Genomic DNA, 208,903 nt, shown 5'->3' on the forward strand with positions numbered 1-208,903 from the left:
ACAATTGCACTGGCTGCATGAGATCAGGTGTGGATGACCAACAGAAAACCAGTCAGGCGCTCTAGCCAAAATTTCCAAGCCTGCATATTGGATATGAGCAGCCTGGTCTTCCACTAGATGCTCCATATTTCCAACTCCTCTAGAAGTAAATGGAGCTACTGCAGTTTTCTTCGGCAGCAGGAGAAGGAGCTGAGCTTTTGTGCAGACACGCACCTCATCCTGGCTGAGGTGCCCAGCTACCAAAGACCAAGCATGGATCTCTCCAGCCTTAGTGTTTACCAAATACCATGAAAAAACCCAAAACCAGTAAGTACATCAGAGTTAGGAGGGAGTTTTTAAGAATGAAGATCTGTAGTACTTAGATTATCACGCATCACCAAATGTCCTCAGGCCAGGGAAGAAGTCAATTAACTATAAAATGAGGCTTAGGAACTGAACTTTTTATTATTTGCTGTGCAAGGGATATAATCCCTATCCTTTTGAAGAATAAAGCAAATTCAGGCCCAGTGTGTTTGGATTCCAGATAATTCTACTTCAATGAAAGGCTCAGTATTGTAATATTAACATACGATTATTTACACTTCTCCTCAAAGATAAGATCCTCTCTAAAATGTTCATCTTTTCAGAAATTGTACTTTATGAAGTGTCAAACTCATAAGTGAAATAATTTATAAATAATGTGTGTTTATAATACAAGAATGTGTTAAACTTCACAAATTCCAGAGGTAATTTTTATATAAAAGTACATGGTGTAGAGAGGTATGGAATTTGGGTAGTGCCATAACTGAGGTGCAGTTGCTTGTTGATTCTGAGTAAGCCAGAGCTCCTGTGAGGGCTGAGATATTTCTTGTTAGAGCAACCATGAGACCCCTCATACAAGGAAAATTTATTTGCCAGCACCCAGGATATATGCAGACTATATGCCTTATTTTGTTCCTAGATCTTTTTACAGAAAGTAATCATTAAAAACCTTTCTGATATAATTAGTACTCTATCAAATTCTCTAGGAGTTCTCATTGCTCTTAAGCACCCCAAGTAATTACTGTGCTGGGAACTTGCCATGACCATCAGCTCACCTTGAAATGAAATTACTAATAGCAGGACTGATTCTCACTTGAGGCAGTTTTTAGAAAACTCTGACTGATTGCTGCAAAAGCTACTGATAAAAGAAAACTCACATGCGTTATCCTGCCTTCCTGCAGTGAGCAGAGTCCTGGTTACACAAAGAGACAGAGTGTTACTGCTGACCATGTGTCAGGAGGAAATGTGGGAACTGCAGGATCTGTGCGGAACCCAGGAGTCTGCAGACACAAAGACAACAGATATAACAGGAAAATAGTTACCATTACATGAAAATGTTAACATTACAGGTTCGTGCCTTCCTCTAAGGTCTCTCAGCTGTGGTGCCTAATATGCACAATCTTAATTTGCCACCACCTCCTACTGACCTGAATTATCTTAAAGAGCAATTTCATCTTCTCAGGCAGAAAGAAAATGTAGCCCTCTCTCTGGGGAGGACATTGCATCTAGGGAAGTGTCCAAGTACCAGCATGTAAACATCCTACACTTGGTTGTGCTGGGCAGTGTTGCAAGTGGAGCAAATTGGTCACTAATCCCAGAAACTAAAGGTCCATTTGCATACTTCAGAGAAGAATGTTTGGCAAATGCAATGGAACAAGCCTCTCCATCTGTAAGCAATCCTGTAGGGACTTGAGTGAGTTTAGAGCTGTCAGGTACTCAGTTTATTGGGCTGTCTCCTGAACGTTTATGCATGGGGCAACCCAGAGAAGCCACTTTGCTTGTCCTGGAAAGATGGAAAATTTCAAGTACCTCTAGGTTCAAACACATCTGGAGACAGAAGGCTGATAGAAACCAGCGTCAGTGGGATACAGATGCCTCCAGCTGATCTGCCTAAAGCATGGATCTGTTTCAGCCCTCAACAGTTATGTGTTAACTGAATCTGTAGAAACTTAAGACACTTTTATTTTCTGAATCATAAATGCATGGTACCTACTTTATCAAGCAAAACATTAGCCACAAACTAATGGGTGTGATTTACCTCATCTGGGAATCAGACACACTCAGGGTTATGCAATGGGTTATATGCACATCCCTTAAGGCCTATTAAAATTGATTTTGTGGTTTAGGTACTGAATAGATTCAGGCAAGTGATCGGGCAGATTTTCCCCAGAATTAATAAAACAAACAGCCTTTGGCAACTGGATCACTGAATAAGAAGCATTAATTGAAAACCTGCCATTAAGCATGATTGTTAGTATGCTGCCTGCACAGCATCAGAGAATCAAAGATAACTTCTGGGAAACCCTCTAAATCCTGGGTGTAAAATGAGTGTGAAAAGAGCAGGCCAAAACTGTGGACAATACTATACAGGCCACCTGCCAACAAAGTTTGCAGATCACTCAGCAAACTGAAGCTGGACATGTCCTGGCAGACAGAAAGAAAAGTGGAGCTGAAGCCAATTTTTCTCAGTATTTATCAACACTATTATAGCACTGTAGCAAGAAAAAAAATTCCAGTTAGATGAGTGACAGGGTTTCTTTACATCTTTCTTCCCCTGAAATATATGCCAGAAAAGTGTCAGCTGAGACATCTGGGAAATCCTGAAGGACAAACTGTTCAAAAAGTTTAGCCACAATCCATGAAAGCTAGATAAATCCTGGTTTGAGTGATATCAAAACCTCAGCAAATGAAGCTGTATCTGGACCAACAGGCTCCAACGAGCTGGACTTTTTATTTCAGGCTTGAGTGATCAAAAAAATAACCAAACCACTGCAAAGGAAAGAGAGGAAAACACTTGAATAAAATCACAGAATCATTTAGGTTGAGGCTTGTTTCCTTGGCATAAAAATGCCTTTGGAGAGGCTGGGAGGTCCTTCACAGCCAGACAACAGCCGGCACTGTTGGTAAGAGAGAAAACAGCCTTCTGTGACCTGACATGTGTTTTGTTTCTGGTGAGGGGATGAAAGCACTTGTGATGCGCTATGACATTTCTGTCAGTCCTCAAAATGCACTTGATGTTCCCGCAGAGAACATCATGTTTGTGCCTTGCAGGGGGGATGGGAGGGTGTGTCCCCTCCTCTCTCTGCTGCCCCTGCAGCAGAGCTGCAGCAGATTCACATCCTTTGAGGGTCCCTGGTGGGTGCCAGTGGGCTGAGGTGGCACAGAGGGCAAATGCTGCTGCTGCTATTCCTCAGTATCAGGTCCTCTTCACCTGAAGAGGGAAGGGGTGGGATGCAGCCTTCCATGTAATAGAAATTCAGTATGCTTGAGAACCTTTTGCAGTGTTTTCTAATCTTAGTGAGAAAGCCTCATTCCAGTAGTTATTTTGCAATCCCACGAAAGCCAGAAAAGCATTTGCAGAGGCCAGAGCTGCCCAGCTCTGTCAGCACTCTAGCAGACAGTGTGGGAAACAGCACAAGTGGTGAGAAGTGAACAAAAAGCTAACGCTGCCTTGGAGTCCAGTAATCCCTTCTCCAGCATTGTTCAAGGCCCAGACACACACTGCTTTTCCTGGACAGACAGGGTCACATCCTCAGCTCCTATCAGCTGGCACTGCTCCACCAACTGCAGTGCAGCTGACGCAGCCGGGCTAATTTGCTCCCACCAAGGATTTGACCTGCCGTTTTCTTCCTGACAGCATCCCTTAAAAGATACATGATGTTCTGCAGGGCCAGGCTAATCTGCTTGTGGAGGAGAGTCCATTGTTCAGCCTGCCATCCTTATCACCCACTCTTGCCAGAAAAGAAGCCCAGGCTGGATGCTGGTGACAGCCCTCTTCAAGCGTGGGTCTTGCTGAGACTGTGAGAAGCCTCATGCTGCAGAAAGCCCCCAGGAAGATGGGAAACAGCCATGGCTATGAATCACCCCAGAAACAAATGATTCGCTATGGGTAAATTTGTGGAAATGGCATGGTACTGTAAAGTGTGACAAAGGCTTTTATCCCAGAGCAATGGAAAGCCTCATAGCACCCCCACCTCCCTCTTTCCATGCCATCTTGGAAGTATGTTAATTATTGCTCTGGGTGTGAATATTCCATGCCTGTAATAAGTCACTCTAAACAAGCAAGTCCACTGCCCTTTCCATGCAAAACAATACTGGACTGTATAGAAAAGACTGCTGAAAACATCTGACAAAACATGATTGTTTGTGGTCAGAGATTGTAGTGGTCAGAGAGCTGTGGTTCAGCAATAACTGATGGACTTGAGAGTGGGTGATTATTTAATTAAAAGTGTTTCCCTGTTGTGCTTGCTGCAGCACAGATCGATACGGTGAAGACAGGCAGTCCTGCAGAGCTCTAAGGCTCTCCTAGCAATGTGTTGGGACAGGAGACATGTGGACTCTGCTGCTGTGAAAACCTTCACTCTACAAAAAACTATTTCTTGGTTCCCTATTGAAAAAGCAAGAAGATTGGTACATACTTAGTCCCTGTCATCATCCACGAGTTGTGAGGATGCCCTGGCCCTTGGAGTTGGCATATTATTTTAAGGAAACCATTTAGGACTGACTGACAGGCAATGTTATTGATGGAAACACTACCTTGTGGTGATCCAATGGTGCTTGCTGGCATTCCCAGATCCTTCTGTGTCCCCTCATATGTTCCCTCATACAAGGGAAAAAATTCTCTCTGCAGAGTTGGACTACATAGTTAGAAACTAAGGATGGGAGTTTCACTCTTCCCTGCATGTTTCTGAGTGATGCCATGGGTTTTCCTGAACTTTAGTTAACATTGGATCATCTTGCTGTTCTGAAGGACAGAGAAGTCTGACTTAAACAAATGAGTCCAGAACTGGACTGCTTTTTATCGTGCTGTTTTTTTCTGTTCCCATTTTATGGTGCTGAATTTTCAAGGGCACCTTTGAATTAATCTTTTCAATTTGTTTTAAGGCTTGCCTGCATTTTCATAATGGGCTGAAAATGTATATAGAGAAGCCAAGATAATAACTTCAGAAGGAAAGGTATTGCATCATGTTATTGTACAGGAAGCACAGAGGTATGCTGACTTTTTCCTTACAAAGACTAGACATCTTTTTATATAAATAACATTGATGTAAAAGCATTACCATAGCAAGAACTTCACCAATGTCTCCTTAAATGCCTATTAGTAGACTGTATGTACGATATGGACTGCAACAACATCACTAGAATTCTACTTTGCTATTCCAAAGGACAGTGCAGGCTGGGACTAACAATTATACTAATGCACTGTGTTGCTTAATTGAAGGAATTTATGACATAAAATAAATGTCAGAGTTCAAAGCCAAGTATATGTGTGTGTGTGAGAGAGAGAGAGAATGTATGCAGGTAAGGTTGTCGTCAGCTGGAGCACTAAATACAACCCTCTCTGATTTTACATCTGGGAAAATATCCAGAAATCCTTTCTAAGCAATAAATTATAGGCTTGTGGGACAGCAATGATGCACAAGCAAAGCAGCACTTGTAATGAGCTTGCAACCATCACTGAAACCTGGGAACCTTAATGCCCATTAATCTGAGAGGGAAGAGTAAGAATGTGCCAATAATGCTAGAAAGGCTCATAACATACCCACCTTGTCTTCCACCTGAGTAAGTGCACAGACAGTTAATGAGAACACTTTCCCCCCACCCCCCATCAGCTTCCTGGAAAGTATTTGCTTGTCAAAAATAGTTTGCAGGGTCAGGGTACAATAATATTCACTAGTCATTACTGCTTCTGTCAACTTGGTGACTGTCCTGTGAACTTGGAAGAGCAGTTTAAAAAAATAATTATGAAAGTATGTCTTGATCACTGTTGATTCATCAGTTGCTCGGTGTATGCAAAAAATGTTATCATCCTTAATTATTTCTGTGATAGCGTGCTCTGAGAGGCATATCCCTCAAAGGAAACCCTTGGGAGAAGACACTGCTTTCAGCTTTTATGATACTAATGTGGCTTGGACTAAATTGATCAAACTCACATTCCACAGAGTAGCTTAAAGGGACCACTTAGCATTATTCCCAGCTGGCAGCTTGTTCTGTCTAGTTTATAGATTAGTAAAATGTTTTCCTTGTTTTGGTTTATCCTGTGTTTTAGCCTATATTAATATTTAAATTGACTTGGAACAAACAAGTTCCCTTTGATGACAACAAAGATGTTTTGATGAAACTAAAGTGAAATAAAAGCCAGCTTTGGGTTTTTTTTCTTCCATCTTCTATTTGATACATATTGACTTTCTTATAACATCTCCCTGGGAGAAACTGACTGTAGGGGCTGGTGTGGAGTGCCACGAGACAATGGCATTGTACTGTTTGGTGAAAAAGTCTCTTGTGCAAAGGCTTTGATCAGCAAAGCACTTCAGTTGGTACCTAACTTGCAGCAGAGGAGCAGGCTCCAAGGTCCATTAGTGCTCTGTTCCTTCATTCACAGCTCTCATGGTGGCTGTGTGGGTCAGAAGAGCGCATAACCTTACTCATGGTCAACAAGGCACATCTTCATGGCACAGATTTCCTGACAAACCCCCCTCCCCAAGGTCGCCTATAATGAAGGTGCTCTTTGCCCAGCCCCTTCAAAGAAAGGTCTGTGCTCTCAGTGCATGCAGAGCTCAGTTTCCAAGCCTTTGGCTTACGAATTACATGGCTTGGATTGCTTGGAGAAATGGGGTGATTGATTAAGATTCTTTGGCTCCCGTGGTGGCTGTGTGTCCATGGGGTCAGTCAGCCAGTTAGTTCCTGTCTGCACTCCTTGTGTGCTAGAGGGGTGGCACAAGGAATATGTCTGGTAGTGAAACCCTGTTGCTACAGAGCAGAAGGACGGTCTTGGAAACAGCTCCTCACTGAAAGGCTTATCCAACAGTGAGACAGCTCAGATAGCCCAGAGAGCAGCAAGAGCTCCAGTCCTGCACTCCAAAAATGCAAGGTCCTGGCACCTTTGTGGAGCCTGGGGAGCAGGCAGATGGGAGCTCTGCTTGAAAGATTTCGTGGATAAGGGCAGTGGAGACTGTGATGTCAAAACATAGAAAAGAAGCCATGCTAGGCAATACTAGGGTCAGTGCATAAACCTTTAAACATCACTTATTGTTTTCACTCCCACACTAGATGTGTCCAGCAGATGTTGCACCAGCTACAAGAGGGTAAATCATAAGGGCACCAATGCATATACCATACACAGGATACTGTTTTATACAGACTAGAGCCAGGAAAATAGCTTTCACAATAAAAGGGTTGTGCTATAACCTGAGGCATCTGTAGTTAGTTTTCAGTTCATAAATTTATTCTTATTGAGGGCATGAGAGTTTGCTTTAGAGTAATCAACAACTTAGGCCAGAAGGGACTAGTCTGTAACAAAGACCAAAGAATGCCCCTCTCTTAATTCCTGTGCAAAAATCATTAGCAGTGTTTGGTGCTAGAAAAAACAACCAATTATAATGTTAAGCTTTCCAAGTGTGGAAAATCCACTACAGCCCTCGTTAATGTTTACTTATCTTCAGTGATAAGCAAAAATGCCTCAGCTAATTTGTAGTCTGAACTCGTCTGGTTTCAACCTGCACCCACTGAGTCTTATTATACCTTTCTGTTCCACAAGAGCACTTGTATATGAAACTGCAACATTAGCTAGAAAGAAAAAAGCACAGGGGTGATATTCCACGGGAAATTAAGGTTCAGGGAGATAATGATGATGCTTCTTCAGTGAATACATGTAGCAGTGTATGTCACCTTGCAGAACATAGCCTGGAGCTGCATTTTTGGGGTAGTATACATCAATCTCCTGGGACAGGAATTGCATTCTCTTCCCAGAGTCTAACATCAATTACAGTCACTGTCTTTTAAGATGTTAAAACTACAAAAAGGGTCAACATATGAAATATTCATGCTGACATTTCCCTATAGCACATCCTTTCCTGGATCAGCCATTTCCTTAGCAATAGCTCCATATCATACTGTGACCCCCTGCTGCCCCTCTCCCCCTAAGCCCTGTCAGTTCACCTGCCCTTAAGGCTCCTTTGGCCCCCTTCCAGAAGAAATTCTATGACGTTTCTTTCACTACTGCTCTGCTTGGATTGCTGTCAGCCCATGCAGTCTGTAACCTGTCTATGTTTCTAAGCCTGTGTGATACTTCCAGTGGGTCTCTGATGCACAGCACTATCCTGACCCCCATTCTTGATATAGTTTCATACTTCATTGCACCACACAGTCAAAAAAATTCTATCAATAAGCAGTTTAGAGAATGTGTTGTGCAACAATGCAGAGTGAAAAACAAAGAATCTTACAGTCTGCAACAGGAGAAATCATCACAAAGCTTAGGTTAATTTCACATGCAAATGTTTTCATTTTGAAATGTCTAAAGCATTTCCTTGTATGAATGTTTTCTTTCAGCAAAGTTGCATAGAAAATTTATTTATGTAAATTTCTTTCTGCAAAATCTCTCCCTTTTAGTAAATTGGTCCTTTCCAAAAAATATACCAGAAGAAAACAAAAACAATTGACAAAGTATCTTCCAATCTGATTATGCCTAACTATGATTAGTAAACTCATGCTGGAAGGATTTTATTTTTTCTTTTGTCTGCTAACAACCATGTGTGCTTCTGGTGATAGATAAATAACATTGTCCCGACTGAGATGCAATTGCTAGTTCACATGGTGGTTTCTCATTTTAAAGTATTTAATTTCCTAATGTAACCTTGTGTATCCCTATCATGCTATACCTCATCCCTGTGTTTTGAGCACTTCCTTTAAAAATCACAATATAAGGAGTATTTTCTGAGTGTCTGTCACTTCTTTCCTTTGTGGTTGAAACTTTGCAGAAGAGGTTGGCAGAGATATTGCTAGTGATAACGGTTGTCTGTACCACACATTTCTTCTTTTTCCCACTTTTTTTTGTAGAAGGAAATTTTCACTGCAGTAATTCCAAATTCTTCTGAACATATAGCTGTCATGTGTTTTAAGCCTGGGATTTATAAGGGTCATCAATCTGGGCTTGTTTATCTGGGGAGGGTTATGGACTCAGACCTGGCTTTAAGTTGTTTCTCCTCTTTGATGGTTGTGCTGGACTAGCTCTTACATGAATGTTTGTGAGGTGATATCCTGACAGTGAGAAGGGCTGATGTGATGTGTTTAGAAAAGAAGTACTCAGGCAGCCTGCCCAGACACACAGTTTGCCGTGGGCAAGAGGACAAATTCCACATTAATCCAAAAGTGCATATGTAATGACTGGGGTCACTGGAAAAGTGGGTGCATGCCACAGTGCCAGGAAACCCGACCTCCAGTCTCCACTTGGCCATTAAACTGATGGATGCCTTAAGGAGGAACCTTGCTGCATCACACCTTTGCTCCACTGCATCCTCCCTTTAGCCTCCAAGACATACTGAGATCACCACCTGTTTGGGGAGGGCACTTTTTACATTCTGTATTGCTAGGAAGATGAAGCCCTGCTTTTGGTAGGGTCTTTGAGGTGCTGTTGAATAAAAAAAAAAAAAAATTAAAAAAAAAACCAGCCTTGAGCACACTAAAACGATAAAGCAAGTTTATTCAGAACAAGTTGTCTCACAGAGGGATACAGGGATTGTTTGTATTACCCCTAGGTAAAGCACTGAACACTTGCACCCTCTGTGCAGAAAAACAAACTGACCCAAATTCTTTAAAATTACTTTCATTCGAGAAGCACAGTTGACAGCAGAGCCATGTAGCAGCACTGAAGAAAGCAGAATCAGCAGTCCTTTCTCCAGCTTGTGGGGCAGCCCCAGACCTGGTGCTTGCTCCCTTCCCAGCACTATGGGGCTCTTGGCAGGAAAGCTGACATGCACCAAGGGGGTAGAGAGGGTTAACCAGGCTCTCTGGCCAGCAAGCTCTGCTGCTCTGCCCTCTGCTAGCTCAGGCACAGCTCAGGCACATGCTCTGGTCAAGGTTTGGGAGTATTGTGTTCCAGTTTCTCTCCTTTAGTTGCTATGCCTCAGTCACACTTAGACATGAACTTGAGACCTAAGCAAGTCCAGCTTGCTTCTTTTAGTTAGTTCCAGCAACACCCCATGAGTCACCTGAGCCTGCTGTGTTTGCTCTCCAGGCATCTGTGCAAAAGCAAAGCCACTTCACAGATGTATATCAGGTATTTTGTATACAAAAGGTACCCTGGAAGACACAGCCAAATGCCCTATCACCGACCTAGCAAGGGAAGCCAAGCAGCCTGCGTGAGTCATTCTTTGTCAGGAAACAGATTTGCTTTCCACTCCAAGGTACTCACTGGGGAAAAGAGGCTGCAGCCTGCGCTTCCAGCTAGCCCTCTGGTAAAGTCTCTGGGCTGGTGGCACTTGGGTGACTTTACAAACAGTGTGGGGCTCTTTCCATCAGTTCAGAAGCTCCCTCCTCCCCAGAGGAAGAAATGTGTTAATTAAGCTGGCAAAGCTGTGCAAGCTGGGCTGTCAGGCACTTACAAACTGGCTCTTCAGATCCTCCCAACAAAGGGGTGTCTCAGCACTGTCGGGCCACAGTTGTTAACGATGAACAAAATGCTCCTTTGCGCTCAGGATGCACTCAACTCTACAGCTTTGCTTGTTCAGTAAATAGTTTTCTAATATTTCTACCTGAATTTGTCTCAGGAATATAAACAAGCAAGGGCACAGTTGCAAAGTCTGTAAATTCCCAGTGGAATTCCCAGGGTTTCTTTTGGTATCAGATCAGGTTTTTAACTAGCAGCAACCCTCGAAATTTTCAGATCTCAAGATCAGAAAACAGAAAGTGAAAACTAGAGAAACTTATTCTAGTGAATGACCCCACATGACCTTCCAACTTACAATGACGAAAACTTAACAGGTTTTTCTTTCAAAATCTTCTCTGGTCTTTCCCCTTTTGTTGCTATTGATGTGTAATCAACAGCTGTGTTGTTCAAGCTTTTAAATTAGAGGCACCTTTGAAATTTCATCTTTGCTGTTTTAGCACATCCAAGAACTTCCTGGAAGTATTTAACGCTTGTAAATACAGACTTAGAACAGAGAAAATTAAAATACTGTAAGGTGATCAGGCAGAGATCCAGCTGGCTCAGCATCTCATTTCTGACTATTGGCAGTAATGCAAACCACACAAAAATGCTTCCCTGAAATACTTGCATAGCCACCAGCAATGTGCTGCAGAGGGATTTCCTGACTGATGGACAGTGCTTTTTCAAAGACTAGCTTTTGATGGCTGTTTTCTGCATTTATTCCATTTTCTATGTATTTTGTGAACAAATACTAGTGATCTGTTGTCATGTGATAGAGAATTTAGTCTTGTTTGTGGCACATGCCTGTGAAAGCATGTTTTTAATTCAGTTATGTCTTTAAAGGGGACTCTTCCTTTAGAAGTTTATTAACACTGACAGGAGGACCAGAAGAGACTGCACTAGAGACCTGAATCCTTAAAAGGTGGTCATCTGATCCTGGTGTCACCTTCAGGCAGCAAATGATCATGAGTTGAATAAAAGTAAAAAGTACATGAATGTGGAACTTGGGCTCAGGAAAGCAGTGGTATATGAACAGATGCCAGAAGCCAGATGCCAAAAATTGTAAGACAATAGTTGAGAGCCAGTCAGGAAGGAAAACTTGGGAGATAAAAGATAAAGATTGGCAAGAGTGGGAAAAGCAGACAGGTACAATGTGACATCTTGGGACTCGCTATCCTGACAGTATGAGACCTATGGCAATCTGCAGAAAAGGGATCCTGCATGAAATGAACTTGTGATGGTGGAACTCAATTTGCTTTCTTGAAACTGTTCAACTGTTGATTTACCAAAACATTGACATATCAGAGGCCATTGCACTTGAATAATACAGTGCTGCTTGCAAGGAAGAGCTCTAGATAGTGGTATTGAACTATATAGCTGGCCTTCCCAAAGAAAAATACATGGAGACATAAGTGGTGTTACAGAAGTGGCAGGAGGAAATACAGCAGAAAAGCTGTGATGTTGTCTATCTAGCCTGCAGATAGAACAACAGAGGTCATGGCAGGGATTTCTAAGAGTGGAGACACCAAGGAATAAAATGGCAGCAAAGTAAAGTGGCCTGGAAGCACTCACTGATGTGTTCAAAGAACTGCCTTACATCAAGGACGAGGAAGGTCTGGGTTATAATGATGTGGGTGACAACCTGTATCCTAGATATCTGTTTTTGCACTACTATGGCTGGGGAGACAGTCCCAGAAATATGTAGAGGTGACAGGAGAACAGACTGTATGAACAACCATCAGTACTGGATGAAAAGTTATGCAATGAGAAATAACTAATGTTAGATAAAGCCTTTGAGAGGAGAATGTACTTGAAAACCATGGATCAAGAGTGACTGAGAAAGAAGGAAAGGGACAAGGCAGTCAGATCCTGGACCCAGAGACCTCTGCATTCATACTCAAGAATCAGACACAGCATCAAAATAATGTGTACCAATGTTGAAAGATATTTAGTCCTAGAAGAGACCAAGGTCATTATGAGGTATTTCCTTAGAACTTCAGCAGAAAGTTTGTTTGTTTGCTCAAACAAAAAGCAAAGAGGCAGATGTGAGGAGTCAGAATAAGTGCTTTGCTGTGGTTGCTATCACCTGGCTCCCCTCACAAGAGGAAGGAACAGTTCTTGAAGTACACTCTTTTTCCCAGAAATAAGCATTTCTCTGGAATTAGAGAAAAGGGAAGTGGGAGGAAACACGGTCCAGCTGGGAGGAGAAGTATGGGATCTCCAGGTGCAGGGAGAGAGACAGGGAAGGGAGCCCACCACAACCTCAGCAAGGAGGTAGGTTGCAGCTTTTGGCAACTGCCCTGTATGGATGACTCCAAGTAAAGCATAAGCTGAGATCAGAGGTTTTCAGGGCAGCACCTGTGTATGGTGAACAGTGAGAAGGTCAATAATATTTGAGTCTAACAGATTCCTGATAGAAGAACTTGTATCCCTTACAGAGACCTGTTTAGACAGGGGACAAAGTAATCAGGCTGAAAGTGGCCTCCTTTAGGGTACAGATAAAATCAAGACTTCTTACTTCTTGGAGAAGCAATTGGAGGAGCAATTTTGCTAGTGGCTCTCCCAAAATGAATTTTCTCATACCTTCATTGCTGTTGCCATCAAGTTGTGAAGCTGTCTGCTTTATCTCCATTTCAGTTCCTCACAGTTTGTCTCTCAAATGTTTTATGTACGGATCCAAAATGCTAGAAGCACACAGTTCACATCAAGTGTAGTCTTGCTTGTTTTTATTGAAACAGATAACAATCTCATTCCAAAGAGTGGAAACATTATTTCTGACTAATCAGGTCACACAAGATAACTTACATGCTACATTCATTATACAATGATTACTATTAAGCATTGCCCCACATGGAGAATATATTTAGGAAACTCACTCAATCCTTTTAATTGTGCCTATAAAAGTGTGTAATGTCCTCATATAGTTGATGCATTGTCATGACCATGGTGCTCTGAAGGAGAGAGATTCTATTCTTGCACACTGCTAATTGCTACAATATACCACGGATGTTGCCATAAGTAATAAATTCCTGAAACTACCTCACTGGGATTTGGTCTTCTGTATGCTATTCTGTAAAAAATTAACTGAATGGCTCCATATATATATATATCTTTTTGAGGAAAGAGGCACACTAAATGAATCACATCTTACTTTTCTAATACAAAAAGACTCACAGAAAATACTCCTTAACACTGCAATACTGTCTCAGTACTGTCACCCTCACTTGTGTCATGTACTTTTGCAGATGAACAGGAGTCTTTTTAAGTCTGTTTCAGCATTTGTGGACAGACACTGCAAGGCTGAATCAAAAGGGCTCAGTCCTTCCAAAGTTCCTAGATCACTTCCTCTATGCTCAGATTCTGTGATTGCTTTACCTCTTTGGTGCACAAAAAATCACACTTCTTTAAAAACTTTCTGCCAGTCATGTTGTTTGTTCTCATAACTCCAAATAGATAAAACAAATATTTTTCTTCATTTCTGCATAGAATGAAAAAAAATTAATTTCCTTCTTTGTACTCAAAAAGACAATTAGTTGCACTCTGCCAGACATGCACACCAGTTGTGGGGAAAGAGAAAAGTATAGTCAGAAGTAACTGACATACAAAGCAACAGCTTTATCTTTGTAGAGGCGAATACAATAACCCCTCACAGTTTTAAAACTCACCATTATACTGTTGACCCTTCAAAACAGCTTGCACTGAATATCTTTGTTTCACTTGTTCACTGAGTGGACTCATGATTCTGGCAGATTGAAAACTCTTTATTGACCTGCTGGGAATGCAATTTATTCCTGAGAAGACACCACGGAGCTGGACATGTAAAAGAGCTTTGTGACTGGAATAGTCTTGTAATGCTTGGCAGGAATGTGATTTCTTACCTGGCTGTGGCGGAAACAAGCTGCATGCAAAGACTAAATTCTGCTGGTTTTTTGTGGGGCTTTTTGGTGTGTGGTTTTTTTTTTTTGTGGTTTTTTGTGTTGGTTTTTTTTTTTTAATGTTAAAGGGGAATTTTTTTTAGAGGGCAAAAAGTCAGTTTTTATAGATAAAGTTTTATATGCTCCTTTTTCCTCACTTGATTTTCCTGCAGGTAGACAAACACACAAAACCAAAACAGGAAAACCTGACAAATTGATTGTATGACAACAGATTTATCTTTTGTTGGCTTCTTGTAATCATGTGAAAGTCATCTTAATGAGAAAGCACATACATCCAGCCACACCTTGCATTTTGCATAATCACAGGTTGGAGTCTTCATGCTTTCCCTCACTTTCATATTGCTTTCCTCAGCATTTGCACCCTGATGAGGACATACATGACACTGACTGCTGAACTATCTCAGACCTCAGAAGCCCTTTCAGTCTGGGGGTCCAAGCCCACGTGCAGCAGTACCATGAACTGACAGCACTGCCCCCAGCCTCTCCTGGAGCTCTCACCTCCATAACATCTGCCAGGTCTACTTGTGTTTGGATCTTTGCTGCCAAAATCCTCCCAAGAATGGGTCACTTCCATTCCTGACTCACAGTATGGGTTTGCTGATCATGAGTTATTAATGGACAGTATGTTAGCCCTGAAGGTGGCTGGATACACACCCAGGGTGAAACCCCGCTAGGTTGCCAAGCAGTCAGCTCACCCACAGGAAGATATTGAGAAGATGCAGTAAGAGGATAACTGTACTCAGCTTTTTCTTCCTCAGAGAACCCCTCTAGTTCTCCTATATTGCAGAGAAGTGCCATAAAGTAGAACAGATGGGCTTGGTAAAAAGCCTGGGACAATGCTTAAAATTGCCATTGGAGATAAAGAGAAAACACTGTGCCTTTCATTGTCTTCAGGGATTTCTACACAACAGATCTGTTGAGGAAAAGGCAGAGAACGGCCTGCAAGATTTTTGTGACCATTCCTGTTCAAGGAGATGAGAGAGATGCAAGTTTTACAGGAATATCTGAGTGTGCATTCCAGTTTGCTGAGTTTTATTGCTGCTGCTGTGCTAAGCATCCAATTCTTCACCAAAAAGGGACACTTTTTTCATGAGGGTCATAAGCCTTAAACATCACTTAGGCATGGAAGTAAACAGATTGATAAGATGCAGTCCCTGAAGATTTTTCCCAGTGCCTGAAACTAAGGATCTAATAAAGTGAAACTGGCATTAGAATACAGGTGCTTTTTCTTTAGAATGTCATGAAGTCCTCCAGTGCTGGCCCTGCTTAGTTTGCCTCTATGCATCAATGTTAAACATTAGCAAGTAATTTCAATGTAAGGTAGGAACAAAATACCAATGAGGCATCCTTGTACAAACAAAACGTTGTAGGCAGTATCTGTGCTACACAGCTTGAAATAGAGGTTGATCAGCTATAAATGGGGTGAATAAAGAGGTATAAAGCATAAGCAATGAAGTTCACAGGAATGATGGCAAAAATTAGGATGTTTGCTTCACAGGAGGAGTTCTTCCCATCTTTTCTGAAGGATTGAATTAGAAGGAAATCTGATAAGCAGAAAGAAAATTGTGGAATAAGGATGACTAAATAGGAAAGGTGAAAAAAAAAGGAAAAGAACAGATCAACAGATGAGTGATAAAGAGGTAAACCAATCATTACAGAGGCAGCACACAGCACAGAGTTATACAAAAGCAAAATATTTTCCAAGAATCCATAAAGCTTTGTTTATTCTCATCAGCTGGAGTCTCAGACTGGCTTCTTCTGGCAGTTTTCCTTTAACAGTAGGAAAGAAGACCACCACCCAGGTCTTCTTGCCCTAAAAATTATGTCTGTGTGTACTGAGGAAAAAAAAATGGCAGACTGAGATGCCTCAGTTGTGGGTGAGGGTGTATAAACCTATAGAGCATAGAAAAGTTTGAATCAGTTTGCTCTGCAAACTTGTTTAGTAAAGACAGCAAAGTTAAAAATAAATAAAACCCTACTTCAAACATCGAAGCATGGTGGTAACACTATGGCTTTTAAATTAAAAAAAACCACAAACCATTGGTTATTAATCAATTGGCTAAAATTTCTGTGTTGTAAAGTAGGTAAAAGACCTTTGAGGAGGTTGATAGGCTGACACAGAGGCTGGGAGAACAGGCAGCTGCAAAAGTTTTTGACATCTATGAGCTCTGTTGCCTCTGGATACCCATGACTTTGAACCCAGGGTACCCTGTTAAGCCAAAAAAATAACTTGAGCAGTTATTACAGAAGGGTAACAAAAAGGAACCCAGCTGGCAACACATCATGTTTCTGCCTTTTTGACCATTTTAATTTTTGATTCCTGCTCCTTTTCTGTTTTCCTCATTTTTTGTGTGCATCTTAAGGAAAATGTCTAGCCTTGCTGTCCAAGATTAAATCTTTTTCCAAAGAGCTGTGAACCCATGAGAAGAAACGATCTTAAAAAACAAAAACAATAAAACTTTGCTTCAGTGGGATTAGTATATATTATGCAATAGCTGATCTGACTGTGCTATGTCTTTGCTTTTCTTCAGCCTTTCTCTGCAATTAAATTCCAGATCTTTGAAAATCTGAAATACCATATTTGGAAATATTTGAAATCTCTGGTACCAGATCAGGAAGGCTGTACAGCCATGGTGTTCTCCAAGGTTAGTTAGTCTTCTTTAGACAGGTTACTCTATGCAGTGTTGATGTGGCTCAAAAGCATCAGCTCAAAGAAAAGATCCCTTTGCTACCTGCATTTTCCTTTTCTTTGCCTCTCTTACAAGTGTTTTATCTCTTCTCCTTGCCAAAAAAAACCACCAAAGCCCTGAGTATTAAGAGTCACTCCACACTCCAAAAATAATTTTCTTACCACCTCCATCACTAACTAAAAACTATAAAAATTTGATAAGGTGGTAAGAAGAGGAATTGTTTAAGTGAAAACTCAACTCATAGTTCTTCCTTTAGCTCCTGACTTGACTTTGACTCCTGTATCTTCCTCAAAGATCCGAGGAATTTGTAGTGGTGGTTATTGATGATATGAGGAAGCAGCCCTCTCCAGCCTGACGGGAGAGCATCATGCCCAATCCATACACAAGTCTGCTGTGAAGCAGCCATCTGGACTGCACTCCCACCCTGACACCTGAGAAACACCCCAAAATCCAGACTCTGCATTATATCTCAATGTCTGGCAAGTCTGCCCACAAGAGAGGGAAGCCTGTAATGTTTCAGGCATTCACAACCACCCTTTTGTTGGACTGGGGCCCAGTGCCAGGATTTGTGCTATCTTCTGCTGGCATGGACCAACATTTGAATCCAACCCTTGATATTTAATTAAGAACAGTATTTGGAGCATCTGTTTGCAAAAGCAGTCAGAATGTATTCAGATAATGAGCACTTTGCAGCATGTTGTGAGTCCATGCATTTTATTATTTAGAGCTTTCTTGGAACTCAATTCCCTGCAAATATACACAGGATGAATTAGAAATAGTCTAAATGTTCTTTCTTCTTCTGACCCCCAGCACAGTAATGACTGTATGGAAATGGACACTGCAGAATCACACAGAGAAAATGTCTTGTGAGCCATCTGATAAACCTTAAATTAGAGCACTAGTTTGTCTAAAGAATTGGCTCAGGAAGTCAAATCACTTAAGCTGAACAGAAAAGCATAGAAGGAAGGATGCCAGAGCAATAAGAAACAAAAAGCATAGCTTGAATTATCATTCCTTACTCATTATTATAGCTTTGATTTGGTGGGGTTTTTACTGAGAAGTAGATGGTTCTTCAAACTACAAGAACATAATTACTGATCTACCCAGTGAATATGTTTTACACTATGAAAGTTCTATAGAAATGCAATGAGAGTTGTTTCAAAGTACAGGACATTAAACTCCTACACTGTAGAATAACAGAAATGGTCTCAGCTAGATTTTATTTCTGATTATAGCTTTTGTTGAGCAACAGAATCTGATGGACTGTCATTAAATCAATAATCAAAAAATGCTGGTTAGTAGATGAATAAACCCTGCTTACTCTCTTGAGCAGCTATTAGTGAATGCACTTTGACACTTTTTGACTAACTTTGGTTCTTACACTCTTTCTTTGTGAAACTGTGATGGGGACCTTTTTCTTGTGCTATAATGCATAACAGAAATGAGGAGCTGGTGAATAAGGTGAAAAATTTTGAGAGATAAGATGTAAAGACATTAAATGCTTTCAGACAGGACTTTCAAGAGGAGGGTGTGATGATAAATGAGAGCTGCTATAACACTTTTGTTAACGATAAAGGACAACCCATGATGGGAGTTTAATGGACTTCATAATGCATTTTATCAGATGTTTTTATGTTCCAAGCTGGTCTCTTCCACAAGGCTGGCAAGCTCTTTCAATATGCTGAGGGAAGTCCAATCTGCAAAGACCAACCACTTACAAAAAATGAGCGTTGATGAGGAGTAGAAATAAAAAACGCAGGAAGACAGGATATAATGACTCCAGCTGCCTGGGTAGGTAGGAGGAGGGAGGGGCAGCCATTATCCAAATACAGTTCATTACAAGAGACAGAATGGAAGCAGAGGGCCAGACCTCTTGGAAAGGACAACCAAGGAAGGGATCTGCAGGCAAGAGAGTATGGGGCTGGCAAGTTTTTGGGAGCACTGAGAAGGGCTCTTTGTGCAGTGATGTCTGAGCACCATCTGAGTGCCTGTTCTCCGCAAGGATTGCATACAGTGACAGCAAGGGGCTGCTCAGGTGGCTGCATTGCATCCTCAGCCTCCTCCAGGAGCAGGGGGAAGGCTGGTAAACTATGGTAGTAGCCTTTCTTTCTGTCAATAAATTACAGGCTGGGATGTGGCATCTAAAGCGCTCTGCAGGAAGGAAGATGAGAGATCTTTATTTTCAATCATATGAAAATGCACACAGCAGTTTTGATATTTAAACTGGCATACATTCATGGAGGTGGAGGCATAAGAAATTGAACTCCCATTAAGAGTGGCAGAGTACTTCTCTTCAAGGAAAATACATGAAGATGAGAATTCAAATAAAGTAGCTTGTTCTTGAAGTTCAGGGATTAGCAATATGTAGAGCAGCTCTTCCTAGTCACAGATTTCATCTGAGGTTCTTGTTTTCCTGTATCTGAGAAACCAAAGAAAGCACCAGATCAGTATGTTCATATGCAGGCATTCCCTTTTGCATGCCACTGGTCTATATTCATGGCTTAATGCAATGGAAACATTCCCTTGCACATAAGGAACTATTTTATACAATAACATAGGTATCTGGGAATATAACTTCATACTCTATTGCCCCTGCATGGTTTGGAAGCTGTATTTACTGTCAAAGCCAAACTGCTTCTTCTTTAAGCAAATCATCATCCATGCTAAAAATTAGCTTCATTATGATGCAATGTCAGTATTAGACCTTTTAATTACTATTAAAGTTATTTGTTTACCATTTGTATTTTACTTACATGGACAATTAAACTATATCTGGTACTTAATTTGTTTCCAATTGGTTTAATTTCATGATGTGACTAGCATAACAGCATGCTATTTAAGGGTACACATTATGAAATAATAGAGAGGGAAGTTCATACATTATTTAAAGATTTGTAAAAAATAGCTCTCTTAATGTAATAAACCTTTTCTACTTTCTTTTTTTTTTTTTTTTTTAATAAGCAAGCCTCTCAGTGACCATTTAGGCTACAGAAATGAAACTACTGCTGGGCATCTAGCCTCTAAGCTTTGAAACATTGAAATAAAACAGATGGTTCTTAATAATAAGGTTCCTGATAACTCCCAGGTTTCTTGAGATAGACCACACTACTGTTTTATAACTAAAAAACAAATGATAACAAAATGATGGATGAAGTGTTCCACTCCTCAGAAGACTTCTGTTCCCACGTGCTAATGTGTCCCATGAATAATGTGGTTTTGACATGGGACTTACTGCTGCTGACAATATAACTATAGAAAAGCTTTCCAGTATGATCAATCTCAGAATCACAGAAATGAGGGCTGGAAAGGAGTCCAAGAGCTCATCCTTTTGCTTTGTGGCAGAGCCAACAGACCTTTTCCATACCCAGTAGATGTTATTAAGGCTATTTTCTGGTGATAAGTGCACAGCCCCTCCAGGCTGTCTCCAACAAGCCTTTACAGTTAAACTCTTTTTCTCCTAACATGTAACCTAAGTCTTCCTTGTTGCATTTGAAGCCCTTTAGATCTCATCCTCTCCACAGGGAATATTCTGATAAATAGTACTTCATTCCACTTCTCCAACCACTTACACTTTTCAAGAGGCATCACATTCCCCCTTTAGTTCCTCTTCTTGACTGACAAAATAATTCCAATTCTTTTAACCTGTGTTTATAAAGCACAGTGTCTGATAACAGAGGATTATATGTTGCTCTCATCCACCAGATCCATCCTCTCCTCAGCCTGTTCTCCCACCACTCAAGAGTAAGTTTGACTTTTCTATTAAATTTGTGAGATATTTTAATTAGAAATGGTACATATTAATTAGCTGATGGCAATTCTTGGGATATGTAAATAATGTGAATGACGAAATAGAAGTGATTATATGCAAACCACCTCTATTTTTGGTTGACTTTATAGTGGAACCCCTTGCTGTCCAGTTTTTACCATTTGCAGAGAAAGGATATGTTGTTACTTCAGTTGAATTCCTGGAGCTTCTGATGACTGTAAATTTTTGCTTTCTCTCCTTTTGTCAGGGCAGATAGTGCCATCATTCTCCCAGTGAAGATCTGCTAAAACAAATCTGAAGACTCAAAACCTGTTTAAATTTATAATTCTCCTAATGTCAAAAAATATTTTATCTCATTCACAAAAACTGAGATGAGAAATAAGATATTTAAGGTAAATTAGCCTGTTATATACTTGCTTAAAAGAGATTTTCCAAGTGTATTCTCATAGAATCAATCAAAGAATCCCTTATGCTGGTTTTTCTGTATTGCATCCTACTGAAAGGGTTTAGTGTAAGAGAAAAGCAGACATTTTTTTTTGTAGGTGTCTAAAAATAAAATACATTTGGGTTCTTATGTTAAAAGATTCTGAATCTTCCTGCTTCTTAGAAATGTTAAAGAATCTGGACCCTAGTGGGATATTTCCAAGTGCTGATCTGCCTAATTTCATAAGAATCAAGAGGAGCTTGGTAGCTAAACACTTAGGCATTTTGGAAAGCCTCTTTAGCACCTGTCAGTGGTCAGGGCAGATGTCCAATGCCATTCTTCAAGCAATTAGACTGTTTTGGTTCAGCTTAGTGAGATGAAAGGGCAAAGGACCAAAAGACTTTTCTTAATAATTTCTTATGCCTTGGTGGAGCATTTGGCCCAATACTGCTTTTGTTTTGTTTTTTTTGTTTGTTTCTTTTTTTCACCCCCCCCAGAACCCAGCAATACACTATACCTTACTTGGCAGATTCCAGAGAATTACTACAAAATTCATAACCTAGAAACATAAAAATGTAAACAGTAATGCTGAATGCTGCACTATGCATGAAAATAACTGATGCCAATTCTAAATGTATACTGCTCATCAACATAGTTAGATTTGTAGACACTAAAATAACATTGTCTTTCTTCCAACTAGGGAAAATGAAACAAGAGGCAAAAACATCTCACAACAGAAAACAAACTCAGTGTTGAAATAGGTCAGTAGTGCTTTCAACAGTCACTTGCTTAATTGTTTTTTGCTTTCCTTGTGCTACTGCCAAGAACAAAGGTCATATTTAATGACTGCCTAAATAATTTGCAATATTTTTTAGACTTGCCCTAGAGGTGGCTGATGTGGATCTTTTTGTACTTGGTAGGAAAGTCTCATAGATTACCCTGTTAAAGAATAGATACCTTATCCTTCTAAACTGATCAAATCCCTTCACCTCCTCCAAAATACACAGTTCTCTTTTTCTTTTCTGTTTCATGTCGAATACTGTAGTGACAGCTCAAACAAGGCAACACTGTTTGTTTCAAGATTATAGAGGACTCAGGACATCCACATCACCTTTGAAGTAAATTTTTGAAGCCATAATCCTCTGCCAAACAGAAAAGAATATATGTCATCATAGCAGCATTTTAATGACATGACCTTAACTAGGACTCAGAGACAACAGCAAAAACTGAGAACGTAAGTATTCTCTGTCTTGTCCCTCAAGTAGAAAATGTCATGGCTTCATCACTTAGAAGTAGTGGTTTATCATCTCTGGTCTAGAAAGCGATATCCAACATAATCTCGCTTTTTTTAATGACAGGATACTCCTGGAATTAACACACTTCTTACTTTATATGGGCCAGTAATTGGGCAGTAAACAAAAGGAAAGTATGTTGTAAGAAAGAACTTCATGGTGAGGTGAAAACAAAAGCAAGAATAGAAGAAAACGGAATATTCATTTCATAATATCGACAGTCTGAGACAGACTGTTAGGTTTTCCCATTGGTCCCAAAACTGGGGCACATGTGCCATGTTGAGAAGGGTTGGCAGTGGAAACACTGGGGCTCAAGATAATGAATTTCATTCCATCTGAGGGACCTAGATCATATTACAAAAGTGACCCTGTACTTTCTGTATTTTCAAAAATATCTCAGTAGGACAGAGGTGATGCCTACACCAGCATTATATTGATACTAAATCAGTTCAGAGTTTCCTTCTGTTCTCTTCTCCCATCAATAAAAGCATTCCTGCCTCAGAGAATAAATAGGAGCCTCACATTTTTGAATAATTCTTTGAAAAATGATCATTGAAAACACAGATTAACTATTTCAATCTGTCTTGATGACTGAAGTGTTTAATGTTTAGTGCACGACGATTACTTTTCAACACTGCTGGAGTTTGCCCTTGCTGTCATTTAAGTCCATAGTATCACAGCACTATAGAATCACAAAATCATAGAATATGCTGTGTTGGAAGAGATCCATCAGGATCATTCAGTCCAACTCTTGGCGCTACAGGACAACAGGACACCCCAAGAATCACACCATGTGCCTGAGAGTCCTGTCTAAATGCTTCTTGAACTCTGTCCAGCTTAGTGCTGTGACTACTTCCCTAGGGAGCTGTTCCAGAGCTCAACCACCCTCTGGGGGAAGAATCTTTCCCTGATATCCAGCCTAAACCTCCCCTGACTCTGCTTTGTGCCATTTCTTCAAGTCCTGTCACTGGTCACGGGAGTGAAGAGATCAATGTCTGCCCCTTCTCTTCCCATTGTGAGCATGTTGAAGACCACAATGAGGTCTTGCCTCAGTCTTCTCCAGGCCAAACAGACCAAGCGAGTTCATAAAGCCTCCCCACTCACTGATCCTGATGGGTCCCTTCCAAATCTGCATATTCCATGATTCTATGATTCACCTTCCTCGTGGCACCCCTTTGGACACTCTCTAATGGTTTAACATATTTTTTATGTTGTGGTGCCCAAAACTGCACCCAGCACTCGAGGTGAGGCTGCCCCAGAGCAGAGCAGGGCAGGACAATCCCTCCCTTGCCTGGCTGGCGATGCTGTGCCTGATGCCCCCCAGGACAGGGTTGGCTCTCTTGGCTGCCAGGGCACTGCTGACTCAAATTCATCTTGCCACTGCCCAGAACCCTCAGGTCCCTTGCCACAGTGCTTCTCTCTGGCCTCTTGTTCCACAACATAACCAAGATTGTCCTGTCCCAGGTGCCAAATCCAGCACTTTCCCTTGTTGAACTTATTTTGATTGGTGATTTCCCACCTCTCTCCTTTGTCAAGGTCTCTCTGCAGGGCCTCTCTGTCTTCAAGGGAGTCTACAGCTTCTCCCAGTTTAGTGCCATCAGCAGAATTTGTGTCCTGTGTCCAAGTCATTAATGAAGATGTTGAAGAGAAGGGGGTGGAGGATGGTCCTGGTTTAGGGCAAATTTGAGAGGAAACTTCCAAAGGGGTCCCTCTAGAAAGAGATTCAAGTGGCTCCTTGCCCAACTGGTTTGGGAAAAGATTTCCTAGGAGAAAAGTGGAAAAAAACTTTTTATTTAACAAGCAAAGTATTCACAGGCATAAAAATTGAATAATATTAAAAAATAAAACCTCTCACTCTTCTGAAGAGATGGCAAGTTCAGAAAGTCCTTGTTGTGGGGTGTAGCTTGCCCTGCTCAGTCTCTCATCAGTCCCTCCTGTGCTGAAAAATGCTGCATCCCTGGCCCTGGTGGGCCACAAGTGTGAACTCACAGTGCTTTTCTGGGTTTTCAATCCAGGGCTGGCCAGGGCCGATCAGTTCCAAGAAAAAGAAAAGCCACAGTCTGGGGAATTTCTCTGCCTCAGCTAGCTAAAAAAAAATATATGTAACTAAAAAGCAAAGGAGAGCTCTCTCCCACTGTCTGTGCTGCAGAAAACACAGTCCATGAGAAGGAATGTGTGGGAGCAAGTGCACTTTGCAAACAAACTGTTCGCTTCTTTCCCCTCTTCACTCTCAGAACCAGTCCTAAAGGTGCAGAACTTAATGTCCAGCATAAACTGAGAATAAAAGCATCATAAAGTCACCCTAGGCCAAGGATGGAGCCCTGGGGAACCCCCTTGGGACAGGACACCAGTCTCACGTCACCCCATTCCCTATAACTCTTTGTGCCTGACCCATGAGCCAGTTGCTCCCCCATTGCATAACACTGTTATCCAGCTGTTGCTGGATAACATTTTGTCCAGAAGGATACTGTAGGAGACAGTTTCAAAAGCTTTGCTGAAGTCCAAAAAGATTAGATCTACTGGTTTATGAGGTAATCCAAGTGGAAAGGTGCCTCTGGAGGGTTTCTGTCCTCAGGGCTCTAAGCAGTCAGCTTCTTTAAAACCTCCAAGGACACAGACTGTACAACCTCTCTGGGCAATGCTTTCCCATGCATGATTTGCTTCATGATGTTCCTTTATATCCAGTCAGAGCATCTCCTCTTTCAAGCTACACCTGTTTTCTCACATGCCCTTGCCATGCACTTCCATGAAAATCCTGGCTCTGTTTCCTCAAGAACCTCCTTATAGGCATTGGAATTAATTAAATGATGTGCAAAAGCAGAAGTAAATCCTAAATAGGCTACAATTTGTCAACAGTAACATCAGATCTTTGTATCGGTGTCACCCATTTCCTCTCCTGTTAGCTCCCTATCCTTCCCCAGCATGCTGATCCAGCAAGGTGTGACAAACATGGGTTCATCTGCAAGGACACTTGTAGAGGACCGCTGGCTCCCCCACAGTTTGTTAAGACAAACTTTCATATGCATAAACAGTCTCTCAGAAACATGGGTGGCTACAATGTCACATCTTCATTCTTCCAGTATTCTTCATACATCATTCTTGGCTTGGAGCTAGGATTAACCATCCTTATCTCTCAGTAACAAAACCTGGAAACCAAGCTTGAATTTATGTTTTAAATGCAAACTGATATTCTGAAATTTTTCCTTGGCCTGGGAGTATGTGCTGGTAACACATTAACCAATGTGAGAACCAGTAACACTGCATCTATACCTAGGCATGTGCTTTCAGACCTTGCCAGACAGAGGGAAGAGAGAACAGCTAAGCCTTGCATATGCTCTCTGTTTCCCTCTACAAGACCACAAACCAGAAAATTGTTACATTAACCTTAACTTGCATATCGAGACATTCCATTGAAATGATACTCTGTGGGCTTGTGATTAGCTATCAACAGATTGTCACTTAAATGTCATCCTCCATGAGTTACTTAAGATGAAGTAAATTTAGCCCAGAATCAAACCACACCGAGGGAAGTTCAGCTTGTAGAAATTTGCTGCCCTATTCACTCTGAGCCACACTCATTTTTAGTAGTGTGTAATGACATGGGTAAAACTTACCCATATTTTGTATGATGGAGACACAGAAAATGCTAATAATGATTTAATTTGTAAGTAATTTGTATCAACAGTAAAAATATCCACAATTACTCTTATGAAACCCAAACTGGAAGACCGCCTTTCATTCCCAAGGGAACAGGCACACTACCAGATCATAGGAATTAGGAAGAAAGTGTTTTCCTGACTGCATTCCACTTTTGTTCATTATTAATGCGTTTTTCATCCTTAAAAAACATGACAAGAGATCAAGTGCAAGAAGAAGATATGGGGGAGAGAGAGAAACTGTATGTGTATGAACTTTTACTTACTAGTACTAGCCTGGCACTTTCTAACACACATCCATAAACTTTACTGGTAATAAATAGCATTATTTATGAATCCTCAATTCAGAATTTGAAGTTTTGATTGTAGGGGGCTCTTCTGAAGCTTGTTATACTGTTTCCAGCAATGTCCAAGGAATGGCATGCCCATTTCACATCTTTTCTCTTGAGTACGGCCAAATTCCAGGTCCTTCTCACCACGGTAGAACACGTGTTTCTATTTCAAGGGGCATTATTATTTCAGAAAAAAACCCCAAAATTGTGGTTAACACGTGGTGGCAGTAGTGAGTAGCAAGGAAGGAATGATGAAATCGATACTCAAGCTTCAAGGAGCATAAGGTATGGGCAAATTCCACAGAACTGCTGAGTCTTCCACGTGCCCATGTGTATATTTCTGCATTCTTTATGCGTATCTTTTCAAGTCCAGGTGTGAGCTTTTTCTGAGGGCATTTTATCCCACTCTGTGTGTGTGTGTGTAACACTTCTAACGAGGAGTTCAGACCATAGGCAGGAACCAGATGATCCTCACAAACATGGGAGCAATGTAACACTTCTTAGCTGTTGCTGCTTAGCCTGCTCCCCAAGCCTAAGTTGCAGCAACTGCTCTTTTAATATCTAATGGCATCTCAGGGCTGAGGATGGGATGCTGAAGCCAACAGTGAAATGCAGATGGAAGGGTGTGCCTTATTATATTGGGGTGTCATGTCCTTGCTCCTCTTCTTCTAGCACTGAGAAGGCAAACCTAATTAAGTTAAAATAGAGCTGTATGTAAGAAATAAATAGTACTATAGAACCAGTTAAGCAAATAACAGCTATGTTTAATATTTTCGTAGTTTTCCTTGGAGAAAAATAAATATTAGTTATCTGAACATTTTCAGCAGTATGTCAGTGTCAGGAAACTTAATTTTGGAAATTACTTTGTGACTTTGAGTTACATCAGAGCAGCCTAAAGATCAAGTATCATAGCACATCTCTGGGCTCTGACTCAAGAGGAGGCACAGTAAGTGTCAGGAAACATGAGAAGATTAGTATTTCTACCTCATTTTGGGACCTGTAAAACTACATTTTCAAATGACAGGCTGTAAATAGTTTAGGAACTGCTTCATGAACTCATCTGCAGCCTGTGGAGCAGGGGCAGAGTAGGTGACCTGAAGGACCTGCCCACCATAGGCTGCCTTTGCTCTTCAGTCAGTGCCCTGGGAAGTTAGGGAAGAAGATCAGCATGGATTTGCAAGCACACCAAGGAATTAAGTCTATCCCCAGAAAAGCCATTAGCTACAACAGTAATTCCAAGCATCCCTCACCTAGCACAGAATTAGTGTCATTAGTGAGATGTCCCTTTGAAGGCAGATGAGAGGATGGGAAAACATGGCAGCATATTATTGTTTTATAAACAATAAACTAAGCAAAAGGTTAACATTTGTGGGTTTTCACTGATTTTATAAAAATATTAGGGACTGCAATTGTCATGGTCCACAAAGTGATGACAGAATTGGAAGCAGATGCACTCACAGCAACAGTGATTTCAAATAGTGTGAAGTATCTCAGTGTTTCCCTGAGACTGTAGAATTTGTAATAAGTGTGCATGAAGAAGGGGTGAAGAGTTGTTGAAACACAGCAGAAGTGGAACCACAATGGTAGTGATAGGATTTAATGTGGAAAAAAAAATAGTAAGGCAGGACTTTCCACTGATGCAAGAAGTAATAGCCCAATAATGTAGACTCATCAGCCTTGCATTGCCATATTTTTTATCCTGACTAATCATGTGCAAAAGCTATTACTCCTGATGAATCCATATTCCTGTCTGTGTCCTCTCATGATCTCTATTAACTACTCCCACCACACCCTAAAAGTGTCCTCAGTGGGATTTTATAGTAGCCTTAATGGTGTTGTTCACACAGGCTGATTGGTACCTTGGCCTGTGCTGTACTGCAGAGATGATTATAACATTGCCAGGCTGTAAAGACAAAGGGGAGGGGATGTAGATATTTTAACATATAGACTTGAACCCCCCACTTGTTGCCTGAGAAGAAAGAGTTATCCTTGACACAGCAGGACTGTGTGAGAGAATGCAAGAGGGAAAAAGAGAAACCATATGGTACTGGTCCTGCCTGAGCCCAAAGAAATGCCCTGCCAAGGCATCACTGAGTATTTCTGCGAGAGATCCTATTGGCCCGAAAGAGGACATGGAGAAAAGATGTTAGGGATCTGTCTTGGGTTCTCTAAGGGACACCCTGAAATTTTGCTAGCCTGCTATGTTGCTCAGTGCCTTGGAGGGAAACAGGGAACAAGAAAGGATGGGCAGTATAAATATTATCTGCATTATTAGCCTTGCATCTTCTGAAGAGATGAATACAGGACAAGTAGAAAAGGGAAAAAAAAAACCAAACACATAAACAATCCAGGTTTTCTACAGTTACCTGTTGCTTTCTCTGTGTTCTTAGCAGGATTAGGTTTGGGGAACATGTGGCATCACCTCCACCATGCAGCACATTTCAGTATTCTGTGTGGTTGTATGCTACAAAAATTTAGTTGCTGAGTGTGACAGTAGTTTTACAGCACTGTTAGAGGATGGCAAGAACCACGGGCCCATTGCAGTTTCATTAGCATAATTGGCATCTGCACTTATATGGATTCAGCATTACTGAAGCAGTTTCAAAGGGACTGATTATGTGCTGTATTCCTTGGAGCAGTATTTCAGCCGGAGATCCCACTGGGATGGAGCAGACATGAAAAAGAGCCCTAAATTTTATAGTGCTGTGTCAGTAGTACTACAAGAAAAGTGTAGTAACTAAAAGAAATTTGTCACACACAGGCAATTACCAGCTTAATGGCTTTACATTGTTCTTTTAGATTTATCTTCATCAGTTCTCTGTTATAGCTTCCCTTGATCATCTAATAGGTTTGCTCTTTCCCTAGAAACTGAACTTCAGCTTGTAAAATGTAGTCACTGACTTTGTGATCTAGAAAATAAGGTGTAGCAGCACTCCAACAGCATTAAACTACGTGTTTCTGCTAGCAGCAGATTGTGTTCAGAGTTTTGTCTTTTCCCTTTTGAAGGAAATGCCCAAATGCAACTGTACAGCCAGCAGGGCAAAATCAGCAAGGAGGGTACAACATCATGCATTTGCTTGTCCCCGAGTCTGTGGATATAGACTAGAACAGCCAAACAAAATCTGACTATGGCAACACCTGCTGAGAGCTCCAACCTGTACTTGGATCTTGCTCAAGTTTCAAGGATGTCCCAGCTACCTTACATCTCTTACTCCGGCCAGTCTTGCACTGCAACATAAGGTCGTCAGGATTCCACACTTCTTTCTTTTTCATTTTTTACCCTGGATGTGCCAGAAAGTGGGTGTATTCCTCTAGGGTAATTTTGCACTGGAAGACTAGTGCAAGGATGCTGAAGAGGGTTGACAAACCTGACTTGTAAGTTTTTTTTGGAAGCCATTTCAGTTATTAGATAAATATAACAAATATTTTTAACCTATACATACATACATACATACATTTTTATATATATATATATATATAAAATTAATTAATTATAGATATACATTACATATCTTTATATATGGGCTATGCAGATTTAACATCATAAAAATATGTGTATTATGCAGTAAGGAATAGTGAAATTATGAAAAATTAAGTTTGTGTACCTGCAGCTGTGCACAACCTGTGAGACCTGATGGCTGCCAGCTCCCCTGCCCAGGGAGGGACACTGACAACCTGCTGACAGTTTACAAGGACAGAAGCTTCCAGACAGTCCTGACTTCTCTTTCACAGGCAGGAACCCAGGTTCTCATTCTGGAGGGCAGCTGTGACATCTTTCCAGAGAAAGGTCTCCAGCACCAGGTCCCAGCCATTTAATTACCCAAGAATTTCAGGGATCTGGCCTGAAGTCTTGGGGCTTAATGGCTACAGGATCCCATCTAGATTTGTCATGTGCTACAAATGGAGAGAGAAATATGAGAGCAATGGAGAGCCAGTAGTCTTTTAGATAGTCCCATCTCTCTTACCACCCCAAGTTTATTTACCCCTTCCCATACCCTGACCATGCAATTAAATTATTTGAATACTATATTTTCAAATTAATGGGTTTGTGGTTTTTTCTTAACCCAAAGGGGATTAGAGCACTGAATGTAAATGTTAAATATAATTGCAGAAAAGACCACAGGTGCCCTTAAACTGTCTTTGGGACACAGAGAAGAAAATTATTTCCTCCATTTTTTTCCTTAGACCACTCTGGGAGACAGCAAAGAAAGCATCGCATATTTCTTTTGATATATCACAGAGAGTAAGCTGTGGGGTGCTGTAAAACACTGTTACATGCTAATATATTTTGGGAAGGATGATTAGATTTAATAAGGGTATTTAAAACCAGCACTAAATATGTCAGTGGGAATACAAATAGAATAGTTCTGTTATTTTTAAATATTAAACTGATATAAGTATTTGCATTTCTTTTAATTTTTTTTTCCTTTTAGAAGAAAGGAAAGAAAATCTGGGTTTACATTACAAAAGGGACAGTAAGGATTTCCTTGTTTGCTCTCCAGAGTTTTCTTAAGCCTGATATTTTGAATCAATGAGTTGAACAGAAACAGGATAGCTGTGGATCAAAAATGAGGAACTAGATACATATAGAATGATGAGGTGACTGTTATCACTTTCCTGCACATTTTGAAGAAAATCTGTTGTGTCCTGGTCAGAAGTCTCTGTTTTGATGGGAACAATCACCACCTATCCCACACAGCTTCTTTACATGACTTAAGGAGGAAAAAAAAATTAGAGTTTCTATCTACAAATGCCATTAGAAATCACATTTAACAAGGAGCAAAGGGCTCTAGGTCAAGCTGTGAATGCCCAGAGACATCCCAGCCTTGCTAACAGGATGTGCTTTCACACGTGCATTTGGCAGCAGCCAGTGGAAGCAGTTCCATGACTCCCACCCCTCTCTCCCAGCCCTGTGCTGTCCTTGACCATGCTTAGCAGGATAATTTCTGTGACTGTGCAATGAGCTTGCTCAGTGGACAGATCTCACTTAAAGATCATTCAGGAAAAAATAAATAAATAAAATAAAAATAGAAAGAAGAAATTATCTTTTCAGCCTGGCTGCCCAGGTGGCAGAAGCAAGTTCTTGGCAGTGCATCCAGGGATGCTCATATCCCCAGGTGCTTGCAGCAGCTCCTGTGAAACAACAGCCTCACTGCAAAACTCCTCTGCTGAGGAACAGGAGAGTGAGGGGTGTGTTATTAGCTCACTTTATCCACCCTGGTGTTTCCTGACATGGAAGAGCACCAAGCTGGTTCAGGGGAGCTGGAAAAGGGATTGTGTGATAATGGAAATGAAGTAGTGCTAGCCCTGAGCCTTCAGAAATCCTGAGATGGGCTGGCAGAATTCATAAAGTCTTTAAAAATAAGAAAGGTAGTATTTCTTTTAATTCTTGCTGCAGTCTTAACCTTTAGGGTACATGAGATACTGAATGCACATCTTAGACTTTTCAGAGTGACTAGATTGATACAATCACAAACCAAGATTTACATATTGCTCAGAAAACATAACCAGCCTTTTCTTGGTGTCTCTTTATCTATCCAGCTTATCTGGCATTTATGTATCAGAAAACTGAATCTAACCCTGATAACTTAATAACTTACCAAGCTGCTGTGGTGGGCAAGTGCTGCCTGGGGTTGTCTGTGACTCCTTGCTGCCAGCTCCAGATGAGCAGTGAGGTCCCTTGAGCTGCAGGCACCTGCAGGCACCCAGTGCTGGTGGGTGAGCTCCTGGGCCACTGACCTGCTGGTGTGCCACACACACCATTTTGGGACACGTCCTGCTCCAGAGCCTGCCAAGTAAGCTGTCATCTGAAAATACTTTTGCCCTGCACTCTGCTGATTTAATTCAGCAAATCCTCTGAAGATCAAAACTTCCCATGAGCCAGTAAAAGTTTCAGATTATGTATATCTCCTCTTGGGTTTATGGGTGATCAGAGAATGCCCATATGCATTATTTATTACGCAGCTGAAGTGTTCTGACAGAGTTGGATAATAGGCTATGGGAGATGGTTCCAGCTCAGCACTGCTGATGGTATGAGAGAAATCACAAGAATTATTACATTGGGTGAAAATCTGGAGCTCAGCACATGCAGACCTGCCAATACATACACACAAATCTATATCTTACATGGAGATATGCAGTTTTATCTACCATAATTTAAGCGCCAACTTTCTTCTTCCCTCCCCTCCAGTGTGTCCTCACACTGCTCGGCTTCATGCAGGCCTGTCCAAAAGCCTGCTAAAAGAAAACAAACACTGATTTCAGGTGGATGAATATGTGATTCCCAGCCAAAACCACTTTGCCTTGCACAGTACTTCTGTTTTGCATTGTGAGTCACTACATGTACCTGTGAACAATGGGCTAAGGAGTCACAGCCGGTTTTATGCAGGATCTGGCCACATCAGTGCAGTGGGAATCGCTGGGTTCCCATGGCAGGAGGGCAGTGGTGCAGTGACCTCAGCCCCAGAGATTTAAATGTCTGTACGAGATGTGAGGTGAAGGAGTTCATGGTGGATTTTTACATAGGGGAGAAGCAAAGGTATGAGGCACTAAATGGACTTTTGAGCTACATTTTATTTGTATGTGTATGGCACAAAGAGATGCACAATTCTGTCCAGTCTCCACAAGTGACACTATTAGTAATGTCTAACATCAGATATGATCCTGCAGTGGAACTGATCCATTGCTCTCACCAGATGCAGTGCAAGGCTGGCACTGGTGGTTGAAGGTACAATACAGGCTGCAGCAACCTGGCTTCCTTTTCTCTCCAAAAAGCTGCCAGAGATCTGTGGATTCAGGACTCCTTTTGTCCTATGATGCTCTGATGGACATACTATTTTCTGGAAGTGTTAGAAATATAGCCAGATTCATTCACTGGTTTGCCCCCAGCAAAAATGTCTGAGACCCCAGAAATCCACCTGGTGCTCAGCAGTTCTGACCTTTGGCCGGGCACTGCAGTATCCACAACCTCTTCCGAACAAACCCCCAGCAGGAGGGACCCTCAGAAGCCTCCTCTGCCCCCATTCAGGCACTCCTGCTGCTTTGTCACAGCTGGCTGACGGCAGTCATGCAGCCCTGCCCGTGGCAGGGAGTCCACTGAAAACCAATCCAGCCATGGCCTCAGCCCATCATCGCTCCTGCGAGTGCCAGACTCAGGTCAGGTTACCAGGGAGCTGACACAGCCACTGCTGCTGCCTCATCCCTGCATCCTGCACCACCACCACCTGCCTCAGGCTTGAAGGGCATGATCTCTGGGACAGAAACCACATTTTTTTCCTACCAAAACAGTGTCTTTGCAGCTGAAAGGGTATTGCTTTGATGCTTACAGAAAGTTATGAAAGAAATGAACAGCAGAAAATCTTAGCTGGAACAGTAATGCAAATAATAACACAAATAAAAAGAAAACTTCCACATTCAGCCAAATCCCTGCTCTAAATGACAGCAGAAAGGAAATATATATTTATATGGGGATAACATACCCATATGTTATGTGTGGGTGGATGTGTCTGAGCTATAGTGCAGGGAGGATGCTACTTATCCTTGGATCCATGGCAGGTCTAACAGCGATTCTCGTCCTCTGTTCATATTTCAGAGGGCACTCAACTTAAAACCAACTGTGATGGTAACACAATTCCACAGTATGACTGTGAGACATAATTCTCAGAAATATAATAAATAAATTTCAGATTACTTTATAGAACTGGAAATCCTGCAGTTTAGAAACATAACTACACAGCGTGTGCAGCACCTTCAATACATGCTTACATTTCAGTTCATTTACTAATGGGCATGTGGGCAAATGCAAAGTCTTTCCGTAAATCAACACTGTTGCACAGACCAGTTGCCTTTACAGAACCATTTCCAAATATGTTACATGGAACTTTTCCAGTAGTTCTGTTAAATTACGCTATTTCAGTGTATGTAAATTTAAATTTAGGAAATTCACCTCATGGCAATGTAGTACTCTACAGTCAGTACTTTAGGGAGTATTTGGTGTTAACGTCTTCAGTAAAAGAGATTTAATTACCTTCATCCCAGTGCTGGCTGATGTGGCGGTTCTTCTCTCCACTTTTCCAATAAAAGTATCACACTTTGCTATTTAGAAAATGAAAATACAGGTTATTCAGCATGCCCTACAAGTTAAGAAACTCAGGCTGACTCAGGTAAGAAGGGAGAGCAGATCACCAGTTAGATTCTGAACAGAAAACACACCATATGCAGCTTGCTGGAGCTCAGGGCTCAATCTTTGCACCTACTAAATAAAAAAACCCCACTGATTCCAGCACTGTAGTGGCAGACCCAGCTATCAAAGAGCTGAAATACCTTTCTGATTTCATTTGTTGTAGCATATGTTCTCAGGGAAGGCAGGAGGAGAAAGTTATCAAATCCTAATTAATAATAAAGTTGGAGGTATTTTAATGCATTTTCTCTGTGCACATCAACTGTCAGGTCCAAAGCAGCTCCAAAATCAGTACCAATAAAAAAATCTGAGACTAAAGTGTCCATATATTAGGTTCTCCAACTGCTGCGACTGACAACAGTACTAAACCGTACCTGTACAACTCCATTTCATTTTAATATTTTATACAAATGGAAATCCTTTAGCATGAGAATGAAGACAACACCATGAAAACAAGAATAAAGTTGTCTATTAAGATGCAAAGATAAATGCAAACTGTTTGCTTCATTTTCTCTTCTTTGAGTTACAAATTTCTTGCTGTCATGAAAAACCTTTTCATCTTTCCTGAAATTTATCACTGTGGCACTCGGTTGACAAATGTATTCATCACAGTAGTGTACTTCCCAGAGATTCCTGTCTTCTGCCTCAAGCACTTTATTCCTTTAGATGATAAAAGTATTTTTCTGAGAAGAGTTTACATACATATCTGTGTGGCTGTAGGCTCACGCACATCATCAAAGTATTCAAAAAAATCGTACTTCCAAGAAAAAAAATCAGCTTTAAGGACGGATATTTTTTATGACAGAATCTTATTTCCACAATGGCTGTGCAGTGATCATCCTTCCACTCTGTTTGGACAGTGAAATGCTCTCTGCTGTAGCAATTAAGGAGCATGCAAGAGTATTTTATGAACTTAAAAGTTTCATTGGAGGTTCTCAATGTGTGGCAATGCAACTACATTACTACATTTGGATGTGTAATAGCCATTTACATAAGATGGCATCAGGCAACACATTATTACTAGGTAATAATATGTGTGTATAGCTACTGCATTTTATATATAGTTTATATAGCTGTCCTGAGGGAAATGAGAGCTGAGAAAGTTGACCATTACTGCAGCAACTGTGGTATTGGAAAAATAAGCTTTTCTCCATCTTCACTTTTCCTTATAAACACTGTTTCCTTTTTAATGGCACCTACTCCCAGAGTATTGAGTGTGAAAGGGGAATTTGTGAAAGCAGAACCCTAACCTGTCCTCCTTTCTGAGCTCACATTGTGTTACATGTAGCTAATTTTCAGAGATCTCATTTCCACTGGAATTTAGTTAGTGGAAAAAATGTCTTTTCCCTTGTTTCCCTACCCCCACCCTGGTGACCACTTCAGTGCTTTATAGCCAAATACATAAACTATTCACTGGAATCACTTTCCCACAACTGAAACAGTCTGAAAGCAAAAACCAGAGATACAGTCAATAAGGGATCTTCATCTCATCAGGAGAGGAAATTTATTTATGCAGAAATCCTCTTCTCTAAACAGGCAGCTGGTTGCAATATTAGAATTATATCATCTACCATCAGAAAGTAAGGGGTTTGGATGCCCAGAAATTTCTCATTCAGAAATCAGATCCTCTTATTTTGCTTCTCACATGAAAATTAGCCTTTCCATTTTAATACTTTCACCACTTCCACTTAGTACTTTGCTACAGAACTGGTGAAATGCATTTCAGCAAAATATCCCTGTATAGCAGGTGAAACCTCCCAGCAAGACTTTTATGGTGCATAAAGCTTTCAGCTAGCCAAAGTGACTGACCAAAACTCATTCCCTCTCATTTGGCTTAGGTGCTTCACATTGGGTGTTAGTCCTTGAAGAACTGGCCAAGCCAGATAAAATAATTTGCAAAATCACATCCCACTGGAGTTTCCAGTCAGTCAATACTGTCCGCTCTTATGTACAATGAGCCTGAAAAAAAAATCCCAAAACATTTTGAGGCATTTGGTTATTTATATAAACAAAGAAGAGTATTTTGTTGAATAAACAAAATGTAAGTAAAATATTCTTTTTTTGTTTATATAAAGAAATGTGTAACAAAATATTCTAGTTTATAAACACTAATTCAAGGTAGGTTGATGTGAGAATATATAAGAGTGATGATATTCACTGTGCTTTAAGAAGTCATCTTGGGGTGGGCTAATAGCTGAAAATATGTTAATTATGTTTTTCTTTCTCTTTCCATGTCTCAGGTAATTTTAAAGATACAATTTATCTCTTTAATGTTTATTATATTCATTTTGGCTTCACAGCTACTCAGAACTAATAGTTTTTTAAAATCTCATTCCTAAAAACGTACAACTCCTTTTCACAATGCTTGGACAGTTTGGAGACATTAAAAAAAGAAATCATAATAAGATTTTGAATAAAATTCTCCTCTGTATCAGCCCAGGCACCAAGGTCCCTTGTTCCTTTCTTATGCCTCTTTCAGACTCTATCCTGCTGAAGAAGATAAACATAATTTATGGGAAAAGTTGCATGTTATTCAAGCTAGAAGAAATGTGAACAAGATTTCTAATATGCAATTCCAGATAAAATTGCTAGCTTTGTAAAAACCTCCTTTGTATCCCCCTTTTACTGGTATTAATGTATATTTTTACCAGTAATACTGTAAAATAGGCAGCATAAGGATACACCAAATACATGGCAAACTTCTTGCAACATTTTTCCAATCAAAATATGAGTGATGTAATTTCTTTCCATTGCTGCCTTATTCTATATATTCTTAATTTTCTCTTTTCTCTCACTTCTACTTGAACTTTCCTTAGAATACAGGACAGATAGGAGCTTTTGCTCCTTTTGCTCCTCCCTGTCCCTTGTTGATTGTTCAAAGGACACTCATATTTGCCCAACCCTCCTCAGGATATTAAATTTGTTCTTTGAATAAGGTGGGCACAGGAGTTCTCTCTCCTCCTGTCTGCACCAGACAGGAACAAAATTGGTCAAATCAGCCACCATAGGCATAATGATGCTATACAAGTGCCAATCGATATTTGATTGATGAAGACATTATGATACTTAATATGTTTCCAACACCACTACAATCAGTAACTACGAACAGCCAACAATTCAAATTGTAATCTCTGGGACAGAACTACAAAACCTTCATTATTTTAGATTTTGATGGATAAAATGTGTCACAGAATGTGTAAAAATCTTTATGATGATGCTCCCAGCATACCATTATAAAACGAGTGTGGCTTCCAGCTAGCTCCCCAGTAGTGCTGATTCAGGGCCATAAAGAGAAATGCATCCCTCTATTAGAAACTGTAACATTTATATTGATTTCAGACACCTTTATTCTGTACAAAAATGAAATTAGCCCTGCTTTAATTTAAGAGTACAGGATAGTGTTTGAAGGAGAGCAGTAGCAATGAGGACTCCTGGATTCTATTCCTAGCCACAGCAGTGACTCATGCCATGACCTTGTGTAAGCCTGTTGACCTCTGTGCCTGTTTACCCATGTTGAACAATGAAAAAAGACTGAATACCTACTTTGCTGGGGTTGAAGCCCTCAGACAGAAAGAGCCAAGTATATGGGCACTCCTGGCAAAGTAAATAAATCATGAGGACGTTTCAGATGAGGTTAAAAAGTATCTCCGGTATGAGGTTTCTATGGTCTCTTCAATTCGATCCCGTTATGTATTTCAGCGCAGCACATACGGTCCTATCTTTAAAACACTGGGTAGTGTTACGTGCTGTGGGATAAGTTACAGCATGAAGATTTAATATTAACATTAATGGGAGCTGTGCAGTTAAAGCCTATGGCTCTCTGCTGAAAGTGTGCCCTCAGGAGAGCCAGGCTGCTAATAATTTACAAATTGTCCAATTAAAAAGTATTGTGGAAATTTCTAACTTTTGCAGATGTATCTTCTAAACACTATCAGAAATGCTGTGGCTTTCAGTATGTTTGTATATCAGTATTCAGACTTGTGTGAAATATTCTGTGAATGTTCCTAAAGGACGCTTGGGCAGTTACTTACCCTCTACCAAAACATTTTAAAGCACTAATTTTCTTGCAGCACTCTTATATCTAACTTCTGAGATTTAATTTCTGTTTTATTTCTATCACTCTGCAGTCAGATACTGTATTTTGTGGGACACTATCAAATCAGACAATACTGTTGGCGATACTCTCATTTTTTTGTTTCAGTTCTAATGACCATTTGGGCTGTTTCTCCCAGAATAAGGCAGGAATTTATATTGTGACTTGATTAACAATATCCACATGCAATAGATTGGTATCAAGGAAAAAACATTCAGAAAATCCCACACTTCTGTGCATGTACGTGCCTTGGTTTGGAAAGACAGGTGTCTCCTAAGGAAGGCAGGAGCCTCCCTTGAAATGGAAAATGTAAACCCCCTCCCTCTGAATTATTATAATTTTGAAATGAAGAGGCTCTCAGGGAAAGATACGGGAGTAGGAATAACCATTCTTTACTAGCATGTATAAAACAAAAAACAACCAACCTACAACTTAATAGGAAAATGAAAATAAAATGTAGTAGTACAAAAACTACTGACAGTGTCAGAATACAACCTGACACTGTGCTGGTCAGGGTGTTGGTAGCAGTCTGATTAAATGGTGGCTGCAGTCCTCCTGGAGTGACAGATGTGGTTCTGTTGAAGCAGTGATCCTGTAGAAGGGTGCAGTTTTCCTCTGAAGGTCCAGTGGTGGTGTAGGTGGGTCTGGTTTTTATTTGGGAATTTAGTGGAGAAAGGCTGACTGTGGTGTTCTAAGTCTCCAGTTACATCCAGGTAGGAATGCTTGGCTCCTCCCCCTGGGTGGAACATCTCCCAATGGGGTGATGTAATTTTATCAGTCATGCAGTGAGACTCAATGGCCCATTAACAGCAGGTATTCCCCAGAGTTATGAGGGATGGGTCATGGAAGAGATAAAGAACATTGCCCCTGCTGGTTTATCAGATGGTAATAGATACTGGTTACATCTTGCTTTGAAACCAGAGACAGACTACAAGCCATCTCAACCTCTTCTGCTTAAATTGAAACAGACAGGTATCTCCAAGATCCGTAATTTTTAGTTCTGCATTTTACCAATTAAACTTTTTCATGCTCTATTTTCTTATAACCCAGAGGGAGAAAAAAGAAAACATCAGTGGTCAGAGATCTGTTGGTTGATGACAATTTAAGTGCAGGTGGTACAGCCAACAGGCCTATCCGTGGCTGTATCCTCAGTACTAGAGCAAGATGCTGCAAAACAAATAATGTAAAGATTTGTCTTCTCCCACTGAAACAGTCCCTGGTTCCAAGCTGCATGAGGTGCTCCTGAGACAGGTGAGACATTTTCATGTAGGATAAACTGTCTGCATTAATTGCTCAAAATAGCAGGTAAGCTGCAAGTAGATGTTTTTCTAAATAACTCCATAAATTAAATGGACATTCACAGGGGGAAGAAGAACTTTATGAGCTCCCAGATATTCTTTTCACTTTGAAAGGGAGCACTCTAATTTGGGGAGAGACAAAGGCAATGCTTCCTGATGTCATTTTCTCCTTCACTGCACTGATAAAATTATCTCTAATTTCCACAACCATTGGTCTCTTTACCACATTGTTATCACAGACCTCAACTGTTTTGCATAATGTCAAAATCTACCCGTTTCATATTTGCAATTTACAAAATACTTCTATTCACAAACAAACAACAACAAAAACATAGGTACCCAAATACACAACAAATTAGAGGGCTATTTGAAATTAATTTGAACAGTTACTTATCATAATCAGCATTTCTGGACATATCCAGATGTGAAAAACATTCATTTAGGAAGTGTGGAAATGTTGATTTTCTTTTCCTTTGCCTGGTAAAATCGGACTATGATTCTTAACTGGTTAAAATAAAATAACCCAAACAAACACACCCCATCAGATCACTGGTACTCAAAGCTAACTAAAATATCTGCCTCAGCTAGCATCTATAGAAAACTCCTCTGTTCTCATGTTTCCAGTCTCCAAAAGAACATGTCCATGTGCCAGGCTCCTACTGGAATCATCAGTAACAAGCACATGAGCAAGGGCAAAACCACACAGAGTGCTCACACACAATACTTTCATTGCTTTATTAAACTTTAATTTTCCTTATGTTAATACTTAAGTCTAAGTAGGTTTAACTATATGTAGAGCATTAAGGGGAAGTCAGTCTATTTTGAAGCGACAAGAAAATCAAGAAACTTTAAATATTCGTATCAGCATTGTCTGTCGCGGTATGTAATTCCAAAAAAGCCTCAGTCTCTGCAGTCTGCTATTTTCTAAGAGAGGAAATCAAAATTCAGGAGAAACTCCTCCCAGTCATAGTTACCATGCTGGGCTGGCGAGCTGCAGGGTTATTTTATGGAAGAGCAGCACAGTGTAACTTCAGGGTTATGAACATCGCTTCTCGTTCCTTTCACAAGAGGTTTTTCAAGTCCCACCTATGTCCTACCTATCGTAATATGCCACTTTGTGCTTCATGTACAGTACACAATAAGCCTGTAAATTATGTGTCAGAATACAGTATCAGAACATTGCAGATGACATCTCCGCTGGCCCTCTGCCAAAAGGGGTGAACACTGAATAAACACACTGCAAAATCATCTTTCTCTTTTCCGAATTATCAGTCTCCTGTAGTCTATTTGTATATGTCTGCCCAGTCTGGCATTTTTTCAGAGCGTCTCCGTGTGTTTGTCTGGCCTGCTGATACTCCCCAACACGATGCCACTCCAGCTTTCCCTTTCCTTCCCGGATCTTTCCCCTTGGATCAGGAGCTCAGAGCTGCCTTTGCTGTCGGAGGAATCCCGCCTCGGGCCAAGCCGCCTGCGCCTACAACCCCCGTACCGGAGCTTTTCGCTCCGAGGCGCCGAGACCACGCCTGGGGAGCCGCGAGTGCCGCGCCGCTGCTGGGCCCTGCCCGCTCCGGCTCCGCTCCCACGTGCCCATCTCACGTTATCGCCCCGTGCCGGGCCCGCCGCGCCCGACCCGCCAATCAGCGCCGCCCTTACTCTGCCCCGACTCTCGAGGGCCAATCAGCGAGGCCCTTGGTGGTGCGGGCGAGCGGGTTCCTTCGGGAAGCTGCTCGGGAGCGCGAGCGGCGGGGCGTGGCCGGCGCGGGGTGGTGGCGGCGGGCGCGCAGGGGGCGGGGCCGGGGGCGGGGCCCGGCGCGCGGGCGGTGGCGGCGGGGGGGCGTGGCCGCGCGGCGCGCGGAGCCGGGAGTCGTTGGCGGCGGGCGGAGGCGGCGGCGCGCGCTCGCCATGGTGTTCCTGAAACTCCGCGAGCAGGTGGGTATTCCCGAGCTTCCCTTCCCTTCTCCTCCGCTCACGGTGCCGCCGGGCTCGCCCTCCGCCACCGCGGGGTGCCGTGCGTGCGCGGGTGACAGGCGGCGGGCAGCGGGAGGCAGCATGGCTGCTGCCGCCGCCGGGGTCCGGGCTGGGTGGGAGGCGCCATGTGTGTACTCGCAGGTACCGGGCCAAACAGGTGGCCGCGGCAGCCCGCCCGCCGCTCCCCTTGCCTCACCGGCGGGTCCCTGCCGAGCTCCCACCCGCAGCGGAGGGGAAACCTGTGAGGGGTGATGGGGGTGGGTCTGAGGACTCCCCCAGCGCCAGCCCTGCCCCGCTCCTGTTTTGGGAAGGGAAGGGTGTCTGCACGGGGGTAGCCGGGCCTGAGGGACTGGCCGGTGAGAGGGGATCGACCTGGAGACTGCCGGCGGGAGGCGGCGTGCCCGGGAGCGGGAGATGGAGCTGGCGCCGCTCCCCCGGACCCGGCCCTTGCCCTGCGCAGTTTCACGTGCCCGGGAGCCGCCTGCTCGTCCCTCCACCTTTCCCTTCCAGGCCTTTAAAATCTTTTGTTCGGCCGCCGTCTCTTTCGCCTCCCGCGGTCTTGACAGACCTTCTCCGAGCCCGCGCTCCCCTTCTGAAAGCGAAAGAGGTTCTCGGTGCCTTCAGTAGGTTGTTGCTCTCGTCGCATCACACCCTTCTTTGTCTGCCAGGCTCTTCGGTTTCCATCCCAGCTGGTGAAAAATACCTGTATTCGCTGCTCTGTCCTTTCCTGGTGTCTCCCCTGTCCTACCTATTGTCTCCTGTGCGGTATCAGGATACAAAGGTGGGAGGGTCTGCGCTGCCAGTTTGCCGCCTATGAAAAGATGTTTCTTAGGAATGGTGTTTTCTCGTGTTTTCATGTGTGTGAGGCCAAATTGTGTGTAAGAAACTCATACATCCTGCTGTGGGTCTCCTTGTTACTCTTCCTTGAAGATAACCAACTGTAACACTTGAAGACCCCACCCCCTTCCAAAAAAAAAATAAAAAAAAGAAAAAAAAAGAAAAAAAAAAAAGCCCCGCAGAAAAAAAAAAGCCTGTAGAAACTTGGAGGTGGTTAGGCAGCTGGTATCCTGTGTCTGTTTGTTATGCTGATCAGTATCAGCCCATCCTTACCTGCGAGTCCTTTCATTAGTTACATACACATCTGTGTTTTCACACTTAGGTTGCATGATCTCTGGGGATTTTATTCTAAGGAACATTTGGTGATACAGGGCTGGGATCTCTTATCTCCTGCTGTGTTGTATGTAAACTTTGTGAAGTCTCTTGTTGTAGAACCTCATCTATGAATCAGCAACAATTGTGGCGATCTGTGGTGACAAATCTGAAATACACTTAGTGTCCCTTGAGTTAGGTTTCATTTCAGGATTTGTTGCTGTTCTTCTGTGGGAGACTTCCCACAGAAATAAGCACTTGTTCATCTCTTCTATTAAATAAGCCCTTCTGTTAAAACCAAAAACTACAACCCTTTTGCAAGTAATCATTGTGAAATAATTAGTAAAAAACCCATTATCAATATGCTAACATGAAAGTACTGTGTTTCAAAACTTTTCTTCTGGGTAGGGTACTGCTATTGGCAGATGTTGAAGTGAAATATTGGACTGTGTGGAACCACTGGTTTAACAAGAGTAATACATCTAAGGCTTTTAGCTTCTGTCGTAATGCAAGTTTTAATCCAGAAGACACAAGGTGGATTTTTTAGAGGCTTCACAGATCTGTAAAGGTGAATTGATACACTGGATATTGAACTGTTCTTTCACATAGAAGAGGGGGTGCTAGGGCAGAAAAGGGAAGGAGGGAAGGAAGGGAAAGCTGATTTTGGACAGTCATTTGTAGGGGGAGTGATTTTTAGCAGCAGCTGCATTTCTGCTGCTAAAGTGTCAGTTGCTTGACAAATCAGTTATTTCAAACTGAATTCTGTTATAACTGTGTAAGAATGCAAAAAAGTCACGAGGAATCATGTTAACATGAAATCCCTCAGCTTTGGTATTTAGCATTCCTGCAGGTCAGTGTTGCAGTGGGCTGCAAGATGTGTTGACTTGAGGACAGGATGCTGTCTTGAGAGTGTGGCAGCACCTGCTCTTTATGAAAACCAACCTGTGGTACTGTGTGGGAGTAGAGGTGTTCCTCTTCAGTAGTTCATGAGACAGGCTTCTTGTTTGCTTAAACCATATGCTTTGCTCCATACAGCTGTTTTTGGTTAGAATAAAGTAAGATGTCTTGTGTATTTGTTGTCCATATAGTGACAGTCCTCAGAGGTGGCTGTGCTTCACAGGCAAGTGCAAAGGCTGCTCTGTTGTTTGTACTGTTCAGCTGGTATGAAGTAGAGAAGTGATTTGTTGGTTTCTTTCTTCAACTGTTAGATCAGTAACTTTCTGAAACAAAAATTTTACTAAATATAGTATTACTTAAAGGTAATTATCAAGATTATTTTTCCAAATCCAACATAAACCTGTTGATTTTATTCTTTGGTAATGTAGAAGGGCTCTACGTTAAATGTCAGAATTGTGCTGGGGACAGGCAGATTTATGCCATACAAGAAGCTTAGTGTTTTCTTGCACTTGCTTAGTTTTCCAAGTTACTGAAAGCTAGTGTAAAAGCAGTGCTAGGGAAGTTACAACAAGGTGAGAAATTCTGCTCTGAGTTGAGCTTAGAGGGTGAAATCCCAGTTCCGCTTGCTTGATTTAATTTACTTAGTACCTGATAAACAAAACTTTGATCCTGCGGATGCTTAATGTGTTTGTGAAGCTCAAATATTTGTTTGTCTGTGGAGGCTGATCTGACACTTTTGACCTTCAGAATACAGGTTTTCCACACACTGAGAAAAAAAGTAGGCCTTTCCTCGGGTTCAACAACCAGCCAGCTAGCACATTGTCTATAAATTTGTGTTACTTCTTGAGCTTTATTGCTTTGCCATCCTACCAGGTAGGAATATATTTCAAAGTTTTGACATAATTGAGGGTGTACACTGTGCTTTCAGAAGTGACTTATGTTTGCTTTCAAAGTATATCAGGTATCAAAAAAACTCATCAGCCATGTCTGCAAAAATTTCATTTAAAGCTAAATTGAACTGTATTGGGCAAAGCTGATACCTGTAATGCTCAATAGCAAACTAACTCAGGTATAAAAAAGCAATCATTCAAATGTCAAATTAGAAGCTGTAGATTGTTCTTGTTGCTCTTGGGTTTTTGTGCAGTGTTGTGCAGTTGTTTAATAACAAAGGAAGCAAACTTGCAAATTCTGAATGTTAAAACTATTCAAGGTAGAGATGAAAAATATGGTAAATGTACATTATAATTGAGGTATTTGCTCAATGTTTCAAATTGTCTTCATGTATTGGTGCTTGTGAATCAGGTTCTTCTAGATGAGATGCTGCTTTAACTACAAAAATGCTAAATGAGACAAAGCCTAGAAAAGTTTGTTTCTTCCTGAAATACTGTGTTACACTGCTGTCAGAAACTGTGCTGACAGTCCAGTTTTGGTCAAGGGTCATTAATGTTTTATCACCTTTTTTTTTTTGGCGGGGGGAGGGGTAGGGAGTGTGTGGAAGGGAAGGTATGGGGCGGGGGAAAAAAAAGGAGTAACTTGCTTGTGGTATCCATAGTGATATGCCTTGGTCTCCTGCATCAAAGCCCTCTCACCTCTGCATAGCTAACTGAGAAAGGCTAAGTATCTTCGAAGTTCTTTTGTTATGCAATCATAATTCCTAGGTACATTAACTGTTTCCAGAACAGATACATTCTTTCTTTAAAGGCTTGAGAGTTAGTCTCTCTTACACCTAAGAGGTAATTGACAGCTTAGTTTTTCATAAGTGTGTAGGTGAAATTTGGATTGCACAACAGCCCAGGGATTTACTCCTTTTCTGTTACAAGCCTTACCTGCGTATGTGCCTACAGGTCATCTTTTAGGCTCACATAAGCCTACATCTCAGTAGAGTTTTGTTGAAAGATATGAAACTAATCAAAACTGGCACTTTTTTTTTTTTTCTTTAGTTTTGCAGCTATATAACTATTTCTGGAAAAAATCATTGGATGCAGTGTCATTGTATTTGGTAAAACTTTATATTTTTTCTTTCAGTGCATCACAGTTTTAATATTATGCATTCCCCATTTTCTCTGAATCTTAGATGTGTAATAAGAAGATGTCTTAAGGCTAATATGGATGGGCATTTGAAAGGATTTTGTATGGGATTTTCCTGTGTGACTGCTAGACTGTGATTGAGGTAGTGCACTTATTTCCAGAAGTCAGATATGAGCGGTAAGGATCTGAGTAGGAACAACTGCATGAGGATATTAGAATGACCACTTATCTTTAAAGCCCTTGAACAGTGAGAGTACTGACTTCTTTATTGCCCATTTATATCTTTCTCTTAGCTAAGATGGATCTTGTTCAATTGGCAGTTAAACAAATGTTTGCAGTGTCATAGTGAATGCTCTGAATGCCTCTATGGTTGCTATTTTCATTACTGCCAGCGTTAGACTTCATTCTTTTAGAATTCAAGCCAAGAATAAATGTCCCAACTAGTTCCTTGTTACACTAAGAGGAGGAATGGTCTCCTGTGGTGATGAAAAGGAGCTGCTGCTGTTCAGTGAGGGAGGGATATGGTGGGAATGGAATTATGTGGTATTGCTCTACAAATTCTGTTCAGATGTAGATTAATGAGATGTGTGTTTTATTTTTGACTTTTTTGGTAGAAATTAATTTAAAATTACTCTTCTTTTAAAAAACCCCAATAATTTCTTTCATGAATCTTGTAATGGTTAAGAACCAACTCTCTGTGCTCCATTGTCCACCATATGTTCTTCCTAAAATTTACATCTAATCTTTTCAAACTGTATACAAGCTAATTTAATTAAGAAATCGTAATTCTTACCAAGACACCTAAAGTCTTACTGTTAGTTCTCTTGTTCCCAGGCTAAGAAATGGCATGTGCTGAGAAGATAACTTTCTTTAGCTGATGGGCAACTCTGAGTAACCTGAACTCTGTTTATCCTGTTATGCACAGTAATTACCAGCCCTTCCATTAGAACGTGTTGAGAGAACCTGGTTCTACCACGTGTCATTTGGGGGGATCAGATTGCCTCATGATAACTTGGGAACTTTTGACTTGTGAACAAGCAGTTCTCCTCAGTCAAGAAAGTAAACCTTTTAAAAGAAGGGGAAAAAAAGGTGGGGGAGAAACAAAGCAAGCCTTGATTCTGCAGTCAGATCCTTAAGGCGGATCCTGTTAATTCAGCAGTCTTCTGTGTGGATATAAAGGTCTATTCACATAGATAGCATCGAAGGTTTCTGACCATTATTTAGAGGCGAGGGAATTTTCAGGGGGAAAATGAGGTAAATGGGCATGTCTCTATGAAGAAGTGACTTCTTTAGCACCCAGGAAAAAAAACTAGATTCCTGTAGGAAACTAGTAGCTGTTGAGACCCTGAACCAGCAGTCTGCTATCTGTCATGGATTGTTATTTTCCCAGATTCCTATGGTTGTTCCATACACTGAAATGGGTTGTGGAATAAGATTATTGAAATTAAGTATATTTGGTATTATATACTTCATATTCTCCACCTCATCTTTTGTCGGCAAGTTTGTTTCTCACTTGCCATACCTGATCATTTTCTCTAATCAACTGGGCCACCCTGAGGTCAACAACTGGGCCACCCTGAGGTCAACAACTGGGCCACCCTGAGGTCAAACTAGTATCTGATGATTTGTTTTCTTGCTCCTGCCAACTTTTTACTTTGTTCTTACCTCTATTGCTTTCTCCTATTTCTGGAAATTGAGTGGGAGACTCGTTGCCTTAGTTACAGTGACTAACTGTTTCAAAGTTATTTATAATGTTTGTGTTTAAATAACCTGTATTGCAATACTAATCACAGAACATTTCACATCAATAAAAAAGTAAACAAAGCAGTACATCACTGGGAGCATGCTTACAGTGCTGATTTTCGGGAGGTTTGTTTTCCTTTAATTGTTGGGGGTGGAGGACAAATTCTAATCTGGCATTTGAAGTTACATCTGAAATAAGGTGTCTTGGTGTTATCCTTTGTACCAAGGAGAAAAGAGTCTTAATGTTTAAGCTCCAAAATATCATGGAATGTTACTCTGTCCTTAGTAAAGACATTAGCACTCTCCTTAGGGGGTGGCAATATACCAATTTAACTCTGTTAATTCAGTTGTGATTCTGGTGTTGATGAATTATACAGCACTGACCCATTTCAGCACAGAAACCAGAGCTAATCTAAGAGTGGTGGGACTTAGTAGTTGGGAGAGAAGGGAAGATGAGACTTGTAGCCAGCTCTGTGGGTGAAGAGAGATAAAGAGGAAACACCAGCAGTGATATGCAAATAAAAGAGGGACAAAATAGTTGGTTTGTAGCATTCTTGTAGATTAGGAAGCTGCTCGTTAGCTGAAGCTAATGACTTAGCTGATTACTTCTGTCCTTAAATAATGAGATGCTCTTTACTGTGAATTCAATATGATCTGAGATTTTCATTGTTTATCTCTATGGTAATGTAAGTATGTGAATTGAGTGAACAGTACTATGTAAGCAGATTGTTTTCTACATGAGTAAAGTCTGCCTATTTAGGGCAGCCTGAGAACAAATATTTTTCTCAGTAAATTTCTCAGTATACCACTGAAATGGTATAATAATTTGAGAAGTATGAAGCAGAGATCTGCCTATTCTAATGCTTGTGGTCTGGTAAAAAAAACAAAAAAAACCCCAAAAAACCAACAACTTAAGCTTATGTTGTTAAACTTAAGAACTAAATTTACGGAGATGGGGATGAAAGTGTTTACAAGTAATTGTAACTGCCTCACATTAGAGCTTCCTGAATGTTCAAGTTTTGTAAGTAACTGCCTGTTTAAATGACTCAAGTCTAATTCTGACTGGGTTTTGAACTGTTGTGAAGTCATCCTAAATGTTTAATGTTTTCATATTCTCTGACAATGAACTTCACTTAATGGCCTTTCTAATTCAAGATGATGAGCATTTGCATATAAGTCATTCTTGGTTATTTTGCAGTCATGCAATTATTCTTAAGGTCCACTCTCACTCTGTGCTGATGTCCTGTACCTGCTTCCATCTGGTACAGAGAAGAAAGCATGGATATATCTGGATTTTTTTATTTTTTTTTTTACTTTGGCAAAAGTGAAGATACAGCACTGCCTTAATGAAGGAAGAGAAGGGAGCACAAGCAAGAACAGTCAGCATGACAAAATGAAAATGAAATTACAGTTAAAGCACTGAGACTGAAATGTGCCTTATTTAGAGTTTACAGAATTTCTAGCAATCATGGAGATTCTATGTTTTGTTTCAAGATTTTGCTGTTTGTCCTCCTTTTTGATTTTATTTTGATAGCTCCATCTATGCTGGTCCCCTTGACAAAAGGGGAAGTTGAACCTTCCAACAGGAACCTGTTCATCAAGCAGCAGGCAGCATAATAGATAAGGGATCTACCCAGCTCATAGATGCAGAGCTATTTGTGTCACAGACAGCTCACCTGGGGGCAGTGAAAAACATTTTCAGGAAGTTCTGTAGTTATTTATATACTAACATAATCTATAACTAATAAATAATTAAGTAATTTAAATCCATCGTTGCAGGTTTAAGTTTTGTACCATGTTTGGAGTAATTTTTATTCTCTCCTTCCCTGTCCTGTCTTCAGGTCATCTGCTTCTTCTGTCAGTTGCTCATAAGAGTGGGCAGGTAATCTATGCAAGTCCTTTTTTTCATCCCAAGCACTTGATCCTGCCTCAGATCTCTGTGTACTGTCTGCTAACATTTCATTAACTCACCAATGTGTCCCCACGAAGTATTGTGTAGGTTAAAATTAAGGCCATAAAATCAGGAGAGGAAGAAAAACAAAATACTAACATTGTTTTTCTGGTTACATTATTACTCACTGCTTCAAATTAATGCAATGTCCCAAGTCATGGTAGAAGGATGCTTTAAAAACGGAATGTTAATGGAATTCCCCACCCCTCTCCTCTGTCCCTTTGTAACTGCAGAGTTTTGTTCCGTTCTTGCTGTGCTTGCTAAAACATGAGGATCAATAGAAAGAGGTCTTATGCTTAATACTGTGTTGCTGTGTAGTCTCTGCCAAATCAGAACCCTGTAATGGTACTGCCTGATGGCTTTTATTTCCTTTGCTCCTTGTCTCAGTTCCAGGAGCTGTATTTTGTTTTATAGCTGTGCTGTATCTATTTTTTTTTTTTTTAAAAAAAACAATGCTCATTCTGGGGGATAATTTTCAGTATTAAGAAGTACTTGTAGAAGAACCCTTTTCTTCTTGTTTCTGTCATCTGCAAGGTTGCAAAGGCCATTATTAACCTGCAACAATACTGATCCTGTGGTAACCAACCAGCTAATTTACTTTTTCCACTTCTACCCACTGACATTGTTTGCAGTTTCTTTCCATCCAAGCACAGGAAGATTTAAAGTTTATTATCTAACAGTACTTAGATTACAGAATGGTAAATCTATTAAAATAAAACCTTTCAAGTAAAGAATATTTTATGACTTTCCATAGGCATTTCTCTATTCTTTTTTATCATAAATTTGGCAAATTAGAATTACTGCAATCAGGGATTTAAACAGTCAAGTTAATCTACTCCATAAGAAACAGTGCTCAAGAGAGGAGTTCTTTCCATGTTTTCATAATGAGAGTGAAAAGGAAAGGTGAAGAGAGGCTTTATGAAACACCAACCAGGAGGACAAAAATGGTTAGGATGCTCGTCAGCATCTGTGAACAGCAGTGCTCTTCTTATGAACTTCAAGTTCCATAGTCATGGATCATCCAAAAACCAACAGGTATCCAGGTACCCTGTGGAGCTGAGTTTGCAATGACTTGAAGATATTGATTCTTTTTGCTACCTACTGCACCTTTATTACACCACAGGAAGGGGACTTTCACAGCATCTATAATCTCAAACTAACACCGTGAGTAATACACAGAAGAGGATGCCTCCTGCTGTTTTTCTACACCCAGAGATGTAAAAAATGTTTTTGGATCAAGTATATAAAATTAGTTGTTTTGGAATGGCAAATATACAGCCGCGTGCAGTCATATCTTTTATCTCTGAAAGGACTTAGACTCTGCACATCATGAATTTGCTTCCTTTTTTTTTTTTTAACTCTTAACATCTAGCAAGCCATAATTGTTTAAAAAAAGTGGTACTTTTTACAGTGTACATTTGAACAGATTATTCATGGGGTTTTAATACCTGAAGGTTGATAAAATTTCTATAATAATCTGCATGTGTTAAAACTGCTTTTGTAATCATTTAAGTATTAAACTTATGGCATACATAATTCAAGAATAATTACTAGAATTTCCATGGTTCATGAGTCTGTGTTCATAAGTATTAGAAGAATTTTGCAGAAAAATTGCCATGACTGTTAAAAAACTGTTGCTAGTATCTTTGCATTTTAGCCTTATTGTTGTCTGGAAGGCTCTCTTTTGCTGTTGCAACGGCTGTACAAATACCCCACACATTTAGGATATCACACTGGTTTCCTGTCTCAACATCCCACCCCTTCCATGGGGGAGCAGCGAGGGATGTTCCCTTCTGTGTAAAGCTCTCTGCTGGAACTTATATAAGCCAAAGAAACAGTATCTGTTTGAAGGACAGGAGGAACAGCAGTGCCGGAGGTGCTGTGTAGACTGTCAGAGAAGTTCAGCTCCCCATCCCTGGAAGTTTGCCACACCAGTATTAGCAGTGCTCTCCTCCATGTTGATTTGAGGTGTTGTAAAATCATTTGGGAACTGTCATCCTGGAGTAAGTTCTTTAGAAAATTAGCTCTTTGCCTCCGCAGTGGCCACAAGCTCAAATAAAATCTGTAAGCCTGAAGCTTGATCTGGTGGCAGCAGTAGGCCCCATGGTGAACTGAATCCAAAGGCAGGGTGAATGCGCCTGCAGAAGAGATCTCAGGAGTGTCTGCTGGAGCTCAGCCTTCCATGTTGTGGCAACCCTTATTACCTCTACTGACATACAAGTGTTTTAGATATGTCCAGAAAAGCTGTGTTTTGTTGTTTGTTTTTTTTTTTTAACATATATATATATATAGTCATACATATATGACTGCCCTAACCACAAGTGCTTCTTTTATGATGGCTGACACACATCTTGTTTTTGGGAAAAGTAACCTGTAAAAGTAAGGTGAATAATTGAAGAAAAGAGGAGGAATTGTTGAAATTACAACATTTGACCTCAAGGTTTCATGACCTGCTCTGGTGTGCAGTGCAGTGACATGTAGCCTGCCTGGGAAGTGCGGTATTGTCATGGGTTGCCTGTTCAGAATACTAAGTTCTTACTTTTCACTGTGTGATGTGGCTGTAGAAGCGAGGTAGGAGCTCCTCTGGTGTATATTTGCACTGTCTTGATTTTTTTGCTAGGTAAGAAATAATAAAAATGTCCTGTAATAAGCAAGGTTAAATACTGACAGAAACATTTGGATGTTTTTCTTGTAATTCTGTTTTTCTTTTAAGAGATTAATTAACAGCCAAAACTATGCTAATTATATGACTTGGAAATTATCTACCACAGTGAAGGCCAACATTTTCATCTGACAGATAGGAGAAGGAAATACAGATACATGAACTACTGAATGCAAATGTATTCCTGGTGTAGGGTAGGACTGTATGTGTGAGAAATGGAGTACATTCCCTGAATCAACCCTGTTCTTTTAAACCAGCAGAGTAGGTAAATTTTCATGAAAGACTGGAATTCAGTAACTTTAGGATGGAATTTAATGATGTGCTTCTTGGATTTTTTGTGTGGTTTGGTGTGGTTTTTGTTTTGGTTGTTTTGTGGGGTTTTTTTTTCATTTGCAAGGTTTCTAACAATAATGGTTGAAACTTACTGGCTTTTAATCTCCTGCCTAAGGCCATGGTTTGAGATTAGGTGGTAACTGATCTTAAGCAGTCTCTCATTCTTTTTTTCTGCTAAGTAGTGAAAAGGGAGGTGAGAGGCATATTATTTAGGTTAGCATAGGACTGTGAAGTTTTTCTTGAAAGTTTTCTTAAGCAGGAAGTAGAAAGGAGTGTTTTGGATCAGGTAAACTTACCCTACTGTCTGTCTTTATGTAATCACAGATGGTGTGTCTTATGTGAGTCTTTTGGTTTGGGGGCTGGAGGTGAGTGGAGAAACTTGAGAGTGGTCTGCCTTGGACCCTTCTCTCTGAGTAACTTTCATGCTGTTGGTCTTAAACTTATTAGAATGCGTTTTGAAACTCAACAATAGGCTTGATTTTCTTGTTTGGTTCTTGATTGTTCTGGGGTTTGAGTGTGGCTGTGAATTCCTCTTTAACTGTGAAAGAACCGAAGGTATTTAGAGGTCTGCTTCTATTTATAACACACCATGTTGACTTACATTGACTGAAAATTTCAAAAGAAGAAAAGTTCCTCTGTAACATCTTTGCCACATGCACTGCCTTTTAGGATCCTCAGCTTTTTTCCATCTCCCATCTGACAGTAGCATGTCAATCTTCCTGCAGCATTTTAAAGTTGTTTTTTCCCCCTCTTAGGCTGATCACATGCTCTGGCAGTCAGTTTTACAACTGGAGCTCTGAAAATGACACAAAAAAGACTTTCTCTTGCCTTCCATCTCTTCTCAAGAGGTTATAGTGAAAGTGTAAGACCATGTTCAGATAGTCCAGTTACCTGAAACCCGTATGCCAAAAGTAGTCTGAACTTGCTGTGGCCTTTTTTCTCATAGAAACATGTGTGGATAAAAGGCTCTTCAACATTTGTGCTTCTTATATGTGCAGCTTTAATTCTTGGACACCATCCAGTGATGGCTTGGAGTCATGCCTCTTGTGACTAGTGATCCCTCTATCTCTCCGCACAGAGATCCCCAGTAGGGGGGTAGGGAAATACCTAGTAAGAAAACACACTGATAGAAAAATGCCTAAGTTGAAATAAACTCTACAAGTAGTAATTAACAAAGCATGTGAGTCTAAGAGTAAACTGCAGCCTTCTGGAATAGAAGAATTTTTTTCATCTCAGCTCAATAGGAAATGGAAACAAAAAATTGTAATTAGTGTTTTATATTCCACATATCACCTTGTATAGTTGTATGAATACCACAACATAAGCACACTGATTGTGCAAATATTTTTATCAGCAGCTAGAGAAGATAACGTTTTGAATTGCCATTAATGAAAATCTTATCAAGATGGACTGTTCCTTACTTTATTCTGCTTCTCAGTTTGATTGTGCTGCAAAAACGTTTAATTCAGCAGCTTATGGATGAGGCTATTCATTCATCTAACGGGTTTTATTTTCTGGAATAAACAATGGTAAAACTATGAAACTTCATTTAAAAGAAAAAAAAAAACCAACAAATTTGGCGTGTCTTTTACCTGTGAGAATGCACTGAGAATAATTACCTTGGCAAATAAGGGTATAATAAAATTGTTCTTAACAGTTTCCAAACAGTTGCCCACATATCACCAGTATGTTTGTGAGGCCTTAGGTTGCAGTACCTACTTTAGTGTGGTTCTTGAAGCTGGTCATCAACACCATTTAAATTTTTAAAAAATTTCTGTCCAGAAGTCTTAGGCAGCTGTTCAGGGGCTCCTTTCTGAATAGGTCAGTTGTTTCTGTAGTGGACTGGAGGGTGGTATTATGCTGCTTCTAGTAGGTGTCAAAACCCGGATGGGTGACATAAAAATGTAAAGCATAAATGAACACTGGAATGGGGGAAGGGTGGGGAAAGTGAATGAGAATGACAAACATTAAATAAAGAACTATTTTGCTGTCTTGGTTTGAAAAGACAGGTGTCTGTTCAGGAAAGCAGGGGCCTCTCTTAAAATGGAAAAAAATTAAACCTGCCCCTCTCTGAATTATTATAATTTTGAAATTAAGGGTCTTTTAGGTAAAAATATGGGAATAGGAATAACAGTTGTTTACTAGGAAAATTAAAAAAAAAATGCAGTAGTACAAAAACCACTGGCAGAGTCAGAATGCTGTTGGGGTGTTGGTAGCAGTCTGATTGAATGGTGGCTGCAGTCCTCCTGGAGTGACAGATGTGGTTCTGTTGAAGCAGTAGAATCCTGTAGAAGGGTGTAGTTTTCCTCTGAAGGTCCAGTGGTGGTGTAGATGGGTCTGGTTTTCATTTGGGAATTTAGTGGAGAAAGGCTGACTGTGGTGTTCTAAGTCTCCAGTTACATCCAGGTAGGAATGCTTGGCTCCTCCCCCTGGGTGGAGCATCTCCCAATGGGGTGATGTAATTTTATCAGTCATGCATTGAGATTCAGTGGCCCATTAACAGCAGATATTCCCCAGAGTTATGAGGGATGGATCACGAAAGAGATAAAGAGCATTGCCCCCGCTGGTTTTAACAGATGGTAATAGAATACATACTTCTGGTTACATCTTGCATTCCAACCTAAGACATTTACACAGTGTTAATAAGAAATGTACTTTGATATTTAAAACATCTTACCTAAGTATCAGATTATAGATTTTCTTGGTTAGAGGACAGAATATGAGAGGATAGCAGAATCTTCTTTGCCATGCTGAAATAAATCAGGTTACTAAAGGTACGCAAAGTTTTGAGAATACCTGTATTATGTAGCTATTAGTGTTTAAAAATCAGAGTCAGTGCTGCAAATTGAATTACATTTATGGCAAATTTCTCATTATTCTGTACTTTATGTTCCTTGTTTTATAGGAGATACAGGGTACTTTCTGTTGTGCTTTTTGTATTATGTTGTACAAAGGTTTTCAGTGATAAGACTAGACAAAAGGTTAATCTATTTTCAGTGTGGTTTATTGGCATGGATTGTGGGAACTTCGAGGGAATGTTCGAGCTTGAGTATGTAGAGAACAGGACAGGGAGTTTTTTCATTTAAAAATTACATTAGGAAAAGATATGAATGTAACTTGCTAAGATTGAAGTATAGCATCTACTTGCTTTCAGAGAATTATAAAAAATAACACTTAAGTATTATATATTTGCTGCCAGAGGATTGAATTCAAACTGCTTCACAAACGGAAGTTATGAGCTAAGCACTTGGAACGAGTTTGTGAAAGCTCACTGTTTGAAAGCAGCATTAGACAGTTGCCTCTTCTGGAACAAACGGTATTTTCTTTACAATTACTCCTCTTAACTGGAAAAAACAGAAGAAGCTGGGAAAAAGAAAAGCTTCTGGTATGAAGTCTGATAGAACTGTGCTAATCCTAAAATTTTGACAGACTTTGTGGCCAACCCCAAGTCATTGATTCAGCTCATTAACTGTAGTTATATGAAAGAAACACTGTGAACTACTTAACTCAAGACATTTTTGGAAGATTTTAATTGGTGCCATATGTAATTAAAACAACCTGAAATTTTATTTCTGTCTTTGTTAGCTGCTCTGATAAAATCACAAATTAAAAAGTATAACAAAAGTAATAAAAGTAAAGTAATTAGTGCATTGAAGTAATTAATACAGTGTAAAGGTTGTCATGTGCTATTGAAGTGCATCCAAAAAGCAAAAATAGAACCTGGGATAACTCACTTTGATTTGCCCAGGTCTGCTCTTCTTCTGAAAACAGTTAGAGATTAGTTGAAAAGTGTTAATAAAGCAATCAGCTGTCTGTTCTGAAGACTGCTACACCTGGTGATCTTATTTAGTGGTAGCTTGCTTGTCTTCTCTCTATGGAGGGATTTAAGCCATCAGGACTGAGAGGTTTTGCTGCAACATTGCATTGCTATTGTGGAGAGATGCTAGCATAATCATTTTATAGTGGGTTTCTTTTGTGTCTGGTTTTGGTGTGCCAGACTACATCCTGTTTAGTGCACATCATTTTGCTGTTCTCTGTTTGGAAAGTTGTCTTCATATCGCTAGGCTTAGAAATAACCTCTGGAGATTTAATGGAGATGATCAGTCCTCTCCCAAGGCAGGGTCACACAGAGCAGGTGACACAGAAACACACCCAGGTGAGTTTTAAGTGTCTCCAGAGAGGGAGGCTCCACAACATCTCTGGGCAGCCTGTTCCAGTGCTCTGCCACCTCAATGGAAATGAGTCGTTCCTTGTGTTGAGGTGAAACTTCTTGTGGTTTGCTTTATGGACACTGTTCCTTGTCCTGTCACTGAGCACCACTGAAAAGAATCTGGCACCATCCTCTTGGCACCCACCTTTAGGATATTTATAAACATTGATGAGGTCCCCTCTCTGTGTTCTCTAACCTAACCAGTTCAGCTCCCACAGTTGTCTTCTAAGAGATGTGTTCTCACAGTCTTTTCCCATCTGGTGCCTATCTTCACCCTGAAGAAGTGAAAAACCGAAATTTTCATGTGCCACAATTCTTGGGTTCCTGTCTGTCAAGAAGAAAATCTGACTTGTTTTATTTGTTTTTAAGAGCATTGCACCTAGATAATTGTAGGTAGGCTAATGCATTTTGGAAATGAGTTCTGTTCAGTCAGTAATGGCACTTTAACTGAGCAAGGTCTTAGTTTGGTTTATGTGATCTGCTTTAGATTGATGGCATTACTTGGTTGGGATTAATTTTCCTGGGGATGTCTGTGTCCACCATGCAAGTGGATTTAGCTGTAACAGTTAACCTGTCTTCTGGTCCCTTGAAGTGTTTCACTATCTGTGAAATGCAATACTTTTTTTTTTTTTTTTTTCCTGTAATGACCAGATCTTGATGAACTTCAAAACTGTAGTCTTATATACAGTAGTCCTCAGGTCAGATAGAGAAGGTGACTGACTTCTGGCAGTCAAAGGTATTTGATTTTCTTCCCTTTGCAGGCTGTACTGATGTAGTGGAATCTGCTGTGGCACTTGTGCATGGCAGGTAAGAACGCCAGTTTTCCTTAATGTGGAAGCAGCAGTCATGATTTAAGCAATTGATCAAGTGCCCATAAAGGGGATGTTTGGCTGTGTGTCCTGTCCAAGCAACTGGACTTTTCCCTGGAATAATTCCTGTGGAATTACAGTGAACTGGAAAATGCAGATCTTGTTTTTCACTCAAGTATTTGACTTGCAATTGACTGATTTGCGCCTCTTGTAGGGTGAAGTGCTGTTACAGCTGTATGTGAAAATGTGTCTCTGAGACTACAGGCCAGTTCTTTTTTACTGTTTTGTATTTTGGGGAATGAAAACTGTATTATTAAGCTGTGTTAAAATCCTAAATCTTTGTTCAGACACCTATGTTCAGACCTATGTGGAATGCCTCTGTTCTAAGTGAATTCTGACTCTTCTGTCCCATTTTAAAAACATGTTTTTGTCCTGTTACAATAGCCTCAAGGCTGATAAGACAACAGCACCCTATGTGTGCTAGTGTTTATGTGAAATTGCAAACTCTTAAATCTATTCAATGAGCTGCTTATTCCATATATTTTACTTTGTTTTCCAATCATTTTCTTAAAAGGCCTAGTCAATAGGGTTAGGAAGACAATTGCTATTTGCATGCTGGCCCTGGGAATAGAGAAATGACTGCATACACAGATATTCCCTCTGTATTATGGCACTTCCTTATTAAAGATCCAGTGAGGCCATTTGGATGTACTTCTGTTTTTGCTTTCAAAAATTCATCTAAAAATATTCTTTTTAAAGGTAATGTTTTCCTTTCAGGGAGGGAGAAACAACTCCAAGGGAGCTTTTACTTACGATGGTTTGTTCCTGTCAGTGCCTGAGCTGAATGTATGCATTGTTTTTTATGCCTGTAACTTAATTTTGCAAATGCATACTTTTTTGTTTGAAATAGTATTTAGGTTTTATCATTCTGATAATACCCATCTGATGGATATGTACTTTTCTAAAATACTCCTAATGCTTCCTGTTTTTTCTACCCTTGTATGAGGTAGAGTAGAAATGTTAAAATTCATGTGCATGAAAATTAAATAATAATGATTAAAACCCATGAATCAAGAAACAGCTTCTTAAAGGTGGTGTGCTGGTAAAAGGTTACCTCACAAACTGCCACCCTGCTATCCTATAAATATTGATCAAGTCTAATCTTTTTGCCTTGGCAGATACCTAAAGTTTGCAGTTCTTTTCTCCCTCTACCCAATATCCATTTTTAACTGCTGTCTTCTCATAGATGGTCTGAAATATGTCACAGCTGTATACTAGAAAGTCTCTGTTCCACAGTCATAATCTGAGGGTTTTAATTCTTCAGTCATCTTGTGTGTTTTAAGCACAGAGGTTTCTGTGAAGCTGGACTGTAGACTTGGAGAGGTAACCTGCTATGGACAAACATAGACTCAAATAGCTCCTAACCTGTGCTTTCTTCTGATTTTCATGTCTATGAACATCACTTCTTGATTTGTATTTCTCTTTGAATGTGACAGGCATCTGTTCAGATTGGAAAGCATTACCCTTTTCTGGTCTTATATACAGTGTTTCTGAAGAGTAACTGTAGGTTCTGAAGAAGTCTGTCCTGGTTGTGAAGTTTCTTAATGGGTTGATTTATGTATGAACTGCTGTGACTCATAGCACACTACCTTATTTTTATCCAGATAATTACCTCGCTAAAAGATGTGTGAAATGTAAAGTTTTCTTCCCTCAGCTTGAGGAGCAATGCTATTGTCTATCTGTCCTTTTGATGTTAAGTTTGAAAAGAATTCATCTTCTGCTTGCTTTGCCTTCTCAAATTTTTAACTGAAAATTATCTCTGAAGTGTTTAAAGAACTGTAAAAGTGAAAATGAAGTGACATATGAGTTGCAATAGTTTGTTGTTTTTTTTTAAGGTGTGTCATTTCCAAGTATATCGTAAGAATTTTTGATGTTTATATGGCTTTTTGTATAAGTAGTTATTGTTTGAAATGATACGTGCACACATGCTGAAATAACATGTACATAAAGGTTTCTGGATTTGTTAGAGGTACTTACTCCTCTTCTGCTTTGATCATTTTTCATTTTTAACAGTGGTGTGAACATCAGAGGATCAACACGTGCTTTCACTTATGTCATTTAGGATATTTCATAGGTTCACAAGTCTTCTGGCTTGTCAGTTCATTATTTCACCTCTTGTTTTATGCCAGGGAGCTGTTCAAGCTCAAAGCTTTTATCTGAATAGTAAATCACAGAGTCAGATTCAACATCAGGAGAACTATTAAATCTGTTTTTTAATTTACTTCTATTTAAAAATGGTCTAATACTTTTGCCATGATCTCTGACAGTTCTGTTGATTCATAATGAAACAGCTTGAATTACTGCTTTGTTTGTCTGTGAAGCTCCTCCACGTGGTTGTCCTTGGTAAACAGTAGTCACTGAGGAAATAGTAAGGGATAGCACCCTCCTACTCCCTCAAATCCTCCTCCTTCCTCTCAAATCAGCTCAGCTCACATCTGCTTGTGTATGTTAATGTTATTGATTTTGTTAGTGTACCTACTTGTGAACTGTGATTATTAGGGGCAGACATCCTTGTGAATATCTGCTGCTGCTAAACCTGCTGGGAGTTGTAAATGCTGTTAATTTAACATCTAGAATGCTCTGAAATAATATGCCTGATTTTAACCAGCAAAAAAATTAGAGGATCAAGTTAGTAAACCAAGATAAGTGCATCGGTGATCTTTTTTTAAGATCGTAAACAGTTTTCTCATATAATTAAAGATGAAGGCATGAAAACAAGGAGAAAGTGAGATGCCATTTTAAATGATTTGTACATTTCATGCTCCTCAAAGCTTGTTATAAACAAATCATCACAAGGATTTGGAGCAGCAGATGAATGTCTGTTCTCCTTCCAGCCCCCAAGATATCCAGGAATATTTTGGGAAGAACTTGTAGTCCTTCCTATAAGTACTCCAGTTTATATGTAACCATAAACTCTGTGTTTATGCTACATTGAAACAGTCTTCAGCATCATTTGGTACCACTGACTCTCAGATTTAAAAGATGGAGGGTTTGGTGCTATATATGTTAAATTATATGAGATCCAAAGTAAAGCTTAATTTTGTACTTTAAAATGTATTGCTTTTATTACCACTGAAATAATGTTGGTAACCTTAGCCTTCCACATAGTTTGACTTTCCAGGACTTTTTAAAAGAATACTGAAAAAACCCTGAACTTGGCACATTTTTCCAGTATGAGTAATTTATTTCATGATAAGCCTTGGTTATGGTTTGGGTCCCCCCACCCACCCAATGTTTTGGGAATAGCAGCTTTCTGTGGCATGTTGCTCCAGGTGATGGTGATGGCTCCCTCAGATACTGCCACAAGTCATCTTTGGATGAGACTTCCCCCACCTTTCCTTTGAGATTAGTCTCCCACTGCATCTTTGTGAGCCCCTTGTTTCTTCCAATGTGGTTATTGCTTTTACTCCACTCAGCACACCTTGCTTCAGAAGGCTGCTTGTCAGTGTTGATTCTGTTGTTTTCATGTTGTTGTTTTCTTAGTCAATGCATTTGGTCTTGTCTCTATAACAAATTGTTATCTTTAATAGCTTCTCTCTGAATTATTGATGTTCCACAATGACTTCTTGCTCCAATCTATTTATACTTTGAGCATCTCTGCATTATTCTGTGAGATAGAAATATTAATGTGAAATACAGCATTAATCAGCCTCTGCAGTACTGTTATATGTGAGCTTGTAGGTACCGCTGTACTACAGATTTCTGTGTAGCACTCTACAAATAATTATAAATTCCGAGAATAAGGTGTTTAGTGCCTGTCACTGTAGGTAGTTCTTAGTTTAACTGCTAAGTCTCCCTCTATTTCCCAGTTTAACTGCATCCATAGTATTAAGAGCAGAGCGTCATATTGCTTTGTGCTATCCCTGCTATCTTGCCAGACTATCATTTGAATGTGAGTACAGATGGTATGACTCATTTACACTTGTCCTTAGCAGGCGACATACTTAACACCAAGTATGTGCCTCCAGCTTTTGATTCCTGTGAAAAAGAGTGTTTCCCTCTCACCACCCCAACGAGTGTTATTTTGTTATGATTCAATCAGGTTTTAGTTCACCTTCCTTTTAAAATCAGGGAAGCAGTCTGTTTTTTCTCCTATCTAAAATGTAATTGACGCTATTTTTAAAAGATGCCAGACCTCTGTTGATTTTGCTGAGACCACTTTTAAATAGGAAAAATGAAGATGAGCAAATTAATGGTTCCATTGTTTGAATGTAGAAAATACACTGAGGTACTGTAGACCTACTCTGCTACTTTTTCAGTACCTCTGGAATATAGAGAAGTGTTTTTTCCTAGTGTATGAGGAAGTTAGTGTATTCTGCAACTTGGGATACAGATAAATGGGCAAACATTTTCCTTTCTGAAACACAGTAGGTCTGATAGCGCTTCATCAAGACCTTGTCTGTCAGTCTTGAATATGCTGAATGGTTTATCTTTTCTCTGTAGGAGCAGGGATAAAAAAGCAATCTTAGAAACTTGTGTGTGGTGGTGGTAGTGGTGGAATAATATTTCTTTTTACACAAAATAATTCACCTCTCTTTTCTCCATGCCTCAGCTGAGGATCTGCTCTTACAGGCAATGTTGAGGAGCATGCAGTGCGTTGAAGGCACGCTTGGCACTGAACAGCACCAAAGCGGAGCTGAGAATTTGGGATAAAGTGCAGGTTGATATATGTATTGATAAATGTGCCTTATTTGTTTGGCGTTTCCCTTTTCATTTCGGTCAGGCCCAGAATCAGGTTCCATGTTGTGATATAGAATGCTTTTTTTTTTGTTTTTGGTTTTTTTTTGTGTTTGTTTTTGTTTTTTTTGTTTTGAAGGCAGTAAGTTTACTGAAAAAAAGGATCAGGAGTGCATTTTCCTAACTTTTTTGGTTTTTTTTAATATTAGTAAGATACATGGGCAGAACTTTGAAATTGTTTTTCATTGTCCCATGGCTATGTCTTTCTACTTGTAAAAATAGTATAGCAGCTCTGTTTTTCAACAAAAGCTTTGTTTTCCTACAGCTCTTTCACATATATGCTGTTTCTCAACAAGAATTTTGAGGACTAGCCCTCCCTTAAATCTGTGTAGGTGTTCATAATCACAGAAGTGTGTGTCTGATCCCACGTGGAAGCTGAACACTCTTATTTAAGGCTTGTACTCCCTCTGATGGCAAACTGCTGTGTTTCTCTTGCCTTCTGTGTTCGCTTTCATCTCTCTCCTTTGGTCTCCATTTTATCTTCTTGCTGTGATGCTGGATTAAGCTGTTGTTTCATGTGTGGCCCACTGAAAGTGCAGTTTTAATGAAGCTGATAAAACTGAAGGGCCTACCAGACTGCATGTATACTAGACAACAGTAAGCTATTTGGTTAGGTAGGAGGAAAGGAGGGAGAACTTATCTTCTCTACTTGAATTTATGTAGTATTTTTATTGCAGTCACTCTTCTGTGGTACAAGTCATACTTACTTCCTAATGCTTGGCTTAAACTGGTGACTTTATCTCCCTGAAGCTTGCATATGAATACTCTGCTCTTTTAAGCCCTAATTCTTTGTTCCAGAAGTCAATTGTTTGGATAATATCATTTTATGTTTGGTACAAAATACTCCCAGTGCTACAAAGACTTTACTAGTTGCTTTTGTATGGGATTGTTATTAAGAAATGACCGTGTTTTAAATCTTGTAGTTATACTAATAAAGATCTAATGTACAGGAAATAGAACTGTCATTGGAACTTGTATGTTAATGATGTGATAGCCTATGGTAATATTTTATTTGTAAATTTGGCATCTAGATTACAAATAATGCAAAACAAAGCTGTTAATCATGTGGTTACAGGAACAAGACATTGTATAGTTTGTATGTCTTTGTACATTTGTGTGTAGAAGACCAGTTTGAGAGAAAAGATAGCGATCCTGTTGCCCCTCTGATAAATGACCCTTTGCTAGAACATTACTCAGAGGAGAACTCAGCAGATCTTTGTGTTCTCATTGCATCTCTTTTGTGCTTCCGTAGTAGTTTCAAATGTTTCCTGAAAGTGTTTGCTAAATTATTTAATTATTATTAAATATTACTAATTTAATTAAATCTAACCTTTGCTTAACATCAATTATTTAAATGGGTAAAGACTCTCAGTTCTTGTTCATTGTCACTGACAACAATAGCACTGTTGGGTACTTACTGTGTGCAGTGTTGCCTTTCACGTGTGACGCTGGCAAGAGTTTCAGCTGGTGGAAGAGATGTAGGATGGTAATGAGTTTTCTGGTGTGTAGTCAGGCCTTTTCTGATGGCATGAAATCCAAATCGATGGTGCATCTGACTCAGACTCCCTTATTTTAGGGACCTTATATTAGGAACTGCTGGGATGTCAAGTTTTCAAGTATTGCTTCTGTTTGCTTGCTCAGCCTTGCACCTGTCTGGCACCTTACACTATCTAGCAAATTTCTGGCAATTTTGGTGAAGGTATGTGAACCTCTAAGCATGTCAAAAAGACTGAAATAAAGCTCTTAATTTTGAGCCTTTAGCATCCCCTTGAATGTGAAATCCAGTCTTAAAAATTTAGGTGCTTACCTTAAATATGTGAAGTGACTAGATCCTTCCAGGAATTCTGGCACTTGTAGGAGAGATATTAAATTAGTATCACGTGCTCGCAGGAAAGAAATTTTTTGGTCTTGCTCAAGTGTTTTGGTTTTCTTTGATGTGCTGCCACCAAGTGACAAGGCTTGGTATTGCTGCTGTTGTTTTTGGTTTTGGTTTTTTTAAAGAGTGATTTCCACTAACCACTCTCTTTTCTTTCTTTCAAACTGAAAAAGTTAGAATATTACTTTGCACTCCTGGTACATTTGCATGTACAATAATATTCCGTATTATTTTTCAGAATAACATGACTTCTTGGAAAGTCTGATTGAAAATTAATGGGATAAAGTAACTGTTAAAACTAAGTTTTTCTACCCCACCATCTTTCTGCTGTTCAGTTTAGATATTCTGGATTCTATAAACTATTGCAGAGTCTCTGTCACTGGAGATACTCAAGAATCATCTGGATGCTATCCTGTGCCCTGTGCTCTAGGATGACTCTGCTTGAGCAGGGAGGTTGGACCAGATCACCCATTGTGATCCCTTCCAACCTCACCCATCCTAAGATTCCATGATTGAAAATAATCTTCAGTCCAAAACAATACAATGTAAGCACACATCTGAACATAAACATCAAGTATAAAAATGCTGAGATCAAAAAATATCTGATGGCAGATCAAAATGTATTATAGAAGTAATGTTTGAATCCTACATTTAGACATTTCAGGGTAACTTTTGATGAACAAGCTTATAAAAATATTCAGTATACTAAACCAATATTCTGAGCAATATTCCAAGTGTTCGAAATATTTCCCTGTGCTAATCTATGCAAAAGTTTGCTTGGTAAGATAAAGGATGTTGGTGTGTCTAAGGGGAGAGTGTTGCAGGTGGAGTGGAGTGTCATGGGATACTGCGGGTGACCTCACATCTCTCCAGCTCACATAGCTGAGGTGTGCTGTCTGCTTGACCTGCTGGGCACTGTGTGTGGACAGAAATGATGGTGGGGTGCAGAAGTTAAAGAAAAGATGATGCACTGCCACTGATGGTTTATACTCTTTATCTTCTGATTCTTACAGACTTGAGTACTATAAAAATTGCTGAGCAGCAAAATTATACTTTGTTTCTAAGAAAGTTAAGACATTTAAGACTTTTTACAGCACTATTTGGGAACGTGATTAAAGGTCTGATTTGTAGATGAGACTAGTAGCCAAGGTACGTCTGCCCAGATTAGCAAATCCATCCTAAGTGCTGTTTTGAAAAAGACTTCAAACTACAAGCTCTTGCTAGAAAAGGTAGTCTCCCATCATACCCCTCCCTTGGGAGTTTCTTAGCTGTTCTCTTGTTTTTCGGCAGATCTTACAGCAGGCAAGTTTGGCGGCTGAAGTAGCAAAAAACAGTTTTAGCTTTCTGCTAGTTGTTCTCTATAGGTCAGCCTATGGGACAGTAAGGTAAATGCAGTGACAGCACAAAGAAAACACTGGGGAGACATATAACTACAGCAGTAGTCCCTATTTGTTCTTAGCTCTGCTGGGGCTGAATATGTCACATGCTACTTTGCCCAATTTAGAAAGGTGACTGAGGATTGTTTTTTGACCTGAGTAATTAATTTATCATTAAGACTCATCTAAACAATGTTGTAATCATACACTTATTTGGGATTGTTCTGTACCTGCTTACCACAGCTGTTACCTTGCAATTTGCATTCTATACCCCCTCTTAATGATGAAAACTTAATCTTTTGAGGTTTGTTCCCTGCTCTCCCCTTTTGCCCTTCCTCAGGTGGAAAGGAGGCATCTGTGAAAGCTAGGCTTTCTTTGTAAATATGATGTGTAATAGAGGAGAGGAAAATAATGATTCACTTGTTTTGGTCCACAGAGAGGAAATCCGTCAGTAAAAACCTAGTAGCAGTAAAGACTGAAACTGTTTATATAAATACACTGAAGCTTCCAGAGATCTCCTCTCTGGCACAGGAAATGTCACATGTTGCTGACTATGCTGCCAGTTCTTCTGTCCTGAAGTATTGGCTTATCAATATGCCAGCTGTGCTTCTTATTTTGCAAAAGAAAATAATTACCTATCTCAACAGTTTTAGCATACTTAAAACATTTCCTTCTGAGGTGACAGTAATTGTTCCTGTAAAATATATCCAGCATGTGATATATTGGTTTTTATTTAAACCTAGTGAAAGAGGATTTCAGTTCTGAATTTTTTTTTCCTGTAAATTAGGAATTAATTTTGCCTGTGGCCATTTCAACTCCAATATAAGTGCTCCTGTCTCATGATGCATAAAGGCTACTGCAGTCACATGGCATTTTACAGGGTAAGACACTTCTGTATAATTTCATTAAGTACTCTGTTTCCTGTTGTGTATTTCCTTGTTCTCCTAATGTTCTTCAACTGCTTGTGTTATTTATTAAAATAGCAAAATAAGTAAATTTAATGAAATCCACCGTGTGTTCTATGACGTAAGTTTCATTGATTCCCCGTTACAGAACTAATCTATAAAGGAATATCCAAAATGTTTAGAGCTGGTAATGTGGATGAACTTCTTAATTAAAAAACACTTATCCTCCTAACTTCAAAGTAGTAGGGATGTGTAATTAAGCACTGTCTTTATTCTGTTTAAGGTAGATATATCAAGGTTGTATGTTACCTTCATTCTGCCATTTTTCTAGCTTGGTTTGATCCTGGTGGGCAGCTTAGGCCCATGCAGGCACTTGCTCATTCCTCACCAGTGCAGTGGGGGAGAGAATCAGAAACATAAACATGAGAAAAATCGTGGGTTGAGATAAAGCCAGTTCAATAGGGAAAGCAAAAACTGTGCATGCAAGCAAAGCAAAACAAGGAGTTCATTCACCACTTCATTCACTGTTTTCCATGGGCAGGCAGGAGTTGAGCCATCTCCAGGAAAGCAGGGCCCCATCTCACATAATGATGACTTAGGAAGATGCCATCACTCCAAACACTCCTCTCTTCGTCCACCGTCGCTCATCTTTATATGCTGAGTGATCTCATATGGCATGGGATATCTCTTGGGTCAGTTGGGGTCAGCTGTCCCAGCTCTGTCCCTTCTAGCTTTCAGATCACCAGCCTGCTTGCTGGTGGGGCATTGTGAGAAGCAGAAAAGGCCTTGGTGCTGTTCAAGCACAGCTCAGCAATAACTAAAACAACCCTGTGTTATTAATATTGTTTTCATCACAAATCTAAAACACAGCCCCATTCAGCTACTGTGAAGAAAATTAACCTCTCTCCCAGCCAATACCAGTACACCGAGTACCTTGAGCCAATGTTTTGTGTGTGGTGTTTCTGTCCTTTGTGTGTCTGGACAAATGTAACTACTGTAGCAACCTATGCTGACATGTAAATAAAATGGATAAGCAAAAAAAGAGTGAAACTTGTCAGGATGCGATGCCTGTAATTTAACAAGTAAACTTATTATGAGGTCATCTGGTTTGTGGCAGCACTTTTTTTGTTAACTGTTTTTATTTTGATAGTACCTGGATTGTAGAAGGTCATGAGAAAAATTGGTTTGGGTTGATGGAGCAGGTCACTGGTGATGGAAGCCTTTAGGAGAGCACAAGTAGATTTCCATTGTTGCTTTAGTGCCCGAGGTGTGTTTTAGCTTTGTACCTGAAGTTGCATTTGCTGTAATTTCTTATATATTGGGGATTTTTTGCTTCAGATTCTGAACTATGTTTTATATGTCCCAGTTTCAAGACTAAACTCATCATTTCACTTGAAATTATAGATTTATTTTTTTTTTAATTTTTTTAACTGAAGCATGTTTTCCTGTTTAACCATGACAGTGACTCTTGACTGGTCTATTGCTTTCTGCTTTAGACTAGTTCAGCTATTTCCTCTCTTCCTCCTAATATGGGAAAATAGATCAAGACTTTTTACACTTAGAAGTAGTTTTGAGACTGTAAAAAGAACATTACTGTCAAGCTGTCCCCTAGGGCTAGAATCTCCCTAGAGGAAATTATCTTGTGCTACTATTGCCAGTGTAGTATCCATGGATTCTGAACAAAGTACTCCCTGTTGACAAAAGTCTAAATTAGAGTTTGCTTGCATAACTGCTTTAGTGGTATGAAGCCACTGTTCTTCCCAACTTGCACAGGTTTTCTGTAAATTTTTTTTATATAGGTCTCAAAGAAGTAGTTGCTTTGCTCTTGATGTGGGCCAAAACACTTTGTAGCTGTTCTGCTATTTTTTGTTGATTCCTCTTGCTAAGCTGAAACGCTTTTGGAGGGAAAGTTATGTAAACCTTAGAGAACCTTATGAAATCTGTGAAACCTTAGTGATAGTGAAAAAATCATAAGAGCTTAGAGAAGATGTCAATCCCATCTTTTTCTCGTCTATTGAGGAAGAACTGGTTATCTGTAGATTATTCTGGATTTTTGAAAAAGTGTATTAGTTTTTAATGCTTGACTTAAAAAGTAAATTTACCTGAGAAACCAGTGTTCATAATTTCAGATTATTACTGCTAATAAAAGCTGAGAAGGTCATTTTTCACCAACAGACTGCATATTTATGGGTTCTAATTATTTTATTTTTTTTTACTGTGCTGGTTCTTTATTGAAGAAGACTTCTACTTTGAAAGAAGTAGCACTTACATGTGGTTTTTTTCTGTGTTGCTACCACCAGGTTAGAAAATCGGAAGCTGTTGTCACTTAGCATGTTCTTACCCTGTTCCACATACCAACTCCATGTAGACTGTGATGTAGACTGTGTCGAAACAAACAGCAGTAATACTTCTTGCCAATAATGAAAAGATGCATTGTTCATATTATCTTGGTTTGAAAGCACCAGATTTTGGGAGCAGTAACAATGATATTAGAACAATTTTGGTAGAACTTTGCATTCTAAAAGTTCATGATAGTATGATAGATTTCTAAGCAGAGCAATTGTTGCTGGATGTAAGAGGAAGTGGTTTCAGTATTTCTCTCTCCAGCCTCAATAACTTTCTTGTACTGGATGAGGAAGATTGTCATGAAATGGTAGTTTCAGTTGCTGGAAGTTTTTGCTTCAGTGGTGTGAGACATGAACCTCACTTAGCCTTTCATGCTTATACAGTAACCCTTTCTTTCTTCATTTCTGCTGCTTAAACATGTGACTTTCAAAATCAAACCCAAAAGCTGTGATTTGTCTTAGAGCTCCATATGGGCAAGTCTGTTTATAAAACTGAAGTAAGTAGTAGTTGTTTGCTTTTCACAGCCCACTGAGAGCTGATCTCACCCTCGTCTCTGTTAAACTGGTCTCTATTGGGACCTTGGACAGCCTGGCAGTCCATGTCCCCAGTAAATAGAATACTTCTGGCCCTGTCCATACAGGGCCTGGTTTGGCTGCTGGGGGCTCCCCAGTTGGAGTGCAGTGGAAGCCATCTCCCTTGTGAGTGATGCTCAGCAAGACTCTTAACTCACAGAGATTGAGAGTGTCTTTGGTTGGTAAGTGTTGCTTGTGGGTACTCCTGACTATACTTGCAGCATTTGCAGCAAAATTGTTTGCTTAAAGACCTCTTTTGAAAGACACATTCCTGTTCAGACTAGTAGGGACTTCAGATGGTTCCACTATATTCTTTTGTTTTGTCTGGATGTTTCTGTAGTTATGATTTGCACAGAGGTGTTCAGTTTGTGATGTTTACTATATGGTTAGGATGATTATGTCTTTCCAGGATTTCAAGGTAAATTATGTTCAGAATTTCATCTGAATAGATCGCCAAGCTCATGCTCAGCATCAAGAAAGAAATGGCACACAGAACTCTTTAAGATCATGGTTAGAATAACCTCCCCAAACTGTTCAATTTATGTAGCTAATTTTTTTTGGGCTGTGACTGGTATTTTCAGAAGCTTCCTCTATAAGTAATTCTTCGTTACAATTTCCTCTGCTATCATTGAGGAAGAAGGTGCATCTTTTTGCATCTCCTTGTCCAGAAATTTGTAAACTTTACACATAAATTTGGGTCAAGTAGCGTAATGATTAAGAAGATCAAGATGTGTATAAGTGCTGGGTATTATCATTGTACTGGTTTTTTGTTCTTTTGTTCTTGTCTGCCTCCCCTGCCCTACCCTCAGAAACATTAATTTTCACTGAGAAGCTGTGCAGCTGCTACACACTTGAATATATGAGAAGTTCCTAACTTCCAGCTAGCGTGAGTAATTTGGGGTTTTTTCTTCTTGAATCGAAACAATTTTGTTAATACTTAGAAAACCCTGTAACTGGTAGAAACCTTAAAAAAATCCAACCAAAAATACATACAAAAAAAGTAGAACCAGCAAAACCCCCAAAACCCAGAGGTGCTTCAGTTTGCTGATACAGGACTGTAATTAGATTGAAAGTAAGCATCCCTTAGTAGGGAATATGCTGAGGTTTGCAGAATCTCTGCCTGCCCCCATCCGTCTATGGAGTCAACCTTTGCATCCTGATTTGGTGCTGTGTGGTGAAGCCCAGTGGGGACCTGTGACATTGTACCTTTCTGAGGGGTATGCTTTAAGTTAGTCCTTGCAGGGAGAAAAATGGCTATATTTTCACTGATTTCCAGGAGTAAAATCGTTCATAGTATTGTTGAAGTGTTCCAAATAACTTTCCTTATTTTCCCCAAGAAGAGAGGAATCCATTGGTCTCTTTCCCTATATAGAATGGTTTGATTTGGAAGGGATCTAAGAGTTCATCCAGTTCCAATACCCCTTCCATGGGCAGGGACACCTCCCACTAGACCAGGTTGCTCAGAGCTCCAGCCAGCCAGGTCTTGAATACCTCCCAGGGATGGGGAGTCCACAGCCTCTCTCAGAAATCTGTACCTCACCACCCTGATAGAAAATAATTTTTTTCCTAATACCTAATCTGAACTTACCTAGTTTAAGGCCATTCCTCCTTGTCCTGTCACTCCATACTCTTGTGAAAAGCTTCTTTCCAGCTTTCTTCAAGGCCCCCTTTAGGTCCTGGAAGGCTGTTCTAAGGTCTCCCTGGAGCCTTCTCTTCTTCAGGCTGAGCAAACCCAGCTCTCTCAGCCTGCGCTTGTAGGAGAGGTGCTGCTATCCTCTGTGATCAACTTAATGGCTCTCCCTAGGGCTCGTTCCAACAATTAAAGTCTTTGTTGTGCTGGGGGCCCCAGAACAAGACACAGCACTTCAGGTGGGGTCTCACTAGAGCAGAACAGAGTGGGAGAATCACCTCCCTTGGGCTGCTGGCCACACAGCTTTTGATGCAGCCCAGGACATATTTGGCTCTCTCTGCTGCAAGCACACACTGCTGGGTGACAATTGTCCACTGACACACCCGGGTCCTTCTCCACAGGGTTACCCTCCATCCATTTTCAGCCCAGTCTGTACTTGTGTTTGGGATTGCCCCAACCCACAAACAGGACTTTGCACTTGGCTGTGTAGAACCACATGAGGTTCACACAGACCCACCTCTCAAGCCCATTAAGCTCCCTCTGGATGGCATCCTTTCAGCGTACCCACACGTCACACCCCACGCATCTTGGTATTGGTGGCAAACTTGCTGAGGGTGCACTTGACCCCACTGTCCATGTCACTGACAAAAATGTTAAAAAGGACCAGCCTGACCCCTAAGGAACATCACTCATCACTGTTCTCCACTTGGACATTGAGCTTCTGACTGCAGCTCTTTGAGCAAGGCCCTCAAGCCAGTATTTTATCCTCTGTGTGGTCCATCCATCAAATCCATGTCTGTCCGATTTAAAGCCAAGAATATCATGCAGGACAGTGTCATGCTTTTCACAAGTCCAGGTGGGTGATGTCTGTTGCCCTTCTCTCATCTACCGCTGTTGCAACCCTGTCATAGAAAGCCAGCAAATTTCTCAGGCATGATTTGCCTTTAGTGAAGCCCGTGCTAACTGTCACAAGTCACCACCTTATTTTCCATGTGCCTTAGCATAGTTTAAAAAAGTTAAGAAGATCTGTTCCATGATCTTGCTCGGCACTAAGGTGAAACTGACCAGCCTGTAGTTGCCTGGGGCTTCCTTATTTCCTTTTGTTTAAATGGGAATTATATTCCCCATTTTCCTGTCAGTGAGAACTTCATGAGACTGCTGTGACTTCTCAAATATGATGGATTAGCTAGCCACTTCCTTGAGCAGTTGCCTCAGGACCCATGGATATATCTTACTAGGTTCCATGGACTTTTGCCCCTTCAGGTTCTTTAGATGGTCTTGAACTTGACCTTCTCCTACAGAGGGAGATTGTTCTTGTTCCCAGTTCCTGTTTTCACCTTCTGCAAATAGGGCAGTGTGGCTGGAGCACTTGCTGGTAAAGACCAAGACGAAATAGTCACTGAGTCCCTCAGCCTTCTTCACATCCTGGGGAACCAGGTCTTCTGTATCCTTCCTGAGAAGACCTATGTTTTTCTCAGTCTTTCTTCTATTGATGATGTACCTAAAGGAGTTTTATTTTTTTACCCTTAATGCCCTTGGATAGAGATTTGCCTCTTTCAGTACTTCAGCTTTCCTAAGCAGATCCCTGGCTGTTTGGACAATTTGTGTGTATTTCTCCCAGGCTATCTGTCCATGCTTCCACCCTCTGTAAGCTGTTTGTGTTTGTCCAGGAGCTCCTTGTTCATCCATGCACGCCTTCTGGCGTTCTTCACTATTTCCTGAACTTTGTAGGGATATATTGCTCTTGAACCTGAAACAGACAATCTTTGAAAATCATCCAGCTCTCTTAGGCTCCTCTTCCCTCTAGGGCTCTATCCTGTGGCACTCTACTAAGGGGGTCCTTGAACACACTAAAGTCTGCCCTCCTCATGTCTGAGGTAGTGAGCTTGCTGTGTACCCACCTGGCTGCCCTAAGGATCTCTAACTGAAGGTCAAGTGGATTTTATACCTCTTTAATCATCTTGTTAAATGTTTTCTGTTAATAATAATAATAATAATTATAATAATTAAAAAGTCGGTTCTGTTTTGTACTTCTGGTACCAGTTTTTTCAGTTTTGGAGAGCTGCATCTTCTCTTAGTTCTTCAACATCACATGCTAGAAATCTGGAGGCCAAGCTACTTTGTGGTGTATAAATCCTTCTATAATTTGGGGCCTGTGTGAAGATCAGGCTCCAGATCTGTCCAGTCATCTGATCCTTTACGGTGTTATATGTCAAGTGGTTGTTCCTGTTGACTGGCCTGTCATGGAATCAAACTAGAGAAAATTTAATGCAAATCATACTATTAGAGGGAAGTGTGCTGGCATATGTCCTGGAGAAAAGTGTTGGTTTCCCCCCTCTCTTCCTTACCTCTTTCTTGCATCCCCCTCTCTTCCTTACCTCTTCCTTGAAGTGGCTGTGAAGATGATGATTTAGAGTGGTTTAGTTTAGAAACTGAAAACCATGGTAGCTGATAAACCTTGTTTTGCTTTTGCGCCAATACAAAAATGATGCACGTCCTTATTTAGAAATACTGGAGATACAAAATGCACTTGCTGAAGGATGGGTGATTGGTTTTTGGGTGGAGCATGCAGTCCACTTTATACTTTCTATGGGAATTGTTTATGGCTAGAAATTGTTCTTTTGGGGTAAATTATTCAGGAAACAGGGTCACCAGACATCTACAAGCTATCCAAACACATTGGTCATGTACAGATAAGAGACTCTAACATATCCATTATTTGTGTGTCATGGGTACCAGAATGGTGCATGTTTCTTTCTTTGACCTTTCAACAATTATAAAATACTGTGCTGTTATATAACATTTAGGGTGCTATAACTTAAATTACTGTGTGGATTAAACATGACGATATGATTTGAATGATTAAACATGAAGATATGAAGATAAAATTTATTTTCCTCCTAGTCTTAGTAATACTGGGTGGGTAGGTGTTCATTGTTGGTTGGGATTTTTTTTGTTTGTTCAGGTTTTAAAATTTTTTCTTTTCCCTGTATTTTTTTAACTGATTCTGGCACCTGATGCAGAAAACTTGAGTCTGAATTTTGGCTGAGTTTAAAGCTGAATACCTGTGGCACTTAGTATGTGTGGTCTAGCATTTGTGCAGATGTTGTGGTAGCTCTTTAATGCAAATAATGGGGAGCAGAATAAATTATATTTTTTAGTGTGCTACCTTGGATTCTTTCTCAAGTGTGCACTTCAAGATGACCTCATTTTAATCTTTTATAAATTTATAAATGACTACTTGTGATATTTCCCTTGCTGCTGACCAGATGCTGATAGTAATGACTGAGAAATAAGCTTCATTCCATGATGAATGGAATTTATCAGCGGCTGCTTTTTGGCAGGGGTGGGAAGGAATGTGTTGTAAAAATACGCTGACTGGCAGTTTGCTTGTTCCATCTCTGTTAAAGCCAGGAGTTCTGTGGGACGGGAAGCTGATTGAATGTTTCTCTGATATGGAAAGTGAATATTTTTTTCCTTCTTGATCACGTTTTAATGCTACAGGTAGTCCATATCAAAAAATGTAAAACAAAGCTTGTATTATGTAAAGAATAAATGCTTTCAGAATCTTTTCTTCTTCCCTTAGGCTTGGTAAAGACATGGAGTAAAGGCTTACTTTTACTTTTGCTTTTAATAGTTTTATCTTTTAAAAATGGAAAGTTTTGCAGATTTTACCAAAATATTAATATTGTATTAATTAATGTCATAAATACTTTAGAGAAGAGAAGTCAAGTGTTCTTTCTTAGAAGGTTAAGAAATTGAAGGAGCATCTCTAAAGAAATTACATAATGTAGCTGCTTTTAATTTTTAAGTACTGACAATATCCTCTAAATGGCTTTGTCTTGCATATTTAGGTAAAGAGGAAGATTTCAAAAGAATGAGTCTTTTTTTCTGTGGATATTTAAGTTTCTTGGATACTGTTAATTCAGTTAGCTCTATAGTATTTTAAAAGTGTCGGTAATGCCCCTAGTGAGTAACATTACAGGCCTGTTACATATATATTACTCTTTATTTTTCACAGTTCAAGACTTTATAATTTTAGTGACCAAAGAGTAGTTTCTCAGATTATCAGTTTTGAGATAATAGTGTGTAATTGACTATTTAATAGATATGCCACAGAGTTCTCAATCAAGAAGGAAAAAATGGCAGAGGTTTGGTGGTTTTTTTCATACATGTCACCCTGCTGGAAAGAGTGAAAAGTAACACACTTCTACTTCCAGTATGAGAATCTGAAGGAAGTAGTGAATTTTATTAATATTCTTAGGTAATCATGTGTGTAACTTTGAAGGTTTTCGTGTACTTCAAAGAGTAAAAGGCTTTTGTGTAGCGTCAGAAATTTATCCAGAAGCTATTTCTGTTATTTGGGGAGCGACATTTCATCTGGGGAGGTCTCATTCTTCATATGGCAATAGTCCTGTTTATCTTCCTGGTCTCTCTGTTCTTGGAAGAGTTAGAGCAGCTGTGGTTGCTTCTCTGCAGTTTGCGGGGTCTGAAGCTGCAGAGAAGAGGTACCTTGTCTTTCTGTCTTCTTTGATTCTGTGTCTGTGTGGGGGTTCCTCAGTGATCATCAAAAATTAATGCTAAGTAGTTTCTTACTAAGAGAAAAGGAGCAATAGATCAAATAATGTCATCTAAAGGTTGACATTTCTAAAGAGGACAATATTTCATTAAAAGAAAAACTAATTGGAGTTTTTAAAAAAGAGAAAAACAGAACTAAAATAGTGTAGACCTTAAGTATTTTTTAAATGGCCATGAGGTGTCAGTGTACATCCAAAAAGAAACTTCGATGATCACCACTTCTTCAGAAAAAATGTTGGTTGCCTTTATTTTCTAGGGCCTGAAATAATCTCTAGGGGAGAAGGTTACAACAGCTGAGTCAAGACTATTAAAATTTATATCTGCATGATTTAAAGGTTACATTTTCATAGTTATGTGGTGTTTTTTAACCAAGATGTGTAAGTTTGTTTATTTCTAGACTCTAGTTTAGTTTGCAAACCAGTTCATGAGTTTAGTGATGTTCTCTCTTCATTACCCTGCATTATAAGCATGCTTGAGGTTGCATGAGGTGTTTTCTGGGGAAGACACTCTACAGCTTGGTATGTAAGATATAAACAAATAGGACTATTCCTAACCATATTACTGATTTCTTGTTACTAAATATTGACGTTTTCCTAACATATTTATATTTAATAGAAGTCTGGTATTTGATTTTCATAATGCTTTTATAAAATAAAAGTCTTGCCAAGAAGAGGTAGAAAACAATTGCATACAAGATGCACTGTGGCCTTGTTTTTGCCACAGAACTTCACCAAATACACTCCCTTTTTATACCCACTTATTTGCTAAGTGGGGTTTGGTTATTTGTAGGTTCTAAGATACCTAATCATAAAGGAGTTTTAGAGTCAAGGGTGTATAGAAGTTAATTTTCTTAATATTTTGAATAAGTAACATGTGTCTCATGTGCATTATGTATTGTGTTTTGATACCATCTTTCTGTATCGTAATATTCCTTTATAATGCAATTTGTTGGCTCTTAGGAATGCCAAAATTTACTTTGCAAGTTCTCCTCTAGGTGTCGTCTTAATTGAATAAATCACTGATTGAAGCCAGTGTTAGGAAGATTTTGGAAGACATGAAGCCCAAAACAATCCTGATTAAAAAAAAAATAAAAATACAAAACTCCCCCCAAACTCACAAGTTTTAGATCATGTATGGATAATTGTGTAAAAGCTGTAACTACCTTGTTGTGCTTGTATTTAATACATAAATTGCATGTGTGTGGATTCTGGATACATAATTGAATTTGTCTGCTTTTTTTGAAGTCTGGGCCCTAAAATTCTCTAGTATTTTCTTCAGAAAGCCATATGGTTTATAAATACTATTAGTACTGTAGGCACAGTTTGATTAACACAATCTGTGAAATTTCTGTGTTGCAAAATGCTTTTTTTTAAAAGGAAATTTACTAGGAGCAATTTACATACTGAATCACGGGAGAAGACACTTGGAATTCTTTGCATAACTATGGTTTCGTGTAATGGGAAAGAATTTAAGGAGTGATATACTTGGTCATAATAGTGTCCAAATTTGGAAAAGTTCAGGTGTCATGAACACTGTTTTGAGATATTTTATGGAAAATACAAGGAATGGAATAGTTCTGATAACATGGTTGATGAAGGGAGCTCGGTTGTTTGGTGTGGGTTTACAAAGCCGTCTCATCACTGTCTGTTGCAGTGAGCAGTTTGAACACTCCCACTGCTCCGTGGCAGCTGCAGGCCCATGGTGAGCTGGCTCACACAATTCAACATCAAAAAAAACAAACCTAAATCGGGGCAGTTGGGTCATACAAGTTGCCTGTGCTGGCTCAGGAAAAGGATGTGAATGTGTAAGGATCATGTGGGGAAGGGAGGAGTGAAGAGTCTGTCTGCTCACTAGCAGTGAAAATCAGACTAATAAAAGTTTTTCAAATGTCACTTTAAAAAAAAATAAAGCAATGTACAAGCAACAAACAGATTTCTAGGGTGGTAAGAATTGAATTAGCATTCTAAAGCAATACTCTGATGCATTTTATAAAATTTCATTTGGTAATAGACTTTTTAAGCAAAGTGCTTTTTACTCTTCTAAATACAGAATTGAAAAATTGTTAGGAAAAGTAACTAAGGAGTAAAGGTTATATACATGCTCTTATCCTGTAGTGATGTGTGATGTGTGAAGCCCTCCTGAGAGTGGCTTCCCTTTTGGACATTGTGGGGAGGATTCCTTGGAAGGTTTGAAGCAGGCAGGGAAGATTTTTGTCTGCAGCTGTGTTTCTCCTTGCTCAGTTTGGGAGAAGCCACATCTATTTTGGCAGCTGCAGAAGTTTTTGATGAGCTCTCTTGTCCTGTAGTAGTGCCTGTATGTGTGCGTGTGTGTGAATATGTGGATTTTGTCCAGCTGTGTTTTATAGAGTATTTTCAGTTGCCAGAAAGGAGCTTTTTCTTGGACATGTGGGAGGTGTGAGGGATTCATAAAAACTTCTAGGAAGTTTAGCTTTCCCCAAGCAGCAAATCCTGATTCTTGACGCAGCTATTGACACACACTATTTTAGAGATAATCAGAATAATTTGTTTACAGTGACACTGACTGTTCACATACTGAAGAGAGAAAAAAACCAGTGTGGTATCCATAGCAACTGGGATTAATTTTGCTCACTTACATACAGTATTTTGAGTTCCTGGTATGTATGGAAACCAAAATTTCACATGTGAACAAGCCAGCTGAACTGTGGCTTCTGTGGTCAGTCTATTCCTATCTACCCAAAACTGAATTAAAAGTATTGCACTAGTAGGAATGTTTATGCATTTTTAGTATTATAATATTTAAATATTTATTTAAAGTTTGTTCTAATTATTATAACTCTTCTGGAAGAGAGAACTGATTTTAAAAAAAAAAATTTCTTTAGAAGAAAACTTTTAAATCTTCTAAAAAAAGTTAATGTATTCAAGCCCTTTTCCTCTTGAACTCCATCCTGGCAAAAAAGCCCTCACCATTAAAGTGCGCCCCTGTTTTTGCCTCTTCTGTCCAGCAACAACACTCATCCCTGGGTGGAACAGGGAGGGGGAGACTGGGTTGCAGGCAAATTGTACCATCACATGACTAATGAGTAGGAAAATCTGAACAGAAACTTTTAAAGGCCACAGTTTTTCTGTTTTCTTTTAGAGCTATGAAATAATTCAGCCTCTTCCTCCCCTCAGTATTACAGACTGCCTCAACTTTCTGCTAGGAGAGTTCCAGTAATGACAGAAGTATTGAACAGGTGTTTTGAAGGAGCAGATTTTGTAATGCTTTGCTTCTTGACAAAATCAGAGCTTTGTTTTGAATAGCAGAAATTGTGTGGTCCTCTTAGAACATATATGCTGCTATCACTGTCATTCTAAATAGTTTCCTCTAGATAACGCATTTTAGTTCTTTTACTTATCAGACTTGAGTGAATAGCAGGCATACACTTGAAGCTGAGTAAACTTTCCTTCCCTAAGATGGTCAGATTTGGAAGTGTTCTCTTCCTGATGCCCTTCTAGTAGAGGTAAAGCAGCCTGTACGGTATAGTTGCTCCTACTTAGGTTTTATTTTTTTCCTCAGTCAAACCTGTGTTATTTCTTTCCCCTTTTGGTCATTTAACCACTGGAAGCCAGTGAGTGCTATTTAACACTTATTTGGGTGCATTGCTCTGCTCTGGTTCTTAGTTTTTCACAGCTGTTTGTTACTTCTCACTCTTAATTAGTTACATCTCTTCTTGCTTCTGTGACTGCATTAGCATTTTGTTAGTATTTGATGCTGAAGTAACACAGCTATGAGTCCAAGCAAAACATGGACTGAGATAAAACCCTGCTAATATTGCTGAGATGAGACAGGCAATGGACTGTTTGCTGTAGCAGCATATCCAAGCTGATTCTTGCAAATACTACTAAAAATCAAACTTAAATAATCATAATTAGCAGTTGGAGATTGATGAGCTCTCTGACCTTGGCTAGCAGAAATAGATCCACTGAGCTTCTTGGGTTTTGTGCTTTGGGAGGAGGTGGGGGGGCAGGGGCAAAAAAAAAAAAAATCCAAACTCTTTCCTTTTTACTAATTCTCTACTTGAATGGTTCTGTTGAAAGCAAGTCTGTTAGTGTTGTTTATTTTTTTGAATAGGCAATTGCTGTTTGTTACTTGAGAAAAGCAACTGGTTCTGGAAATGTTCTAAACTGATGTGTCATCACTGAAGGTTTTAAATAGCTGAATATGATGTTTGTTTCCTCCCTTCCATGGCTCAAAATGGTATGAATCATTTTTTTTTAGTGTTTCCCAGATAATAGTCTGAGTGGAAGTGGTATGTGTTTCTGACTCAAGTTCCTAAATGTTGGTGGAGCACTCCCAACCACTGCTGATTTTGGTCATGTGGGAATTCCATAGGAACTTCTGACAGATGTATAAAAGCAAACATTTTGTAACGATGGCAACTTACCCACAAAGATTGATGTGGTTGGTAACATAAAACTTTGAAAGTCCTCTTCTGACTGGCATAACTGACTTGACTTTCCTGCCTAAAATGTGTTAAGTGGTACAGGATAAGAATTCAGTCATGAGGATTGTTTTTTAAGTGTGTAGAATGTCTTGTAGAATGCTAGACTAGAATTTTTGTTACATTTTTATATGGCTGCCTGCTAATCTTCCTATCTTCCAGAATTTAGGTGTTTTTTAATGAACCCATCTTTTCTATAGTTTCATATGCTCTTAGCCAATTTCAGATTTCCTTGTTCTTTCTACATATCTTGGAGCATCAAAAAAGGTGCATGCTCCAGTGTTAACTGAAATGGTGCTGAAAAAAAATTAGTGAATTTTACAGGGGAAAGAAAAGGGGAAAAGGAAAAGAACAGGCACATCTGTGTTAAAGAATGGTATTAGGAGGATAACACTGATGGGACCTGGAAAGGACTAACTTATATGTCCGTCATCCCAGGCTCATCAAATGTGCTGCAATGAAAGGTTTTATATGTCATCAATATAATGGAGATATGGTTACTCACCATAGGCAGCAGAACAATTCTCATTTCTGGAAATCCACCTGAAAACCATTGCTTCTTAAGAAGCTCAGCAGCATGGCAGCCCAGCAGAGTTTTAATGAGGAAATGATAAACTTCATGCTAGGTATCTTGGCTCCAGTGAGAACCTCCTCATTTTCAGTCTCAACACCAGCACTGTCCAGTGCTGAACCTGGGTGTTTTGCCTTGTGCTGCCTTTCCTTTAAGGGGGTTTCCAGCCTTCCAGCTAAAGAACCAAGGTTAGAAAAAGGATAGAGCCTATTGGTTTATAGCCCATCCAGCTAAATTACCCTCTGAGGGGAAGCTGAGTCCTACAGACCAAATGTAATGTGTTTCTAATAATCTGCTGGAGAAACAGCAGTTCAAAAACAAACCAGAAAAGCATACAAATCCAGGGAAATTGGGACTTGTTCTTTTCCCATGTAGCAATGAAAGATCACACTCAGGTTTTTTTTTTTAATAAGCAGCTTTCAGGTGAGAATTTCTTCTTTTCCTTGGGATACAAACATAGAGAATTGGTTTCAGTGCATCAGAGACAGAAGAAGCCTGTTATGCCATACATTAGAAAATCCAAAGGAATTTCTGGTATTCAAGGATGCAGTCTCTGAGAGGCTTGTGGTGCTCTTGTGTGTTATAGTGTCTGTCCTTGAATCCCACACGCTATTCGCAAACCCCTTAATTCCTACTGAAGAGGGACGAGCAAACCTTTTGCATGGTGAAAAATAAGGCAATGTTATGTTGACCTTCTGTGATGTGGGCTAGTTTTTCTGTAATGAATAATGAGTTTGATTCTTTTTTTTCTCTGCGGGAACAATATTGCAAGAAGAAATTTTCAAAGAGGAAATATGTAAAATCAGCACTTCCTCTGTTCATCTTGAGCGTGACTATAGATCAGTAGAAAAGTAGATCAAAGGAGATGAACTAATTCTTCTCAGCGTATGTGTGCGCCCACAGGCCCAAAGGGAATTCTCTCAGTTGTTTTACCAGCTGCACTAATGTAATTTAGTGGGATCATATTTTAGTTAATTCATAGGAGTTTGTACAGTATTGGTATAAACACTTTCAATGCAAGGTTATAGATGATATAAAACTATGATTAGGAATTCTGCAGTCATTCATTTGCTCCAGCCAAGCTACCTGTTTCTTCTCCTTAGGAAAATGTAATAGCATCGTTACCTGAAGCATCAGGCTGTCAGTGCCAGCTGCGGCAGTGGATTGGTCTTCCAGTGTGTCTGGGTTGTTATTTTTGCTCTGCTCATGTTGGCATTCCTGTCCAGCCTCACCTCCCAGCAACAGGCTGGGTGTGCTGGGAGAGGGTGGTTGACGTGTGAAAGAGCAAACAGGGACTGCTGAGACTGAGCCTTTGATTTTTGTTTTGTTTTTGTCAACTCTGCTTTTAGAGCTGTGTGCACAGCTGAAATTGCTGCCCTTGGTAATTATTCCTGGAAGGACACTGTGGTTATTATTGTAATTGATGCCATTTTCATTTGCCAAAACCCAGAATTGGCCATGGCCGTGATCTGAGCTGGAATGACTAAGTAGGCCAGAAGAATTGCTTCTATCAGTGTCTTTTCTGCCTTTGTTCTGCCCAGAGGTGGAAATACTTCTAACAAACCTGTAGGCCTTGCTTTCTTTATTATGAAAACATTTTTAAAAGCTGTCATGCTTGCAAAAACCTTAGGTGTACAGCTAATAATTTTGTGTTTGTGTGGGTTTAACAAATGCTGAAGTGTTTTGCCTGCTTCTCTCTTTGACTAAACTGATATTTTAAGATATCTTAAAAGTCATCTTCTCTCAACTTACCTCCTCCCAAAAAGAAAAATTGCACTTAAAAAAGACCTGTCTTCTGGCCAAAATACATGCCACAGTGGCTAAAGTAGTTTTTCAAGATCTTTGTTTGTCTTCATGGATGCAAACTTACCTTTGCGATTCATAACAATATATGTGGATAGGCCACCTTTTTGTGGTCTCTCTTCCCTGAAGCAGGAGTTGTTTTGACTTCTTGTCAATTTTACAAGACTGACAATGCCACCATCAGACTTGTGTGGCTGTTATTTAGAAAAGCTGTTGGATGTAATAGCTGCCTTCTGTTTCTCAAAAGACAGAGAGGTGTTTGCTGTTGGGTGCAGCTGATAAATCTGAGCACACACATTTTCTATGAAGTAACTTGAGTCCATGAATTCAGATGGACTGGAGGACTTCTTTTATGTACTGTGTGTTAATGTAAGAATGAACTGTTAACTTTAATTGCAGGGCAGTACACTGAAAGTGCACAGGGTACCCAGCCAGTGAATTTAAATCTGGCCTTAAAAGGAAAGTGTGCTGGGTGATATCATAGCTAGAAAACATGTTGGAAGATGCAGGACCCTCATATTTTCACTTTCTTTTAATAGATATAGGAGTTGCATTTCTTTTTCTGGGTTTTGGTCTTTGCACAGTTTGATTGCTAGACTCCATATTTTGGACAACATAGATAATTTTTTTAAGGTATTTACATGTCTTGTACTATGATGGCTGTATGGTCCTTCAACCAAGAGTTTGTCTGCAGGTGTATTGTTCAGACATAGAGAAGTCTTAAAAAGAAAATTGCTTAGTAAGTAGACTTTGAACACTTTCAAGGTGCTTTACTGCTCTTTGATCAGATGATATTTTTAACATGTTACAGGGTGTTTAAGTATACAACTGAAAATTATGTCTGAATCACAGACATTTTTTATTATTAACTTTACTTATGTTTCTCCAATTGAGAAAAGTTAGAATGAATGCTGGATTATTTTTATTCTTTGTATTTCAGCTGAAATGGCTTTTCAGATACTGGATTTTATTAATTGCCAAGTGTTCAAAGATAATATCTGACTATATGAAATATTCCTTTAGATTAACAGAGGCTGTATAATTGCATGAGAAAAGGTTGCAATTACCTATGGTATCATGAGGTGCAAGCAGAGCTATTTTGCTTGTCCTTAGAAGCAAAACTGTGGACTCCAGGGGTTAAAACTATTCTGCAGATGCTCTGGAATAAACAGAACAAAACTGGGAAGAAAGGTACTAATTTCTTGCTTCAGACTGTTCTTTTTCCTGACTCCACCTCATTCCCTCAGGAGTGGGGAGGAAACAGCAGAGGAGTTCAGATGAGTGACTCATGAGAAGTATTCTAGAAGTATTGTAACTTATATTCATAGTGATGCTGAACACTCATCTCTGTCTGTATGTGATAAAATCAGCTTATACTAAGGCATGCCTGTTTACTTAGAGCTATAGCTGTTAAAAAGCAGTCTTTGTCTTCTGAAGAAATACACAGATCAGGTATTTGACTTGCTGAGTTGATATACAACTTGGTTCTAATTTTTTTCATTTTTACTGGAACCTGACAGAACAATTTTCTTCCTTTCCTAGATCCTTTTAATCATACAAAATATTGCCTGAAACCAGTTGGATTAACCTCAGCCCAGAAAAAAACTTGGTAAATGCTGATTGGCAAGAGACAAATCTTTGAGTAGATTCTTTGATAGGTGTCATCAGCAGTGCTGCTACAGTCTTCTGCTCATTTGTTCCTAGAGAAGAAGGCAGATGTATAGGAAAGGTTGCTATTTTTAGCTGATTCAGAGTTCATGTTTTTTCTTTTTTCTGTCTAGTGTAGATGGCAGACATCTGTATTTTAACCTGCAGGTTGCATTTTTGTAATATATTCTCTTTATAGTCACCCATTAAAGACTCTTGAAAGTTACTTAAAGGTAAGTGTAGTTTGAAAATTACAACACTTTTTTTTTTTTCTTACAGTGATCATGTCAACATAAAAGCCTTTACTTTTGAAAAAATGCATATCATCATTGCGCTTCTTAAAATTTGAGAGTTAAGTGTGGAGATCTTACCTTGCTAACAGGTCTTGTGGAGGTCATCAGATCACCACTCAAACCCCTGTAGACATGTCATTCTTTTTTTAAGTTAGGCCATTTTTAAGCCTTCTTTCTTACTTCTTAGCTTATTTCATAAGCTTTCTTATTGGAAATAGATGACATTTGGAGAAGATGGATGGCGATGACCTGCTGTCTTCAGTTATTTTAAGTTTTATTAATACAAACTGTTTGAGATGCAATGTTCTTTATACCTTCACAAAGTTCTGTTATGATTCCTAAATTAGTTTGAGGAACAGAAGCTTAAATTAATCATCTTGAATTTACCCTGCTTTCATTCTCTGTTTCTGTTAACTCTTCTACACAGAAAATTGTTAGTCTAGATAAGATGCTGAAAAATTGAAACCTTAGTTTGATTTCTCACAGTAGAATTCTAAACAGCTTTTGGTTTTTAGAAGACCTCTTAGGTAACATTAGAAACTGCATTTTGTGCACCAGAAGATACTTTGGATGATTTTTTGAAGTTGAAAGAAGAGGTGATTAGAGATGCTGTTTGCACTGAGGCAAAGGCACAGATTTTGGTTGAAGGGGATGTAAGGGGGAAATGCCAGTTAATTGTGAGCAAAAATTAAATAGCCAGAACTGGGTTTTCCTTTGCTTCCTTTCCTATGGAAGCAATTGCACGCACACAGTCCTATCATGAGTAGGATGTTTTTGCTTACTTACATGGTTTAGATTACTATAGAAATCAATACAATATTGACTCAGTTGTGCTGGTTCTCTTTCTAATGCAAACTGTGACATACTGGCTTTTAACTCTTTGTAGTAATGTCACAGTTCAAAAATGTACAATGTTAGGTGAGATATATGTTAACTTGCTTTTGGAAATAGTTTATATTAATTGTATTATAATTTTATCTAAGATCACTAGAATAATTATTAGAGTAAATGAAAATGTTCTGAATTTTTGCAATTAACTGAGTGTGAAAGTGTGCTTTTTAAGGTAACTGTTGAATTTCTAGCTGACTTTGAAGCATTAATTACAAAGGTAAAAAATGGACCATGTTCAGATAATTTGAACTAAATTAGGCATTATCTCTATCTATCAATGTGTCCAGGTGGTAATTTCAAAGAAGGCATATGGAACCCTTAGCATTTGCTTGCTGTATAAATGTACTGACTCTTGAAAAGTGTTCATTTACACTGAACATATGGGCTTAGCTGGAAAACCATTATCTAGCAAGTGTGTGTATATCATATGAAGCTTGAGTACACATTTTGCCAGTATTTTGCTTTTACTCATAAAATCTGATTTTTATTTTTTTTAAATGCATGTTTAGTTTTGCAAATAAGCTAGTGTCTGTTCCTTAGGGCATTTTTCACAAATAGAAAGCAAGCTATTTTCTGTTTTGTGGTTGTTGTGTTCCACAGCAGACAGGAGGGTGTTGCAATAGCTGAGCTTTGAGGATGTCTATAGTTTATTAGAACTAGTTCTGCTGTGGCCAAGAAGAACATGAGTTGTCATATGTACTTACATGAATCTGTGTTGCTTTTTAATAAATGGCTGAAATGCTAGAACAAAGCAGTGTGGTGTACAAATCATTGCTTTTTTGTAATTAACCCCAAATATATGATATTTCAAAATAACTAGACTCTATGTAATGAACAGAATATATTTATAAATGTATTTGTTAGTCTTGAGAAATTTTAATCAGAAATTTCATGATGAATCAGAATCTGGTGCTGTGTTTTGCCAGGCCAGGACTCTTGAGGTCAGGCAGCCCTTGGCCAAGGTACTCTTTTGCACTTAGAAAACTTTCACCTGCATAAAGTGTCGGGGGGAAAGGGAGGTGTTTAAGCAATTTATTATGTTGCAATGAAGCTACTGAAGACATTTTTGCAAAAGAGTTCATGTAAGCTTTTCCTGCCTGTGGCCCCCAAAGGTGGGAATTCAGTATGTCTATTTATATCCAGACCTTTTACACACCATTTAAACCTGTCTTTCTCTCTCCCTGGATTCCTATGTGAAACCTGAGTGCAAATACTTTATTGAAGAGCTATAAACTTGCTCACCATTAACAAATTCTGCTCTTGGCAGCCACTGAAGGACATCAGAATTGCCTTAGTGCTGCACACCAGGAGCAAAAACCCTCCCTCTGTTTCTGTACACTGAGGCTTATCCAGCAACTTTTGACAGAAGCCATTTACATAATACACCCACGAGCCAGCACCATTTAGGCAGATTCAAGCTGAAGTATTTATTCAGCAAGTTGTAGGGCTTCATATTATACTTCATTATTATGGTTTATTTTAATAATATTATATTTAAATATACTTGATGTAATTTTTTTTCAAGTTGAGGTTGTGTTTACTTGTACTATTTGCAAAAAACCCATGGGTTTGGTTATTAATAGCTGGCTTTTTAATAGTCAGCCTATTTCTTTAAGATTTTACTTGTCATTTAATTCTCAGAGGATTTATGTGGGGCATTTGTTGTCCTCAATGAGTTAAGTGAGGACTGTTTTGGTGCTCTGACCAGTGCCATATGAAAGCAGTTAAAGTGCTGGAATTGTTTACTGCCTGAAGTGTGGTTAGTCAGCAGAGCCAGTACACCACATTTCTTTGCGGCTTTTCGTGGAAAATATTAAACAGTCGCTCTTTCTTCAGTTATAGAATTTTTACGTTTTCAGCTGCGTTAGTCACCGACCTGGCAAAGGCTGCCCCCAAAAGAAGCAAAAGGCGGGTTTTTTTCTGTGCCAGAGGAAGTTACCCTGGGAGCGGTGGCTGGGTGCTCTGGTAAGTGTGACATGTGAGCATTACTAGGCATTTCACCCTGCCAGGCTGCAGTCGCTGCTCGCCCGGCTGCTGCTCAGGGGCAGCGCTGCCGCGGCAGTGGTTGGTGCACCGCTCCCGCCGACTCGGACAGCCAAGCTGTTTTTCGAGCTTTACAAGGATATCTGCTGATTGTATAATTTAATTTGTCAAGGAAAAAAAATCTGATAAGCAGAAGCTCTAACTGAAGAGGAGAATCAGGTTGGCGCAGTGACAGATGTTCGAATAAAGAAGTTGGCTCAGAGAAGATGTACAGAGTCTGATTTTTTAAATTTTTTTCCTCTTTTTTTTCCTCCCCCTCAATCTGAATGAAGACTATCATGGGAACTGCATTCACATGGTGATCAAAAGAAACACTTGAGTGATGAACTGCTTTTGCAGAAGTCGTCTAAGGCAGTAATTGGAGCTTTTGTGTGCAGTAGCTAGCTTGTTTTGCTGAAGCATTCCTCCTCAACAGTATTTCTGCCTGACGCGTTCCCTGTGAGAAGCCACAGCTACTGCCTGGTGAAGGGAAAATGAACGCTCCGCATTGCTCGTGTCCCTGACGGAGTAACACCGGCTGCTTTGCTTTTGCTGGATTCAGCCGGCAATATTATTCAAGGAGTTCATTGTCCCTGTGGTCTGACTCATCGCATGTAAATGTGCTGCAGCCGTGCTGCACGTTGCAGCTCTTTTCTTGCATGGGAAAGAATTATTTTCCTCTGAGCAGGTCCTGAATAACTGCTGGAACCGAGATATGTTTTTCTGTCTGGACTGTTTTTGACGTTGAGAAAGGAAGCTGTAGAATGGCAGGATGATCGGGAGGCGCGTTTATTTTCAGTCCGCAGAAAGCCTGTGAGGGTTGATTTAAACTGACCTTGCAGGAGTGCGAATAGCTGCGGCCGTCTCTCTCGGGGCAATTGTTCCTTGTTCCGTCCTCTGCAGGACGGAGTCGTGTCTTCTGCAACAATGACTTCGCTGTGGGGGTAGAAGGACGCTGTGGAAGTTGTGACATTAACAAAGACAAATTTGCTCGTGAAAGGACAGCTGTGTGCAACAGTGAGTGCTGTTCGAATGGAATTGGATCTTGGGATATTTTTTTCTCTTTATTTAGCTCTTCCACAGTTTAGTTTTTGTGGTTTCGATGCTTGGGGACTTTTTATTTTATAAAGAACAACTTTTTTTCAGCAGTGTCTTGAACATCTCGTGGTGTATAAGTCTGGAAAATGAAGTGTGAGGGGGAATTGGAATATCTCTTTCTAGATGCTAAGACACCAGCAGTAACACAAGTTTGTGAGGGCATGTGAAACAGGTGAAAGTATTTCCTCTATGGTCACTATTGCAATACCTGCAGTCTGCTTCCAAAAATACCACTGCTGGCATTTTTTTGTTCGCTTTTGCTTCCTCAAACGGATCGAATGAGTCGAGTCTGTATTGTTGTTTTGGAGGAGGAGGAAGATGATTCTCCCACATTTATTTCCAGTTTACCTCAGGAAAATGTATCTGTACATCCATCGCCCCCTGGAAATGTGCTGGTAAGCCATGTTGTTTGTTGGCATATTTCCTGCTTATAATGCTGTCTCAAGTACCAATGGCTATAGTCCTAAGATTAGGATGAATACGTACAATGTTGGAACAAGACAAAGTGATAAAATAAGGATGTAATAAGGATGGGAAAAGCTGAAACTTTGTGGTGGAATTTATGCTTGCAGGGGTCCATTCTATTCCGTGTAACCTTATTTATGGTGCAGCAAGAACAGGTCTTGATTCTTGTGTAATAGCAGTGGGGTTTTAGAAGGGGAAATGTATTTGAAGTAAGTGGGTTTTCCCTGCTCCACTTCTCACTCTTCAGTAGTACATTTATGCAGTACCACTTTAGAAGCTGATGTGATCATTGTATTATAATAATATGCTATGTTTATTTTGAGAACTGATAAGAGTATATAGTTACATCAAACGAGAGCACTTCTAAGCTAAATTAAAAACTACCATAACTCACAATCTTAGTATAACTGTTAGATTCACATTAGCACTTTCTGAAAATTATCAACACTGGGGACTGTGCTTTTATTGCTTTAAATGATTTTTTTTTCTGTCAAGTGACTGACTTAAATCTTGCTAGCATACCTCAGCAGCTTTTCTTACTTACTAAGAAATCCTACTATATTTAGTAATAGATGTGTGTGAGTGTGAATTTGTTACCATACTTATCTGATGCACTTTGCTTTCCCACTCTGTCTAAACAGGTGAAAGACTTCCAGTAACTTGAGTCACTTGCTAATGGAAAAGGGGATTGTTTGCTTATACTGTATAGAATTTGCAGCATGTAATGACAACCCTAATTTTATTCTAAGGCGTTCTCTTTTCAGCTGTTACAATCTTCTCAGCTCCTTTTTTTTTTTTTCTTTCATGTATATATTTAATTGCCTTAGAGGATGTCTGTGTGTTTGAGGTTTTTAAAACTTGCAATTTCTTTGATTCTAAATAGTGGTGCTGATTTCTTTGTTTTACTGTCTGGAATGGGGTTTTTTTGTCGTTATCTTGTGTTTCTGTTATACATCAAAAAAACTGTATACGTATCACTAAAACCTAAAATGAGGTTTTATTTTAAGATGTGTTTTTTCTTCATTTCAGCCACCATTGGTTCAAGCTATATTTAATGGAGATCCTGATGAAGTTCGAGCACTAATATTTAAGAAAGAAGATGTTAATTTTCAGGTAAAATCAAATATCATTATCTTTGAATAAATTTTAATTTTGAATATATTTTAATTTTGTTTGTTATATTTTTCTACTGTACTAATCTCTTTAAAACTTTGCTAATTCTTGAGCTGTACATTTTATATACTAGGCTAAGTAAAGCCACTACATACACTTAATACTGGGAATCAGGTGTATAGCTTTGCAGAATTGTGTGAATAGTAACAACTAATTTTATATTCCTTGTAAATGTTAGTTCTGCAGTGGTTGGGTAACTGCAAAGTTTGTTTATGCAGTTGTATCAGAGTAGTTTACAGAAAGCTAGACTGGTTGAGTGTGATGCTATGTAGACTTGAATTCTTTTTAAATTGAATATAGTATATAGTATACATTAGACAATTATAAGAACACAGTCTGGGTTTTCAGTAGGTACATTCAATAGTTGATTTTAAAAAGGGAAGCCTCATGATTATATCAGTAAGAATGAGAAACTGGGTTTATATTTTTGCAGTGCTGCAAACTCAGGCTCTGAAGACATAAAAATTATACTGAAATGGTACTAAGTTTATTCCATTGGGTGAAATTCAAGATTTGAACAGCATGCAGTTACTGTATTTCTAATAAAATTCTAATATGTGTGCTTGACACTATGAAAGATAATATGGTATAAACTCTACATGGATTAGAAATTGCTTTGATTATTACAGCAAACTGACACAAACCATTTCGGGCTTATGCTACAGGAATGTATATAGCTGTTTCTCCTCCAAATGCCTCAGAGCAAGAGTCATGATAAAAGGCAAAGGTTAAGATGTAGTTGCTACCTAGGGGCCCATTTAAGACCATGATGATTGTTTACACTTTCTTCTGGGGAGATGTAAACCAAAAGCAAATATTTAGTTTGGTATGTCTCTTTTGACATTTAAAAGCATTCTGCAGAATTTACAGCTGAGAAGTGGCAGCTGAAAAATCCTAGTATAAGGGAGCCCTCCTGTTGTCTTGAAGAGCTTGAATAGGACCCTGTATAAAGAAATTTTCTGACAAATCTGAAGCTTTGTTTGATATGGATGGACTTTTTTTCCTCTTTCAGGAGTTTCATATGTCCTTAAGCAAGATTGTATGATGAATTTTACTAAAAGATAAAATATTATTTTTCATTATGAGAGCATTAGTTTTGTATCCTTCCCATATCTGCACGTATATGCTCTGGTCATGTTGCCATTTTTATTTTTAGAACATAATTAGTTTTGTTGTTACTTTGTATTCATTCATGTGTTTAAAGTCAGCATTCATAGCTACAGAGCTCCTAAGCAAAGTTAGGTTTACTATCTTTCTGCTTTTTAAAAATTATGTATTACCAAAGCCTCTGCTATATTTCAGTTTGTATGTGGGAGTAGTTTGGTATTAGGTTTTGTTTTTTTCTCAAGTTTTGTCAAACTCTTGCAAATAAATAAGAAGATAGGAAGTCAACAGATGTGCTTAAATAGAAAAGCTCATAATTTTTTGCTGTCTCTGAAGGGAATTGCTTCAGATTGCCAGGTACTTATATTGCACGTAGAATTGTCAAAATCTGGAGGTTTTTACGTTTTATACATATATATATATATATATATATATATTTATTTTATTTTATTCTTTTCTGTGGATACATCTTCCTTTAATAGAATGTGTGCACTGTGCACTAGGTGTTAGCCTAGTAACCTCCAAGGTGTGGTTAGAGTCCACGCAGGACAAATACGCTACTTTTTTATAACTACCTTGTTCAGCGTAGGGAGATGCTTATCACCCATGACCACTGTTTATTATCATGGCAATCCTAGTCCTACTACAGTATTTGATATTAGATTTACATTTACTCCTTAAATGCTGTTTGTTGGGACTAAATGAGCATGTAAATTCTCCCATTATCTGGTAGAAGTGAAGTAGACTGCCTAGTACATTTTTTCTGTGTGTCTGTATGTGTTTTGTTCCTTTCCTTGGGTTGTTTGTTGAAGGCGTCCTTGGCTGGAGGTAATATATGTCTACATAAGTCTAGATCCAGAGTCACTCCTTGTGTTATGTGTTACAAATTGGCGTGGAGAGAAGGACGGAAAAAGTGAAGAAAATGAAGTAGTTATTTATATTCCTGAATAAGAGAAGGAGCGGAATAAACTGTTTTGACCATTGTGGATTGTATTAGACCACTGTATACACTTGGGTTTTTTCCATTTTGCTATCCAAGTATTTCAGTGCAGTTACTTGAATTCCAGAGTTAGTCCCTCCAATGCCTCTGCAGAGTCATTTCCCCCTCTCAAGAACAACTAATTATTTTGCAGTTTGTATTCTAATAGTTGAGATTCCTTCCATCCTCCCCTTCCCCTGTGCATGGGCTGGACTCTGTAACTGAAGACCCAGCAGCATTCTGTGGATTAATTTTGCCCAAAAGTGAACTGAAGATAGGGAGGTTGTACATTTTGTAGTGACAGTGACACTCATCTAGGAAAGTTATTTATGATGAAATGTGGGTATTGTTTTCTTTTTGTTTCATCCAGCTTCATTTACGTTCTTTTATTAAATCTTTCACATCATGAGTTGCAGTGTGTGACTGTAAGATGATGTACAAATAGCAAAAGGGCTTTTTTCAGGAAGAAGATTGTTCTCTGTTCATGCCACACCAGCCTCTTGAGTCACAGGCTCAGTTTAGATTTAGAAAGTATGTACTGTATTCCGTCTGCTGTTGTAATCTTTGGTGAAGAAAGAACAAATTGAATGTATCCCTAGCTGCTTAAACTGGGGTTCAAAGAGGCTTACCCTCCCTGCAAGCTTGAAATGTGCAGCTCCTTATAGACAAAACTGATTTAGAGGAATTTTGTTCAGATAAATTGTTTGGAAGATGTACTTTCCTGAGGCTCCAAGTAATGGGAAAAAAAAATCCAAAGGGGAAGGGGTTGCTTCTCACTTCTCTTTCCCCAAGAAAGCTTGGATAACTGTAGCTGTTTGTTTCATGAATCAGTCTTAAATCACATGCCTCACATATGTCAAATAGCATAGAGTTTCTCTTACAAGCATGGCTTTTGGTATGCTGAGTGTGTTTGTTTAAAAAATTATTATTTCTTGGTACCATCCTGAGCTTTTGAGACTTGACAGAAAGGAAGATCTTGTGTGATAGTAGTGGACACATTTAATATCTATTAGTCAATGGAGATCCTCAATATTCCCTGCTCTTGCTGATTAGATTAATGTGACTGGTTTGAATTCTACCTTTCAGCAATTAGTTTTAGCTAACTGAATGATTTCAGCGTTGTATTTATAAATTAGTATTGGTTTGGGTTTTTTGTTTTTTTTTCAAGATTTGGAGACCTGTTACTGTTGCAAACACTAACATTTCTGTTTGTAATCAAAACTCGTATGATGTATGTTTAGTTTAAAAGATCATGAAAATGCAGTATTTCATCTCAGCTATTAGTTAAGAATGTAATTTTCTCAAGGGAATATCAGCTCACTGTCAAAAATCATTTAAAGGTTGCAAATCTGACTATTGAAGTGATTGTTCAAAATCAGAACAATTTTTCCTCTCCTAGACCTATTAGGGTAGTATTTCTTGCCATGAAAATTGATACTTCAGGTAACCCAATATGCATTTTTCATAACCCCATTGCACTCGATCTTAGCTGAGGAGACAAACATCTGATCCTCTCTGGAGCTGGGGTCAGTGTGCCCCTTGCTCTTCTCATAATAAAACCAAACAAGCTGTTTTTGTGGAGCATTCTCAAAATCACACAGATCCCTCACAATACTCAAAAATGCTCACTGTTGCTATATGAAATAGTAATATTGACATATGTGACAAGGGACTTAAACATGAAGTTCCTGGATCTTACCACATATTGTGCTTTGTGAGATTAAAATAGATTTAAACTATGAAATGTTCTAAAGCTGCTTTATGTGCGAGTTAGCGTTTTTTTCCCCAACATAAAATATAATAATGGTAAGTGAAATTCCTCATACTATACCATTACAGCCATTGTTACCCTGTAGTAATCAAGGTTCTCTGTATGATTTCTGTTCTGAATTATTGATCCAGCATGGCTCTTAATTTAATGCCTTTTTTGTATAGTAAGTAACCACGAAGTAAAAATTCACCTGTGCTACTATTTTTGGAAGAACAGAAAAACAAAACAAAACCATGGAACCAAATGATCCTTTGCCTGCACTCCCTAACCCACACCTATATTTGATAGCAATGAATTGTTGCCCATAAATCCCAAATTTTGTTGGTAGGACTGACAAGCGGTATGATCCTGTAGCATCAAAGTGCTGGGTACAAACAGGATGGCTAAAAGTGTGTCTGGCAGGTATTTTGAGTGGTAGGGTGGCTCCATGAATGACTGTTCCAGTAGAGATGTGGGCTTCATTCCCAATCCTAACAAGTTTTGCATAACTTCTTTGTGTTTTTTGCGTAGCAGGAGAATGCTGCTGGATGTTGTTCTAGGGTAAGACACAAGATTAGGTTATCCTACTCTGCCGATCACTGTTTATACTGAAAGAGGAAGAAAAGTGGCTTTTTAGTCGAGTGACTAGTCTAGGACTCCTTATACAGCATTGGGTCTGGGTACCAGGAGAATTAGATTCTTGAGGATCTCAAATATACTAGTAATTTACAAATGAAAAATGAAAATTTTAGTACAGTTTAAATAACAAGAAAGGTTATGATACTATGGTTATGCTCATCAAAGCCCTAAAAGTGATTAATAGGAAGAAATAGGTAATGGATGTATGGCTTTCATCTTTATACTTCTTGTTTGAACTACTGGAGTAACAGGTGTTTTTCTGTGCACCTGAGAGTGCAGTGTAGAACAGGAAAGCCTGACTGACTTGGCTGCAGTATGGAACATTCTACAAGATTTAATAAAGTTTGATGTTCTGATCATACAAGTGAATCCTATATCTATTTCATGCATTAAAAGAATTTTTATATAAGTTGTTCTGTGGGAAATTGTAATTGCTCTCTAATTCAGCAATTACATTGAAATATTTCTCAGTGGAAAGAACATTACATGAGGAAATGTGAGGGACTTGATTGAAAACAAATGAATGAGAAGCCATAATTTGTAATGAGGTAAAAATAATTGTTAGGTATTTTCTTACCTTTATGTTCACAATCTTTCTGTAGCCAGTTATTTTACCAATTACTAATATGATTTTTCCTGTTTGTTTTTTATAAAAGATATATATGCAGACTACAAATTTGTACTTTAATTTGTCTTATCTGTGCTTCTAGAAACTTTTCTATATTAATTGATATGCATGAAGTGTTTGAGCTATGCCTTTTGTTATCAATGCCTTTGTAACTTAAAGTCACTGTTAGTGTGAGAATTTGCTGGTTGGGACAACTGGAGGAACCTCTCAAAGCAGGTTAATATGCTCTTTAAACAGTGATGGTTGATGTGCAGCGCCATGTTTCTGTGCTTTCCGTGAGGGTAGGACTCAGAGAGGCTGTTTTTAACAGGGAGTGGTAATAATTTTGAGAAGAGGGGAGAAGACTGACAGTTTTGCAGAGATTTGTATGGGCCAAATAAAAGCAAAAGGTATGTCCAAACAATATTCCTTTCCACTTCAGGAATGCTGACATTATTGGTTGAGAAAAGGGGTTCATAGTGGTTTGTGATTTGGTGCACTCAGAGTATGTTTGCTGGGAAACAATTTTCCATGCCAGTTCAGCTGTAACACCTCTTGGTTCTAGAGAAAGCTTCTGGCAATCACAGCAAAGCTACTCTCTGGTTTTTGTACCTAAACTGGCGAGAGTAAATAGTGGTTCAAAACTAGTGTAATGTAGCAAAAGCTAAGCAGGAATCAGGAGAAGTTTTTAACTCTTCAAGTTTTGTTTCTGAAGAGGTGAGAATATGGGTTTGCTAACCAGTATATTTTTCCCAGACATGCCTCACATCCAGTGTTGGAAATTATTTTGTCAGGTTCCTGCAGGCAAATCGGATGATTTACAGGAAGGACTTTTTCACTGGCAGCTGAAGTTGGCAACAAAAACTTGCACTAAAGTATTTGTTACTGTGGAGTGAGTAGCATCTTACTGTATTCCTTGGCAGGACAGACATAATGTCTGGTTTGCTCATTTGAATGCGAGGGAGGACTTAAAAAGATGCCCAGAAAATTGTAAAATATTCTGAAGAACACAATTAATTTATTTTTTTAGTTTCTATTTTAATAGGTCAGGTTATACACTTTTAGTTTCTTAGTTGTTGCCATTGCTTAAGAGTTGCAATCTGTTGTGCATTTTTCTTCTCTGAAAGTTTCGGTCACTGTTTTTTTTATTTGGTCTTTTGCTAATTTCCAAATGCAGGCAAGCTTTTAATAAAGAAACACTGTAGTTATTGTAACTTGGACACTGTAGTTATTGTAACTTGAAGCATCAAGACAGACATTGTGAAAGTGTAGCTGCAGTAGTACTTTGGAGGAGCGCACAGTTTAGATCTACTAAAATAAAACTTGAATTTAAGGCCTTCTTTCCAAAATTTACTATCTTGCATCTCTAATCATTGCAAAGAAGTATTTAGTGAAAAATGCTGACTTTTGAGGTATTAATAAAGTGCATAGAAATATCTGCATGGTTTCTGCTACATTTAGAACACTTTTTTTTCCTCAGAGATAGTTAGAATAAGGTCAAATTTAGTTTCTTATCTTTGTAATGTGTTTTTTGTAGCTGGTGTATATCTTAGCATTTATAACTTCACATTATAGGAATCAAGTCTAGAGGAAAAATTGTTGTAAAACTGCTTGCTAATTTGCCATACTTTTTATCTATTTAAAAATCTGTTCAACCTTGAAGCCCTTTCTTTCTTCGCTAGAAAGGTTTCTGCTTGTAATATGTTTTTATCTTCAGTTTAAAGTGTAGCAGATTTGGGGCAGAAAATTACAGGTATTTGTGAGTTTGAAGGACTTTTTAATATGACGAGAACATAGGATATGTTATAACTTAGAACTTGGTGCTAGTCACTTTAATCCTTTGTTTTTCAAAATCCTTTGGATTTTCAAGCAGTAATTCCCCCTCAGTTTTCCTGCAAATAAGAACTGTATATTGAAAGAACACATACATATGTATGCCTGTATATGAATGCATGCAAGTTATATGTACAATGTTATTTTTTTTAAATGGTCACTTACCTAATGTTAATAACAGTAGGCATATAATGAAATGACAGTGAGAATAGTACTGTGAAATAACTGCAGGAGGTTGAAGAGGAAATAAAACATTCCTGTATAAACAAACACGAATAAAGAGAATTCCTGCAGTAAAATAGACTGCTGAGAAACTCAGGGCAGCAGCTGCTGCCTGGCAGTCTCTGCCTGGAACCCAGTTTCAGGTGCTGGAGCAGAGAGCAAGAAATCTTATATTTCACAGGGGCTTTGAGGTGTCACAAAGCACAGGTGAACTCAGGGTGGACATAAGTCACAAAACAAGTTCTGTGTGCCTTCAGACCCCTCTACTGCTAACTTCTAATAGGAGAATTTTTATTACCCTTTTAAATAACAATAATTATACCTATCTCTTACTAAGAACTGTAAGAGATTCAGTTCTAATAAGATCTGAGAGATTTTGTAATTAGATAGGGGCATTTAAAATAGTAAATGGCTTTAATTTGGTATCTTCTCATTTTGTGCAAAGTACATGTAAATATATTTTTCAAATGCATGGGTGAGAAAAATACAGTGTATAACCTCCAAGACTGATGATAGTTCTTATCTTCTCTATTTGTTTGCCCACATGCTTAAAATAAAATACAGCTTTCTAATGGGAGCAAAACATTTATTTCTCCTTAAACCTGTGTTTGTATTTTTGTCCAATGTGCATCTCAGTGTACTGTATTGCTTTCTGCTTCTAGATAGTCCCTGTACTAAACTTTCTAAGTGTCTTTAACCACAAACAGGAACCCCCATTTCCTGTGTGATCAGCCTGATGAAATGATGAGTCATATGAGACTCCTGCTTTATAATGTGTTCAGTTAATTGAAATTTCTTCACATCTGAAAAATGGCAAGAAGAGTCTGTGAAGAATTCTGGCTTTGAGGGGAGTGTTTGTGATCTTGAACCAGTAGCAGGTTGTGGCTGCTCAGAACTTGCATCTTTGCATCAGCTCTTAATGTGGAGTTGAAGTGTCTTGCATGTAAGGAAGTCCAGGAATTGGTTTTTAGAAGGACATTTTGTGAATAGTACAGGCCATTGTGTGTGGTGTTGGATTAACAAGAGACAAAGCTTGTGAAACACCTTATCACTAAGCCTGATCAGTTTTTAGTGAGGTTTTGAAGGAGGAAATGGAGTGCAGCAGTACCATATGGGAATGTCCAGGAGTTATTTTGATAAAGAATTAAGTACCTTCTTAAATGCATAAATATTCATGGTTTATGTCTGAAGAGATATGAGGAAACTTTGCTGCAGGAAACGTAGAGAAGCTCTTTCTATACAAAAGCTGATTCTACTTCTAAAGGATTGTATATTTGGTTGTTTGATCCATTGATCTGAAGCCTTACTGATTCCAGAAATGGAGAACTTTGGAGACTAATTCTTCCAGGAGTAGTGGAAACTTGCTGCCAGTTGTATATTGTAAACAGTATCCATTAGCTACTCAAAGATCATTTAAATTCTTCATAAAGAAGTTATTTACTGTAACTTAACTTTAAAGTTAAGCATTTCCTGCTCATTAATGTGAGATGTTTTTTAAGCATGTCATCTGTAATGATTAATCAGATATCTTAGTTCCTCTGTAGTGGTTTAGAGTGAATCATGTTTTTCAGCCTCAATATAAAGTCTGTCCAAATGGTGTTGAGTTCCTCTTCTGGTGCAGAAATAGATTCAAGATGTTTTAAATACAAGTCTGTATAATTAAGCATTTTCCTTCAGAATTGAAATATTTGATGAGAGAAACTTGCCAGTCCAGAGAGGAATGATTGTTTGCTTCGTGTCCATAGCACTGTCTTTAGCCTCTGCAAATGAGGTTTTCAGATGTACCAAGTTATTACTCTTCTTAGAGTGGTACAAACAAACCTTTAGCAGAGTTGCAGGATCATCTGACCAATATCAGCAAATTGGTACTCAATACAGTGGTCTTATGGGCAGTAGCTCTTGAAAAGTTACCATTGCAAAGGGTAGAACTGAGAACATTGTGCTTACATAGCATGCTTCTGCCTTGGACAGGAAATGAGAATTACTCTTTTGAGACTTTAGTATGAATTAATATTACTCTGCTACTCAGGCAAACATATCTTCCTTCTCGTCAGGCCCAGTAAGCTTGCCCGGTACTATGCTAATGTGGATTTACTGTTTGCTAAACTGGGAAAACAAGCCTGGGTTTCTGCATGGCAGTGTTTTACAGTATTGGCCAAACACTGAATTTCTTTTGCAGTAATTGGGAATTTGATGGACAGCTTTTGTTTCAGTCGCTGTGATTTCTTTAATGTTGAAAAATTCTCGTTGGTGTAGAGAGCCATGAATAATTACTTCAAATTTAAAAGTTTGACAAGTTTTTAAAGTTTTAAGGGTTTTGTGTTTTAGTCTCACATATGATTCTTAGTGATAAGGATTTTGTAGATCATGTCTAATTTGCCATTTTACTTTTAGTGGTTATTGCTTAAGATTGTAACCTTCAAAGCATAATTGAAGTTCTGCATTTCCTGCTGCTTTACAAAGCAAGCTAGAGGCAAGGTCTTGAATAGTTAGAGCTTACTGGAGTTATTCCTGGCAGTTGCTGTGCCTGACATGCAAAGGATTGGTATTTTAGAACAGAACATCCCCTCTGAAAGAGCAGAGTGAAGAAAAAAGTTCAGTAGTCTTAATGTGCATTAGCTTCCAACATAGACACAGTCCTTAAAAAGGGCATTGCTGGGAAAAGCAAGATAGGATTTGAATTTACTGATTATTTGTAGTCATTTTCTGGATGAAAATCCTTTATGCATATGCAACATGCTTTTGAACAAAGACAATTTTCTCCACTATGCGAGTTGTTGAATCTGTCTTACTTTGGGATATCCAATATGCTATCAGTAAACATAATTTCCTTTGTCCAGTTTGGTCCTTGTACACAAGCTATACGTGAGGTAGTTGCATCTTTTAAGGTCCTTAAATCTTCTTTAATAAAAGATGGATGTACATCAAAAACGGTGAAAAGAAAGTGTTTCTCATTTGTTTGCTGCATGATGTAGGAAGGGCTGTCCCGTAAATACTCAAGGAGGAGGTCTCTAGTCTATTGTCAGTAAGTCCTGGAAGCGCTCATACTGGTGTCAGGTGTCAGGACAAAGGAACTGGAAGGTCATTGCAATGAGTTCTTGCTGAAGAGTGTGCTCCAGAAGTTCAGATACAATGTCTTGATTATGAAGTTTGAGGGGGTCTTTTCTCAGGCCTATGATACCAGCCTGTACCTTTCTGTTTCCAAAACCAGTGGAATTCTGTTCTTTCCAATCTTTCAAAGTCCTACTTTATTATTATCATCCTTTCTGATAATTAATTTAATTTCTATTTGAATTTGCAGTAAATAGTAGTTACATACATATGTATATGTGTAATTATGGTAACTTATAAATAAATTACATGATGCTGACTTGCTGTCTCAAAGGAGTGCAAATATCTTGCCTTGCAAGCTTTTCCTATAATGATAGTTATCTTCTAAGCTTTTCCCATGTCCACTTAGCCTAAGAAATAGTGCACAGAAGATACTTTGATCCTAAAGTAGCCAGCACGTTTAGATGAGGTCTTATCCTCACTATCACAGATTTTCTTTATATCCGTGTGGGGACTTTTCATTTTCCATTGTAGAGTGTTGTTGGAAGGAATTTTTTTACTCTCATTTTACTAGTGTTTTTCAGAGTAGATGTGTTCTGCAGGATTTTTCTTGCCTACAGCAGTTAGCCTTTTAATTAGCATAGATTGTTGTATGCTGTTTGGAGTTCAGAATGGTGCAAAAGTCTTTTGAAAGGAGGGGTTTACATATTCCAGCTAGATGACTTGACTTCATGAAGCTGTTCAACATAACACACACCAGGAAAATGTTTTGGCTTGATCCAAGAAGAGGTGCTAACATTAAACATGCAACCTGAAAAGCACATCTTTTCCTGTCAGCAAGACAGTGCTGTTAGTGGGACAAATAATGTTTCACATTGGTGGTTGTCATTTGAGCACTTGCCTTTGCAATGAAAAGGGCAGAAACACCAGCTTTTCTGAACAAAAGTGTCAGTGGCCCAAACATAATGTGCTGGATTTAAACTGTGGTGGAGATGTGCATACCTTACCTAGTGTGGTGTGTGATCTTTCACTGGAGCATAAACAGAGCCTGTATTGTACTGTTTTCTCTCTTGGCATATTTTCTTATTTGTGCCCTCAAATATTACAGATGATGACACTGGAAGATGAGGCAGTGCCCCTATTCCAGCCCACTCTGTGAGAACAGGCTGGGTTACATAATGTGCTCCACAGCACTGTACTCCCATTATGGAAAATCCATTGTTTTCTCATAGTGCTTTTTTTGCTGTTTTTTTTTTTTGTTTTTTCATGTTTTTTTTCAGAAATAGTTTCAGAATTATTTATCATTTTTCTTACCAGCAGCTTCATTCTGTTTAAAAGCTGGGGTTTTCTTCTGGCATACCTACCAGGTAAATGTTTAGAAACCATATAACTAGCATTTGGGAAGGATAAAGCTTAGGGCAGGTATTTTCAATGATATATTATTGGTTTGGGTGAGTCTGTGTTCGGTTTTTTAGGTGGTTGTTTTTGTTGGGGTTTTGTGTGGTTCTTTTTTTTAGTACAGCAGAGTTCTGAATGCTTTTAGAGGTTAATGGATGGGTATTTTTTAATTTTAGTGATTTTTTTTTGCTTTCTCCCCCACAGGGATCTAGTATGCTAACAAATTGTCTTGGCCCTAAAAGTAGCCCTTTTTTTAATTTTTATTTTTTTAAATTTTTTTTAAATTTTATTTCTGAGTTAAAGGAAGGAAAATATGTTCAAAATGCCTCACTGCACTTTGCTCTTACCAAAGGGTGCAGAATAGCTCTTTATTCATTCTATGTATTGGGCAAGAATTCAGTAACCTTTATTAGTGATAAATGGGTGCAGTTCTTGATGTTGGAACTTTTCTGTGAAAGGGAGCAGCAGCTTGCAAAACCTGCTTACTTATTCAGGTCCTTATCCAGTATCCAAATGAATGCTTGAGTTTGCTCACAAGAAATTCTGGCCTTTCTAATTAAGCCAGAAACATTTATGTGTTGTGTAAAAGTGTCTACATACCATGTAAAAATATAGAAACACATAAAAACCTGGAATTAGCTTTTCTTACAAGCTGTGCTTGTTCCATACACAACTTCTAAAACCTGAGTAGCAGAATTATGATAGCAATATTACAAAACCTGCATGGAACATCAAGGTTAAAGGGTGTGAGAAAATGTGCTATTTCCAAAAAACACTCTGACTTAGTACTTTCAAAACAGAATAATTGAAGATAAATGAGTTTTGAGCTGAATTTCTTGGAAGTAGAAAAATACAGAGATGTTTAGTTGTTTCAAAATCTGCTTCTTTAAATATTTGCAGCAGTCAAAAAGTCTTCCAGTTGTAGACCTCTTTAGTTGAGACAAATAAGGATGCAGTGTCTAGCAGAACACCTCAAGCACTCCTGTTCCCATATGTGAGCAAGACATGCTCAAGTACTGAATGTAACTTTATAAACATCTTAATTACATCAAAATAGCTTGGGTGGTTTTTTTTACTGTACATAGTTAAATGAGAATGTTTTAATCTCATGTTCAGAATGAGACATTAGCTGGCTGTAAGGTCCAGCAATTGTAATTTTAGATGGGGTTTGAAGCTTCATAGCTGTTTCTTGCTCTAAATGTGACTTTCTTTCTTTTGTGTGTCAGGGCTTCAAACAATTACACCTGAATGATGTTTTGGACCTAATTGTTGTGATGTGAGACAACATCTGAAGTTAACTCTTTAATTGAAATAGCTGGAATGGTGTTATTTAATAAGATAAATTGTTCTGAGCATGCAGTTCCTTTTTTACTAATTTTTTTTTAAGTGTAGTATCAACTTATATTTCTCACTTCACTGAGTTTCTATGGACATTAAAGTTTGGGATTCAGTAAAGGTTAAGCCTGCAAATTTTCTCCTGTCCTCTTGCTATCAAGTTGTTCTACTCCATGCCAAAGTTAGAGACTAGATGGTCTTTTACACAAGAGTAATTTGGCATCTGATGTTTTTTGTACAAGTTTTATAAAAAGTATTTCCTGGTGTTATTTAAAAAAATACTAGAAAGATACAAATGAGCTATCTTACTTGTTTCTAAAAAGGAATTTTTAATAACGTCACTATCATACATACATACGTACGTATATATGTATATATTGCATATAAAATGATGGTGTTTTTCTGTGCAAACTTAAAATTAAGTTATTCCCACCAGACTGGTTAATTTCTAAAAAGCCTGGACACTGAAAACAAATCTTCAATGTGCTTTTTTGTTTATAGGTTTTCATATTGCATATGAACTGTAGGCAGTGGTTCAGTAAGGATAGAGATTTTATCCATTTTAGGTTTATTATTTTACTTGAGTCATTAGCTGAATGGGAAGTAAATTATTTTCCAGGGGTTTTAGTGCTGCTCTTTGAACTTGAGCTTAAATTCAGTCACAAAAATTATATTTTAAAAACACCCAGTGATATCATGCCTAAATGAGGACGCTTTTGGAACTGCCAAGTATGTCCATACAGCAAAGCCATGCAATGTGAATTCTTCCTTACCTCCTTCTTGGTGGGGATTCTCATTCATGTGCATGTGATGTGGAATGGTGTGCAAACAGGTAATGTCATTCTGCTCTTCTCTAGATAAAGGTAAAAGTCAAATTTTTGACTTTTTACTGTAAAATTTGAAATATTCCCCAGGTTTCATGTTAGGAAAGAAATTTGATTACCTGGGATGTTCCAATGATGAGAAAATGAAAGGAGAGTTTGGTTTTGAAATGCATTGTATTTGGTCACTTGGTCATTGTTTTTGTAGACTCTAAAACTCCAGTCTGGCATAAGTGATACTTTCCCCCTGCCCCTTTTAGGTTTTCACCATGACAGATAACTTATTATCCTGGAGAAGGAGGTTTCCAGACAAAGGTTCACTATGTTGCTCTAATTCATTCATTTTTCATGGTGGAAATGTGAATATATCTTGATAGTTTTTACAGCCAAACTTCCTAGCCAATTATGACCGCCATAGGTAATGAAATCAGAATAGATTAGACCTTTTTATTGCTGTAGTTTTTAATGCCACTCAGCATGTGTTTCCCTCTTTGGCTCGTTCCGTTCACCCAGACTCAAGTTAAACTTCTGCTTTGTTTCTGAAACATGCCCATATGCAAGATCTGACCATTTGCAGTTGCTGAGGGATTTTGATTTTTGGAAGATCAGATTTTGGATTGGAAAGTTAGTGTCTCCTTTACAATTATATGGCTTCTAGTAATTTCTTCTAACATTCTACAAGTATGGTGCTTTATGGTTGTTTTGTGAGTCAGTGTAGATCTACTCAAAATTGTTTTATCATGGGATTTTATTTTTAATTATTGTTCCTTGTGACAATTTAGAAAACTGTGAGCCTGTGCTCTGGAGGAATGCAGGTGTTTAGAATGACTTATATTCAGGTAAACTCTTGGTTTGTCATAAAATGGTGCTGTGGTGACATTTTTCCACTCTACTTTGTAGTTCTTTTCTGACCTATCTTTTATTGTAGTCTACAGCTGCTGTCCAGGTTTTTTAAGGCCTCCACAAACTCACAATGCCACAAATTGTAGTAATGAATAAATGAATTTGTGTTTTATTCCATGGTGTGCCAGTTTATATTATTTTTGTTATCATTATTATCAGCTAGAAACAAGTAAAGAGCATGCACTATTAAGCTGCTACTGAAGATCTTAACTAGAAGCAGCAGTGGGGTTTGGCAGATTATGGCTGATGTGACCCTTGTTGCTAAAACCACATCTTCTACAAGATAAGGTCTTTCAAGTCAATGGTCACTCTGTCTTAATGAGCAAGAGGGCAAAGATTCCTCCCTAGTTTTTTGTGATTGTTTGGAGGTCTAGATTTGCTCTGCCCTCCTTAATAGATGGTGTGAAGAGGACATGTCCTGAAATTTTATGAGTAGTGATAAGGTCTTACTAGTGAAAGTTTAATACTGGGCTTTCAAAAATGTTTCTTGCAGAGGCAGTGCAAGTGTTCATACAAAGAGAAACGTGACAATTAGTTCAAGAAATTAATGCAGCCAGTATGACAAATCTAATAATTTCAACTAAAATGTACCTATTTCATGTCTTCAAAGGATACTTTATGGTTAGCCATGTAATATGTATTGTTTTTGTGGTTACTGTCATGCTTTCTTCATATTTTAAGCATGCAGGAAACCATTCATGTAATATTAGCTTGTTCTCTATATTGGATATACATCTTAATTTGTGAAGAAAATAGAGGTCTGCTTCCAAAATATATGTCAAATGAAATTACTTAGAAATTTGTTCATTTTTGGCAGTGCAAAGTTCTGAGAATTGACTTAAAAGTACAAGAAAAAAATCCAAAGAAATAGAAGATGAATTGAAGTTAAGGTGGAGTAGGGATGCAGTATTGATTTCTCACATATTTACAAGTCTTGAAAGACTAGTACTTAATATTTTTCTTCTAGTTTCAATTTACTAATTTTCAAATGCTAGCTATGTGTTTTTAAGACACAGTTGTGATTGAACATATTTTGAAAGAGTTGGTCCTCATCTCTGGAATCAAATACCTAAAGTAAACTTCTAAGAAGTTTAAAGTTGGAATGTAAAGGCCTAATATCTACATGAGTTCTTTATTTTTTATATAGGTACAAAAAATTTAGAGTAGGCAGTTATTCCACCAGAGGAAATTATTATTTTAAAAACTGTAGCAAAATTTGTAACTGAAATTTGTTGTCAGGAGCAGCACTGGGACTTCCCACTGTGATACTGGACACTATCAAAGGATTGGAAATACTTTGTAATCATTTTTTAGACATTTTCCAGTGAACTCAGGAGTTATACACCATCCTTGTTGAAAAGTCTCTCTAAACTCACTGAAAAATACACAAATAGTTATATTTAAACCCAGTTTCACTTAATAGGAATGTTTGTTAAAGCTACTGTAGAGTATGCTGGAACTGAAACCTGTTCAAGATTTGTGATCGTGTATTTAGGGTTGATTTCTACCAGGAACAGATGGCACTAGAAGCAGACAGATGACAAGTCATACAGCACGAAACACCTATTAAATGATATTTTGTAAGCATGATCATGAAATAATGAGAGTATATAAAGTGTTTTTGCAAAATTTGGTTTTGAAGAGCAGATAGCTAAAGAGGACATTTTATGAAGGGAGAAGTTGCATTCAGGCTATTTAAAAAAATGCTTTAATTGAAAGATTCCAGATCAGTAGATGTTGAACTATTTGAAGGGCAAATTGAAGTTATATTCTAATGTACTCTTGGGGGAGTCCCAGGCTGATTATGGCAATCTTACTAGATATGCATGGGATGAGAGCTTTGCCTTTAAGGCATCTAGCTCCTTAAAACTCACTGTAGTTTTATGTGGTTATTCTAAATCAATTACTGAGATAGAACCCAAATCAGGAATAAATTGTTTTATCTCAAAGAACAATTACTCAAGGGATACTTTAAAAAGAGGTAGATTTGAAACCTGCATCTTTAAATTAGCATAGATTTGTCCATTGCCAAAGTTTCGATCTGTGAAATAAGCAGTGAAACAATTAAAGCTTCTGGGCTAGGTCAAAAGAAACAAACATTGCCATTGTTCTAGGTTAGAGTTTCTGAAGAAGCTCACAGTGCCACTGTCGATGTTGCTTCATTTCAAATTTAGTTTTGGCAGGGTCATAAGGCCTTCTCCTTTGCATTTCTCATGTTGCCATCTTATGCAAACTCCTGTGTAGATGAAATGCTTGGGAAACTTGATAAATGGAAGTACTGGGAATGGCAGAATTATACATTTTTCATGTAATGCAACCCAAAGACACATACAGATATGATGCTGGGGTTTTGTGATGCAGAACTACCATTCTGAAATTCCTTAAGAACTGAGCCCACTTATTGCTTTTTAGTTTAATGATAGTACTGAGAAATTAATTAACTAATGATAGTACTGGAATTAAACTTGATAGTTTCTAATTGGGAATATAAATTTCTTTGTTGTTTCCACTGGAAACAAGTTTTAAAAAGTTGAAAGATCTCTTTCAACTATGGAAAACCTGCTTAATACAATCAGTGTGATCTGTGTCCTTACTACCATTACAGCTGATTTAGAGTTGTAATAGTTCCATTTGCCTTGCAGATTTTTGAACTGGAAAGTGAAGGTGCCACAACTCTTGGTTTTCTGTGTCATCAAATACTGCTGCAATGCTACAGTACTTGGAATTAAATAGTACCAACAGTGTTAGATTTTACATTCTGTATAGCAGGGACTGTTATGGACAAAATCCCTTCTCTAGTGAAATTTTTCTTTTAGTGTCATTTATATTTATGAAATTAAAGGAAGAATATTAGGGCCAGTATTTATATCAGTACGACAATACCAGTGCTGCAAGATACCAGCTTCCAAAGGCTGAAAGCTTTCTCAGTGTTATTTAAAGTTGTCCTTTTTATGCAGTAGTTTGTATTTGCAGATGAAATTTGTTCATCAGATGATGACTTTTTAAATAAAAAGTAGTTGATTTGTTCAGCAGTACTTTAGTAGAACATAAAATACAGATTTGTCTTTAATTTTATTCAGATTTCATTTATTAAAATTCATTCATTAAATGTAAGTCTTCAAATGGAGCAAAAAAATGAGAATTTTCCTTTAGTGGAAGTAAAAACTACTTCATGAGAGGTTGCTGAATGCAGCATTTCTGCTTTTTTTAACAGGTTCTGAAAACCGGGTTTTTAAATGCTAAACAAAAAACTTTTGCACAGAGATATTAAATTAAAGAAAACAAAAAAGGTTTGGAAGCATCAAAAAAATGCCAGCTGTGAAACTAGAGGGGAAAGAAAGGCCAGAGCTTCTGTCAAAGCACCCTCAGCATGTAGAATACTTGTGGTCTGTAGATACCCTGGGGCTTGGGATTGTTGAAATTCCGATCTCTGGAGCTGACCCAGAATGTGACACGCCCTGAGTGTCCCAGCAGTGCTGCCCTGGTGCTGCAGAGAGCAGGGACATCTCCAACCTCCTGCCTAGGTATGCTCCCAGCTTGTGCTCTCTGCTGCAGAACTGGGAGTTGGGCTTTGAGTGTTTCCATTTTGTCAGTTTAAGAGCAGCAAAACTGAAATATTTGCATGGCTGCAAACTTGCAGGTTGGAAACCGGAGTGATGGAGTGGAAATGTTGCTTGTCTTTAAGCTGTTTTTATGCTTGGTGGTTTCAGGCTGGGTTTTCATTAATAGAGATAGAATTGTTTTGAGAAGTCTGAAATTCATCAGAAGTTTGGACCATGGATGTTTCAGGAAAATGTGTTTGTGGCTTGGTGATTAGTGTATTTCTAGATAAACACTTCCCTTCTGTCCACCGTTTTATTGGAAGATTTCTGATTCCTTCTGTCACATTGGTTAGCAGTCTGACTTCTGTCACTGAGACATTAAAACCCCAAAACAAGACAAAGTCACCAACAACACAAGTGTGATGAACATTTTTATAATAATGAGTTTCACCCTTTGAGTGGGAAAAGCAGTTTTTCTCATGTTCCTGTGTAAATGCTGTGTCTACAGAAGAATATGCTCATGGGCCATCTTATTTTCTGTAATTCTGTGATGAAATTTCAGGCAGTATGCTATCATAGTGATTCTTATGTGTTCCCTAATCTCTAGTTTATAGGCTCTTTAGCATTATCAAAAAGGCTTCAAAGCTAGCTACCTATAGGAGCTCTGTTCTCCATACTGGAGGAGTGAAAAGAGATTTTCATTGCTGGCTGGTCTTTACTGTCTTTCAGCTGGGCAAGTAGGTTTATTACTTGAATTGCTTTTCTTTTCCCTTTGTGCTTCTAGTATTTTCCCTTTCCTTTTTGTTTGGTTTGGGGGGTGGGGGGATTGCTTTGTTTTGTTTGGTTTTGGTTTTGTTTTTTGGGGGGAGCGTGTTTGGTTTTTTTCTCTTCTTTTTTAAAGGTTTTGTTGCTTTTTTTTCCCCAAATAGCAAGTCCTTAGTGGCAGGGGCCTGTCTTTTTTTATCCTAGATGTATAAGGAGCATTTGAGACATCTTGGCAAGAAATTAGCAAGGTACTATGTGGTGTAAGTGATAAGTGTAGCATTGATTCCTTAGGGTGCATCAGTGTCAGGTTTGCACTGCTCAATTTGGAATTTCTTGCGTGTAATTCAGAAATTTTGTTAGGAAACATTGCTAATATGGTGAACTGTGTAGCTTTGACTTTTTTCTGAGCAGGGATTATGCAGAGAGTATTTATTTTTCTGCAGAGAGGTGATTTTTTTTTAGAGAAGGTAGTTTGAATGCTCTGAATTCTGAAGTTGTCTTTTATGTTTCAGAAGAACTTCTTGGGTCTCAGCTCCAGTTTTGCTATAAGATCTTTCCTACCATGAATTCTAATTTTATTCTTACGTGATCATGGCTCTCAAGTCAGAATTCACTAAATAAGATTATTCTAGCAAGGGAGAAGCATGCTTTTTACAATAAAATGTCAATAAAAAATGTGTGTTAATTTTATGATAGTCGTGACACTACAGTTGAATTAATAGAAATGTCTTGCCATTTAAAATTTCTTGCTGCATATAATCTTGATCCCTCAGCCCCAGTGTATTTGAAGCTCTTCTAAAAGGATCTAGATATTCAAGCATAGGTCAGGCCAGAACCAGGATGCTGACTGATAATCTGTCTCTTTTCTGATTTCTTACCAGCCTTCCTTCAGAGAGCAAACTGGTTGGTTCTTGTTCATTTTCATCATTCACTGTGATGTGATCTTATTTTTCTGATTAAACTATAAACTGGTGCAGGGAAATTGACACCAATCCTGAAATAGTTATGAGATATTTCGTGTTAACAGTTGAAAATAAAATCTTCATTGGTATATATTGTGCATGAATAAATAAGATCTCCTATGGGTACCTTAAGAAGAACCTTAGATTACCTTGAACTAATTAAAAGTACTGGGTATTACTTGCAGAGTGGGTTTTTGCAAAATAAATTTTACCTCTGTCTTCCCTTTGCTTATTTACAGTAAATGAAACAGTTGAAACTGGATTCCACTATTTTTGCCCTTACATGCACCAGCTTCTTTTCTATTTTCTATTAAAATAATAACTTCTAAAATTGCTTTAAACTTCACAAAGAAAATGTTCCTCACTAATTGTTGCATATGACAATAGCACACTGTTTTGAACTGTGTAGGACAGACACGAGTTACTGTCTCTGGAGACAAGTGAATGGTGATTTTTAACTGGTGGCTTAATCTAAAGATGTGATGAGCATCCTGTGTGTGTCGGGAAAACGGTGGTTGACTATGTAGGTGCTAAGAGCTCCTTATGGAGAAGCATGCTTGTCTTAGTAAATGTGACTGATGTTTTCAGAGTAATTATGGGGTTTTTAAATACATAATGTATAATATTTGAAAGATGAACTTTTATGCAGTGTTTTTTCATAACATACAAAATGCTAAACCATACTTTTTTTTTTTATTTTAAATAAAACCTTTTTTCCCCCCTCTTACCACAGGATAATGAGAAAAGGACCCCTTTACATGCTGCTGCCTATCTGGGAGATGCAGAAATTATTGAACTACTTATTTTATCTGGTATGTTCTGTTCCTATTAATGGAAAACAAATAATTCTATGCACATCCAAAGAAGTATTTATGTGTATCTTAGTCTATGTAGCTTTTATTGAGATATTTAATGTGCTAGAAATTAAAGATGCTTGTACTGAAATTTTAGTTTCCAGACTTATTAGTGTTACAATAATGTGTAGTTCTGTAGTTCTGCTCTAAAATATTTCCTTGTCTAAAGCTTTCTTGGTTATAGCTATTTTTGTTTGTAGCTTGATCAGCTTTCAGTAGTTCAACAGTAGTTTAAAGAAGTAACAGTGCATAAGTGTATATAAGGCAGGTATTAGCAGCATTGCTTTCATTCTGAAATGCCCTTCAGAAAAGCAATTACGTTTGAACATAAAGATGCCATCCAGAGTTGGTTGTATTAAGTATCTCTGCCTGATGGCTTAAATGCCTGGAATATAATTAGAACCAGCTGAAAATGTTAAGATCTCGTCTTTTTTTTTTTTTTTTCTCTATTTATTTGTACTAAGAAAAGAATCCAAGGTCTGTAAAACAGTATACTTTGGGTTGATTTGTTGTTTTTTTTAAAAAAAGGTAGAAAACTTAAGAACCTAAACCAAAAACCTAAAGAACATCATGACTGAAGGACTGGACTGTCTTTGATCTTGGAGAGACCTACCCATCAAGGAGCTTGAGGCTGAATTCATAATACAGAGTTTCAATCTTACATAGAAAGTTGAAAACTTGTAGCAGCCCCACAGACCTACTTTAATCTTCAGTCTGCTTAATTGCACAGGTTACCTGTGCAAAGCTGGCTACTTCCACCACCCCCACCTCTCATCAACCCTTTACAACAAATTTTGCTTTAAGGAATTGCCACTTCAGGAGTATAGGAGTCACTTTCAGTCACTTCAACTGAATTTGCTAGGCATAATTTAATTTGTTATAATTTTAGTATGATGTAACATTTTCATTATATATATTACTTGTACTCTCTCTATATAAGTATATATACATATCATAAATATATGTGGTGTCATATTAATTAATATATCTCTTGTATGGACATACTATATTAGTCACACTTTGTCCAGAAAAGTTCACTTTTAAAAACTTTTGAAAAGGTTTGAAAATCTAAAAAGGTGCTGTTTTTCCCTGTCAAGAAGGGCAAGTTCTGGTGACTCTTGAAAATATATAGTGACCCCTTTCATCAACTAACAGTGTCATAAACTTTGCCAAGTTGTAGTCAGCTACTTCTGAGAGGAAATCTTCTGTCTGGTTTAGATGAACGCAGTCTGTTTACCAGAACCATGATAGAATAAAATACCCCTTTCCTGGGCAGAGGGCTTATGGGAAGAGGGGAATTCTAGTTCAGATGGGAATGAAACAAGATCCTGACTGGGGGGAAGTGGTAGGAAAAGAAATATTAGTCCTGCTATTTGGGTAAATAGCCTGAGATTAAGCATAAAGAAAAATGGAGAACAAAGAAGAGAGGTAAGAATTAGGACTGTACAAATAGTCCATAGTTGAGCAGTTGCATGGAACAGAGGTTGTGGGTGCTGCAGTGTCTGCAGATTGTTCAGGGAGGATGTAAGGCATTGATATGTCCCAGATAACATTTGTTTAATGAAAATCAAGATTTGCTTACAATAAAACAATGCATTAGATAGTTGCAAATCAAAAGCTTTGAAAGCTGTGGCGATGTCAGTCCAACCTTGCTGTGCTCATGGGCTGTGCTGTGGAGTGCAGTACCATGTAGTGCCTTGCAGGAGATGCACAGCTTCCTGAAAGCCCCAGAGGGAGGCTGCACTGGGAGTGAACTGGGGTGGTGCAGCGTGGGCTGCACGGGTAGGTGTGAATTGTTGGCACGTTTGTAAGTGAATGAAGAGGAGGGGCATCAATTGCTGAGTGAAGGTGATGTCTGAGTGTTCAGGCTGTTCGGTTTGCAAGGCTGTGCGGCACTTGGGCACAAATCTATATATTACCTGCTTGCAAGCAGTAGTTTTAGGTGAGCCTTTTCAATCTTTAAGAAGTATTCACCAATTCCTCACTTCTGAATGCTGGATTTGAGATCTTTGCAGCTGGTGAAGTATGAGCACTCAGCTGTATCAGAAGTGCTGAACCAGCTGCTTCTCAGAGAAATCAGGTCTAGGTGTCTAAAAAATGCACAAGCTATGATTTATCTTTTAGTTCTCTTACTTGAAAGGTGGGGAACAGAGGTTAAGTGTATCTATCATCTCCATTTCATAAAGATAAGGAAAATTTGTCTGTTATATTTCAGCTAGAAATCAAATCTCTCCTTTGAGACAGATGTATAATGTTACATTTTGTCATAATAGATGAGCATTAGGGAGCAAATAAAGAACATCTGTTACCACAGCAAGGCTTGAAAACTGTTTGTTGTGTTGCAAGACCTCTTTTTTAAAACTGAGGAAAGTGGTTTGTTGAATAAATGGCATTTCTGTGCAACCAACTCCTCTGTGCAGTAAATTTGCATGTAAAAATTGGGTATGCGTATGATAGGTTGAACTGACCTACTGTAGCATGCCTGCAAAAGGGATTGGATTAAGTGTAGGCTACTTTCATCCTAACATTTCTCACCTTGTGAAAGCTCGTCTTTGCAACTTGTGATGTCCTCTAACATAGCTTTGCTGGTTACTAGGAACCACTCTACAGTTTTCTTGCTGTGCAAACTATTCTACAGACTGTTTGCTTTGATGTTTTTATTCTTTTCTTCAAATTGGACTTCAAAATTACTGAGGCCAGTATTAATCTTTCCACTATTCAGTGGCTCTTACTTGATTTTTTTTCTCATTATTCTCTGTTCTTAAAGTCTTATTATAGACTACTTTCACATGTTTTATTTTTTTAAATTTGATTGGAATGTCTTTTTCGTCCAGCTCCAGGGGATCCACATTGCTTTCAAATATGCATTGTGGATCACATATTGCAATCACAATGGCTTTATATTACTTTGTTACATACCTAAGTAACCCGTATTGCACATCCTGAATATATAACTGATTCAGGCTTTTTGCAGACTTTTTTTGAGTAAGTTTGCAGTCTCAAGAGCATCCTTACTTAGTTGTTGAATTCTTGCGATATTTTTCAACTAAATCTAAAGAGTGCTCTGTGTGCGTTCCTATTGTCTTTCATCTGGAGAGGAATCTGAAGGTGATGGTTTGGATACAGGCTTCAAACATCAAAGAAAATTGCTTTACTGACTCCTCTTTTGGGCCTGGACATTAAATTGCCTTTTGGCTTTTGCTTTGAGACACTGAACACTAATAAACTTGTCCCCTGAGCATGTGAATGTCTTACCAACAGATTTTTCATACCACCATGGTCTGTGCAAGTCTAAATTTTCAAACAATCTCTCACTTTTGGGTTGTAGCTTGATAAACAGTCCTAGATTTGTTGTGTAGGGAGGTGACCAGGAGGAGGCATGAAGATTATTTATAGCATCCAGAAAGATAGAACAGAAGTTTATATTTTAGTCATTTCAGAATCATCATTTTATAAGCATTTTCCTTTTTGTATTACTCTGGGAAGAGTAGTAACACTCATCACAGTTGTATTTTTATGACCTTTTTTCAGCTCTGCATCCTGATGCACAAATACGTTTGTCTGCTTTTCATAACTGCACTGACTTTAAGAGTGTAAGTGATGGCAAACTATTGAAAAGTAGAAAAGTATAATAGTTAAGTCTTAATTAACTGAAAGTCCAGCTTTTTATTCTTTCCAAGAAGTCCTGATTAAAAAAAAACAAACAAGTCCTTCCTTAAGTTCTGCATATGAACTGTTCTGGAGAGGCTTCTTGCTTTATAAAAAAATCATTCTTTCCAGCTGTCCTATGGTTTTTAATACCATCAGAGTCTACTGTGCCAGGAAGTGTCATGTGAAAAGCAGAACAGATTTGTGTGATCACCAAATGTATTCTTTCAATTACTAATGTTTTCCATTTATTTTCTAAAAATACCGTGGAGATGATTATTGCTTTCACTGAAATCAATGTAATTCACAAAAATCAACATTTGAATTGTCTGTTATTTTCTTCTGAATAGATTTAGTTACTATATTGCATTGATACTTAAATACTAACACAACACATTGCTGTTTGCTTGACCCAACATTTTCTCTGCATGAAGCTCTGTGTTACATGAGTGTGGTCAAACTCAATCTCATTAAGGTTTGGCAGCCCACGAGTTTTTGTTTCCTCTGGGTCAGCTGGAAAATGTAAGAGCTGTGCTGATGCTGGAAAACTGCCACTGTAGTAATAACAGATTTTGGAAGATAGTAAAGACCCTTCACTGTTACACCACTCTACCTGTGTTTCTTTCATCTAATTATGAATCTCTGTGAGTATTAGAAATCCATGCCATGACAGTCACACAGCTCAGCTGTTGAAAGGCGCCTGCTGCCTCAGTCCCAGCTGAATGAAGCTCCCTTTGTTCAGATTGCAGATGTACCCACACACTGGGGGTGTTTCACAGGAGCCCCTTTGACGCTGACTGTATCCTTCAGCCACTTCCTCTTCTTTTGACAGCGATCTTGGCTGATATTTTTCTTTTCCAAGCTGGCCTAACTTCTCCCTGGCAGCAGTAAAAGTCAGTTGCTGTGAAGAAAGTAGTTTGATGTTCTTTGAGAGAAAAAGTTAAGCTGACTCAGGAATAGAAAGAACTGTTCAGTAGCTTTGAGTCAGAGAGCCTCGTGTTGTTCACTGAAGCTCAAGGGGGTAGTGGCTGAGGTATGGCAGAAACTGAGTCTGAAAGGAATTTGGCTTAAATTGACAAATCAGTAAAGTCATGGAATGATGCCTTCAACTTGATTGTGGGTTTCCTCCCTTTTCTGGGAGTGTGTCTCCATGTGTATTTGTTTTGTGGGGTTGTTTTGGGGTTTGGGAGTGTGTTTTTTCATTTGTTTCTTTAGGAACAGAAATAAAAACTGTTCTTGAAGTCTCTTTCTGTCTGGACAAAAGATTCCAAACCTGTTCCTCTTGGATTTTTTCACTATTCTTTAGATCTTCTGTTATGCATTTGGCTTTTAAATAGCAATAAGCTTTCTTTCCATAAGGTCTTATTCCTTATTTTTGAAGCAGTGATTTTCAAAATACCTAAGTTTTCAATAGGAAATTATACTCAATTTCTATTACTGATTATTTCAATTCATATCTCAAATCTTGTTATACTTTAAAAACTTCTGTATCTGCTCCTGACTGTCCACATATTTTTCTATCTAAGGAAAAGTTTTCATCTCTATCTGTTTATTCCTCAGTGTAGTCTGAGAATTTCTACTTGCCAGTTTAAGTGCTTCCAAGGTCATTGTCTCTAGATAAAAAAAGTGGATCATTCAAAAGGAAGAACTTCTGAACCTATTACAAGCTGTTAGGAAAATAATTAAGTAGAATCTAATTACTGTAAGACTAGTGGTTACTCTCGGTGATTTATACCTGAAATCTTCCTAATTTCTCCAAAGATATCTACAATTATTTAAGTATGCTAGTTTTTAAGACAAAGTTACTTTCTTAAAAGATCTTACTTATATCTTTTACTCCTAAATAGACATTTCAGAGCTTCAAATACTGAACATTGAGTATCTGTATTGCATAATTGAATGAAAACGCTTTTGCTTTCTTTGCTTATGTTATGATATTGCTCAGTCACGAGCACATCTTGTACAATAACAAAGGAAAATACCATCCTCGAGAGTCTAAAAATACAGACTACAAACAGAACAGTGGAAGGCAATTGAGTACTGTGAGCAAAGATGAAAATGTCTTGTCAGTTCTGTTGTATTTTTTAATCTATTTCCAGCTAGTGACGCATAAGTAATTCAGCCACTGCATTCATTAGTCTTCTGAGGACATTTCCAAATAGGAAGAGTTCTGGTGCAGACGAGCTGTGGAGGAGTGTCACAGCAAGAGCTTTTGTGAGAGGAACACAGAGGTGGTGTGAGACAGGGCAGTGTAAGGATTGTGTGGCAGTTTATGGATGAAGAAAGAGATGTGTGGTTGTTCCTTGCAGCATTCCCTGTCCAGTTGTTCCTTGTCTGTCTTTCTAAGAGATGGTTGAGATACTACCTCTTACTGGAGTGTAAGGATATGGACACCAAGAAGTATGCAGAAACCTATGTCCAGGAATTGGTGGCTAAGAGCACATTTAAATGTGCATTTGCCACACGTGGACTGGTAGAATTAAACCCTCCAGGATCATTCTGTACATCAGTGCATGCATTGAAAGTGTGTCTCTTGAAACATAAATTTGCTAGAAGTAAGCATTGCAGAGCTTTTCAGTAGCTTCTGTACTTTATTTATTAAATAAAACATGTCTTTCTAATTGTTAGTCTTATGAGTACAACTTGGCAAGATGAAATGTAAGATTCAGGGGCAAGGGAAGAAAATTATGTAATACTTCTCTCTCATTTCCTCTCCTTACCCCACCTTTTGCAGAGCAAAATTCCTGCTTTTATATTTGCCTACGTATGTAAACTTACTGGCCTGTGCTAGCAAAATAAGTGATGAAAGGGATGATCTTGTTTAATGTTTTGTCTTAGTGCACCAACATGGAAGAATAATTTGCTTCATTTGGAAGGTGCTGGGTTTTTCTTTGGGGGGGGGGGGGGGAAGGTGTAATTTACATAATTGGTTCTTAAGTTCAAGTTGAGTATTGTGTTCCAGCATTGTGATTGCTCTCTCTGACAAGCTCCCTAATCCTTTTCCTACAAGCTCTACAGCATTAAAAGAATTGAAATATTAGAAATTTTACAGTGAACAAATGAGAAGTTTTAATAAACATGTTAAGACCAGACCCTTGATGTCTGGAAGATCCAAGGGACAGAGGCGGGGAGGGGGGAGAACAGCTGTTCGTTAGAGCTGTTTCTTGTTTTGTTTTGTTTTTTTGGTTTTTCACACAGGGAATTAAGATACACTCTTCAGTGCTTTGAAAGAGCAAACTGCTCATAGCTGGCATTTGAAATGTGAGAAATGCCCTGGTTAACATGTCAGCAGGTTGAGCTTCACAGGGATAATATTGCATTGGCAGTGCTGTGCAGTTGGTTATATACATACATGTGTTCAGACTCTCTTTAAGCCAACTGTGAAGCAGTACCTTAAAGCAAAAGCTACTCAGTAGAGGTGTAATACATTTTTGTAACATTGATTTGCAGTGGCCTGTAGTAGAGTTTTACCTCAGATGGCCAAGGCTGTAAACTCCCTCACGGCTGCTTGGTAGGACTGTGAGAGGTTTGAGGGAGCCCATGTAGGGTCAGGGAGGAACAGTGACATTTTCCCCAAATCATGTGCTAGGCAGTGAAGAACAGCTTGGCTGAGGATTATGTCCTCAGATACAAAGCTGTTTGGAGAAGCTCCTTTATAAAATTTAAATGATTCTGGGCAGCATGGCTTCTTCGAGAAATTTAAGGGCAAAGTACCTATTAATTTAAAACATTATTTTTTTTAATGTATCTAAAGCTGTAGATCTCCCAATCTCCATATTAATAATGTATGTGTGTTTTTTGGTAGTACATTTATTCTGATTATTGCTTAAAAACTTGCTTTCTATATGACAATTTTGCAAGTTCTTCAAGAGTTTTGTTGTGGAAGGAAAAAACAAGCTTGGTGGTTCTTTCTTAAGTCCATCAGAGATTCAAATTTGTTATCAAAAGTCAACTTTGGCTTTTCCTGTGTCAGAGAATCTACAATTTTTTGTGTATTTGAAAAATTACCTTATTTCAGTATCTGTGTTTTACACAGTTTTAATGTGCTAGACCTAGGCATCCTTGTGTCTTTGGGTGGAAGACTTCTTATGGAAGGGGAGGGGTAGGCATTTGCTATGTTGATTTTTGTTCTTTTAAGAGGATCATGGTTTAGATATCACTGCAAATTTTCTTAGATGTTTCTCTGGCTAATTCTGGTTGTCTTTCTTACTTTCACATATTCTTTTCTTTTAGTCTTAGCAAGTGTGATTAACTTAGCATTGTGAAAACCTTTCATACAGTATCTTTTTGTATTTATTTCTTCTCTCTGCTGCTGTAGTTTTTAAGCTGTGTGTTAGAATTACCAAAAAAGTCAGCAAAATCTGAAGACATAAGCACTACTTGGACTCTAAGCACATTTTCACTTAGAGCTAGAGCTTAGGTAACTGCTGCTTTTTTGGAGTGGAAATGTGCATTTCTTCTCCTCTGATGGGATTTTCCTATCTTGGGCTTCATCACCTGGTTGGATCTGACCTGACCCCAAGTCTTGCAAATGCATTTTCTTCAGGAAAATCTGGATAGTAATTAATGACTTAGTTACTCACTCAAGTTCTTTCAGATACTTTAAAGACATTTGTATCCTAAAGTTAGAGAGAGAAATCAGACTACAAGTCTTTATTCCTTGGTTGTTGGCTGGATGTGAAGTCAAGTGGAACTTGGAGTACAATTTTGGCTCCTCTTTTCGTCTCATCTGCTAAAAACAAGATGTGGCCAACAATTCCCTGGAATATAATCAAGAATTTCAGATACTTTTGAAATATATTGATTACATTCTCACTTACCAATCATTACTTCATTATATTTGTGATGTCATTCATCACTTACTGTCTTTTGGGGAAGGATTGCCAAAAATCCTCAGTCATTTCTATTGATTTATAGCGTACTTAGACTCTTTCTTTGCTTAAGTTCTCTGCAAGACTTGATATAGTACATACAGTCTGCTATGGCACATGATGTGTTGCAATGCACCACTGGGTCCTTAGGATATGTGACAAAAACAGATATTTTTGGTATCTCATAAACTTTTGTTAGATTGTGGGGGTTTTCTTCAGATAGGCTTGGACTTTCTTCCCTTTTTACTAGTCTTACTTTTCAAAAACTTTTGCGCTTAGGAAAGTAGGATGATATCCTATTCTGAAATTTAGATAAGGAAAAGATGGAAATCCCTGAAATTGTAGCCAGCACTTAGACCTCAGTCTCTGTCCATTGCATGGAAGACCTAGGATCAAACTGGAAGTTTGGATCCTGCATCAGCTTCCGTGTTCTGTTCTTACGACTGAAAGGGACGGATTGATTTGAAACTCAAGAGAATTGACTTCAGATATTTGGGTTGCTTAGTATATACAGCCATGATTTTGTCCACACTGCTGTGTTTCTTGATCAGGTGGGCTGGGAGAGACTTCTTTGCTGGTGCAGATCTTTGATCAAAATACCCTGTCTCTCAACTGAATATCCTGACTTGACCAACAACCTTTTTGGCATCTTGTGTCTTACTGGTCTTCCATCCTTTTCTGTTATTCTGTTTAGAAAAAAACTGCAGTTGGTTCTGACATACCAGTATTATGTTTAGCTTGAGATGTTAACCAGCTCTGGTCATGTAGTATTAATGTTACTGTGTGATTCTTTCCAGCAGTATTTCTGAACTCTTCTTTTTTTTTCAAAAATGTAAGATTATGTCTAAGCTATCGCTGTAGAATATCAGAAATTTTGAATTAAAGATAGCTAAGTTTCCAATCAGGGCATGAATATCCTACAAAGTTCTATATGTGTGTGTGTCAGTATGAAATTATTAACTTTAATCCTTAGTTTTTCTTGTTTATTGGAGCTCACTGGAAGTTATGATGTAGTTCAGCTGCTTCCTTCAGGGGAAAGTTCCCAAACCCTTATTTTCTTTTATAAGTAAGAAAAAAATTAAAATCCAAACCCAGGCTTGCGTCCCTTAGAGATGTTTGTGCAGCTTTATTTCCTGGGGACAGGGATGTTCTTTGAGAGTGCTTTCAGAAGTAGAGAGGTGTGGCTGTTGGTCCCTTTCATGAAGGGGGGTGCTCAGGAGGTCCTGGGGTAGGCTAGGTGACCTGCTGGCATAGTGAAGATTTACTCCCAGAGTAAGTCCCAGTAGAAGAATCGTCCTCATTCTATATACCTGTCCATCAGACATGGCAACCACAAGGAAACTGTAGGTGTGGGGGGCAAATGCAGCCTCTTTCTGTATTTTCATGGAGAATTTCAACTATAATGGGAAACTATGAGTTTTTTGTTGCTGTATGAAGGCAAGGAGTTCATCTTACACAGCAGCCTTTCATGTGGCTTTGGAAGGGCAAAAGATTATAGAGGATGGCCTAGTGTAAAAGTATGAGTATATTTTGATGTGAAAGAGTATTATTGGTGCAGTGTTAGAAGGATTTCCTCAAAGGGTTGACTTCAGCTGGAGAAAAGATTACTTTTCGGTTTTTCCATGAAAAATGCAAAAAAAATGCCTAAAATAAGTAAATTCATTTTACTAGAACAAGGCAATAGTTCTATCTCTGTTCTTGAAAATATTTCACTTATTCTGTAAATATCTTAAATTTCTGTTGTTTCTAATTTTTGTTACAGGAGCTAGAGTTAATGCCAAAGACAGCAAATGGTTGACTCCTTTACATAGAGCTGTAGCATCTTGTAGTGAGGTATGTTGCTCTTTTTGACTACTTCGTGTTAAAATAAGACATTTCAAATTACCTTCTGTCCATTGTTCATTTTATAAAAAGTGAAACTACTGCAAGTGTTTGGAATTGCAGAACATTTTTGCAATGTTATTTTGGCCTTTTGAGGGTGTATATATATGTATATACATTGCTTAAGCAGTAAGAAAGGAGGAAAATTATAAACTTTGAGTTCCCAGATTTGCTCTCTGTGACTTCCCTAGCAGAGGGAAGAATATGCATTTTTATTACATTATGCGGAGGACTCTGCATGCAGTGTTCTCAAGTCCAGTTTACTTCTCCTAAGGTAACCAGAATGGTTCAGTATGAGGGAACTACAGATGAATTAAGATTTAGAACAACTTTTGCAGCATGGTGCTTGCATTACTTCATATTTTTTTACATGCTTGTGTGTTCAGGCATCGAAGAAATAAATGGTTCTATTAAAGACCTGCCAGTGTCTTTTTTTTAAAAAAAGTGATTAATTAATAGTATTGAATGTTACTTTAAAATTTCTAAGTGGAATATAGACTGTTTCTTGAAGTCTACCGGTTATACACTTGTGAGAATGTCATAATGCAAGAAATTACTTGGTTATTGTTTCTCTGTGGTGGTTGTCCTAATAAAAAATTTAAATGCCTGTAGAAGATCAAAACAAACAGAGAAATGCTGAGCTTGTTATGTGGAAGAGTTTATGCAAAACTATCTCCTTTGAGATCCTGAATCAAATTGATGCTCACTTCAGTACATTTCAAATAAAGATTTTTTTTATTGGTAATTTTTTGTTTGGGAAGATAGAATTTAATATTTTAGTTTTGACAAGCACTGAACTTCAAGTGTTTGATCCATGAGCTATCTAAACAAGCCTTCTTTCAGCTTTTGCTTTTGAATTCCCTGGATAAATTGCAGTATTTTGTCACTAGCATTAATAGCAAAGTTATGTAGAGATCATGTTATTCAAAAAAACAGTATTTGAAAATGAATCTTCAAGGGCGCCTTATTCCCAAATGCTGTTTGTTCTTGAGATATTTTTAGGCTGTTCCTTTGGGAGCTGACCAAAGCACCAAATGCTGCATTCTTTCAGAGCTGAGGAACAATAAAAGCTCTCCACATCAGTAATGCTTGCAGAGACAGAGGAGTGGTGCAAACAAACTGGGTTTAAATGATAACTTCAAGAAAGGCAACCATGGTCATAGGGTTGTTTTAAACATATGGAAGATTTTGAACAAAATATTAATCAAAAGCAAACAAGTAAACCAGTCAGATGCTTGATAGACGTTCATCAGAATTCTCTATTTATAAACACAGTGAGTCATGGGAACCCATATTACAGGGTTGATACGTGTAGGCACTGTTTTCTAGCTGACAGACCTGTATGGGTCTGAGGCACTGGAGGAAAAACTGTAATGAAAAAACTGGATAATGATTTCAGTAAAACGTCTGGACTCTTGAAGTAAGGACAGCTTCAATTTAACAAGGACAATGAAACTTAAAAAATAGCTGGAGTTATGGATTTAGCTGTCAGCTGCACAAGTTCAGGCAGCTTCATGTCAAGACAGTCACATTTTTATTTGTGTTTGCCTGCTGTATATTGCAAGTAAAAAAAAAAAAAAACCCAAGTAGATTCAGTCATGAAATTTATTCATGCAAATGCACATAAAAATGAGTTTCATTACATTTATACCAATATCATGGTGCTTCTGCAAAAGAGGTAGTAGCTGATCTGAAATTTCCTGGTTCTGACGTGGTATTTCTTAATAATTGGGTTAAAAAAGACAAGACTTAAAATATAATTAGTTTTTTTAACTACTAAATCAGCTTCAGTTTCTCAGAGAAGACCTATTCAATTTTATCATTAAATTACAAGCCTGTGATGCAGTATTTTCACTTTTGTGTTTGTTTGTATATTCTTTTTTATTGACAGCATGAGGCATTTCAACACTTTAAATGTGATTATTGTAATATAAATAGGATCAATAGTGACTTAGCATTCTGCCCACAGACCTTGCTATTGTACCACAGTGTAATTCGGAATCTCTAGTAAAAACATGTTTTAAGTTCTAAGTGGTAATCAATTATTTGTGTGCTCAGTGACTGAGTTGGCAGTCAGCAAAAGCAATTAGTGAATCGTGGGAAGGTCACACAGCCGATGCAAAATGTGATATTCATCATCGTGTTGATACTGCCAAGACGTTTATTTTTTTATGCATTCCAATTGTGTGCGCATATTTTAATGGGATTTGTTTATCTTGTTGTAAGAATTACAGTCTTACTTGTCAAATTTTCACAGCTTGTACTTCTAACTTTCTAATTTCCTAAAAGGAAATGAATAATGATTTTGAGAGATGGAATTCAGTGCAATAGTTTTCAGGAGTTTTGCAACAGTGTATGTTGAAACTTTTTGTGACTGTGCACTGTTTTATTTGTGGTTCTCTAAATGTACGTTTAGTAATCTCAGGTTTGCCATTTGTAGACTTGGACAGTTGAAAAATTTTGTTTGGAAGACTGATGGAAATTAATTATAAGTTCATAGTACATTATTAATCCTTGGCTAAGGATTCCACTAATGGGAGAAATCCTAGGATAGTTTATTAAACTTAAGAAATCAGTTGTGATGACAAAACAGTTTTCCATATGCCTTAAGAAACTGGGTAAAAGACCTGGAAATGTTTGATTTGGTTAAATTATTCACATCCTTGAGAACATCCCCAAGTTTGGATTTATGATAAAGTACAAATCCCAAAGTGTCTCAAGGATTATGTTTGTAAATGAACAAATTGTAAAGAGTTATTTTCCACTGTACTGTCCTTAAATCCAAGGCTGTAATTTCCAGTCTTTACTAAGTGGCTCGTTTTTTTTTGTAAATGCTTCCAGGATGCTGTTCAGGTGTTGTTAAAGCATTCAGCAGATGTCAATGCTCGTGATAAAAACTGGCAGACACCCCTACACATAGCAGCTGCAAACAAAGCTGTGAAGTGTGCTGAAGCTTTGGTGCCTCTCCTAAGCAATGTAAATGTGTCTGATCGAGCAGGCAGAACTGCATTGCATCATGCAGCCTTCAGTGGACACGTTGAGGTAAAAGTTAATTTTCTTTTCTTCCATTCATCATTCTGTCCCTCACATTTCTGATGTTTCATGTTTGATTTTAAAAACATTTCTCCCCCATTCCCTCAGAAATCTTCACCCCCTACTTTGTATTTGAATTTGTTTTCTGTATGCATCTCTGTGCAGAAAGGTTGTGGAAAATAAATGTTACAAAATTTAATTGAAAGTTTTATTACGTTGTTCACTTTTCTTATGACAGAAGCAAATTTGTTAAGTAGAGTTAAATTAGTAATGGGTAAATTTAAAATGGAAAAACCAGGATATTTTTCTGTTTAGTAAATAGTGAATGTAGGGAGTATGTTGTCACTGAAATTTGGAGGAAATGTATGTAATAAGCTCTGACTCATTAGTCCCTTAGTAATAACCTAAAGATTTAAAAGATTTCATGGCTTTGCAATATTTAACTGAGAAGTGGTTTTGTTGACATCAAGTTTTGTATTCCTTACAGTCACTTTGTTGTGACAGCCAATTTTTTCAAACTTATGGAATATTCAAAACCCAACACATTTAAGTCCTCTGAAAATGCATAAATTTTTGTTTTCTTCCATGGTTTTCCCTGTTGAAGCAAAGTTTTGTCCATTATGAATACAAGATTTCTGTTCTGTTTCTTTATCTCAGATGGTCAGCTTACTGTTGTCTAGAGGGGCCAATATTAATGCATTTGACAAGAAAGACAGACGAGCTATACATTGGGCAGCATATATGGGTATGTACATACTTCAGTTGATTAATACTGCAGTAATAAAAAAGAATCATCTCATGTTTAGTGGTGTGACATATTTCTAGGAAAAATACTGCATTGTAAGCATGGAGGTTATCGGTGTCTGCCATAAAACCATTAATAATGTAGTTCAAATTGCCTTGTAAATGTGTATTTTGTGGTGAGGAAAATCATCACTGGTGCTTGATCATCACAGCAATAATGCTCTTAATTTATTATTTGAAGCTAGGTGAAATGCACTTCAGATATTGATACCAGTACTTAAAATCCCAGAAGTTAAAAAACAACCTTCATTATTGATCTAATGTTCTTTCAATATTTTGCATTAGTATTTTTAAGGTACTTATATCTGCAAAGCAATGTCTATGACAGTCTGTCCAGCCACCTTACTGAATGTGGTTATTTGCAAAATTTTGTTGAATGAAACTTGTACATGAAATTTCAGAGAACTGGCAAGTGTCAGTGAAAGGCCAGAGACACCTTCTGTCTTGCATTTGCCTAGATGAGAGAAAAGTCATCTGTTTTGCAGATAAACTGCGTTTATTCTAATTTTAATCTGTGCTATTTTGTAGGCTATTTACAGGGAACTCTCTAAATGAACAGTGTTTGGTCAGGAAAAATGTAATTCAACTGATGTCGATCTACCTAAATTTCCTTGTAGACAATAGAGAAGGAAAAGCTTTTGGAAGTCTTCAATCAAAGCAAAAATAATTATGACATTCTCTAACGATTTAGAGCCACTGTACATTGCTCCAAATTGTTTGGAGTAAACCTTAAAAACTTTTCCACTATGTAAAACTGACCATAAAATAAAAAAGTTATGCTTTTCGTCACTCCACTATAAATAACTTTCTAGGGTTATATCCATTGTTTTGCTTCCTTCCTGCTTTTCACTGGCTCCATTGCTGTCCAGCTGCAAAGCTGTGACTGAAATGGTCTTACAATCCTGTGCGCTGGTGTTGCCTCACTGGTGCACTGGGATGTCTCTGCAGCACTTCTCACATCAAGTACCTTGCTCTTCTCTTTGAGAGTCTTCCACTGAATGCTGTTTGCCTTTTCAATGCAGGTCAGGGTTTTTTTTTGGCTTTTTATCTTCTATTTGAAGTTTTTTCTGCCACTCTTCTGTTCACTGTCTCTACTCCTTTCACTGCTTTCTATGTCTTCTATACTTCTGTCTCTCCTGTAGGACTTGTTTTCATTCTCGTCCCCATTATATTTGGGTCAAAACATGAGTATTGTGTTTGCATTTCTCTTTCCCTTCTTTCATGCTGTACTGAGGTAATTAAGAAGAGAAATATTATTGCAGCACTTCACATTGCATTGGTAAAGTCTTAAAGTTTTGGTTAGTATAGCTAGGTGAAATGGTGTTTTGTCTGCTGTTGGGTACACAGCATAGAATAAGTATCACAGTGTCTGAATGTTTTTAAAAATAGCTTTGTCTGTACTCCTTTGGGTAGGCACTTCCTATTCAAACCTTTGCAAATTCTCTTAACTGCTTAAGACCCACACTCTTTGCAAAGCGCCTAAACTGAAAGCTGGGTTCGGTACTTTCTACTTAGCTGTCTGACTGGATAAGTATAAACATAAGTATTCAGTATGCCCCTCACCACTTCTTTAAGCAAGGAAAGGGTGTCACTTGAAAGGTAAAATAAAGATTCCCACATTGTCTGCATGGGTCAGTTATAAAGGTAAAACACCAAGTGTATTGTGGTCTATTAAAGTCATGTATTTCTTTATTCTGTAGTCTTTGTTGTGACTATCCATGTGCTTTCAGTGATGAGTTGTTTGGCAGTTAAATTAACAATGGCTCAAAAATGACAGATATTTGGTTTCCCAGTTTTCATGGCTTCTTAGCCAGCAGTGTCACAAGTGCCTACAAGCAGAGGAGGAGCATGTGGGCATGGAAGAGGAAAGCTCATTGCCCTTTGCAGCAGGGCTGGGTGTTGGTGTTAGGGTCCCTGGCCCAAAGTTGGCAGTGAGAGAGAGCTACTGCCCACCACTTCAGGGTGGGCTCCCTGCCCTCTCTTTTCCACCTGGAACTTCCCCTGTGTCATGCCTTCCTCATTATCCCAACTCTCTTACTCTTACTCTTCTTCCATTGTCTTAGGAGAGCAGTTGCTGCTTTTAAAAGGCTGCAGTTCCTCAAAGACCATCTGAGTCAGTCTCAAAAACAGAGCTTTACTAAACCCTGTATGATGTGGCTTAGCATTTTAAATGCTTTGTGGGTAAGGGGAGTTGGATTGGAGGGATAGATGTATTTTTATGTAAAAGTAGAATATTTTCTTCTTTTAATGTTTGTGTCAGTTTTTCAAAGTTTCTGGCTAAGATTTAAAAATCTTAATGGGCGTGTTTGGAATTGGGGTGATGGTGGAAGATTCAGAGTCACATTGTCTCTCAAGATGTTAATGTAAATTTGTGGTAAATACGTAATAATTACAAAGTTACTTTGCCTTCCCAAGTCTTCAAAAAACCACCTTCTTTTTAAGCAGAAGACAGGATTGTGTTTTGAGTGTACAAATTTATTTTTGCACTGTAAATGCTATTACTAATGTAAATGTAATTGCTGGGTGGGGTGTGTGGAGATGATTATGTTATTATTATACTTCATGATAAGATTAGAAAATAACAATTCTTTGTTTTCCACATTAGGTCCAAAGGAATAATGTCTTGATCATGTTACAACAATTGTAGAATTAAGTTTGCAAACGTGTGCTGGTTAATAAAAGATGATGCATTTTATTTGTCTTTATTATTTTAGGTCATATTGAAGTTGTGAAATTACTCGTGACCCATACAGCTGAAGTGACGTGCAAAGACAAGAAATCATATACACCCTTACATGCTGCAGCATCTAGTGGAATGATTAGTGTAGTCAAATATCTTCTGGATCTTGGAGTTGATGTAAGAAAAAAATAAAATTTAATGGGACTTTTTTTTTCATTGTTTGAAATGTTCTTGCTAATACTATAGCACAAAGTTTATTTAGGGACAGGTGAAGATATAGTAAAAGTATGTGAAGAAAGATCACTGGAAATACTGCTTTTTATTTTATAAACCCTCATTTCTCCATTAAAAGAAAACCTCCTTAAAAGCTTTGCAGATTTTGCACAATAATTTGAAAATACATGTGTATTTAGTAGGGCTTTTTTGTTTATTTGATATTTCTTGCTCTTAAGTCATTGGACTGAAAGTCGGGAAATAGGAATTCCGATCCTTGCTTTGCCACACAATCATTTTTGAAGTGCAGGAAATTAAATGCTTTTGCTTCAGCATTGGTAAAATATACATGGAACTGACTTTCATAAGTGACATAAATTTTAGATAATACTAAAAATGGTAAGAAACTTCAATACTGCAGTAAGTGAGACCATATTAATATTGAAATGCAAAATAAATTGAAAGGTTCTACAGTAGCTGCCTGTAGAAAGTGTGTTAACAGTAAACTGTGAAATTGTGTAAGAAATCTACATTGTGAATCACAGTCTTAGTCTTGCGAGGCTAGAGATTTCAACTCAAGCTCTATATTGAGAAGTCAATCAGAATTCAGTGTCATGTTGTGTACAACAAGAAATTCTGCTTCTATGTGTGCACATACACAAAAAGGCTCTTTGACCTCTGTTTTTAATGAAAACTTGCAATGCTGTTTTATAGAGGTCTGTGCTATGCTTTGTGTGTAGCATCTGTGCAAATTGCCACAGTTGATATTTTTGGCATGTGTGGGTTCTCTTAAGTTGCATACAGGAAACTGGTGTGGAGACAATTGGAGGAGATTGGCTCACTTGTAAAGCAATCATACTCTTCCCCAGGACACAGATCTCAATCAAAATGCTATATCCAGAACTTGCTTTTAATTTCTGATTCTGAAGAATGTAATGTCATGGCACGAGATTTTTTTCTGTGTTAGAATTAAATGCTTCATTAAGTACAGCCTTTTTGCCTACTAACAAATCTTGGGGTTTTTTTTCTCTTACAGATGAATGAGCCAAATGCCTATGGAAATACTCCTCTCCATGTAGCTTGTTACAATGGGCAAGATGTTGTAGTGAATGAACTCATAGATTGTGGTGCTAATGTAAATCAGTTGAATGAGAAAGGGTTTACACCTTTGCACTTTGCTGCTGCATCAACACATGGAGCATTGTGTTTAGAGCTCTTGGTCTGCAATGGAGCAGATGTAAATATAAAGGTAGGTGTATCCAAAGCCATCCATTCACACTTAAGAATGCTGTACATCTTTATCAGAGGTAGTGTTTTCAAAAACACTTGTTTTGATAGCATGGTGAGGTTCCTACTCATAGATGGAGTATTTGTTTAAAAAGTACTGCAGTGAAAATGAGCCAGTATGTTGCGTCAAGAAACTTGATCTGAATCTAGAAACCTCAGTGGAATACATTATATAGCCCTGAAGGATGAGGAAGAATGACAATATTGTCTGGTCAATCTCAATTACATTTAAAAGTCAGAGTTCTGTATGATTTGTTTGCCCTAGTCTAGCTATATAAGTAAGAGCAAATAATTTTGTAAAAAATGCAAAACGACGTGTTTTTTCTTTTAAATAAGTAATATGAATGAAATCAAAGATATTTCAGGCAAATGTGTATGAACTGGCTAATTGCTGGAGCAGTTGAAGAGGTGTTTGTGTAAGATCATAAAATCTAATCAGTGAGGGAGATTTGGGAAGAGTGTATTAAAAATACAAATATAAGTAGATCAGGCCAATGGAAAGTCTTAAACAGCTGGCGTTTTAATTGCTCCTGCAAAATTGTGTGAGCAGGGTCAGTATACATTTTACATCTCTATTTGCTCACAAGTCTTTGACTACAGAATATTCATTAGAATCCGACCTTATTGCAGGTAGAATTTAAAACAGGCAAGCTTCAAAGGAAACTATAACCTATATCTTCTGTTTTCTTCTCCAGTGTGTAGCATAAGATCTTGAGGTTCTGAAAGAGATGTAAGATCTACTGGTTTGTATTATGTTGGTTTTCACTCTAGTAGTGAAAACTGTGTTCAGAAATATTCAGTGGCAGTAATCTGGTGTCTTGCCAGGTTTTAGGCTGAGGGAAGGGGGAAATGGGCATATGGAGTGAAGAGTCCCAAGTATTCCTTATAGCAAATTGCCTTCCTGAACTCTCACCCACATGTAGTATGAAGAGAATTATCTGTTGTTTAATTTCTTTAAAAAAAAAAAGTAAAAGAAATCTGCTTTATAGGTTTATGCTTGAATTTCAACACAACCTGTGCAGGACATGAATGTTAGAGGAGTTGACATTTCTGTTAAAAATCTTGGGGTTTGTGGTTCACTTCATGTAAGCAGTGACTTTTACAGTGATCCAACCTGATTTTCGGCTAATTCCAAAACATAATTTTGTATCTATTGTTAGTACAAAACTCATAGCCAACTGAAAATTTGAGAGTAGTTTAAAAATAAGCTCTTTGATGTGGAAAAATCCTAAATGTATGTTCCTGCTCACTGTTACATATATTTAGATGTGCAGCTCATTTAATGAAGATGTACATAACTCAGCTGTGGAAAAATTCATCACCAAAGTGCCCCGCAGAAGTGAGGAGCTGTGTTACAGGGTATATTGCCAACTTGTCCTAAAATATCCAGGTCACAGTCCATTTATTTTTGTTGCCAGCTTTCTGCTCTGCATAATGTCCTAGGCTGCATATGACTGAGTGTTCAGTGTTGCAGGGCTGGCTGACTTTTGTCCTACATTCTTGAAACATCATTTTTCAGGAAAGTGTGGTCGTCCATGAAAATAATCCCACAATGTTCAATATACTAGTGATTACCTTTGTATGTTACTCACACAAATAAGAGTAAAGGAGAGCTTATAGCACCTTCTAGTACCTGAAGGGGGCCTACAAGAGAGCCACAGGGACAGGGTCTTTCCGCAAGGGCATGGAGTTATAGGACAAGGGGAAATGGCTTCAGACTTTGAGGGCAGGGTTAGATTAGCTATTAGGAAGAAATTCTTTACTGTGAGGATGGTGAGGCACTGGAGCAGAATGCCCAGAGAAGCTGTGGATCCCTGAAAGTGTTCAATGCCAGGTTGGATGGGACTTCGAGCTACTTAGTTAAGTGGAGTCTTGCCCATGCTAATGGGGTTGGAACCAGGTGATCCTTATGGTCCCTTTGAACCCAGACTCTTCTGTGATGCTATGACAAATATTAACAAGCCAAGAATGACTGTTTTTCTAAATACAGGGCTGCTAGGGTTTGTTATTTTGTATGTTTCTGATGTAGAAGAAAGAAGTGGGCAGGGTTCCATTTCAGAAACAGCATTAGCTTTAGTTATGGGTTGCTTGTAATTAAAATGTGTTGTTTTCATACTTACCAAAATTCTTAAGTGCAGAGTTAAGCGAGTAGGACCATGTAGGGATTTTAAGCAATTATAGCGTCAAAAAAGCATTTGTCCCATTTCCTCATCAAAGTGTTTCTGTTGTAATTCTGTTTGTAGCATTTCTGTGGATTTATACCAGTATGACTGAATTTGGCCTGTAAATATGCACCTGAAGGCATGAACAGCCTTTCTTTGCCTATGAAAACTTAGCACTTGCACTGTGGAAAAGTGCAAGAACTGAGGCAAAATAAAATAATTTCCAAGTCAACTTCTACTTCCCTGGAAAGGCCTATAAAGATGAATCTTGGATATAATCAGAAGAGCAATCCCTAAAAGAAATAGCATATGTTGTGTAACTAAGAATGAATTGTGGATTTCAAATGAGATGGAATTAGGGTGTTCTTACTAAATATTTATTGAAACCAAGCATGTTCAGTTTCCAAATACCGAAGCTGGAGTGTAAAGTAGTTCTTAAAATGGCTATAAGATCTATTTTTCATCATAATTATATTGCTTGTGTAGGCTGATTCAATCATTTCCTCCCATGTGCAACTTTTACTGTGATTTTAGAGGTAAGAGTGGATATGGATGGTAATCTAGGTGCAGACTAGACAGTACTATTAAAGTGCTTCCTGCTGTGGATGACTTAGTGGGGAGAGCAAAAGGGAAACACTCTTATTCTTGATGGCAGATAGAGAAGTAGTTCCTTGGCATATCATTGAGAGCTGGCCTCATCTCAGGAAGGGATTATGTAGCCCAAGATAATAGAACAGTAGAAATATGTTACATGCTTTTTATCACCTCTGGACATAGTTTCCTACTTGTTTTCATAGACTTGTCAATTTCCACTGTAGAACAGTGAATCTTATTAGGTATTGCTCATTACTGCAGTACTCTGTCCTCACTATTCAGGATTTCCATGCATGGAAGAACACATTGAAATGACTACGTAATGGGACAATATTAATTGTTTTATGGACCCCATTGCTGCTTGAAAACTCAGTGACCTAAATAGAAAAAGTTTTTTACTTCCATTGGTGGTACTAGTACATAGGAATTGTTCCTAGGGGGAGATTGCATTTGGAGGAATGCTGTGACATGATAGACCTACATTTCCTCTCCCTCAGTGAAACTCAGTGGTCTGAGTACAGTTAATATGTCAGTAATCACTCAGTAAGACACCTTGTGCTGTGTATTATTTCTGTCTAGTAGGAATTATTGTTCTTAGCAAATTTGCTATGATCTAAGTATTTTGTGGATATATCTCCTCTAGTGATACAGGAGATTTGGGCAATTTCTTTCCTATTACTACATTTAGCTAAGTTTCTGTGAAGACAACAAAAGTTATCATTAGCTCATGGCTGTCCTGTCATGTGCTGTGATCCTGCCTGATCTTGTTAAATCAGCTGCAGTTGGCTTGATATTTAGAGAGAAGACCTTAAAGACAGAAAGAAAGTGTAATGGAAGCGAAGTTTAGAAGATACCCCCCTGCTTCTACAGTCCATACTCCTGGTATCTCAGGAAATAGTGATTTGCTTAATAGAGCATTGATATTTCATTGCCTAAAGAAATGTTTGGCTGCTGGTTCTGGTCCTATCCTTTTCTAGTGACAGTGTCTTCAAAGAGATTCTGAACACAATCCTATACCTAGCAGTTCAGCTTCAACATGGGAATGGTCTTCATTTAATCTTATACCTTTTCTATGTTTATATGTTAAACAGTTGCATGTTGTGTTATTCCTGGGCTGGAAAGGCACTTGAGACTGTTAAACGTAAGACAGGCATTCTCATAAAATCCATCTTCTTAAAAATCTATGTAAAGTGCATTTTTAATTAAATTTGAACAGAGTAACTTTAAAAATCACTTATTGGTTATATTGTGATTTTTTCATTTATAAGTGGAAAACGATTCTGTGGCTTATTTTGCTGTTACTCTTTGCAAGATCTTACTGAAGTTTTCTTGTGAGGGCTCTCGCTTAACTACAGTGCTCTTCAGTTTCTAATATTGTCACCTTAAGTTATTCCTGTGTTTTTGTGAGGTGCAGTATTAGATCTATGTTTTTTCAGCTCCATCTTCTTCCTCTCTATTAGCCTTCCTTTGAGATACAGATTTATCCTGTCTAAGCCAGTGAGACTGCAGGCTACTTTCATCTGAGCCCTGAAATTCTTCTGTCTGTTAATTCAGTAAGCTTATTTTATATGATAATTTTTCTTTAAATTAACAGATTCTATAGATTCTTCAGGTTAAATAAAGATAAAAGTGAGGGAAGAAGTCACCAGATGTCAAACAGTTGTTTTAAAGTAATTTGGCACAGAGACTGTTAATGGTTTGATAAAGAGACAAGAATTAAACTGTAGGGAGAATGATGAAAGCACAGAGGTTGCTTGGGAAGTTGTCACTTACGGTGTGTCTATTTGGCTTTTTCTTAAGGCCTCCAATGACAGAATTAAAACTGATTGCCTAATTTCTCAAGGGGATTTCAACCCCATTTTCTGTGTTTATTTACATTTGCTATGGATATGTGGATGTTGTGTTTTGGATTATTTATGGTCAAAGAAATCTGCTAGCTGGAAGATCTGGAGATAACTTGGCTTTCCTGATCAAGTGTTTTATTTCTTTCAATCAAGGTCTGAGAATTATATGTGTTTCACATATAATAGCGTTGTTAAGATGTTCAGGGCAGTGACACAGTGAAAAATTCCGTATCCATCCCTAAGAGGGTTTCCAGCAGACTTTCAGTGTCACATCCATAGAACCATGTCCATTTGGTGTCAAAAGGAGAGAAAATTTGGGAAAACACTTCTGCATATGACAGCAGTTTGTGATGTTTCAAAGATATGTTCATATCATATGTTCCCCTACCATCTTTGTCTAATTTAACTTTATATTTTGTGAATATTTCATACTCTTCAAGCCATCATTGAAAACAGATGCAGTACGCATGTGCGTTCCAGGGTCCTTGGATTTTCTGTGTTGTGTTTGCAATTTTCTGAGTGCATGTGAAGGAATTTTTTTCTGCAGTAAAGCTTTACCATTACCTGTGATAAGTACGAGAGGAAAACCATTCCAAAGTAATAGCAACAGGAAAAATGGGTTTGTAAGTCCATTGAGACTGAGCTGTAAAAAACTGAAGTTTCCTTGTGTGTTGGCCTGGTTCAAGAATGTCTTTACTGGGTGAATGACTTAAGTCCACATTTAAGGTGTGCATTTCAAACATAGTACCTAGTAGAGTTGAATTGTTCTACCCTAGGATTCCTTGTGGTTTATGATAAATTGCTTACAAACATTACCTGACAGAAATTTCCAGGAAACACACGAGCTTTATAATGTGTAAACACTTGTAGTAAATGCAGCTACTTTCTTCCAAGAAATAAACTTAAAATATTGTTTTATTTTAGCCTTCGGGAGGGGAGGGGTCAGACATAGACGTGTTGCTGAAATTTTGTGCTGTCATTATCCTCTTGAGAGTTATTATCTTAAGAACATAAGTATGAGTGAGTGGGCATCCCTGAGTTGTCACTTGCAGGTGGAAGAGTGGCTAAGAACAGCTCTTGTGGAAAGCTTGCCTTGTCATGCTGACTTGTCGTTGCCAGTATCTGTCTGGCAAAAGTGCATAGAAGTGATTTAAAGGGTGGAGTGTAGAAACAAAAAGAAGAAAAAAAGAAAGAAATGTCGTTTCTGTTGGTTTCTTTTTTGTCAGTTCTGATTCATTGCCGCTACAGGCCATAAGTAAACGTGGGATTATTTTTTTTTTTCTTTTCCAGAGTAAAGATGGGAAAACACCTTTGCACATGACAGCAATCCATGGTAGATTTTCAAGATCCCAAACCATCATTCAAAATGGTAAAAAGGGGGAGGGAGTATTTTTGTCATAAGCTTTCCAGTTTGGATATTTTCATCCTCTTGTATTGGGAACAACATGCTGAATTCTTTTCGTGTCCAGTAATAGTGGTGGAGTATGGCATATCTTTTTATAAAGTTTGATAAGTTACACTGATGAACCATTTATTTTTCAGAATGCAGGAATATATATATATATATATATATATATAGTTTTCCATAACCCAGGGTATAGAGAGTTTGTCCCATAAGGTTATATAATAAAATGCTTTTTTTACCACTAAAATATATATATACGTTTTAAATCCAAACTAGTCAGTCACTAAAAATTAATAACGTTGCTTGAACAATCATCAGTGCTGTTTTTCTCACAAAGTATCTGTATGCCTACATATACCCTTACTTAGCAATTACTCTTTATTATAGGAGCTGAAATAGACTGTGAAGATAAGAATGGAAATACCCCTTTGCACATAGCAGCTAGATATGGCCATGAGCTATTAATCAACACTCTGATTACGAGTGGTGCTGACACTGCAAAGTAGGTAACTTTACTGACATGAATGCAAGCTGACATAATTTACAAGTGTGTTTATTAGGTTAACAGAACTAATACAATTTTTAATATCATCTTCAACTTGAAATAGGAAATACTTTGTTTATTATCCTGTATTGTACTTGTAAGTAGCTAGTCAGTATATCACTATATATTACCAAAACAAATAGAGTTTTCTGTAATGTATTTGAAATAAGAGCTCTGAAAGTTCTAATAGGCTGTTGCACTCATAATGCATGCTGATAGCTTGGAAGTGTTTAAGATGTGAAGTTAGCTTAATATTCTAATTAGGTGGTTTTGCCAAACCCACCATGCATATGCACTTTGGCACACAATCATGTTTGTTTTATTTTAATTGTAATTGAAACTGTGATACCTGATTATGGTGTATCTTAGGCGGGGTATACATGGGATGTTTCCTCTCCATTTGGCAGCATTAAGTGGATTTTCAGACTGCTGCAGAAAGCTCCTCTCATCAGGTAGGATACTCTTTTAAATTCTTACAAGGTGCTTTTTACTTCATTTTTTATTTCACAGAATAGCTTTTTATTAAATCTTACTTTAGTGATACATAGAATCCTTATAGTTTACAAGCACCTTGGAGCCAATGATTGTTTTTTAATGGACAGTCCATTGTTAAAGTGAGTGCAAATTTTTGCAGACATAAGTTTAAAAAAAATACATCCAAATTTTAATAATGCGTTTGTAATTTCTTTATTATTGTGTTTGTGCCTTTCACGTTGGCCACAGAGGTGGGATGACTGGTTTAGATCATAATGAATCTTCAAGGAAAAAGATTGTGATAGTCTTTTTTATTACTCCATAGAGCATCTTATTTCCATTCTATTATGTCTTTAGCTTAATACAGATCAGTTATTCCTATCTATTCCTGTAGTGGGCATCTAATAGCTCTGAAGACTCTGTGGATCGTTATATTAAGAAACTGTTGCATTGGTATTATGTTGTTAATCAAATGCAAACTGCGCATTACTTTTGATGTTTGACTCCTCCCTGAAGATGTGGATTTTGCAAGGTCATTACTTCTCTTGTTGGCCAGAATCTTATGTGAATTCTTAGTTCTTTGAACCATTGCAATTCTGAGAAATTAGATTTATCCAAATGAAGCTTCTGGAACAGAACAAGAATAAAAATAAAAATAAACTAATAAACTAAATTAATCTGTATTAATCTGAAGGCACTTAATGTTTTTTGAAAAAAGTGGGGAAAAGAGAGTTGGGGAAAAGGAATAGTAAGAAGTTGCTTCCCCAGCTTTATGCTGTTCATTAGGGAAGCCTGGAAGAAGAACTAGAGGAATATAACTAAAGCTACCTACTGGTAAGGCTTTTTATTTACTGTCCTGTCAAGGGCAAACTTGCAAGGATTAACTTCAGGAAAGAACTGTCCAATACATGACAATATTTCAATTGGATGTGTTCAAAATGAGGGATACTGGCTCTTTCTCCTTCCCGCACATGCTGTGGTGCTGACTGTGCCCTTACTGGAGGTTCAGTATGGCAAAGGAAATCCGGTGCAGGACTTGCAAGTGGTTTCTGTGGCTTTTACATGAATTGAGAAAACTTTGATGCAAATCTAGCCTGGAGCAGATAAGGACTTGAACAGTATGTTCAGCCTTCAGGCTAGAAAGACTAAATAGTGCTAAGAGCTTTTAGTAGGTGCTCTTGGTGTGGGGATTGGTATGTGCAGAGTACGTGTCCTTCTTGGGGTTGGGAGATGTCTCTTTTATGTAAGTTGAAGATCTCTGATTTTTAAATTCATTAATATTCATGTGAAAACCTTAACAAAATGTCAGCAATCTGCCTTGTCGCAGTACTGAGTGACATTCAAGTAGTTAGTGATGGTAGACAAGTAACTTAGGGATGTGAAAAGGCATCAAAGGCTATTTTTCAAACCAAACTAGTAAACTCCTAAATTATTGGCAATAGAGCATTCTGATAAGAGCATAGTGGTGCATACAAAACCTGTTTTAGGGGACATGGAGTAGGAAAACAGCCTTGAAATAATAGTGTTCTTGAATAACATGTGTTGTTAGTTATCTGTTGTTGTTGAACAGTTCTTAAAAGGAAAGGAAAAAAAAAAAGCCATCATTCCCAGGTACAACAAGTGGAGATTTACTAAATAAGTTACATTGCACAAGAGCAAAACTCTCATGAGAGCATAGTAGTTTTCTCGAACCAAAAATGTAGCTTCGAAACCCGATATAAATAGTAATCTTTCTGTCAAAATGTATGTTTAGAAATGGAATTACACAGTTAAAGTTTGTGATCTTGGATTTGATGTTCCACAGCTGAGCCTTTTCAGAAAGAGAAAACTACAGTGTTCTGCAAAGAGCTCCTCAGTAATTAACTGCTATTTGCCATCACTCAAAAAAGTTCTTTCTTTGAGACTAAAGCACTAAACTCAAGGATAAAATTTAAGTAGCTCCTATATTTAGTAATACTGACTTCCCCAGAAAATTAATAATCTCTGCCAACAATGATAAATTCTAGCGTATTCCTAAATTTCCATGTAACCTGCATATGTCTTGTATTCAATAGTAAATGACACTGAAATATTAGCAGGTAAATAGAAGGAGAAAGAACACAGCCTCAGTGCAGCTACTTGTCTTTTACCTTACCCCTTTCAGTTTTATTTAAATGCCTGTTTTTCAATACATTGTAAATAGCAAGGACATGTTTCAAATGAAGTAATTTTTAATGCTTGAGTGCTCTTTTGCAAATAGCTGTTAAGTTTGCTTAGCAAGCATTTTTCTTAACAGCAGATGACAGCAGCTTTGTGAAAGGTGATGTTACATAATGATTTTACAAAATATTTGCTTTGTAGGTTTTGACATTGACACACCAGATGACTTTGGCAGGACTTGTCTTCATGCAGCTGCAGCTGGAGGGTGTGTAAAAAAGCATTCATGCTTTCAGATTCAGTGTTTCTTTTTCAATTGCTGATCATTCTTGTTCTTTTTCTCTGTTATCGCCTCCCTGTTTTTCCTGCCCTCTCCCCTTGGAACTTATGTAAACATGAAAATAATTTCAAGATGGATTCTATCTGCAAACAAAAAATTAATTAACTGTTCAGCTTAATAAGTTGTTGCTGGAGTACAGTGTCCAAGTATCATCAGCCTTACCTTAGGTTTATGTTTGGGGATGAACTGATTTATTTTTTTTAAAATTCCCATGGATGATGATAAAATTTTTAGAATTTTCAGCATTCAAAGATGTCATGCCCACCTCAGATCACTGTGGGACATGAGATAGAGAACAGCAACTTTGGGAAATTTGTTTTTACCAAATCCATAAATAAAAGGTCAGTCTAAATAAACTAAAAGCAATAATTAAATTCCAGAGCTTAGGTGGATGAAGTAGTCAGAACTACTTGCTCATCACTTGAGTTGTGATCCATATTGATTATTGTTATTGTATTGTAGGTTTTCTATAGCAGCTACTCAAAATTGCCGGGAAGAATTGGGTAATAAATTTCATGATACACTTTGTGGGACACAAGAACTCCATGATATTGATAATTTCATTTTTCTGTTTGAATGTTGTTTAATTAATACTGTTAAGTAATCATTCTAAGTCAAAAGTACTTGCTAGATACATCCTTGTTGCAAGTGAAAAAGGTTAAAATGCTGTCTTTTCATATAAAAACCAAATAATTTGTGACATATTCCCTCACTCATCTCCAGTTTAGGAAAGTTACCAAAATAGTGTTTAAATAATAAACAATATAGTACATCTATTATGATGACCATATTTTATTGAAAATTGATGATACAAAAAAATATACATGTTTCAACTTATATTTGGCCTTAAAAAATATGCAGTAAAATCTTGCCTCTGTGCTGGAATCCTGGTAGCAAAAGCATGTGACAAGCAGGTGTTATTTTTTGTTTGTTTCTAAAAATTGAATTTTTTATTGAATTAGGTTCATGTTTATGTGCTTTATGCATGCCATTTGGTATCAATTAAATTTATATATGTGGTCTTGAAATAATTGATATACTTTATTGGTTTGGTCCAGAGATTATGGAATCTATTTTACATACAGAAATGTATATATCAAAAATTCCACATTATAGTTCAACTCCATTAAAACTAACATATCAGATGTACATGTGTAGCAGTTCTGATATTTGTAGAGGCCAATATTAAGGAAATAATATTTGCAATCACAAGTAATAGTGTATTAATTTAATAGGAATTTGGAGTGCCTAAATCTTCTGCTAAATACTGGTGCAGACTTCAACAAAAAGGACAGATTTGGAAGGTAAGACATTCCAGATTTATGTACATTGGAAAGGGCTGTTAAAAGTATTGCAGTAGCAGCTTATTGATATGTGGCCAAGTCTATTCTCCAGTTTAAATGTTTTTTTTATGATAAGATGTCTCTAATAAACTGTGTTTCAGCATATGTTCTCAAAAGTCACAAAAGTATTTTGTAGTTCTGTTTTGTTAGGTAGGTGTTTAATCTTGTTTTTAAAGACTGAATTTCACATTCAACTGTAATTTTTGTGAACCTTTTTTCCTTATAACATGTATCTAATGTGTTTAAATTGCTCTCATCCAAAGACATTACTGATGTTTTCCTAATAATGTATTAGTCAATTTTATAAATCTGTGGCTATTTCTAAGCTTTTTTTATTAAAATACCTAATATTTTATTATAACTGCTTCACCTTTTTCATTTCACTATATCCTTACCTTTTTGTTTCCCTGTTTGAGCTCTGAACTCTTTTGGAATGACATTAATTTCTATTTTTAGTATAAGATTATTTAAGTTTAGATGGCAGGATCAGTACTCATGTAAAATCTCACATCACAGCATGGAAAATATGATTTTCCGGAATGTGAAGAGCATGAGTAGGACTTAAAGAAAAAGTTACGGATCCAAAGTTGTATTTTGCTTTAAATTCCACTTTCATTATTTCCTGAGAAAGGAACAACTATCTGTCACAACTTTTGTCATCAAATCAAAAGTTGGTGTTTCCTTTGGTTTGGTTTGGGTTTTGGTTTAACATTCATGTTATATACATCAATTTTTTCAGGAGATGGAAACTATTAGTTTAAAATGGAGAGAAATGGGAAAAAGACATTTTAAGGGATAGATCAAGGGAAAGAGAGATTAAGAGAAAGAGCCTTACTATCTCCTCAAAATCAAGATATTTATAGCAGCAATGTCTTTTTGAAAATAGAAAATGGAATTCTGAGTCATACTGGTATTTTTAAAATTTTAGCTAAACTGGCATATTTAGAGAATTGTTTATGTATTTGAAGCTGGAATAAGTTTTCTCTGAGATTGTACATCAGTATTAATATTTCATGGTTTTGTAACAAGAAGACAAGGTATATTTAACCGTGCCTCTGCTATGTCACTATAGATAAAAAGAAATAATAATGTTTTCCTCTCTTAGGCAAAATTGTGATTTGTGTATTAAAAATGTCTATTTGTGCAATTGTTGTATTTTACTTCTGCTATATTTAGTTGTTATGCAATTTTTGATTTGTCCATATTTTTCCATGTGGTTTAAAATTACTTAACAGAGAATAGTATTTTTAGCATAAACTGGATTTCCCTCTGTAAGTTTACACAGGAAAATTCACATTAAGCTTCCTTTAATATGAAGTTTGTGCATATTTTGGCTGGCAAATAAATCTGCTATATATTGTTCAGCATTGTTAAGTGGTCCCTAGAAAGTGGCCCTATTCTTTAGTACTGTAATGATGCATTCTTCAGCACAGATAATTATTTAAAAATGTAAGGAGGATTTAAGTTTCACTTTATTTTGCTTTTTCTGTCTCTAAAATATTATTTTGTTGTTATTTACCATTGTACTTTTTATTTAAATGTGTACTAAAGAACTCCACTCCATTATGCTGCTGCCAATTGTAATTATCAGTGCCTGTTTGCCCTTGTGGGATCTGGAGCTAGTGTGAATGACCTTGATGAGAGGGGTTGTACACCTCTGCACTATGCAGCTGCATCAGACACAGATGGGAAGTAAGTGGCATGCTTTGTACTAAAGCCTTTCTCATTAGGAGCATTTGAGCTGTGATTTTTGTGTGTGTTCTGCCTTCAGATTTGCCAAATGCGTTTCTTGTATTTTTAAAAATTAAACTTTGACAGTGGTGTGTGCATTGGATATAAAAGACTTTATGTAAAAAAATGTTTCAGAGGGAAGAAATTAACAATGGGAAAATGTATTGTAAAAATGTTATGTCCTATAATGCAGATTTCCTAAATCAGAAATTAATTGGGAGTAGAGTTTTTAATCCCATCTGCTGTGTAGTGGTTGAGTAAATATCCTTTGTGCAGGTTATTAAGTTAGTTGTGAGTAGTAGGGTCATTTTGCCTTAAAATCAAATTCCAATGATATTTCAATATAAGCTACATTATCTATTTGATTTTTGAGTAAACCAGAGTTGTAATGCCAAACATGACTATCTCTTGATAGTGTAAATTTTTATGATGTAGTTATGCTTTTCTTAATTAAATACATCCAGAATCTTTCATAAATCCACTGAACTCTTACATGTGTTTTCTAACCAAAGGTTATATTTGATGTATTTATTAATTATTTAAATGCTTATCTGCAAAGTGTATATAGGTAGCACCAGACTGATGAGTTTACTTAAGCTCCAGACTTTGGATATGTTGAGGAGACAAGAAGAGCATCTCTTCTTGTGCACACACTCATATATGCAGGTTGTGGTGTGCAGCAGCATGTTCCACCTGCACACAGCAACACCTTCCCTGGAGAAGTGCTGCTTTGTGCCAAATCTTTTTTTAATACAGCACCTTTTAAAGGGTGAGGTAGCAATAGGAATGAGGTGGTGTATAACTTACAGACTGGGTTTTGAAGGCTAAATAAAGAATACTTGCATGGCCATTTAACTTATATTTGAAGAATGCCTTTTTTATATAGAGCCAAATTTCAAAATTAAGTTGTCTGCTGCTTTTTAGAAATAATTTCAATTCGTGCTGGAGCTTGCTGAGATAATTTTACTTGAATTGCCCTCTTACAAGTTGAGCTAGGATTAATTTTAGCTTCCCAGTTGCTCTGAAAACCTCCAAACTATAATGGTTCTTCAGATGACATCGTTTTGCCATCTGTTTTACAAAAGGTATGAGCAGGAATGATGATGACAACACTGCAGAGCTTTGTGAGGTAACCCAAAGCACTGTCTCTGCAGCCCACAGGCTGTCGCCCTTCTGATTTACATTTGTGTCTCTGGAAGACAGGCTGCAAGCAGAATGGCCTGAGGAGAAGTTTTATATTGATGGACCAAGATGAGTAGTGACAGTTGGAAAACCAGTACTGCTCAGCTCATTTGAAGCAGGAATGAAGTTAAAAAGGATTACTGGAGTTGGAATATAAAGCCTGGGAAATAACATGTCAGGAAACCATCTATATGAAATTCCAAAAATATTTATGTGTGATTTTTATGGTCTTTGTTCAGACATCTTTAAAGACATATTTTAAAGACGGGGGTGTTTTTGTTGAAAAATTAAAAATAAAGTTGGATGATTGGACAAATGAAATGTAAGAACTGTAATTCTTACTTAATGAGACAAATTGATTTGTCTTTGAGTTCTCAGAAATCTCATCTCATTTTAATTGAAACAAAAACATGCAGGCACAGTTCATTAAAGAAATCCAGGTGTTTGTTTACTGGGCAAATAAAACCTGAATTGATTGGTTAAAAACATAGATATGCTTTACAAGTAGCTTTTTATCAGCTATACTGAACTAGTTTTAAAGTTACTTGCATCTTACGTTACATATGTTATTCTTTAAAACTCAAGAAATTTTACCTTTTTCATTATGTACTAAGTCCTTGTTTATACTAGGCAAAAAAAGATGGAAATTAAAGTGGACCTTTGATAAAGAGGTATTTAGTGATACCAGAGAGAAAAAGGGATGGTGATCTGCTGTACACTTCAGAATAAGGAATGGTTTCAGCAGCAAGTTCAAGGTCATGATAATGACTTTGGAAGCTGTTGCTGAAACGATAGACAAAATAAAGTTATGAAACAGCAGGGCTATTTCTTGCAATCATTCAGTGTGCACACATGGAGTCTGTTAAAAACAGAAAACTGGGGAGTGAGCTGACTTGAATTCCCCTTTTCTCATCCTCCTGGCTGAGTGTGGTTGAAACTGGGCTGATCATGTTCTGCCTTATAAATTTGTCTAGTGAAAGTAAGGAATGAATGGTAAGATATAAATATGACAGCAACTGAGTATTTACTGTGTGAATAAATTTTTTAAATAGTGTCCGGTAGTGGAAGTGTGTGTGTGTTACTCTTGAATGCTACCATGAAGAACTGCTTCTCTTCTTTCCATATAACATACAGAAGAAGAGATTAATGCAGAAAAGCATACCAAATAGTAATAATTGATATTAGCAAAGGTAACTGCAACTGTGTTACCTAGGAGGAAAATATCCTTGAAATACTAGTTTTAACCAAGTCAGATAACACAGAAGATGCAGGATGTCTGCAGAGAAGGATTATTTCAAATTTTGAAGCTTTGTGATTGACCTTTGATGTAATGAGGTAGCTTTCTCTAGTCCTAGCCAATATTGTACATTAAATCAGTGTCCCTGTGTGCTGTATTCTGTTTTCCAGTTGAATTGGAACAATTTATCACTTAGCGTTAAGTTGAAATTCAGCATTTAGATACATGGTTGCATATGTCAATTTGAATAGGTGCCTGGAATACTTGCTAAGAAACGATGCCAACCCTGGGATCCGAGACAAGCAAGGATACAATGCAGTTCATTATTCAGCTGCTTATGGTCATCGCTTGTGTCTTGAATTGGTAAGAGAACATATCCTATATGAAAGGTCTTCAGCCTCTGTGCAGATAAATTTAAGCATTTGGTAGTCCTAAAATAGAAGCAAGGTGAGGAGCTAGAATCCTATACACTGGCTTAAAAAGATGAAAAATTCTCAGATGAAGAAATAACTGGTGGAAGATGTGGGATATTAGTTTTGGTTTGTTTCTTAATTTAGATTACACCACTAATTTTTTTTTGCTGTTGGCTGAAATAAAATAACCACAAGTTATCCCATTGAGAACTTTAAGTTTCATGAGTGTCATTTGAAAGGAGCGAAAGAAAATATGGGGAAAACCTGCAAATAAAGGGTGCCGTATAAAATAGTCCATGCAGTTACAGTAACTAGTGGCCACATAATAGAACTTCAGATAATAAAGCTGTAGTTAGTTTTTGATTGTTCCCTTTGCAAAAATATGTATGTTATTTGATATGCTATGTTATACAACTTTAGTATTTTTATTAAAATTGCACTTTCATGTTTAAATGTATTCACACATGAATTGTGAATGTTTTTGTTACAGATTGCCAGTGAAACACCCCTAGATGTTGTAAGTGTATTATTTCTCACTTTTTAAGTACTACCATAGAGCAAAAGTTTTAAAAATACTGCTTATTTTTTATACTTATTCAACCATTACTTCAATGCATGAATATATTATTTTATTTCAACTACAATTTAGATTTAATTGGACTATAATTTTGAAACAGGAAATTATTTTTTAAGCCATGTGTTTTTATTTAAAACAGTTGGATGACCATGATATAAAAGTGATAATGAAAATGTTATTTGAATGTATTTGATGTTCTTCAAACACCTCAAATGTTTTAATTCTACTAATTAAATTTAAATATGTACTTAATTAAATATGTACTTAATTAAATATGGTCTTGAAAAGACCCAGAAGTTAGAACACATCTGAAAGTCACAAATAGAAATGTATATGCATAGATATTTTAATGGTTTAATGTTTTTGCTTTCTTTGAGTCAATTTTTTCTCTCTGAGAAATGTTTTCATGTTCTGAGAAGTCCATCCTGCCTTCTGATATTTCATATTGTTTTCTGCTGACTTTTCACCTAGTCAAAATGCTTACTTGGCTGATGTTTGGGGTTTTTTTCCTGCTGCTGCTGTCACCTGTCCTTGTCTTCCCTTCATATTCATCTTTCACATTGCTACTTCAGAAAAAAAATAGTAATTTTAATTTAGTTTCTGATTTAATTACTGCGTTATTATGCAAAATTGAACTACTGGGGTTGGAATATGAATACGGGGGAAGTGTTGCAGTTGACTCAAACTCTAAAAGGATCTCTAAAAGGAAGATCAGGACATCTGTAATCCTATACTATTCTTCCTACTTTTTCTCCTTTGCTTTTCAATCTGTGTATATGGGAAACTGTAGCAATTATTGCTGAGTGTTTTCAGAGGCGAGGGGTTTTTGCACTCACTCTGACCTTCTCTCTCTAAGCTGATGGAAACATCAGGTACGGACATGCTGAATGACTCGGACAACAGAGCGCCTATAAGTCCACTGCATTTAGCTGTAAGTGCTCAGTTCCTTAGTGATGACAGCTCATCTGGTAGCCAACAGTTGTTGCACAGGTTTATTTATTCTGGATTTTTTCAAAATAGGTTAATAAACAAAATGCAAACGTGTACTGATATTCCTGAATGAGGTATACAGGATGATTTTTCCACATCTCTTGAAATTTGCTTCATGGAACAACTTTCATGTGGAAACTTCTAATTAAAATTTGTGCTGATGAAACATTTATAAGGCTTGTTCTATAAGTAATTATGACTTTTTAATAATTACGTTGTTTTATTCTCATAATTGTTTTGTATGAGAAATACTTGATACTCTTAAGAAAGATTTGCACAAAGAGTAGTGTAGGACAGTGGTGAAATTCTGTCTACAAAAATATTCAAAATATAGAGTAACCAGCTCAATGTGTAGCTTTGATCTTTTCACTGAATTTAAAGCAATTGAAAAAAACACACTATACTTCCTGCTAATAGTTTCATGCAGAACTTAAATATATATATATATTTCTCTACAAAGTAAAAAAAAAATCTTTGAGAGTGGTAAATGAAAGCTATTTGTATTGCATTCTTATTGCAGGTGCTTTTTTAAAAAATATTTTATGTAAAAAGCTAAAAGGAATTACTTAAGTTTACTGATGTTCCTCACTTGAAATAATCTGAGGATGATGTAACTACAACATAAAGTGATGAAATGTGCAGTAGTCAGAATACTGTTATTTATGCAGTTTAAAGACAGATGACTTTCTGAGAGTAGTTTCAGTTGCTGACTGAAAAGATAAAATAGAAAAAAAAAAACACCAACCCTCTTACTGAAACTGTGGACTTTTTTAAATTAGTCCTAACTGTTGTAACTACTTATGTGCTGCATCACTCTTCTGCATGCTAAAATAAGAATAGTCTCTTTACAGTTTCATTTATGTAGTTCTGGCAAGAAAGGGAAAAATGTTAAGGATGGGAAAATTGAAGAATTTTCTTATTCTTGTAGGCCTATCACGGCCACCATCAAGCTCTGGAAGTTCTGGTACAGTCACTGCTGGACCTTGATGTGAGGAATAACAATGGAAGGACACCACTGGATCTGGCTGCCTTTAAGGGACATGTGGAATGTGTAGATGTGCTCATTAATCAGGGAGCATCAATCCTGGTGAAAGATTATGTCGTAAAGAGGACCCCAATTCATGCTGCAGGTATGTACTAGCCACTACCCTCTAAAATTTTGGCTTTTCAAGTGGACAATCTGTTTAGAAGTCTCTGTCATTAATGTTCGAAGAAGTAATGTTTAGGAACAGAGGACGTCTTTAAAGGTATATGCTGTGCCGAGAAACCTGTTGCAAAAGAGCTGTAGGCAGGAACCAGTATTAATCCAATAAACCAGTGGAGTCCAAGGAGTGCTGTTCCACACTTCCTTCTGGAAGGGTGCACTGTCCTTGTCCATTCAACTGGCTGTGCTGACAGGTGTCAGTGACATGTCCCTGATTCTCTCCTCGTCTCTCATGCAGCCCAAACTGCAGGCCCAAATTTAGATAGGCAAATTGCCTTGCCTGTCTTGACACTAAAATGCTTCTAAAAATTACTGGAGTCTTAGAGAATTTTGGCAGTTTGAGAAAAGACATGAAAACTTTCTTTGATTTTTTTCCCCAAGGATTTAAATGACTCCTGAGCATTTTCAAAATAACCAGTCCTTTGCAGTATTTTCTTGCTGACTTTCCTAGAAAATAAATTTCTAGGCCTGCCTTTCTTTGAGTCTAGAATCCACACTATGGTCTTATCTTTTTCCTTACATTAAAAATAGGCTTATTAAATTTGACATTTATAGTAATGGTGTTACAGAAATGTTGCAGTTAAAAAGAGCATTATGTACAAAACATTGCCATTCTCACCACTTAATTTGTTGTCCATGAGCACAAACTGCATTCTTCTATTTGATTGAGCTTTCCTAACTTTTTGTTAGCATGTCTGTCAGCTACAGAAACATGAATTGCTGCTGTGCTTGTGTGGACTGAATACTGCAGCTGTAGTTCAGAAATAATTTCCCTTCCAAGAAGCAATCATTTATCTTTCATGAGTTGCATATAAATGAGATTTCTCAATTTTCTGTTTGTTCTTTTTCCTTTTTTTTAACTGCTTGGTTTATTACATCTATGCACTACATTTCTTTCCCCTTTCTAAATGTGATTTCAATTATTATTTTATAACTGTGCACACACTACACTTGCTAACAAAATCTGACTATAATTTGCTAGGTATGTGCTTATCTGTGCCTTAAAACAAGCAAAAATTATGCTAATTCCTATATTTTAATGTTCCTTCTTGTGTATGTTGTATAAGTATATATTCCAATTACTTTTAATACGTGCAACCTCATTTATACATTAAAAAAAAAATCTGTTGGCAATTGATAGTTGAAATCAGTTGGTTCTAACACAGTACAGTAAACACCTGATTTCTAAAATTATTTTCTAGTGTTCATATTTTAATTTTAAGTTATAACAATGGTAAAGCTGTACAGTGGGTTTTCAAGCTAATGGGTTTTAGTCTGAGCAGGTAGGTTGCCATTCTATTTGAACTTACTACTCAAAGGCAATTAATGTAAACCCCATATTTTCATAATGTTTTACAGCTACAAATGGTCATTCAGAATGTTTGCGGCTATTGATAGGAAATGCAGAACCACAGAATGCAGTGGACATTCAAGATGGAAATGGACAGTGAGTTTAAATGATGGGCATTCTATTCTACACAAATTGTTGCATCTCGTAAAGGAAAAAACCAAGTATTTTACAGTAGTTATTTTTAACTCTAAGGAAATTATTGCAATAAACATAAATTTGGGAGTGAAAAATGTTCCTGTTCAATTGTGAGGAAACTGAAATGTGTCTTACTGCCCAAATGCTGAGAAAATGGATTCTAGTTATTTAATCAGAACTTCTGAACTGGGGCATGTTACATTATTTTCTCAAATCTAAAAAGCAAATGAATGGAAGGTCACTGATGATGTAAATCTTAACAGTGTTGATTGGAAGGATAGCAGTTATTATACTTGAGCTGAGTGCTAGTCTGTTAAATTTACACTTTATTTCTGTCTCTGCTAAGGACTCCTCTGATGTTGTCAGTTCTCAATGGGCACACCGACTGCGTTTATTCACTCCTTAACAAAGGAGCAAATGTAGATGCCAAAGATAAGTGGGGAAGGACAGCATTACATAGAGGGGTAAGAGAATATTCCCTTTCTCTCATTTCCAGTTTCCTATCTGCTAATTTCAAATAAAGTCTTAATATGTAGTGTTAATGAATTTCTCGTTATTCTCATCTTGCTGTTTTAATTTTTAATTGTATTTTTAGTTGCATTCAAAAAATGGATTCTGCCTGTTTACTTCTACCCTCAGAATTCCTTTGGACTTCTAGAACCTCCTAATCTCGCTGTAAAGTGTTGACTGGAGAGGACCTAGAGTACAGTTTTTTTGCTAGGGGGAAGGTAGTGTTAATGGAAGGAAGAAAGCATGATGTGTGCCACATGCCAAATATTTTGTTTATAGTATCTGCCAGATAAGACAATTGAATGAGCCCTAGAGATTAGTGATTCAATCAGAGTTACTCCAAGAAAATATTCTGTCATAATTATTGTAATACTTTGCTATTTTCCTGATAGAATGGCTGTTTTCAGGAATAAAAATAGTAACTTATTTTGCTTATTTTGTTATGCCTTAAAAATGCAAGAATTTGTCCGAGATTTGCTTGCTTTAGTTCTGCACCTTGTATACAAATACATTAATATTTTCAAACTGGCCCTTTCCTGTCTCCCTCTCACAGGCAGTTACTGGGCACGAGGAATGTGTGGAAGCATTGCTTCAACATGGTGCTAAGTCTTTACTACGAGACTGTAGGGGACGGACCCCCATCCACCTGTCAGCTGCATGTGGCCATACAGGTGTTCTGGGAGCTCTCCTGCAGTCAGCTACTTCTGTGGATGCAGCACCTGCAATGGCAGACAATCATGGCTATACATCACTGCACTGGGCCTGCTATAATGGTAAAATGCCTTAAAATACAGCTCTGAATCTATTTGTTGATATTGGGGTAGAAGTTATTAATACTTACAAAAGCTACATATAAAGTCCATCCTCTTTCAGTGAATGAGAGAAAATGACAGACCTGATATCTTGAAGAGGAATATATGATATGTAATATATTATATGGTTACTTTTGTCCTATATTTTTGACTTATACTATCTTAGTTTTATGCCTCAAGGAGTCTTTAAAGAAATTCAACATAATACTTTTGAACAGAAATGTGCCACACATCCCAAAAAAATAACTTCCTTAGGGAATGGTTTCAGATTAAATCTGTTTTTAAACTTGCTTCTTATCAACTATGGTAGGCATAAGAAACTCAAGTCTATAAAAGTGTTTCAATAAAAATTTAATTTTTTCTTCTCTAATACTTTTCATGGATTTGAGAGTGAGGGAGGCCCTTAAAGTGCAGGAAAATCATTCAGCTCTTTTGCTGAAGATTTTGTTCTGTGTGTTCATTTAGAACATAGTAGAGGTTATTTTTTATTTCATCTCTGAATTACATGATAGAGAAAAATCAAGAAGTAAGAGATTAAACCTACATTTCACCAATAATTATTAAGTGAATAACTACTGAGCTGATGCAGCTGGGTGATGATTTCAACTAAATGTGGAACAAAAATAAACCTGAAATGGTGGAGTTGTTTTCATGGAGACAATGTACAGAAGAATTTGAAATGCAGAGGTGTAAAGAATTAAATTAGGTATTCTGGGTGTTCTTTAGACAGCATGAGATACCTTATAAATTTCATTAAGTTTTCAGTATTACATGTCAGTTTGATTTTTAGGAGTCTAAGAATGTATTGGTTCCTAAATGTAGCCCTGTTTAATAAAACCAGTTTTTCTTTAAAAGTTTCAACTACAGTACTGCTTAATCTAATTGAGATACATACTTTTCATTGTAAGCTGTAGTTAAACCTTTTTCCTTCTTTTCAATATATAACTCTTATATTTGCTTTAGGTCACGACAGTTGTGTAGAGCTGCTCCTGGAACAGGAAGTTTTTCAGAAAATGGAAGGAAATTCTTTCAGTCCCTTGCATTGTGCTGTGTAAGGAAGTGCAAAATTATTCTTCATAAATTTAATTGCTGTATTTAACAAAGGATTTATCATTCTGTAAATAACAGTCTGTTTAATTCATTATAGGATAAATGACAATGAAGGTGCTGCAGAAATGTTAATTGATACACTAGGTGCCGGTATTGTAAATTCAACAGATTCTAAAGGAAGGTAAGAGTGTAAATGCAGAAAGAATGCTTGTAATGTCATACAATGGCTGTGCTAAATTCTTCAGTTGTTTGGGGGTTTTGTATTTGCTACTTAATGTTAATTCCTCATTCCCTTGGTTTTATTCTTTGAAGGTTTCTGGTTTATTCTGTGCTAGAAATAAATTTTAGATTTTTAAAATCCTGTTTTGATTCAGTAAACTTGAATTGGCTTTTATTATACAGGCAACTTAGAGCGTGTTTTAAATGTAATCACTTTGTGGATAGAGCTTTATGCATATTTTGTTTTTTCTGAATCAAATTTTATCTCTATTATAAACTGCGTGGGTGGCGTTAGTTAAAACTAGAAAGGGACTTTTCAAAGGCAGCAGTCACAACTCCAGGAATACTGATTACAAAGGATCAGTGGGAGAGACTGCAGTCTTTTTCATTTGTAGGATCACAGCCAGAGATGCCCCTTTGAATACAGCAGAAAGCATGGCTGAACATGGCCATATTGTCTTTTGATCTGTTGTAGAACTCCTCTGCATGCAGCAGCTTTTACAGATCACGTTGAGTGTCTACAGCTTCTGCTTGGTCACAGTGCTCAAGTAAATGCTGTAGATTCTTCTGGGAAAACACCTTTAATGATGGCTGCAGAAAATGGACAGACGAATACAGTTGGTAAAGAGAAAGCTTTATGTATTTCTGCTTTTAGCTTTGTTAATCTTACTGTGGGTGAAGTACCCTTACAGTTAACATTCTAGGGAATCTATTTTGTCAAAATTCTGTTTTCATATTGTCATTTAGATTTTAAGGAATATACTTTTAGTTAATACAAGTCTTTATTTCCCCAGAGGTGCTGGTTAGCAGTGCTAAGGCTGATCTGACTTTGCAAGACAGTTCTAAGAACACAGCACTCCATTTGGCTTGCAGCAAGGTGTGTACACGGTCTGACTTACCAGTGCTGAGCTTTGTGTTATCAAGCACTGTTTAAAAGTATTGTTACTTTGAAAAAACACTCAAAGTAATTTGTGAGGAATATTTGTTACGTGACAGATGTTTGTTCTGTGTTAAGGGTCATGAAACTAGTGCCTTGTTAATCCTGGAGAAGATTACGGATAGAAACCTCATCAACGCCACCAATGCAGCCTTGCAAACGTACGTATAAGCAGGAAGGGTGTTTGAAAGATGATTTCTTGGTGTGTATCTTGCTCATAAAGAGGGATATTTTTCAGAATTTTTTGTTCAAATTGATTCAATTTAAATTGTTAATAGGTACCAAGAGTTGAACCAACTTGGAATTGAAATGGTGTTTTGCTCATATTTAAAGCGTTAGATTTTTTTTTTTCTTATGGATGAATAGGATGATAAATAAAACTTATATATTGTGATTCCTGTGTGGAGTTACTGCAATCCACTGAGATTACCTGTACACTGAGCCATTTCTATTTTAAAAATTACCCAGTTTCTTGCCAGAAGTGTGCTTTTATTCTTCAGCATGCTTTCTGTTTCATGTTTCAAGAAAGAAGCATTATTTTCTGTTATATATCATGGAGAACACACTATTCTTAAACCTTCCTGAATATCACCTCTCAAGGAAAATTAAACCCATTTGATTAGCCTAAATCAGAAGGAAACCTTAGAAATGCGTGGTCTGTCATACCAATCAGGGTGGGCTACTAAAATGACTCTTCTGCATTTTTTCCTTTTACAGAATGCATTTGTGTTACAGGGAATACTTGACACATGACATATAGCTGAGTTAAGCACATGAATTATTAGACTGCTTCAGTAATGCTGTCACAGTCCATTTAGGAAAAAAAAAAGCCAAAAAAAAAGTCTTACTCTGGAACTTGTAAGCAACTCACATATTATTCTGGCCTTACATCCCTTTTGGAATCTTGCCCTATTCAAGCTCATACAGTGCTTCCAAGTATTCCCTGATACCAGCTTGAATTAAGGAGTTAAAATAGTAATAATTAATAATTCTTCCTTTGCTTTTGCTGCTCACCATGGTGCACCTCAGGCAGCGTGAAATAACCAGAAAGCAGGAAAGGATTGATTGCCTCATTTCTGGCTTTAAGCAAGGATGCCTTGGGAGAAGGAAAAGCAAAAAGGAGATGGGAACAGATGTGGAAAAGTATGCTACCATAGGCTCATGTAATTCCACCCACATGCCTTGGCTCAAATAATTTGATCAAGAGATGTCACGGGATAAAATAGGTACACATTTGCACCTCCATGAAGTGTTCATAAGGATTGCAAGGTTTTAACAGTTGTTTAAAATATTACTGCTTTAGCAAATGTTTAATAACTAAATTGACCGTCTGAACAGCTTAAACAAAGTCCTTCTTTGTGGCAAGATAAGCATTAAAATTGATTGTATCTGCATAAAAATTATTTTAATTACAGTACATTTTTGAGTATATCTGTGGGGTGTGGTTGTTCTTGAATTTTTAATGTTTTAATGTAAGCACCGTAGATACGGCTGCTCCTGTTTGTATCTTTTGCATTTCTGATATCTAAGTAAGGCATTTGTTTCCAGCTTAAAATATAGCTTATAGTTAATTCAAACAACTTCAGGAATCTTAGTGTGAATGAAGAGCAATATAAAGCAGAAGGGGAGTAAGCTGATTATTCTGTTTCCTGCTGAGTGATGGTAAGGTTTTATTTAAGCCAGTGGGAACCAGTTTTGAAAAACTGTTGCATTTGAAAAAGATATAATTAGAATATTTGAGATAAAGCTACACTTTCCTTTATAGAACAAGTCACCACAAAATTGATTTATGGTTAGTAGTTTGAGGTTTTGAAAAGTAATCTGCTTTTCTTGTTTCATGCATTATACTGTGAAATATTTTTTCATCTCTAATCACAATGGAATATAGTGGTTTCTAGAAGGCAGATGGATGAAGTGCTTCTGCATCTCTTGTGAGCATTTTCATGTTGCAGCAAACGACTGCCATTCTGCTGTTAGAGCTCCAGTGACTGATGGCAGTGATATGCAGTAATTCTCAGATGTGACAGTATCTGTTACAGCAGTTGAGTGGGGGATTTATCAACAAAAGAGTGCCAAGTGTTTCTGACTTTTTAACATGATCAAGTCCATAAGCAGGCACATCTTCACTAGCAGCTGCTTCCTCGCTGTGTACTGCCACGGAAAGAAGAAAGTTCACAATTGGTATTTAGAGTTTCTTTGCAATAAGAAAAGAGATTTGCTGAGTTTCTCATCTTAGTTATTACATTTAAAATATTTATATAATACATAAATGACATAGAAGTATAAGTATTACGTTTAACTAGATGCAAGCTACCTATTTACTTAATGACTTGTTCTAAGGATTATATATGAGTTTGCTTGTCTTCACAGACCTCTGCATGTTGCTGCTCGAAATGGACTAACGGTTGTAGTTCAAGAGCTTTTAGGGAAGGGAGCAAGTGTACTTGCTGTAGATGAAAATGGTAAGAAAAATCTAACTTTGTTTCCCTGTAAGGAACTGTGGTTCTCAACTCAATTCCCTGAAAAGCAGTATCTCTGGAAACTTCAGATAAGCCTTGCAGTAGGTTGCCCTCACAGAAAAAAATGCGTTGGTGGTGGATCTTTTTAGCAAAGCAGCAGAAGTGTAGGGAGAGTGAAAACTTTCAGAACTGTACAGGTCACAGCACAGAAATGTTTGGTTTGCATTTGTAGTTTTATGATGCACTATAAAAATAGTTTTATGATGCACCTATAAATGCACTAGCTTTGGCATACCAAAAATGGTCAGAAAAACATAATGCTCAAGGTAAAATATAACTTTCAGCTGTTAAGAAGCTGGATTGAATTGCTATTCGTTTTGTCACAGTAGGTATATTGGTGTTAGCTTTTAAAAGCTAGTATGATTTACAGCTCACAATTACTGTTCTCAAGCTTCTGGCTCTTCCAATTTTTTGGCACATAGAAGTAAGAAGTAACTGCTTTATCACGAGAATAAATCCTGCATCTTATAAGAACAAAAGAAAATTAGAATTACTGGCTAATTCACATATTTTCATGTAAGATATCTGTGGATCTCTGAAGCTGTGCTTTTGAAAGTATAAGGCTTTGCCTCTTACGCCATGAAAGCAGTAGCTGGGATCTGGGGAGGAGTGAGGCAATGGATTGTTTGCTTTTTGGCTTTGTTTGTGTTTGTTTGTTGTTTTTTATTCCAAAAGTGACATGCCTAATTTATAGTTCTAATTATATTTCCAGTTTGGAAAATTTTTCCTCTTTCCATATTCACTGTGACTTTCTCTGTGTGTTTCTCAAATTACACTGCTTAAAGTGACATGGGTGACTCCAAGATCATTCCTTGCCTAAAATAGGGCACAAGAGTAAGCGCTAGAAGAAACTCCCTGAAAAGAAAAGATTGAAAGATGTATCTTTTTTATTTTTGTTTCTTATTACATGTTTGCTGATTGGAGACATTTGCATTTTTGTGAGCTTCCCATATACAGCCAGCCAGTCCCTTGTTAGGATGGATCTTTGACATAACAGAGGAAGAACATTTGTATCAAAGTACCCAGAAGCCTGGGGATCTAAATATCTTTTTAATTCTGCTCACATTTTAAATTTTAAAGTAAGTCTGAGCACCATCTAATATTTTTCCTCACTGTGGTTCTTTCTAATAGCAGTTGCTTTGTTTATAAAATTTTAAGCAGCCTTGAGAATATAGCAAGCAGCCTTGATGAATTCTTTTTCTGACTGAAGAACTAGGCAGTGGAATATTTTGGATCACAAAACTGACGTTCTCTTACTTTAGTGTAGTCCAGATAAGTTCAGTGATCTGCCAAACAAGATTGGTATTTCATACAGAATTAGTTGATATGGCAGTTTAGTTTTAGATTTAGAAAGTTTCAATATTTTACATGGAAGCCTGTTTTGATATATGGATCATGTAACCAGCAGAGCCTCAGCTGTTACAGAGTGATGATCCACTTTTTGTCTTTGAATTTGTCCCTTCCTGTAAAAACTACATTCACTTTTTGCAAGCTGTCTCTATTTGTATCTATAGCTGTATAAACTAAGGAACTCTGTTCCTTAGAGTCCTCTGCTGCTGTATCTGAGGTATAGTTCATTATTGAAAAACATGAGCTTTGAAAAAAGCCAGCATCATTCCAGTTACCTGCATTTCAGTTATAATAGTTTATAAGATTTTTAAAATTCTGAATTTGAAATCACACTGCTTTTGTCATAGAGCATCTCTTAAAGTGGTGAAGTCATTTTTGTTTAAGAACTAATATCAGTAGAAAAAAGTAATCCTCTTGGTTCTTGATAGATTAAATGCAGTTGAAACAGCAAATTGAATGTCCAGTATACTTCCCCAAAGCAGTTCTGTTGAGGGTTAATTCTCAGTCCTGTATCAGTTTCTTATTATCATTTTTTTTTTCCATTTTTCCTCACTGGTCATGATGAAACTGCCACTGCCTTCATCTAAAAAAATTCTGTTGAATTGGAAGTTATTAATGAAAATTTGCCTGTCTTAAAAGAAATTATTAGCTTTTTCTGTCATTTGACACCATATGAAGTTTTATTTTGTCACTCAACCAACTTTTCAGGTGGTTTGTTTGTTTGTTTGTTTGTTTTGTATTGTTTTTTTTTCCTGACTATTTAGCTTGTATTTTAGTTTATATTGGAGATGTCTAGTTTTCTGGAAGGAATTTTTCTCTTAAGTGCTTATAAGATGATTTGTGCCTCAGACTCTCATCTCTTTCCCAGTGTTAATACCTCATTCAGTTGATCTCATTGCACTGACCATGTTAATAACCCTCTGATTTTCTTGTAGATGTCTTCCTGGCAATTTTCAAGCCCCAGGGGAGGGAGCAGCTCTGTTCTTGGGCAGGGGGAGCCCCAGCCTTTAGTCAGTGTCCATCATGCAGGCTCATGTTTTTTGTTGTGCAAGGATGCTACCCCAACTCTCTCTATTTCTGTTGCCCCATCTACAAATGAGGATAGTAAATATTTTGTTGTTCTGTGAAGCCTTATGCAGGTACAAGCGCAGATTATGGGGACCATTACAGGAGAGCTGAATTCAGAGTATTTATTTCAGTGGAGACAGTTCATTTACCAATATAATCTTCAAAGGAAGTATAAAGTATTTATATCTGCTGTTTCCCTGACTTATGAATTCTCACTCTGCAGTTACGTGATACAAAATTACAATTTGTTCTTATACATTTGAATTTGATATAGTGGAGTTAATATGGTGGAGGACACAGATGTCAGTCTTCCGTGGTGTAAGCAGTTACTTCATCTTGCTATGTCTAAGGCAGGAATAAAACTGGGGTATTCCATTCCTGCTTTTGAGAGCCAGAAGCTCAAGACTTACAATTGTATATTAATTATAAATACAGTTTTTAGAGAACAGAGAACTTTTAACAGAAGCAAGTATTTTTTGACCTTTTTTAGGATGAACTGGGATGCTCTGCTCCAGAAGGAACATGAGTATTCAAGACCCTAGAAGTCTTTAAAAGGCGGGGAGGGGGGAAGGGGGAAAACAAATAAAACCCTTAAAAACAGCAGACGACTGCTTGTTTTTCTTCTTTGAACTTTAATCAAGTCACATTAGCAAAAGGAATGGTGTTGAATATGACCAGCTTGAATAAACTTACTTTGTGTGTCATCTTACCTTCATACAACCTCCAGCAACTGTAGATATTAAATGGTGTGCATCTGAGTATCAGTTCTGAGCCTTCTGTTCTGCCTTACATGCCTGAAATGCAGTCATGATCCAGGTGTGGCGAGCTCTGGCCCTTGCTTCTGAATCCTCTCAAAATGTATCTCTTCTGCAGACTGTCACTGTTAACTCTGAGCTGTTTAAGTGCTGTGGTACCTTACTAACAATGAAAACATCCGCTGCGCTGCACTTCTGTACGGCCCTATCGCATGGTCAGCTGGTGCGTTCTGTGCTTGACTTATCTGTGTTTCCTTGGATTGTGTGCTCCTTTGGGCAGGGACTCTTGTCTTGCTCTGTTCAAAGCATCAAGCACAAGGTCTGTCCTGAGCGAATAATAGTTCAACTGCAAGACTGTTCCCTGCTTGTTATTTTCTTAATTTCTAGCTACAGTTATTTTCCATAATGTGCTTACTGGTTTAATACTTACATGCAATTGTACAATACAGTAGTTGCTCCTGAGCTCTATCCTAAAACTTGATCTGGACCTACTTCTAAAATAAAGATGATTCTTTTGAAGTAGTTGAAGCACTTGCTGGTAGAATGAGCATTGCCTTGTTTTCCCTGCCTTTCTAAAGTCTGGATAGAAGTCTATGATGCACTTTGCGTTAAAGCTATCTATTATTTAAAATTACTTGTGTGCTTTTTACTTGGATATTGTACAACTTAAAGTTGTGGACTTTGGGGTAGTGCAGGACTTCAGACTCCCAAATGTGCCTGAACATGAGTCTTCTTACTGAGCTCATTGTGGGCATTTGTGTCCCACACAGAGAGATACTGCAGGATGACCTGGGAACATGCTGCTGAGTGGAGCCAGGGAGGGGAACTTGTCCTGGCAGCAGAACTAGCTGTGATTTGTGGTTGTACTTAAGAGACTGCCCTGCTTTTAGAGCTGCCAGTGGCACCACCAAGTGCAGTCCTTTGATGTGCTGTAGATGCACCAAGACCTGTGCCAGAACTCACCCTCAGGCATTGTGTGAATGGTGAAGCCTGAGACAGCAGCAATGCACAGATCTCCGCTGAGGAGAATTAGAAGGATTTTTTTTTGACAATTGAATGAGTAGAGGCAAGGACACAGAGAAGGGGAAGCTGCAGAAGGAACAATGGTGGAGGATTATTAGAGCCACAGAAACCCAGAAGAGATTTCACAGCTATGTGACCTGACTGCAAATCATTCCATAGGCCAAGACCTCCTGCATTTGAGGGTTGTCACAGCACCAATGCCTGGCAGAAGTTGAGTTGGACAACCAAGAGGTGTCCCTGCAAGTTCTAGCCTGCCAACCCAGCTGACATGTCCTCAAACTTCTCTGGATTTCTTAATTGATACCGTGCAAATAAAAATTGGGCATTGGTTTCATAATTTATATTATTGAATATTGTAATAAAGTATAAGTTAATTATACTCTGCCTTTTCAACTGGCTGGCCTTGATCCTTTAGCCAGCTTGTTACTGAGATAGCACAGTGTTATTAAAATACCTGTCTGTGATGAAGAGCTGTTGTGGAGCTTCTGGATGAAGAAACATTGAGCTGTAGTTTCTGCAGTAGCTCTGTAGTGAATGCCGTCACCTATCACTGCTGGCTGCTATTAGCTGTCTGTCCTCAGCCAGGTGACTTCCTCACCATTTTCAGATCTGGGCTTTTCTCACTGGCCTAGAGTGTTTGGCTGTGCTTAACAAAACAATTACATCTTTTTTTGCAAAGCCCGTTAATTTCAAGAATGTTTTTGTAACCAGAAGTTTAAAAATACTAATTGATAATGCATTTATTTAATTTTTTTTGTTGTTTTTTTAAACAGTGCGGAACTAAGCAATATAAAATACTTTTGCAGCTGACAGATTGTATGAACTTGGAGAAAATTGTACATTGTCTTTATTTTAAATGAAGGTTTTGTTTCCTCTTGATTTGTAGGTTACACGCCAGCTTTGGCCTGCGCACCCAACAAGGACGTGGCCGATTGCCTGGCTCTCATCCTGGCCACCATGATGCCTGTTTCATCGAGCAGCACATTGCCCTCCCTCACCTTCAATGCCATTAATCATTACACCAACACCTCAAAAACTGTCACCTTCGATTCCTTGCCTATCATGAGGAGTGACCACAGCTCCTACTGTACTTTCAACAATATTGGCAGGGAAGGTGGCTACCCCTACACAGAAGAAGACGAGCTCAATGACTCAGATTCTGAGACCTATTAGAAGATGCTTTTTATAGGTCTGAGTGAACCCTCATGCTGGAAGGTCAGACTCATGCTATAAGAAAGCCGTTGCTGTTTGAATTCAGAAGGAGGACCCACCTTTGAGAAGATGTTTTTTATTGTGGTTGCATATTAAAGAAAAAAAAATCTGTGAGACTCTAGGAAGATTTTTAAGAGCATATTTTGCAGAAGAAGCATAAATTCTTGAATAAGTACTTGGAATCCATGGCAAAAAAAAAAAAAAAAAAAAAGAATGTCAAAACTGTTTTATTTAACTTTATTCTACCATTCTGTTTCTGGTGCCAGGAGTAATTCCTTCAGACTGGGCACCCAACTTGGTGTAAATGAGCAACACTATTGTACAAGACAAAGGATGCTAGATTCAAATGCTCTCAATAAACCTAAAACCATTTTGAAGGCAATAAATTAGTTTGGTACAGTAGGCATTGTTTGTGCTGCAAATTGCCAAAGGACCAAATAACTTAAAGATTTTTTTAATTAAATACGTTTTTGTGAAAACTGGAATAGGTTATTTGAGAAGTTATTTCAACCAAACCTTAATTACTTCTGGAAAAGAAGCTTAGATTTGGGTTTAAATGTTGAATTTTATTTTTTTTTTAATCATCTGAAAGCCTTCCGACACTATTAAATGTACCATGAAAGAAAGCAGATGTGCTTTTAAGTTTTATTTTCTTTTACTTTTAGGTGAAATGAAAATTATCTGTCATACTTTTATAATACTAAAATTAAACCAGCTAACAAGGTGAAGTCAGGGTGAAAAATGTACAGTGTAATAAGGGAAGGAAGGGGTGGGAGATGTGGGAGGGAAGAAGTAATTGTTGCACAGTTAGAGATTTTTTTTTAACTTTTGGGTTTTGGATGGAATTTTTCTTAATTTAAAAATACATAAGTAACTTGGAAACTATGAAACTGCATAAAAAATTGAACTGAAATGTCTTGATAACCCTGTTGTGACTGAGAGTTCTTTTCAGTAATTTATCTACTTCCTTACAACATAAATTTGTATGTAAGATTCAAATTGTATATCCCTGTCACCTTTTTTTTTTTTTTTTTAATCCCAGATTTACAGAGTAGGGGAGGGAGGAGGGGAGGTGAATTTAAAAGTATATTTCCCTATTAGAAAAAAAAGTACAGTGTCTGGTCTGTGGGAAGAGCTGTGTATCTTTGTTGTGCTCCATTTAGAAAATAAACAGCAGAAACAGGTCCCTGTAATGTAGTTCAGACTTGCCCAAATTTATTCTTTTTTAATTTATAACAGACTACTGTGGTTTTTTTTTAATTGCCTGAAGAATGAAAAACTGACATAAGTAAGCTGAAGTTTTGTCTGTTAAACATGAATTTACTTTATTTGGCTCTGCTTTAACTATAACTGTTACTTTTCAAGTGAATTTGTTTATGTACATGCAAGGAATCCTTGCGTGTCCTGGCAAAGTACAAATAAATTACTACAAACTGATTCCAATTTCATTTTTATCCTTTTTTTGTATTGTGAAACTGGAAATCTTTGATATTGTAAATTAACAGCTGCTTTTCTGAACATAATGTGGAAACATGGGACAATATTTTGATCTATTTGATAATTTTGTGGGGTTTTTGAAGAATTAATAAGCATGTACATAGAAATAGTGACTGCTTGAATACTGTATTTACCTGCACTCTTTCAGTACTTCAAGATTCCTGTATATTTTACAGAGTATAATAAAACCCAAATGTGAGTTCTACTAATGAATAATTTATTTGTATGTACTAAGAATTAATGACAAAGTCTCTTGTTGAACTGTTGGAGTTTATAAAATCTTCACAAAGGCTTTGCCAGGATTTTAATTCTAAAGTGAGGGTGAGCTACTTAAAGTGATTTTAAATATTACATTATTTCATTATTCCTTTAGGCTTTCTTATAAATACTGCTTTCTTAACCATTTGTGCCTGTGTTCATTGCTTATCTGCGAGCAGAGTTGGAGGATTTCAGGGAGGTTGTGATTTCTGTGCTCCCTTTCTGAATCTCTCATGTGTGGCTCTGTGGCAGTGATGTTTGTGCCACAGGCAGCGTTCACAACATCCACGTTGGCCTGTCTTGGGATTCTCTACAACCATTTAAATTCAAAGGCTGAAGCAACATGGACCCATTTTTTCCTCAAAAGCTTGTGGGAAACCTGATGAGAACACCAAGTGGCGTGTCTGTTATTTAAAAGGTAAAAGCTGCATGTTTCTGTTTGTGAAACTGACTGATGTTAATTCAGAAGCACTGTGAAAGGATGATATTAATACACTTTTATTATCTATGCTAACCTCTGTCTGACTTGGAGATGACCTGTTATCTCTGTGTGAGGTCTGTAGCCATAGGGCACAAACTATAGCAGGGGACACTCCTCTCCTGCTAGAAAAGTTGTAGTGCAGTAGAGGCTGGGTTGTTCATGACCACTGTGTGCCTGGGTGACAGAGGAGAAAAAGCTCAGATGGCATTAGTTTGTTGAAAAGTCAAAGATTTGGATATGGAATACAGGGACATGCAGGAAACTGTTGTTGAATGTCTTTCCTCATGTCAATTAGAAATTGTGCCCTTCACTTTGTTGCTACTCACCTCTTGAGGAAATGTTTCTCACTGCATTAAATTGCATTATTTTGACTTAGGTTTTGTGAACTTTTTTGAGCTAAATATCTGTCTTTCCTAATTGTGAATTCTTAAGTCCACCTAGGAATTCATAGTTACATGATTTGTGTATCTCATCTATTTCATCATTGCAGTTTATTCAGTGAGCCTGTACCTTACAATTTGCATGTATTTGTTAAAAAAAAACAAAACACAAAACTATTACTACCTGGCAGTATGGGTAGGATAGTAATTGTGCCTTGTAAGTGATAATTGAGATTATTATTATAATATGGTCTGATTCCAAGAATGGATCGTGATTTGTTTAAAGACCATGCTACTGTGCTCAGAGACCACTTCCTTAATGAGAGGTCAAGAAACAGCAGGTTCCTCGTTTCTGAAAAGCAAATAATGATGATGGTGTCTGGTAGGGGTTTAAATATAAAAAATTTTCATACCTCTGTTGGAGGTCTATTCATTTCCATAAAATTATGTTGGAATCTCCATTTTTCTAAAAGAAATCCTCCTGATTTTCCACAGATGAATATTGCACAGCTATTCTTACAATATTTATCCAAACGATCTCTTGGATTTTCACCAAGGGAGAGCAGTGAGCCTTGGCTGGACTACTGAAGCAATATATTAGAATAAAAGAAACCCTTTATGTCCTGGGGAAGAGAAAAAATCAGATGGACTTAAGGAATGAGGACAGCTGGCTCTGCTCAGCTTTCTGTGTACTCTGACTTCTGGGATGTTTTATGGGTTTTCCATTCTCAGGATAAATGTTCTGCAGGAGAAAATGCCAAGTTCATATTAATCTCATAGGTTGAGCTGTTACTTTAGAGTGTCATGTTGCAGGATAAATGCTGGATTCTGATAAGATGAATCGGTCTGTCTCCCCCTAGGGGTCACCCTACCGCAATTGAGATTTTTTTTGTGTAATTTCGTATAAAATCTGTGTCCTGATTTGTATTTCCTCCTGTAAGTTTTTATTGCCTTCTCATGCTTAGATGTCTCCAAAATACTTGCATAAATATATGTCAGAGCTTTTATTCTAGGCACTTTTTAAACTTAGATTTGTTGCAATTGTTTGGGGTTTTTTTCCTGGTAATTTATTTTGTTTAAAATTCTGACTTGTCTATGTTTTAGCTGCCAGGCTAAAGTATTAACAAATGTTTGGTTGAAAAAGATGTTAATATGTAAAAATTAATACTTCAAAGTTCAGCTTCTTCTAACCTTTACACAGACATTAAAAGGAGCACTGAAGATCCCAAAGCTGTTACCTGAACTGTGGGGAAGATGACTAAAAAGGCACATGAGATAATGTTTACAGATTCTCCAACCCAGTTAATTCTGGTTTTGAGAGCAATTAGCCTTCCTGTCTTGCCCATTTAAACACAACAACTACTGTAGTAACCCAGAATAACATTCTCTACTTATATCTACTATTAATAAAATAAATAAGAGAATGTTCATTAAATGCATTTGGTTGGGGATAACACAAATGTCTGGGTAACTCAGGTTCTCCTTTGCAAAAAAAAAAAAAAGTGTGCTGACCTTTTGTTGTTTTGTTGTTGATCCTGCAATAACTGGGTGAGAGGATCAGCGTGTAGAAAGTTGGGAAGTGTCAGTGAAGTCTGCCCAAAGAACTGGCTAGCATTACTTGTGAGAAGTTTGTCACCATCAGGGAACATTTTTAACAGTGCTAGATGTCTGCAGGGAGCCTATACTACTCAATTCCATGTTTTGATCAGTGAAGTTCACATCTTAAAAAACTGAAATCTAAATAAAAAGGGTAAATGTTTATGGAAACACAGTTCTGCAGAACTGGAGGTTGTACTCTGTGGCTCCATGTAACACAGGGCAGGCGAGGCAGCTCCATGGGCTTCTCTGACTACAGCTGCAGGAGCAGCAGGAGGATCTTCCTCATCTCCCACAACTTTGCAATGGGCCTCTGCTGATGGTATGTATCCACAAAAGAAATGCCATCACATTTTTGGTTAAAAAGCATTGATTCCCACTGTAAATTCTGATATTCCAGTCCTGTTGGTATCAGACTAACTAGACTTTGGAGAGAAGGGCCTTTTTTAATCTCTTAATAAGTAGTTTAAACTTCTTCTAACACAAATTCCGTAAGTTTGAATTCAAACTTGGTAAAATTGATATTAATATCACAAAAAAGTAAGTATTTAAATTCTTAAAGCTGGCCAAGCCAATTCATATAAATCCTTAAATCCAAGATTGGTAGTTATTGCCTCTTGCAGTAATCTCAGTGATTGGTGATGATTTCCTTATAATCCTCTTTAATGTGCTGCAGAAGCTGGCAGGATAGTTGGAGTAGAATTCTGATCGGAATGGAAAACATATTTTGTATTTAAATGTGTAGCTGAATTGGACAAGATAAGAATTTATAAAATATGAGGCTCCACACTTTACAGACTGAAACCTGTGATGGTAAATGCTCTTGGGAATGTGGTGTGATCCTTGGGGTGATCATGTGCAGGGCCAGGAGCTGGGCTTCAAAGATCTTCATGGGTTCTTTCCAGTCATATTTTATTAAATGAGATGAGACAGCACAGGCCTCTTTGTCCGCTGATAGCATTGGCTTTTTGTTTCGCTCACTGTAATATTGGTATGTTTTCAAATGTTAAGTGCACAGGTATCACTGTGCATTAATTTTAACAGTGAAACAACTGGCTATTCTTAAGAAACTATCCTGTTACTGTATTTATGAGAATCTGTATGCCTTATCACAAAATCCCTTCATTTTACTGCTTCACAGGAGAAGGAAATGCCTGGCTGGACGTGGTGAATGTCACCCAGGTGCCCAGCCTGGTCTCTGTTCCCTCTTAGACCTACTGAGAGAAAAATGGTCTGAAATGGCAGCCTTGGAAAGAGCATTTTGTTGAGTTGTTCAGGCATCTAGAGCACAGCAAGATCACAAGACTCTTTTGTCTTCCTTTCCCCAAGGAAGATGAGTTTAGTCAAACGTGACTAAATTTTTCAAATTCTCCAGCTCATCTCACAACTGAACTTTCCTGACAGGGAAAGATGACTGTCCCTGCTTACAGGACTTGAAGATTTCTTGCAGCTCTTTCCAACCTGGTATCCCAGTCTCATTAGCACTATTTGTCTTCAGATAAAGCAGTATTTAAATTATCCATGTTCCCCTGGTGTGCTGTGTGTTATTTTACAATAGGATAAATTTAGCTGACTCCATTCTATGCTTTGTTTCAGCAATTTTTAAGCTGAGACTGGGAAAGGTCTTACAGTATGTAACTGTAAGGGTCTTTCCCCATGTAACTGTAAACATAGTTGAATAATAGAGAACCTAAAGAGCCTTTCAAACTGTCTCCACATTGATGGTGTCACTAAATATTTAAAGAGGAAAAAAAAAACTTACAATCTTTCTTTTTTTTTTTAAATTAAAATTGCAATAGATGCAGCCAAAACTCTTGCTATTCAGGTTTACAACAGAACAAAACAAAACCTGCTTTAAAGCCTTGTCAGAGGACAGACTTGCAGGTTTTCTTCTCTGTACCTGGCATCTGATGTAAATCTGGCATCTCAGGTGTTCTATGTTAAAAGACTAGATTAGATGGCTTAAATAGTTTTAAAGCAATCTAGTGATTCATGTATCCTGTCATGTATTTCCTGTCCCTTGCCAGACTTTGTTACTCAAACTGTCTACATAATTTTCTAAAAACCTTAAAAATGTTCCTAATCTACTAAAGTCTTAATGAATTCAACCTTTCTAATCGCTTCTACCAAGACTTCACTTCATTTGCTATGGGTCCCACTATTATCTCTGATTTCTGACCTGTGTTGCCCACACCTGCTCTCCCAGGGCTGGGAAAAAGGAGAGCACAGTAACTCAAGTATTTTTGTTGTTGTTGACTTTTAAAAACTTGATGGAATGATAATTTTAATTTAGTTCTGCCTGTGAATATTTGGGGTTTCCATTTCACTGGCTGAGATCTGCCTAAAGGAGCTTTTGCCCAGCTGGACATTGTGAAGGTCTCTGATCTGAACAGATTGTGTCACCTCAGTCTCTTCCCATGCCTCTTGATAGCTCAACTCAGGGTTCTGTTTTCCAGCTGTTCCTTTGATGTGCTTTCTGGTGCTTCTCTCACGGTAAGGAGAGTATCCTGACATCCACCTGGAAAAATCACTGTGAATCCTGAAGCAGCAAGATCCCTTTTGAGGAACCTTCCAACCCTTCTGACTCGTATGCTGTTACTCCTACCCAGACAGAGAGTTTCTATGGCTGTTAGCCTTCCCAGGAGCAGTGTCCTTTAAAGACACCTTCCCCTCCTGTCTCAGAAAGGAAGTTTCTAATTCAGTGTCAGTACAAATTCACAAATTCTGGTTCCACTTTGGTCCACAGACTGAGTGGTTTAAAGCAGCTCTAGATTTCAGCTCTACTTCCTCTATGTCAAAAATCCTTGTGTCCTGGTTTGGTTTTGTTCCACTCTCAGACAGGAATGGCTCAGGAAGCTTTAATAAAACTGTTCATATCCATAGATGATGGGCTGCATTACAATGTGTTACTAGTGAACATCAGCCTTGCTGAAGGCTTCTCACACCTCCTCAGCACGTGCTAAGCAGCTTCACTGACAGGACCTCTGCCTTGTTTGGGAACAGAACAGTGCTAGGATTGCTGCTCCAGCACACACTTCAGAAGGCACCAATGAGTGGTGATGGTGGTGCTGGTCACCCTGGGTCAGACACACATCTGCTCAAAGATCAGGTGGGAGGCAGGAGCAGGTACTTCTGGTAATCCAGTGTGTCTAGCAGTGCCTGTTGGACCTTTCCCAGTGTCTCTTTGCTAGAGGCGGCTGTTTTGGGTGAAGGGAACAAGGTATGAGAACACTCTGTGATTTAATGCCTGCACTTCTCAGGGAGGAGACAGGAATGTGCCTCATGCAAAGTCCAGCAGGGCTGGAAGCTTCTAACAATTTTAATATACCCAGAGTTAGAGTAGCTCTTTGGGACACACTTGGTAAGTATTTCACAGATAAATACTTCTTCTTTCCTTAAGCATAGCAAATATGTGTAATGCTATTTATCTGTTTAGCCTGACTTACTGTGGTAGTGGTCTGCTCTGGAACTAAATCCCAAAGAGTATTTTAGTGCATGAAGCTGCATGTTTTTCAGCCTCCAAAGTGGAGGGTCCTGAGAGCTGAAATCTCCAGTTGTTCGCTGTTCCATCGTTTCAGACTTGGTCATATGGTAGTAGAAGCAGAAGCATCAACAAGCACTGCAAATGCTTTTGTGTTCCACCCTGTAAATCCTGGAATTGTGCAGCATTCAGCAGGAACATGGTATGGGTGCCAAAGAATTAATGATCTTTAATAAACCTGTGGTGGAATGGCCTACTTTTATAGCAGCAAGTTTATGCCTAATAATAATACAGACATTCCCTTCTCCATATTTCTGTCCAGTATATGCTGCAGGATAAACAAACCTGCTGTGCTGCTGTATCAGAGCGGTGCTCGACAAGGGCCTGACTCACAGGGATACAGACTGGAGAAGGAGATAGAGCTCAAGATCTTCCATAATTATACACTAATTCTGTGTAAATATCTAAGAAACCCTAAGGTAGAAATTCAGCAATTTTTTGGTTGTTTTGTTTTCTGACACCAGAAGGTGAGCTCATTCGAAGCAGGAGCTGATTGAACACCTCTCAGGACTCATCCTTGTAGCTGTGGTGGTTTGAGTTTGAACCAGCTCAGACCACCAAAATAAAGGCAGACTCCCTGCTTTCCTATCTCCCGTGCTCTGCTCCTTTCAGCCTGACTAACAGAGCAGCTGGAACACAAGGACTCACCAAAGGAACAGTTGTGTTTATTCCATTACTCAACAGCCATTACCCAGATGAAGTCATAATAGCCAGTAAGACCCCATAAAATTATAATGCTTGAGAATACATTAACTTGTCTGAATTTAACTCCAAATTAATAACCTTTGAATACTCTCTTCCCAACTTCTTCACTGCAGTAGAACAGCTATAGCACTTAATCTAGTTATTACTCTGGAAAAAAATGTGTGTTTTACTCAGCAGCACAAACCTGCCATCTGGCACATGAAGCACTGATGCAAAATCCTTGCTGCCCCACAGCTTATTATGTGCTTTTCATAACTCCTCTTGAATAAATTCATCAACAACATGTAAGATGTTTTAAAGTCAAAACAGTCTTAAAATGACTCTTTTAAATCTCTTTTCAACAGGGAAAGTTAAAGTACTCAGACAGTACATAATATGGCCACTGATATTCAATGCTGATGTTTTCTTTAAACATAATTTCTTGTGAATTGTGTCTTGCTGCAGTCTAGGTTTTCAGAGTCATTAGCTGTTCTGTAGATGTTTACAGCCGTAACATTCAGTTAAATGGGTAACAGGACTACAGATACCTGAGTGGGCAGTCAGTGGTAAGGATTTCAGCTGGGAGTTTTTGACTCTAAGTAAGAAAACCAGTCATGGGACCCTAATCAGAACCTCAGCACATAAATGCTATATGTCTGTATACCTACATGTTTTTGTGCATGTTATGCACAATATTTGTGTCTTCCTTCCTTTGTTTTGTTTTGGGTTTTTTTTTCTTGCAATAGTTTTCCATTCCATTAATTTCCATACTCCCAGCCAGGACCCTCAAAAACCAAAGGATTCAATTAAAAGTAATAAATTCAGTTGAAATGAGAAGTGTTATTTTCTGGTATAAAACATCTCAGCAGATCACAGCAAGCCTTTACCTTTGCAAGGAAGTTCTTTCACTCCTGGTAGGACATCAGCTACCATGGTACAGACTGTACTTACAGCCATTATTTCAAATGTGGGACCTAATCAGGCAGTGATGGGACAAACACACCTGAACCTCTAGGAAATATGGATATCCAACAATTTCTGTTAAGACACATACTCTGAACATACGGGCAGTTGTTTTCTGAGTCAGTCAAATATCTGTGCTAGTCCTTCTCATACCATCGCCCATAGAGAGCAGCTGTCAGGAGGCCAGACGATGTTCTATTTTTGCTGAGGAAATAGTGGTTGTTTTTCCAGCCCATGTGATCAGCAAAGTCCAGGGTAATACCAGATGTCAGCAGCAAAGGAAAGATGTAAGGGGTGCTCATATTTCCCCATAGCTGGAAATCTATGAGAGCAGTGGCATCTGTGACCTCCTGTCCACAAGTGCTGAAGCTGAGACCACCACACTTCACCAAGGCACAGGCCTGGACATAGTATGTGCCATGTACTGTATGGAGCCCATCAAAAACTCCCAAAGCATATAATTCATCAGTTGAAACAGCTCTCCGGTAGTTTAAGTAACAACAAAGGGTATTGGCACAAACCTGGAGCTCTCCTTCTTCCCCCCATACAGGAACAAAAGTGAAGTTGTCATACATCATTTCTGCATAAAAGGAAGGAGGTGACTGTCCCTTTCCTTTCTCAGATACTCTGCCAGGAGTCTCTTCTTGCTCCTTAAAGCAAACTTCATCATCCAGTGAGGTGCTTGTAGAAGTCCTACATGAGTCATGTAAGTTCTCTCTAAGTCTTTCATTATTCTCTAAATTTGTTTTATAATCTGCAGTAATCACAGGAATTTCTGCTACTATGAGCTTGCCACCGTAACTTTCCATGTTGTGGTAGATGAATGATTTGACTGGAGTGTATATGCCACTCCCTGTCATGCCCAAGGTAGGGTGGTGGATGTTGGCTGCTAAAATATTGACATTGAAAGCTGTTGCAAAAGCTTGTTGAAACTCTACAGCAGACAAAAGTGGGAGCTGGTTCATCCAGGCAGTTGGATAAACAATTTGCTTCAAATTGTATTGTCTGATGAGGTTCACAGCAGGCTCAAAAAAGAGTATATCAAAGCAAGTGAACATGCCAAACTTGCCAGCAAAAGGGGTGTCAAAGAATGCGTAGTCTGGCTCTGGAGGGGTGTCAAAAGCGTACTCGAAGTACAGATTGTGTTTGCGATACGTGGCCAGCAGCGTTCCGTCCGCGGCAAACGCCACGTTGGTGTTGAACTGGTACCTCCCGTCCGACGGGCACTGCGGATCCGAGCGCTCACACGGCTGCTTGGTCCCTAAATTGGCCACAAGGAATATCTTGTTCTTCAGAGCCATGCAGCTCAGGCGCTGAACAACCTGGAAAACAGCAGGGAGAAATGTGAGTGCTTCAGAATGTGGTGGAGTAAGTTTTACTTAAGCGCCTGTGACTTAATACTTTCCAAATTATTATTTTGGAAGTTCAAAATTGAACATATTTAACCATATCCGTAAAATTTAAAAGCACTGATGATTTTGTGACAAAAGCTATTTGGACCAGTAGCTTTGTAGGCAGAAAGGTATTTCAGATGTTTCTTTTAAAACAACTCTGAAAAAAAGATTGTCTGAGTTTTATTTCCTCAGAAGGAAGGAAGTAAATAAATCTATTCCAAGGGTGTTTATTTTTAGAAACTTGTGACTTGTAGGAGCACCAATGGCTTTAAAACACCGTATGTCAACTGAAAGCTTTGCCAAGGAACACAACTGATCTGTGTGTGCCTTTAGAACAGCAAGTGTCTAATAATGATCATCTGCACCTGGATGTTTCTACTATAAATCTTTAAAAAGCAATTACTACCTACGACTTAGAGAAGCAGAGATGGAAAGGGATAGACCTTGTGTATTACAGCAAATAAACAGAAAACATTTCAGACCATAGTATTACTGGGCTATTTCTTCCCTAACACAGAGTGCTGTACCAAAGACTGACATTACTGCAATCTCCAAACAGCATCTGAATGGCAAACTAAGTTCTTGCTTGCTTGGCCATGATCATTGCTAACCAAGATTCACAGGCCAAAACAGATCATTGTTTACAACTGCGATTCATGTTCACACACAAATCCTGCTCACTAGGTACGGGCACGATTTCTTTCATTATACTGAGTACTGGAAGAATTAGCAGTCTGTATTTACTGAGCATGGTTATTTTCAGGTCACGTCCAGAGCAGTGAATGACAGTACTATTTCTGTAACAGCCAGGTCATATCTTATGCAATCACCTTTGGTACGTGTCAAGCTGTGATTTCTATTATGTTGCAGCAGGTAAGTCCTGTTACTTGTGCTAATCATTCGGCAATTATTGCTGAGTCAGAATGCTGTGATGGCATTAAGTCATTAAAGCTGAGTAATGAGAATGCACCAAAAGGGAAGATACTACTGTGGTTTTATATAAAACAATGTTGTTCAAACTAAAACCACACACAATGGCTCTTACAAGAGAGGAATTACCATTTCAGAGGCTGGGGAGGAGGAGATGACAAATCCACATGGTTCATACACAACTGATCTCCTCACACGTATGTGTGAAACCCTCCTCTGCTAAGAATGAAACTGGCAGAGCTTGAGCATCCATGAAAACAGAATCTGGTACTAGGAGTTGTTAAACTTCTTGCTTACTTCCTTAAGCAAACCAACTTGAACTGTTTCCCACTTGGAGCGTTCAGTTATCCCACCCATGCTGGCATCCCCCCTATGTTTACCTCTGTGTCATTGAACAAATAGGGCTCTCTGCAGGGATTCCACCTCCCAGAGTGGGAATGCGGAATGAAATCCAAGTAAGGGTAAATGGAGCTTCTGGTGAAGTTGAAGCCATGGATTCCATCCTCAGGAAAAACAATGATCTGTGCCCCCTGTATGTAAAACACAGACATGTTTTGGAGGCAAAGCAAAGGAAAAGGGGGATCTTGTGGGTTAAAAGAGCTAAAGAAAGTTAAGGATAATCCAATTATGTTTTGCCAGTAATGTTGCTTGAAGATGTCTTTTCTTCAACTTCATAGTAGGTATAACTATGTAGTAGGTGTGTAACTATGTGTATAAAAGAAAAACTTATTTAACCTGACACATACCTTTCTCTTGAAAAGTAATTTGACATTATTTCAAGCTCATGCAAATGAAAGCATACCGCCTCCGATTTCTTACCAAAGGTATTCTCCCTTCACACAAGTCATGAGAATGTCATCATTCAGGTTAAAGACTGATGATGTTAAAATGTGTCTTAATTTTTTTATCAGAATTATGCTATTTGCAGATACGTTTTGTCAAAGGTGCAGCATCACTTAATTAGTTAGGTATTGGATGATCTACAACTCACTGAATTTTTCCAAAGCAAATACAGACTGACAGACATACACATGAAGAGACTTCTCTAAATCCCATTTCAGTATAGGGTTGGACAGGTTACTGGGAGTGCTCATTTCAGAAACAGCTTCACTGTGGAAGCAGTGCACAGTCTGGTAGAAATGAGAGGCTCTGCCTGAAGTTCAAGGAGATCTGAATTGTTCCTAAAAATGAGGTGGACTCTTCTTAAATCAGACCCAGCACCAGCCACCCAAATTCCTGTTAGTTTTCAAAAGTCAGCTCCAATGTATTATCTATGCAATGGTTTTGGGATAATTTACGTGTCTTGGGTGCAGGGCTGAATAAGAATTGCCATTATGCTTCTGCCCTATCATCTGAACTTCTCAAAAAAAAATAAAAAAAATCATGTTTTCAAATTATATAAAAACAGTAATTATTCTGTCCTAGAACAACAGATCTCTGAAAATTGCAACTCAGTTCTTCCTCGTGTAGGACCAGTAACACTTGCTTCCTGTCACTAGAACCAGCTGGGGTTTTCTTGGGAGGGGAGGAATGAGGGCAACACATAAGAACAGCTGGCAATACTAGTCTAAATATATTTAGACTGAGAACCATTCCATGGTGGGTAGGAGAAAGGAATGGAAAACTTTAGTTCCACAAAGTTGTTAAAAGCGGAACATTAATTTCCAAAGCATTTGACTTCCTTAGTTTTTAGAAACATTCAGGAATTTCCATTGAGAGCACTGGAATAAGACCAAACCCAAGACAGCTGCCAGCAAGACAAACCTTCAAGGAAACGCTTCTATTTAAGAAAACAGAAAGGAGCTAGGTATTCAGACCAAAATAGAAAATTAATTTCCCTATACTAAATAACGATGGGTGTGTTTTTCCAAGCTTGGAATAGCCTGAGTCAGGCGGGATGCAAATTGGCCTGATTCTTTTTCAGAGCTGCTGGCAGGTCAGATCGTCTGAGAGCCCAGACCATAGTTACAGATATAAACACAGCTTTAGTTGCCTGGGAACATAAATGTGAAAAATTATCTTCAAACAGCACTTCCTCTATATATACCCAGGGCACACAGGAGTGCTGCCTGGAGCTGGGCCGTACCTGCCTGGCAGCAGCCAGCACTTGCTGCTCATAGATGTCGAGGTTCCTGCCCATGAGCTCCAGCGCGGAGCGTCGCTCCACCAGCGCCGCCGGCGTCGGGCTCAGGATGGACTCATGCTCGTACACGGCCGCCACGTAGTGCCCCTCCCTCCTCACTCTTCCTGAGACCACTTGATAGAAGAGAAGGCAGATGGGCAGCTTCCAGCACAGAGCCACCATGGTGAACCCCATAAATCTAAAGGGGAAAAAAACCCGGACAGGTGGGGTGGGGGAACTTGAGCAAAATATCATGTCAGGAATTTAAATTTACAATTAAGTGTGCATGGTAACTGAGGCTCTCAGCAGTGTGGTGCTTTTAGGTTCCTGAATGACCATTGTGCATTGTTTCTAAATCCATCTACGCTGGTGCTTTAAACAACTGTGTCCTCTTTAAAAGCATTTAAGCGTCGTATATAGCTCAACTGATCTCCTTGCTTGGTTTCCATTTATAATTAATATTCATTTATAGATTATTTCACCCTATATCAAAGCATCTTTGAGAAAAGTTTAAAGCAGCTCTCAAATTTGCAGGTCCTCCACCATTCAGTGATGGGAGATATATTTAAAAGTAGCATTTCCTAAAATTACTTGGAGAGTGTATTTAGCAATCAAGCAGAAATAGGACTTATTTTATCAACATTGAAAGACAATTGCCAAGTGAATTACACTAGACACTACTTCTGCATCTATCTATCATGAAAATGCTTCCCCTAATGGATTATGAATTTACTGTATTCCAACTTCACATATGAAATAGGCAAATATTTCTCCTACAGTGCAGCTTTTTTGAACATTTATAAAAATGTTGAGTGCAATTCAGATCCGCATTCCTCCCACGCAACGCAGACAGGTAACGTCAAAAATCCTTTCATAGTAATACAAATAAATAAGAAAGCTATACAAAATGGAGAAAAATTGCATTAGTTGGCTTTTCTTACAAAAAAGCGATGCATTATTGAATCAGGAAGGCTGGGGCATTTTCTGCACTATGGGCTCCCCATGTAACCTTTTGACTTCCCAAGTTAGGAAAGGACTTAGAACAAAGACTGATGCAGTCAATGATTGTGCAACACTTCAGAAAGACTGCAGAAATGCCTTTTTATTCAGAATTATTCTCACAACATGAGAATTCTGTATTTGTCACCACAGTGTCACTAGTATCATTAAGGAATTAAATCTTGAGTATCAGTGAAGTTGAAAAATCATGCAGGAGAGACCTAGTGGTGCTATATATTGATGGCTCTAAGTTCAGTTACTGACTTTTTAATTGTATTTGCTTTCTGGGAACTTGTATCTGAGAAAAAAAAAAAAGTGTTCCAAACCTGTCTTAGTGCCCTTCAGTCTTTGTGATCTACAACTCCCTGAGTTTTTCCAAAGCAAGTAAAGACTGACAGACACATGCATGAAGAGACTTCTCTAAAGCCCATAAGAGTTCATTAGGAAAAAAAAAATCAATTCTAAACTAATCACAGTCTTATTTTTATTCATGTTCTATTAAATGTAGTTGTGTAGCCAAAAAGAGAATGTCTAAGAAGCTAACTAAAAATATCACTCTGCTTGAATTCCAGGATTAAAAGCAGCTAATAACAATCATCAATACTGCTTTTTTTTTACTCCTAAACACCAACTGCTTAGTACATAACAGTGAGCAAATGGAAAAAGCATTATGTAGGACAGCAAAATTATAACTTTGGTGCCCATGGTAGGCAGAATTGTTTGTTCAACTAAAGTCTTAACATGTAATAATAACACTTCTAAGGGTACAGGAGTAACTTAGCTGTTCAAATGCTGCTAAGCTCAACTACATATTCCTATTTCCTTGAGCTTTAATTAGCCAATGTGTCCATATGTACGTCCTCAAGGGTAAATTTATTTAAAGTGTGACAAAAACAGAATAAAACCTTGGCCTCTCTGCAATCAGATGGATTAAAGATACTGCATTTATATAAACAGTTTTGAAAAGTGATGTATGACAAGCTATCCTTGCTATTCTGCATGTTGAGGAAAACATTCAGTACTTTTTGGGGGTGATTTGGCAATGAATATCAAGAATGGAGGGGCCTCCTTGTCCTGTGCAGCTCAGCTTTGCAGTTGAAATACCAAAGCACATGTGAAGATATAAAGCAGTAGCAGAAGGAGGAAGTTCAGAGGTGAGAAACCTCTCACAGTTAAAGAACATCCTGAAAATAAACAAGGTGTGTTGCATTTCACTGGCAAAGCTATTTCTTGTCACCCCTTCAAAGCCAAAATGCCTATTTAGGGCAGGAATGAGTTCTAGTCAGCTGCTCCTTAATAAAGTTGTCAACTAAGATGTAATTAGAATTCATCATTACTAGTGATGGAAAAAGTTGAAGAGTTTCAGATCACTAGATAGAATTGCTATGCGTTAGAAAAACTGCCTTTTTTTAAAAAGCCAAACACACTGATAGAAAAAAATTAACAGGTAATGAGCCTCTACAAAAGGTTATATTTTACAAACCTGCTTGGAGAGGTCTTATTTTTCTACTACGTTTCATTTCCTGGTGGTCAGAAACACTCAAAGTACTAATCTTTTACTCATTTAGATGCACAAGAGGTTTAGTACTGAACATGCAACTACATAACCCTATCTGGCTGAACCTGGGGCAACTGAAATAACTAAAATAGTTCCTCTGAGTCCAACCCCGGGTTGTGATTACTGCTAGTCGTACAGATGATGGCTGAGCACTTGTGTGAGTGCTCCCTAAAGCCTTTCCCTTGTCTGACAGCTTGAACTCTGCTCTCTCATGGATTGCTTCTAACACACAGAGCCATGACAAGCCCCAAGGCTGGGCTTGGGTGTATTAAACTTTCCAGCCAAAATAAGGACACCAATAGGGTTTACTCAGCCCTTAGGCTGTTGAAATTCCAAATATGTCTCTGCCACACTATGGATGCATTTACTATTGGAAAGTGCCACACCATCTCATAAATCCTTTCCTTGAAGAGAAGTAAATTTGCTTAGGGTCTACAGAGCTGTCACCTCACTTGAGCCATGACTTTAAATTTCCATTACCTGAAATGCTTAACAATTTTATCTTTTTATGTCCCTTTCCTGTGATTTATGTGGTCCTTTGCCCAACAGACAGGCTTCAGCAGGATCATGTCACCCAAATACAAATATTTCATAGCAGTATTACTGTCATGGAGTCACAATATTCCAATTATAGTTCTACATAAAAAGACTGGTGTCCAGGTTTGGATGCCAAGGTTTCCCCCCAGTCACACTGCAAACTTTTCCTATTCACACTGCAGACTGTTCTATTCACCTTTTCAGAACCATCTGATCTCAGTTGTGAAATAAAGCATCCAGCCACTTGCTTTTTCAACAGCTTTGGAAACTTGTCTGTCACCTGCCACCACACCTGGATGTATACACAGAGAAAGACAACACATACCCTCCTTCTTCACACTTCTATGCTCAGAAGAATCCAACAGACCTTGAAATAACAGAGGCAGCACAGCGCTGGTCTGGGTCCTCCTGAGTGGTTAATAGCAAATGCATGTTAAGCTATGCCTACAATATAGTATAGTAACATAAGCAGCAACATAAACAGTAATAATAGTAACATAAGCAGTAATGACTACTAGGCAAATATTCAATTGGCTATGAAAAAATAAAGTGTTTTTTAGGCTGAATGATAACCACGGGTTGTGATGTTGCTGCCATTCTACTATACATTATACAACGTATTTTAAAAATACATAAAATATAGTGGAATTCATGGGGTTTTCTACTGATACCGCCTGTGTAGAGCTTTTATTTGCTGCATTATATTACAGTATTTTGTAATGTAGGTTTTGTGAAGGTTTTTTGTTATCTATGTGTTTTTGTCGTTTGGCGAGTGAGGGCGAATGGAGCGCTGCTATCGCTAAGTGGTTCGGCTGGACAAACCGAGAGCGGTGGCACGGACAAGCCCGAGCGTGGGGCAGGGACACGCTGCCACCCGTGTCCCCTCAGCGACACGTGCCGAGATGGGCAGAGCCGGACAAAGGGGCGTGCGCCATCCTTCTGCTGGGATTTTGGGAGGGTGTCTCGCACTCCTCTGGCGCTGCTCCTGGCGAGCGCCGGCGGCGGCCACCGCCACCTCACACAACCCCTGTACTTCGCCCCGCTCCGTGTTCGCCGCCTCAGACCGGCCCCACACAGCCGGACAGCTCGAGGGCGGCTGCCCCGGGTACCGCGCGGCCCTGCGGCTCACGGAGGCCAGCGGGGTCGGGGTCGGGGCCGGGGCCGGACCTGCAGCGACCCCGCCGTGCCCGCCCCGCACCCGGCCGGGCCCGTCCCGCTCCCGCCCCGCGCACCGCGAGCCTCACGCTGCAGGGCCTGCGCCTCGCGGCCTCTGATTGGCTGCCCGTTCTGGCCAATGGGAAGCTGTTCCGGTCCCCGCCCCGTGCCGCCCGCCAGTAGAGTGAGGGGTGGGTCTCTCGGGCCCGCCCTCTTCGCAGTCTGATTGGCCGACCCCACTGTCAGTCACTGCACGCGCCCTTCGCCCGGGGTGCCGGGTCGGCCGGTTCGAGGCGGGCGGCGGGGCCGACATGGAGGGCGAGTCGGTCAGCGGGGCGCAGCTCATCGCCCAGGCCCTCAGGGCGCAAGTAAGAGCGCGGGGGACCCGCGGGCCGGGACAGTCTGCAGCGACTGAATGTGCGCGGCCGGACCCAGCCCGACCGGCGCTGCCGCTCTCCCGGGGGCGGACGGAAAGGGCTCGTGGGAGGGAATGAGAGGAAGGGAGGGAGGTTCCACCGCACAGCCCCGGTGCCGCCGTGGGCTGCTGACCCCAGAGCGGCGTTCCCCAGGCTGACAGCGATTCCCTTCTGGAGAGAGCCTGCCCCCTCCCCGAGGCTGCCCCATTCCCGAGCTCAGCCGATCCCCCCGTTACCACCAGGCAATGCCGAGCAGTGTCTGCGGCTCTCCCGTGACAGCTGGATGTGCCTCCCGCGCCTCCTTCACAGTGACCAGCACTCCCTGTTGTCCCTGAACTCGAGATGCTGCAGGCCTGGCACGGGTCCTGCGAGAAGACTTTGCGTGTGGCCTGCGAAACATAGAAAAGTAGTTCAGTTGTAATCCAGATAAGCGTAGTCTTCTTTATCTCTGCGTTTCTGTGGGCACGATACTTTCCCAACCATTTTTGGGGGGCTTTTTGTCGTTGATTTTCTGTGAAAGTGTGAAAACAGAAGGCATTTTCAGAGTAGAGGAAGCTGACATACTGAGAATCAGGAAAGTGACATAGCAGACATGGCCCAGGTAAGAATTGCTCAGGAGAAAGCACTAAATGCACATTGACTGAGGCACTGAGCCATTGTCCCACTGCTTATAGACTCAAAATCCAGGGATTTCACAACCACAGAGGGCTGAGCAACAAATACCAGCTGATGCCAGCTCTGTTTGACAGTGACCTGTGAGCTTCTCTGTGACTATATATGTTAGACCTTAGTTTTAGACTGCCTGTGTAGTTAGCATGTCTGTGTTTGGCATGTGCTTATTAAAGCTGTCTTTTGGGAGAAAACAGTCTGACTTTTCCCAACATTTTTCTTTACAGAATATTGAATACATGTTTGGCATTGTTGGTATTCCAGTCACTGAAATTGCAGTTGCAGCCCAGGCGGTTGGAATAAAATATGTGGGAATGAGAAATGAACAAGCTGTAAGTATACATCTGTAGTGAGACCAATCCTTTCCTTAACTGTTTTACAGTGGAAAAAAACACAGTTTAAGTTTTCCTGGAAGAATGTGGTCTCTGAATTTTCCTTTAAAGAACTTACACAGGAGCAGCCACCGCTGTTTTGGAATCATGGAGAACATTGGTGCATTGAGTTGAGCGTTTCTTTGCACCCTTCTTTCCCCACTTCCCTTTTGAAGTGGTCCCTCCACTTCTGTTAAGGGAATTGCATCTTCTTTCATTTAAAATGTCATTCTCCAATAAGGGAGCAAGGATAGGAAAAAAAAATAACATAATTTAAAGACAGTATATGATAGAGAAGAAACAAATTATCAAAGTTATCTCCTTGAAGTGATACATTGTCAAATATCTACCAGGTTTTGAGATGCTCATCCAGGGCTTTTTGTTTTTCTGTAGCCCTCTATACACTCTATATGATAATATTGGAAAAATATTATCATTCTCACTCTAGTTGATGTTTTAGTTCTTTTTAGGACTTTATTACCTACTTCTTTACTTTTTTCCCCCCAGTCTATGTGGTTCTTAAGTGCCCAAAGAGGAAAGTTTTCCCGTTGATTGATAACTTGCTCTGACAATTTAAGTAATTATTGATATTTTTTTCCTTAGCTATGTTTTAAAAGCTCACAGAATAGCAAACTATAGAAAATGATAATGCTTCCAAGTGCTCAAAAATCAACCATGAACTTAGACTCTCTTATTTATGTCTATTTCAACTTTATTGTGTAGGTGTCAGAAATTAAGAGCCAAGCTCCTCAGCATTTGGGTGTTATGCTGCTGGTTCTGCATTTGTTTGGTTTCCCACAGTAGTAAGTCTTTAATCTCAGTAGTTTCTTGGGTGGTCTGAGGTTGAAGATAATAACCTTGGATTTATATGTCATTTTCAAGGGTTGCTGCACAAGATGGGGAGCTGGCTGATAGCTGCTGAATTGGTGGGAGAGGGACCAGCAGCTTTCCATACCTGATCTATAGCAGTTGCCAGTTTTCCTTAATTTATGCTGCTAATAACCTTTTGGATTGTCCCAGTCCTCACCAAAGTATTGTTAAAGTAGTTCTCCTAAATCAGGTGGTTGTGAGCTGCGTGCTCGTGCTGTCTAATCCTTACACTCTTATACTGGAATGTGAGAATTTAGAGGAATGCATGTCTCTATGGAAAATCTGTAACATATGAGAGAGGCAAATATATACAAACATGTTTAAAAGGTGTATTTGAGTCTTTGAAGAACTGGGAATTTGGCACAATCTTTATGTTTCAGTAGGCCATTGAGCAAATATTCTAGTTTTTGCTGTGATTACTAACATTATTAAAATTAATTTCCTCATGTGTGTCTGTAATTATCAGAGAAAATTGCTTTGCACTGCCAAATGAGATGCTGTTCTATTTATTACTCTTTACTAGATGAGGGAGACAAAAAACATTCTGCAGACAAATGATGAGTTGCTTTTGCTTAATGGAATAATAATAGCACAAAGACTGGTTTTAATGTCAAAATATCGGGATTTCTCTTCTTTGGGGAGTCAAAAAGGATGAATGAAGCTGCATCTTGTAGTGAGTTTTTGTTTGTTCTTTATCCTCAGTGAATAACAGAGTAATTTCTTGGCAAAGGAAAAGTTATATATAGTATATTCAAGATATACTCACTATATGCATGTCATAGTTTTAAAAGTCTCAGTTGTGTGGTCTGGCTGTGGGGGATATGTGTACAGCTGCCTCCTTTGTTGGTGAAAGCAGCTGTATATGATACATGGAAAATTGAGGGATTTTACTCCAGGGATTGAGTTTCTACCTCATTACTAGGCCAGATGTAGCAAAAGGATTTCCCTGTAAAAGTGGTAAAATTTTGATTAGTAGTGTTCATAGGAAATAGGGCCCATAAACAAGTTAAAACACAATAAAATCTCATGATGATGCAATAATCAAGCAATGTAGCTTTTGGTTGGCATCCTTATGTTATTCTGCCCAGGATGGTGGTGGAGTCACCATCCCTGGAGGTGTTGAAAATGACTGGACATGTCACTGAGCGCCATGGTCCAGTTGACAAGATGGTGATTGGTTAAAGGTTGGACTTAGTGAATATGGAGGTTTTTTCCAACCTTAATGATTCTGTGAAAAGCTTATAAAACTATTATATCAGACTATTATATTCTAACATCTCTTCTATTGCAGAATAGAAACACCTAATGAAAGCATGAAGCTAGAAGTAGCACTACCAATACCCATAAGCCAGTCTCCTGTGGCCTGTAACATAGCATAAGTTTGCCAGAAGCAATTCACCTGCATCCATATGCCCTTTGAACAGTGAAAACTGTGTTGCAACTTCACAGGGGCGTGCATTTTGTGTATCTGTCCTTTGGTAATTAGAGATTGCTGCAATTGTTTAGAAGACTGATGACCCAGATCAGTTCTAAACTTCAAAACCCCCTTTCCTATATGGTTATTTGTTAACAGCACACATTGTTTATGTAAGTTCTTAATCTTTAATAATAATTATCACTACACATTCAAAGCAATCTCTTGATATTTGTATTCCTAGTTAGTTGTGAGCATACAATATGCTGGGGTTGGTGCAGCTGTCAAGGGAATCAGGCTTGAGAATCCTTTAATAGTGGCAGCTGGAAACAAAAATGGGCATCTTATCACCAGAGTACTCAAGTATAACTAAAATCAAATCTCCACTCCATTTAAAAATGAAAGAGGCAGGTTCTAAGCCCAGAAGCTTACTTTAATAAATTACAAAATATTGCAAAATTAGTTGGTTTTTTTTGTCCATTATGTGTTAGAACTTGCTGATTTCACGGTAGGAGTATGAAAATATGAAAGAGTGGTCAATGTCACGTGTTAATTCTTGAGTTCTGTTGTCACCTGTAAACTTCTTGATCACATACTGTCTTTTTACTAGGTGAAATTTACATCCAAATAATATCACTACAGGGTTAGCTTAAAAACATACTCTGCAATGACAGTGCTGATGAGCTATGCCAACACATGTTGTAGATGTTTTGTGATTTTTATTCAAAACACAACTTGTCTTTAAATGTGTGGTACTGGAGTGAGAAGTATTTCAGCAGCTCAGCTTGTAAAAGACAATCCCACATAATCTAATTATTCTCTCCAATGTGAGATTTCAACCTTTTGCTTGGTTTCTGAATATACAGAATATATTTCAGTATTTCTGAAATACAATTCAGAATGGCTGCATTTTTGCTTGTTGTCTTTATCTTGCAAGCCCCTCTTCCATGTTCATCCAGAAGGCAGTGGAAAGCAGAAGTTTCATGTTTTGTTCTGGTTTCAGTTGGGTTTTTTAATCTGGTTGATTTCAAATCCCAAATAATCCTAATGTAATATCCGGTAACAACAGGAGCCTGAAATGTGGAGAGAAGTAGAGAAGAGTCTGGAGACTTTTCACATTAGTCCTCATGGACACTTCTTATAATGGAAATGGAAAAATGGAACTTTTACTTATATTTAAGCTCTTATAGTCAGGAAAGAATCTGTACCTGCTTATTTTCAGTATTATTGTTGAAAATTATGTACAAAATATCATTAAATGTATACATAATAATAACAACAGTATCACTAACTGCAGTATTTTCAACAGGCCTGTTATGCTGCATCTGCTGTTGGATATTTGACTGGCAGGTATGTAAAGAGTGTGCAAAGCTGTTTAGAAATGCTTACTAGTTATGAATTGCCATTTTTTATCTCAGCACCTGGAATAACAAGTGTCTCTGCCTGAATTAAATTTCAGTAAAATTTGTGTTGAATCAGATGCACTTCCAGCGTGAGCTTTCTTCATTGGTAGCTGCAGATAAAGTGCAGTTGAGAAAACTGCAAACATGATTGCATATAAATGTTAGATGGTGGAGCAAATGTGATACAAGAAGTCAGGAGCTGTGTTAGGATAAGCCTGTGTATATTGCCTACCTCTGTGTGGGTGGCACCTAATTGTTCACTTGCCTTTCTAGTTGGATTGATGCAGCATCACAGTTTCTGATTTCCATGTCTGTCTTTAGTTATGCATACAAATTCCTAGCTGTTCATGAGTTTTGGTGACATGAGTAAAAATTTAATAGTCTATATTTCAGCACCTTACTAATTTTTGTTGATTATTTATTTGGTGTTCTCTGTGCTCACTTTCCTTTTCTCTCTTCCTCTTTTTTTGTTTTTGTATTTTCTGTGTAGACCAGGAGTATGCCTTGTAGTGTCCGGTCCAGGTGTTTTACACACCCTTGGTGGGATGGCAAATGCAACCATTAACTGCTGGTAATTGAATTGCATTTTCCCTTTAAAATTCCAATAATTGTGTGTTGTTACTTGTTTTAGATGTTGAGCTCCATGGTATTTAGTATTTTAATATTTTTTCCCCTTTCGTGTGGATAACCAGAAAGGAATTCTTCCTTTATCAACATTAAAATTAATTTAATTACAATTTTTGTATTCTCATGGATAAAATTCTTGGTTTTGTCCTATCCCATTGTGCATATTTAGAAAAATCTATCTGTACAGCTGGTTGTATGGATGTATTTGAAAATGAAGTCAGTATTAGCCTGTAATGCTTTCATGATCATGAAGATCACCCTAAAGGTGTTTCCTAAATTTAAATTCATACTGCCTTTGAATTACCGTATTTCATACGTAAATAAATTGTCAACTGCATTGTTGTAAAATCCCTATTTCCTCTCCACACATTTAGAGTATTAATTAAGTATTGAATTAAATGATGTGTAGAGAGAAAGTATTTACTTCTGAAAGCCTTGACTGAGATGTGCCAGCTTTGTCTGGTGTGCCACTGAAAGCTGTTCAGAAAGCTGTACCGAGGTATTTCGGGAAGAAGCTGTAGCAATACCGAGCAGATGTGTGCACAGAACAGAATGGGATCCAGACCAGCGTGATCTGAAACACTGAATTAGCAGTGGCTGATGGATGAGGGAAATTTGGTAATGAGAACGTTAACAGATCAAGTTTGACTTTTGAAAAAGGCCCTCTAGTGTTCAAATTCTTTTTTTAAAAAATGAGTTGCTGACTAAAGTTTTGCTGTCACTACTTGACCTTCAACTAAAAAAGGAAGATTATATTAAAACCTTGCTTTTGAACAGTCAGGAGTTTGGTTTGAAGAAGGAACTATGCATGTAATCTACTTATGGATTTCCAGGAGACATTATTGAGGGTAAACTGCATTTTTGAGAGTAAAACATTGTGATATATCGTGATAAAAATTACCTGCCATGCTGCTGCCTCCTTTCCGGTCTCATTCTGAGCAAGATTTTGTACCTCAGTCTGGCTATGACAATAAAATCAAAAGACAAGTGTGTGATAGTTGGTAAAATTTGGAGTAAACACAAGCATGCTGAAGTACCATGCTCTTTCCTTAAATGCAGGTATATTTTTTTTCAGTTTACTCAAGTTTTTCTCCGCAAATCCATAAAACTTACCGTTAGTTTATTATAGTCAAGGGTTCTTTCTGCCTCACTGATGTTTTTGCCTTGCTTTATAAGCACTGCTCTTCAAAATGTCTACAATATTGTGACAGTAGTACAATGATTTCCTTGAGGGAAAGACTTCTTTCTAGTTAGAATTACTTAAAACTTCAAGGACAGAACTAAATCTTTTCAAGATATAACTATTAGAGTTGGTTTTCTAAATAGTAGACCAGGTTTGTAATTGTATTTCATTATTGGGAAGTAGTAGTTGATTTTTCATTAAAATATTTAAATAAATTTGGAAAAGGCAAGTGAGAGGAACATAGGGTTTGTCACTGTCAAACAGTCTTGGATAGCAATAATCATTTTGCTGAGGGGAGAGAATAAACAGAATAAAATGTGTAGAGCAGTCACATAACATAACAATTTTTCCATAACAATTTTTCATAGTGATAAGATACAGCCTGAAGTTCTCATTTCATTGCACCAGGGGATTCAAACTGAGATTTTTGATTTATGGCAGAGAAATAGCCTGGTTATGAAGCTTGGATCTAGATACACATATCCGAAAGTGTTGTGGGTGATTAAATTTAGGGTTGTGCATAGAACACACTGCAAATATTTCTGCATGATACATTGTATAGATAAATGCAGTCAAAGGAAAGAATATCTGAAGAGAAATTGTTTAAGAGAAAAAGCTGAGAAAACTATTGACCCAATATTTCAATATAGTGCAGATGAATAAGGAGATCAATAAAACAACTTTCTTTGACTCAGCACTTAGAATTTCAAGGAGTTTGACCTACAATTTGAATAAAAGTCAGGTTTTCATTCACTGTAGGAAAATTACTTATTATATTTTGTGGAAATTACAATAAAAATGTACTCCTGTGGAATATATAACCCTCATTGCAAAGTAATACTGCCTTCCTTGCATAGATTTGAACAAATTTAAGTTCAGGACTGCTTGCAGGCATGTCAATTTTTTGTTGGTTTGGAGGTTTTTTTACTAAAAACAAAATGCAGGGAGTTGTTTTCTCAGCCAACTAACTTCTGTGTTCCAAATTGTATGCAAAGAAAATATAATCTTTTTGAAAAATTGTATCCTAGCTTGTTTCTTAGTTCTAGTGCTTGTGCATACTACAGTACCCTTTATAAACACACATCTTAGTACTTTTTGGACCAGTCAATACTTCTTGACTTCTTATTAGGTGTTGTCATTCCTTCTAACCACTATGTCACCCATATTATCAAACTTGAATGAAAATTGCCTGCAATGAGATTTGGTTTTAGAACTTCTGTGATGCAAGTCACTTAATATGGCCCAATTGTCCCAAAACTGGTGACCCAAACACTGCTGGGAAGACTACTACTGTCTGACATTCTGATATTTGGGATCCATTTCTGTATTCTGTATATATTTTTGTAGAGTTCTATGGATGCTATATATATATATATATATATATATATATACACTCATGGGGTTTTTTTGTATGTTTTTTAATGTACTTTTCTAGGCCTTTGATTGTGATTGGAGGTTCTTCTGACAGAAATCAGGAAACTATGGGAGCTTTCCAAGAATTCCCACAGGTACACACACATATAATTTTCTACAGGAAGATTTCAGTTAAATAATTCTTGTTACTTCATTATTATAGGAAAAGCAGTCCCAAACACTACCATTTCCTAACATATCTTATAATGCTGTTGATTTGCTCCATCTACTGGTTTAAAATTGACATTGTGGAAATACAGCAGACTGCCTGGAATGTCTTTGTCCCTACTCATATTGTAATTCATGCTCTGTTTTAGGTTTTCAGCTAGCTAAATAAATAACCTTTGTTTGTTCTGAGATGGACAAAAGCAAAATGTCCAAGAAAATAAACCAGTTTATGGGTGAGGAAAAAAAAACCCAACAAAATACTTAAGTACTCAGAGGAATGAGTATGATTTTGACTGCTTTCATCAGCTGCTACTGCATTTTTCTATGGGGAAGTTTCCACTTTATTGCTTTTCATCTGACATTTCTTTCATTCTTTTCATGTTGAAATGAGAAGGAAATGAGCAAATCACTTGGCTAAATCAATATAATGGTTATTTGCCTTTATTCAGGTTGAAGCTGGCAGGCTGTACAACAAACTCTCTGTCCGCCCAAGCAGCCTGGAAGTTATTTCTGCTGTTATTGAAAAGGTATGAAAAAATACAAAATTAACAACTGTCTCCTTTAAGTTTTGAGGGTTTATTTTTGTATAGTTGTGACTCTAAGTAATTTGCTCTGGCAGATAGGAGGTGATGGTTGATTGGGTAAATTAACAATTGGGGAGGTTCTGCCTTACAAACTATGCCATGGAATAGGCTAGAAATAGATCCTAGTCCAGTCTGGTGCTTACTGATCCCAGTAAGCAGTACTGGGTGGTGGTTTTTGTTAGCTTCAGAGAGAGCTGGAAAATTTTTATTACAAAAATGCTTTTAGGGAAAGATGCAATAATTAGAAATGTAATGCTTCAGCTGTTTTACCACTGTCATGTGAAGGAGATTCAGAGGGGGCAGTGGAGATGGTTGTGTTTGGGGTTTGAGTTTAGTTTTTGCTTTGGAGTTTTTTTTGAGAGTGAGAGAAAACACATCCTTATCTTAGTGCTTCAGAGAGGATTAGAGAAGTCTCTTGGTACTGCTCTAGCAGCCCTTCAGCCACGTCAGCCTAAATTCTGCATACAGTCACACTGTTTCCAGAAGTGCAAATTCAGCAGAGCATCTACCTGCAATAGAAGAGCTGGGATCAAAAGTAATAGGAAATGGAAGAATTTTTTATCTTGGTTTTACTCTGTTTGTGCTACTTTAAGTAGAATTCAGCATGAATGTTTAATTTTGTATCTCCAAACATAGCAGATGATAATGCAGTTGTCTCATTGCAAATTAAACAAAGAATTGAGAGTCTAATACTTTACATCAAATTGAGAGTTTAATACTGTATGTCTGCTGAAAGGCTTCAGCTGATATATTAGAGAAAGTATAAATGGCTGTCAGAACTTTATTTTTTTGGTGTAAATCAATCCATGGAAGCTTCCACTATGATCAATCAGCAAAATGTAGCTCTGCAGAAGAGAACTCTACAGAAGAGTTTTCTTTCTTTTTGGAATGCAAATATTTTTTTAATGTAAATATCTTTAAAATCCTGTCAAACAATGATTAAAACTGTGATTGTATGTTTCCTAGGCTGTAAGAACCAGTATGTATGGTCGTCCAGGTTCCTGCTATATTGACATACCCGGGGATTTTGTGAATCTTCAGGTGAATAAGAGCTCTGTCAAGTGCGTAAAGATTACGTTCATTATTTTTCAAATCACTGAACGAAAGAAAATGAATTTATAGGTTAATTTCATATTTTATTTTCCTAAAACAAGAAATTCAAGCCTCTGAATGTAACATTCCATCATAACATGATACAGATTACTGTTTGTAATGAAATGTTCAAAAAAGAATGAGTTAACATGGTAATATAATGATGTCACTGTAAATCTCTGAAACAACACTACCTACAAGGTTAAAGAAACAAGGAGGGAAAACTTCAAAGCCTGTTTTGAAAAAAATATTTCCTGTTCTAATAAATGCTGTAACATGCAATTTTGTGCTAAACAATAGGTTTTGTCTTTCAGCATTTCTTGTTTAGAATTTTTTAATGAGCCTCATTTATTTTGCTTGGCTTCAGGTACATGGAATGCTGTCTGCCACCTCCCATCAGCATGGCTGACCACTCTGCTGTATCCAAAGCAGCCTCTGTCATTGCTCTTTCCAAGCAGCCTCTGCTCATCATTGGCAAAGGTAGAATGCTTTGATGTAGCTTTGAACTGTGCACGTTCAGGACAAAAGCAGTGATTGCTTTTCCCGAGAAGAGTTACCCATCTTCTTTTTATCCAGACAAACCAACCAACCAAACAGTAGTACAAACACAAAATTCTTTGGAATTTAATGTTAAAATCTGCACTGGTTTTAGAATGTATTTTTCTGTTCTATAGTGGTTTACTTTTCATCTAGTTTAAAGAAAAATCAATTGTTAAAATACAAGTTTATGTAGAAAAAAATCAGATAACTGTTGTCTTAAATCCTAGAGCAAATACCAAGGGATCACTTCAGAAATTCTGAACTATTTCAGTTCTATTAAGTAAGTTATATTCTCTGTCTGATGCTCTGGCATATATAACAAGAATCAGAGTAAGCAAAGGTCATTTTTCTGTTGGTTCTTACTGAAAGTGGCAGCCTACCTGTGTGGGTATATACAACAACATAACAGGTGCTGCTGCTGTTGCTATTTTACAGACTTTTCATTGTACTTTGCCTTTTTAATCAATTCCTGGAGATAGAATATAATTATTTTCTGTGCTGGTTCACTTCTTTTGTGCCTCCTTGTGGAGTGTTAGCCAGTGCAGTGGTGTTTCTGTTGAAGATACAGGTCAGCTAGGAACAGAATTAAAATAACCAGCTCATTTAACTCAGGCTGTTTCATGCAGATGTGGGGAATGATCTCTATCTATGTTTAATTAGGGAGTGCAATGGTTGAAATGAGATGGATCTTATCATTGATTAGTTAATGAAATTGAAAACAGAAGGTAGGTCAGAAGAGATTATGGAGTTGTTTTTTTTTCTCACTGGCTGGATACACATGAAGAAGAGGGTGTTCTTTGAAAGGAAAAGGTGGAACACTCAAAAAAAAAAAATCAAAAAATCTGTGTTTTGTCAATGTCAGCATCTGAGAATCTACTCAACAAATGTACCTGGTCTTGGTGCTATATATTGTTGCTAGCAGAATTTTGGAAAGATTTATAAGAGTACATTTGTTAGGATTTAAGACTCACAGATTCAAGCCATTGCACAAGGACCAGTCAGTTATTCCAAGTTCCCTGGGCAAGTTTAGTTCAGCAGCCATGTACTGCTGCAGCATCAGAGGAAATGTGTGCAGAAACACATACCTTTGCAAGGACTTGTTTGTGCATCTCTCTTTTCACTAAAGGCTTATAGTGGAGTCTTTGGGCAGGTTGTTATGGAGCATGTGGTATGGCAGCATGCAGGGGGTGAGCAAGAAGTTACATGACACAACATAAAGGTCATCTCATGTATCTGCTGCAGAAGTCTCTGTCCCATAATACCAAACTTAACCCACTAAAAAATTGTCATTTTAAATAAACAAGATCTCCTATTTTTCCCTGCCCTACTTCATAAAAATTGATAAAATAGTTCAGCTGAAGTCAAAAACCAAGCAAACAAAACTTTTCACAAAAATATGTGAAATTTTAAGCACAGGTATCTGTGGTTTGACGTGTTTTGTTTTGAGTTCTTCAGAATGAAAAATAACAGGCAGCATTCGTAATAGGAAACAGTACTCTTTCTGCCATAATGAAATCAACTTAATTGAAGTTCAAGCAAATACGGTTGGTTTCTGTAGTATTAACCAGTCTCTTTCATTTCATTCAGGTGCTGCTTATTCACATGCTGAAAACAACATCAGGAAGCTGGTGGACCTTTGTGGACTGCCTTTTTTGCCTACACCAATGGCAAAAGGAGTAGTTCCTGATAACCATCCAAATTGTGTAGCTGCAGCAAGATCAACGTAAATATAAAGCAAGGCTTCTAATCCTAGCAACTGAGAAACAACTAGGAATTTTGGTGTTCTGCAAGATGCCAGGGAAGAGAAAATTCATACCACGAAAATTTTTTCAACCGTGTTTTGCACCTCGCTGTAGAGCACTGAAGATCTTGCTGGGAAGGGGAACGACAGATTTAAGTGGATCACTTTAGAATGCTGACCAGGAAGACACTTTGAGATACATTATATTCTGTAGCTATGAAACCTATGGCAAGTAGATGTATCAATAGTGTGTACTTCGTAACATAAAACAGAGCTGGCAAACAGTTTATGTTAAACATTTGACTTTGTGCACTAGACAAATGCCTTCTTTTTGCTTTAGCACCATAAACAGAAGCTTGAACAGCCCATGTTGCAGTTGAAATTCTGCCAGCTGTTGTCTCTGTGTGGTGTTTGCAATACCCTACCACTAAATTGCACTTTATTTACAAAGAAAAATAAGGTATCTCAAACTACACTGAAAGACTATGTTTAAAGTAGTTTTTAACAGGTTTTTTTTTGGCTCTTGGCAAAATTTCTATGAACAGACTCTTAAGAACCCCTAATATGTATGAATATGCACAGAGTCCGTTTGCAAATGGACCATTTTTATACCCTGAAAGTAAAATGCTGTCTGTTGCCAAGCATCTTAGCTTTATCACTGTTAAGCACACTGCCAGGAAGAATGGAGAATAAAAGAATATACCAAATATTGTCTGCCTATCTGAAAAGTAAATTAATGAGAGACTAAACTCTGAGAATGAGAAGCCCACACAATCTTAATTTTGGCACCCGCTGTTGCCAGTGTCACAATAGTGAGTCTTCTGCCTTAACCTCAGCATTATTCTAGCATCTTGTTGGTCTCCTGATGTAGTGATTCCTCTCCTGCATACTGTGTAATAGGAAAATAGTAATTAGTTTTCTTCTTAAGTTCCTTAGCTCAAGAATGGCTTGGTAATTGGCTGTATAAAAGGATGCAGGGGCTAAGTAAGCAGCTTAGAGGAAGGAAGAGTTATATGTATATTATGGAGTTTGCTGTGGTGGTTAGGATTGCTTCTAATTTTATAAAGCCTGTTTGATATGATTCTTTCTTATCTGGTTCTGTCATTTCCCTTTATTAGGGCATTACAGCATGCTGATGTAATCATCTTGCTTGGTGCAAGGTTAAATTGGATTTTGCATTTTGGTCTTCCACCAAGGTATCGACAGGATGTAAAGGTTATTCAGGTAAGCAGGAAAATTATTATCACTTAATGGAAGTCTTCTGTGTTCTAGCATTGCCCAGAGCAATTATTGTAAATTATTTTGGTAATGTATGTTATGTGGCAAGTGATGCCATATGGACAGTGCAGTATAGTGCATATAGTTATGGTCTCCAGAAATACTTATGATATCTTTAATTGTTTTTACTTCCTAATTTTTTTCTATGAATGCTTACAATATTGTTCCTAGTGTCAAGAGCTTGGTGCTGCTATGTAATGAGGAGGGCAGACACTTCCATGCAGTTAAATAATAGAGGTTTAGGCTCACAATACTGTTGTGATCTTTGAAGCATTGGAATTTCTATGATTGAAAGAAAACTCTTTGAAATTGTGGATTCTTTCATACTGCTCTCCTGGCTGAATCTTTCTGACAAATAACTGCTTTCAGATCCTGTCATAATGTAAGAGCTCAGTCACTCGGAAATGTGAAGAGGAAGAAAGGCTATTTAACTAATGAATGCATTTGACAATCTGCCAGCTCTTGGAAAGAGAAGTCTTTAAATTGTGTCATTAAAATCTCCTTCCCAAGAGTCTGTGATCAAATAGTAGTAGTTGATCCAGCATGTCAGCTGTCCTGCTTACTGACCTAGAACACAGTCTAAAGTTCCAAACTTTGCAATAATATTAATTTTTAAGCTAAATTTTTTAAGATACATGTTAATTCTGTAATTATTATTTTTACAAATAATACATATTTTATGTTTCTTCTTCCTAAAAAATCTAAAGAAAATATTTTTTCATCTCAAGTTTTTTTTTTCACCATCAGAGATTAGCATGAAAATACTAAGTCAGTGTGTGATAGTCTGTGTGACCTGGTCAAAAAAAAAAAATTATGTAACCTTAGGGGGTTCATGCATCACTGATAGATTTGCTTCAGTAGTTGCCACTTAATTTTAAGTTTCTTCATGCTAACTAAGTTCTTACTGTCAAGTAGCATGTACACAGTTTTCTCAGTGACAAAATTGCTGCTTTGTATAGACTTTAAGGGTATACCTGAGCCTAGATTTTTAGCTGTCATACAGTGTTGTAATAAGGTTCTACAGTGTCTGCAGGAGCTTGAAAGAAGCGAGCAATCAAGGATATATAAGACTTTTTAAGTCTTTTTAAGGATATATAAGACTTTTTATTAAAATAGGTGTTTACCATAGGGTTTTACTTTGTATGAAGGATTTCCTGATGTCATGTCAAGGAAAGGCAAAGGAAGTTACCTGTACAGCCAAAACAAGCTATGAAGACAATGTTAGACATCTATGTGTGTTAGGCCATGTTCCTCACTTGAACTGAAAGAAGAAGTTTTCCTTAATATCCTTGAGTTAATGGTTTCCTTTCTTTTGAAATAGATTGATATTTGTGCAGAAGAGCTGGGGAATAATGTAAGGCCAACTGCAACTTTATTAGGTGACCTAAACGCTGTGACTGAGCAGGTAACATAATGTCCCGTGTCCTCTGGTTTTGACCTCAGTTTCCTCTGATTCATGTGAAGTTGCCAGTTAAAAGAAAAAAAACCCACAACAGTTCAAGGAAAACCATTTTTCAGGCAGTATATTCATGTTGTATATCCCTTCTATTCTCAAATTACATATTTATAAAGATTCTAATTAGTGTTACTGTGATTGTGGTGGGGTCATTCTTGATAATGTTATTATTGATGTTTTTGTTGTCTTTTAAACATATTGAAAGACCCCTCTACAACATTTTAATATTATTCCAGCTCTTAGAAGAATTCAACAAAAGATCATGGAAATACCCTTCTAATTCAGAGTGGTGGCAGAAGCTAAGAGAGAAGATAAAGAGCAACATGGAAAGATCAAAGGTAGTGTGACATTAAAGAAATTAAAAGGTTTTTTTGCTATAACAGGCACTGATGCATTGTCAGTTTTGTAACTGGTCTATATCCAACCTCCTCAATTATTTCTCATTTAAGTCACCCAGACTTTGAAGATTTGTACCATTCTGCTACATGCTTACTCTTCTTTTGCTTAGGTACTGTAAGCATTATAGGTTAAGTATGCTGTGATTTTGTGTAAATTCAAACTGTGTAGAAATCATTACACTTTGGGATTGGATTCTTAAAGTCCTTAGTAGAAGACCACAGCCAGAGCTGCTGTATTATGGGCAGTGACTTGTAAGCAACAGACAGATAGTCCAAGTATTCCAAGTGGAAGCTGGTTTAGGTGAAGATGCATTTTTAACTTTCTTCTAATTGTAATCATTGTTGGCAGTGCTGCTCTAGGTTTAATCTATGTTAAAAGCAAGTAGCTGTTAAGACCAAGAGACCACAGATGCTTGGTATAGACCTATATATAGATATCAACAGATATGTATCTATAAGGTATATATATATATATATAATGTGTGTGTGTATGTTATATATATATATATTAGATAGGTAGATAGATAGATAGATAGGTAGGTAGATAGATAGATAGATAGATAGATAGATAGATAGATAGATAGATAGATAGATGTAGATGTTAGGTATATACCTAACTTTATGTAGCTCATTTTTCTGCAGCTTCAGATGCATGTTCCCGAGACTGGGATTTAAATTCATTCTAGCAGATTGCTCTTTTGAATTACCTCCCAGCACACAGATGACAGCTCAGATAGGGTTGTCAATAGTCCTACCCGGGTGCAGCAAAATTTCATGTGCCTCTTGGGTTAAACTGAGTTTTAATAGCTTCTGCTAATGATAGGCCATTGAGGGGTTGCTGAGCTTGTTGAGCCTCTGATAAATATGTTGTGTCACCAGAACAGATACAGGAGTGACCTTGATGTGTGTGGAAAAGCAAATGCTCCAGCTTTACCTAGCAGAGTGTATTTTTATTTCCTTCATTATTATTTATGTGTCTCTGTTTTTCACCTTAAATTCTATTCAGGGGAGTTACTAATATCTTTTCTTTTTAAGGGATTAGCATTACAGAAATCTCTGCCTATGAATTATTATACAGTCTTTCATCACATCAGAGAACTGATACCCAAGGACTGCATTTTAGTAAGCGAGGGAGCAAACACCATGGACATTGGACGAACTATGCTTCCAAATTTCTATCCCCGTCAAAGGTGTGATATCTTTTGTTCTGACTCAGCAGGCTACATTTCTGCATAAATGTTTTCATTTAGCTAAGAAGTATAATGGTCTGGAAAACAGAAGTATAATATGTTGAGAGAGGGATTAAGGGAAGTTTTCCACTCACACACTGATGTCCTGTCATAGATTTTAACAATCCTCTGTGTGCTCTGCAGCAGAATGATGACAGTTGCTCTCTCTCTTGTGGAAAGTGAGTGATGAGCATTGTGTTCAATTCCCTGACCTAGATGCTTGTTTCTGTGTTCAGAGTCTGTGGTAAATATCGATGAAAAATAAAAAAAATCATTGGGATTCTCATGTTGAAAAGAATTCATGAAGAGTTTTTCTCTGGAACACTTCAAAATGGGGAAAACTTGAAAATTGGATTGTATATTGGGCGTGCTTTCATGTAAACCTGCATGCCTAAGATGTGGGTACTCCAAATATTGCTTTGTGAACAAAACAACCAAGAAAACCCATGTACTTCAAGTGAAGTTGGGGAAAGAGTGTGCATTTTCCTCTCTTATTTAAAATAAGGACACAGTCATGTTACTGGTTGTCTCTTCAGACTGCACTGCACATATCTGAAAGCAAATTTGAGCATTTAACCCTAGAATAATCTAGTGCTTTATGTACTTTTGTATCCATTATGTGCTTCTGATTGAAATGATCTAACTAAATTATAGCTTTCAATTTGATTTCAAATGGTTGAACAGAAGACTAAAATTTGAACAGCAGTATTTAATCAATGGCTTTCAGACTAATAGTTATATTTTCAAGGAATTAAATATAGAAATATTTCATGTTGTCTGTCTCTACAGTAATTGAATGTTTTTGAAATACTGTTACTATGCAAGCTAAAAGCATATGAGAATAATTTTTTACTGTAGCACTAGTGTACAAGAGTTCCTCATTTTAATTTGAGTTCCAGTATGTTTATATCACTTAAAACATTTGCTGTTTTATCAAATGTTTGGCTGAATATAATGATCACTACATGTGGTATCTATACCAATTGTTTATAAAACAGTGTTTGAATATTATATGGCGAAGTATTAAAAGTAAAAGGCACCATGGATTAGTTGAAGAGATTGAATAGAAATAAAGGCATAGTAATTCTGTATCCTCCCTTTAGGCTTGATGCAGGTACTTTTGGAACCATGGGAGTGGGGCTGGGTTTTGCCATAGCAGCTGCAATGGTAGCCAGAGACCACACACCTGGAAGGCGAGTTGTCTGCATAGAAGGGGATAGTGCTTTCGGATTTTCTGGAATGGAGGTAGAGACTATCTGCAGGTAACTGTTTTTCTTGGCTCAAGAAGATGCTCTTCAGGGTCACTTTAACTAGAAGACTTTAGCTGCTAGTAGGTGGGGTGAAACATAAAACACATAAAACCAAGCCAAAATACATACATGCTCATTTTTTATGTTGTGATGTGTAGTGCTTTACCAGCTATGATTAAATCATATTTCAGGTGGAAATGGTTTTGGTCTTTTCCTTATAAGGAAAATTACACTCTTAACATCTTATAGAAGGGGGCAAGTATTTCAGAATTCTTCCAAATGTGTCTTTTTATAGATACAACTTGCCAATCCTGATTATTGTAGTAAACAACAATGGGATTTACACTGGTTTGGATGCAAATTCCTGGGAGGAGATGTTAAAGTTTGGTGACCCTGCTACATGGTAAGCATCTTCAAAGTATGTCCTGTCAACCATGGAGGAAGTGACCAAAGTGGTAATTCTCTTAATTTTTAATGTTTTATGATCTCTATTAAAATTACTTTTATAAAATCAATTTAGTCCTGGGCTGAGTTCATGTAAGTAAGAACCAGTTACCTAAAGCAAACCACCAACCTAATTCCAGCCTACTGTTTGCACAACAGTGCAGCAGAGAGATGATTCTCTGTTAGTTTTCTCAGGTTCCTGCAGCAGTTCAGCCAACGCAGTACAAAGTTCATAGTGGACTAACTTTCAAAATCCTGATACTCTCCAAAATTGCCTAAGACTTGAGTTCTGAGTTTACACAGGACATCTGCTTCTGAGCTGAGATCTCTGTATGAAGAGAACTAGGCAAAAAAAAAAGCTTTGCTGAGGAATGTCTCCACAAGATAAAAATGAGTGTGGTACCCTATAAGCACATCTTACAGGAACCATAGTTCTTTCTATGGTTTTACAGGTGATACAGGAACCATAGTTCTTTCAGCCCAGAAGAATTCATCAGGCCAGCACAAAAATCATCTTGCACTTTAAAGTTGGTGCTGAAGTAATTAAATTAGTCAGCCTGGCAATTTTCCTGTGCCATTAATCATGTTTTCCATTCTGTTACAGTGTACCTCCTGTTTCTCTCCTGCCAAATGCACACTATGAGAAAATTATGTCTGCCTTTGGAGGTAAAGGATACTTTGTTAAAACACCAGAAGAATTGCAGAATGCTCTGAGAGCGAGTGTGACTGACAAGCAGACACCATCTCTTATAAATGTAATGATTGATCCGCAGTCTGAGAGAAAGAAACAGGTATGTATGTGTTTTCCTTTGCTTTTCTGCAAGCTTCATGGTGGTGAGCTTCTGGAAACCTTAGGGACTATCACTTAAACCTCAGAGAAGGCAGACATGGTTGCAAGGCAGAAAGATAGTTCTTAGATTTGGGAGATGGAGAAAATAGGTTCTTTTACACCATGCCAACTGCTTTCCTTGCTATCTGCTTGTTTGGGTTTTTCCCCACTGGCTGTTATTAACATATAATGTCCTTAGTGATTGCAGAATTTAAGGTTATTCCTTTCCATTCTAGACCAAAGAAGATGGAACATTTCTGAGCAGTCTTTATATCCTGTGGATTGCCTCTGGTAGTTAACTGTTCCTCTTACTGTTTGCCCATTCTGATGTGGTTTTTATTCTGTGTTGGTTTGTTTTTTTGCTTCCAGGAATTTCCCTGGCTGACTCGTTCTAACCTGTAGTAGAAGAGGAAGATGATGATGGTGCAAAGCAGCACGCTAAACAAAACTGAATTGTTTTCTGGAAGTGGAAGTGATACAACTGTATTTTGCATAGACTTTGGAACAAAGTGGGATTTTAGAACTGCTGTTAAAGGAATCTTTAAATGCTGAAATTAGGTAATTGTAAAATGAGAAAGACACATATGAACGTATACCAGGCCTTCAAGCAGATTATACACAAACACTGATGATAAAATTATATGCTTTTTCTTTTACTCAGAGTAATACCCATTATTTGTGAATTTAAATCTTGAACATTCTTGATGAGCAGAATAAGGTGAGGTTTTTATGCTGTCTGAAACATAGAAGTGTTTGACAGTCTGCAGTTATAGTAGCTTGATTTTTAACCAAACACACCACCTTTCTACTTGTTAAAAACTTTGTCCTCTAAGGACCAAAGCAAGGCTTCTTCCTTTTCAAAATAATCGTGTTGTGAATAAGTCCTGATTGGCCTCATTATGCATCAAAGCCTGTTGCATTGGTAGTAGCTTCCTAATTTTACAGATTGATTTTTCAGCTTCTTCTGAATATAGAAGTAGTTTATTAAAAACACAGACTTACTCAAAGGCTAAGCTTCTGTCTACCAAATTTGATTTTAGTAACTGGAACTTATGGTGTTGATAGGAAAAGAAAATCCTGGATTTTTGTTTGAAGCTTAGCTCTTCACAGACACCACCATGTCTGTAGGCTGAAAATGTGGCCATATTTATTAGTGGGATTTACAGTATTAATAGATTGTAAATGTTTATATTCAGAAGCATTTTAAATAAAACATTACCGCCACCATCACCAAAGTGACACCAACAAAAAGACCACAAAAAAACCCAAATGAAAATAAAATTTAAAAAAATTCCTCACCAGAGCAACAATAAAAACTATTAGATTGGAGCATAATGTTCATTTTGGCTAGCATCACAGAGCAACCACCAGTGTTTGTGCTATGGCTAGCTAATTGTACATCAAAGGTTCTTGGTGTGACTGTATAGAAATCTAGAGTCCCATCTGCATTGTGATGCACAGGTAACATTTAAAGCAGATATTTGGCCTGCCTGGGGTTCTGTCTGCTGTGTTTTCATTTGTTGCTGTATCTGACAATCAGACTGAGAGTTCAGGCTTTAAAAATGAAGTAGCTCTTTGTCTATGCTCATGCCATGACCTACAGCAGCTACTATGCAGGGTACTCTAAACAGATTACTTTGTATTTACATCTGTTGTTAAAGGCACAGGTTCTTGGTTGTTACATGCACAAAAGGAAATATTCTGTCTCTAATTAGGGTTTTGCTTGCTTTATTTTCTATTATCCCATTGTCAGTAAGTGTCAGTTACCCAGTGTAAGGCACTTGGTGACCTAAGGAGAGAAAGGACTGGGCTGGCAGGGGATTGTGGCCTACAGTCGGGTTTGTTGCCAAAGGTTTGGTTTACTGGGTGTGGCACTTTAGTTTGGGTCTGGCCCAAGGCCATGGGTTACTGTTGGGCAGAGGAGTGCAGGAATGTCTCTTCACACTAGTACAGGGAGATAACATCTGAAAGAAATCATGTCTAAAATAATCTGAAAAGCAAAAGGATAAAATCCTAGAGTGGATACAGCTCACAAAAAAAAATAAGGCTGCTGAGTTGCTGTGTCCTCTAGAGTACTCTGCAAGGAAGGTGGAACAGTGTTGAATCTTGAATCTTGTTTCATTCTTCTTATACCACAAATTAATTTTGGTATGTTTCAGGGATTAAACACAATCTGTTATGATGGTGTAAAATATCTCTAACAGTTAATGCTGGAACTGACCACAGGGGAGATAATTTGTATTGGATAAGCAAATGTAGAAATTACTAGTTTATACTTGAAATTAATAAAAAGTGATTTTCATGCTATTTCTCCTTTAATGAGAGTGTTTGAATTATGTCAGCATTTTGTGTCAGCTGTTGGAAATTGAGTTACATTTGATTTCCTAAAATGTTGTTGAATAACTACAATAACATGCACAGTTTATTTTAATAAGTCAAGATGTGGAAAATGGAAAGCAAAGAATTTGAAACTGTGGAGAGGTGATAACATAATTGATAACATCAGTTTGGATTTCATTAAGCTTTAAAAAAGCTTAAGAAAGAATTAACACTGCATTTCTTACTGCTTTAAAGCAGACATAATACCATAATATAATAGAATTTCATAGATTGTAATGATAAGGGGTTTTGAGATGAGAGAGGGCATGATTTCCTTGTAAAACCAAGGAGAGTGAAATCTCTGCTGCTTTGATTATAGAGCTTATCTGCTTGGTATTGTTTTACACCATGGAGTTGATCTAAGAGTATAAGGCAGATGAAATTGCATGAAAGAGAACAGTTTCAAAGATGAGACAGAAACAAGCTGTCTCTGAAATGTCCTAATTTTATTAAAAGTAGCAAAAAATGAAAGTTGTAAGCTTGGAGAATATTGTGACCCATGTGGCTTTACCCAACTGGAAGTTTTTCTTCAACACCAAAACTTGGAAATAAAGGTATTGAACAGACTCAAGAGAAAGAAAATATCTGGGCCTCAGGTGAAGGAAGATTCTGTGAAAGAGGTACTGAGTGTAATTTACTGGGACATGGCCAGAGAAGTTTGTGTTTAAGTAAGATGCAGTCTGAGTCTCTTTCTTAAGGTTTTAAGGTATCAAGAATACTTGAAATATTCTTGTTTGTTAATGTTAAGGGAGCCCTCCATTAATCATTAGTCCAGTGCCTGTGAAAACTTTTGTAACAGGAGCCTGCTCAGTTCTAAGGGTTAGGAAGCCCAAAGTTCAGTCCAGCAGCACTTGTCCTCTTCAAAGAGACATGGAAGGGCTTGAAACATGGGGCCAACAAGTGGTACAGGAAAAGTATTACAGAGGTGTCCAAAACCCAGCTGGTAATTTCATATGGCACCAGAGGTGAAACCATTAGGAGCCACAAAAAAATGGCCTCGTAAGAGAAATAAGAACCATGGAATCACAGGATATTCTGAGTTGGAAAGGACACAGAAAGATGATCTCATCCAGCTCTTAAAGTGGGTGTCCCACAGGGATAAAACCCTCAACCTTGGCATTATTAACACCATGCTTCAGCCACCTGAGGTAAGAGGTCAGGTTTGTTACTGTCTCAGCACCTCACAAAATAGCATAAGGTGTTGAGTAGGTATTCCTGCAGCCCCTTGTGTGCTCAGTTTGCCAGCAGGTTCAGTTTGCAGTGATTCCAAACTGCTCACTTACTGTGTTCCACCTTTATTCTGCACTGAATTTTGTAGGCTCTGCCCTGTGAGCATTTGGGTGTAGATTGTGTCTGCTTGCCCTCAGTTGTTATGGCCACATAGCCCGTAGCCATTTTGACAAGGAATGAGATGTAGGTTTGGTCTGGCCAGATTTAATTTTAAGCTCTCCTTCAAAAGCCCAAATACACATAAAACAAGCAGCAATGCATCTTCAGGTCTGCCACTCTGGACCCACAAGCAACACTGGCTGGAAGCTATGGTAAAAGTCTGATTAAGAAATATGTCTTCTGCACTGACTACCTGTTATTTTATAGGTTGTAATCAAAATCACCCCTGCAGCTCGTTTTAGGCTGTTTAAAGAGCTTGATGGCTGTGCTTAGAGGAAAAAGTGCTTGGCACTTCTCTACTTAGTAATGTTCTGAGGTCAGACCAGATGTCAGACCTGCTCTTCTGTATGGTAGACTGGCAATGTGACTTCTGTCGATTTATTTACTTATAACTGAATATTGAAATGAGTAAGAAACAGCTATTCTGAATGAGACAGTTGCTGTTTCTTTTGATGAGGTGATTGAAACCAGATGGACAAGATTTAAAGAGGCCATCAGTAAAGCAGATGCCTCCAGCTAATTATGGCACATGCTAATATAAATGAGAGTTATTTCAGTGTCTGTTCTTTCCAGGAATCTCTAAGATGCCTAAGAAATAGTGACGAAATAAGTAAGGAAAGTTAATAAACTGACAGTCTACTTGCTTGTGTAAATATGCTTAAGAAATTTTGGGTTTCATCAGTCTCTTCAAAGGGGTGATAGAAGAAGCAAGGAAGGATGCTACTGAAAATGTTGCATAATTTAATCTTGAATTATTTTTGGTTTTGTCAGCTATGGAATGTCTGAGCAATCTAACTAGCAATTATTTGTATAATACCTTGGATCAAATTCTAAACTGGATGCAGAGAAGGGATGCTTTTGAAGACAAGATATGAATTGCTGTACTTGAGACCTGGAGAAATGGATTAGCTTCTTATCTAGAATTGTATAAATGGCCATGATCACATGAATGTAAGCAGCTTAGAACAGTCGTTCCACATAAGTGATGGGAGATTTCCTCTCGTACTTAGTGTTGGTAATGTTACCACATGAGGAAGATAGTGAAAGACTCACATAAGCCTTTTTACACCTCCAGTCTGTACAGCAATCTTAAGTTTTTGTGGCTCTTGATTCCAGAAAGTAATTGCTGTTCTTGTGTGTGAATTTTGTGCAGTGACTTCCTGTAGCTGTTGCAGCATGAAACTTCATAACCTGCAGGCCTACCTGAGAACAAAACTCTTGGACAGAGAGGCCATTCACTTCTGTGTGTTTGCCTACCTCTGCATCACCTTGCAGCTCTAGAGGTGATGTGATGTCGACACACACTCAGTGATCCAAACTAGACCTCCACAATGTCTGGTTACAAGTCCTTCTTTAATTAAATCTTCACATTAAAAAAATTTTTTTTTTTTTTTTAATTTGCTCTTTCCTAAGTGATGGAAGGATTTGTCTTCTGTCTCATTGGCATTGTCATTAAGACAATGTATGGTATTTTATAAGGCTTGATGCTGGGAAGTGCTGATACCAGAACTGGTGGATGTTCAGGCATACCTCAGGTTCCAGCCAAAGCAGTGCATCCTTCTTAGAGCAAGGAGCCATGGCTGCTGGGATTGGGGTATGAAAGCCTCCTTAGCCAGGCCATAAACAACCTTTTTGCTGTGCAAAAGTAGGTGTATCATTCAAGTGGCCAGAAAATAAGTAAAAAGTATGGTAGGTAAAATTAATATTTCAGCCCTGCCAGGAATTAAAATCTACCCCACCTAAGCAGCTAATGCTGGGTCTCATTTTATGTAGTTGAAATCAATGAGACCTTATTAATGATTTTGGTGCAGAAGCTGTTTTTTCTCCAAATTTTCATCTCTGTGTGCCAAATTGCCATTTGGTAAGGATGTCTTAAATACAAATTAGTGAAACTTCAAAAGCAGCACTTTATAGCAGAAATTCTAATGTAGCCTTAATTACAGTTCCCTGATTCTGCAGTGGGTGGTGGGAGAATGCACTTGTCTAATTAGATTACGTTCAGTTATCCTGTGTTTGGAAGATGACAACCCTGGCATCCCAGAATGACTAGGCAACAGGCAGTGCCCAGGTGTTTTCTATGGCTGCCATGGTAACAGTGTAGCTGGGCTTCAAAATTTGAACCACTGTAAAAAGAGAAATCCTCTCCACCTTTAGCCTGAACCAGCATCTTTTAAAATCAGCCTGAAATTCATTATCAGCTTACAAAAACAGGGCAGTTTTCCAACATGGATATGGCTTGCCCAACAGCTGTGGTGCCAGAGGACTCTGAGTCCTGCTTGCTGTAGTGTCATGGTCAGCACTTGTAGCCACCCATTTGCTTAAAACACCCTGAAAATCAAAACCTTCTTGCTGTGACCTATTTCTTTACATTTTCCCGGCTTTATAGTGTTGGTTCTTCCATCAAGCCTTTGGGTAAACCCTTGGATTTTGTCCTCTACTACTGCTCCCCAAGTGGGTTTAGCAGCTCTGCTCCTGGTTTTGCATTCTGTTAGTCACAGAATCCCAAAATATTTAGTGCCCAGGAGTATCCAGGAGAGAGAAAAAAGAGCTATGGGAAAATGAGGCTTCATGTTATTTAAAAGACAAGCTATCTGCAGCTTTTTCAGGCCCTGATTTGTCAAGGCACCTGTGCACATGCTTCATTTCAGGTACACCTTCATTGCTTTCACTTGCAGCCCTGTGGTTACGCTCATGATTAAGTATTTTCCTGAATTAGTGGTGCTTTGGCCACCCATCTGAAGAGCACTACAACCTTCTGTAGAGGATCCCTGTGTCTGGGGGCATTCTCCTAGGCATGTACACACTGGTGTTTGGATCCATGTTTGCATCTCAGTGGTGTAATGGGCTGTACTGCAGTATGAAAATCAGGAAGAGGATGCTGCATTGCCAGGCATCTGTGAAGCTCTCTGGAATTAAAAACACTGAGTTTAGTGTGAGCATTAAAATAATGACATTAATAGGTTGTTTTTCTGAAAAAAAACCATTAAATTTTCTCAGTTGACAGAGAAAGAAGAAGGTTGTGCTATGTGGTGTTCAATTCATTGGGCTCTTTGGCAACCTAGATGATAAATCACTTAAATTAGGAGTTGTGGGAGCCAATTACTGCCAGATATTTCTGTGTTCTGTGCCTCCAGCAGCACGGCAGCAATACTGGTACAGGCAGGGAGTTCTGCAGACATTTACTAATAGAAGTAAATAGCAGTAGACAATCCAAATGAAAAAAGATGAAAAAAATTACCCTGCACACTATTTCCATCTCCTCTAGTTGCAGAGGACCAGACTGAGTTATAGCTGTGACTTGTTTGTGGTTCACCATCTGAGGATGTTGAAGACAATTTATCTGCTTAGATCCTGGTGACTGGAGACCTCAGTTGGCTGGGACTACGACGGTCAAGGCCATCTTCTTTGTCCTGTAGGACATTTTTCTATGAATCATTCTGAGGTTTTGCATGTTTGCCCCAGATTTTCAAAACCTGGCAATCCTGGACATGTATCTTTATTCTCTGCCTATGTGTAAGCCTGTATGATGAGTGCATTTCATCCAAGAAGCACTGTGTGTTCTGCAGTTCAAAAGGCGAGGTTTAAAAGAAGAATGAAGTGGAAAACAGAGGAAAAAGAGTGCTTTTATAAAGGTTAGCATCTGAATTATTGTTTTAAACTTGTTCTACTTAGTTGTAGAACTCCAACATTACAAGAACACAAGTGGGGTGGTTTTGGTAATTTTGATGGAAGTCACTTTGAATGATCCCATGAACTTTAGTCATGTCCTTAACTCTTTTGTTCTATGGTCTTCAGTAGAAAAATAAATGTATGCATGGGGATTACTCATAGAAGTGAAAAAAAGTGAAGGACTGAGCCTTTGAATTAAGTCTAAAAGTGCAACTTTAATGTTTCAAGATGAATTTTTTAAACACAGGATGAGAGCTGGGCTGCTCTGTAAACAAATATGCTCTGAAGAGTGTAAAGATAAATCATCATCCCTAGTCAGTTAGGGCTGTTACTGAATTACTGCATTAACTTGGGGTTGCTGTTTTACCTTTGCCCCACTCAGCAAAAGGGCTTTCAGACTTTTGAACTAGAAATCTTCATTTTATATTGAGTATCTCAACAGGACAAGGGGGAATAGGTTAAAACTAAAAGAGATCTAGGCTAGATAAAAGGAAGAAATCTTTTGTGGTGAGGATGGTGAGACAGTGGAAAAGTTTGCCCCGAGAAATGGTGGATGTCGCTTCCTTATAACCATTCAAGTTCAGGTGGGTGGGGCTCTGAGCAGCCTGATCTAGTTAAAATGTCTCTGCTTATTGCAGGGGATTGGACTAGATGACCTATCTGACCCAAATTATTCCAAGAGTATCTTGTCCTTCTAACTAGAATGGTGTTCCTGAAAGAATTTGAGATTGATGGTATTTTAACTATATTCATTTTACCTTGTCTCATTAATGCAGTACCTGCCAACCAAAAGAGAACAGGGTTGGGAAGAAGCCTTCTTTTTAACAATTATTTATTAATTCTTGCATAGAAAAAAGCTCATAAATTCTGTTTACATGGTGGTATCATCAGCAGATTCTTCCATGTGCTTCTAAGAGCTCAAGTTTAGGCTGAAAATATCAAAGCAACAGCTTCTTGAACAGACAAATTTTTCAGACCATTTTTTTCATTATGTGTTAGTTGACTTTTAGCATTTTAATTGCTGTGGCATCTACCACAAATTAAAAAAAAAAAAAAAAGGAATAGCTGGAGAAATGTATTGCTTGGCTGAGCAAGTTCACAGCGCCCAGGGCCTGGAAAGCACATGTTTGTCAAGCCTCTCATGCCAGACTCCCCCTGCTATGTGACACTTTCCCTCCTCAGGATTCTCTCTGCCACAGGCCCTGATGCCATGGGGGTCAGAGAGAAGCTGTGTGACCAGGTGTGCAGCCTTGTCATCCAGCCTGGAGCAGGGAGAGTCAGTCTGCTGCGCTGTCACCTGCCTAAGCCAAATCAGTAAGGCCACAGCTATTGTCCATCTTATTTCCAATGGACTTTGTTCTTCTCTCGTGACACCACTGCCAACCTTGCCAGCAGTCTCAGCTGGTAAGGCCCACACCTCAAAATTAGAGGAAATAGAACTCAGGACTTGCACTCTGACATGGCCTGGCTCGCTGCCCTGTAATGAGGGTTCTCCACTAATATCTAAAGAGGGATTGGAACTACATCATGAGGATGAGGCATCTTCACACGAATGGAACTCCAAAGCATTGTCTTCTTTCAAGTTTTGTGGAAGATGGTGTGTGTTCCACAGAAGAGAGTGTGCCCATAGAGCTTTCTTCTCACATTGGCTAAGAACCATTTCAAGTCAAACAGGCTCAGAGTCATGGAGATGCTATGCTGAAAGAAAGGAGCTCATTGACAAAACCTCCATTTTAATCGGGGTTCTCTCCACTGCAATTAGTGGATTAAAAAGTCTCTATTTGAGAATTGACTGCAAAGCTAACTTCATGTGTTTTTCATAACTCTGAACCAGCCCTGGCTTTCTGTATCACTCTTGGATACCTTTGACATGGAATCACAGAAGGAGGGAAAAGATATTGGTCCTACTGCATGATCTTAGTTCTTTCTCTTATTATTGGATTAATTATTTCCCTATCAAATAGAAATTGTTTTCTACTAGAAATTCTACTAGAAATTTTCAGTTGCTAAAAGACTGCAGGAGGATTTCTGCAGGCTGTGAAATTATTCACTTGTTCCTTTGACTAACTATTGTGTTGGTCACATATTTTCAGAGGTGGTGTATTTTAATACAATCTTGACATTTTAACTTTTGAGCAATTTTTTTCCAGCCTCCATGCAGGATTCTAACATGGGAATTGCAGCTGGACATTTATTTATTTAATCTTGCATGCTCAGGGCTTGTCACAATAAACTTCCTAAGAGATATTCCTTTCCCTCTGAGATGTAGCATGCCAAGAAAACTAATGGTAGTCAATCCATGGTTATCTTGGCCAAAGAAGAAAGAGACCAAATTATTATCTTCACTAAGAAAAACCAAATACTAAAAATTAACAGACAGTGGAATAAAGTAAATATGATTAAATTAAAGTAGAAAATGTGTTATCCAAAATATTGCAGTACTGAAAAGAGATTTTAGAAAGCATTATGATTATATTAAGCCTGTCTTTTAGGGTTAAAAATGTATAAGACAGACATTATTCTTCCCATCTAGCCATTACATTTGGAAGGATTTTGTCAATATGTTTGCAATGCATTGAAAGTAACAGCCAAGACTGTTTAACCAGAATTGCGGAAATATCTCACTTTGCTCTTCAGTGGAATTAATGCTCAGGGGGACATGTCACCTTTTCTGTCAGTGAGAACTCTTCTCAAATGGGAAAAAAAAAATCAATTCCATAATTAATCCAAAATATTTTCACATTTTTCTTGGGGGAAACTATAAACAGTGAGCAAAGAAAACCATCTCAATCTAGAAGAGAGTAATTTTTTTCACAGCAGAGGATGTACCTCTGATTTTCATGGAAACCACTGTCAGATTCCAGGCACAGAGGAAGATATCTCTGCTACTTACTCAGGGATATAATCTTTTAATCTGTAAAGCCCTGCATGTTGCAATAAGGCACAGAAACCCCAAACTTTTGTACAGGTAGCAAGGACACCTACTGCTTTTCAGAGAGTGGAGGTTTGTTTTCTTCACATAGTGCTGTGCAGTGTGTTGACCATCTCCACCCTCCAGAGCTGATAGTGTTTCATTCACCCCATCATGGCACATGTATTGTTTCTTCCCCCTGTTGCATCCTGTGAGTGAACTCTGCAATTCTGCAATATTGGCACTGTCAGTGATACTGTCATTTTCACGTAAATCCAAAATAATAATGTGTTCATCAGTTTGTGAAGCCTTTGTGGCATCCCACACCTTGAGCTGCACTCTGTACACAAATGCAACACTCGTAGCTACAGGGATAAGCAGATGTTAGGTCATTGCTCATCTCTCTTATTAAGACAATTAGT

At 38.2% G+C, this 208,903-nt stretch overlaps 3 protein-coding genes and 1 long non-coding RNA gene across 23 annotated transcripts; 2 read left to right on the forward strand and 2 right to left on the reverse strand.

Moving 5' to 3' along the window:
* Positions 1-19,211: 19,211 nt before the first annotated feature.
* LOC147655849 (uncharacterized) lies at positions 19,212-23,568 on the reverse strand. Its single transcript, XR_015276951.1, has 3 exons — positions 21,777-23,568; positions 20,994-21,115; positions 19,212-19,488 (listed from the first exon to the last, which is right to left on the reverse strand). It is a non-coding gene; the product is annotated as an uncharacterized LOC147655849 (long non-coding RNA).
* An 18,342-nt stretch (positions 23,569-41,910) lies between these two features.
* On the forward strand, positions 41,911-162,100 carry ANKRD28 (ankyrin repeat domain 28). Of its 16 annotated transcripts, none has more exons than XR_015276900.1 (30): positions 41,935-42,038; positions 66,696-66,789; positions 90,221-90,304; positions 111,009-111,087; positions 121,411-121,481; positions 124,371-124,571; positions 125,220-125,307; positions 128,081-128,223; positions 129,296-129,508; positions 135,437-135,515; positions 135,939-136,053; positions 136,465-136,547; positions 138,910-138,973; positions 140,281-140,349; positions 141,940-142,080; positions 144,790-144,901; positions 145,442-145,468; positions 146,385-146,459; positions 147,447-147,648; positions 149,082-149,169; positions 149,555-149,672; positions 150,272-150,491; positions 151,494-151,581; positions 151,678-151,761; positions 152,275-152,420; positions 152,594-152,676; positions 152,815-152,897; positions 155,107-155,198; positions 158,547-158,651; positions 160,338-160,877. XR_015276900.1 is itself a non-coding variant. In XM_086852420.1 (30 exons), the coding sequence occupies exons 3-30, from the start codon at positions 66,748-66,750 to the stop codon at positions 160,622-160,624; spliced, it is 3,177 nt and encodes a 1,058-aa protein (XP_086708546.1). In that variant the 5' UTR covers positions 41,935-42,038; positions 57,812-57,857; positions 66,696-66,747; the 3' UTR covers positions 160,625-162,100. The 16 variants fall into 16 exon arrangements, 13 of the variants coding, with proteins under 13 accessions (XP_086708535.1, XP_086708554.1, XP_086708597.1 ...); XM_086852420.1 differs by lacking the exon at positions 158,547-158,651 and adding an exon at positions 57,812-57,857 and having other exon boundaries at positions 160,338-162,100; XM_086852458.1 differs by lacking the exons at positions 158,547-158,651; positions 160,338-160,877 and adding exons at positions 57,812-57,857; positions 158,164-158,271 and having other exon boundaries at positions 41,938-42,038.
* Positions 162,101-169,060: 6,960 nt separating this feature from the next.
* On the reverse strand, positions 169,061-178,960 carry BTD (biotinidase). 5 transcript variants are annotated; one of them, XM_086852663.1, is made up of 5 exons: positions 178,836-178,960; positions 177,929-178,011; positions 174,474-174,708; positions 172,768-172,917; positions 169,061-171,385 (listed from the first exon to the last, which is right to left on the reverse strand). In XM_086852663.1, exons 3-5 carry the CDS (start codon positions 174,702-174,704, stop codon positions 170,201-170,203), a joined length of 1,566 nt encoding a protein of 521 aa, XP_086708789.1. In that variant the 5' UTR covers positions 174,705-174,708; positions 177,929-178,011; positions 178,836-178,960; the 3' UTR covers positions 169,061-170,200. The 5 variants fall into 5 exon arrangements, with proteins under 5 accessions (XP_086708789.1, XP_086708799.1, XP_086708820.1 ...); XM_086852673.1 differs by having other exon boundaries at positions 178,848-178,892; XM_086852694.1 differs by having other exon boundaries at positions 174,474-174,643; positions 178,836-178,879.
* Positions 178,908-200,440, forward strand: HACL1 (2-hydroxyacyl-CoA lyase 1). Its single transcript, XM_023919182.2, has 17 exons — positions 178,908-179,126; positions 180,071-180,175; positions 183,808-183,848; positions 184,392-184,472; positions 187,147-187,219; positions 187,742-187,819; positions 188,843-188,937; positions 189,336-189,448; positions 191,096-191,231; positions 192,368-192,473; positions 193,849-193,932; positions 194,220-194,321; positions 195,417-195,571; positions 196,714-196,872; positions 197,156-197,263; positions 197,909-198,095; positions 198,503-200,440. Exons 1-17 carry the CDS (start codon positions 179,070-179,072, stop codon positions 198,533-198,535), a joined length of 1,713 nt encoding a protein of 570 aa, XP_023774950.2. The 5' UTR covers positions 178,908-179,069; the 3' UTR covers positions 198,536-200,440.
* Positions 200,441-208,903: the final 8,463 nt, after the last annotated feature.

The sequence above is a fragment of the Cyanistes caeruleus genome, chromosome 1 (assembly GCF_971803275.1).
Source record: "Cyanistes caeruleus chromosome 1, bCyaCae1.hap1.1, whole genome shotgun sequence".
Lineage (NCBI taxonomy): Eukaryota > Metazoa > Chordata > Aves > Passeriformes > Paridae > Cyanistes > Cyanistes caeruleus.

Excerpts from the sequence above, each read along its gene's own strand:
- HACL1 (XM_023919182.2), top strand. The coding sequence starts at position 179,070 with ATGGAGGGCGAGTCGGTCAGCGGGGCGCAGCTCATCGCCCAGGCCCTC. Across the intron at positions 184,473-187,146 it reads AATGCAACCATTAACTGCTG|GCCTTTGATTGTGATTGGAG; the intron begins GTAATTGAATTG and ends GTACTTTTCTAG. Across the intron at positions 194,322-195,416 it reads GCAACATGGAAAGATCAAAG|GGATTAGCATTACAGAAATC; the intron begins GTAGTGTGACAT and ends TTTCTTTTTAAG.
- BTD (XM_086852663.1), bottom strand. The coding sequence starts at position 174,704 with ATGGGGTTCACCATGGTGGCTCTGTGCTGGAAGCTGCCCATCTGCCTT. Across the intron at positions 172,918-174,473 it reads TGCTGGCTGCTGCCAGGCAG|GGGGCACAGATCATTGTTTT; the intron begins GTACGGCCCAGC and ends TTTTACATACAG. Across the intron at positions 171,386-172,767 it reads ATTTGTTCAATGACACAGAG|GTTGTTCAGCGCCTGAGCTG; the intron begins GTAAACATAGGG and ends GCTGTTTTCCAG.
- ANKRD28 (XM_023919183.2), top strand. The coding sequence starts at position 89,005 with ATGAGTCGAGTCTGTATTGTTGTTTTGGAGGAGGAGGAAGATGATTCT. Across the intron at positions 89,122-90,220 it reads CGCCCCCTGGAAATGTGCTG|CCACCATTGGTTCAAGCTAT; the intron begins GTAAGCCATGTT and ends TCTTCATTTCAG. Across the intron at positions 124,572-125,219 it reads CCTTCAGTGGACACGTTGAG|ATGGTCAGCTTACTGTTGTC; the intron begins GTAAAAGTTAAT and ends TCTTTATCTCAG.